The sequence below is a fragment of the Astyanax mexicanus genome, chromosome 2, assembly GCF_023375975.1.
Source record: "Astyanax mexicanus isolate ESR-SI-001 chromosome 2, AstMex3_surface, whole genome shotgun sequence".
Classification (NCBI taxonomy): domain Eukaryota; kingdom Metazoa; phylum Chordata; class Actinopteri; order Characiformes; family Acestrorhamphidae; genus Astyanax; species Astyanax mexicanus.
In genome coordinates this window covers 45,362,092-45,576,550 of record NC_064409.1, presented here as the reverse complement: position 1 = coordinate 45,576,550, position 214,459 = coordinate 45,362,092, and the positions used below count along the sequence as shown (strand labels likewise).

Sequence of the window (214,459 nt, the reverse complement as noted above, 5' to 3'; positions counted from 1 at the left end):
ACACCTCATCTCATTCAATGTGTTTTTTTTTTCTTTTTGTGATTTTTTTTTTCAATCAGCCAATCAACCTTTATTTTCACTCGATAAAACATTGAGGGTGAACAACATTTACAATGTTGCCGAGCATTTACAGCATCAAAGACATTGAAAACATTTAATAGGAAATAAAAAATAAAATGGAATTCAATAGTAAAAAATAATAAATAAAAGACATACTAATTTTAAATCCACATTTAATACATATGAATAAAATATATATGTAAAAAACAAAAAACAAATGGACACAAAAAGTAAAGAATTTATAAAATATAAAATAAAGAAAAAGATAATAGTAAAATGATAAGAATAATAAATAAATGATAAAATGAATAATAATGAAATAAAACAAAAAGAATCAAAATATAAAACAGTAGAATAAAAAAGAATGTAATAATAAATAAATAATAATAAATATAATTGATAGAAAAAAAGAAAAAAACTAATTTAGCCCTCCTATTATATTCCGTGTCAATTTGACCAGTTCTAAAGTTTTAAAGTTTAAATATCTAGGAAAAATAGTTAAAAGTATTTTTTTTTCAGTATGAAAATCTTCTGCTTGCCTTAATTAGTGTAATCAACATATAATATAAAATTTGTTCATCTCACATATTAGCAACCACTCCCTACAAAAACAAAAAATAAACTAAATTGCAGTGTTTTTTCAATATTATGTAAAACTATTGTTTTATATGTTGGTTTTTTAAAAGTAACAAAGTAGTGAAACATAAAAAAAAAGTTTGAACATGATTTTTTTAAATAAAAAATTAGTGAATTATCCTAATCGAACCACTACCTGTTAGAGGTAAGGAACACCACTACACTAAATATTGATAGAATAATTAGCAATGGAGTTATTAAAATATATTTACACTGCTTGTTAGGATTTTGGCGGTTTTAGACAGCTTTTGGACAATGAAACATGCACCGGTTCAAAATTACCCTGGAACACCATTGCTGTTTTTGACAAATTAACATAATAGGAGGGTTAAAACAGTCAAAGGCTTGCTGGTATTTTAGAAACTAAAAGATTAAAATGATTCAGTGACCCCAGCCAGCTGAGCTTCAATGTTTTCTGTGGTAAATTCACTGTAAATGTAATATTAAAGACAATTAAAGCTATACAGGAACACATGGTATTATTCAACAATTATAAACAAAAGTATTAAACAAACCAGAATATGTTTTATACTTTATATTCTTTTAGCTTAGATTAGTAGCCACATTTATCTTTGAGGAAAGATATGCACACTCTTGGTATTTTTTTATTATCAGTGTCTTCATGAGGGAGAGTCATCTGGAATAGTTTCTCAGCGTCTTGAAGGAGTTCCTGGAAGTGCTGAACAATAGTTGCTGCTTTTTCTTCACGCTGTAAAGCTCCAGCTCATCTCAAATCACCTCAGATCACCATCTCAGTTGGGTTTAGATCAGGGGATTGTGGAGGACAAACACTTCTTTCAGTTTACTGAATAATTCCAAATATGTCACTTATTTTTTATTTTTTCATGTTTTTAAAGGAACAATCAGTAATAGTGTGAAATGGCTGCAGGAGTCTGATTTTTTAATTTCTAAAAACTAGATAGAGTTATGTTCCCCACCAGCTCCTTTCCAAATGTCAAGGTTATGCAGGTTGCCAGATTGACACATAAACTTACTCTGTAGCTAATCGGTGAGTGTATATGCGTTTCCAAAAAAAAGGCCCATTTCTACTACGCTATTTGTAGGGACAAATTAACAAGATATGGTTAGCAAACTTTACTGAAGCTCAGTGACTACTTATACAGCAGAAGAATAGCCAGCTTGTTTGTTTCCATGGCTGCAGCACATTGTTTGAGTGCTGTTGTCTATACCCGGCAATCCTGAGTGTGGAAATGGGGTTTTACTGGTGCTGTATAAGGGAATGGTAAAAGAGATAGATTTATGTTGATTTATGTTGTAGATTTTAAATAGTGTGGAGCACAGTTGAACTGGTATTAAGTGTAGTAGTATTCATATGTTTGCATTATTACAAAGAACATTAATTCATTTTTAACATTAACCCTTTCAGACCTGAATTATCAGTGATGGGAAAAGAATTAAGAATGCTGACTCTATACAGCAAATCAATTTTTTATGTCCAATGCAATGGAACTCTGTGTGTTATATTATGTATTTCATAAACCTTCCATAAACAGTCAAAAAGAAACATGATTAAAAATGTTCTAAATCACATGAAATTAGTTAAAAAATATATGGCTCTAGTACTACTGAAAAACAGTTTTATCACTCTAGTACTGTTTTTCCAGTACAGTGGGCGGGGCCAAGTTACTGTTTCATTGGTTTATAAACTAGCTCATTGGCTGGATCATGGTCTGTTCTGATGGAACAGCTCTCAAGTAGTGTTAATAGTGTTGTGTGCAACATATATGATGCCCATTGTACTGGATGCAGGGTCTGAAAAGGTTAAGGAATGATCTTCTGCAGTTCTTTATTTGAATCAGAATCTTGCAGAAGTTTTACAGGTTGATATGTTTGGTACAGACTTTGGTTCTGCTGTTAAGTTGGATTGTTTTTGTTTGGGCCTCAAGGTCAGTGTCAGCAGTGCTGGCATCTGTTATATCTAACTCGGGGTGAGATTCAGATGGGCTGAGCAGGGATGGGGTAATGACGCTATCTATCAAGCAATAGGCTGACTGTGGTTCAGAAGGTTGCTGTGGCCAGTTTGGACTGTGTTAATCTGCGAAACCTGGCACGGCAGCTGCAGGAAACTTTAACAGTAGTTAGATCCATCCAGGGGTTGTTTAGAAAGGTAATGACGGGCCATTAAAAATGCATGGGAAATGGCAAGTGTGCCATTTTAGGATTTAAGAGTTTAGGATTAAAGCCAATTGTGCGAGTCTTACAGACAGTCCATTAGAGTGGGCAGTGCTGGTGTCAGTGTGTCACTTAAAAAAAACTAGAGCACTAGTTCTATAAAAAAAAGAATATCAATATTAGATTTATTTGGCAGGCCAGATTAAACTGTTTATTAGGTCAGTTCCAGTTTATAGGCTCTAAGCTTGACACTTTTTATACCTGTTATAGAGTGTGCTTCTCTCTCGTTCTTGTTATTCTCTCTCTTTCTCTATCTATTCTATCTCTCTCTGTTTCTCACACAAACTCAACTTTCACTACAAATGCACAGCCATGCTAAATGTTATGGAACATGGGATTAATGTTGTGTCCAATGAAATTTTCCATGTCTCATAGAAGCTGAAAAACACTGCACTGACCTGTGGAATATGTGTGTGTTGGGCGCCTGGCATAGAATGTGACACCGTAATTACACCTCTCACTTTTTTGTAAACATTTTATTATGTTTTCTCACTGGACAACACTTAATATATGAAGCCTATACAATAATACAATGTAAAGTTTGAGCATTTATGGGGCATCCTCATTATGGAGGAGTGGAAGAGGATTCCAGTGGAATCCTGTGAAGCTCTAGTGAACTCCATTCCCAAGAGAGTTGAGGCAGTGCAGGAAAATAATGGCGACCACGCAAAATATTTCGCTGGTGACAATTTGGGCACAATTTGGCCATTTTCACATTTTCAGGGGTGTACTTATCGTATTTTTGTACTATAAGGTGCACTTAAAATCCTTTTATTTTCCCCAAAATCGTCAGGGCATCTTTTAATCCGGTGTGCCTTATGTATGAGCTTTACCAGTCAGGTTGTAAGGAGCAGTAAAACCACTCTGCTGAAGTCCAGCGTTATACAGGAGTTTCACTTTAGTACTCCAGCACTGGGACTCGAGACTGGAGCAACATTAGCATTACCTGCTAACCACGCTAAGTGCAAATTCGTTTAGCCTGCTGCTAACCCCGGCTAGCACTGCTGGAGCAGTGTTAGCCTTAGCAACTAACCATGCTAAACGCCAGCTCCATTGCCATCCAGAGGTGTATATTATTGGCCGGTAGCCTGCTGATAACTCCGGCTAGCACTGCTGTAGCTGCATTAGCATTAGTCACTAAACACGCAAAGTTTTTGCCGCTCAGAGATGAGTATTTCAGACAGTAGTCTGAGCGTGTTAAAACAAGCTACCTGGGACGAACCAATAGCTAATATCACCCTTGCGTACTGAAATCCAAAGTCATCCAAATAAATACTGAAAGTCAAAGTCATCCAAATAAACAGTTTTCAGGAGAGAAATCTGTGTAAATTAACATCCAGCGCTCGTTTGACTTTTGTATTTTAAGAAAATATATATTTTTTAAGAATTACAGTTTTGTTTACTTAGCTTAGGTTAACAGGTCTACCTGCTAAATTAGAAGTAAAACATGGCGACACCACTGTTCCTTGTCCCATAATGCGCATTATAATCAAGTGCACCTTATGTATGAAAATAGACCTGACAATAGACCAGAAAATAGACGTTTATTGATTGTGCGCCTTATAAATATGGTAAAAATACGGTATTCGCTTGTGTTGCCAGAAGTTTAGGCATTAATGGCTTTGTGTTGCATTATTTTGAGGGTATAAACTGACTTCTATACATTGTATTATAGTGTCATATCTTCAGTGTTGTCCCATGAAAATATATCATTTTTGTAAAATATTTACAAAAATATGACAGGTGTACTTACTTTTGTGAGATACTGTATTCCTAGTATACAGATGTCATTGTGTGGATACTTCATGATTTATTAACATGCTGCTAGGCTATGACTTTGTGATGGCTTTATCAATAATTTTTCAAAGTATAAAGCCATTAAATGCTGTTCTACAGAATTTATTAAAGAAAGAAAGAAACAAAGAAAGACAAACAGAAAGCACAACATACTTGGACTCGTATATCTTTATTTGATAGAATTCTTCTCCAAAAGAATATGGCACAATATATATTGTAAATGTATTTCATATTATGGTTTTCTTTAGTGATTTGTGAACACCCAAGATTTCTCCTCTCGTCTCCTCTTTCTACAAAGAAATCGGTACCATTAGAAGTGTACAAACAGGAAGTCAGGTAGGAAACCAGGGCAGGGAGGAAGAAGGAGGAAGAGGGATGGGGTTGAGAGAGGAAGGGAGGGCTGGAGAGGCAACATTCAGATGAATTATAAACACATGTATTTACACAGCAACTGTGCCAAGTCACATAGAATGGTCGATTTTATGTACAGTGGTGAAGGTTGAGCGGCTAACGAATGACTTTTCTACTAGATGTGAATTCACAACCCACAGTGGAGGGAAAGCACGATGAGGATCTACACAGTTCCGCAACAGAAGATTTTAAGAGTTTAATATGTACATCAGACACGGGAGTCACTCCTCCCATGTCTGTTTCGAACTGCTCTGACTTCCCAAAGTCAAAGCTCACTCTTTAAAGCCCCTCGATAATGCGGCCTAGAGCAATCGTGCTGCGTTTTTCTCTTTGTGTTTTTGGTTCATCTTCTTGTTATCAGCCCATCCAGGGTTTATATGAGTGTCTGTTAAAATCTCGACTGTTCTGATTGCTGTGCTTTATACATTTCACAAGCTAAACTGCTGTTACTCTGCAGAAATACCCAAGAGAAACACCTTAACAGGTTCTGATGAGCATAGCTTTAAAAACGTCAGACAGTGCACTCTCCCAGGCACCAGACACCAATATACCAGTGTGCCCAGCGACACACTAGTCCTCCATCAAAAAGTTAAGAAAGAAAAAGGAAAAAAAAAAACCTCAAAAACGTGGATTGAAGTGTCTGTTTTCTATGTTAACATGCCTGGACAAGTTCCATTAGCGTTGACTCTGCTCTACCAAGCTTCTGCACCTAACAATTAGAAACTTTCCCCAACTTTTATCATGTTCTATCAGCCCCCCACTCTATCTCTCTCTCTCTCGTTCTTTCTTTCTCTCTCTTTCTCTGTCTAGGTAATTGAAACCTCAGCTTGTCTGTGGCGGACTCTTGATTTAACGTCCAATTATCCCTTGTTTCCACTGACAGATGCTCCGGCTCCAGAATCAATACTCCAGAGTCAGCTCCTCAGTCCAACAATAAGCTTGTGCTTTATATACAGCACATCTTTACAGCATTGAGTGGACGTTTATAAAACCTCATACAAAAAAGATAGATGTTTCTTTATTTTTTTTTTAATACATACAATACAGTATGCTCCTGCAACCTCGCGGTTTTGCGGAGGCTCATCTCTCTCTCTCACTTTCTCTCTCTTTTTTTTTTGTTTTTTTACCCCGTTTACTGGTTTTGCTTATTGACAGGTTGGCTCGTTCATCCCTGGCAGTAAAGAGAGTGTCTTTGGCAGCCATTGTTTCCCCCCCCTCTCTCTCTCTCTCTCTCTCTTTTGTTTTTCTCCCTCTAAAACTGCAGGTATGTGTATACAAAATGTGACACACTGCATGGTCAAAAGTTTGTGGACACCTGCTCTTCCAAAATCAAGAGCATTGATTAAAAAAAACATATTTACATACCTCTGGAAAGACTCTCTGGGATGATCTCTGCAGGTATTTGATTGGATTCAGCCATAAAAGGATTTGTGAGGTCAGGTATTACTGTCTTTACACACCTATCGGAACACTTTCTGCTAGATGTTGGAGCATCAGTGTTTGAATTTGATTGGATATGGCCATAAAATAATTTTGATTTCAGGTATTGATATTAGATGATTAATTCTAGATCAGACATGATACTTCATGATTTCTCCAACACTTTGTTGTAATTACTGTAACTACACACCTCTGGAAAGACTCTCTGAGATGGTCTTTGTTAGTATTTGAATGCATTAGTGAAGTAAAATATTGATGTTAAACTCCATTTCAGCTCCAGCCAAAGGTACAGTAGGATCCCTGTGAGAATTTGATTGGATATGGCCATAAACTCATTAGTAAGCTAAGGTACTAATATTAGATGATTAGGTCTGGATCTCCACTTCAGCCCAACCCAAAGATACAGTTTGAGTGGTTTGAGCTCCATGAGTGTTTGGCATTGTTTGACATGGTTTGTCCACTTCTTTGTAGAAGTTACTGTCTTTACACACCAATCGGAAACTTTTCTGCCAGATGTTAGAGCATCAATTTGAAATTTGATTTGATATGGCCATAAAAATAATTAGAGAGTTCAGTTACTAATGTTAGATGGTTAATTTTAGATCACAAAAGCCACTTCAGCTCAACCTAAAGGAATGGTTTGAGTGGTTGGATCTCCGTAAGTATTTGGCATTAGACATCTTCACCTCTTTGTTGCAATTACTGTCTATACACATCTATTGGAACACTTTCTGCTTTCTGTTTGGTTCATTAGTGTGAGAATTTGATTGGATATGGCCATAAATGTATTTGTGAAGTAAGGTCCTAATGCTAGATAATTAATTCTGATCACAAACATTACTTCAGCTCAACCTATAGATACAGCATGAGTGGTTGGATCTCCATTAATGTGTTTGGACATGGTTTCCCACCTGTTTGTTTTTTGGAGTGTCCCTGTGAAGATTTGATTGGATACAGCCATAAAAGCATGAGGTGAGGTCAGGTGCTTGTGTTATATCATTATTTCTGGATCAGAAACACCATTTAAACGTATTCCAAAGCTTTACGTGGATGGAGCTCCATGGTGTTTGGCATTGGACATTGGTTCTCCACATTTCTGTTGATGTAACTGACTCTACAAAAAAACATCTCTGAAAAGGTTTTCTGCTGGATTTTGAAGCATCTCTATAAGGATTTGATTCAGGTAGTGGATAAATGTTTGGCTGTGAGCGTGATGACCACAGGTTCCATATTCCCAGATCTTTCTAACTTAATCTCTTGGCTGTACAGATAATATACAAATTGTGCATGTGAATTTAAACACTTGTGAATAATAAGAAAGGGGTGTCCACAAACTTTTAGACGAATAGTGTGCGTTCTCACCACTGTGCTGCATAATAGCAGAGCATTTCACATTGTGTAACACTCGTTGTCGCATGCTAAGGTTATTTTTTTGTTTTGTTTTACTTTTGACACTTTTTTCACACGCACAGTTTTAATCTCTGTTTAGCCCAACCTCCCGCCCCATATACACACTCATACACACTCTCGGCAACAAATACAACTCACACACATATAGTCTCAGCCATAATACACACACACTCCGCACACACACAAACTCTCAGCCCTCATACGCACACACATACACAACACATTTCATCTGTATGAAATGTTACAGTGAAGGCAGCTTCAAGTCTCCAGAGATGACCTGTCCGCAGGACTCCAGTCCTACTTTTACACACACACACTGCTTCCATTTCTTCCCTCACAGGAGCAGAGGGTATATACAGCACGGCAGCACGGCTTCAGCAGGTTCATGAGGACCACTCATTATAACACACCATCATATACTGATGTAACTCTGCTGGACAGACACGGAGTTGACACCCTGCATAAACGAGTAGTTCACTTTAAAGGATCCTGTGCTTTTCTGTCAGTCCCCAGAGGCAGTTTGCACAACCACAGTCTCTCTCTCTCTCTTACACACATACACACACACACACACACACACACACATATACAATGCAATCACACTGTCGTGGCGAAAGTAGTTTAGAAAAAAAAAGCACAAAAAAAGGAGACAAAGACAAACAAATCAAAATTAACATATTATTAAACAATCAAAAGTTTAAATAATTCATCTCCTAATCCCGTAAGGCACTTGATGTCATTCCGCAACTGAAACAGAGTGGAATTATCCAGCAGCACAGGAGGAGGCTGACTACATAATTATCCAGCTCCTGCTCCCCTGTCCACACACAAAATAACACCCCTTTTAATGCAACGGCGCATATTAATATACCGCCTTATATAACATCTTATTTCAATTAAATCAACAGAATAACCTCATTCAGAACCGTACACTGATCAAGCATAACACTATCCAGTGGTGTGTATGATTCACACTGATATCAGTGCAACACACACTTACACACCACCACCATGTCCATGTCACTGCAGTGCTGAGAATGAATGATTGACCCACCAATCAAATAACAGCTGCTCTGTGGTGGTTATATATATTTAAGTTAATCAAGGATCAAGTATAGAAACATATGAACTACAGTCTGTTTTTATAGAACTACAAAGTGCTTCAGTAGAGTTGATACAATTATTAAAATTGGTGTAGAAATAACATTAAAACATTACGATTCTTCTGCTTAATATGATTTTTTTTTAAGTCAGCTGAACAAAAACTATTGAAATGCACCATAAACTATACCAAATTATTATCAGGTTTCTGTTTAAAGTTGGTCTAACTAAATAATCTGTCTTGGAAAATTTTGTACCAATTGTTCTTGAACCCTAATTGAGGCCAAGGCATCCACTCTGCACATGCTCAGTTTGACTCTTTAGTTGAACGGGGTCTACTTAGCAACTCTGCAGGGATTTTACCACCACCCACGTGAGGTTGGTCATGCTATTTGCATATTGGGGGGTGTCTACCCACCTCTTATTCTCCACAGATACTGTATACGTTGTATAATAGTTAACTGCCTGGTCTCAGTGTTAAAGGCTATGAGAGCAAGTTACTATGTTATGTGTTTTGGAGTGGGACTATATGCTGACTGCAATCTTATATGACTGACAATATAAATAAATATAGATAGGTATCAGTCATTAGTTCCCTGTTGCTAACTTAAATTAATGAAAAATATAGTGTTGCAATCAATACATAAATTGTATTAATGTAAAATGTGTCCTTTACACAACTTTATTGTACAGCATACATTTAATAAAACTTAGATAAGGCCAATTAAAAAATTAACATGCAGTTAATTTTTAAATTAAATGAAGTTTTTATACATGTGAACGATGTGAATTGTCTGAACTAAAGATTTCTAGTTGGCACAACTGGTGGTGGTTTTCTTCAAAAACTTAACAAAAAAAAATTAGTGCATAAAGCTTGCAATTCAAATTTTTTCTCAACCTTTTTTTCATTTTTTATAGTGAAGGAGGTGGTCATAATGTTATGCTTGCTCAGTGTTCACACTCTTAAAAATACTGTAGGTGCCAATGCAGTAAGCTGATGCCACAGAAGGTTCACTGCTAGTTCATTGAAAGCGCTTTTCCACCAAAAGAACTCTTGAACCATTTTTGAACCAGTTCTATTCGGGCTTATAAGAACTGTGGTGCTTTTCAGCGAATCAGCCGGCGTTTCCACCAGATTTAGTGAAACTAAATAGTGGCTGTGCTCTTGCACAAACAGACACGCTCACAGATGTTGTCATGGTTCCTGCTGAAGAACCTAGTATTTTTTAATTCTTACTGCGAATAAATACATTTCTGGTTTTGGAACCTACATTTGTTGGTGTAAATGCAGCGAACTAGTTCAAAATTAGGTTCACGAACCAGAAGGTCTATGAAAAAGCACTATGAATGACCTTTCAGTGGATGATTTATAGTGTTTTTTTTGTTTTTTGTTTTTACGTCTGTGTCTATGTCTGATGTATTGTATTGTAGCATGTTAACCCTTGTGTGGTGTTCATATTTTTGTTACTTGTTTACTTTGTTACTTGTATTTAATTCAGCAAAATTAATCAATTTACATTAAAATGCTTTACACATGCTTGCTTCACCTAAATTGCAAGCAATATAAACAGCTTACATGCTTAATATTTGCCCTTTACCTTTCTTATGTTACATTTCTTTTAAAAAGTGCTACTCTTTTTTTATTAGTTTTTTAATAAAATGTAAAAGAAAATGAATTAAACTCAAGATATGAGTAGAAAATTTGTTTAGTTTCAAATTTACAAATGAAGCAATGTTTATTATCCCTTGGCCAAACATACTGTATGTAATATAAATGTGTAGGGGGGGGGGGGTGTACAGTGTGTGTTTATCGAAAATGTGTTTTGATATATGTTTTTCACAAAAAATGAGCCAATGCCAATGAGTTTAGAGTTAGAAAAAAAATTTTTTTAGTATCATTTGATGAAAAATGAAAACGTGTCCTACAGACCCGAACACCACACAAGGGTTAAGTAACTCTGTGCAGCATCTTATCGTCACCACACATTCAGTATATAGAGTTCTGTGTGGGTGTTGAACTGTCCTATATGTTCATTATTTCTATTGTTTCTCATATGTATCCTATTAATTGCACATTTGCACATTGTTGTGTAATCTGTATTGTACTGTTTAATTCCATGTTGCACTACAGCCTAAAAAAAAGCCTCTGTTGGTCACTTGTGGTCACTGTGATCACTAATGTAGTAACATGCAGAGGTTTAATTTTACATGGGAAGCTACTTTAATTTACTAAATAACTGAAACTGAATACTCAATACTTTTATTACTCAATTACATACCGTACATTTTACTCCTTATATTTCCTTTAAAGCACTCATTACAAACCTCAAAGACCTTTAATTCAATCTTTCTCATTCTCTTTCTCTCTTCCCAGTCGAGTTTCAGTGCATATTACTATTATTTTTTCAATTTCAATCATCGTCAAGTGAGCCTGCCCATAATTATGATAATTCATCTTTGCATAAGGATCATTATAGCCCATTAGTCACCAGGCCACACTCAGAGTTGGTTGAAAAAGGAAAAAAGCATGTTCATATTAGACCTAACCTACAGTATGCTTAAAAAATAAAAGCTACATGCATAATAGTGTATCACATAGTACACCACCTTTATAGTTCTATGTTTTAGTAGTATGAGGATAGTATATAATTAGGTGCAACTAGAATATTGTCAATGTCATCTTGTTTTTTTTTTTTATTCTGCTTTGATCTTTGAGTGTCAAAATGCAAATACTTATCATAAATAATCAAGGAGGATTTCCTTTTTCCAATTTTTTCTTTATGGGCTTCCTTGTTTTAGACAATTTCTCCTCCTGACTGTTGTGCAGGTCTGAGCTGCAACTACAGGAAACGTTTGGTTGAGGTTTTTGCTGCCAAATGAGGGTCAACCAGTTATTAAATCCAAAGGTTTACATACTTTTTCCACCCTGTACGGTAAATGTTAACATGATGTGTTCAATAAAACCATGCAAACATATATTTTTTGTGTGGTACTAGTTTAAACAGACTGTTTGTCTATTTTTGTGACTTGAAGATGACACATTTTATGACCAATTTATGCAGAAATCCAAGTAATTATTGCAACTGTATCTCCATAATTCATCATAATGTTTTGATGTCTTTCTTTACCACTGCAATTGAGGATTTTTCAAAGTTCTTGAAATTTGTTTAGATTGACTTACTTTCATTTAGTTAATATTCAGTATTTGAAGTATACTTCAGTATTTAATTTTTTTTACTAAGTTAAATAGTTTTTGCCACAATATGGATTGGAACATTACTCAAATAGGACTATTCACTGTATTCCAACTCTACCACTTGAATAAAATTTAATTATACCACAGTTACAGTAGTTCCGGCCCTATAATGTAATGTAATTGGCTGAGAGACGTTCTATGAGTGCCGTTATCAGCTGGTAATGCACTGTAACCGAAGTCTTCCATGTATGACTCCCACATTAGGTTACCTAGGTTACCACATACAGGTAACCTAGCAACGATGCAGCGCTTACCAGCCAAACAGAGCAGCGATGGAACTTTTTTTTTTACTTGCTGAGTGTTTATTGAAAGATTTTGGGTTAAGGAGGACAAAATACAATCTGTTTGGTTATAAACACTCTGGCAGTTCAAATAGTTCCATTACTGCTCTGTTTGACTTGTAAGCGCTGCTTCGTTGCTAGGTTACCTGTACGCGGCGGAGTAATACATGGAGAGCTTCGGTTACGGTGCATTACCGGCTGATAGTGTCACTCATAAAACACCTCTTAGACAATCATATTTCAGGGTCTGAACTTACTGTGGTATATTTTTTCTTATATAGCAAAAGTGGACATGCTATTCTATCTTATTACAGTGTCAGAGTCAGTGGAGCGTCAACATCGGTTTTAAGATGTCAAAACTAATTCCTGAAAAAATGGTTTCTTTGAAGAATCATCCATTAAAAGGTTCCTCTATGGCAGCACTTAAAAAATGCTTTGGCACCTGTTACCTTTAAAAGTGTGAATAAATTAATAATAATTAAGAATAATAATTATACAGAATATCTTAACTCATGAAACAAAACAGAATATAAAACACTGTAGATCTTCAACTAGATCTTAGCCCTTTGAGATTTCTAGTGTGATCCAAGTCTGATTTAGACACAGCATGCAAAAATGATGACAGGAGTGATTCAGACAGGATGAGTGGTGGTCTCTTCCCTCGGCTCGCTCGTTCGTTTGACGCCCACCCACACTTTCTCTATATCTTCACACCAGTCCCGCAGTGGCGTATCGGTGACAGGAAGTAGCTTGCAGCTCTGACCCTGAACATGTCTGCTGCTTCTAAACAGGTGTCACCCTCAGAGGCTGAATGACACACTCTTTCTTCCTCACGCTCCCACTCTCCGAGCCCCGTGTGGCGTCTTATCAGGCTAGAACAGTACACACACGGCTCAAAGCGAAGAGCTGGCAAGGCCTCGCCGAGGACTGCCAGCCATCACACAGCTCGACCCACCTGGCCGGGCTCATCTTATCACTCACAGTCCTTGGTTTTCCATCAGACGCTGCTCCCTGCTATCATGCTGCACTCAGTGCTATCATGTGCCGCTCAAGCGTTTATCTCGGTAAAAGGTCGGAGCCGAAGCGATGAACATGCGTGCAGGGCCATGTAAGGACGCGTTAGCACGTCGAGTGGCCCGCGGGTCATGCTACGAGCTCGGAGAGGGAGTCTAAGTGGAGAACTCAACCACCTGCCATTGTGAACACTCACTGTAACACTCCTGCTATCCCCGCGGCAGAGATTAGCAGCTATCGCCCCGGACCTTCACACCGCGTTAGCGACACGACGCGACTGCAACCGCTGCTCTTACCGCTCTTACTCCTCTTACTCCTCACTCAGCAGGAGGGCTGCGCTGCCTCCACCATCAGGGGAAAGACAAGGAAGTGTGAGGGCATAGGTGGATGTGGTGGGGGTGAGGATTGCAGAGGAGTGAGACAGGAGACATGCAGACACATATCCACTTATCAGTCTGACGGATGGGAAAGCTGTGGACGTGGCAAGCTGCCACTGCCACCGCCGCCGCCGCCGCCACGGCCGGCCTGTCTGCCTCGCACTCACGCACACATTACAGAGATCCCAGGCCCATCGAGGCAAGCCCTCAAACCTCGTCCATTATGCTGTCAGAGTGGTGGAACCATGAAGCTGGACTGAGAAAACACAGCACTGCCTACACTGCAAAAAAAAACATTGGCAAAAACTAGACGTAATATATGTAAACTAAGACTTAAAGGCTTAAATTAAGCAAAAAAAGAATGAGATAAAATGAGCACATTTTTCTTAGTAAGATTTCTTAAGCAATAAGCAATCACAAAGTCTCAAAATGAGTGAAATAAGACTTAAATCAAGCAAAAATCTCTTACTCTGTGGCTTAAATTTGTACACACAGATCAGAATAACTTGACAAGTGACTTTTTTTTAGCCCTATGCGGATGAGATTAGTTTCTCAGGGAGTCATTTTTTTTCTTTTTTGGGGCGGGTTCTCTGTGATTTTATTCCCATCCAGAACAACCACCTACGTGAAAATTACTGGCTGATATATCTACTGTTTTTCCCTGAATTCCATGGTATTTTAGGTATTTTTTTATTTATTTTAGGTCCCGGCCACATCTATCGCCTCCTCGCATTTAGTAAAATAGGTATTTATTCACTGCTATGCACCGTAATTACACTTCATGTGCGCGTTTCCGCGGAGATCCACGTAAACACAACAGCGACTGGAAATGGAGGAGCTACTGAACGCGATGTCGCGTGACCAAGAAACTTTTTTATATTTTGAGTTCAAATGACCATCAAATAAGGTGAACATTCTAAGCAAGACTAAATAAGATCATTATTCCTAATATAAGTAAAATAATCTTACACTTACACTTGCTTAGTAAGACCTTTCTTATCAACAAGAAAATAAGAGTTATGGCTTTGAAATCAGATCATTTTACTTGCTAAGATTAAGTTTTTTTTTTTGCTGTGTATGAGCGACTTTTCATTAGTGTTTAGATCAGACATCAGAGATCTTATTTTCCATGTAACTTGGTGCTATGGTGAGGAGCATAACCAGTTACCAGGGCTGTATCACCATCTAACCAATAAGAAGTTAGAAAAGATAATCATAATTTTTGGTGGCTTACAAATAATTATTGGTAAATAATTCTGATTGGGTGAGCAAAATGCAACTTCAGGTGGGCTACTGACAGCGTTAATACATTCCAGATGTGAGTAGCTCCTCCCATTTTGTTTATTTGCATTGTATTGTATAGTTGTATAGCATTGTATAGTGTCCAGCTAAACCACAATAAAAAAAAGACTGATTCCTAGAATGCATCACGGATATTTAAGTATACTTAAAAAGAGATAGATATACCAATTAGTATGCAATTGGGACACTCGTATTAATGTATTTCTTTGTAATATAATGGCATATAATGTAACCTCTCACTACTATCAGAGCTATATTTCAATTCTAGTGTTCAGGAAATGTTATGAGAATTTCTGAAATCTATATTTATGCAGAAATTCCAGAGTCTGGCTCTGTGTGTGGTGTCTACAGTTAGAAGACCGGAACCTTTATTAGCTCTCAGAACTAAAGTTTGGGCAGTTTTCTGTCAGCTATATGTGAATATAACCACAGGAAGGCCGGACAGACGGGGCAGTGGCTCGTTGTAATGAGGGAATGGTCCTGGGAATGTCACCACATCAAACAGTTCTGAGAGGATGTAGCGCTACATCACTGTTTTTATCATCTATCATCACCTTCCCATTGTCTCTGCTAAGTCTGGAGAGCATGTTTCCCATAATACCACCTCACCACCGCTGTTGTATTCTAACAATATATTCAATGCATACCAATCAGAGACAACTTTCCCTTTTAGATTCTGTTCTCCTGTTAGATTTCATGATCTCTGTGTATAAATGCTGCTTTATTTGCACTGTCACTTTGCAAAGTATTGCCAACATATCCCTGTCGTTAGATACTGAGCTTATCTTTTTTTTGCTTGTTTTTTTTTACGCATGTTTTTCTGTTCGTTTCTATGCTTTTGCTGTTTTGTATTTTGCTGATTTGCACTCATCTTGCATCAAATGAACTTTGCCTCTCATTTGTTTGCTTATGCTTGTCTTCTTTTCTATCTAAATGGATGTTAACCGAACCCTATTAATATAATATAATAATAATATAATAATATAATATAATTTAGTGTAATTTTTTTTTTTTTTTTGCAATATTCAGAAAATTGCTAATATTTCTTACATTACACCTAGTGGAAAAAGATTTCCCGAATAGATTTATTCCAATAAAATTCAGTATATAGTATTGACTGTTTTGAAAATTGTGCCGGTTCTGCTCATTTTTCTCGAATTCACCTACATCTCAAGGCAAATCTATTGTGGACACAGGTGTTATGCTACATATATGCAGCCATGTAATCTCCAGAGAAAAGCACTGGAAGTAGAATGGGATGCACTGGAGCAGCTGCACACCGGTGTAAAATTTCCATGCATAATGCCGAGGATTAGCCTGGTTGGGCGGGTTCTGCATAAAGCTCCTCACCTCAGAAACAAAAAAAGTGCTTCCTCTTCTCTGGAGTGATGAAGCCTCATCAAATACCTTTGGGATGAAGTACAGCACTGTTGCAAGCCAGACTTAATTGGCCGACATTAGAGCTGACCTAACTAATGCTTTTGTGGAGGAATATAATCAAATCCCAGCGGTGGAGTTGCGGTATCTGGTGGAAAAGTCGTTCCCAGAAGAGCTGAAGCTGTTAATGTAGCAAAAAGGGTGACCAGCTCCCCATGAACGCCATTAATTTGGGGTGAAATGCTGAATGAGCAGGCGTCTGCTTTAATTTTGGGCGTGTAGTGTACTTTTTTCTTTTAGAAAAGGCATTTTACCGTCAGGACTGAGTCTGTGCGTCTGCAGGAGTCTGCAGCACCCTGAAGATTCTACAGAGAGCTAAATTAGCATGTAGCTGTGAAACATGGAGAGAATGGCGGGAAAGCAATTTGCAGAAAGGTGACAAACTGATAATGAAAACATGGAGAAAGATAATTGTACGGGTGAAAGACGAAGAGAAGGAGAGAACCTGGGGCATGGAGAAGGGAAAGGAGAGCTGTAGATGGAGGCTAGATGGAGATGGATAGAGTGTGATATGTATAGGAGAGCAGGAGAAGGGAAGCGCTAATATAAATAGCAGAAGGCCTGTAAGCGTTCCCTGCTTGCTTAAACAATGTCTCGCTTTACGTGGATTCCTGGCTGAGGAGATTAAAGCGTGTGGGACAGTAAGTGGAGAAGGCAAGCACTGAGCCTGCCGAGCGTGTAATGTGTAATCTTCAATCTCGCGCAGTGTTCAGAATCATCAGCTAATCTGATCCATTTTACCGTGAGATTCCGTTATTACTCCGACCCACATTGCTCCATATCGCGCTGCTGACGGCGACGGCCCCTTCTCTTCCAAACTCTGGAGCCAAAATCTTCAAAATTAATCTTCCTAAACGGTCTCGGCTCGGACAAACAGTTCCGGGATAGATATTTAAAACTTTGCGCTTGGAACAAAATCTTTAGGTTACGTGGTTTAGATGTTCCTTCAGCTTTAAGGGTAGAGATATACTTGCTGTTAACTACATGTTCATGTATGTATGCATGATTGTTGCCTCACTTATCCAGGTAACCAGTGTTTGTTTGGTGCGTTGGTTTTACACATTCTTCAGTAACATAACAGTAGCGTAACAGTGGAAAGTTTTAAGGAGCAGCTGTATGGTGTGTCCTTGCTGCTGCATCAGATCCATTTTAAAAAAAGTCGATTTGGAAAAGTGAACATTGAAATGGAAACAAATCCATGACTGGATGACATCTGCAAATGGCAAAAAAGCCATAGAAACAGGGCAGGAAGAGAGCCAATAGACCACTGAAGTCGTGTGTCATTCTGTAGTCCTCTTACAGCTTCCGTGTCTAAGCGTTTTTTCCCTATGAGGAAAATGAATAGGGTTTTCAAAAACCTGCCTCGATCACATGAGGTAAATAAATCTGGTTAGACCCCTGTACGTTTTATTCTGTGTACATTTGACTCCTGAAAACACTGGATCCTCTGAATTATGAAATGAAGTGTCATAATGAGAAAAATGCTAACTTTAAGCTAATGCTACTGCGGAGTGAACTGAACCCCTGGCGCTGCTGTAGAGATTAGCAGGGGACTGTTTTTGGCGCAACACAGAATAACACAGAATAAAACGTACAGAGTTCTGAACATATTTATTTACCACAGAATGTGACAGAGGCCAGTTTTGGAAAAGCCCATTCAAATCCCGTATTGACTTGAACCGCTTAGACACAGAACCCCAAAATGACCCCAAATATGGGCATAAACAACATGGCGCCAACTAAGAAATGATAACACGACTTCAGTGGTCAATGGGTGCTCTGCCCAGTAGTCATTTTACAGACTCAGACATCTGAGCTGCCCTCTAGTGGAAGCCTCCAGTAACATGCATAGTCGAAGTGCAAAAACATGGCCAAACAACAAGTATATCTCCAGCCTTATCCAGGGTTTCTAACACTCCGACATCCGCTTACAAAAATGTTGGTCTGTTCTACTGCAGTGGTTCTTAGTCCTGGTCATTAGAGTCTTGCTACTTTAAAACTGGAAAGGTAGTAAGTTCCCCAGGACCAGGATTGAGAAGCACTACTTCTTCTACACTTTTTCACCAGCACCACTGCAAACAAACCCATACCTCTTTACTCTACACAGTACCAGTCAAATCCCCAACCATACCCAACACTACTGCAATCAAATCATTCACTCTACCCAACACCACAGCAATCAAATCATTCACTCTACCCAACACCACTGCAATCAGAGCATTTATTCTACCCTGCAACACTGCAATTATATTCATAACTACACTCAAATCCACAGCAATCAGATCATTCTCTCTACCCAACACAACAGCAATCGGACCATTTACTCTACCCAACACCACAGCAATCAGAGCATTTATTCTACCCAACACCACAGCAATCAGAGCATTTATTCTACCCAACACCACAGCAATCAGAGCATTTACTCTATGCAACCCCACAGCAATCGGGTAATTCACTCTACCTACACCACAGCAATCAAATCATTCACTCTACCCAACACCACTGCAATCAGAGCATTTATTCTACCCTGCAACACTGCATTTATATTCATGACTACACTCAAATCCACAGCAATCAGATCATTTTCTCTACCCAACACAACAGCAATCGGACCATTTACTCTACCCAACACCACAGCAATCAGAGCATTTACTCTGTGCAACCCCACAGCAATCAGATCATTTACTCTACCCAAGACCACTGCAATCAAACCATTCACTCTACCCAACACCACAGCAATCAGTGCATTCTCTCTACCCAACACCACAGCAATCAGAGCTTTTACTCTATGCAACCCCACAGCAATCAAGTAATTACTCTATCCAACACCACTGCAATCAGAGCATTTACTCTACCTAACACCACAGCAATCCGACCATTCACTCTACCCAAAACCACAGCAATCAGATCCTTTACTCTACTTAACACCACTGCAATCAGATCATTTACTCTACTTAACACCACTGCAATCAGATCATTTACTCTACTTAACACCACTGCAATCAGATCATTTACTCTATGCAACACCACAGCAATCAGATCATTCAGTCTACCCAACACCACTGCAATCAGATAAATTGCTCCATCTAACACCACCCTGCCATCATATTATTTACTCTAATAAACACCACTGCAAGCAAAGCAATCACTTCATCCAACACTTCTGCAATCAGATCCTTCAGTTTACCAAACACAGCTGAGAAAGCCCCTCTGCTTTACATTCACAGCAGGTGCGGACCGCAGGTAAAGCAGATGTTTAAACATGTATTGGAGAGGACGTTCCAAGCATTGATATTAGTGTTGTGATTTCTACTTCAAAAATGACATTCTGAAGGATAATGAGAGATGGATGGGATTTTTCGTGTTTTTTTATGGGAGACTACTTTGTCTGCCACAAAATAGGGTGAGCCGTGTCGCCATGAAATGGATGCAGTATCTAGCCCTTTTATTTCACAAGGCCAAGGCCTGTGATTTAGAGTAACCCCCATTCCGGGGTGATCATACATACACACGCAAAGTCAAACACACTCACACACACACGCACACACTCCTCTTCGCATACACACACACACACATGCATGGCCATTTGTCTCATACAATGGCAGTCAAGAATGAAATTCCATTTCCCTTTGTGGATCAAATAGCATAGAGTGAGATACAATGAGTCTACCCCGACACACAGAGGAAGGATCAGGTGATGCAACTTAAGCCAACATGGATACCTCTGCTCATACATATGCACTCACACACACACTCACACACACACACACATACAGTACATACAGTACATACAGTACTCATACATAACTCTGCATTCATACCATACAGTCTTCCTACATACCCATCCTTTACCCCCTTTCACTCTCACCCATAGAAAAGCACAGGATCCCTCCAGAACTAGTATAGAATCATATATTGAGCCCCTTTCACACCGAGTTTGAATTTTAAAACCTAAAAACAGATACAGTTTTTAACGTAGTGAAATCTCCACACAGACACCAGCACGTTTTCTTGATTCTGTGCTCTGTAAAAAGGGCTAGACCCCTCCATAACTCTCAGAAATGGTCATTCTTTCAGTTTACCTATCTTCTGTCTATCCTGTGTTTTATCTTTTCTCTGTAGTTTGGCAAATTAAACGAGTTCTCTTTAGCGAGGGAAGCCATAGTTTACTGTTCTTAGTGGAATATAAACTGACATTTCTCATTTTTGCACTGTTGTCTGAATGTTATACAAATATTAAACTTATTTATAACTTATTTTCTCTCACTTTAAGTCAATTAATCTATGGAAAGCGTCTTTTATTCCACTGGCAGATATTTTTGCTTGTTTTAAAGAAAGCATCAGCAGCAGTTCCCTTGTATTTATTACTAATTATTCCTTTAAAAATTATTTCTTAAAAAAAAAAAAACATTTCTTGAATTGACACAAAATGATCTGCCAATATAATGAGACACATTTAGTAGATGAACTCACTTAAATCAAGAACAAGGAAGTAAGAAATATGTTTAATTAATGAATTCTTTAAATATTACTTTATTACTTTACTTTACTTTACTTTAAGTGTTATAATAGACCTCCCCTAATCACTGGAACTCAACTCTGATTGGTCAGCCTGATTTTTTTAAAATCTGATGTATCTGACAACACAGAACATGGAAAATCTCTAATTGTAATAAAAATTGCGCTGCGTCACAGGCCCTAATTTTCAAAGTCGTTGTGAAAAAAACGTCATTAATATACGAGTGTTTGTTTTTTTTTATAATGTGACGTGTGTATTTTTCCATCTGTAGAAACCAGACGCGGTGTGAAAGGGCCTTGATCCACCTGCAGCCTTCATCCATGAATGGAAACCCTGCCACAGGCATGCTAGCATCAGCACTCATTTACATGCCTGCATAATTCATAAGAGAGAGCTGGAGTAGTAGCGCACATGTTAAAAGTCTGCAGAAGACACAGGGCTGGCTGGTTTTAGCACTTTGTCTTATTGATCGCTAACAGCGGAAGGTGAGGTCTCGCCACGTTTCTCTAGACACTTCATTGTTTCCAGGCTTTTTTTTTTAAGCCCGCCACCGCTTGACGCTGCATCACGGACGTGTTATGAAAAACGTGTAAAATCCCGAGCCTGTAATAATGGCTGTGTGTGAAAGAGTCTCTTCACCCTGCTCCTCCATCATCATTTTAAAAGCTTTTAATTTGCATCTCTGGAGGCCTGAGCACTCAAAAGCTCTTACGTGTGGATCTGCCAGAGTGGCTCTCCAATAGCTCTCTCAGGTCTGAGCCAGTACAGCAACACACAGCTCAAACACACTCACACACACACACACACACACACACACACACACACACACACACACACACACACACACACACACACACACACACACAAACACACATTTCACCCTGCTACCTAACACTGTCCCATGCACATTGCCTAACAACATATGCTTTATACACTGTTTTATACACATATGTACAATATTAGTTTATACTGAAGTCCAAACACTAGGTTTGATTGTTCAGTCAGCCCTATTGTCCCTTTAATCAGTGAAGAACTGAAGAGTACAGACCGTTTTCTGCACTCGCAAATGAAATCCGCTAAAATGAAGCTACTGTAATTTACATGTTCAGGTTAAAAACTGCATTTCTGCTCCAATGTGTGCTTCACTGATATATTTCAAACAATTTCGACAATTTCTCCTATATATACTGTATATATATTTACGTAAATATAAATGTAAATAATAGAATTGTTTTACTTTTTTTAAAAATGGGATTCTGAGACATTCTCAGCTGGATATTGAAAAAAAATATATGAAAACAGCTTAATGAATAACAAAAGTCACGCTATATTGATATTGACCCTTTCTTATTTTATAAAGCACTATTTTCTGTGTTTCTGTTTGTGAAATCTATTTTTTTCTTTCATTTTTATTTTTTTCTTTTGAATCTCACAACTTCACCTCAGTAATACCTCACCTGCTCTGTATGCAAAGCCTACAGCAATATCCCTCTCACTCACTGAGTTGCAATCAGTTCTGTGTAAAGTGCTACAACAGGTTATTGATAACAGAAATATACAATACATACAAGACATACGATCAATCGACACACTCGCATTTTGCACACTTTTTCACACTTTTCACACGCTTTTTCACACATTTTCCACAGATTTCACACTTCACACAATCTCATCTGCATCTACACTCGACTACATGCATACAATCGCACACACACAAACACACACACAGGCAGAGAGATATCTGCTCATATCAGAGCTCATCTGGCTGAGCGAATATTTTTATACTGACAGAGCAGAAGATGCTTGAAGGTCTTTTTGAACGTGGCGTTGCAGAGAGCGTAGCATGCGGGGTTGATGGTGCTGTTGATGTAGCAGAGCCAGTATCCGATGGTCCACACCGTGTTGGGGATGCAGCTCGAGCAGAAGGTGTTGATGAGGACCATCACGTTGTAGGGTGTCCATGTCGCCACGAAGGCCACCAGGATGGCCATAATGGTGCGGGTCACCTTCTTCTCCCGGGAAGGAGCTGCTTTCTTCTTCTTGGGCGGCTGCTTGGTCATCTTCACGATCTTCCGCGTCACGTTGTTCTGCTTCTCGGTCGCAGGCACGATCTCGACCGTGGTGTTGGAAGGGGCGTAGCAGTCTCCCTTGGGGGACTTGGTGACGATCTTGATGCAGGTGAGCTTGGAGCCGCCGGCCTTGGTGTGGTGCCGTGCAGTCGCTTGACCGTCGTTGGCTCTGGAAGGCACCGTCTCCTCCTCTTTCTGATTGGCTGCGGCTCCACTACCGGAGGTAGAGTCGTTGGAACTCTCCTTCTCCTCGACCGGGATGCAGTTGTTCCTGGTTCTGTCCTCCTCCTCGCCAGCTGCGGTGGACGGCGCTTTGCCGTTCTGCAGCTTGCTGTCGTGCTGGTTAGTCACGTCATCTGTGGCTTGGGTTTGACCCCGGTCGGGGTCTTCCACCACCATGTTGTTGTTGTCGGGCTTGCTGGCCATGATGCTGCGGGTCTGGCTGGGTGAGGCAGGCCCGACGTTGGCCCCTGAGGGCTTGCGGTTGTCCTTCTTGACGCGGCTCTTGCTGGCACGGGAGATCTGCCAGTACAGCACCATCATAATGATGACAGGCAGGTAGAAGGCAGCGATGGCTGTGCCGAAGGTGACAGCGGCATTGGAGAAGAACTGAATGTAGCACTCTTGCTCCGGCACCGTGCGTCCACCCACGATGAACTGCCAAAAGAGGATGGCAGGAGCCCACAGGATAAAGGACAGCACCCAGGCAGCAGCGATCATCATCCCTGCCATCTTTGTTGTCCTTTTCACAGGGTAGCTCAGCGGCTTGGTGACGCAGAAGTAGCGGTCGAAGCTGATAATCAGCAAGTTCATGACCGAGGCGTTACTCACCACATAGTCCAGAGCCAGCCACAAGTCGCACACCACGGGGCCCAGCGGCCAGTAGCCGATCACAATATAAACGGTGTAGAGGTTCATGGAGCACAGTCCGATGATGAGGTCAGCGCAGGCCAGGCTGAACAAGAAGTAGTTGTTGACAGTCTGCAAGCTTCTGTTGACCTTAATGGAGAGCATGACCAGGATGTTCCCGATCACAGTGACCAAGCTCAGGGAGCCCGCGACCAGGACAATGAACACCACCTCCACCGTCTTATACGGACTCGTCACCTCCGTCTCATTGCATTCCGTGTCATTGCCGTCAGAGGCATTACAGTGCGCGAAGTTTAGTCCATCCATCTGTCCCTGCCTCAGGCGCCGCTCTACGGTCCACAAGGAGCAGTGCTCATAAGTCTTCACACCTACACACAAAAGAAAGAGAGGAAGAGACGCTTTACTACCGCTGTATTTTTTTCACTTGCTGAATAATGAATAATTCAACTGAACTTTGAAGAATTCAATTGAAATAAAATTAGCCCAAGAAGAAAAGAGAAAAAGAGAGAATGCTTCTCCAAACGTTATGCCAAGAGGGTTGTTTGTTTGCCACTGAATGAGAGACTGCTGGGGTTAGCTTCGGAGCGCAATATGTGTCAATCAAAAGTTTCTGAAGCACTAATTAAGGAAGTTCTAAGTGTAAATGGTGGCAGCCGAACAACCAGCCATCTCGACCTTTGGGAACGTGGACTTTATTTAATATGAGCTAATGCAGGCAGGAGAGGGTGCGTTAATGAAACCGCACATAGTGTGGGCTGCTTACACTTTACACTCAGCCACCTGAACTCAGCCTGTTAGTCTGGTGCATATGCTTTCCATTAGCCCAGTCGCTTAAAACTCTGTCAACACTAAGGCAGCTAACAGACCTGCAAACAACAACCACACACACACACACTTTTGGCATCTCTTGTTGGCACCATAAAAGCAGTGGATTTATGGTTCTTATTAGGAACTCGCCTCTGCAACAAAATTTACTGCATACTTACAGAATATTTACAACAGTTGTAGCTTTTCTTAAAAAAAAAAAAAGTCCAACCATTGGCATCACTAGTCCTTTTTTTTCTATTTCTTCTGAAATGAAATAGAAGTAAAAAAAAATATTTTCAAAATGTAAGGAGTGGAAACTATAGATAACTGCAAAAAATGTAAGGAATTAGAGCTCAGATCAGGCCCAAAAATTCCGACCCGACCCAGCCCTAACCCGTGCACATTCTGCCCAAGCCCGAACCATAAACTGTCATTATGAGCCCGAGCCTGACCCGCCCCGCCCCATAAACTGGCTGTTTTGGGGCTGATTGAATGAGCGAAATATGATTAGAATTATGTTAATTAACACTGTAACTTAGAAGCATAGAACTATTATTTAATTAAAAGGATTTTTAAGAACAGCTAAACACTGTGCTGCAAGCACGAGGTACCGCGAGCTGCCGCTGTTGCGCCGAATCCGACTCCCTGCTGAATCCGACTCCGCTTCGCGAACAGAATCGGCACAACACCGCCGGCTGTACAACTCCGCTTTACAACAGCGCTTATAAATAAATTAAACGCGAAAATTAGGGTATTCTATCAGTAATTTCAGTTCGTTTTACTTAGTTTTATAAACACACAATACAGTTCCAGTTAGTTATGTTTTTTCTTTTAATTATCGTTTTTATTAGATTCAGCTAACACAAATGTTTTTTCACTTTCAGTTTTCGTTATTTCGTTCATTTTCATTAACAACAATAATTGGTTACTTAGCAACATTGTGATTATCACACCAGAGCTTCATATAAAATAAATATATGATTAAAAAACAGATGCCTACATCTCGGACTATTTTCAGGAGCCCGACTCGCCCCAAAGAATGTGGGCCTCGGGTCAGGTCGGGTTTGGGCAGAGAATCTAAACTTTATAAGGAATAGAAGTAAACAGTCATCTATAAAGGAATTATTTCAGTAGTATAGGCACATAAACAGTATTGTATTTTATTACTTGACACCTCTGGACATTATCATCTGAAGAACTGTTCTGAATGGAGCTGCATTATCTTGACAGTGTTTGAAAGTGTGAACTAAAGTTTTATTTCTGAAAGTAACTTTTACTGTTGTTTTTTTTTTTTTTTTTTTTTTTTTTTTTTTTGTTGGCTCTAAGCCCTTTCCAAGGCTCAGTTCTGCTCCTTTGCTCATAATGTTAAAGCCCCAAATAAAAAAATAAAAAATGCCCTGCAACTGGTTGCCAGTTGTTCACCAGCGCAACAACAAAAGGCTGCTGCTACTGCTGCTGCTGTTTCAACAATTCCTGGCGGGGAATTTAAAGAACAGGATTAGTATGGAAAAATGTTGATTCCAGAATTGGATTGAAGGGAAATTGTGACCTCTTCTTTATGTGTTTTCTTTCTCTTTCTCAGACACACAAACACACACACACACACACTTATGCAATATACACTTTCTCTAAAACTCTGGTCGGTGTGACCTCCTGAGCGTTCCAGGGCTAAAGTAGCACATTCTGTTATTTCCCCCATTTAAAACTTGGCCTTATTTGCCGCTCTGCCCCCAAACTCTGAAAAACTCTTGAAAATGGACTTATCTCCAGTGCCAGAAATCCCTAATCATAGCATTCCGCATGCCGCTAAGCACATCTAATCCCAATAAAAACACTAAAGTCCAGCAGTCTTTGCATTATAAAGAGGAAACAAGCACAACAATGCCAGCAGGCCCCACTTCAGGCACACAGTCTAATCAATGCAGTGTACAGCTGCCTGCACAAGCCATGCATACTAGTGCTATAAAAACCGATCTGAGGTGGACGTGTGAAGGCATTGTGACTGATTTCAATTAATCACAATTGATGATATTCATATATTAAAAGGTATTCAACAAAATAACCAACTGTGGCAACGTTGGTGGTCCTAAAACTAAAGTACAGAGAGCAACACCCTAGAGACACAACTTCTGTAGGAGTCATGATAGGTAACTGTGTTCAACAGCTGGAAAACAGAAGGGCTGTAAGATGAAGGCTCGCTAAAGCATGCAGAAACACTGTGCATGTTTTACTTGCTGGTTATTCACAGCTTTCACGCCAAATTATATTAGATTAAAAATGCAGTCGTGTGGAAATAAAGAACTAGTGGGGTATGCTGGTTTTAGGCACTTTCCAAATGAACTAAATGACAATGCCAGAAAGATTTTATACACCGATTTAAGGCAGTTGAAAAAGAAAATGAACAGTTTTTATGTGAATATTGATTGATATAATCAAACAACCAAAGAACAGCTATTATCTTTCCTGTTTTCTTCCTTTGTCCTTCCTGTTCCTGTCCTACTTCTGTCTCCATCTCTTTCTTTCATCTTGCCAGTCTGTTTTGTTGTATTTCCTATCTGCTCTTTAAGCACATGGCCCTGTTTTTCTTCCCCCAGCCCAACCCAGTCATCAGTGTTCTCAACTGCGGTTGTTTGTAGCCCCGCCCCATTCGTTATCTACTCCAGGTGTTCCCAGTCTCCCAGTTTACATAGAGCCCCTTTGGTTTAGTGTTTTTTTTTTTTTTATGTCTGGTCTTTTGTGGTTTTATTGTTCTGTTTTGCATTCTCAATTTAGTCATTTTGTGTTGTGTTCTTAGTCTAGTTTATCTCTTTTTCATGTTTTTACTGTCTTGTTATCGTTTGTCTTGTGTTTGTAGTTTACTACTAAATTGTCTTAACCCTCCTGTTATGTTACAGGTCAAATTGACCCGTCTTGAAGTTTGATGATGAAAGAAAATATAGTTAAATGTATTTTTTCAGTATGAAACTTCTTCTGCTTGCCTAAGATTAGAGATTAGAGTAATCAACATATAATATGAAAATGGTTCATCTCAAATGTTTGCAACCACTCTTGGCAAAAACAAAAAATAAACAAAATTGCAATGTTATGTAAAACTACTGTTTAATATATGTTGGTCTTTTAAAAGTAATAAAGTAGGGAAACATAAAAAAAGGTTGAAAATGTATTTTTTTCATTAAAATGGAGTGAATTATCCTAACTAAACCATTACGATTGTTAGGTAAAGAAAACCATTGCACTAAATATTAATTATATTGATAATAATTAGCATTGGAGTTAGTAATGAAATATTTACACTGCTTGTTACCATTTTTTTCAGATATCTTTTGGGTAATTAAACATGCAACGGGAACATCACTGCTGGTTCTGACAAATGAACATAATAGGAGGGTTAAAATACTGTTTTCACAAGGTCAATACAAATATTCATAATTAACATGACCTGATTGGTAAAAACAAAAAAATTAAAATAGTCAAAATACATATGTCTACAAGCATCAATACGGATAAATTATCTGTCCATTTTCTTAATCATTATTTTTTCGAGATTAACCTTTGTCTACCCCTCCCTCCTTTCTCTCTCTCTCTCTCTCTCTCTCTCTCTCTCGCTCTCTCTTTCTCTCTCTCTCTCTCTCTCTCAGAGTGTGTGGAGTGGTGGATGCATGCGCTGGTCTCTGAGGGACAGTAGAAGTCATTTAGTGGTGATGTAGCTGCTGGACATGCAGCTCGGCTCCCTCGGCTCATTTCAGCGCTTTGCTCAACATCCGTATAATAATCTAATGTGCACTAAAGGGAAACACCAAAGTGCCTCGAGTGCCATAACTGTCTCCTTTTCCTTATTTCTCCTGTGAATAAAAAAGGTTAAAAGAGTATAAATGTCACAAACAAACTGCAGATAGATCATTTTCCAGAGACAGAAAAATCTGAGTCTGAGTCAAGCTGCATATTTTACTCATGTTCACTCAACAGTAATGGGCTAACAATGCTAATCGATTGCTACTCCTACAGGATAAATGAGTGTACTGTACAAACAGATACTGGTGTCATCATTATTGATACTGGATGTTTAGTGAGATGTCTCTCGTGGTTGGTGTTTGATAGAACAGAAATTCACAAATTCAAAATCAAACATTGACACAAGTGATGTTGCAGCAACTAAGTTACTTAACTAAAGGTTCTAAGAACGTCAATTGTAATGTTCTACTGCTTTTTAATCAGAGACGGTTGCACTGACTCGAAGCCAAAAAAAGATTTTACCAGAAAGGTACACTTCTCTTCTCTTTCCTCCACTTATTATACACTCCACTAAAACTCTGACATCTAAACTTTTGTAGGTGACAGGTCTCCTGGAAACTGTCTCCAAGTCATCAAAGGTGTAAAAAGTGAAGAGAAAGGGAGCAAGAACTGTCCCCCGTGGAGCACCTGTGCTGCGAACAGTTTGTTCAGGCTCACTGTTCTGTAGCCACACATACTGAGGCCTGGTGGTGAGACAGTCGATCCAGGACACCAGGGTACCGTCCACCTGCTCCGCTATCATCTCGTCCCTCAGCAGGAGGAGCTAATATTGTTAAAGGCACTAATTTAGTCAAAACAAGACTGTCAGAGTGCTCCTGGCACTTATAACATCTTCAGATATAAGAAAACTCTGGGCATGAGAATGATTTCACCACTAAATATGGCAACCTGGGTTCATGTGTTTAATGTCGAGGTTCAGTGTCACGCCTACTTAGGTTCTGAGGTGACCCTGGGTGTTTTTTTCTTCGTTTTTGTCAGTTTCCTCTTTCATGTCTTGAAACACAGTAATTATATCAGACAGACACATGCCCTGAGCTCTTTTACTCCAGAATTCATACGGCTGCTCAAAAATATAATCATTTAAAATCATGTAAAAGGAAGCAGAATTGTTATATTTTTCTGAAACTGATCATGTTTTGCTCAAAATTTTACCAAGCGCCTGTTTATTTATTTTTATTTTTTTTACTTATTTTTGAATGTATAGACTTTAAATATATCCACACCTAAGATATCTTTTCAAAAATGGTTGGACTAGAGTGTTTATGAGTTTAAAGCATAATAATATTGATTATAATTCATTACATTGTTTATAACTTTGACAAAATACATGAAGAGCATCAGGCAGTTTCATTTTTCTTGATAATCACACCTCTAGGATACATGTAGATTATTAAAAACCTGACACTCAGAGCAGCCTGTGACTTTAAGTGTTTTGATCAGGACCAATATGGCCAATATTCCAAATAATAACAAAACTATTATTTTTACTATACTAGATATTTACTTTCAGCTGCTTATAGTAACAATAAATATTATAAAAAAGAGTTATTCCACATAATGATGAGAAAAAATACTTTTATTTAGGACACACAATGAAAACTACAATATTTACAAAAATGTCAACTTTTTAGTGTAAATAAGTAAAACTGTTTAATGCAAAATAACTACTTACTTACTTTCTTTACTTAAGTAAAACTATATAAAGTAGTGCCATATGTAGCTGTAGTTTGAGTGCAGGGAGTTTCACACTTTTTCTGTGGACACTTGGGTTATTTACTGATAATATTTGGTTTAAAACATCATATAAATATGTTAGAAGCGCTAAAGGTAAATAATATTGGCTGGGGAAAAGCAAATTGCATATATTTTTTTGTGAATGAAAATACAACTGATTCTGTGTATTCAACAAATAAGTTTGGAAGAATAAATTAACTTTAAAGGAGATCTTATTTATTTAGGTGATTTTCCCAATTGTTTTTTTGCAGATGTTTTATCACACTGGGATCTAACTGCTTTTTGTAAAGAAAGAGTAAGTTCTGTCCTTTTAACCATATATGGTTTATACTAATGTGTAAAGGCATTCCTGAGTAAATACATTTAAAAGTCAAGGTTCGATTTTGGATGTAAAATCTGTCATTAGGGTTCATAAGCCTCATCTTCATCTTTTGAGATGGTTGTAGTTACCAGTGCTGTGCAGTGAGGCCCTTCTAACCCTTCAGAGAAAGGGTGACAATAAGTGCATGTAAATAATTACATCATTTTAAATCAGGAAATATATATATTATAGTTATTGTAAGTTTATGGACTTATTTTATAAATTAACTAAAATAAAAAACAGCAACTCATTCAAAGCATTAGTCTGTGTTTTTCAGTTGCTATAGGACTCTTATTTGACTGACAGCGCTTTTAACCAATCAGAGCTTTTTAAAATGGCTTCTGCTCAAGTGTCTGTGTGGAGCCTTTTCCTGATATTGAGAAGGGTGTAGTAATGAGTCATAGGAAAATCTAACCAATCAGATTCATGATTTTCACTCCGGGGGGCGGGGCCATGGCTGTCTAACCCTTTCTCAGCGCTCTGCTGAAGGGGCTAAGTGCTGATTAGTGGTAAAACAGCGTGTATGCTGGATTAGTTCAGTAGTTAGCACACTATCATGGAATTGCGACTGCAAATCAGACAGATATTGTGTCACATCATATTAAAACGCTATCTTAAAGGCTGTTCTTCAATGTGAAACTAATCCACAATAAAAGGCTGCCTGACTGGTGAGTTTTTGTGTGTACTTAATGTTTTGGCTGCTCTGGCGTACTGTAGACACACAATTTTTTTAGTATTACAACATTTTGTGGTTTGTAGCTGTATTTGTGGGCTGTTTATGTGTATTAAGTTCATATAACTCAGTCAAGACCGAGAATATGTAGTTATTGTGATGTTTATCTATATGTTGCTTGATGGGCAGCCAATGAGGTGGTGCTTCGTGCTGGGGTGGGGGGTGGATTTGATTTACAGAAGGGGTACCCACTATATTCACTGCACGCCACTGGTAGTTACAAATACAACATATACAACAATTGTACAAATAATGAGGACAGGAGCCCATTGTTTCAACAGCTTGCTACAAAGAGTCAAAACTAATCTGCCAGTTCAGTCAATACTGGCAAAGGAAAAAGGAATCTTGCATTGGATAAAGATTTGATTTTCTATTAATATTCAATATACACAAACATTATGCGCACATCAATGGTGCATTTACATGCAGCCTGACTCCACTGCAGTGCTCTCCTTCATTACTTTCCATGAGTAATGAGAATTCTCAGCCATATTCAGGCATATAGTACATTATCATTGTGCTTTCAGACAGGTCTTTAAATTGATTTGACGGTGCTGTAAACGACACAGTAAGACTGTCTTAAAATCTATTTCTACAGGACTGGTTTTGCCTGGGGAAGTGGGATACAGTGATAAATACATGGCATCCTCAGTGATTTTAGTATTGTTACTACCTTTAGCAAAACAAGGCATAAATATTACCTAATGTTACCGCTAGTGAAAAAAAGATATACATTAAAGCAACTAAGCATTATTATGCTATAGTGCACTAAAGTGTACATCATTGGTTGTCCACCAGTCTTACACACTGCTTTTGGTTTGACTGCTTGTGATCATCCATCTTCCTCTTGATTCTATTCCTGAGGTTTTCAATTTGCTTAAATAAAAATAAAAAAATCATCATTTTTATGTGGTCTCTTATTTTTTTACAGAGCTGTATATTCTAGAGGTTCTATCATAAAAATACATTATTCCTCCTCTCCATGTAAAACGAATCCTATATAAACAGGGATTTAGGGAGCTTGGGTTTACCATACTGGTTCTTGTCACTCTCTGCCATATAATATTGAAGTGAGTCTAACATAGTTGCGTACAAGCAGCCTAATACTTAAAAACTGAAGCCCAGTCTATCCAGATGATATATTCTTTAGAGTAAATAATGTTCTGGAGATCGCTATTTTAATTCAGAGACATGTCAGTCTGGATGAACTAATGCAGAACATGTTGACACTTTTATTACTGCATAGTTATGCATTATTCATATTTCGCTACTTAAATGCCTGATTAAAATGAGAGGATGTGCCTGTAAAGAAAATGAAACATGAATACAAAACCTGAGTAGCAAAACAAAGGTTGCAACTTAAACCAGGGTTGAACTCAACACTCCCTAAAGGCCTCCACACACAACTTCATTCACAAGCATTGCACAAAGGAGAACATGCCTTTTAGATTTTCCAAGCTGCCATACTTTCTGCAGTTTAATCTGCCTTTCGTCTACGCTCTCCACTAAACACGAGCACTGTCACGCAGTGTGTCTGGCAGTGGAGTTCGCCCAGCTTCCATTTATACGGCATGCCAATCGAAGCTCCTGCGCAAAGCCAGTAGCTTTTACATTTTTCCACGATTGCATCACATTGTTTGCCAAAGTCACGTGCTTGTAAAAGAAAAGTGTATTAAACATATATTTTTAAAAGTATACTTAACATGGAAAAGTACATACTTTTCCAAATTAAAAAATGTACTTAAATACATACTAAATGTACTATTTCGGAACAACGTATGGCAACTTCAGCATATTTTAGTTGTAATTAAGCTATATTTAAATAACATGTACATTTGTCTGTTTTCATGCAACTTCTGCAAACTTTAAGTAAGTGTTTTAAACATCATTTTAATTCACTTGAAGTGTATTGTAAATGAAACTTTTGCATATTAATGCACATGTTGTGTACACTGTAAACCATGTGAGAATATTTTCTCACTGTAAATACAGGAAGAGGGTCCTGTGTTATGGACTAGTGTACTGTATATTTCTCTGCAGATTAACATGAAGCAAGAGCAGAGATTGAGAATTGTTCAAATTCAACACCTTCAGAATGTGTCTTGCTCAATTTTTTCTCACAGTTTACTTGATAGATAAAAAAAAACACTCTGAAGTTTAGTTGGGACTGGACTGGGACCAGCTTTTATAGAGACTCTTGTATGATTATTTTGGTCTATGATTACTGTATTCACACTTGCCCAGGTGTGAAAACAAAGCATTGCCATTTAATCTGATGAGAAATCACAGGTGTGAAAATGCCCTAAGAGACTTAGGATCGCTGAGTAACGCTACTCACACTATGTTAAAAGAATTTCATATGAGGCTTGTTCTAACTAGACTGTTCTTTTTTTTCTAAATATCACACATAAGTGAATCTTATCTGCAAAGATGTCACACTTGTGACACACTCTGCACTATTACACTGTACAGAATACGACTTGGCCAAAGCTCAAGAAGAATGTCTTCTCAGGAGCTCAGTGATAGGATGCAGCACCTCTGCAACAAGTGCAGTCGTAAAATTTCCTTACTACTAAATATTCCACAGTCATCTGTCAGTGAAAGCAACAAGGAATGAAAGCAACTTGCTCGATCAACGTAAAATGAGGCACATCAAATCACTACAAATCACTTTAGACTTCCAAATTTCATGTGGCCTTCAGATTAGATCAAGAATGGTAGAGCACAGAGAGCTTCATGTATTTCAGTGGCTGAGCAGCTGAATCCCAGCCTTACAGAACCACACACAAAGCAAGCGAGCAGATATTTTTGGCCATATAATGCATGTCCTAATTCTGTTTTTATTTCCTTACTTATTCAGGTGCAATTTACACCAGCTTACCAAGGTTGTATTGTTTTTTATCAGTGTGTTTACATAATTTGAAAATCCATATAGCATATATATATATATATATATATATATATATATATATATATATATATATATATATATATATATATATAAATATATTAGGGGTTTCATGATTCTCTAAATCCACGATTCAATTTTATTTCCGATTTTAGGGTTACGATTCGATTCGATTCTCGATTTTCTTTTTTTTGTTTTTACAGCAGAGAGGCCTATGCTAGTTTTAGAGTAGTCTATGGTCAGTCATTGGTTTGATTCATCAAATTTACAATATCTTATTTCAAAATTCGAGCTTGATATAAGTGATGCAAAGTGATACAAGTGATCTGTAATGCACCACATTAGGCACTAAAGGTCATATTTAAATAGTTTAATTAAGATATATATATTTGTAATGCCATCTAGTGGCTTTTTTTGGTAGCAGCAGTGTGCACTATTAAAACAGCAATGTGCCACATAAAATAAATAATAAAAAAAAATACAGGAACAGTCATGTACGAAATAATAGAACAATTAGAGCCTTAACAAACTGAACTCTATCCTACTATAACAGTTAAACATGAAAAATAAGACTCCCCTGAGAATGACACGTTTTTTTCTTTAACAAAGTTATATTATTAACTTTATCTGAGAGAAAGATGCTCCTTAAGGTACCAAAACTATTAACATATTTGAGGCTGGACAAAACAACTATTTTCAAGTTTTTCTTTAAGAAGATGATCTTTTTTTTATTCTTTATTTAACTAGGCAAGACATTATTGACATATAAGACATATTGGCGTATAGCAGCATAGACAGTGCACAGTGTGCTGCGTTCCTCGATAAAAGTGATTGTTTAAACTGCATGAATCCAGACGGAGGTCCCAGACATTTTTCCCCACCATCCATCCCCCCGCCCCCCGAAGACTTGTGTAGTGCAAGACAATATGGGAAACAGACGCCGGTTGTAGGTTTACCACGCAGGAACCCAGCTGTGTGCTCTGCCGGCTGTCTGTGCGTGTGTTTGTGCGCGTGCTGTCTGTGTTTGTTTGTGTGTACACGGCTCACACAACCCCCAGGCAGAGAAGGCATAACATAGCATTAGTTACAGCGGCGCTCTCACGCTTACAGTCTCCCTAAAGGCCCACATTATAGCTCCAAACACTCGCAAGCAAGCATTCGGCCCAAAATCATCCACACTGTAACATTTCCACACTGTAACGCTGAAGCCCCATGCTGTATCTATCCCTCTTCTGCTTGTTAATGGCTTTCTGCTGCAAATTGTAGCTGCAATTTAAGCTTGATGGCGAGTGACAGGGTGGATGAGTTGGAGCTGAGAGGCTGCTGGTATGAACAAGTTTTGTTGGCCTTTTCGACTTTAACTGTTCCTGGAGCTGGCTCACTAGAGCTGAAAATTGCCTCTGCCCTCCGGGATGCGCCCATGGCCTATCCTCTCTCTCTCTCTCTCTCTCTCTCTCTCTCTCTCTCTCTCTCTCTCTCTCTCTCTCATTACATTCTCTTATTATATGCTCTGCACACTGGCGTTCTGTTACATGGTTGTTATAGTTTGTTGTGGCAGGTCGTATAGCATTCATAGCAATTTCATGGAAGTTTCTCTATCTGTTGCTGATTGGTGGTGCTGCCTGTGTTGATTGTGCTGATCAGTTTGGTCCAGAATAGTTCTTTTCATTAAAAGAAAACAAACTACAGAACTGTAATTACTACAGTTGAGTTCAGAGAATTCAGTAGAGGTCTAGAACCCAAAATCAATAATAATAAATATCACACTGATATTTCAAGCTTGTTCATGTCTGTTCTTGTTCAGTCTCAGTATAAGTTTTTGCCCAATGTCTATACACAGCAGACTCCCTGCACTGCAAAAATCGAAATCTTAGCAAGTGAATTTATCATATAAATCTTATTTCTTGCTCTGATAAGAATTTTTAGTCTTACTTAAGCACAGAAAATTTTATTTTATTATTATTTTAGAAATAATTATCTTATTCAGTCTTACTTAGAATTTTCACCTTATTTTAAGTAATTTGAACTCAAAATAAACACAAATAAGTCACCAGTTAAGTTAGTCTGTTTTTTTGTGTAGAAATGTAAGCTAGAAAATAAAATATTTTTGCTTGATTTGAGTCTTACTTCACACATATTGAGGCTTTGTCTTTGTTTATTTTAAGAATAATTTATAAGAAAATTTTGTTTACTCCATTGGCAGATTTTTCTCTGCTCAATTTAAGCATTTATGGCTCAATTTAAATAAATTGTATCTTTATCAGGGTCTGTATTTGTTATTGTCTGTACTTGTTAATATCTGTACTTGTTCAGAGTCTGTACTTGTTAATGTCTGTATTTGTTCAGGGTCTATACTTTGTATTATGTTTATTGTTGATGTAAGAGTTTGCCACATCCTATGGGTTGGTGCACTGTGTGTCCACGAGTGTGTAACAAGCGCGGCTGTATACATGTTGGGCATCTGTGATGCCAAGATAGCAATGAACGTCTGACTTGCTGACATCTGCCTAGGTTGTTTTCAGTCAGTGGTGCATCTGTGTTTTCCATTGCCAAGATATATTCATAAGCATCTTCGCTACTTAAACGCTGCAGGCACTAGGTGTGAGACAGGGGCTTAATATCTGTTCTTGTTCAGTATCTGTATAAGGACACATTTAAAGGAAAATACTGTTACTGTCTATGTAAAATCATACATCACACACCCACAGACATTCATAATAGTTCATAATTACAGTGTGTGAATTGTTCTTCCTGTGACATGATCTGTGCTGGAGTTTTACTCACATTTATTTGATGTGTGCATCTGGTTTCGACAAAGGTTTAGCTTTATTTGCTCATAGCATCATCCTTTTTCACTTTATCTCACCCTTTCTCTCTCTACCACTTTCTCTCTCTCTCTCTCTTTCTGCACACACACACATGAACATAGTCTTTGATCAAAGCACAATCTACTTTGTATGATGGGTTTCAGCAGTGATATGAAAAACCTCAATCAAGGGTTTCAATCAAGAATCAAGTGCGGCGCTGCTGAGTCTATATATACACGTCTTCTATCGCTTCCCTCATTAGAAATCCATATACACTTGAGGCAGTAGAGGAGCAGGAGGCCTGGTTCGCAGGTATAAAGTGATTTGTTTGGTTATAAAAAAACAAGCGTAAGTGAAATAGGAGTCCCTCATTTCTGATTTGCTTTGAATCTCTCTCTGCTCTGGACTACACTGATGAGTAAACAGCGCATATATCTCGGTATGTGGAGAGCTGCATGCTCACATACAGGTTTTATCTGTATTTGCTGTTAGATCGGATCTTACATGTACAGTATGTATTATGTAGATAAGAGCATATTATCATTATATATTTATAACATAAGCATACAAGCAAAAAGTAATAAGAAATGCTTCATTATGTGATATTCCTGACTCTAACGTGTTGTCATGTGTTTCATGGTGTGTGTGTGTGAGTGAGAGTCCAGCTGAAGCAGCCTGATTCTATATGACAGATTGAAGTAGTATTTGACAGCTACCCAGCTGCTACTGTCAGCGTCAAGTGTGAGGGCACAGAACACACACACGCACACACATACACTATATGTATCATCCCAACAGCCAAACCCAAACCAGAAAAAAAGTGTCCACACAGTGGACCAACACCAGCAGATGACATGTCTCTCCAAACCATAACCGTTTGTAGAAACTTACTACACACTAGACCTCAAGCAGCTCTGACTGTGTGTCTCTCCACTCTTCCTCCAGACTCTGCTTCCTTTATTTACAATTAAATGATCAGTGATGGTTTGGAGAGTCATGTCATCTGTTGGTGTTGATCCACTGTGTTTTATTATTAAGTCTAAAGTCATTGTAGTGTTTTCTTGAAAAATCTTTTATGAAGATGAGAATTTCATTTTCCAGCAGGACTTGGCACACTGCCCACACTTCCAAAAGTACCAATGGTTCTTATATAATATTAAAAATTTCTGAGACACTGATTTTTTGGGGAGTTTTCATTGGTTGTAAGCCGTAATCATCAATAATAAAATAAATAAACACTAAAAGTAAATCACTTTGTGTGTAATACATCTATACAATATATGAGTTTCAGATTTTTAACTGAATTAATTAAATCAAGTAACTTTTCATGATATTAACATTTTTTTAAAAAGCAACTGTATATTTTTAGTTCTCATCCAACCACAATCAAATTCACTCTATATGAATGAAGACATATTGCTGGATGAGGTTTGTAATGAAATAGGAGTAACGAGGCTATTTTTAAAATGTAAAGAGTTCAAAATAATTGTGTGACAATTTAAGGAGTAAAAAGTAAACATTCTTCTGAAAAATAATTACTCCAGTAAAGTATAGATAAACAAAATTTCTGCTTACTTAGTGTAACTAAACCCCCTAATTTTAGACTTCACCCTCAGCTCAGATAAAAAAAATGTTAAAAAGAAATTGGGAGGGGGTGATGTATGGGTTTAGTGGCAGAGAGAGAGATGGTTGGGCTAAGCTGCAGCAGCAACAGCAGTGATAATAATAATGATAGTAATCTCTGATAGTAATAACCTGATAACCTCTGATAGTAATAAGGCGCAAATGGTTGGACCCCACGAGAGGTGTGGTATTATTGATTGATCTATTTGCATATTGTGTCCATAATGTGTCTGTGTACTTTGGTAAATCATCCTCACTTATAGCACAGCTGAACCTGTGAGGGCGCTACAGAGGCAGAAATGACTGCAATAACAGCGTTTTTTTAAAGGTTAGGAAATGTTTCTAAATTTTTAAGCACGACTGCAATGTTTTATTACTTCAACTATTCATGAAAACATGTGGTTTAGGGCATCTGGCCCACAAGCATGAAACATCTGGCCCGTCAGGTTGTTTAAAATATAATGAAAGATAATGTAAAGAAATAAAAAATAAAAAGCTTCTCTGACAAGCTTTTGTTAACTTCCCTTCCCGGTCATTCTGTCACGCTCGGCGTAACTTCGGGCTTCCTATCTCCTTATAAGGGCGTTTTTTCCCGGCCACGTCCCAATTCTCTAGCCGGGGCAGAGGTAGTTTATTGGACCACCACCCTGATGACACGTGTTTGTTTATTTATTTTTATTATAATTTTTATTTATTTTTAGTTTAACTGCTTGGAATTTAACTGTTCTGCAATTGGGTTTAACAAACCTCTGGGCTGAAGAGCTACTTGTCTGTAGCTCTTCATCCCATTACCCTTTGCACTTAATTTACCAAAATAGATTTTTTTTCTGGCCCACCACGTAATGGGTGTTAAATATCTTAAATAACTTAATTGCCGACCCCTGATTTAGGGTTTAGTGCCTTCTTAATAAGGTGATGAAATTATTTGTAAAGCCTAAGGCTGGTCCAACATTATAAACAGAACAGACTGCAGTTTCTCACAGTGGCTGATGAGATCAGTGCAGCTGTTACTGAGAGCTGTGTGTTTTTTAATACATTGATATTCCACTCACAAGACTGGCACCACATCTGAGAGAAGATCAAACACACACACACACACACTCTACTCATTTCTGTCTTGACAACTAAGTATTCTGAGGCAGACACTCACGCACAAATACACACAGCAGACTTCCGGTAAGCGTGTGTGTGTGTGTGTGTAAGTGATTTGACTGTGCTTGCGTACTATAAGGGTTTCCCTCAGTGCTGAGAGCAGTGGGTTAGAGCTGTGCTGAACTGCGCTGCACTCTAATCTCTCTCCGAGTCGAGTCCCAGGTGTGTGAGCTGATGGATGGAGACGCTCTGTGCTCAATGGGGCACCAAGGACAGATGAAGCACCCTGGGAATAGGCCATCACTCACACACACACACACACACACACACACACTCACACACATGCACTCGTACACATACATGCAAGGACACACACACACACCACAGTGCCAGGTGGTAAATTGGGCATGGTGGGCAACACTTGCTCTAGGTTGGTAGCAGCATTAAACAGCATCCCAGCACTAGGTGGTACAACTGCAACTGTTTATTAAGAGGAGTAAATAAACAACATATCGTCGCTGTCCAATGTAAAACAAGCATCTCCATTTTTGTCAATTGTTAATTGAGTACATTATTTAAACAGGCAAACTGTCCCTTGCACTCTTACAAATTTATTGATGAATGGACCAATAGAAATACTTCAAAATGAACTGAAATATACATTGGCTTCCTTTGAAAGTTAAGAAGGTTTTATCTCTTTCCTGTAAAGTTGCTGTTTTTCACTAGACAGTGATGATATATGGGTAATTTATGGGTCATTTGGTATTATTTCACAGGTTTCTGTGTACATGTATTGGCCAGGCATATACTTTTTTTGGGGCATAAAAATGATGGTAAAATATTATGTAAATGATTTTGGTCCAACTTTTTAATGTGCTTCTATTAACTGTGTAGTTACACATTAACAACCATACATGTTTATAATTATGTCACCAGCACAGAACAGAAATCATACATCACATGTAGTAAAAGAGTGTGTAGTAAGAGTGTGTATATATTTACATTTCTCCAGGAGCTTTTGTATGTTAGGCAATTAGAGCAGTGATTTTTTTAGGAATATTATATAATAAATCATTATTCAGATTTTATCATGGAAAAAAAACAAAAAAAAAACACAATGTCTAACTGACCATTATATACACATAATTATTCTGTATCAATTGGAGTTCTATAAAACCATCAAATCAAACTCCTATTAAAAACATCATTATATTCCTGAAGAACCCTTTCAATAGTATTAATGACGTAAGTATTAAGTTATTTTACTGTAGCAGTGAGAGGTCAAACTCATAAAAATGCCAATTCGGTTTTGTGAAAACCGGATTTTGGAGTTCTATTAAACCAGCAAATTAAACTGTTAGCAAAAAAAAAAAAAAAAAAAAAAAAACCAAGCAATCTTTAAAGAACACTTTATATACTATTTTTTTTTACATAGGGTTTAAATTATTTTATTGTATTATTTTGGAGGAATAGGAGGTCAAACTTGGGAAAAATGCCAATTCGGTTTCGTGAAAAAAAGATTTTGCAGTCCTATAAAACCAGCAAAGCAAACCATAATCGAAAACACCATGACATTTATAAATAAGTCTTTATTACTATTAATTACATTAGTATCAAGTGATGTTACTGTAGCATTGTGGAGAAATGGCAGGGTAAAATTTGGAAAAATGCCCATTCGGTTTTTTGAAAACCAGATTTGGAATTATCTATTATCAAATAATACTATGAAATCTATAAAGAACACTTTATGCTTAGCCCAAACTTTTATTACATACGTATTACATTATTTTACTATAGCATTTTGGAGGAATAGGAGGTCAAACTTGAGAAAAATACCCATTTGGTTTTGCATAAACCAGTGAAAATGAATTATTGTGTGTGATTGGGCACTACAAAGCGTTTGTTCTTTGGGCACCCAAATGGCTAGTACCAGCCCTGCATATCTGCTTGAGACCAGTTTTGCAGCAATATAGGGAGCAATTTTTTGGACATTAAGTTTATTTTACTCTTATATTTAAGTATGTTATTCACCTTATACAGCTCTGGAAAAAAATAAGAGACCACTTAAAAATGATTGATTTTACCAAATTAAAAACCTCTGGAATATAATCAAGAGGAAGATGGATGATCACAAGCCATCAAACCAAGCTGAACTGCTTGGATTTTTGCACCAGGAGTGGCATAAAGTTATCCAAAAGCAGTGTGTAAGACTGGTGGAGGAGAACATGATGCCAAGATGCACGAAACCTGTGATTAAAAACCAGTTTTATTCCACCAAATATTAATTTCTAATCTCTTAAAACTTTATGAATATGAACTTGTTTTCTTTACATTGTTTGAGGTCTGAAAGCTCTGCATCTTTTTTTGTTATTGCAGGCATGTCTCATTTTCTGCAAATAAATGCTCTAAATGACAATGTTTATTTTTTTGGTATTTAGGAGAAATGTTGTCTGTAGTTTATAGAATAAAACAACAATGTTCATTTTATTTAAACATATACCTATAAATAGAATACCTATAAATCTTTTTTTTTGTTCAAAGCTGTATAGCTATAACCTGTATGGCATTTCAGAATAATGTTGTCAGACTGCGTGTATATATATGTGTGTGTGTGTGTGTGTGCTAGAACATGCACCTCAGGGGTCTGGTCTATTAGGGTCTAATCTGTGTCCTGTTCTGTGTAGGGCTGTCCTGCTGTGGCTGGCCATCAATATAATGGATGGCAATGAGAGAAGAGCATTATCCTGCTCTCTCTCTCTCTCTCTCTCTCGCTAGGTGTGTGTGTGTGTGTGTGTGTGTTGATTTCCATGTGCTCCCCAGTGAACCGCACACACCTGCAACGGACACCCGGTGAGAAATACTGTGGTGCTACAAAATGGAAAAATGTGCTGGAGAGCATTTCCCTCTCTGGTGTTTTGGATATCTGAGATGTCTTGGCTTCCGTTTTTGGGTCTAAAATTCTCCAGCTGTGTTTTTTTATGTTCTTCCATTGCAGCAAACTGGTGCCTGACCTCTAAACCTACTTTTTGTATAAGACTAGAAGTTAGAATCCTATAAAATAAGGAAATCAAAGGATTATCAAATATCACCATTGAAGTCAGTAAGAACAGTTGCAAATGTATTCATTGTGTTTGTTTCATGTAATAATAATACTGAGGAGAAAAATTATAAAAATGTAAAAATAGGAAAATTGTATATTTGGTTGAATAAAGACCATTGGTTGTATATAGAGTTTGGAGTGCTATAAAATATAAAAATCATAGAGTTATCATATCACATCACTAAAATCCCAAAGACCTCATTCTCGTGTATTTCAGGGATATGTTTCAAGTAATATTACTGTAGCAATTTGGAGTAATGGAAGGTCAAACTTATAATGCAATACTGTGGTGTTACAAAATGGAAAAATGTGCTGGAGAGCATTTCCCTCTCTGGTGTTTTGAATCTCTGAGATGCCCTGGCTTCTGTTTTTGGGTCTAAAATTCTCCAGCTGTGTTCTTTATGTTCTTCTATTGCAGCAAACTGGTGCCTCACCTCTAAACCTTCCTGTAAACGGCAGTGGTGCGATCCCGTGGTGCACTTGTAGACATCAGCGAGGCATTTCCCCTGCGCTGCTCTTATTTGCAGGTAATTCTGGGAGCGGATTTACATCATGAATATTCCACTCCGCAAAAGAGGGCCTGCTTGTCATTGTGTTTGAAAAGGTCAGACTGCAGGAGGAACGCCGTCCTATTGTTTATTCTGTGTATTACACTGAGCCTGTCAGTCCGAGGGCTCAGTGAGACCCGTTTTGCCGAGGTGTTTATGAGCGCGCTTATTGTTCTGTCCTAGACCTTCTCAGCAGGTGTCGCTGCGCCGCAGCTCCGCCCCCTCATCCACAATCTTCGCTCATACAGCTTCGAGTGTCTCATCAAAAGCTCAGACACAGCTCAACTTGACCTGACCCAACTGCCAGACAGTGCTATATAGAAACCCACGACCCGGATCTGCTGATTACGTCCTGAAATCTACTGCATCTGCAATCACAAAACTTTTACACTCAGTTTGAATTCTGAAATGACATGCAGTCCCAACTTAGACTTTATGATTATGATCATTATTATGTTGTGAAAAGTTCTGGGTCTGGGTGACACTTTATTTGGATGGTCCATTATAGATGCCCTATAGATGCTCAACTGACATTTAACTAACATTTAGCTGAATGTCTATTACAGTTTTACTAATTGCTAACACACTAAAATGACGTGTTTACATGCACAATTATTTTATACTGATACACAGAGGATATAACTATCGCACCTTAGCCTCCGTCTGTCTTGTTCTCTGTTATTTTGTTTTATTTTCCTCCCCATGTGCTCTGTTTTATATTAGCCTCTCACTGTCATCTGTAATCTCTCCTGTCTCATCAGACCCACCCCCTTGTTACTTCCCCAGGTGTCTCTTGTTTGTGTCTGTGCATTAAAACCTCATGTGTTTCTTTGTTCTCTGTCGTGCTTTTTGTTTGACCCTGTCATGCTCTACCCTTCTTTATAGTGTGATTTCTGTTAGTTTGATCCTCAGTCCGGCCTTATTGTGTAAGTTCCGGCGTTGGATTCTTTTGTTTGTTTGATTATCTGTTTATTTTTGCTTCTTTGTTTGATCTACCTTGTTGGGCCTTTGTTTGTTATATAGTCCTTGTTTTTTATGTCTCAGTGTTTGTTTATTTGCCTCACACTCTTAGTTTGCTCTTAATTTTTATTTGTAATGGCAAAAAAAAATCCTGTCTCCAACTTGTTACAATAACCTCTTCTCAACACTTTAAATACATTTTCTGCTTAACACGCATTTTATAATTCAAAACAGCACTTTTTAAGTGCTCTAAATACAATTGTCTGCATAACACACAACAATCTGACATAAAGCTACATGTGTTCATATCAAAACACTGCCATTCAAAATGACACTAAATAAGCTAACCGGCCAATATTTGAGCCACCTCTCCAAACACCTCAATAGATAATTGTTACCACTTTAATCAGCATGGTCAACATGGCATGCCAGTTGCAAAGTGGGACCTCTGCTCACCCAAGACCTGGACTGACCATAAGGTCTTAGCAAAAGACTTTATCTGCTTGATACATTCTTGTTTCTAAATGTAAAATTCTATTGGGACAAGCACATGACATACACAGTAAAAGAAAGTTACACAGTTAAGAAAACTCAATGTCAAGGCAACTTATTCCACTAGAATGCCAACTAAAACCTTTAGTTTAGATAATTATTTTCCCATATGTTTAAAAACTTTCAAAATTCAATTATTAATTTTTGCAAATAAATGCTCTAAATCAATATTTTTATTTGGAATTCAGGAGAAATGTTGTCTGTAGTTTATAGAATGAAACAACAATGTTCATTTTATTCAAACATATGCCTATAAATAGAAAAATCAGAGAAACTGATTCAGAAACTAAAGTGATCTCTTAATTTTTTTCCAGAGCTGTATAGTAGGGAGGACAGGTGGAGCCAATTAGTAACTCGGGGAGTGGGAAGGAGTGACACCAACTTTTAACAAGGAACTTATTACATTTTTAAATTTTGTATGAAACATATTTATATATATTAAAAGATTGAATATGTGCCCAATGTATTGTGTGTGAAATTCTCTGTATGCTACACTGTTTATCTCTTTATATAAGACCTATTTTCTGTTTCTGGTTTCTGAGTACATGCACATGCACTTTTTACTTATTACCAATTATTTGCTTATTATCATTATCAGAATAATAAGCGGTGACCGGTGAAGCGTGTCCCTGTTAACGGAAATTCATATTTTACATGTTAAATGTATGACGGCGGTGAGGAATGAAGTTATTAAAGAGGAAGAGCAGATTAAAAAGCAGAATAAGCTGCTTTTTGCTGAGGCATTAAAAGGGCTAATGTCAAATTTTCCATTGCACTTCTCTGCGTGTGTTCCTGGATTTCAGTTTGCTCGCGCTCAGTACTGTGCAAACTAAACGTCTTACAAGCAAATGTTTAAGTCTGCATAATCTCCCTTTTTATTCCTCCTTTTATTTATTTACTTTTCTATCTTTTTTTTTTCTCGTAAAAAGCACAGTAAAGACAGTCAGTGGTGATGAATAAGAAATGGGGAATGAGGGAGGAGTGGAGCTGTTTCCCATGCCCTTGTGGGGGGTGGGGTGGAGGGGTAGTCTGTGTGTGTGTGTGTGTGTGTGTGTGTGTGGGTGTGTGTGTGTGTATGCGCTGTGCTAACGTCACTGTCACCCCTATGCTAACCCTTCTCCCCGTCTTGCTGGTGATGTATCGCCGCTGCGCTGCCTTTAGATGGGGAGCTGGGGTACTCATTAAGATTAGGAGCGATAGAGAAAATGGGGAAAAAGAGAGTGCAGAAAGGACAAGAGCAGGGAGGAGATAAAGCATTTGCCTTTTGGAATTGTTCCACCGCTGTTGTTTCCAACCTTTTTCTTTCTCACAAGAGCAGCTGCAGCTTCCTCACAGAGACCGCGCTGTTGATACACAGTATTTTAATGTTTATTTCTATCCAGAAATCCATTTTTTTTTTGGAGAGCGCCATTGTGGATCCTCGCACACATCCAAACACTGTATCGTACGCTGGCAACTGAAAGAGAATGTTGAGAGTGCTGCTCTGCTGGTGCGCCGTTGTGAACCCTAGATCGCGGCTATTCACTCTCGTCTCTGGGGGGCTGCTGTCCAGCACAGTTAAGTACTTGTCCGGCCCAAACACCCACTAAATTAGCATTAATCAGTGAGTTAATCCAGGTGGGCTTGGGCAGGAAAATCCCCAAACTGTGCTGGAACTCGGCCATGCACGTGCCAGAGATAAATAGACCTCTGCTACACTGTAAACATCAGGAATGAACCATTACAACATTTTCCATTTTCATTATTCATACTGATGCCAATATCAGATATTCCTAGTATCTGCTGATACTAAGTACCAGTATCAACTTAACTACTTATAAGGTGTCTGTGTGACACCCACAAAATGTGCTCACTTTGTGTTAATACAGTTTTTCCCAAATGTTTAAAAGCATTTCTAGAAAATTGGCTCAGTTTCTCAAAACTCTCAACACAAACTGAAAACTGCTTTGTTGAAACTCCACAAATCTCTAGCAAAACTGTTTCCCTTTTACCAAAACAACACACACAGCTATTTATGTGCTTATCTCCTGCAAATAAACACTGACAAGATCAATTCAGAGCACTATTATCAGAAGTATTTGGTTTCGTTTTTTTTTACTTCATGACAAATTCAAATGCACACAATTCCATGGAAATATGTTGAATTTCTGTTCTTTATATTTATTTGGTGCATTGTAGGACCCCCTCATATAGCATTACAGTACTACATGTATATGCCACACAAATATATAGTACAAGCCATTTTTACTGCATGTAGATTGTTGCAAAACTGTAATTTTCACTTATGTAAGAACATTAAGAAACATGACGAGGAAAATCAGTTTACATACAAACAGGAAACAAAAATGTATTTATTATTTATGTATTTGAAGGTCAGTGATTCTCAGGTGACCAAGGTGTACTAAATGATGTAATTTGTGTTTAGTGATTAGCAAAGCTGTGATTTAGAATGATATTTGAGTGAGGACATGTGGAATTGTACTTAGAGTTTAGCAGTTTGGAGTCACAATGCTCACACATGAGCTTCATGTTTTTGGATTTGTGTGCATAGTTCCATATAATTTGTGTGTATACAATGTGAAAAAAACTGTAATGTCATGTCATTATTTTTTATTTATTAAATCAAATCTGCCATAGAAACACTATTATTTTTAATGTACTTTAACTCATAGCATTTCTATTAAGCATTTCTAAGGCAAGTACACCTGCTATATCCTGCTGCTGCCAGTAGATGTCAGTGTAGCGCTGGCTATTGCTGTGACTGACTGTGACTAGCTGTGATTAGCTGTAGTAGCTTTTAGTTCCCCCCTCAGACCAGAGAGGCATTTGTGAAAGCAAGTCAAGGTTTGTGTTTAATGCTTTAAACCTGTTTTTCAGGTGAGTTCTGTGCTACAAATGCACCAAAATCACTTCAAACTAATGAATATATATATAATGAATACTAGTCCATGTTTTTACACCGAGGTTAGGCTGGGAATAATATAAATGCTTATTATTTAGGCGAAATGAAGACGTGTGGATGAGGGTAAAATGGCGGATGTACTGGTTGTTGCTTTTAGCTACAGTGCACCAGCGAGCTGGAATTCACTACAGGAAACGTTGAAGCTCAGCTCGCTGGGATCACTGAACCATTTTAAACTTTTAGTTTCTAATCACCATCAGAAAGCCTGTGACTGTTTTAAGTGACTTTTTTATTCGTTTATCTTTTTTCTTAAATTATTTATATATTTTTTCATTTTTTATTTATTTTATTTATTTCTTTTTTGTTTATTTATTATTACTTTTATTTTTTATTTCATTTTAATGTTTGGTATTTTCAATCTTGTTCTTAGTTCTATTACTCATTTAATCACTTATCATTTTTAATATTTTACTTTACTTCTACTATTATCTATTTACTTATTTCATATTTTATCCATTTTTTATTTTTATGTCAAATTTGTTTTTTATGGTATTTTAGAATTTTCTGTTTTACATATATATATTAAATGTTGATTTAAAATGCGTACTTTTATTTATTTATTTTCTTTATTTACTTATTTATTTTTTAATATTTTATTTCTTATTATTTCTAAATTACCATTAAATGTGTTAAATCCCTTTGATGTTATAAAGGCTCTGCAACATTGTAAATGAGGGACACCCTCAATGTTTCTTCCCGAGTGAAAATAAAGGTTGATTGATTGATTGATTGAATCAGTTGTGTTCCAGCTATGTTAAAATATTTAAAAATGAAATGTTCTAAACTGTTTTGAGAGAGTATTTAAAGTATATGTTGTCCATTTAACTAGATGGTGGCTGTTCTAAGAGGGGTGTATTAACAGTATTAGCAGTTAGCAGCTTTAGCATTTGTTTTGTTTATCTCTCTGTTCAGTTTAATGTAAATGAGTTTGCATGCGAACCTCCTCTGAATTTTGGGGAAATTACTATTGATTATGCTAATACATTTATAGTACTGTGTCAGACTAATTTTAGAATTTTTTATATACATATTTATGGACTTTGCATGTTTACAGTTTTTTTCACATTGTATACGCACAAAATGTGGAACTAAACACACAAATCCAAAAACATGAAGCTCATGTGTCAAAAATGTGACTCCAAACTGCTAAACTCTAAGCACAATTCCACATGTTTTCTGCTTAAGACCAAAAGCAGCAGCATGCTGTATTTGATTAGCCCAAGGAAGCCACGCTGTTTACAGTTATTAAAAGGTTGTAGAGCAAACGCTGTTTAGCTGTAGACCCACTTTCATGTAGGTCGGGCACACAGCCAGGGACTGCTTTATGAAAGTAGGTTTTGCATAAAATGCAAATGAGCACAAAAGCTGCGAAAGCTATCGTGAATGGGCATAGTTTAGCTGAACACTTGGTTATAGAACATAATATTATTTGACATAGTCCAGTCAGAATATTATCACCCTGGATTCACTGTCCATTTTATCAGCTCCACTGAGCACATAAAAGCACTGTAGTTCTTGTATTTCAGACCGTAGTCCTTTTGTTTCTCTGTATATTTATTTATCCTACTTCAAAGGTGTCAATTTTTTTTACATTTAATACTAAGGTAAAAGTTTAAAAATACTTTTGTAGAAGTTGTAGAAATTATCAACTCAATCTTTTAACCCCTTAACAGGCCTTGGATTGTATACCTAGTGTAGTGAAACAAAACACCTTTTCTTTGCAGTAAAATAAGTTATTTATATTCTAAAAAACTTTGAGTGGGTTTTGAGAGACTCCCATAGCACAGATTATCTGCCTTTACCTAATCATTTCAGATCAGTAAGAGGAATCAACCCAAATTCTGCATGTTAAAAAAAAAAAAACAGAAATAAAAAAATAGACAGCTGTAATGATAAGAAAAGTTTGGAGAACTTGAACTAATTGATTTGTATCCAGGAAACTTTTGTTTTTTAAAATGCTAAAAGTTTAGAAAAGCACCAATTTTATCATTTTTATTCGTTTTATTTTCAGTTGCAGATTTACATAAATATTTTTAAAAGTTTTATCTTACAGTTACAGTAAGGATTTTCATTAATGTTTCTTATCAAACATGAAACCTTTTTTATATAATGCTTGAATAGAAAATCTTAAGATATATGTGTGTGATATCAGGCAGAAATTTGACAAATTGACATGGCCTTAACTCGAGTAAAAGTGTAAAAGTCCTGTTTTCTAAACTGATTAGGTCCCAAGTAGTGCAAGCTGAAAGTAAGGAGTAAGGAGGCTATTTTTAAAATATAAGGAAAGTTCAGATAACTGTGTGAAAATGTAACTTTGTGAAAAATAATATCTCCAGTATAGATAACCAAAATTTCTACTTAAGTACGATAACAAAGTATTTGTACTTCATTACCCGAAACCTCTGATTACAGTATATATAGTGAGTGTTTCAATTCTATTCAATTCAATTTTTTATTTTTATAGCGCTTTTTACAACAAATGTTGTCACAAAGCAGCTTTACAGAGAAAAACTGGTCAACGCCTCTTATGAGCAGCACCACAGAGATGCCCATTTTTATGGCGACACAGTGTCAAGAAAAAAAAAACCTTTAATAGGAAGAAACCTTGGAAGAACCCATCCTACTCGAGTTGACCCGCTTAGTACAAAGAGTGTTTATATGTGCATTATATGATAGGACACATGGTCCTATGCAAACAGAAATATAACTAAATAAAAAAAAAACACTTGCAACCAATGAAAGAAGCAGCCACACCTACATTATAACTAACATCATCACTGCTCAATCCAATTCCTTCAGTGGGATGAGCTCTGTCTCTGCCAGGTTAGCTATAGTATCTACAACATTGATGAGTTAAATGTTCCCAACAACTTTCGGCAACAAAGTCATTTGGCACATTTGGGGCATTTGGCACCTGTCAAAGTGTCTTTCCTTTGGCCAATTTCTGACAAAAACAGACCAATTTGACTTGAAATCGCCCAATCTGGCGACATTGCGAGCTGCTGGACGCTGTTAATTTCCCATATTTCCCCATGCATTTCATTCATTTAAGGCTTATGGTTCTAAATAACACAATGCAATAATCAGAGATTAGTTCGTTAATAGCATTTACTTTTACTTGAATGTGTACAGAGTTTTAAACACAGTTCAGCCATTCACTGTTTTGTTTGTGTTTATGCGACAGGTGCGGGTGCATGTTAATGATGAAGTAGTGTTCAAATTCACTTGTGTTTTTACTGCTACTCATAAACTAAATACAGTCATATGAAAAAGTTTGGGCACCCCTATTAATCTTAATCATTTTTAGTTCTAAATATGCAACAGCCATTTCAGTTTGATATATCTAATAACTTTCTGATGTTTTTCTTGGCCTGCCACTTCTGGGCTTAACAAGAACTGTCCCTGTGGTCTTCCATTTCCTTACTATGTTCCTCACAGTGGAAAGTGACAGGTTAAATCTCTGAGACAACTTTTTGTATCCTTCCCCTGAACAACTATGTTGAACAATCTTTGTTTTTAGATCATTTGAGAGTTGTTTTGATGAGCCCATGATGCCACTCTACAGAGGAGATTCAAATAGGAGAACAACTTGCAATTGGCCACCTTAAATACCCTTTCTCATGATTGGATACACCTGGCTATGAAGTTCAAAGCTCAATGAGGGTTTTCCAAACCAACTTTGTGCTTCAGTTATTCAGTAAAAATAGAGGAGTATTCAAATCAATAAAATGATAAGGGTGCCCATATTTTTGGTTTAATGCATATTGCACATATTCTGTTAGTACTATAAACCTAATTTCAATCCTGAAATATTACTGTGTCCATCAGTTATTAGATATATCAAACTGAAATGGCTTTTGCAAACACCCAAATATTCAGAACTAAAAATAATTAAGATTAATAGGGGTGCCCAAACTTTTTCATATGACTGTATAGAGAATATTGATGATAAACAGAATAGGAAGCCAATTAAAGTGCTTGGATGCCTGGTAAATGCCAGTATGTCGGATGTGTGATCATGCAGATCAGCTACATTATAAATAAGCATCACCAGCAATGGTCTCTGAGTTTAATATAGGTTGTTTGATTGATTGATTGATTGAACCCTTGGCTCTGTGGGTTATGACTGTTTTCACTTAGCAGTCATTAGAATGAGTTGACAAAGAAATAACACAGTTGTCAGTCCCTTTTCTCATGCCATTTAATGCGTTTCTCAGAGTGAGTAGGCTAATTGGATGGAAGTCTCTTGCCATATGGCACCTGTCCTCATTACTGCACATGACGGGCAGAGCTGGAGCAGGACGAATGTTCCGTACTGAACTGTAACCTGCAGCTTTCACAGATCTGCGCTGAACGCCTCTGGATTGAGACGTACTGATACATGTTAACCCAGGGAATTCAGCTCTGATCACACCATTGTATGCATCATGACCTGCAGCCATTCCAGCACTGAGATCTCTCTAAAACCACCTGTCAAACTGTCAGCTGACACGCAACAGAATCAATCTATCCAGCGCATTCCCCAGTCATCTAAAACACGCCCGCACAGAATGGCTTTTATATAAGATCAGCTACTTTCATCAGGTCACGGCTCTCCCAATAGAAAGGGTTCAGGAAATAAAAACGTAGAAGAAAAAAGTTCTGCTGTGCAATTGCAGTATTCCTCATTTGCACACATACACACACACACACATGATCACATATTGTAGGATATAAATATTTTGATTTGTAGATTGCTTGTTTTTGGCGTGCTGAGCCTAAAGAAAATTAATTACTTGGTAAGACTCATTCAAAAAGACTCATTCATCTTCTTATCTGCTTCTTCCTAGTCAGGTTAATGAGATCATCAATTCATTTAATTGAATGTTCACTTTTAAAAAAAAATTATAAATTGAACAATACATTTATAACTCCAAATCAGACGGGAAGCAAAAACTACCCATCTACACAAAAAAAAAAAAAAAAAAAAGTGTATATTACATTAACATTGATTTTAGTTTGAGCTGCACAGAGTTAGAGCTACTGACAAGGAAGCTGTGTCTGACTATAAAATTGTCAGTCAATTAAGTCACTTTTGTAGGTAAAATTAGTAGTTTATTAACCTGTTTAAAATATAGCAGATTGCAAGTAATAAAAAAATTTAAAATAATAATAATGGAGAAGGACCCTCATGACCAACCCTCCCAGTGTGTCTCCTCCTCCTCCCCCACACACACATAAAAATGCTTCTGATGCCCCTGTGTCACGCCTGCTAGTGTAAAAACACCTGTAGTTTAAAACACTAACTCTTCCGTTCCCTTCTACGAACAAACCCCGGTCTGGAACTACAATCCCCAGCATGCATCAGCCAGTGTCATGTGTTCAGACTCGAACAATGCTATCTCACTTTCACGTTTGTCATCACCAGAATTCTAAATTGTTTTCAGGTGTTAGTAATTTAGTCATGTACTCATGTTTGCTCTATTGACTACGCTTTTTGCCTAGACCTTCTTCTTTGTTTGTATCTGTGATTTCCGGGTTTGTTGCACGCTGCTTTTGGCTTATGGTTTTGTTTTTTGGTTTGTGAGTCGGCTCTGATGTTTTGGCTCATTCTCTCTCTCTGGTTTTGACCCATGCTTGTGGTACGACTACCCTCATTTTGTACGTGCCCTGTAATAAAGCCTTGTTTTGTTTTTACCACGAGTGTCTGAATCACGTGTATGCAATATAAATGTATGCACTATAAATGCATTAGAAATGCATGGTTCATAGGAAGTATTGCTGTTGTTTCTTTTGTATGCTTGCCTATCAGTCTTTTGTTAGAAATGCATCATTTAAAAATGTGGTTTCAGACATTTAGACTCGATTATTGTACAAATTCCTTAGCAGAATGTTTCCGAAAAGTGTAACAAGGTGTAACAGCATGAAATCAAGGGAAAACGGGGTAAGATTTGTGTAAATGTAATTGTGTTCTTGGAAATGCGACAAACATCCCGTTTGTCAGTCGCGCGCGGGGCCACCGAGGCAGCTCTCTGGCTTTTTGATGATGGCGTCTGCGTCTGTTTAAAAGGCCAGGGGAGAACAAGTCAGCAGTGGAAGCCTTTTCTTTTCTACTTCTGACGCTGAACAGGCAGACTTTCCCGTCTAACCCATCACGAACCACATCTCCAATTATCCTTCAGTCTCCAGAGCTCTACTCTACTCCCCTCCCCCTTTTTTCTTACATCAATTATACATACGATATACCAAACACTTCAAATTTGCACAATTGCTCATTTGCATAATTCCTAGCATCCCAGTCGGTGTGGAAAGTGAGAAACTGGCAGTTCAGGGAGATGGCGATGGTAGGGTTCACCTCTCAAGCGTGGAGCCCGGGAGGAAAGCTGAGGCACTTCGGAATGAGGTTGCTTTAATGTAAAGTATTTTGAGCTGTTGTAATTAAGTAGTTGTTTTGACTTTTTTAGTGTGATGATATCTTTAGTGTGGTTTAGCCGGTGTGGAACATTCTGCACGGGCTGACAGACCGCGCTTTATAGACTTGTCAAACTCGACTTGTTTTGCGGCTGCGTGGCTGCGTTGTGTCTGCATTGGGAGGAGTGATGGGCGCCTCTGCTGATGGACAGCCTCCAAAGCCTGTCACAGTTTCTCCGTCTCGCTCTTCCTGCGGAACGAACTAGCATAAGCACAAGCAGAAGAAGATCCAACTGCTCATCTGGCTGCACCATATGACAGTCATCCTGGGCATTGCCGGAGATAAGGACGTAAAGGGCGGGTTTGTTTGCGGTGTTTGTGCCGTTTGTTGGCTTTCTGATCCGGGGTTTACTACGTTTAATTAATGGCTGTAAAAATTAATTCCAGGTAATCTTCTGTTAATTAGGGCTTCATAGTAAGATGTTCCAGATTGATGCAGCGTGTGATGTTAAATGGAGCAGCAGAGGGATGAGCGAGCGATGTGGCTGTCAGCTCTGCTAAAGCCGATGAGGCTCTGTGATCCCACAGAGAGGTGACTCAGGGCTGTAATGTGTTCCAGTGTTTATGGTGTTTAGATCCTCTGCCTCTCTCTCCGCTACAGAGAGGAGGAGTAATCCTGTTAAAACGCTGCTTTGTATTTGAGTGGGTGAGCAGCCCGGGGCACTGCTTGCCTCATATGCAGCCGCACCGCCATCTATAACGCCGGATTGGGGCTTGATTCGAGTCCTGGCCTAAGTTACACCGCCACTGGGACCAGTCCTTCCATTTTTCCCCAAGTAAAGGCATTGAGTTTAGACCCTAAGTATGAATTATATGTGGAATTCCATCTCTTTCTCCTTTAAAGACGTGATCCCGAAATCTCCTGAAAGAGACGCAGCTGAGATACAGAGAATTGGAGAGTTTACAAGACAGAGATCAAACGCACTTCTAAATATAAACACCAGTGCAGAATCACCATGGTAAGCATCATCAGTCTGCGTTTGCTGCGTTTGCTGCGTTGCGTAATGAATGGCGGTAAGCCATGGAAGAGAGAGTGAAATTGACAGGGTGAGGGATATAGATGGGGTACAGATTAGCAAGGGGCTGGCCACTGTCCAGTCAGTAGTGGATTTGTAAAGAGACTTGGCCAGTGTCCAGAGTGAGGCTTGAACAGTACAGTAGCTCGAGAAAGAGCAGTGTTTCCTTCAGATTATTTTCACTTAACTGTGTAAAGTAGGGCTGTCAACATTAAGGTGTTAATGCACAAGAGGTATTTGGAATCTGTAATGGGTTATCAATTTTAAAAAGTAAAAAGTAAGCCACCAAGTTTGACCGCAACTTCTGCCATAATCTGCCTAGCCCCCGCCCCTACTCGCAGGTTTTTCTTCTGGCTGAATGAATGAAAAGCTCTAAGACAGACACAACAACGACAGAAGAGACATCCCCCGGTGTGTGGTGTCCAGTTGTAACGCTCCGGAGTTGTACTGCACCCTGAGTGCAGTACGTGCAGCGTTCACTGCTCGCAGCCACACAACTTACAGTGCACACAATACTAAATAATGACCATTACATATTTTCCTAGGCCATTTAAATGATCATCCCCCAATTGTGAGCATATGAGCAACACCAAGCACTTTCTGAAATTTTTATCTTACAACCAAGCGAAGGTGTTTACAAAAAAAAAAGTTTTGTTCTTCTGTGTTTTTGCAGTGGACATCACTTTATTAAGACCTGCTACTTGGAAATGTATTTTTCTCTTACAATCAGAATAATATGGAAACCAGTAAGCTACCCATTAAATTACAAAAAAAAAGAGACCCCTTAAAATGAAGATGGATGATCCAAGCCATCAAACTAAGCTGAACTGCTTGATTTTTTACACCAGGAGTGGCATAAAGTAAAGCAGTGTGTAAGACTGGTGGAGGAGAACATGCCAAGGAGAATAAAAACTGAATATTAACTTGTTTTCTTTATATTATTTGAGAAAGCTCTGCATCTTTTTTGTTATTTCAGCCATTTCTTTTTCCGGAAAATAAATGCTCTAAATGACAATATTTTATTTGGAATTTAGGAGAAATGTTGTCCGTAGTTTAAAGATTAAAACAACAATGTTCATTTTACTCAAACATATACCTATAAATAGTAAAATCAGAAAAACTGATTTAGAAACTAAAGTGGTCTTTTATTTTTTCCCAGAGCTGTATTTCTTTGGGGTATTTCTTTAAGTCCAATTTTAACACCAATACCAATCCATCTATTCTTCTATTCCAACCATGCTACATCAAACACACTACATTCTTACTCTTTCTCTCTCTCTTTTTCTCTCTCTCTCTCTTCCTCTCTCGCTCTCTCTCTCTCTTAACATTAACCCTCCTTAACCAGCCTCTGCTTGCTATGCTGCATTCACTGTTTTTGTCGTTTTCTTCTGTTTGTAATTAAAATATTGAGCAACCACAACAAAGCCTCTGCTTTTACTCTGGAAATACTAAATCCCTCCTTAACATTAAAACTTTCTCATCATTTTATATATAGTTAAAACTATAAAACTAAAAACTCCATAGAAGGAGCTTTACTTTCAGTTTCCTAGAGAACCTCTGAAACGCTTGGTTCTTTAAAGGAATTCTCCAGAGTTTTTTGATCTAATCTCTATCTGCTGCATCTGTAGTGTGTTATTGATTGCCTTAATCAATAATTTAGACACCTTTCCCCACAGCCTGCATATTCTATTATAAGCACGCTTTGAGTCAATGGGGTTTCTGTTCTTTTGCTGCAGGAAATACGGGCAGGTGTTTGCTCTGTGGAAATCATCTGCACTCTACAAATGTGGCAGATGGGTATTCCTTTCAAGCCGTGGCTCTCCTCTCTGTAACTGAGGAACCTGATCTGAGTATTTTGGGGTTGTTTTTGACTCTGTCGCACTTGATACTCTTAATACACTCATTGAGAGCAAGTTCAACGCTCACATTTGCGCTCACATTTGCGCTCACAAACCTGTTGTTTAAAGAACCATCACTTGGTTTTTGTTTAGCAGAAATGGTCCAGCTGCTGTGATTAAAAGAGCAGAATTTAATCACACTACAAAATCAGCTAAAATGCTACTTTCCAGCAGACATATCGTAGCTGTCCAATGGAAAACAAGTTACTACATAATAATTACAAAAACACACAAACTGTTCCTTACACTGTGCCATACATTTTTGATGAACAGACTAATAAAAATACTACAAAATGACATAAAATAAATTATTTTTACATTGACTTCAATTGAAAGTTTAGACGTTTTGTTGCTGCTTTGGAGATTTTTCATTGGACGATATATAAAGTACTATAGACACATACTTGAGTAAAAATACAAGTGTTCTATTAAAAAGATGACTTGAGTAGAAGTTGAAGTGTTCTTTAAGCTCCACACTTAGGTATTCATACTAAAGGATTCAACATTTTTTTGTACTTAAGTATTGCAAGTAGTTTATTCTAAGATTTACTGATCAAATGCAAATGTTAAAGTACAGCACTGTGGGGGGCACCGAGTGGTTCAGTGCTCTAAAGCGCTGCCACCATAAGCGGGAGGTCGCAGGTTCGAACCCCCGCTCATGCAGCTTTGCCATCAAGCTGCCGGCGCTTAGAGGGAGCAAAATTGGCCCTGCTCCCTCCGGGTGGGTAGATGGCGCTCTCTCCCTACATCACTCTCCCTACAGCACAGGGCATCTGTGAGCTGATGTTTCGGAACAAAAAATTAAGTAGTACTTAGTTGTGTTGCTTAAAGAACAATTTAAATTCCACTCAAATCACTCGTTTGATGGAGCACTTGGGTAACAGTTAACAGTAATGGTCACAAATAGCAGTACTTAAGACGATAAAGAGCATTGAGCAATATCTCAACTAATTAATATTGAACACTAGTTATTGGAGATTAATGTTATTAAATATAAGTAAATATTAATGCTCAAGAATGTTGTGAATGTAGTTAAACATTTTGTAAAGTTTAATAAACTCAACTATTGTGAATGAATAATTAGTTGAGACATTCTGTTATAAGCACTGATAATTAATGTACCCTTATTGTAAAGTTTTACCAGCACTCGTATTTTTATTTTTACTTTTATGTCTGGGACTCTATAGACATTTGCACTATGAAGCTGTAAAGATGCTGAAAGTAAGTACATTTATTTAAAAGGAAATGTACAGTAATATTCCAGTCACTTTTATAGCATATTGTTATATAAATATCCGCTGTCAGTAATGTAAAGATGTAAAGTAATTAAGAACCCGTGTTTTGCAGTTATTTGAAATACAATTTGATGCATTTGTCGCTATTGTCAATTAGCATTAAACTGCGCTAATAAAATAAGCTAAGAATTGCTGCTTTCTGCATCAGGATTTCCTAAGGAAATGTTGACTAATCGAAGCGTTAATATTAATATTCATGCGTCCCCTAAATTACACAAACATGCGCTCCAGCTGTTTTATAGCTGAGCGATCCTGTATTATAAGCTAAATATTTGAACCTTCTGGATTAAAAAGAAATGTCCATTCCTTCTTCTCACAGACGAAAGGAGTTTTCCAATAGGACAGCATTGATCTATTAAGCACAGCCCTGGAGATAAATGCTTTCAGGCTGTTCAGAGAAGACAGAAACAAGTTTTATCTCTCTAAGAAAAATGACCATTTCTTCTGTCGCCCTGCAGGAATTAGACCACTGCTACAAAGGATAATTGATGTGTGTGTGTGTGTGTGTGTGTAAGAGAGAGCAAGAAATGGAGAGAGGGTGAGAGGGACAGAGACAGAGAAGGAGTCTGAGAGGGGTGAGAGAGAGAGAGATTGTGTATTTATACAGTTTTAGTGTGTCAGTCAGTCTACAGACACACTGAACATTGGCTTAGTTGATATGCACTATGGACAGGTCATAGAGTTCCATACTACATAAAGCGGTGTGCAGTATCACTCCTGATTAAATTTGGATAACACCTCCTATAAATCTTGTACATAATGAGAAATAGTCAAATAAAATGTTTTCCATTATTATACAAGCTCATGACCCTCAGTATAAAGTATTTTTATGCTATTTAATGAAACATAATAAACGTTTCATAATACATTATAAATACATGATTCAATGGAAGTGTTACCATGACTTCCATTCTATACGTGTCCGTAGATCTTCAGGAAGACAGTGGGCTGAAATGTTTGGTGAAGACGAGTGAGTGAAAGGATAGATCACTCTGAAAAGATGAAAGATCTTCTCATCCACTCTGCAGTCTCTCGGCTTCAGGTTGACATTTAAACAAATCAATAAGGAAGAACGTTCTTGAATTTCTGTGATATGTTATACTGCAGGTGGACGATAATATGGTTCAAATATTATATCGTGCTACATACAGACAGGAATGTTGTGGGTGAAGGTTGCTGATAAAATTCCCTGCACTGTAGGAATCAGGAGTGGAGGAGCAAATCAACTCCAACTCCGACTATTTCTGGTTCAGGTGACCTTGAGCAAAGCACGTTCCACATTTAACCCATTCTTTAAGCTACATTGGACTGAACTGCCAGAGCTGCAGGACAGTCCTCAGTGCTCATTCTGCTGGACCTCTCGGCCGCCTTCGATACAGTCAACCATGACTTCCTCCTAACTATACTCTCAAACATGGGGATCTCAGACAATGTGCTGTCATGGTTCAGATCATACCTCACTGGGTGCTCGTTCAAGGTGTCGTGGCAAGGACAGCTGTCATCAGCCCACTCCCTATTCACTGGGGTTCCCCAGGGTTCGGTACTGGGACCCTTTCTCTTCTCAATATACACCGCCTCTCTAGGTCAGGTTATCCGCTCACACGGCTTTTCCTACTAGCTACTTCTAACCTCATTTCCTTCTTCCCCTCCTTCACTCCTCCATCCCATTATTTCCCTTTGACCTCCTTTAGGCCCTATCTAAAAATGTTTTTGCCTTTAACTTCTATTACTTTTGTACTTCACTATTGTACGTCGCTTTGGACAAAAGCTTCTGCCAAATGTAATGTAATAAAATATAATGTAATATACTGTTGTGCTGCTGTGAAATGGCCGTAAAGGACAAGATATATCTTTATTACAAGTGATAAGATGATTTTAATCCTAAATTTGAGGCACTACATAGTACATAGTATAATTAAACAGGAATAATCATGATTTTTAGGGTTGAGCAAACATTGTTAAAAAGTATAATATTCTCAGAAAAAAAACATACCGTTCAGAAAGTACAATTTAGTTTAAGGGTGCTAAATGGTCCAGTGGTCTAAAGTGATGCCAGTATGATCGGAAGATTCAAATCCCAGTCCTGCAGCATGCCATCAGCTGTCAGAGCCCTGAGAGAGAAAAACTGCTCTTGTTCTCTCTGGGTTCTCTTTCCATCACTAGTGATGGGGGACATACATCTTGGTAGCAGCTAAATGGGCAAGAAAAGCACTTAAAAAAAAGGAAAAAGAAAGAACAATTTAACATGACATTGTTCAAATATTACCAAATTGACCACCTTTAGTTGTTACAAGCTATAAAAAATATGCATTATTACACACATTATCAGCCACCAATATCAGGTTAAGAGTAATTATTATTAAAATAAAGCTTAAGTGTATATATTTCCAATTAATATACAATATTTTAAGCTGAACGTAAGGTGGACTCTCCGCTAGGGGGATCCGAAGTAAACAAAACATTTAAAAATTCTTAAAAAAAACATTTTCTTTCTGTCAAACGAACGCTATACTTTAATCTACACAGATTTCTCTCCTAAAAACTGACTATTTGGGTGAGTAAAGCACTTTAGTTTATTTACAGGACGCTTAGATTTCCACAATTTTGACTGAAATGGCTGATAATACAGAGCTTACAGTGCAGATAAAGCAGAGCAGCTATGGAACTATTTTAACTCGCAAAGTGTTTATGACCAAACCGATCGCATTTTCTCGTCCTGTTTAACTCAAAAATCTTTCAATAAACAGCAGTAATGGAACTGTGGTATAATCGTAACAATACACTCAAGGTTGGTGCTATAACGTAATATTGGCACTGCTATGCTGATCTTCGGATCTTCGGCACTCGAAGATATTGCTTAGTTGTCATTTCAACTCTGCCATAACGACTATTTGATTTAATGTCAAAGTGTCAAAGTTAGTAGGACATCATTGGCACCACAGATCACCCTGTCTCTGATCTCTCTTCAGAAGTGCAGCAAAGCAGCAAAGCAACTGCATCAAATTCATATTTAAGAGTTTTATTATTTTTTTTTACAGCTTTTTTTTTAGCACTGGGTTCATTTATGTGTCAGTCCACAACATGAGGAGATTCTCCCGCACAGGCTAATCAGACCTATTCACCAGATCGATTAGTCTCCATTGTGCTCGTGGTGTCATCTCAAATATCCCAGACACGAGTGGAGATGAGCTCCGTAATGCACTGTCTGATTCTCCATTTGGCCCCGAATGAAAAAAGACAAACAGATCTGAATGTCAGAGGAAGATTGGGGGATTTGAGCCGACGCCTCTGCTAGACTTTTGACTTTCACGGGGGGCTGAGAGGATGGCGGGGGTCACGTTTTTCACACATCCTGGATCTCTACAGGCTTAGAGAGGTGAATGGAATGTGTGCGGAGACTCAGGCAGTCAGGTGAAGGTCAAACTCTTGGGCAAAGAGCAGCGCAGTGCAGAGCTCCCGTGGGAAAACTGAAGATATTACTGCCCCCCTGAGTTCTACAGCACTGCCGCTGTGGATGACCTTGCTTTACGATAGAATGGTGTACATTCTGCTTCAGCTGTGTGTGTGTGTGTGTCATATGAATCAAGGCACCAGTCCCTTTTGAGAGCTGTCATTTATTCAATGTATTCAATGACACATTACTCTCTACCCCTGAGTAGTTGTTCATCATATGCCGGCTGGTGCTTTAGAAATAAAGGTTCCTCAATGGTTAAAAACCTCTGGAATATAATCAAGAGGAAGATGAATGATCACAAGCCATCAAACCAAGCTGAACTGCTTGAATGTTTGCACCAGGAGTAAAGGCATAAAATTATCCAAAAGCAGTGTGTAAGACTGGTGGAGAAGAACATGCCGAGATGCATGAAAACTGCGTCTAAAAACCAGGGTTATTCCACCAAATATTAATTTCTAAACTCTTGAAACTTTATAAATATTAACTTGTTTTCTTTGCATTATTTCAGGTCTGAAAGCTCTGCATCTTTTTAGTTATTTCAGCCATTTCTCATTTTCTGCAAATAAATGACAATATTTTTATTTGGAATTGGGAGAAATGTTGTTCGACGTTTATAGAATAAAACAACAATATTCATTTTACTCAAATATATACCTATGAATAGCAAAATCAGATTAACTGATTCAGAAACTGAAGTGGTCTCTTATTTTTTCCCAGAACTGTACATCCTTCTAAGGCCCAGAAAAGATTTTTAAGGTTTTAATATTGAAATGTTTTATATGATTTAACCACTTAAGATACAGATTTTTTTTTTGTTGGTGTGCATTTTAATTTGTTAAAATTAATATCCTGCACCCCAGCCCTGTGTTCCTCTCATGACTATCTGTAGCTCCGCCCCTTCGTTACTTGTTCCTAGGTGTTTCCTGTCTCATTCCATGTGTATATATGTATAGCCCTTTTGTGCCTGTGCTCAGTTATGGGTTCTTGTGCATGTATCTCGTCAGTCAGGTTGTTTTTGTTTCTTTGTTTCTTTGTATCCAGTCTTTTTTTGTATCCAAGTACCTTTGTTGTTAAGTTTTGTTTAATTTTCATATTTGTAAATAAATTACTCACATTTGGGATCAGAAGGACCCAGTTAGTCTTAAAACAAAATTAAGATTTCTACAGTAAGTAAATAAACTAGTTTCAAACGTAAAAAAACAAACATAAGAACTTTAACATGGCCCATGTTTCTTTCTGGACTGTCTGTAGAAACCTTTGATTGGGATTCCCGCCACCTTTTTTTCAATAAAACGAGTGTAATGTTGTCTTTTGACCACCAGATGATGTGGGTAGTGTCTCCAAATGAGAACAAAGGGTCAACGGTTAAAAAAATGAAGTACGATTGTGCAGCAAAGCAGAAATGTAATGTCCCTATATGAGAACACAGGGTCTCGAAGAGGTTAAAAGAAAATTGGAAGTATTAGAAATATTTAAGCAATAATACACTTGAGGTTTGTGCTATAATGTGTAATATCATAGATCAGCACAACAGTGCCAATATTACACGTTATAGCACGAGCTTCGGGTGTATTATTGCGATTATTTTACAGTTCCATTATAGATAGATAGATAGACAGATAGATAGATAGATACTTTATTGATCCCCAGGGAAAATTGTAGAAATTATTACTGCTTACTGAAAGATTTTGAGTTAAAGAGGTTGAGAAAATGCGATCTGTTCGGTTAAAAACACTCAGCAAGTTAAAATATTTCCATTGCTGCTCCATTTCTAGCTGTGCTGTTTGGCTTGTAAGCGCTGCATCGTTGCTAGGTTACTTCAGAGCTTCCGTTACAGCCATTACTGGCTGATAATGTCACTCATAAAATGCCTCTCAGCCAATTACATTGCAGGGTCGGAACTAACTGTGCTATAATAGTAACATAATTAGTACACTGTGGGCGGAGGGTAAAGACAGGAAGAGGAAAAGCATTTTTTAACTTGCTAGCTAATTTGGATAGTAGGATGCCCTTATATTAGGACAGTAGTTTATTTTAACATTTAACTTTCTACAGTAAGCAAATTAACTAGTTTCAAACATAAAAATCGATTAGAACTTTTTCCTGGCCTGTGTTTCTGCCTAGACTGGCTGTAGAAACCTTTGACTGGGATTCCAGGCCCCATGTTTTCAACAATATGACACAACTGCTTTGTCTGTATAACTCCAGAACTGTAACTCCACTGTTGACCATTTTATAGCAGTGTGTTGTAGAGTGTGTTTGTTCCCATGAGGCTGAACAGTTTAAGATCAGGACTGAGGTCAAAGACTGTAGGAAGGCAGGCATCCAGAATCAGGATTGATGATGACCACTATTCTAGGGCATCACTCCAAAGAACCAGAGCCTTTTTTTTTTATTTGGCACCGTTTCTAACACTCATTTATCTATTAAGACAGAATTATATGGCAAAGATCACTGGAATATATCTGAATATTGGCACCTACTGTTCATCAGTATGTCATACCCTAGTGCTGTACCTCTCTCTCTTTCAAAGCTGACTAAAAAAAGTTACTGAATGAACTGTAAATTAGGCCAACGCACTGCTGCCCCACTTTTACAGAGGATATGCTTTTTTTGCTGACAGTAGCAAAACTTAACACAACACTGTCAGTCTAAAAATAATTACTTTGAGAAGAAAAGAGAGTGACGAGGCTTAAAAGAAGTGTTGTGACGTTAGTTGTGTTCTGTAACGCAGCGGGATTGTGCAGACATTGCTTTACACACAATGACAGCGGTTTTCAGGAAAGGCGTAATGACTTGTAACATCATATAACTTTTCATATCCTGCCTTTGGCCTCGTTTGATGCATCTACAGTTGCGCATGCACTGCGTCACAGCCAGCAATTTCCCAACTTAGTCATTCCCACATCATACCCAGATAATACCACATGTTGCTATCATGTAACTATCATGTACAGTACATTACATTACATTTAGCAGACGCTTTTGTCCAAAGCGACTTACAATAATGATGTATATAGAATAATAGAAGTTCATGGTAAAAAAAAAAATAATAAATTAGACAGGGCTTAAAGAAGGTCAAAAGGAAAATAATGGGATAGAGGAGGAAAGGAGGGAAAGAAGGAAATGTTTGTTAGTAAGGGCTCTTTAGTTTTATTTTAACAACTGTTTTTTTTTAACTGTCTCAATGTTTCTCATGTAAAGCACTTTGAATTGCCAAGGTATGAAAGGTTCTATATAAATACATTTCCCTTGCCTTGCCTAATACTAGTGTTATACAAACTATTAAAAAACATATATGATTATTTAGCAAAACCTCTTAAAGAAACCAGCATATGTTTTAGATTCTTTAAAATAACACCTCTTGCTCAGATTACATCTTTTCACATCTTGGCTGAATTTTCTCAGTCAGCTTTATAATGTAGAGTCACCTGGAATGTTTAGCTTTCAGTTTACAGCTGTGCTGAACTTGTCAAGAGTTAATTACTTGAATTTCTTGTCTCCTAATGTGTTTGAGAGCATCAGTTGTTAAGTTGTGAAGAGGTAGAGTTTGAACAATGTTCTAATACATATTACGTCCAAACCTACTCAACTAAGTAAAGAAAAAGATACTTTAAGAAAAAGATCCTCAAGTGCAGTGACAAAGACCATCAAAAACGTTATGATGGAACTGGCTCTCATCAAGAATGACCTAGGAAAGGAAGACCAAGAGTTCCTCTGTTGCACAGGATAGGTTTATCAGAGTTACCAGCCTCAGAAACAGCAAGTTAACAGCATCTCATAATAGAGCCACCTCAATGTTTCACAGAGTTTTTTGGTTTGTTTTTGGTGTGAATGATTCAATTCCTATAAAGAGTCAAACACTAGAACACATTCACAGGAGAATCAGAAGCAGGCCTCTTTACCTGACGCTTAACATTAAAGCATGTTGGGATTGATCATAAATGTTCTGGTGAGGCGTTTCAGAGAGTGAACACTTTGTAAAAGAAGACGTCAGAACAGAAGATGATGGTGAGAGGGGTTTGTTTCGTTTGGGTTAGATAATGGGGTTTTAATGGCAGTTTAAGGGCTCTCTGTGTTACTTGTTTGGTTTAGCGCATTTGATTTGTTTGTTTGTGCACACTCCAGTCTCCTGCTGAGTCGCTTAATGAGGGAAGCGCTCTCGCGCTCTCTCTCTCTTTCTGTTTTCCTCTAACTCTCTCACTCTCTCTCTCTAACTCTAATTTTCTCTCTCTAGCTCTCTCACACACTTTCTCACTCTGTCTCTCTCACACTCTCTCACTTACTCTCTCACTTTCTCTCTCTCAGACACACTCTCTCTTTCTCTCTCTCTCTTACTCTCTCTCAGACACACTCTCACTTACTCTCTCTCTCTTTCTAGATCTCTCACACACTTTCTCACTCTGTCTCTCTCACACTCTCTCACTTACTCTCTCTCTTACTCTCTCTCAGACACACTCTCACTTACTCTCTCTCTCTTTCTAGATCTCTCACACACTCTCTTACTTTGACTCTCTCACGCTGTCACCTACTCTCTCACTCTCACTCTCTATCTCTCTCTCACACTCTCTTTCTCACACTCACTCTCTCTCACACAGTAGCTTACTTTGTCTCTCTCACACTCTTGCTCTCTCTCTCTCTCTCTCTCACACACCCTCTCTCTCACACACTCCCTTACTCTGTCTCTTTCACACTCTCTCACCTACTCTCTCACTCTCCATCTCTCACACTCACTTACTCTCTCACACACTCTCTCACTGTCTCTCTCTCTCTCTCTGTCTCTCTTACACACTCCTTCACTCTTACTCTCTCCCACACACTCTCTCACTTAGTCTCTCTCTCACACACTCACTCACTCTCTCACACATTCTCTCACTTAGTCTCTCTCTCTCACTCTCTCACACTCACTCTCTCACTCTCTCTCTCTCTCTGACACACTCTTTCACTCTTACTCTCTCCCACACACTCTCTCACTTAGTCTCTCACTTGCTCTTTTTCTCTCACACACTCTCTTACTCTATCTTTCTCTCTTTCTCACTCACTATCACTATCTCTCTCATTCTCTCTCTCTTTCTAACTGTCTCACCCTCTCCCTCTCTCTCCCTCTCTAGTTCTCTCATACGCTCTCTATCACACTTTCTCTCTTTCTTTCTCTCACACACATTCTCTTTCTCTCAGTTCAGTACATTTTAGTGGTGCTTTATTTATCTTCATTGGCAGGAATGTAATTATACACACTATTGCCTCATCAATTAATAATACTAGTAAACAGATATTAGAACATAATATAACAATAATAATAAAATAAATAAATACCTCAACAGATTAGAGAGAAGAAACAAAAATAGCAATATTAAAAAAGATTGAGTGATCAGTAAAGGAAATGCACGCTCTCTTTCTCTCTCTCACACTCTCACACTCCTCTCTGTCTCTCTCAGGTTCCAGTTTTATAGATCGAGTCAGGAATCTGCTATCTGAGCTGTCTGAGACCACTGTCAGCTCCACATACGTGTGCAAGCCGTGTGCTGACGACTGTCAAACACACAGAGCATCACACAACAGCTCTGAATCCTCCTCCATATCACTGCTTTTACCTCTCCTCTCTTTCATACCTCAGTCTGCCGGGGCTGGAATGAAACCGTGCCAAAACAGATCAATTATTTATTCTCTCTCCACTCCTCGCTTTCCTTCCACTGAGGGTGTTTTTTGTTTGGGGTGTTGGCGCTCACTGACGGTGTAGGGCCAGTTTAGTTTTTGTTTGTTTGTAATGAATAAAACATTTAAATCAAATTTAAAATAGGATTGGAATCTGTGTCCACTGAACTGTTATGCTCTGGTTTTAATGAGGGCAAGCCCTGACCATAACTCTCTCATCACAAGAGTGTGTAAAAGGTTTATTACTCCATAACTCAAATATGGTTCTTGGTACCACCTTATAATACGTTTCTCTAATAACTATGCAGTTAAACATGCGCAATAACATGTGTAATAACAGTGTAATAACTAAATACTGGAAAAGTACACATTGTTACAGATATATTGTACAGGTTATATAGGTTTTGACAATTGTACGTGTAATAGGATGAGTGTATATATGTAATAGGTTGTGTATAAACCTGTTTCTGCAACAGCTCTTGTCTTGTATTTTATTTAATTGGCTGTGATTGTTTTTTGAAAATAAAAATAATTATTTACATTTAATCAAGGGAAGACAAAATATTCCTTTATTTCATACCAGCACCGATCTACACGTGCAATTACTGTATACAAACTGTATAAATCTTTAGAGCAATAGAGTAACATTTTGGTCCTTTATATACATATACAGAGAGCACTTAAAAATGATGAGTTTTTTTATTTTACCAAATTGAAAACCAAGAGTAAGAGGAAGATGAATGATCACAAGCCATCAAACCAACTTGAACTGCTTGCATTTTTGCACCAGGAGTGGCATAAAGTAATCCAAAATCAGTGTGTAAGACTGGTGGAGGAGAACATGCCAAGACGCATGAAATACTGACGCACCAAATATTGATTTCTGACAGCTTTATGCATATAAACTTGTTTTCTTTGCATTTCCTGACGTCTAAAAGCTCTTCATCTTTTTTGCTATTTCAGCCATTTCTCATTTTCTGCAAATAAATGTTCTAAATGACAACATTTTAATTGGAAGAAATGTTGTCTGTAGTTTATAGAATACTGATTCTAATTGATAAATAAGCTACAGCTATTTTAAAGAAACATATGTTTGCTCTCACACACAAAAACACTTACTCAACTTTACTCATATTCTATGCTTTTTTTTACATCATTCAAAGCTTGCCTGAATGAAGAATGAATGGACCAATTGAAATGCTCCAAAATGACCTGGAATAAAATCTATTTATATTGACCTTTACATTGATAGTAGGGCTGTGGTGGCTTAACTGTTAGGGCACCATGTTATTGATGACAGGCTTGTGGGTTCAATTCTCTGGTTTGGCAAGCTGCCATCATTGGACTCTTGAGCTAGACCCCTTACATTTGTCACATGTGCTCGCTATATCACTGCAGCTGCATTTCAAAGTCTAGACTGTAGCATAAGTGTGCTTTACTTATGATTTACTGCCCACTACACCACAGAAAGATGTTCTAAAGTGAAAGATTCCTTGTATACAACCAAGAAAGGCAGCAAACAAACATAATGATTTGAAGGACGCAGCTGATGTATCCTTTGCGGCCCTCCATTAGTTACATTTCTCTGCGCACTCACAATGCCAAGGGAAACAACAAATAAAGCACTATACAAGTTTAACAAGCAATAAGTTACATTTCTTGCTCTCTTAATGTGTTTGAGAGCATCAGTTGTAAAGTTATGAAGAGGTAAAGTTAGTATACAGTAAATAGCTCTATTTGAGTAATGTTCTAATCCAGATTATGGCAAGAACTACTCAACTAATAAAAGTAAAGAAAGGAAAAGAAATGTTCAATTTTAAATAAAAAATTGTAAAAAAAAAAAAAATCAAGTAAAGTATCCTCAAGTGCAGTTGTGAAGACCATTAAAATCATTGATGATGAAACTGGCTCTCATCAGAAGTACCAGCCTCAGAATCCGCAATTTAACAACACTCCAGTATTTTTGGTTTGTTTAACACTTTAACACATGATTCCTTATGTGTTCCTTCTTAGTATGAATGACTCCATTATTCATTTAAAATGTAGGCAAAAAATACAAAAAAAATACAAAAGCACATATTTTTATAACATAATCTACGATGTTGGCTTTTGTTTAATAGCCATCATAGAATCAAAGACAATAACATTATGAGCATATTAATAGGAAACTCGAGCACACATTAATTCAAATACAGCACATGCATTCTCTATTAAATTGTGTTATTTCTGCCATTAAATTGCTAAACCTAAAATGCTGGTTGATTCTAACCGTGCACCACCAGAGATCCATCCAACTGCAAATATACAGAGAAGAGACTGCCGTAAAGGCCCTTTATCACCTGATTTTTCCTTCCCTTTCTCTCTCTCTCTCTCTCTCTCTCTCTCTCTCTCTATCTTGCCCTCTCTCTCTCAGCTCTCTCAGAGCCTGCGCTGAAGCGGAGCCCTCGGGATAGCGCTGAAGTGAAGACAGCCGAGCCGGTCGGGTATTGCTTCTTGCTTTCACTATTTCCCCATATAAACAAAGCCAGCGCCTGTTTCACCAGCGGGCTCGTTCCCCACCTTATAGAGGGCGGTCATTAATGTTTCAGGGCAGGGTTGTTTGAGGTCAGCAGGGATGTCATTACACAGAGAGCAGAAACATGTAGAGGAAGAAACTGGTCAGTAGACCAGTAACACAGCACAAGGTGCAGGAGAGAAGGCACTGAAGGTGTCTGCTGCCTGTGTTGACCATGAGGGATACAGTTTTACAATTCCAACACTGTACAGTACTGCAACCTTTAGTATCTGCCAATACCAATACCACCCAACACCATATTTTGACCTCTGTTAAACGTACCTATAAATATTACATTGGTCTGGATATGCTTTGTTTTTAAAACATAGCCATCTCAATAACCTCATGCTCAAACTGAGAGATCTTTCTAAAGCCGTTATTGTGAAGATATACAGAGAATGGACATCTCATCCCAGCCCATTGAGTGCCTTCCAATGGCACAACAGTGGAAACCAACAGGGAATTCATTCAACCCACTCACTGGGCGCACATTCAGGGTGTCATGGCAAGGACAGCTGTCCTCAGCCCACTCTTTATCCACTGGGGTTCCCCAGGGTTCGGTACTGGGACCCCTTCTCTTTTCCAGAAACACCACCTCTCTAGGTCAGGTCATCTGCTCACACAGCTTTTCCTACCATTGCTTTGCTGATGACACCCAGCTCTACCTGTCATTCTCACCCGAAGATCACTCAGTGTCTCTCAGACATATCCTCATGGATGAAGGAGCATCACCTTCCGCTAAACCTCTCAAAGACTGAACTTCTGGTTATACCAGCGAAACCATCTATCCAACACAACTTCGCAATAACCATCGACTCTCTCTCTCTCTCACCGACAAAGGTTGCTAGGATCCTGGGTGTTATGGTTGATGACCAGCTCTCCTTCACACACCATGTTGTGAAGCTTCGCGCTTTATAACATCAGAAAAATTTGACAGTTTCTGACGCAACAGGCCACCCAGCTCCTGGTACAAGCAGTCGTCATCTCACGACTCGACAACTGCAGTGCCCTACTAACTGGTCTCCAGGCCTGTGTAGTAAAACCACTACAAATAATTCAGAATGCAGCAGCACGTCTGGTCTTCAACCAACCAAAACCAATGGGCACATGTCACCCCACTGCTCATTGACCTCCACTGGCTACCGGTTGCTGCTCGCATCAAATTCAAAACTCTTACAATCGCCTACAAGGTGATGACAGAACAGCGCCTTCGTACCTGCATTCACTCCTGAAAGCTTACGCTACCTCCCGGCCGCTGCGCTCCTCCAATAAACGTCGCCTCGCTTTACCAAACACTCACACAAAGCAATCCAGACTGTTCTCATACAGAGATCCCCAATGGTGGAACAAACTACCTTCTACTACCAGATCAGGAGAATCTCTCGCTATCTTTAATAAACTCCTGAAGACAGAGCTCTTCAAAGAGCACTTACTCTCCTAACACCTCTAACAACCTACCTTTCACTACCAGATCAGGAGCGTCCCTCGCTATCTTTAAGAAACTCCTGAAGACAGAGCTCTTCAAAGAGCACTTACTCTCCTAACACCTCTAACATGCTAACTACTTCTAACCTCATTTCCTTCCTCCCCTCCTTCCCCTTCCTTTAATCCTCTATCCCATTATTTCCCTTTGACCTCCTTTAAGCCCTATCTAAAGATGTTTTTTACGTTAAGCTTCTATTACTCTATATACATCACTATTGTAGGTCACTATGGAAAAACAGCATCTGCCAAATGTAATGTAATGGTAATGTACATATTAGTATCATTTGCTCCACTGTATCAAAATGAAACTGATCTCAAAGTTGTGTAAGACTGAGAATGCCTCTTGCATCCCTTTATCTTTTTCTCTTTCTTACTTAACACAGATGCTCCTGTCTCTTACTTCCCTTCATTCTATAGATGTGCAATCTATTAATTTTGGCAGGTGTCAGACCAATACTGATACCAGGTATCAGATCAGCACATCCATATTAGAAACTAAGGAATACAGACCGTTCTTAGAAAGCGCAGGTCGGATGGAGTAACGGAAGAAATATCGTTGGAGAGAGAGCAGAGAGGAAATGACATTACTGCATCTGGCTTTGGTGTGGCGCTATATCTATTATCATATATATTATAGTGCTGCTTGGTCATGGCTGTGAGCTGGCAGTGATGGAGTTGGGCCTGGATTAATCGACCCACTTCATGCCGCTGTGGTGCTCCACTGTGGCGTGCAGGGGCTGATAAACAGGCGCCGAGGACTTTTGGTTTAAAGAGATGGAGGTCGTTAGAACTGGGCGTCGCTCCAGCCTGCCAGATGAAAATGCTCCGAACCAACGCAATGGCACCTCACAGATCCAGGAAAGCAAATTATTCAGTGCCAAACACAGCCCTAATGCAATGCTTATGGGTCCGTTATGGCAATGGTATGGTGTATTGTGGGCCAAAACTGACTTAGATAAATCGGCAACAATTAAGATTTACCTTGGCATTCGAACTCTGGGCCATATGTAGCATATATTCAGTCTACCATATGAAATGTGGAAGTTTGACTAGCATCAGTAGTTTGGGCCAAAACTTGAGCCCAACTGTGTTTTCCAGCCAATTTGGAACAAGTCAGTTGCATGTTTGGTGGCAGGAAAAACAGGTGCGCCACTAACTGATTAAAACCCTGACAGTCAACAGTCATCTGCCCAATCCAATCTTAGCCGTGCATGAGCACCGTACATACTAAAAACAATTGGATCAAGTCAGTGCCATCTTTGACGAGAGGAAGTACAGGTACGCCACTGACTGATTAAAACCCTGACAACAGTCAACAGTTAGCCACCCAATCCTATATTAGCCATGCATGAGCATTGTGCATACTAAAAAATTGGATAAAGACTGTGCCATCTTTCCACAGCTATAAAACCCCTTTCCCCTACCACTTAGCCCTACCCCTCTGCTGTCTTGTGCAATCACACCTAGTGGTAGTGTATCACGATTCTTCTTAAGATTAAGGGTGAAGTGACATGGATGCTTGGCTTCCAAACACAAGGTTATGAGAAATTAAAAGAAAGACGGCGAAAGCATCCAAATAAATCCACATCCACCATCCACATCCAAATTATGACATCCACCAATATCTTAGGTTAATGTAGCAAAAATGTATTGTGTACTTCTTCTTGTTAAGACTGAGGGGTAGGATGAAGTGTCCGGGATTCTTGGCCTTCAAATAGAGGGTTATGAGAAATCACAGGCAAGATAGCGACACTAGCTAGTGTCTCGAGATGAAAAACAAGCGGTCTTGGTCTCGTCCCGTCCCGTTTTGTTAGTGAACATCAACAGTTAATTCAAACAGACCCAATCAGTCATTTTTCTGTATCTAAAATCTGCACACAGATTCGCTAACAGCAAAAAAACAGCACAAGGAGAAGTAAGTGCATACTAGCGAGATAACTAACATTAGCAGTGGGCTAGCTATCCATAGCAACAAGCTTACTAAAATACTAATGTTATCAGGGAGAGAACTAAAGTTAGCAACAAGCAATTAACCTTGGCGACAAGCTAGCTAACCATAGCAATGAGCTAGCTAACTGTAGCTATAAGCTAACTAAAATTAAAATATTACTAGCTAGCAAAATAGTGAGTAAATAGTTTACTTCAGCTCCCTTTCACAGAACAATTAATGGTGGACAACAGTACATTGGCTCAATTGCTCAACCCATATGTTTTAAGCAGTACAAGTCTAGAAATTGGACAAAAGTAGTAGCACCAGTAGTAGCCTGGCTAGTAGCCTGACTAGTTTCCTTTTTTCATGTATTTTCTTCATGTAATTCATTACCATTTCTTATAGGGAGGATTTCAAACACTTCTCTTTGTGACAAAACTTAAAAACAAGAGGTACAAGAAGAGATACAAAAAGAGAATTGAGATTGGGCCAGACCCTGCGTTCACACTGGAACTCGGCGATTCTTTCGTGTTGCCCCACATTTGTCGTTTGTGGGCGTTTAAAGCTTAATATGTGTGTGTATCATGATCCAGCTTTCGACAAGAAAAAAATGCTTCAACAGCCCTAAAAAAATATTATTTATTAAACATGTGTTTGTATTAAATATGTATTTGCTAAATAAATTAAGATCACTAAAATAGTTAAAAAAATGCTTTTAGCAAATTAATAAGACATGAAGAATGTTTTTTTTAATATAACATTCACAATCCAGTCATTTTCAGTCTCGCTTGAAAACTATACATTTTGGAGGGAAAATTGGGCTTAAATATGAGGAATTGCTTGTCCACTTTTTGTACAGCTATGACATTATTCTGGGCTTTGTAGACTTTTGGCTGTTTCTGTGATTTAGCTGCACTGGAACGCAGCATGTTAGGAATAAAATGCGAAAAGAACCAAAAGTTCAGAGAGCAGAAGCTTGAGCACCTCGAACCACCTTGTATGTGATAGGTCCAAAAACAATGCTAGCAGCCAATCAGGTTAGAATGTCGCTATGACTGCGTCATAATTAATTTGCATAAAGTTTTCCATTGTGAACTAGGCAATGACTTGCTTCCTACCTAAGCTGCCAAAGAATCACTAAAAGATCTGCTGATATCTATAGGTTTTTTCATTGTAAAGGAACTAAGAGTATGTAATATACTGTATCAGTCCCTGAAACCTTATTTTTTTCAATGATTATTTTTATTATTAGACAGATATTTGGATTACAGCCTAGAATTACGACTCGGGGTTACGTTTTTGCAAGGTACATGCACTGAAGCTTATATAGTCACGCTCTGTTGCAGTGAAATGTCAGCAGTGTGAAAATTTTTATCAGTTTCAGCAGAGGACAGCAGAACTGCAGCCTAGACAAATGTTCAGGTGATGTACAGCAAGAAAAAAAAAAAACTCTTACTTTAAAAACTCTCACTTTGAGGGTCCTGTGTTAGCGCTGTGTAATACCGGTGTGCTGCTGTTTGTTTTGGCCTAAGCACATTTTGCTTGTTTGTGGCCAGTTGCTATTTTGGAGCTTGTAAATGAAAACAGCGGCATTATTTGGAACCAATTTTAGACCCGAACTGCAGAGCTGCTCTTACTCTTCTTTAGTACAGTCCAGTGTTGTACATGTGCTACTCCAGATCTAGCCTTACTGCAAACTTGTACAAGACGTTAAGGAACAGCAGTATATAAATTGATAATAAAGTGTTAGCACAAGCATAAGCAATGACTTGGGAATGCTCACACCTGTACAATTTGTGAGGTGTTATATTGTGAGTAAGGTTGTTGTCTAAAGGCAACAGGGAGAGGACGTGGAGAGCGGGCGCAAATACGTGTTATAACATTTTTGATTAAACAGGAATAAAGCAAAAATAAACATATAACAAGGCAAATAAACAGACTGGGTAGCTATGCGAGCTAACACAAAGACCGACAAAGGAAACAGGAAACGCTAGGGTACATATACACTTGGAGGGAACAGGAAACACCTAGGGACAGGTAATGAGGGGGCGGAGCTACAAATTAACACAGGTGGGAGCACTGGAGAAATGGGCGGAGACAAAGAGAAGGACACAGAGAGGGCCATGAGCTAAGAAAGGTATACAAACAAACAAGAGGGCAGGAAAAACACAGAGACAGACAGGAGAGACAAAGATCAGGACGAGAACGCGACAGTTGTCCCCAATTTGAGTTATTAAAGTTCCTGCTTTATATGCTAATCAGATGAATAGGGTAAACCTGTGGTGAATAATATTGGTTGTAAAATTGTGTGAAACTGACACCGATAAATCGAAAATTTCTGCAATTTTTTTATTTAGGAGTATTTCATCCTTTTCAGTAACACAGATGCCGTGATCATAGAGAATTATCTTGAGATCATGTATGACAGAATCTCAGCCCTATGTTCTAGTGTGCACTTTTAAAGCCCTATTGTACATCCTGCACAAGGCGTGTTGTGATGCTTGTTGCTATCTTACACCCTTTCAAAAGGCTATTTTCACGCCTTGTGCTTGCGCCGTGTAAATCTACGCTGATGGGCGTGGTGGTCTGGAAGTGAGGTGTGTTCAGGTACATTTCTGGTGTGTTTCTATGTTGACAATCGGAAACGCCACTGACTGATTAAAACCCTGACAACAGTCAGCCACGCAATCCTATCTTTGCCACGCAGGATCATTGTGTACCGTATCAACTATTACGCTGTTACGCTATCAATGCGCCAAAGTCAGAACGCATCTGTCTCTTAAAGGTAAGGACAACTGGCACACTGATTAGTTTATTTCACGTTACGCTCAACTCAAAACACACCCATGATTAATTCAGAGAATTAGTACATGTGTTTTGTTCATATTGCAAATGCAAAGTGTTCTTCGGAACATAGTAAAAACCCTCACTTAGTGCTTTTCCACCGACGTGGAACCGGCAACGTTCTGGTTCGCGAGACTAATTTTGAACCGGTTTGTTGTGTTTCCACCAAAAAAGTAGGTTCCGGAACCAAGAACGTTCAATGGCAGCGGGAACCAAAGAATACTAGCTTTCCTAGCGCGAACCGTGACAACATATGTGGGCGTGTCTGAAAATGCACGATGTTCTGCTGAGGAAACAAAGTATTTACTCTCGATTTTTTGTTCTCCGGAGTTTCAGGATAAACTTGAAGGGAAAAAAAACTAGGAAGGAGAACGTCTACGGTGAACTAGAAGAGGATTTATCTTGGGCAGGATATGTTCGTATAAAAGAGCAAGTGATAAACAAGCTGAAAAAGGTTAAAAACAGAGTGTAGCTGGGCGGGGGAGTGTACTGGCGTTTTATGATGTGCTGGACAGCGTGCTGGGCAGTTGGGCAGTAGGTCAGCTAACCAGATGACTGGGTCGCTGAATTCGTCCACAGCAGCGGACCAGTGCATCCCTGGCTCTCCGACTCCGTCCACATCAGCCAATAGTGCCGATACATTTACTGATGTGACATTTTGACGGTTCCACTATAACTGGTGGAAACGCGCGTCAGTTCTCTGAAAAGCACTGTGGCTCTTATAAATCCGAATCGGAACTGGTTGTCCACTCTTGTTTAAATAAGTTGTTGTATATGTAGGGTGTGTGTGTGTGTGTGTATGTATGTGTGAGTACATGCAGGGCATCATAGGACAAGGCAGGGTTATTGTGGTGAGTGGCAGTGGAGACTGGGCGTCAGTGCTGGGTCACTGAACACTTTTAGCAGAATGCTTTTCAAATCCCATCTTGTCTTATCCCTCGTCTACTCCCTCTCTCTCTCTCTCTCTCTCGTTTATTCTTTCTCTTTTTTTTCTGCTTCTGTCATTCTTGTTCTCTCTCATTGGACTGAAATTGCAAAAGGCACAGAGGTGCAATTCTGGGAAAATGCTAACAAAGGTTCAGCGCAGAAACTGCAAGAGAGGCGATTCATCTCTCCACTCCGACGACTTTGCTTTCATGTTTTGTGTTTCAGAGGAGAGGTGCGAACGAGCGCCGATAATGAAATAGTTGTGGAACTGCTAGAAGAAGCTTGATGTAGTGTGTACTGCTCTGTTAGCATTTCTGAGAATGCCCATGGACATGCTGCTGTTAAATTAAAGCATTTCATCTCGCCTGTTGTATTGTTAATATTCAGCGCGCTGCACATTTAGGATATTTGGACAACTTTCATTTCTGCAGCACCCCCACTGTCCCAGTAAACACCACAAAGAGTTTCATCTCCAAACTTACAAAAAAAAAAAAAAAAACAGACATCTTCAGGACTGAAGCACATATCTTTCTTTACTCTCTGTTGGGTCAAATATCAAATGAAAATGTAGATTCCACTTTAATCCCTTTAGCCTCTGGTGTGGTGAGATTGAGCTGATCTGGATTCCTGATCTGCTCCTTTAAGCAGTAGTTTGGGAAACAAAATGTAACCTCACACCAAAAAACAGATTTGACACAAAGTTATAAACTACCAGTCAAAATTTTTAGAACACCCCCATTTGTTCCTTTATTTTTTGCAATTGTTAGCTTTTCAGATTCAGTCAATAAAGACAACAAATGAACTAAAAACTGTAAAAATGTCAATTTACAAAGCCTGTGTCTGTAGTTAAGCAGTGTTACTGCACTCTCTACAGCATTTACATGCAATAACACACTTACACACAGCATATTCAGACTTTCATCATAATTACTAGAAAAAAAGACACAGAAACACAGATCTCTTTAACTGTTAAAGGTTTAGGTCTTTTCTTTAGAGAAATTACAGATGAGGCCAGGGAGTCAACTGCAAAACATCCATTAATGAAAACTAGACAAAATATATGTAAATGAAGACATATTTGCTTGTATTAAGCAAAAAAAAATGCCAATGGGGTGAGCAATTTTTTCTTAGTAAGATTTTGTAAGATCAGTAAGATTTCTTTATAAAAGCAAAAGTCTCAAAATAAGTCAAATAAAGCTCAATTCTTTTTGCCTTAAATTTGGAATAAATTGATTGCTGATTTTGTTCTAATTTTGAGTTCGAATGAGTTAAAATGGGGTGAAAATTCCAAGTAAGAGTGATTAAGATAATTATTCCTAAAATAAGCAATATTATGTAACACTTACAATGCTTAGTAAAATAGATTAGACGTTTTATTGCCGTAAAATTGCAACATTTTCCTTTCTAAAAATATCGTTTTTTTTTTTTTTGTTTTTTTTTTTTGCAGTGTGGTAAGTACTGTTTTCAACACATTCAAAAGCCTCTTGAGAAGAACTGGAGGAAACTGGTACTGGAGGAGTCAGGGGTCTGGCTGACCCACATGGAAACACCTTTAGCTTAACATTGGACTGAATCTCAGTTTCAGCAGTAAAGTGAAGAATTGGAGGTCTGTAGTAATAAAAGTACAATAATAAAGTCATTGCTAAGATGGGAAAATAACTAAAAATGGGTGTATTCAAACATTTGACTGGTAGTGTATATTATTTTCTGTGGTTAATGGCAGTAGTAGCAGCAGTGGTACCATCTTAAATGATTTTGTTTGTGAATGTTAGAATTTTTGTTCCATCCATCAGACCTCCCTCAACCTCCCATAATTCCTCCAAGTTAAAATGATATAGAATAAATTACAATCATGTGTTACCCACATTATTTTGGGTACCATCATGAACTACAAATTAAAACCCCACAATTCCACATGCTGATGTATTATTTGTTAGGATATGAAAAAAATATATATTTGATATGATGAAGCTACCAATTTTGTTACAAGAACAGAAATCATGCTTCTAGAGGTGTGATATTTAACTAAATGAAATATGATTCTAGATACAGTTTTGGATATTTTTTAAAATAAGACTTAAAACTAAAGTTTTCACATGTTTAAAAGGGACTTTTCACCATGTAAGGGAAGTCACCATGGGCTTATTGAGTTTAACGATGAAATTGCATTTAACATATGTTAATAAACAATGATGATTTTAATAACAGATTGCCACACCTACACAATGCTGCACACTGTAATGTTTTTCTATTGCAGTATAACACTTTTTTTTTTTTGCTGCCCTGATCGAGCTGTACATAATGGACTTTAATTTACATTCTTTAATTATTTTTCGTTTCTGGAAGTAAATACATTTCTAATATCAAAATAAGTCATTACCATCTGAATACCTCTGTGAATATGTGCTTGCAATTGTGCAAGAACTGGCAGCCTGCCATCAGTAACAACAGCAGCAGCGGGCTTTAGTGGTATCATGCTTTTATATATAGCCATAGATAACACCCTGCATTCTGGAAGCTTCCATTTCACATGCTGATATATTTTACTATGCAAAACATGGATGTGCATATACTGATTGTGTCCGTATTTACTTTTCTTATGGAAGCATGAAATGTGTTACTGGAGTTGGACATGTAATACTGTCGTGTCATATTTTTATTGTAATTGTGAAATAAGCTATAAATTATTCATGATAAACATTGTGAATAACTGCACAATAAAGCTGCATTACCCACGTGAAGCAACAGAGGGAGCTCTTCAGCGTGAGGTAGAGGAAAGTAGAGTTAGTCAGAACGAGGCAGAGCAATGTAGAATGAAGTCGAGAATGAGGTAGAGAGTGGTAGTTTGAGGTGAAGTGAGATACAGCGAGGTAGAGTGAGATACAGTAAGGCAGAATGAGGGAAACTCAGGTAAAGTGAGATAAAGTGAGACAAACTGAGGTTGAAAGAGGTAGAATGAGGTAAAGTGGATAAAACTAAAGTAGATCAAATTAGAAAGAGACAGATAAAGGTACAGCGAGGTGGAGTGAGTGATAGAGAGAAAGGTAGATTGAGGTACAGTAAGGTAGAGAGATGTGAAAAGAGGTACAGTGAGGTAGATTTAGGCAAATTGAGCTACAGTGAGAGTAAGACAAAATGAGGTAGAGGGAGGTAGAGTGAGGTAAAGTGGATAGAGCTGAGGTAAATTAAGGTGGAAAGAGGCAGACTGATGTAAAGCGAGGTAGACCGAGGTACAGAGAAGTAGAGAGAGAGATGTAGAGAGAAGTACAGTGAGGCAGACTGAGGTAGAAAGAGGCAGACTGTAGTACAAGGAGGTAGAGAGAGGTAGAATAAGGAAAAGTGGATAGAGTTAAGGTAGATTAAAATAGAGAGAGGTAGACTGAGGTACAGCGGGATAGAGTGAGGTACAGTGAGGTAGAGAGAGGTAGAATAAGGAAAAGTGGATAGAGTTAAGGTAGATTAAAATAGAGAGAGGTAGACTGAGGTACAGTAAGGTAGAAAGAGGTAGACTGAGATACAGCGGGATAGAGTGAGGTACAGAGAGGTAAAATGAGGTAAAGTGGATAGAGCTGAGGTAGATCTAAGTAGAAAGAGGCAGATTGAGGTACAGCAAGGTAGAGTAAGTGATAGAGAGAAAGGTACAGTGAGGTAGAGAGAGGTAGAATAAGGAAAAGTGGATAGAGCTGAGGTAGATCTAAGTAGAAAGAGGCAGATTGAGGTACAGCGAGGTAGTGACATAGAGCGAGGTAGATTGAGGTACAGTAAGGTAGATTGAGGTACAGCGAGGTAGTGACATAGAGCGAGGTAGATTGAGGTACAGTAAGGTAGATTGAGGTAGAAAGAGGCGAGATAGGGTGAGACAGAGTGAAGTATAAAGAAGTAGAGTGAGGTAAAGTGGATAGAGCTGAGGTAGATCTAAGTAGAAAGAGGCAGATTGAGGTACAGAGAGGTAGTGACATAGAGCGAGGTAGATTAAGGTACAGTAAGGTAGATTGAGGTAGAAAGAGGCGAGATAGGGTGAGACAGAGTGAGACAGAGTGAAGTATAAAGAAGTAGAGTGAGGTAAAGTGGATAGAGCTGAGGTAGATCTAAGTAGAAAGAGGCAGAATGAGATACAGCGGGATAGAGTGAGGTACAGTGAGGCAGAGAGATATAGAGAAAAGTGTAGTGAAGTAGATTGAGGTAAAAAGAAGCAGACCAAGATAAAGGGAGTTAAAGTGAGGTGAAGAGAGGTAGAATGAGGTTGAGAGAAGTAGAGAAATGCAGTCTGACGAGAGATGGAGAGAGAGCAAGCATGAAGTACAGCAAAGTAGAGAGAGGTAGAGTGAGGAAGAGTGAAGTAGATTGAGGTAGAAAGAGGCAGACTGAGGTAAAGTGAGACAGAGCAAGGTAGAGAGAGGTAGATTGAGGAAGCATGAGGTAGAGAAAGATTTTTTTTTTCTAATTTATGTTTTTAATTCATTGTGTTTCATATTGATATTGAGAATTTCATCAGCATTATCGTACATCTTATTTTTTGTCCATATCGTAGATCCCTAGTCTGTAGCTCTTCTACTCGTGTTTCTACTCGAAAAATAAAAGTGTAGAGAGTCCAGACATCATCAAATGCTTAAGACACCTGCAATCGATTTCTTCTCGACTCATCTGCTCCGCGAAGAAGAAGGCTTTGTTTTTGCCCTTTGCTCGGTTCTGCAGGTGACGGAGACGGGAACAGAAAACAGATGCCGCAGCAGAGACTGTCTGTAATTTGTAATTATCGAGGGGGTTGTGATGTTATGATTCAGCTTTTGCCCCCAGTCTAATGTGGCAGCAGCCGCATGATTTAAACCCGCTATCAGGCCTGTCACTTAAATTATGCTCACAGCAGATTCGCTCTGCTCGGGTGGAGGAGAGAGAGGAGCAGGGCGTCTCTGATTTAAACGCTTTTCTGCTCCTCCGTTCTCACACTCTCTAAAAAAATAAAGGGCCTGCTCCAGTAGCGCTGGAGAGAGCTGTTTACTTACTCACTGAGGACGTCACTCTAGTAACCTACTTACTTAAAAAATGCATATTAATAATCATGCTAATCTGGTCTGGTAGATAACCCATGCTGTGAATTTTATACAGTTTGATCTTATGCATTTTTACATACAATTCTGGAAAAAATAAGAGAGCACTTCAGTTTCTGAATCTGTTTCTCTGATTTTGCTATTTATAGGTAAATGTTTGAGTAAATTAAGCATGTTTTTTTTTTTTCTATTAACTACAGTCAACATTTCTCCCAAATTCCAAATAACAATATTGTCATTTTGTTCATCATCATGTCTTTTGTATTGTGAGGACACAAAAATTATGCCTTGCACTTGCCATTCTCTTTAAGAGCCAAGTGTGGTCTGACTTTGGCACGTTGATATTTTAACAGCACGGCGCTTTTCATTGTCTCAGCAGAGGATACTGTTCTGCATGTTCACGCTGTGAAGGAAAGCCAGCAGCTCATTTAAGGGAACAGCAATGTTGTGGTGCACCACTTCCAGACCAAGACGCCCATCAGTGTAGATTTATTCCTAAACTTCTACGACAGTGGTGTCCAAACTTTTCTTGCTAAAGGCCAGAAGTAGAAATATATGTGCAGTCATGAGCCACAGGCTATGTAATAAAACAAAAAATGAAATATGCTTCTTATATAATATTAGTTTAAAAAAAAGTAAAATAACAGTTTTCCCTATAGAATATCGATCGAAATCACTTTATTTAAGACATTTAATCATAAATATGCTTTGAAAAACTGTAAAATAACAGTTTTTCCCTGTTATCCCAGTTATTTGACTGTTTTTACTGGCTTTATTTTTAACAGTGTAATATTTTTTTTTATTACTATCATTTACTATTTATCATTTTACTGGAGTTACTGTCATTATCTGTCTTTGACCGTGTTGTGTAAAATAAAGATAAAGATTTTTTAAATTGATGTTTTATTTTAAAATGTTTCTTAATATTACACTACTTCATTTTGGCAACTGATTCCTGACGAATTAAACTTATACATTTCCCTCTGAACTGAATTTTCCCAACGTGCCTGAAATCTTCACTGTGAATTTTCTGTTTCTTTGGAGTTGCCATTTTCTCCCAAAAGGTACATTATTGTAGGTGTAATAAAGGAAGAAAATGAGATGATGAGCGTTTTAGATTGGGTTTATGTGATAGCGGCACCTAGTGTTCAAATGTTGAATCTCACATTATGAAAACCTGCTTAATGTCCAACTTTCCATTTATTTCTAAAATACGGGATTAGCTTTACACTGTTAGCTGCGTAGCTTTTACTCTGCTAGTATCAGTAGCATCGTGTGAACGTTAAACTCTGAGCTAGTTATTGGGAATTGAGGATAACTAAAATTGAGGTGAGAATTGGGAAAGATCTAATAAGAAAGTGAGATAAGGAAGTCTACAGCAGTGCACAGCAGGTTAAGCTGCAGGGAATGAGTTTTTAAACTCTCTTCAATTGTGCCTAACAGCTTGTTGTCTGTTTTACACACTGGGCCACTGAGTAAAGGTATGGGCAGCCCCATTAACAGAACAATGCGACTCTCACTCCTGCTCCACAGCTTAATTGCAGCATAATTGCAGTCGCCCAGATATGTACAGCATCGCTGGTTTACAAAGTGTTTGTAATGAAAGTCAAAAACAATTTGCAGTGAAGCCGGACATGCCTGGCTGAAATATGAATGCTGAATATGATTATACCATAACTGAAATCTTATCAGAAAGTATGTAGAATTATTTTTATTAGAAAGTATGTAGATTTGGGAATGCCTTGATCTTCAGAAGGGGTGATCATAACTATTAATATATTATTGCAGTATACTTTTTTTGTTGTAGTACAACGGACTTTTAAGATCATCCTTAAAAAAAGTTTACTTTTTTGAATAAAGTCATAATATAACGAGATTAAAGTCATAACATTTTGAGGAAAAGGCGTAATATAATGTATTTTGAGGGAAATGTAGTTGTACATGCTTGGGCTGCAGTTTAAGAGCGGAGCACGGAGGGAGGGAAAGAAGCATTTTTCACACATGATCTGTTACAGGGCTGCTGTGATCACCATCAGTTATCTACATTTTTAAACCGCTGATTATTAATGCTCTAAAGTTACAGTTAGATAATACAGTGTCCAGAATCGGCTCTCTCGCCTCTCGTGTTGGACGGAGTGTGCACTGAGAGTTTTCTGCTGCCTTTTGGTTCAGTTTTTGTGACTAAAGGACATAAATACAGTACATTCCAGTCATGAGTTCTTAGTTTCTCAATGCACAATTACAATAAATATTAGTATGCATATTAAGAAGTCCAAAACTTTGGTAGCATTCTACTTAGTTGTTCTAAATTATTCTACTTAATTCAACATTAGGTGCATTGCTAGAAACCTTAAAAAGCAAGTGTAATGGCCAAAACAGACCTAAATGCAGTATGAAGCTGAATAACATTTGCTTACAACAAAGATGTTTTTTTTTTTCAAACACCAGAATGCCATCATTTCATAACTTTCTGAATCGAACACTTCTGATTGAGCGGGAAAGTGGAGCTTTTTGTAGTATTGTGAGCACAATGCATTCTTTCACAGCGTACAGAAAAAAATTTAAGCCAGTCGTTAGTTGGCATCAACTGCGATGTCAAAAAGCTTCCAGTAGAAAGCACTGTGTTCTCCACAATCTATACAGATAAGTGAAGAATCTTTCAGCCATCTGAAATGCTGTGTTTCTGTGGAAGCAAAACCAAAATACACAAACAAAACTCCTGGAAAAATATCTGGATATGTGTGAACAGATCAGCAGCGCAACAGCACTACAGTGCAGGACAATTACAGACAGAGAACAATGAGCGAGAGAGAGAGAGAAAAGAGAGAGAGAGTGGATAGGTGTGCATCTCCACCCTTCCCCCAGTGCTGATCAGTAAAGTTGTTACATTTCCCCACTGCATCCTTTTGGCACGGGATTTGCTAATGCGATTAGCAGCATCTTACAACCAGCTGCAGTGAATGCATAATTACAGCAGGGCGATGAGAAAGGGTGTGTATAGTAGAGATTACAGAGTGCGAGTGAGTCTGTGTAAGAGATTAACCAGGTGAGTGACAGTCTGTGATACAGCTGCTACACTAACACACTTTCATCACTCTCACGTCCGCGTGAAAAAGTGCACTGAGAGGTGAAGCCCTCATCTAACACCCACACACTCAGACACACACACACTCAGACACAGTGAAAAAAGTATACTAGTAAAATATGACTTTACGACTTATTAGTTCATGTCCTTGGTTGTATTAAGCAAAGGTGTTAAAAGTTTTCCCATTAGTTACTCAGGTAGAAGTATAGATACCAGGATCTAAAATTTTAAAAAGATTTCTGTAGAAGTTGAAGTATCAACTCAAGCTTTTAAAGTGTAAAAGCACTGCTTTCAAAACTACTTTAAGTATAAAAAGAAGTAAAAGTAATGGTAAGGAGAAAGTGCTTAGACCGAACCACAGGAGCCTATAGAGCAGGGGCCACTAACAGGTGGACAGCGGTCCGGGTCCGGACCCAGACATTGGCCAATGCGGACCCAAACTAATAACCACAGAGAAGAATTTAATTTTGACAGAGTTCATTTAAAGCGGCGTAACTTTTCTTGTTCACACTGCAGCGACGCGGCATTGCTCCCAATCACTTTCTCCGCCTTTCTCTCGACGCTTTGGAGCGTGTCGCCTCAAAAGAGCAAGCAGTTTATCTGCCAACAGCAAGAATATGTAGAGTTGTAGTTCAGTGCTGTGTATGAACCAGACGCTGTTCTTTCTTCGCTGTTCTGCTAAAACATCCAACTCAGAACCAGCTGGTCCTCCGTCTCTGTTATCTGACAAAAGGGTCTCTTAAAGCAAAAAAATTCTGAATAAGCTGTAATCAGCTTCTTCTCTGTGTTCTCAGTCTGTAGTTCAGCCTGTGGTGTGTGTGGTGCTGAAGCCCTGTCCGTGTGGCGCTGATTGGCCACCTCCCAGCGAAACTCGCTTCTCATTTGCATAAAGTTTAAATATCTCTATAACATTTTGCTGCTCTCCATAGAAAACAGTGGGAGGCGGTGCGAAAAACGCATCGTATATATATATATATATATATATATATATATATATATATATATATATATATATATATATATATATATACACACATACAGGATATAGCACTGAATCATAACACAAGTAAACACTGGCGATGGTCCGGACCTTGGACTGACAAATTTTTCTCCAACTGGACCGTACTGAATTCTGTGTCTGTATGTTAGTTTGTAAAGAATGAACCAGTAGTCCTTGTAGAACTGTTAGAACTAAAGGTCGGAAAGCAGGTCGCAGTTCTCGCGAGCGTTGGTCGCGGCCGCCTCGGAAAACTTACAGAGTCTGGTTTGAGCTCAGAGGAGCTCCGGCACAGACACGAGAGCACCGCTATTCCTCCTATTACACCTCAATGCAGCGCTGCAGTGAGTTTCAAGCTGTAATTTTACTTCTTTAAAAAGATCAATAATCAAGGAAATCCTACCTAGTGCTGCTTTAAAGTCTAAAAGCTCTGCATCATTTTTTTGTTATTTCAGCCATTTCTCATTTTCTGTGAATAAATGCTCTAATTGACAATATTTTTATTTGGAATTTGGGAGAAATGTTGTCTGTAGTTTATAGAATAAAACAACAATGTTCATTTTACTCAAACATATACCTATAAATAGCAAAATTAGAGAAATGGATTCAGAAACCGAAGTTTCTGTATATAATTACATTGTATTCACACACATTCAGAATTTTCATTTTAATAACATATATAAAGTGCCTTTAATGTTAAGCTTTCTTGAAAAAAGAAAGTCAGTATGAGGCGTCCACATTGCTCTGTATATGTTAAAGCATATTTATTTATTCACCACAATTCACTCTCCAGGCTTCCCTGCCGGGAACGACACACATTGCTCTGATATACTGCCGTACACAAGTGGGAGGCTATAACAGAGCAGCCCGGCCAGCGAGGGGTGTGTGTTTGTAGGGCAGGAGGGAAATGAGACAGAATAAAAGTCATTGCTCAGAGGAAAGGCGACAGCAGGGCAGTGGGGGATCGGGGCTACGAGGGGAGTAATAAAAGTTTACTGTCGCATCATGTTGAAGGATAATTCACTTCACTCAAACGCTAGCAGTTATCCACTGGCCTCCCAGCTTCAGAATGTGGTAAAGGACAGCTGAGGGTTAGTAAAGGATTGTCCCCTGGAATGATTACACAGTTCAGCACTGTGGCACAGATCCATTACACCAGCACAGCTGCTAGCAGATATCATATACGGACCTGATTATGATCATTTATGATTTTTCCATCATACTGACTTCGATACAGGAGTCAAATGCATATCAAACAACCTAATCATTTGAATGTGCTTTGGCTGGCTATAAAGCATGCTCCCGACTGTCAACATTATAGCTTTATATATATATATATATATATATATATATATATATATATATATATATATAAAGAGCCAGCAGTTTTACTAGCAGTGGTACATATCCAAAATACTGCAATCTTAGCTTAACGTTACTGTAGATGAGAATGGCAGAAAATGGCAACCTTGAAAAGGTCTGTAGATAATCATGCAAGCTAAAGCAACACACACTGAAGAATTTATCCAATCCAACTTTATTTGTATAGCACATTAACACTTTCAAAGAAAGGACAAAGTGCTGGACATAGAAAAAATAAAATAATAATAATAATAATAATAATAATAATAATAATAATAATAATAATAATATAAATGGGTAAATATAACAACCAATACAATCAACACTCTAGGTGTCAAAAGCTAAGGAGAAGAGGTAGGTTTTAAGAAGTGATTTTAAACTAGATAGTGTGGAGGCCTGTCTAATGTGCAGGGGCAAACTATTCCACAACCTAGGTGCCCCTACAGCGAAGGCACGCCCCCCCCCCCCCTAAACTTGTATTTAGTTTTTGGGACATTTAGGAGCAGTTGGTCAGCTGACTTGAGCGAGTGTGTGGGCTTGTAGGTGTGTAGCAGCTCTAAAATGTAGGGAGATGAAAGACTATTTAGGGATTTAACAGTCTCGGGGCGAGGACCAGCAAACTGCGAGACAGCCTCATCCATCAGGCTGTGAGGATGCTGAACTCTCTTCCTGCTCACTCACTCAGCACCCTGACCACCCCCCATCCCCCCCCCCAACAAACACAGTAGTGAAAATCTGTATCAGAACACACACAGTACTGGAACCTTTCCAAACGGACTTGCACTACACACTGTGACTTTTAAGAACTTTACGCACTCATTCACTTTACCAGCCTTAAGCTATATACCATATTTGCTGTTATATGGGTTCTATTTATACTGTCATTCCATCTTAATCACCATCAATATTGCACTGTTGTCTTCTGTCTTACGTATGTCTATTGTGTTCTTGTTGTATTGTATTGTGTTCTTGAGTGTCTCCCACTCTTTTATATTATATATCTTATTTCTTTTTATTTATATTTATATATATAGTTCTCCCCCACCACTACTGCACTTTGTTTTTGTCTCATGTATGTCTATTTGTGTCCCTGCTGTATTGTACACATAGTGTCTCCCATTCTCTCTTTTATTATATCTATTATCTGTACTTGCTGTAAAATTTGGGAAAGAGAGTAACATAATTTCAATTCTCTGTATGTCCTGTACATATGCAGTATTGACAATAAAACTACTTGACTTGACTTGAAAAGTAAGTAAAAGGATTTTAAAATGAATCCTAAAATTTATGGACAACCAGTGGAGTGAGGCTAAATGTTACTGAACACAGAGCAATGAGAGAGGTCAACAGAGAATGTTCAGACTGCATTGTTCTCTGTCACTGTCTCGTCCTGTTCTGTGTCTCTCCTCTGTCTCGGTGTTCGTCCTGTCCTCCTGTTTGTCTATTTACCTTTCCCTTGCACATAGCCCTGTGTGTTCCTCCCGTGTCTCCACCTTAGTGTTTTCACCTGTGCTTGCTTGTAGCTCCAACCCCTCGTTACCTGTCCCCAGGTGTTTCCTGCCCCCTTCCTTGTATAGATTGCAACTTTGTTTTCAGTGTCAGCTTGTCTTTTCTTGGGAGTTTCCAGTCTATGTGCATTTCATTGTTTCTATGTTAAAATGTCTCTCATTTTATTTCTGTTTTGTTGTTGGTTTTCGGTTTGTTAATATACTAGTAAATAAGTAAATATACTCGCATTCGCTGGACACCCTTGATGCTGCTGCTACAACCTGACAAAGTCCAGGAAAACAACCAAGTATTCTTAAAAAAAATATGCTCCATATTCATCATTTATCCTCGTTAGCCTTTCTGTATAAATACCTGTCTTTTTGTCATTTTCTTTGCAAAGTATTGCCAACACTTATTTTATCGTATACTGAGTTATGAGAGAAGTCAGCGAAGAATGTCCAGACTACAACCAAGTATTCCTTAAAACAAATGTGCTTCATATCATTTGTCCATTTGCTCCGTTTTAATATGGACCAAAATATTGAACAGTCAGTGGCCTGTCTGTATAAAAACTCTTTTTTGTCGTATTCCTGGCAAAGTATTGCCAACACTCCTTTTGTCGCATACTGAGCCATTTATCCTGACTCTTTTTTTTAGTTATCTGTCTTTGTCTGTTTTGCTTTTCTCTTTGTTGTTTTGCATTTACGCCTCTTTAATGAATTTGTTTGCCTGGTTTGTTTGTACTTGTATTGTTTATTCTACTTTCTGCTTGATCTTGGTTTATGATTCTGATTTTGCTCATGTCTGTTTTGTTTACCTCATTACTAGTGGCTCTCATTCTGTTCTATTAAATATGATTTTAATCTTATTCTCTGTGAGCGCCTGACCAGTTTATTAAGCATTACTCTGTCAAATTCAATTTAAATTAATTGCTTGTTATTGTTTTAGTCGTTGTAAAACTTGTGAAGTCTTGATGTTTGATGCTTCTTGTGATAATGTGCATTTCGGCTGTAGTTCCTACAACTAAGTGAAGCTAAAGTACTGCAAGACTAGGAACGTTTGGAGCAGAAAGCTCTGAAGAACACACAGAGCTTCAGAGACGATGAATATGAATTGGCAGTTGAAAAGCACGTCTAGCAGACTAGACTCTCTCAACCTTCCACTAGAGGAGCCGAGTTTCCCCATAGTGTCATATTTGTGTAGCGTCTCATATTTCTCTGTAAATTCCCAGGACAGATCTACACTAACATCAGTTCAGAGCTTGTTTCTCCTCATAAACAGGCTCAGGTTTCTCTGTTGACTCACTGATTATGACAATCAGCACACAATTACTTAAACAAACAGTTTACACTGGTATTATTTACATTTTTATTTATTTAATACACCACTCCTAGCATGATAGGGAGATAATAAGAAGAGGAAAGTTGTGTATTTAGGTTTATGTTACCTAAAGGTCTGTTTGTCAGTCAGAAAAAGCATAATTTTAGACTAAGTCTACGTTTAACTAGACCAATTGTCCCAACCAATCAGCTGCTAGTCAGCTGTATATCCCCTAGTCACTAATCACTAGTGATTCCACAGCACAAGGTGGGTGAAGACTAGCACATGCCTCCTCGATACATAAGCTCACAGATGCCTCGTGCTGATCGACATCACCCTTTAAAGTGATGTGGGGAAAGAGGGCCATCTACCCACCCAGAGAGAGCAAGGCCAATTGTGCTCTCTCGGGGCTCCGGCAGCTGATGGCAAATTGCATTATCGGAAAGGGTACAAATTGCCGAAGTTGTAACACAGGGTGTTTGCCTTGCCCTAACTTACATCTACTAATTTCTAATAATAAAATTACTAATAAAAAACTGTTGTGTTTCCAACATCTGCATCATCACTCTTATGTTTTATTTAACATGTAGTGCCATTTCCTGTGCCATAGGAAAAAGGGGATGACCTTTAACTCTTAGACCTTTAAGCATCGATTCGATGCTTACAAGAGAATACGAGAAGCTTAATTTACGCCCTGCTCCTTTATTTTTATCTTTGGCTGTCTAGGGACGCCATCTGTCACACAGTGTATACATGACCACCAAAGCTTTCATATGATCCAGTGATTCCACATAAATTGAATATTTTTAATGCCTTATCTGCTCCAGTGGATGAGTCAGTTTGAAAAAAATAAATAAATAATAATAATAATAATAATAATAATAATAATTTAAAAAATGTGGCACATGTGCATGTGTGTATATATGATATGTTGTCCTGGTTTTGCTAATAAACTGGTGAACAACAGGGCTTACTTTACTTTTTTCATTTTCTAATTGTAAATCATTCATTTCTATAAGTCAATGAAAAAAGAATATGCTTTATTTTTAACTTAAAGGGAAAAAAACTTTTCTTTTTGTTTTAAAGGGGACATATTATACTTTTAATACTAGAGGTCTATGGACTACACAAAACATGTTCATTAAGGTCTTTGCTCAAATCACTCTCACAAAGAGATCTTATCAGATCTGCTCTTACTAGTTTTAGTCCCTTTCAGAATCAAACTTTCTATGGCTCTGTTACTTGTGCAAATAAGATATTACTCACTGTGGCATTTATGTGCTGAATGTTTACGTTTACTCAACCACACTTACATTCACAGGAATATTTAGCATATTTTTTACACTATAAGGTGCATGGGATTATAAGGCGCACTATTAAAAAACATTTTCCAAGTGTTGGATGTTAAACTATTCAGATTTCTTTCCTGGAAAACTGTATATTTGGGTGAGTAAAGCGCTTCCATTTACTTACAGTAAACGTAGATTTCCAGATTTCCACTAAGACTGGGTGCAGCAGCATTAATATTAGCAGTTACGCGCTAGTAAATGGCATCTAACAGCTTTACACTGAGGAACCTCGAGTTTTCCAGTAAGCCAGGGCAATATTAGTTTGTGCTTCGTCCGATGTAGCTTGTTTTAACATGGTAAACGCGCAGGCTGCAGGCAGATACACTCTATCTATCTATCTATAATGCTGTTGTAAGTAAATTGGTACTTACATTATTGGAAAATGTATTTGATTAAGTAAAATCACAGTGGACTAAAAATATCCTACCTTAATTACAATGAAAGTAGAGCTTTGGAAACATGTAACACATCCTCGGACACAGTCTACTGTTCAGGTGAGGCTTTCTATTAGATTTTGGAGCATTGCAGTGATATTTTGATTGCATTCAGCATTCAACCAGAGCATACCTGTCATGTTATGGGTTTTGGATTTAAAATTAAAGGGAATTTTCCACTTTTTTTTTTTTTTCAAAAAATACTTCCGCTTTGAGCCATCCCACCATGCTAACCGAGGTTCAGTATCATAGTATCATGATATATAATGTATGTAAAAATTAATATTATTATATTACTTATTATATTATATATATTATATATAGTATTTTTATTTTAACACTATTAGTATAGTCATAAGGAGTATGTATGATATTATACATATGTATATAGTATGCATGAGTATATTTTTTTCTTTTGGCAGGAATGCCCTCTTTTTCCTTGCATTTATCCATCTCTCTGATTTGTTGTTCCAGGGTTGTTCCTGCTGTCGGAACTAACCTTGTGAGGACTGTCGTTTTTACCAGCCTGTTCTAGTGACATTTCAGAAATGTTTTTTTTTTATATTTTATTTTTTATAATGTTATACAGGAAATTTCACAGGAAAATACTGATGATCACGCTCAGAACCCCTCCCCGTCACATCCCCAACTCATGAAGTCCAGCCCTGCCGTGTCCCGACAGGGTATAAAAACAAGCGTATGTGCATGGTGTGTGTCAGAGTGTGAGTGTGCTCTGATCTCAGTGGGCCTGTTTTGGCTTTACTGTAGAGATGAATTATAGATGTGTGTAAACGGCAGTGTGTCACTGTGTATCCACGGCCTGCCTGAGGGAGACACAGGCATGCTTATAGACTGACAGGAAATGGAGTGGGAGGCCTATGACACCCACCAGGTCCCTGATTAGAAAAAAGAAAAGAAAAGAAGGAGAGAATGGAGGGATGGTGGGGTGACAAATGTGCGTCTGCTATATCTGCCCTACTGCAGAGAAATGAAGCTTATCATGAAGACAGTCATCCATCAGCCTCTTCTCCTGCTTTATCTGCCTTCAGAGGCCACACCCACCCACACACACACCACACACACACACGCACACACCACAAGCTCAGAAGCAGGGAGATACCTCAAATTTATCAACTGATGACAGCATCTCTCTCTCTCTCTCTGTCCTCATTTCTCTCCTGTCTCCTTTTTGTCTCGTTTTCTTTCTCTTTCTCACTGCCTCTCTCTATCCGTAGCTCTCTCTCTCTCTCACACACATTCTATCTCTCTTTCCCCTTGTACTATGTTCTTTATCTTTACCTTCATCCATATCTATCCCATATATTTTTCTCTCTTCCTCCTCTTTTAGCTCTCACTCTGCATACCTCATCCCCCTCTCACTCCCTCTCCTTTCTCTCCCCATTTTATTATTCCCTGCTTCTCTCTCTCTCTCTCTCTCTCTCTCTATGTATTTCCCCATCTCTGTCTCTTCTCTGCGTTTCCCTCCACCTTTCTCTATCCCTCCATTTTTCATCCCTTTCTTTTATCCCATCTCATTCTCTTTTTTCAGATGTACAATTGCCTGTTTTTACTTTCTTTCCTCTCCTTCTATCTATTTATCTTTACAGTTCTCTCTTATTACCATTCTCACCTTTTTTTTCTTATCTCTTCATCTTTTTATGTCTCTCGTTCTGTATCTCTCTCTTTCGCTGTCTCCCTCACTGTGTCTCACTAATTTCTCTTTCACTTCTTCCCTCTTTTCATCTTTACCTCTCTCTCATTCACATTCTACTATCTTCGTCTCTCTCTTTTTCTTACCCTATTTCCCTGCTTCTTTCTATTTCCCCTTCTCTGTCTCTAGCCTTTCCTTTTATCTTCCTCTATCCCTCCATCCCTCCTTTCTTTTATTATCTCATCTCATTCTTTTTTGTAGAGTTGCCTGTCTTTTACATTCTTTCCTTTTCTTTCCTCTCCTCTCATCTCCTTCTATCTTTCTTTACAGTTCTATAATATTACCATTCTTTCTTCCTTCTTCTTTTGTCTCTTTCACTTTTACTTGTTCACATACACTCTCTCCCTCCCTTTGTACTATGTTCTTATCTTTGTCTATCTCTTTCTCTCTTTCCCTTTGTATCTCTCTTTCTCTGTCCCCCACTATGTCTAACTCTTTTCCCTCTCTCCTCATCTTTACCTCTCTCTCTTATTCACAATCCATAACTCTGTCTCTCACCACCTTCTACTAGGCTCTCTCTATTTATCTCTTCATCCATCTCTTTCTCACTCCACACCCCTTCTTTCTCTCTCTTCCCATTTCTTCTCTCCCCTTTTACCTCGTCTCTGTTTACCTCTCTCTCTACACATATCCCATCTCTCATTTGCTCTCATTTTTCCTAAATCTCTCTCCATTCGGTTTTCTGTCTCTCTTTCTATTCCCCGATTTCCTTGCCTCTCTCTATCTCCTGTTCTATCTCTAGATCTTCCCTTTCTCTTTCTCTATCCCTCAATCTCTCTTTATGCCTTTCTTTTATTATCTCATCCTCTATCTCTACATTTCTTTTTTCCAAATCCCGCTACCCCATTTCCACCTCTCTTCATCTTTAGCTCTCCCTCTTCCACTCCTTCTTACACATTCTATCTCTCAGTCTCTCTTTCCTTCTATTATTCTCTTACTATATGTGTCCATATTTTTCCTTATCTCTGTATCCATCTCTCTCCCTCTGTATTTCTGTCTATTTCACTCTCTCTCTCATTTCCCTCTCACTTCCTCTCTCCCTTCATCTTTACCTTTCCCTATTTAACATTCCATCTCTCTGCCTCTCACCACCTTCTACTAGGTTCTCTCTCTCTTTATCTCTCTGTAAACTACTCTCTCTCTTTCTATCTCTCTCTTACCTCATACCAACCTCTCTCTGTACACCCCTCACTCCCATCCCTCTCTCTTTCTTCATTCCCCTCCCTTCTCTCTAATCTGCACTCTTTCCCCCCACCTCTCTGCCCACCTCTCACTCTAAATATCCCATCCCTCTCTCACCTCTCTCTCCTGTCTCTCTTTGTCTTTTTTCCTGCCTCTCTCTATCCCTCCATCTTTTCCTTTCTTTTATTATTTTTTCTGAAGAGTTGCCTGCCTCTCTTATTTCACACTCTACATCTCTTCTCCCTCTATCTATCTCTCTCTCATATCTCTTTCCCCCATTTTGCTCTTTCCCCCCCATTTTTCTTCTCCCTCTTCCACTCCATCTTCCACATTCTATCTCTCTGGCTCTTTTCCTTATCTCTGTATCCATCTCTTTCTCTGTATCTCTCTTCTTTCTGTCTACTTCACTCTTTCTCTCGTTTCCCTCTCCCTTCCTTCCTTACTTCATCTTTACCTTTCCCTCATTCGCATTCCATCTCTCTGCCTCTCACCACCTTCTACTAGGTTCTCTCTCTCTCTCTTACTCCATATTCCATCCCAACTCTCTTTCTCTCTCTCTTCCCATTTCATTCTCCCCCCCTCTTTGCCTATTTCCATGCCTCTCTCTATCCTCTATCTCAGTCTTTTCCTCTTATCCCTCCATCTTTCCCTTTCTTTTATTCTTTTTTGTAGAGTTGCCTGTCTCTCTCGTTCTTTCTCTCTTGTTCTCTGCTTTTTTCTCTACATTTCTTCTCTCTCTCCCTCTATCTGTCTATCTCCCTCAATATCCTAATTTTTCCCCTCATTTTTCCTCTTACCCCAATTTTTCTTTTCTCTCTCTCTGTTTCTCTGTCCTTTCTGTCTCTTTCACTGTCACTTTGACTCTCTCTCATTTCCCTCTCAATTCATCTTTTACATCCGTCTCATTTACATTCCATCTCTTCGCCACCTTCTACTAGTCTCTCTCTCTCTCTCTCTCTCTCTTTTTCTTACCCCTTCATCCCACCCCTGCATTGTGTGTGTATATGTGTGTATGTGTGTGTGGCCTTCAGCCTTCAAGGGCTCAAACCTCCAGCCCCCTGTGAAGCGTTTCTGAGGGGCTGTGTTTGTGAAGCGGTGTGGGGGGGCGGGGCAGAACGTTAGGGGGGCTGAACGTGCTCTCTTGCACTTTTTTTGTCGTGGTTAAACGAAACCAAAATGAATTTGCATAACGCTGACTCTCTAGGAAAGCAGGGGAAATGGAATGTGTGTGGTGATGGTAAGCAAGCCCCTGAGAGGAATAGGACTATTTATGAATATCACAGGGTCTCTCTCTCTCTTTGTGAATGTATGTGTGTGTGTGTGTGTGTGTGTGTGTGTGTGTGTGTGTGTGAATATAGAAGAAGTGTAAGCTGATTGATTTTGAAGCAGCCGAGCAGAGCATACCTTTGGGACTAGCGTTCAGAACAGGATATTAGTTAGAGGAAAGAGACACCAGTGTAACACACACACACACACACTCCAGAGTGCACTGATGGAAGCAGGCCCATGCTGACAGTAATAACCTTCTCGTAATGTATTTTATCTCAGCGGGTCATTTTGAACTTTCACGTTAGATGCTGATTTATTCATTTCCCCAACATCTTCCCTCCTCTCCATCCATCTCATCCACTTACACTGTGGCTTCAATTACACATCCATCGATCTGATCTGTCCATCCTCACCTCCAAATCCAGCGCTCTTTCCCACGTGCTCCAACCTCTCCTGAAGCTGCGCTGCGTGGACTCAACCCAGAATAATCACAATCCTCCTGGGCAGAGGATCAGCCAGGCAACAGAGTGTGTCTGCAGGCAGAGAGAGAACGAGAGAGAGAGAGAGGGAGAGAAAAGGGGGAGGGGGAGTGAAAGGAGAGAGAGAATGAGAGATGGAAGCAAAGAGAAAGAGGGATGGAAGAGTGACATTGAGAGAATAAAATAGAAAGAGACAGACAGACAGTGGAGAGTCACAGACAGGGAGAGAGAGATTGAGCAGATAGGGAGAAAGACAGAAAGATGGTAGAAGAGACATAAGAAAAGAGAGGGAATGGGGAAAGGGGAAAAGTGAAAGAAAGGGGGATGGAAGGGGTGAGAGAGAAACAGAGTAGGTGAGAGAGATTGAGAGAATGACATTGAGATTATATATTAGATAGATTAGATATATATTTTAATACACTTAATACACTACATTTTACTGAGCATGTGCACATGCACACACATGTACAAACAGACGGACAGGAATGACTGACCGACACAGTCACAGAGAATTGGGCACACACATGTCCATGTTAGCCCTGAGGCTGAATTAGCGCTGATGTGCTATCGACTATGCTAAATCAGATCCTGCATGATGAGGAAGGTTAGTATTAAATTAGCAATGGCTCTTATTTTACTCAGAGAACACACTCATTGAACTGCACTTACACAGCAGTGTTAAGAGAACAACATGAAAAAACAGTGTGTGTGTGTGTGTGTGTGTGTGTGTGTGTGTGTGAACAGGGTGGGCTTGAGAGTTGATGGTCTCAGCAGACAGAGCGAGAGCACATGCTGCCTGCCCTTCTTTCAAAGGCCATAGAGTGTGTTAGCACAGTGAGTGTGTCATAACCCCAGTTTAAGAGAAAGGTGATTGAGGTGGGATGATTTAGTGTGTGTGCGGTGTGTGTGTGTGTGTGTGTATGTGAGAGTGAGACAGGATTCCTAGAAAGCCAAGGGAGTGGAAGCCCAGTTTTCAACTGTGTGATTCTGTGTGTGTGTGTGTGTAGTTTTCAGGCATGGCTGCTTGCCAGCTGCAGTGCTGCCACACTACTCTATTGTGTTTTATGACGCAGTATAAAGAGTCTCTTAGCCCCGAGGGGGGGTGGGGGGGGGATACGGATGTTTTTCTGGTGATCTGTTTAAATCCTGTGTCTTTTTCTTCCATGATGTGTCTCTCATGCATCTTCTTCCTCAACCTCTCTCCACACTTCACTTCACTGTCTTTCACCATTCCTCAAACTGCTCCTCAAGACAACCCGCTGTTCATATACTGGGGTTGGACAATGAAACTGAAACACCTGGTTTTAGACCACAATAATTTATTGTCCCGACGGACAGTTCTGGTGGAAACAGGAGAGTTGAGGTGCACATTGAATTCTGCCGTGATTTGAGCAGCCATGGTTTTATGTTTTTTTAATACAACCCGGGTAAGCACCCGAACATCCCTTTCAGATAGCTTCCACTTACAGCGTCCACAGTTAATCCTTCTGGATGTGGTTTGTTCTTCTTGGTGATACGCTGATATTACCCTGGATACCATGGCTCTTGATACATCACAAAGACTTGCTGTCTTGGTCACAGATGCGCCAGCAAGACGTGCACCAACACTCTGTCCTCTTTTGAACTCTGGTATGTCACCCATAATGTTGTGTGCATTGCAATATTTTGAGCAAAACTGTGTATTTATCCTGCTAATTGAATCTACACACTCTGCTCTTACTGGTGCAATGTGCAATTAATGAAGATTTAATTAAACCACCAGGCTGGTCCAATTTAGCCATGAAACTTCTCTCATAAAAATTACAGGTGTTTCAGTTTCATCGTCCAATCCCTTGTACCTTCACACTGATGGACGACAGAGGTATGACCTGGTATTATGAGCTGAAACAATATTAAAGTGACAGTGTATAATTTTTAAGGATGTAAAGAACTCTACTGAGAATGTGAAATTCTCTACTGCACTGAGCATGCAGTAGATTATGTTCATAACGTGCATTGTGGTTGGGGGTGGGCTCTAAAATAATATCACGATATCTTGTGGTATTTTTGCGATAACGATACTCTTGGCGATATGACAAAACACTGAATTAAAAAATAATTTCAAGAATGTACTACTGCATCAGAATGAATATTTACCCTTTGAACTCTAGGCTGTTTTGGTGTGTTTTTTCTTTGTTTTTATCAGTTTCCTCTATCAGGTCTTATAACACAGTAATTATATCAGACAGTCACATACCCTGAACTCTTTTACTCCAGAAGACATATGGCTGCTCAAAAATATAATCATTTAAAATGTAAAAGGAAGCAGAATTGTTATATTTTCATGGAACTGATCATGTTTTGGTCATTTAAACAGGGAGGTGAGAACTTAGAAAATACACAAGACAGTTCATTAAATAGACTGTTTCTAAACACAGTACATTAAGGTAGTTCTGTAGGCTTTGCCATCCTGAAAATAAATCAGTATAAGTCGACTGATAAGCTGAAACAAATAGGAAGGATAGAGGAACAGATTTTAAAATAAATTCATTGGAAATGTATGAATTCCAGCTGTTGCTAAAAATTCTATCTTAATTTTCATGTTTAAATAAATTTCCACATAATTAATAATCAATTTGCAATCTGTTCCCCTATCCTAACTATTCATTTGTGCTCATCGGTTAACTTATTGTAACTAAATTTATGTTAATGGGGTTAAAATAGTTATTTCTTTGCACGGGCAGTTCAATGCCCCTATTGCTAACATTGTAAGCCTGTTAGGAGCAGCGGTTAAAAGCGCTCTTCTTTGGAAAGTTGAGAGTAAAAGGAGGTGGGATATTTAAGAATATAAGTTCAAACTTGTTATCATGTCTTACTACACCCCTTTTTCTTCTTTAATGGTTTCAAAACATTACAGTTATCTGCAATTGCCTCCTAAAGTCCAACTGACAACTTTTATAGAGATGCAGATTTCATTTTTCAGCAGGACTTGGCACACTGCCCACACTCCCAAAAAGTACCAATTGGTCTTATATAATATTCTAATTTTCTGACTAATGACACTCACTTTTGTTTTTGTTTTTTTTACTGGCTGTAAGTCATAATAAATAACAGTAAAATAAATGCTTAAAATAGATCTATCTGTGTGTAATACATCTTTATAAAATATAAGTTTCACATTTTTTACTGAATTACTAAAATTAAGTAAAGTATTTTCAATGACCAACCATTTTTTTAGTTGCACTAGTACATTAAAGTTGATATTTGTTCGCATAACAATAACAAACAGTCTGCTTTATTTAGTGATTAAAACCATATAAATCCACAGAGCCCCTAAAGGGATGTGGTGTATTATTTTCCCAGGTAAATGAGACACAGTACTCAGAGTGTATTTTTCCAGGTTAAAGGGACTTGGTTTATTTTTAGATGCCATCTCAAAAGAGAAAGAAAAACAAGCTGCAGGGGCTCTGTATTATTTATTAGAGGATAAAGGGATTAATGAGTTGCAGGATACAGGCTTTGTGATTCTTTGTGATGGAGTGATGAAGGGTGGGTGCAGCTGTCATTAATAGTAGTTGCATGGTAAATATATGGTCAATATTTGTATATGATATAATTCATACATTTGTTGCTAATAAAGACCTTATAATCAATATGTGAGGCTGAGTTCTATTTCTTAGGAAAGAAATTTACCATCAGCTACTTTTCTTAACCCTTAGAACCATACAGGCGGATTTTCTTTGTTCTCAGCTTAATTACTCAGGAATCCCTTCATACATAAACATAATCCATATATGGTTAAAAAGGGCGGTACTTACTCTTTCCAAAAATGACATGACATCCCAGTGCGGTAAAGCTAAATCTACAAGAAACCCATTGAGAAAAACACCTAAAAAAGTGAATCTCCTTCCCCAACCAATATTATTTACCTTTAGTGCTTCAAACATATTTATATGATGTTTCAAACCAAATAATATCAGTAAATGACTCAAAAGTTTCCACAGAAAAAGTGTGGAACTACCTGCTTTACTCAAACTAAAGCTCGGTATGCTGCGCACTACTTTATATAGTTTTTATTTTACTTACACATTAAGTTATTTTGCACTAAACATTTTTTTTATTTAGACTAAAAAGTTTACATTTTTGTATATAGTTTTCTTTGTGTGTCCTGATTAAAATACTGAAAGTCACAGGCTGCTCTGAGTGTCAGGTGGTTTTTAATAATCTACATGTATCCTAGAGGTGTGATTATCAAGAAAAATAAATCCGCCTGATGATCTCCATGTATTTTATCAAAGTAATAAATCATGTAATAAACTATCATCAATATTCTTATGTTTTCAACTCATAAACACTCTAGTCTAACTAATTTTTGAAAAGATATCTTAGGTGTGAATGTATTTAAAGTCTATACATTCAAAAATAAGTAACAAAAAAAAAGGGGCTTGGTAAAATTTTGACCAAAATATGGTCAGTTCCAGGAAAATATAACAATTCTGCTTCTTTTTACATTTTAAATGATTATATTTTTGAGCAGCCATATGGCGTCTGGAGTAAAAGAGATCAGGGCATGTGACTGTCCGATATAATTACTGTGTTATAAGACCTGAAAGAGGAAAGAAAAAGAAAAAACACACCAAAACCTAGCCTAGAGTTCAAAGGGTTAAGCAACAACCAAGGAACAGTTTTTTTTTTTTTTTTTAACAGATGAACTCGAGTAAACGTTTGTGGGTTAAGTAAACACATTAATATGAAACACTATACACAGGCTAATGGCTAGAAGCATCCATTCATTTGTATTTACAATAACCAGCTAACAGTATATATGTTATATGATACTAGCATGTCCAATTAGAATATATCATCGCTGTCCAATGACAAACAGGTACCTCCAAAACACCAACTTTACATAAGAGAGATATATAACCTTCTCAACTTTCAGTGGAAATCAGTGTTAAAAGAGCTTATTTCAGGTTATTTAGGAGATTTTTTATTGATCCATTCATCAGACATTTTGACACAGTGTAAGTGTTCAAATGTTGTGAACTAAAAATCATCAAAAATGGAGATACTCGTTTTTCCTTGAACAGTGAACAGTTTGTATAGGGAAACAAAATATTTTGTTTGCTGTCACATATTATGTGCATATAAAATGAGACCTAAAACACTTAACATACTGTACACACAGCTCTGGAAAAAAATAGAGGCCACTTAATAATGATGAGTTTCTTTGATTTTACCAAGTTGAAAACCTCAGGAATATAATCAAGAGGACGCTAGATGATCATAAGCCAACAAATCAAGCTGAATTGCTTGAATTTTTGCACCAGGAGTTGCATAAAGTTATACAAAAGCAGTGTGTAAGACTGGTGGAGGAGAACATGCCAAGATGCACGAAAATTGTGATTAAAAACCAGGGTTATTACACCAAATATGAATTTCTAAACTCTTAATATGAGTGTGAACATGACCTTGTTTCTTTGCATTATTTGAGGTCTAAAAGCTATTTTATTTGTTTTTTTCAGCCTTTTCTCATTTTCTGTAAATAAATGCTCATAATGACAATATTGTTATTTACAATTTGGGAGAGATGATGTCTGTAGTTTATAGAATAAAACAATAACGTTAATTTTACTCAAACATTTACCTATAAAAAGCAAAATCAGAGAAACTGATTCAGAAACTGAAGTAAATCTCTTAACTTTTTACTTTTTCCAGAGCTGTATGTCCCACCTGGCCAAACACATCAATGCTTAATTGTTAGTACTTTAATCAAGAATTAAGCTCTATAAAAATACTTCAGGTGAGCATCTCTTTTCTATATATTATTCTACACAATTCTTCTGTCATATATATTTTTTTACTTTACTGTTTTTGTGAGAATATTTTTGTTCACTCCAATGTACATATATCTGTTGCACTGACTTGTTTGGAGAAAAATAAAAATACAGCAGTATGTGTGTGTGTGTGCATCTGTAAATATTTCTATGCATGTGAATAATCTGAACTATTTACTAAAGTTTACTATTTTACTTTTATAGTAAAGCTTACTAAAGATGAGAGTGCTTTTCATTATGCCCAAATTTTTTGTCGTTTAGAGAAAAATATGTTAATATGAATAATTGTGTGCTATTTGGTGTAAAAGTTTGATCATTTTAATAATAGTTTTGTAGTTTTGGTTGCAGTGCTTCATTTTGCAGGATATATGAGGTTTGAGTTTGAGTTTGAGTTTGTGCTTTTGTGAATTAAGTATTTTTTTTATAAAGTTTAATAAACTCCTGAAGACAGAGCTCTTCAAAGAGCACTTACTCTCCTAACACCTCTAACACACTAACTACGTCTTACCTCATCTTCGTCTTCCCCTCCTTCACTTCTCTATCCCATTATTTCCCTTCCACCTCCTTTAAGCCCTATCTAAAGATGTGTTTAACTTCTATTATTTTTGTACTTCACTATTGTAAGTCACTTTGGACAAAAGCGTCTGCCTAATGTAATGTAATGTAATGTAATGTGAAAACCTAGTTTAACCTAGTTTAGTTAGTCTAGTTTACAAAATTTTGTTTTAGCAATTAGAAAAAAAAACTAAAGTCAGTGTTTAAACAAGATTTTAATAATATTAACCTTTTTTTTTGCAAGTTGTGGTTTATAATGACCAATCAATTTTATGCCACATCTTTTTTTTCTTAACTGATGTAAAATGTAATCAGTGTAATTAAGAACACTGGCCGATTTAAGCGCTTCTGTTCCTCGGCTCACAGCTTCAGTATTTCATTGTAAGGCTGACATTTGCATGGAATTGCTCCGTCCCTTCGAGGCACGCGCTACTAATGTCACTCCACAGATATCGGCTATGTGCTCAGTGATGTATGACTGGGAGAAAAGCGGGAAAAACTTGGGGCGTAGAGCGAGAGCCCGGCCCCTGCGAGGCAGAGCAGCTGAACAGAATGAAGTGTCATGTCTGTGAGTATTAGTTTGATGCAGAGCTTGCATTTCTCTTATTGCACATATTTTTTTTCTCTTTTACAAGTAAATGCAGCAGAATGATGCAGTGCAGGGTGGCCTACGAGACTGACGTTAAGATGCCTATGCAAAAAGACCTCAGAAATATGACCTCAGCAAAACTGAAATAAGTTTTTTTTGCGAGCTATCTAGAACATCTTTTTTTTTCCATGTTCAAACACTTTGACGTGTTTTTAATACGTTACACAGTTACACAGTAACCTCCACCTATAACACCTTTAGTTTCTGTCTTGCTTTCTGGTTCTTGCTGTTTTCCTTGTTTTGTTTTCCTACTCCATGTGCTTTGCAAGCACGTGGTCCTGTCTCCACCCTAGCCCCGCCCTAGCCATTAGTGCCGTCACCCTGTGTCTTGTTTGTAGACCAGGCCTCCTCATTTCCAAACCTCACCCTACTTGTTTATAAAAAAGCCCATTGTGGGGGCGCCCAGCAGTCTAAAGAGCTGCCACTATGAGCGGGAGGTCGCAGGTTCGAACCCCCGCTCATGCAGCTTCGCCATCAAGCTGCTGGCGCTCAGAGGGAGCAAAATTGGCCCTGCTCCCTCCGGGTGGGTAGATGGCGTTCTCTCCTCACATCACTCTTACGGTGATGTCTGCAGCACAGGGCGTCTGTGAGCTTCTGTATCAGAACAGAGTAGCTGCGCTTTCCTCCGAGCGCGCTGGATGCTCGGTAATGCTGCATCAGCAGCAGTTTGAAAAGAAGCGGTGGCTGGCTTCACATGTATCAGAGGAGGCATGTGCTAGTCTTCACCCTCCTGGTGTGTTGGGGAATCAGTAGTGATAGGGGGAGTCCTAATGAGTGGGTTGAGTAATTGGCCGTGTAAATTGGGGAGAAAATGGGAAAAAAAATTTAAATAAAATTATTAAAAAATTAAAATGATCTTAATCATTCTTACTTAGAATGTGTACCTTATTTTAAGTCATTTGAACTCAAAATAAGCACAATCAAGCAGCAATCAAGTTATTCTGATTCTTGTGTCCAAAAACAGTGACTTTTTTTGCTTGATTTAGGTGTTACTTCACTCATTTTGAGACTTTGCCATTGCTTTTTGTATGAAATCTTACTAAGAAAAATTTCCATTCGCAGAGTTTTTTGCTAAATATACATATATTTGTCTTAATTTGCATATATTTTGTCTAGTTTTTGCCAACTGATTCAGTGTTGTGAAACCACTTTCTGGTTTACATCTGAGGCACTTTCTTGTATTTTCTGCTATGTTTTGAATTGCATTGTGCATTGGTTCATCCAGTGAGATAAGCTATGAGGAAACGAGGCTGCAGCTTGCACCATCAACTGCAGTATGCTGGAAAAGATTGTATTTATTATATAATCGTATTTGAGCCCGAGCCTCAGAAGTATTTATGTATCTTCTTATTAGAGAATTTGCTCCTTCCTTCTGTGTGCTTGAAATTGCTGTGGTCCTCAGGGTCAGCAGTGCATTTCCCTTCATTTGAGATGATCAATGGAGCAGCATTAGACTGAACTGCTCCTCACAGGCGTTTACGGCTCTGCCTCTGGCAGTAATGAGTTATGTACTCGCGCTCTTTATATTATAATTGAACGTAGAGATGAAAATCAGCATCACACAATGGTGGTATTCACCAACCATAGCTGGAAATGACTGCCAATGTCAGTGTTGATTATGTAACAGTGGAAGAAACCCACCAGGTATTTTGATGTTTAATTGCCTAGGAAAGAGTACCTAACTGAGCTTAACTGAATGATAAGGTTTTTCAATATGCCAAACATTTTAAAACAGTTTAGTACTTTGAGAAACAGTTCAACCAGAAGGTCTTTAAATATTTCAATATAATTTAATTTTCAGTCAAATTAGCCATTACATTACAAGATCCAGAAGATATCTCTATGGTATATGATAATACTTGTGAAAGGAAGATTAATGTTGAGTCTAGCCCTCAACATTAATGAAAATGCTTGGAATAGTTTAACAAAAGCTGGACTGTTGGATGTGTTGGAAAATCCCCTTTGAATTTTTCTGATAAATTAAAAGGGAGTTTTAAGAACGGAACACATTTTTTCGAAATTAATTCTAAAAAAAACACACTATTACAAATATAGAGGGAAGTTAACCTTCACTTTAAAGATCTTTCCACATGTTTTATACAGTTTTCTTTATGCAGTGCTGCCTGGTTAAGTTTAATGATTCATATTTTAGCCATTTAAGCAACCCTGACATGTCACAGATTCCACCCTAAGACGAAGTCTGTTGTTTAATCCTGCTGTGCACTCTCTGAGGTTATCAAACTGCAGACCGAAATGCTGTTTTAGTCAGCTGATCTAGTGTGTGAGGCTTAAGTGCGTGTTGACGGGCGACATCACAATAAGGGGATCATTCAAACGCCCAAACTCATAAAAGAATACGATTCCTGACAACTACGTTTTTTTTTTTTTTACAGAAAATGGATGGATGTATTTTTCGAGACCCAAAAACACACACAAGGTATGTTTTGCATAATATGCTCTTTTTTGTGTTCTGATAATGACCCGAGTGCATTGAAAATAGAAAAAGACAGCAGTTATACATTAGAATTCAGGTCTTTTTGGCCTCTTGTGTAAAACGAGTGGGCATGTGTGGATTTGTACATCAAAACGTGAGGCATCCCACAGCGGTGACCTAATCAGTGGCGTTTAATTTCTCAGCTTTTCTCGCTGTTTAAGCAATTTAATTTAATGTTTCCGTTCATTGAATGCTTAAACACACACGCGCGTACACGCGGAGTGCTTTAATTAGGGGTTGCTAGGACACAGGAATGTTGATTGTGTGAGATTATTCAAGCTGGATGAGCTACAGCGAGCGTCAGACGAGGCTATCGCGTGCGAGAGCAGTCTGAGGCCTCCTCCCGCGAGAGCTCGCCTTTTACACACACTCTAACTTTTAACTGCTGTCTGGGTCAAGCTGCAGCTTTCTTAGACTGAGCAGCACAGAACTCTCTCTCATTTTCTCTCTCTCTCACACACACACACTGGCTCATAGCACAAGAAATACTTGTATCCTGACATTTAGAACATAATTAAAGGAGAGAAGGAAATGATCCTACAGAGGTCATCCACTCATTACAACCAGGAAGTCTCTCTCTCTCTCTCTCTCTCTCTCTTTTACAGACACACACTTTCTGTATGGCAACTGAATGAATGATTTTACTCACACACTCCCCCGAGACACCATTCATCATATTCAAACTGAGTTCATTGGCCGTTCCTCTTAAATCATATACAGAACAAGGTTTAAATTAACATTTTATAGCATGCAAAAAAATATATATACACAATACTCACACCTTATAAAAATAAAATATAAAAATTACTTTGTGTTTTTAGTTGGCCTAATTTAAGTTCTATGAAATGTGTATTGTATGTTTTAGGATCAACTAAAAGAATTTAGTAATCTCTATTATTACAGGACCCACCTGTGCTCGGGGCCCCCTCCCCTACACCACACTGTAAAACATGTGCTGTGAAATTTACAGTAAGTAACTGTCAGTAATTGACAAGTAACTTACTGTGAAATAAAATCACAGTAATTAACTGGCAGTAGTTAAAACTGTTATTTACTGTGAACCAATAGCAAATCACAGTAACCAACTGGCAAAAACTTAACCGTAAGTTACTGTAAAACCAAAAATCACTGTTTAAAAAAACACTGGAAGCAGCTGAATAGTAAATTAGTCTGTAAAAATGTTTCATGAATACTGTTATTTTGTGTATAGTTGTATTGACCAGACTTTACAAAAAATAACTATGTGTACTGTGTTTTTATTTGCATTAGTGTTTTCACAACAGAATGATACCTTACTGCTTTATTTTACAGTCTGTATTAAATCACTGTTGAACTTAAGCATTTCTTTAAAGCCATGTACTGCATGACATTGAACATGAACATTTATTGTTCAACAAAATCTGCAGAGACAGTATGAGACAGTTCTTCAGTATGTGAATATCAACAGGTTAATCTAGTTAGTGTGCATGCCAAATTCTGCAGTCCTTATAAAAGAAATGACGCATGTTTTCTGCTTTACAGTTCTTCCAGTTTTCTGGCTTGTCTTTAACTTTTTACTGCACTTGCTGGAGTCAGGATGCATTCTGACAAGAAACCAAACGGCAATGAAAATGAAGGTTAATATACCAATACTGGTATTATTTGGTTAATAACCAAACTGGTTTGTTAATGAGATGCTCTCAGGGCAAGTCAAAGTTTTATAAAGTTAGTTGAGAGACAGCATTGTGCTATGTGATACTTACATGGAATGGTGGCTTTAGTGCTGCTCCATTTTTTAAACTTCTTCTTCTTTTTTTTCTTCAGGTTGTAGATCGGTTGAATTCGAAATGAATCCAAATGACTACTGCCCCCTTTTGATTGTCTATTAGTGGATTATTACAGAGAATTACTGTGATTTTCTACAGTATACTTCTGTGGATTACACAACATTTTTTTTTTACAGTGCAGTGCTTTAACCTGATTTATTATCCAAATAGTTGCAGTAGTCCAGAATACAGAACCTTTTTTTTTGTATTTACTTTCGTACATCTGCTCTATGTTTTTGGAGCGCAGCCACTTGAGTCGACAATTTCTCTAGATGTAAAATGCTGTCATTCTTGACCCTGTGTGACCAGTAGTCAGTCATGTAGTGTGAAAGACACAACAACTGAAAGCATAACCCCTTTATGTAATGTGACAACTTAACAAGTTGTGTAATTTGAACCTGACATGATGCATTTGTGTTTTCTGCAGAGCACTGATTACTCATTACTGTTATTTGCTGCTGTTCTGCTGCTTCTTATAGTAAATTACTTCACATGGTTAAGCCAGGACCCTGTTCTCTTTGGCTGCTTGCATGACAGGTTTGTTGATTCCAAGCCAGCAAGATAATGAAGCCAGAACAATAACAAGAAATGGACAGAACTGTTGGCGACAGTGTAAAAGTGCTAGCAGAAACCAGGAAGTAGAAATATTGTCTTTTTGAGAAAGGCAGCATTGGCACTATCTGTACTTTAATACCCTGTTCAATTCACAAAGGCACTGAGCAGAGGCAGAAAAGTGTCTGTGCTGGAAAGGCATAATTTGAAGTGGCATGCTGAGAGCTGGGGGAGTCCAGAGGGACGCAGAGTCTGAGACACAAAGAACTAAAGACCCAGGAGGGCACGGCAGGGCCGCGGCTGCAGGACCCACAGAGCCAGGAGTCAAAGAACGCCTAGCAGAGGCGGCCGAGGAAACACGAGTATCTGTAATTACTAGAGGCACATTTACAGTGTCACTAGTGGTCACTGTATAGGAGGACAGGAAGTAGGGGCTCAACTGTACATGTTAAATGAGCCAGGCTTCAACGGCTCTTTCTCTGAGGGCGTCTGGGATGATGGCTGACCAAACAGGAGCTGATCTTTTTTCTTACTGTCTCAAAAGTTTCTTATATCCTTCGTTTCTCTCGTTTTACTCTGTGTCGCTTTTGAGGACACTGGACTGCATCTTCTCTGATGGACTTAAGAGGTACCAAACACCAGTTCTGTAGAGCTAGTAGAGCAGTTAACCTTATCTTACTGCTTGTCTAAATTTAAGGGTGCTTTTACACATATCTTGATGGGTCTGAACCAAAAAAGCCAGTGTAAAAGGTGCCTATAACCTAAAAAAAAAAAAAACTAGTATTGGTCCAGACCATCTGAACCATCTAGAAACCAAACCAAACCAAGCAAAATGTTTAGAATGTACGGAAAACCCTGGTGTGGACTCTAGTTTGGACATTCAAGTGGGGAACACTAAGACCTAGGACTGTGAAGTGGAATGATAATGAAACAGGGTTTTCACAACTTTATTTAAATGAAATCAATTAGTTAATAGAGTCTAGCTGTGTCTAATTCAGCTGTTCTGTGGTTCTGTGGTTTGTTAGGGAACACTAGTGAACAAACAGCATCATGAAGACCAAGGAGCTCACCAGACAGGTCAGATATTGTAGTTTTAGAGAAGTTTAAAGCAGGGTTAGGTTACAGAAACATTTCACAATTTGTGAGCACTGTACAATCAATCATCCAAATATGAAAAAGTATTCTACTATTCAACTGCAAACCTACCAAAACAAACCATGGCTATCCACACAAATTAACAAATCGAACAAGAACAGCACTGGTCAGAGAAGCCGCCAAAAGGCCCATGGTTACTGTGGAGGAGCTGTGGAGAAATCCACAGCTCAGGTTGGAGAATCCATTGGAGTCCATTCCTTATCTATAAGCCATGCATTCCACAACTTTATGGTCTTTATGGAAGAGTTATTACATTACATTACTAAAAGAAAGACATATGAAGTGCTTTTTTTAAGTTTTACACACAGCAAACAGGTGCTGTTGGCATATGAGACCTAAGTTGATCTTTTTGGCCTGAATGCAAAGCGAAAATTAGTAAAAGCAAAACTGCTCATCACCCTGAACACACCATCTCCACTGTGAAACATGGTGGTGGCAGCATCATGCTGTGGGGAGGCTTTTCTTAAGAAGGGACAGGGAAGCTAGTCAAAGTTGATGGGAAGACGGATCGAGAAAATGCAGAAGTGGAAGTGCTACTTTTTTTATTATTTTATTTTAAATTTGTTAAACAGTTTAACCCTTGTGTGGTGTTCGTTTTCATTTTTCATCAAATGATACTAAAAAAATATTTTTTCTAACTCAAACTCATTGGCATTGGCTCATTTTTTGTGAAAAACATATATCAAACACATTTTCAATAAACACACACTGTACACCCCCCCCCCCCCAACCATTTATATTACATTGGCCAAGGGCTAATAAGCATTGCTTCATTTGTAAATTTGAAACTAAACAAATTTTCTACTCATATCTTGAGTTTAATTCATTTTCTTTTACATTTTATTAAAAAACTAATAAAAAAAGAGCAGCACTTTTTGAAAGAAATGTAACATAAGAAAGGTAAAGGGCAAATATTAACTATGTAAGCTGTTTATATTGCTTGCAATTTAGGTGAAGCAAGCATGTGCAAAGCATTTTAATGTAAAGTTGCTTAATTTTGCTGAATTAAATACAAGTAACAAAGTAAACGAGTAACAAAATATGAACACCACACAAGGGTTAAGGGGTATGAATACTATAGTAAGCCATTGTAGCCTATAGGCCTAGGGAGAGCCATTATAGATACAAGGTTGGCTAACAATTCAGTGTGTGTGTGTGTGTGAGTGTTATCATGTGTGGATGGTTATGGTTGTTCGGTAGCACTTGTCTTCACCTCCGTTTCCATCAAGGCATCAAATGAGTGGAACATGTCACTGCGAACTCCTCCATCTGGCTCCTCTCACAGAATCAATACTACTTTCCTTGTCTAGTGTGTATACACACACACACACACACTCACATTCTCTCTCTCTCTCTCACACACACACACACACACACACACACACTTTCAGCAAGCTTGAAAGAATGTTTCAATTGATCCAATGACAATCCTAAACAAAAAAAAAGCCTCTCTAGAAAACAGTGAGGGGGAGAAATACAGGAAGAAAAGGGACTAAATTGAGCACATCACTCTAGATGATTCTGGCTCAGATCAATATTAGAGCCCAGCCATTCTGAAGTAAACCACACACACACACACACACTCACACACACACACACATCCCAGGCTAGCGAGTTTAACTCTCGCTCCCATGGCATAGCACTGCATTAAATCCAGATCTAATTGTACATATTAAAGTACACACAGGCAGATGGTGTTATTGCTCGGGCTCATGTGCATCTAAAGTTTCATTAGTACAGATTCAAGTTTGAGTTTCTGAAGTCTGATCTGAATACATAAATGATGCTTGCATAACTCTGCACCAAGTAAAGGCACGATTACACAGTTACCCCTACATACTGTACACACTCATTCATTCACATGCTCATCAATGATAAATGAGTCTCTTCAATAAATAACCATATATCAATCATTTCTCCCGTTTACAGATTCTTCCTTTTTTTTGAAGAAATGTTTTTTTCTGTTAAATGTGCTTTATTTACATGTACAGTGCTGTGGAAAAGAGAATTAGCCTTCTTAGAGATTTTTTGTTTTTGTTTTTTTGTCATATTTACAACTTTAGTATCAGACAAATATACCCTGAGTAAATAAATAATTAAAAAAAAACATTTTAAATGATTGATTTCATTCATTTCATTTATTGTGGGAACAAAAATCTATCCAAATCAACCTGCCCGGGTGGTAAAAACAAAAAACAAATTAAAACATATAGAGAAATGTCTAAGTATGCTGTAAATAAACATATTTATGTACTTACTTAAAATATAGTTTGGAAAATATGAATATTAGTAAATTGTAGGATACAGTTTTAAATAACACATTTAAATGTCAAATTAAAAAATCCATGTAAATTTGTAACAAACAAAATATGTAGTACATTATATTAAAATATATATTTTTATACACAACGAAGTATACTCGAAGTGTGCTATTTACAAAAGACAGGAACAAGAAGCATATTTGTACTCTAATGTAAATAGATCACATTTATTTAACATCAATTCTTAGTACATTTCTAATATACCCGATTTATAATAGTGATACCCTTGTAATACTCATTAAATGTATTATAATTTTACTGTAAGCATATGTACATTCAGTACATGAAGTAAGATGTTTAAATGTTACTTAAGTTTATTTAAAATAGTTCCAGTTTAGTACAGTTATGTACATTTAGCACAATTTAAGTAAGACTTCTGTAGTATTTTTATACAATTAAAGTATAAAAAAATCACTATACAATAAAAGCAATATACTGATTAAAATTGTGGCTACAAGTACACTTAAGTGCAATAAATAATAATAATCATGCTTAGCATACTTTAATCTACTTTTTTCTCTAGGGTGGCCCTGTTTAAAAACTGTGATCACACATACACTACATTTTTTTTAAAGCTGACTTTTACTGGCCACAACCAGGCTTGATTACTACCAGATCTCTATAATTAAGATATCACATAAATAGAACCTCTCTGACAACATGAAGCCAAAAAAAAATATTTCACCAAATAAAAAACACATTATGCCCTGATCTGAAGAAATCGATAATAGATATAGAATAGATGAGTCTGTCTGTAACAGTCAAGTAAAGTCAAGTAAAGTCATTTCTAAAGCTTTAAGACTCCAGTGAATCACAGTGAGAGCCATTACTCAATGCTGAACATTCACAGGGGTGACGGACAAAAAAAATTACTCCAAAAGGGCATGGACAACTCATCCATGGGGTCACAAAGCAACCCAGAACAACAGCTTAAGAATTGCAGGCCACACTCACCTCAGTTAAGGGAGCAAATACCTTTTTCACAGCACTGTATATTGCTTCATTCATGAAGGGAATTATAATAAAATAAATGTGTTTAATACATGAACACAGAACAAACCACACAGAAATCCGCAGTCATTCACACCATTCATGCTTCACACAATATTTGCCAAAATGCTGTTCAAACTAACAAAGCTGAATGAAAACTGTATATAGTGTACAAACTACTTTAATTTGTTTATCATGCAACATACTATTATTAATCATACGATCCAAAAAAAAATATATATATATATAATATGCAATAGATGGTGTTGCATATAATGTTGCAATAGAGCCATTTTTTGCATGTGTCTGTGTATGTGTGATTAAAAGAACGGTTGAAAGAAAAATTGTAAATGGGAAATAATGCTATCCCCAGCATAGCTGAGCATAGCCAGATTTATTTTCATTATCAGCATTATTTTGTTGATGATTTATGATTACTCATCGAGTCTTACCAGATAGAGGTGCGGTCCTCTCTGTGTCCTGTCAGCACGGTGTGTGGTTAGCTAGCTGAAGAAACTGTACACGACCCTCCCTCCTCTCTTCTCTCATCAGGTTAGCATTAGCTTTTAGCCTTTTAGAAGCTCCGCTTGCTTTCACACCGTTCCTCTTCTTCCACCTGTAACAAAACATAAGCCTGGTTAGCCTTTTACCCTTATCTGTTTAGCCTTTTTAGAATTGCTAAAAAAAAAAAATCTCCCAAACTATCCATTGTGTTTAGCTGCACAGCAGCTTTGTGCTGTGTTTTATTACAGCATATTTAGAACATAACAATATGGATACAGATTAATAATGGAGTCTACATTAAACATATGGTAAATCCTTGCCAGTAACATTTATTAACTAAAGGATGCAGTTCCTGGTGCAGCCCCCACACACAATAAATTGTTATGTAAAACAAAATGGGCCTGTTTCAAAGTTTGACCTACCATAAATCCAAAATGCTAAAGAAAAATAACATGATACTTATGTCATTATTACCATATTTAAAGGCTTCTTCAATGATTTAATGGTGTCATTTGTTAACGAATTTGATTACTTGGTTATAGAGCTGGAGCTTTAAAACTGAAGGTTCCTCAATGGTTGTTGATACATATATAGTACCAGTCAAAGGTCGGACAAAGGCTTAATTATTTGTTTTTTCATTTTTTTATATTTCCATTTTTCATATGTTCTGCATAGTAGATTAATACTATTTTCAAACTTTGAAGAAAAACATATTGAATTATTTAGTAAACAGATTTTCAAAGTAGCCCCTCTTGCTTAGATGACAGCTTTGTACACCTTGTTATTTTCTCAGTCAGTTTTATGAGGTAGAGTCACCTGAAATGATCAACTTTCAGTTAACAGCTGCGCTGAACTTATCAAGAGTTAATTACCTGAAATGTTTGCGTTCTTTTCAAATGTTTTTCAGAGCATCAGTAGAGTTGGTAAACAGTGAATAGCGCTGTATAATAATGTTCTAATCCATATTATGACAACAACTACTCAACTAAGTAAAGATAATAATAACTTTAAGAATTGAAGGTAATTTAAAAGTATCTTCAAGCACAGTTGCAAAGCCATCAAAAATGTTGATGATGAAACTGGCTCTTATCAGTTTTGTCCGCAACGGTTTTGTTTGGAACTTTACTTTTTAAATACTATGGCACTTATCTAAAAGCTGTATCTTCCTAGGACCTGGCGTCCACATGTGTGGACATTACATTTTTGGTGGTCTAGACCACAACATTTAATTTTGCTCAACAAGGGCCTGGTGTCCTCTTATGAGGCCATTATACTGTCACCTAGTGGTGGCAGAAGAGTTTAACACATCACAATTTCGATTCAGTGCATACAGTAAATGTTTATGTTTTTTACTTGGTTTTGTCTTAGTGTTGAAGCAGCACTTTGAATGAGCCATATTGCTTAAAAGAGGCACAATTGTTGTTTCTACATCAAGTGCCAATTAGCCCAATAGCAAAGAGAAATTAGGAGGGTATGAGGTTACCAATAGGAAGTCAAAGTTGAAACACAGTTCTAACCAAAGGTTAATAAAATATTTATACAACGTTCATATTATACATGTACTGCAACAGATATGTTGCTACTTATGTAGTAAAATAAAGTTTTTAATATAAAGGCATAGACATGATCATATATTATCTATTATAACAGCTGCTAGCATGGTTTAGCCAATCAGGTATTAGAAAAAAGAGTCAATGGAGACTGACTACAGTTTTTTCTGGACTTAAACCTTGAAGGCATATCACTGTGGTTGTGTCTCAGTGAGCTGCAAATGAAATATTATAACACTTGTATACAGAAGGCCTTTTTTAATGCTAAGTCTCTCACAATCCAGTCAACAATCTGGCAGAACAGACTGTACCAGCCCCTCTCAGCTCCCTGATATATGGAATAAAACATGAGTAGTCCTCAATTAAAAAAAAAAACATTAAGGTAAAAACAGAGTTTTTTTTTAACACATTTCACTCTAAAAACATGGTCCTCATAATGCCTTTCATGATGTAACAACCAAGAAACTGAGACTTTACATTACATTAGCCCAAAAGTCCAAAGCTTTAAGACATACATAGCTTACATAGAAGACATCATAACACATTTTACAGACAGATACTGAGAGGGTTTGTGAATCATATTTCCCCTTAATACCATAGTGGTGGAGCTATTGTTCTTAAGCTTTTTAAAAAATATATATATTCATCTTCTAGTGCTTTTATAATAGCGAGTAAGACTGTGGATGTGAATGTGAATGGCAAAAATGAAACTTCTGAAACTTTCTTTTGAAAGACAGTGAGGGTTTATCCCAGCTATTCCATTTATACCAGCGACCAGCTGCTCCTGATTCACAGCCAGTTTTTTTTTCTTCTTTTAATATAGTACCAGTCAAAAGAAAAAAACACTTTTTGATTGAATGTATTGAAAAGATATGGAGAAGCTTTGGCTATTCCTATAGTATACTGTGTTATTTGCAATTAATTAAATAATAAGCATTTAGAAAACAAATTAAATAAAGGAACAAATAAAAAAACACTAAATGAGAAGCTTTTGGTACTGTGTGTCTTCAAACAGGTATTAGTTTCTGTTACAGGTGTTCGGTTCCACAACAGCTTCTAGAGTTGGCTCAGTTTCACTGTGGATTGCGAGTTCTAAATGGGATTAGAGGCGTCAGTAACAGCAGAAAAAAAAGGCCTGATTGACAGCATCAAATCCTATCTTGTCATGCCTGTGTAGTTGTGGGATTTGTTCAAAAGAAATGACTGATTTGTATTTGAAATCTTCTTGCTTTTTCATGTGAAAATTAGAAGGTTAGCTACAGGTGACTTTTCAGGAATCGCCCTGTAATACAGTCGCTCTGAAGCCGTAGACTCTCTTTCAATTCATCCTGCTCCCGCCCTCTCTTTCTCTGTTCCTCTGATCATCTGTGGAAGGAATTAGGTGGATTGGAACTGGCAAATTTCCAATTAGATTACGGGACCTTTCAGATGAAAGCTAAAGATGAATGTCGGGATGAACGATGACTAATTTTTGCGGCATTATTTGAACTGCTATGGTTTTAAGATATCCCCTGTCTGTCCAAAAAATCTAAACCACGGCACATAAACCGCGGTGAATCATTCGCCTGTGACGTTACTTAAGATCCTCTATAAATATACTAAACTCTGCATTTAGTTCAGTGGATCCCATATGGCTCGTCTTATGTCTTAAGTCTTTTTTAATGATCTTGTGACGCATACCACAAAATCCCTTTGCTGTCAGATGAGCGGCAAATCATGCCACACCACATACATGGTGCTATTAGTGCTTGCTCATAAGACTGCATGGAATTAACTATCCATCCATCCATCCATCCATCCATCCATCCATCCATCCATCCATTCTTCCACTCATCAATTCACTTATCCTTCCTTCTTCAGACTAAGCCACTTATTAATGCATCCTTTAGAGGTGTAGTGAAGATGACACCCGCCGTATTCCAATAATAGATAGACCACTTTATTAATCCCAGAGGAAAATTCACAAGATGAGACTCGAACCCACAATCCTCAGCTCCGTTAAGCCCCTGGGCCCACCTGTAGCTTAACCCATAAGAGCCAAGACCCAACTAATTGCCTCAACTAACTTTATTCACTTTATTGTTAAAAGTTGGTCTTGCTAAATAATCTGTGTTGGCAAAATTAACTGTATTTGGTAAGGCTAATTGTTTTGCACATGCTCAGTTTGACTCTTTAGTTGAACAGGACCTACTGAGCATTTCTACAGGGGTTATCACTTAATGTTTATTATTATATTTATCAGTAGGTTTTGTGTACACTAGAGCCATGTTGAGGAAAATGTACACCTTTCCCATTGGCAACCTGGCAACATTTATTTGCATATTGGATGTGTCCTCCTATCTCTCACTCACCATCAAGCTGTAATCATTTTTCACACTCTGCTGCCCTCTCATAGGATTTATATACTCTATATCTCATATAATAGTGAACTGTCTGGCCTCAGTGTTACAGGCTATAAGAGCAAGTTACTTTGTTCTGTATTGCCGAACTACATACAGACTGAGACCCGCTGGTCACATGTGCATTTCTGCAAGCTTATATGGCTGACAATAAACATTGTACTGATGTACTGATTGAATAGACAGTTTAAGTTAGCTAAACCAAGTATGTTTAGTAAGAGCAAGTTTTTTTTTTTTTAACTCATTCAACTACTTTATTTTTTAATGTTTAATTTGTTAGGAATTCAAGTTCGGCTAATCAAACTTTGTTTTTAACAAACACAAAACAATCATTTGCTAAACATGAGTTCAGTTTCATGTAAAAAAAAACTAATCTAAGTTGACAGGACCGATAATTCTCTTTAAGAATGACAAACAGTGCAGATGTTAAGATAAGTAAAAAAAAATCTTAATGCCTCACATTGCCAGACAATTTTGAGTTTTCTCAACAGCGTGTTTTTTTACAGTGTAGTTCTTTGGAAGTAAAAAAAAAAACATTTAATTAAAGCATCTGAATTGTCACTCAGGGACTTCATCAGATAAAATGAAGGATACTGTGCTGTAAGGAACTTTTTAAATACATATCGCAATGGTTAATTTGGTTTATAATTGTCCAAACATAACTATAATAAAGAATAATTTAGATGCATTATACTGTATGTTAAATGCATTCATGAATCTAGAAACTACACTTCCACAATACACACTCTAACAACTTGGGGGGGGGGGGGGGGGGGGGGGGGTGTCTCTCTCTCCTTGAGATCCTAAAGTGGAGTGAATTCCACCTCCCAACACACTGGAAACTGTTACATATTTTGTTTTCTTTGTTAATTTCCCTTTTGAACAATCTCTCTATGCGTGCGCTGGCTGACTATAGAGTCAGTGCTTGGGTTCTTCATGGATCATCAGGTAAAATGAGAGATTGAATTTGAATTGAAAAAAAGGGAACTGGAAACTGAGAGAAATGGAAAATAGTAATGAATCTTGCATATTAGTAACTGTGATGTGGGCAAGGCTGGATATTTCCTCAAGGAATTATTGTAAACAAAACCGAACACTGGCACATGATAGAAACAAAACTTGGCACAACAAACACAAACAACGATTTTAAAGAAAACAAACTAGAGTAATATAATAAGTAAAACATTCCAACATTTAACACTAAAACATTTAAAGACCTGAGAATTTAGTGATAATATAATATAGTGAGACAATCACAATTGTCAAATACTGGCTTTGGTTCACTCCTATCAGAATAGCTCGCACCTCATGTGCATAGAACAATGCTGTCGCACCCTTGTGTACGAATTGGCAGGAATTACATGCTGGAAACGAAATCTTTAATCTTTTTTGCCAATATTATTTGGGACAGTTTGTGTGTGTATAAGTGTAAAAGAGAGACAGAGAGAGAGAGAGAGACTTGGCATTACTTGTTCTTAGCCCTAGTGAGGTTTTAATTTTATGGCTAATTGTCAAGAAAAACTCAATGGCATAGGATAAAGGCTGCATTTAGTACACAATATATATGCCAGTGTTAAATCAACATTTTTAACTAAACAGTAAATTTAACCATAAACATACAAAAGGAAGGAATGTACTGACCTGTCATTTGCAAAACAATAGTAGCTCTTTCTGCATACCTATTTTACTTTGTCTTTTCCATCAGGCAACAATAAACTGGGATACTATCATATTTGTTAATAGGTTTAAACATTAAACTACCTTAATTAATTAGATTCATTATTCAACCAGCAATGTGGTATACATTCACATATTAAAGGAGTCAATTCTATATAATTTACATTGAGATTGTCAGCATGCTACCTCAGCATGTAATCTATTAAAATATGTCTGGAATATGGTCCACATTTTGAAATCCACCGTATTTACTTTCTGAAATAAAAGGTTGTTCTATGACAAAATTAATCTGTACATCCAAAATACAACCACGCTCTGATTATATGCCTTAATTTAACCAATTTAACCAAAAGATTAAGCCTTAATTTAACCAATAGTACTAATAGTAGTCTTTCTCTCTGTACTGGATCTTTATCCATTCCATCCTCTCTCCAACTCAGTCTTTCTTGTTAAAAAAAAAAAACAAAAAACCCTGCTCTTTTCGAAGAACCATACAGTATCCATGCATCTGTGTTGCACCTTAGCTCGTACATAAACACATATACACTTGTGCCATACGCTCCTGCCCTCTATATATAACTGTCACACCTAACAAGCCACTCAGAGCTGATGCGAGAGACGAAGAGGACATTTCTCCCTCTCACTTTTACTCTCTCTCTCTCTCTCTCTCTCTACCTCTCTTACTCTCTCTCGTGAAAATCTGAGTCAGAGCTCTTGGTGTTGAGTGACAGTGTGAGAGCTGGCCCTTATTGTCCTCCTCCTCGCCTCTCCCCTCATCTCCTGTGCAGTGCCAGTAACAGGCGTCTAACCCACACTCCTGTGTTTAAATGCTAATTCAGGTTATTACTCTGCCTGTTTGTGACTATTCTTATGTGCCAAACCCTGTTAATAAACCTATGTTTTCTAACCAGCGCTTGTCTCCCCTGGTCCTGCTCTACGTTACAAAATATTTAAAAAATTCTACAATTGTTTTCTAACGGATCATGTTCAGTCTGATAACTGTGTGGTTAATAAACATAGGAGAAGAAGGCTAGAAGGAGGGAGAGGAGGGTAGAAGTGTGGTTTGGCTCGGGTATAAAGGCAGAGGGTGTTAGAGGAGGAGGGTGTGAGCTGATGGTGGTGGTATGGCTGTTTTGTACGCAGAGAGTAATCTTCAGTAGATAGAGATTGGAGCTGCTGATAAATCCTGTTTATCTGTGACTCAGTATGAGTGCTAATTACAAACACAGAGAGCGAGAGAGAGAGGAAAAGAGAGAGAGAGAGAGAGAGAGAGATCTAATGTGTCTCTGCTCTCTGGTGGATGCAGCTTTAGAGGCTCTCTGGGGAGCAGGTGGAGTGAGTGAAGAAGGCTGAAGAGCAGGTGAACGGCGCGAGAGCTGCAGGGTTTTAGACGTCTTGTTTAGATGGCTCGGGTGCTGCTGGAGCACTGCCTAATGGTTCCTTCTCCCAGAGGCAATAATGCTTTCACCACTTTAATCACAAACCTCATTAAACTCTACACAGACACGTAGTCTTGTGCACACACACCCAAAAATACACACACACACACACACACACACACACACATACTGGCACACATTCTGGCTCGTACTTGATGCTGATCGTAATTAAAAGCTTCTAATGATGGCTATGATGTTGTGTAGTTTGGATCTATTAGGGAGCCTTTGTTGATACTGTATGTCATTTACAGCAAATCTCTCTGATGTGAGCACAGTTTGCCGTCCGTTCGTCACTTCTTTAGTGTGTTTTTGTGTGTGTGTGGGGAGGGAGTGGGGACCTTTTTTGGGTAGGGACCCCAGTCATGAGGCTACTGCACTGCTGTCTACTGGGGGTAGTAATGCTGTGGACACTGTAGATCAAGGGGTGTTGTTGGGTTTTGTTTTGCCGCTGCCCTAAACAGTATGCTTTCTCTTGTTGTTCTGATCAAACACAACAAATATTTCAGGTTCAGAGAAAAGCAGGTTTATTCTGTTCGATCACACATAAGAACACACATAAGGAACATATGGTTTTACGCATATACCTTGGAAATATATACAAATTTGAGTGGAGGTGTTCTGTCGAGTTATGCTACCCATTGATTTGTGCTTCTTTACAGCACTACGTGTGTGCCCACCAACATTTTTTTGTAATGTTTTTTCTTGTTTTTCATGATAATTCCTTTTCCTGTTTTTTTTTCAGAGCATTAAACAACCTGCTTGAATGAAAGAAAGAAATAAAAGTAAGTAAATAGCAGCAAAAAAATACAAAATAATAAACCATTAAAAATACAGTTTATGGTCACATATATGACCTTTACTTTTAACTTTGTACTTTACCTGTTACTGAGATTTAGCCTGTCCACATATCATAACTAGGCTTCTGCTGGTAGTATTTTCTAATATGGTGTCGAATGTGGTGCTTTTTTTTTTTTTTTTTACCTTTTTAAAAACTTAAATACTACTAGGTTAGCACTGTTTGACAAGGTAGCACAACTCGACAGAACACCCTGACTGAAGGTTGGGTTTTGGATTAGATGTGTTAGCTTGGCACTATTTAACCTTGAGTGATATGGATGTCAGTAGGAATGCTTGTGAACGTGTGTGAGAAAGAAAACAGCAGCAAGTGTCTAAGGGGAGAAGCTACTGTGTGTGGCTCTTTTCTCTCCATCATGTTTATCTCCTGTTGAATCCCAGTCAGCATTAATTATTTAATAAAACTGCACATGTGCCTCAGCAGAGCCACATGGCTCACTAAATTCAGAGAGCGAGAGAGCACAAGAGAGCGCGAGAGAGTGCGAGGGAGGGCCGGACATGCAGTGAGACAGTGAGAAGCTAGAAACAGAACCTACACGGTTTGTAGTCAGTCGTAAGCTTCTGGTCCTGATGCCTGAGGTCTACACTGAAGCTCTGTGATTTTATTAGATCTGGAACAATGTAATGTTTCATATGGCAGATCTCCACGTGTTCTCTCTCTGAGATTTTATCGCTCCCCTCCCTCTTTTCCTCGTTTCCTTGTTTCCTCTTTTCCTCGGCACTATCTCTGAGGCCAAGCCTGTTCCACTAAGTGTAAAATCAGGTGCAGGTTTGCTTTAAAGCGCGTTCGCCCCTGAATCACGGCCCTGTTCCAGCCTGGAGTTCTGACTCTAGGCGCGTGTGCGGCGCCACAGTCGCTAAATCCTTTTAGCACGGAGCTGAGTGTGTGGAAGTCAGCATGGCGGACTCGATAATAAGCTGAGTAGGATATTAAAGCCGGGCGCAGCTGATGGAGGCGCGCTTAAAAATCTCAGCATTAATCCCCTTTTCAGAGGCTGATGTAAGAGCATGCGTGCGGAGGATAAATATAATCTAATAATGGGAATGGGATCATTCAAAATAAAAACCAATTAAAAACATGTGTTTTGCTCAATCTAGGCTGAATCCCCTGAGCATGGCGTCACGCAGACTGTTCGGCGGAAGGCTGGAAGCTGGCGTTGCTTTGTGTTGTCTGGGTCCTGCCCTCTTCCCCCTGTGGACGGAAGCTGCCGTTCAATTCCTGTGTTTGACCCCAGTGATGAGGGAACATGCAGGACAAGCTGGACTGTGCCAGAACTCTGGCTGTGTTGTCCTTGTAAAGCCCTAATACTAATCACTGTGTCTGTGATGTCTGTTGGGGTTTAAATACATAACAGACTTCCTCCTTCTGTTTCCAGAAACATACTCTCAGAAGTTCACTAGCTAGAAGACCTTTGGTCGTATCTTACATCTTAGACTGCGTCAACCGTCAGTCTATTTTCACATAGTTTAAACAGCAGCAGTGCTTCTGAATACATCTACACATATAGGCATGGTGGTCTCTCAAAATTAGGTGTGTTTAGGCCATAGACTGTATATAGCTGGACAGAGCATCGTCTCTCTAAAATTGAAACCATCACAGGTCGGGCGCCCCCTGCTGTTCGGTTTCAGAAAGCTGTGTAACCCCACCCATCCCCATAGGTTTCAATGGCAAAACAGACAACTTTCAATCACGTTTTTTTCTAATACACTGTAATTCTATTTATTATTTAAATGCAACAGCTAGTGTAACCTCTGCTTATATTGTCAAATTTTTAAATCCCCACAGAATTCGTTTTTTAAACCGTTATTCAGCTCTATTCAAAAAGGTGTAGTTATTGTAAAACTCGGGCTCCAGGATCGGCAACATGGCGGAAGATTTTGGCTTCATTTTCATTGAATGAATGGGAATGGCGACATGGCGTCCATCTTTTTTTACAGTCTCTGGTTTAGGCACATTTCTGCTGTACTGTTATCTTGTTATCTGCAGTGGAAAACACACACAAGTGCACCACCGACTGAAAACAACCTACACAGACATCAACAGTCAGATGTTCATTGCTATCTTGGCATTGAATTCTCAACAAAGACGCATCCTGCAGCTGTGCACAAACCCATAGCGCATGCCTGTTCCCAGCTATCCAAACTTCTACATCAACAATAAACAGAATGAATGAGCGAGAACGAGTAGATCATTGTCCAGGTAGCTGCACCCCTGAAATGGCAATGCGCCAAAGTTAGAGTGAGCCTGGCTCTTAAAGGGAATGGCAAGTGACACGCTGATTGGTTTATTGCATGTTATGTTGTGCGTTTCAAGCAAAGACACACTGATCTATAGATCCCTCAAATAGGGCTCCTAAAATTTGAACACTTGCATTCAATGGTCAATGCACTGAGTTTAGTGTGGGGGTCTGACTTTCTCTTTTGTTGGGGTTATTTAATAGGCTTTATATGCTTTATATGTTGGTTGGGAGTAAGGATAATGTGTGTATGTTTAGATAAGTTGCATTTAGGCATGGTAGTTTCACCAGTGGAGGGTTAATAACTCTTAATAATCTTGGTGTTGGGTTAGATGGTGGATAAGGGTCTCCATCAGTGTGAAAGACTGTTTAACAAGCAATGATTCTCTCATCAATAAAATAAAGTTTGCACAAAAAGACTATGACCTGATTACTCCACCCCCAGTAATATTACTATACTCTTCACCGAACTGAAAATATTTTAAGTAATAACTGAATGCAAACATGGATTTTATTTTTTAAAATAACCTTCGACAGGCTGATGGGTTTTATTAATCAATCTCAACAATGTATAGAGATTAGGTTTGCTTTCTTTATTTTTAACTCTTTTATAATACTTTTATCATGCTTCTTGTATGGGCAGTAAGTGTTTATTTGCTTTGTAAAACACCAATCTAAGAATAAATACAAATAACATTCATACGAATAGTGTTCAATAAACATCTGCAAAGCTCTCCTCAATGAAGTATAGTATTACAGTATTTATATAGTCATTTATAATCATACTATCAACAGCTGGTCTGGAAAAAAAAAACAGTGCTTTATGATTTTGATAGATAAATTCACGTGCTGGCTGGAAGCATCCTGGACAAATCTGTTCTTTAGTCCCCTCCCTATGTCTCAACAACTATCCTCCAAATGAGACATTCCTTTTCCTTTGTTCTCTTTCTATATTTAACTGCATATGTTCTAATGTGATCTACTGTGTGATTTTTTTAAAACACTTTTTATGTTTGCCCATTTTTTGTTGGTCTACATGCAGGAACCTTTTCACTCCCTGGTGTACCAAACTTCCCTGTTTTAAAACAGAATAATAAAATAAAGATCAAAGCAAGGTGGAGGTGGTTGGAGATGATGCAACTTAAGAAAATAACTGTCCTTAACAATGTTGTGTTGTATATTTCATTGTTAGAGTGTTGTCTAACGAATGCAGTATAAACAATAATGATTTTATGATTTTAACCATGTACAAAAACACAAAAAAATTAACATAAATATTATTTATTACTATTTTGTCATATATTGACAAAAAGTGTTAAACAATCCAAAATACTCAAAATGTGAAGTATTTAGGTGTATTTTGGGGTGCTGTTTACTTGTGGTTTCTGAGGCTGGTAACTCTGATGAACTGATCCAGTTTCATCCCAACCTTTTTAAAAAAAATCTTGAGATTGTTTGGATTGACTGACCTTTTTTTTTTATGAATAGTTGTGTAATTTTTTGACACAATATCGATTAGATATTACTTACTTAAATAGGGCTATTAACTATTTACAAGCTAACAATTAGCAAATAACAAAGCTACAGACAACTTATTAGCATTGTCATTGTCAACATAGCAATTTTACATGTATGTATTATCATCACACCTTCACCAAAGATCACAATGAATGGGATTTCTTCTCAGAGCCTCCGTGAGCAGAGGGAGCTGGATGTACGAGATTTCAGCAGAGATTACTATATATGGGCTCCCGTCCAATGATGCATGAAGCAGACAAGAGAGCAGGGAGAACATGCATGAACATGAATAAAGTAATGCAGGAACTCTCTCCACTGGAGACGTTCTATCTCTCTATCTCTTTTTCTCTCTCTCTTTCTCTCTCGTTCAACACTCAGTAAAATCAGCCTTGTTAATTTAACACCTTGCTCGTAGGAGAGGTGCACCTACACAGTGTGCATTAAAGCAAGCTTTAACACTCGAGGTGTTATTTTAATACTGGCTTTATTTGACTAATTATAATATGCATTCATTCATTACTGATCTTTTATTTGCATTCATTTCCAAGCAGTGCCTAAATAGCCATTTTTAACATTTTTTTAACAGGGCTAAAAACATTGTAATGTTCCAGTAATACATTGCTATCATTGCCACTGATGTTTCAGAACACCAATAAGTGTGCTATGTATCTATAGTGAAAGCAAAACAACACAACGCATAAACTGTGTAGCACTGTCATCCCGGGTCAAATAGGTATAAACATTGTGAATTACTATGTTACCACAGTGACAGTTTTGTATCTCTCAGCTTGTCCAGAAATGCATGTGAAAAGCATGTCCTTCAGCACTGGCTTAAAGCACATATTACAGTATTCCTGACTGTAGGAAAAGTCCAAGAAATACAAATTCTCATGCAACCAAGCTTTAATCAATGGACATTAATTAATGGGCATTAATTGTTATATGGACATATATATATATATATATATATATATATATATATATATATATATATATATATATATATATATATATATATATATATATATATATATATGAGGTGCCAATTGCTAACATTATGTTACATTAAAATGTAAAATATAAAACTGTTGAGTCTATGAAGTGATGAACTGATGCAATCTGTCCTTTTTTGGAAAAATGACACAAAAATAAGTATGCGCAATAAAAAAATTGTTTCATATTTATGTGAAAGCTCTTCCTATGAATAAAAATATCTTCGCTGTCCAATGGAAAAAAAAAACAAGTATCTATAAAACAGCCACTTTACAGGAGAGAAAAAAATCTTCTAAACTTATAGTCAGTGTAAAAAGAGTTTATTTCAGGTCATTTTTAGGTATTTCTATTGGTCCGTTCATCAAGAAATTTGTCATAGTATTAAGGACAGTTTGTCTGTCCAAATAATGTAGTAAACTAAAATTCGACAAAAATGGAGATACTTGTTTTTTTTTAAAGGACAGTGAGTGATATACAAGATATACAAGTCATCAAAGCACCAGCATCGTTTTAAAGCTGTTTTTATATGGTAGAATGCAACATAATGATTGTCTGTTTGATAGGGCTGCACAATACTGGAATACATTTACATTGCAATTGTTCATTTTCTCGCAATATTAAAAAATACAGGGCACATGACATCACCGGTGAGCACCACCCCCACTGGCGAGCTGTCTTGTGTCTGGACCGATCAAGAGCTGAGTCAGCGCTGAACACTCAAAACGTGAGGAAAACTGCAAAACAACAGTAATCGGCCCTTTAATCAGGCATTTAAATGGCTTTTTAAAGAAAAGGTAAATAAGAGCATTTTTCTGGGATTAAAAGTGTGAATTCAGCTGTAACTGGAAATATCTGCACTGCAAAACTGTGCCGGGCTGAGGTGCACAGCTTTCCACGTGTGCGCTTACAAGCAAGTGCCCAAACATGTGGATGGAGGCCATGAGGTTATCTCGTGTTTACTCTCCCCCTGCCCACCTATCTCGGCCCACCCTTCTCAGGCAGCAGCAGCCTGTCACTCACACAGACACAGAGACATCGCTGTGTATCTACTTCTTGTGTCAAGAGTCAAAACATGGCAATAGGACCTTGGACCCATATGTGTTTAATTGCCTTTAATTGCCTTAATTGCACATACGCGCATCGCAATGATGAGGCTTAAACGATATATATCGTGCAGCCCTACTCAGGGGCCCCCTGCTGGCCAAAAGGTTGGCAAAAAAAAATAAATAAAATAAGGAAAGGAAGTCCAACACAGAAAGCCTGACAAAGCTCACCAATTTTTTCGCAGCAGTAAAAAATGAAACATCTGACGAGGATGAGGTACCTGAGACAGCTAGTTTGTCAGAGTCAATGTTGCATTTTGCTATACAAAAGTATCCATTTGATCAGGGCCCCCCCCCCCAAAAAAAACATTGCTTGGGGCCCCAGAACTTCCAAATCCGCCTCTATCCCCTACTGTTTGACTAAATGGAGGATAAGATTGGTGGAGAATGGTGCCAATTATTAGGCTAATTAAAAATTAAGTCATTTTTTAACTAGCTTCTTGTACCTTTCTTGATGATCTATAGCTTGCTGTTGCTTCCAGTCTATTAGATCGCACATATTCACAGCGGCAGGTGTGTGTTAGGCTAATATTTGCACTGGCCACCTTGAGAGGATTGTGGGTTGTGTGTGTGTGTGTGTGTGTGTGTGTGTGTGTGTGTTTGCAGTGTGTTGATCTCCCTTAAGTGCTGTTTAGGTCCTCGTCAGAACGAAGTCAGCTCTAACCGCTGCTCCCAGTCCTCCATTAGAAAGACCCTGGAGGGAACAGGCATAATGCAATCCCGCCATACTGAGTGTCCCTCATCACTGTTTGCAGAGATGATGCCTTGCCTGTGTGTGGGCCGCAGGCTTGCACTCAGTCTGCCGTCCTGTCTCTCTCTCTCCTTCTCTCTCTCTCTCTCTCTCTCTCTCTCTCTCCTTCCCCATCTATTTCTCATTGTCTCAGTGTAGAGTGAGGCTCAGCGGGGTCTCTTGTCTCAGATTCTGACAGTTAAATATGCCATTATTCTGTTGTGAAAAAACATCCATCAGTCTAGCCCACAGGTCTATTGTGTCTTGCTCATATGCTCTCATTTCTCTCTCTCTCTCTCTCTCTTTCTCTTCTTTTTCTAGTGTCTGCTCGAGCCTGGCACTCTCTCTGCTCCTCTGTCTCTTCCTCCTCTGTGGCTCAGATGGCCTGATCTCGGAGATTCAGACGAAATCTGGAGTGATGGGTGGCTTCTGGCGCCGGCGAATGTTTACAGTGGATTTAGAAGCGTGTCTACGTGTGTGTTTTAATTTGTCTTTGGCAGACGTCTAACAGAGATGATAAAATTCCAATGGCTTAATCTAATCAGACTCGACTCGAACCGTGGTCACCAGGGCCATGTGCAGAAAGAGGATTCACGAGCACAAGAAGAGACTAATCACAAAACTGATTGGCCCAATGTGAATTAGTAATGAATTACCCCCCCCCCCCCCCGAATTACCTGTGATTAGCTACTTTTTTTTTTTTTTTTGGAAAGCTGAGTTCAATTTCACTTGCCAAAACCAGGCCAGACTACTAACAGACATGTAGAATCAAGAAATCACTTAAGTGATCCTGTCTGACAACATGAAGCAGATAAAAGACCTTAAAAAGCAGCACGTTATGCCCCTATCTGAAGAAATTCAAGAACAGATGAGAATAAAAAAGTAATCTGGAAAAGGTTGTAAAGTAATTCCTAAGGCTTTGGGACTCTAATGGACCCACAGTGAGGGCTGCCATTCACAAATCATGGAACAGAAAACATGGAACTCTGGTGAACATGCCTACCAAAATTACTCCAAAAAGGCATGGACAACTCATCCAAGAGGTTCCAAAAGAACCCTAAACAACACTTAAAGAAATACAGGCAGCACCCACACATATTACTATTGTTAATAACATAAAATAGATGATAAAAATATGTACTTAGAACTAATAAAATATTTTATTAGTTTTTAGGTAAATAATTGAGATTTTATGGTGATTTGCATATTTCTCCATAGTCACGTAATATGTTTTCTGGCTCTATAAGATTGTCAGTTTATATCATATGATATAAACTTTGGTAACAGTTTTAATTATTATATGCTAATCTTCTCTGAACGATTATCATATACCACTTTATGAGTTTATTTAAATTTCACCAAATTAAAAACCTTTACAATATAATCAAGAGGAAGATGGATGATCACAACCATCAAACCAAGCTGAACTGCTTGAACTTTTGCACCAGGAGTGAGTAGCATGAGTAGCAAGTTATCCAAAAGCAGTGTGTAAGACTGGTGGAGGAGAACATGATGCCAAGATGAATGTAAACTGTGATTAAAAATCAGGGATATTTCACCAAATATTGATTTCTGAACTCTTAAAACTTTCTGAATATGAACTTGTTTTCTTTGCATTATTTAAAGCCTTAAAGCTCTGCATCTTTTCTGTTATTGTTATGTCAGCCATTTCTCATTTTCTGCAAATAAATGCTTTAAATTACCACATTTTTGGGGGGAAATTTGGGAGAAATGTTGTTTATAATTTATGGAATAAAACAACAATGTTCATTTTACTACTTAGCAAATTCAGAAAAACCAAAGTAATCTCTTCATTTTATTTTTCCAGAGCTACATATATATATATATATATATATATATATATATATATATATATATATATATATATATATATATATATATATATATACACACACACATGGTGTTTTGTGGAGTGTGTGCATACAGTGAGTGTTAAATGCATACACATACTCCACAGGACGGAATCACAGACGTGATTAGTGTGTGTGTGTGTGTGTGTGTGTGGTTCACCGCTCCCCTGATTAGTTTGTTTGTTCAGTTGTTTGCTGTGCTATCAGCTATAATGTATGCTGAGCACTGAGCACTACTCCAGCTAAATGAGCTAACACAGATAGAGAGGAGAGCAGGACCTGCTGTAGCCTGCTACTGAGCTGATTCACAATGTGACACACACACGTACACACCACACACAGACACACACCACACACACACACACACAGAAGTATACACGTGCACGCAGACACACTTAAGTGTTCTGGCTTTGTGACTGTGGAAATAAACAAAAAGTACAGCACTTATGTCTGAATGTTAAACAGCGCTTACCCTCCTGTCCTCTACTCCAGATGAATACTAACACACACACACTCAAACACACACGCACAGTGTGTGAAAGCGAGTGCTTCGTGGAGATGGAACAGAATCCGCACGCGTGCAGGCCTGCGCTCCGAAGCGGCGTGATAATGAAAGAGAGAGCTGGCAGGATTAGAGCTTTTCTCTACTTCATTATCAGAGCTGTGTGAGTTTATTCAGGTTTTAGCACAGCTCAACAGAGCTTCTCTCAATCCCGCTACTGAACAGTGGGCTTACGGCCCCTCTGCTTTCTAAGGACCAACAAAATCACGCTTACCCACCTGTCGATACCAGTATCGGCTTTGTGTAGTACAGGTAACAGCACTTTGGGCACTCTCCTTGGACTCGTATGTCAAAGTAAATTATATTTAAAAGCATATTTATACATGTAAAAACAGTATTTGCAAGTGACCAGATTGGATTTGCATGTCTGGACATCACAACTGTATCTGCTTGGGTTAGTGCAGTCAGGCCCTTTGCAAAAGGACAAGCAAACTAAGTAATTGCCTGGGGTCCTGAGCTGACCTGGGGCCCCCAGACAATGACTGGTTATAAATTGAATGCAGCGACAAACTGTGTGAGAAGCCGTTTAAATTGTGCGACAGTCAATGCATGAAAGTGCAACAACACTGTTATCAGAATCCGCCTCAAGGGGGCCCCTCCCACTAGTTACTCACAGTAGCATACAACCAGACTGGAACATGTTCAGCAGTATCCATGCACACCAGCTTGAACATCACTTTCTAGTCTTTAACACTAGAATAGATAAAGCGGTACCAGTTTAAAATAAAATATCTTAATAAAGGGTTTACAAATGGTTAATAAATAGTTATTATTGGTTATGAATTATTTATAAGCAGTTAATAAATATATGACAATGCATTAATAGAACAGTGAGCTGAACATTTGCAAAATAGTGATTCTACACTTATTTATACTGCCAAACCTCAGATCTTTCTAGATACTGATCTTACTTTGTGCTTTCCATCAATCAGAATGAATCCTGTCATAGTAATATATTTGTAAATATGTTTAACTATTTACTTTAAATTAAATGACTACATTGAATTAAATGACTAAGCAAACCACAGATTTGACACTGTAGCTTTTTTTTTTAACTGCTGTGTTGTAACTGCTTATCAAAGGTGTTTTAAGGCATTTACACCCTAATCAATAATAATTAATTAAGTAATTTATTAACCATTTATAAACCCTTTATAAGGGTAGTCTTATTTTAAAGTGGTACCAATAAAGCTATTGACTAACAGACATCAGTCTCACTTTCAAATCATGGAAACAACACACCAAAACCTCAACCTATCAACCTTTTATTTGACCATGTTTGATTAATTTTACATTAACTAAGCCATACTCATCTTAAGGTTTTTTAACTGAACTGAGTTTTATATGGTTATCATTGTAGCTGTGCTGTGTCTAAACTCAGTTATGACATTATTTATTATAAAGTTATTACATTTTTGACCAAGACTGAGGCGCAAACTGGACAAAAAATAGTAACAAATTAATTAATATATTTTACTTTTTTCAGAATGTGACCTGGTGATGAGAAACGAATGCTTACATATACCTTTAAAGTTTGGCATCAGTGACTAAACATTGGCACTGTTCTTTGGCCCATATTTCAAAGAAAATCTTTTTTTTATTATTATTATTTATTTTTAGATTTGATGAGGTCATTGTGTGTTGCATTGTGAGTGATTGCCAAAAAAGCCGTGTTCGTTTCTGATTTGAGTGTCCAGAACATCCAGATTGAGACATATCTGTGAATTTCTCATGAAATTCAACTATAATAAATTTTATACAGATCACAGATCTTTGATTTGCAGAGTAGATCAGACGCAGCAGCTGCAGCTCTACTTTTCCCTTTAGCTCAGCTGAAATGAGCCTTTTTCTAGTCACATGAACATGAACATGAACATGATCATGAACTTGATGTGCGTCTGCCAGAAGCCCCGGGTAGCTGAGAGAAATTTGATCTTATTCGAGCTTTGCAGCCTGAAAAAAAGAGAACAGTGCCGGGCAGAGCGCTGCTCTGAAACAGCATTTCTTCAGGAGGAGCTGCGATTTGTTCCTGGAAAATTGTACTGTATTGACAAAGTGATTTTTCTTCACCTAATGAGCCCACTGTCTGTCTCCGGATAAATATCAATATCAGGCCTTCTGCTCATGCAATCCTATTTCTTCCTGCTTCCAGTGCACGTGTTCTTAGAGCTGGCAGTAATTTATTAGTAGTAATTTTTTTTAAATGTAATGGCATTATGTAATCGTTTTAATAGAGCATATTTGTGAGATACTACTGTTGTTAATGGTTATTGTGACCTTTTCTTTTTTTTAATGAATCATGACACATAGACTATGTTCACATTACCGGGCTGAAGTGACTCAAAGGTGATTTTTTTTGCTCAGTGTGGCTCAGATCAGATTTTTTTTTTGACTGTGTGAACTTGCCAAATCAGATTTTTTTCAAATCAGATTTGTGTCACTTTCATATGTGGTCCTAAATCGGATAACTATCTGATAGATGGACACCTAAAGCTGCAAAAACAGCAAAAGCAAACCACCTGGCCTTTTTTTTTTACCTCCTCGACCTGAGCATGAACTTCAGATTAACTTTTTTTTTTCACTCCAGCAAAATATGCTCCATATATAAGCTGCTAACGCATCCATTTCCCTTTATAAAGCTACGAGTCGTCTCTCAAATCTGATGTTTTATGTTGTTGGCTTATGCAATCCTATTTCTTCCTACTTAAAGTGCACGTGTTCTTAGAGCTGGCTGAAGGTAGAAAGGCCAGGTTTAAAAAGCATACGGGGAGAGAGAAAAAGAGGGTTGATAAAAAGCGTTCAAGCAATTCCAAAGCCTGAATAATAATAACGTCTCAGGAATCATCACAGTAGGACTTGATTGAAACGCGGTCTCTGCTCCAGGCAGCCAGTAGCTGATGATTGACCTGCTTGAAGTAATTCTTTAATAAGAATAATGGAGAACAGAGGGTGAGTCGTGCTACCATCAGAGGAAAGCTCAGTCTCCGTCACTACTGGCATCCCCAGAGGAGCCTTTTCTCTGTGAGTGTGTGTATGAGTGTGTGTGTATGAGTGTGTGTTTTACAGACAGATAGAGAGGTCAGAGCCAGGGTCTGGGGAATGCTCTGGGAGACATAATTAAATCAACAATGAAAGGTTTCCGGGGAGGAGTCCTTTAAAATTTAATTTTCTTCTACAAGCCGTTCCCCAGCAGGGGAGATCCCGCCGAGCAGCAGGAGCAGACAGCTGGGTTAAACAAAGGTTAGGCACTGGGAAACCACTGCCCCGCTCCATCCTCGAGCTCACACAAACAAATATGATTATTAAAATGAGAAGCCAAACAAACAACTGTAATTCGGCACAATCTAAACAATCCCACCACATCACTACAGGAGCCGATTCGCTGAGTTTGAGTTTTGTCTATATATGTCCATGTTTCATCCATTGTACCATGACCACAATCATCTTTTAATAATCTTTTCCTGCAGATATTCCCCTCTGTAAAGTACCATTACCATTCCTAGTCTATTGTTCAGGGTCAGGAGTCATGTCAGCATATCTGGGTCCACACTAAAAGCCCTTCACTCAGCATATGTTGGACTCATGATGGAGTCATTAGCCACACTTAGCCAACACTAAAGGCCTTGGCATACTTCCAACGAAACGAATTTCGTGAGCATTGCACAAAGTCAAGCGCGCTTTCGCGAGATTTAGAGCTGGCATACTGTTTCGTATACTCCACAACCACAGGTGGTGCTCTGACATTAGAAAAGTTAAGTTTCATGACTACCGGAAAACTATCACCCATCGCGCTCAGCCTAGACAAGCTCTGGTGTGTATCTCTCAATTAAGAATCATAAATGTGACGGTAACACTGTACCTGCTCAGCGAGCCTCTCTTCGAAATCGTCCGTGTTTGTTTTCTTTGCATGCTTTTTTTTTTGACGACCAATCACAGGTGTTGTTGCGTTGTGTGTTCGGCCGTGGAGTTCGCCCAGCTTCCATGTGCACGACACGGCGAACGAAGCCCGTGTGACGTCTGTGGCTGTTTGTTTTTTCCTCAATTACGTCACATTGTTCGCTGAAGCCACACGAACGTCGTCTCCGCGTGAAGTATGCCGAGGCCTTAATAATGTTGCATTTTCTATGTTCTCCATAAATTCAGTCAAAACTAATTCCATCCTTTGATTTTTTTAAGTTATTGACCGCCCACTTGCCCGGCCTTATATGGATGTAATTATTTATAAGTCAGCTTTTCCCGTCACCCACCACAAATCAGCTGCCCACCGCCCAGTTTATGCCACCTGCCTTGGACCAGTTCCTCACTCTCCACTACCAATTACATCCAAGTTTTTACGACTTTACTCTAACTCTAACTAGGAATTTTCTAACTGCGTCCACCGCTGGTGTGGCTATTTACCTGAATGTGGATGTGTAATGTCTTTTAAACATTCATTTATAAGTTGTCTGACCACAGGAGGATGGGTCCCCGCTCTATGTATATTAGACCTAATAGTACATGTGATAGTACAAGGTACATGTGAGTTTTGGTTCCTCCCAAGGTTCCTTCATCCTCCAGTTCTGAGGAAGTTCTACCTTGTCTTTATTACTTACTGAGGGTTCTGTTTTGTGTTTGTTCAATGTGTGTCTGATCAACTGGGATCCTGCAATCATATTTTTTTAAAGCTGCTTTGCAACAACATTAGTTGTAAAAAACGCTATAAAACAAGTTCATATAATTTCATTTAATTGGATTTAAAATAGAATAAGAATACTATCAGAAAACTGTTATCATCAACCATGCTTCAATTATAATGGACCCATTCAGATCTAATTACTGCCATCAGAAATGCTTCATTAGCTGAAAGAGGTGTGTCAGATTTCATTAAGGTAAAACAAGATGGATCAAATGGTTCAAGATGGTAAAACAAGATCCTCAGAAGGACAAATGGTCAACTGATTCACAGAACACCTTTTTATTTATTCTTTTGAACGAACCATGACACATGATGAGCTAGATGAGTGTCACGGCAAAGAAGCGTTTATGCAAATAAGCTGTTGCTGGCCACGCCCGCTTTACGCAGAGCATTTACTGCAGGTTCGCTTGTTAGCTTGTGCTAAATGGCAACATACAAACAAGCTAAGTCATGCTTTACTGCAATAGAAACACAAAACTCACTATTTGAAAGTACTAATGTCTTCCCCTTATCTGCTGCCTTGCTACAGATCCCTACATCAGATGAAGTCTGCTGGCTGATTCAGTTGTGTACTTTCCAAGGTTCTCAACCAAAACCACTGAAATGGTGTTTCTTCAATTTTCTTCTATCAGGAAACTGTGGTCATTAACCATGCTTCAATTATATTGGACCCATTCAGAGATAATCACTACCATCAGAAATGCTTCATTAGCTATAAGAGGTGTGTTAGATTTCATTAAGGTAAAACAAGATGGTTCAAATGGTTCAAGATGGTAAAACAAGTGGTGTCCCTATTCACAATAACTAGCTGTGGGTAGGGTTAAGTAGTAATTTATTAAATATAATGGCATTATGTAATCGTTTTAATAGAGCATGTTTGTGAGATACTACTGTTGTTAATGGTTATTGTGACCTTTTCTCTCTTTTTAATGAATCATGACACGTAGACAGTGTTCACATTACCAGGCTGAAGTGACTCAAAACTGATTTTTTTGCTCAGTGTGGCTCAGGTCAGATTTTTTTTTTTTGACTTTGTGAACGTGCTAAAATAGATTTTTTTCAAATCAGATTTGTGTCACTTTCATATGTGGTCCTAAATCGGATACCTATCTGAGCCATGGACACCTAAAGCTGCAAAAACAGCAAAAGCAAACCACCTGGCCTTTTTTCACCTCCTCGACCTGAACATGTACTTCAGATTAACTGTTTTTTTTTTCCACTCCAGCAAAAGATGCTCCACATATGAGCTGCTAATGCATCTATTTCACATTTATAAAGCTACGAGTCGTCTCTCAAATCGGACTTTTTATGTTGATGGTGAAGAAGGCGAAGTTTTTACACGCATCAATGTGCGCATGTGAGACATTTCAGGGACAGATTTGTTCACTTTACACACAGATCAAGATCACTTACATTTGTGAATGTAAACTGTCAAGATCAAAGACAAATCCGATCAGAGCAAAAAGTCAGATTTGAGCAATGTAACTTGTAATGTTAATGTTATCATAGCTAGATGAGTATAACAGCGCCACCTAGTATAGAACTTAACATTTTTGACATTTAGCCACGCTGTTGTCTAATTATTTCTTTCTGTTGCTAAACAAGGGTGCATGCATGTTTTTTTTAACGTTTTATAATCTAAATAAATAAAACACTCTATTAACTAGATATTATATAAACTCTTTGACATAATAAAACTTCTCAGACATTTCATTTTGATGTTTTTAATACAGCTGCTCATTAGACTGCCCTGCTAGAAAAACAACATACACCAGCAAACCAGAAAAACACCAGACAAGCACCAGGCCAGCGTAAACCAGTTTAGATTATTATGCTGTAGATAAAGATGGAATTCATGCTGCCCAAAGCTGTTTGTTTCAGCCATGTACTTGTTTAAATATTCCATACTGATTGGACCAGCAAAAACATGCAAATTACTATGAATAAAAAGATCTCATATTTTACAAATCATTTTCATAATCACGGTCCGTATCGTTACTCCCAGCCAACCCAGTTCTCTGAAGAACATCAAGAAGGTGTTGACAAGCTAGCAGAAAGAAACACTGCCTCAGATAACATTAAGTATATTACACCCAGTGTGCTGACTAAATGTGACCAGTTGCATTAGTTCACAACCCCAGTAGAGACATTTCCCAGAACAGACAGCTGCTGCTGTTTCCTCAATAAACATAAAACAGTGGAGGTAGTGCAGATTTCTGACAAAAACTAGGCATTTTACCCATAAACTACAGAGATTTGAGGTTGTAAACCTATTAAAACATGTTAACTAGCACAGCATGTGTAAAGGGGACATATTCCACAGGTTAGAATAGTTCTTTGCACAACATAAAGATTTTTTAGATCTCACAAACTCTATTCTCGCCAGTTTCAGTCCCTTTCAGAATAAGCTGTTTAAGAGCTCTGTCACTTTTATGCAAGTTAGCTGTTGCTAGCCACACCAACTCCGTGTTAGATCTCCCTTATCTGCTGACTTGCTACAGATCCCTCCATCAGACAAAGTCTACTGGCTGATCTACAGTAGTTGTGTATTGTCCTCCAAGGTTCTCAACCTAAATGACTGAAATGGTGTTTCTTTAACTGATCTAGTGGTGGGGCTCCGGTGGGGGTCGATGGTTGAGGGGTGGTGCCAGGGTAGTTCTATGCCATATACCTTATTGTGACATCACAATAAAGGAGCCGTCCAAATGGCTCATATACAGAACTTTTTGGGGGCTTAGAGTGTTTATAGGGTCAGTCAAGACCCAAGTGGAAACAAAAATCACAGTACACTTAGATTTGATTGAATTCAGGCACATATATAAATGCAACAAGCCTTTGCAGCTTCACCAAAGGGCATGGCTTAAATACAGAAACACACACAGTATACACAATATATACAAATATACAAGTATAAGGACAGATATGGGTGTAAATATCAATTATTTTTAGTGAGTAAATTTCAGCTGTGCAAAGAGCAATGGGTAATCTCGGTTGTACTAGCACTACTCCTACATGCACTTCTTTTCCGTAACTCAACGTAAGATCTAAGCTCTAAGCAATGGAATAGTTAGTGTCTGTCAAGCTACTGGAAGACAATCAAAAACATTTCCCACAAGCTATTTTGGACCTCGTGTGTTTGAGGACGCGACATTTCCAGCGGTTAATTGGACTACCACATTTGGATAAGTTAGCGCGAGCGGCTGTAAACGTTTTTACCATTTGAATAAACACCAAGAAGCGCTGAAGCAAACCATGAATAAGAGTCAGCGCCTGGTGTTTGTCAGAGCTGCTACTGTTATTGTTTGTTCTGTTCCTCGGCTCTTTGACAGGCTTTTAAAATGGCTGTTTGCTCTGGGCGTCCAAAATATTTGGGACGCCTGCTATTTCCTCAGAAACTGACCGGGGCCAATTCGGGTGAAGGGGTTTGCGTCCTTAATTGATTCCACCAGTTAAATGTCCTTTAGTCACCCTCCACTACACTCAAGTTGACGAGTGTAGGGTTTAGGGGGACGAGATAATGTAGGTAAGGCTTGAGATAATTGGGGCATTGATTGTGGATGTGAGGATAATGGGCAAGAGAAGATATTTAAGTGCTTTGAATGAGGAAGGATTGTGGAGGAATGTGAGAAACATGAGCCTGGTCATCAGTGTCCTGTCTGTATATGGAATAGTCCACCAGTCGGGCGATATTTAGCCTGTAGCGAGCTGGGGGTTGGAATGGTTAATCAATGAAAGGAGAATGAAGAGAATGGAATGTAAATTCTGCAGTAATCAATGCAATGAACCTGGGTGCAGCACAACCTTAGAAAACCATCCCTTATGTTAAATGCACTCACCAGGGGCGTAGCAGCAAATTCTGGGCCCTGTATACTCTCAATGTCAGTGGGCCCCTATCAATGCCAGTACATCAGGAAAAGGGGGTATTAATCTAAAAATGTATGGCAAAAGTCATAATCACAATAATCTTTGATTACAGTTGGTTACAGTAACATGATTATTCATTGGCTTTGGTAACATCATGAATTTCTTGAGCGTTGACAATAGCTTTTAAGCACAGCACTGCACTGCAATGCTAAGGCTTTTTACCAGACAAAAATAATAAATTGCTTTATTGCTTAATATATTACTAGTGTGCACTTCAGCCTACAGTGATATGGGTAGGCTATTTCTATGCTGATATAAGCAGCAGAAATATTGCTAGGTGGATCATTTATTAAGTCTCAGCACGGAGTTTCACTTTCAGCTCTGCTGTGTTGGTAGACAATAGGCTATAGCACACGCTCTGAACCAAAGGGCTAACGTACTCTCAGTGATGGAACTAACGGCGTGGAAATACACCAGTTCAAGGTTAAAGTTCCGCCTTTCAGGAGAAACAGCCAATCAGCTTGCTGGTTTGGCGGAGCGCGGTGGGCTAGTAGGAAAGCCCCCGCCCCATCCCCCCCACCACCTTGCTGGGGTTTTGCACCGGGTCTTGCACCGGGTTTCAGCGTTGATGTTAAAACATATCTGGATATACAGTGATTTTTCTAAAAGACAGGTAACTGAACTAACCGTGTAAACTGTGATGAGATTGCACAGTTTTAAACAGGCACTTTTTTTTTTTCTATCATGGCGCACCTGCAGGACCTGCAGTATTTACAATATAACAGATCATACACATGCCAACGCTGTTTTTTTATATTACATAACTGATATTCTGCATCTAGAAATAAGGGGTGGGGGGGTGGGGTGATAGTACGTTTGCATACACCTCAAATGTCTCGAGTAACACAAAAGTAACGCAATAGTTACTTTTACTGGTAGCTAGTTACTTTTGTAATGGAGTAACTCAGTTACTTTTTTGGAAAAGTAACTAGTAACTATAACTAAGTACTTTTTCAAAGTAACATGCCAAACACTGCTTACTTTAAACTTAAGGTGAACAACTCTCATTTAGGCAGCAATTCTACCAGTCAGCAGCTCTCTCTCTCTCTCTCTTTCTTTCTCTCTCTCTTGTTAACCTACATACCAGCGTATGGGGGGTCAGAGGGGGGAGCTCGCCCTTGAATACTTGAACAACGATCTCACCTTGTCTTTGCTCATCTCTAACCTCAGGCTCATCTTCAGAAGAGCCACCAGGACTGACCACTGCTGCTCCTGCTGCTGCTCCAGCGCCACTGTTTGTTTCTGAAACTGGTTAATGTCGATAACTAACATTAGCCGGCTCGTAATTGTTGTTATACTTACAGCCGAGAGCAGCCTGGTTGGCAACTAGCTAAGCTAACGGCTTCGCGTGAGCATTCAAACATCAGCAGCAGCTGTCTGGAGTGGACTACGCTAACTTTAATTGGACTTTGCATGACAAACGAACTCCATCAACAGCTGCCTCCCCTCATTCTGCCTTCTTTCTTTTTCCTTCCTTCCTTTCTTAATCTGAGTTCTGCTTTTTGGTCTTGCCCCCAGGTCATTCAGTCTGGGTTCACTGTCTGAGCCAGCACGTTGTTCCCAAAATGCAACAAATGTTCTCAGTATTCTCAGTAACAGCCACAGCATTGTTGCAAAAGCTTGGGCTGGAGGGACTTTCACGTTTCCTGACATTTAGCAATGGTTCATGGTTCATGGTGGGGCCAAGAATTACGTCTTCAACCAGTGCGACTGAAATCCCCTTCCTCTGAGAGCTCCTCCATAATGGAAGCACATAACTAAAACCAGCCGACCCGTCACCCATCTCTGGTCACCTTTCTCAAACAATAAGCGCACGTTCAGCCAAGCTTCTACCTTCCTAACCCCTTTGGGAAGACACGCTAAAAGGTCCTCAGAAACAAACTTCATAAAAGCTTCTGCAGCAGCTCTAAATTAAAGAGGCTGAAAGTAAGTGACTCAATTGTGAAATTACTTTTCTGGCATTTCTCCCCTCGTCTCCCCGCAAGGAGAGCGATTCTAACCGACGTGGCTCGATTCATTTATACTGTGCGCACAGCAGAGGTGTTTGCTTTCCAAGCTCCAGAATAATTAGCTTGTGTCAGAATCCACATAAGAGTGTTTAAAGTGATTTTGTTTTTTTTTTGTTTTTTTTTTTAAGTTTCAGGTTCTGAGAAAATTAGAAGGGGGTGAGAGTAGAGCTGAACACAAAACACAATAGTTTGTTTTATTAAAAATAAAATCATAAAAAAATCATAGAAAGATCATTGGCAATAGGCCAATGAGACTCTAAATACAGCTCTGGAAAAAAAAAACTAAAAATTAAGAGACCACTTCAGTTTCTGAATCAGTTTTTCTGATTTTGCTATTTATAGGTAAATGTTTGAGTAAAATGAACATTGTTGTTTTATTCTATAAACTATAAACAACATTTCTCCCAAATTCCAAATTAAAATATCAAACTATGCTCTAAATGTCATTTAAAGCATTTATTTGCAGAAATGGCTGAAATAACAAAAAGATGAAGAGCTTTCAGACCTCAAATAATGTAAAGAAAACAAGTTCATATTCTTAATTCAAGTTGTAAGAGTTCAAAAACCTATATTTGGTGGAATAAGCCTGGTTTTAATCACAGTTTTCATGCATCTTGGCATCATGTTCTCCTCCACCAGTCTTACACACTGCTTTTGGATAACTTTATGCCTTTACTCCTGGTGCAAAAATTCAAGCAGTTCAGTTTGGTTTGATGGTTGTGATCATCCATCTTCTTCTTAATTATATTCAAGTGGTTTTCAATTTGGTAAAATCAAAGGAAATTGTAATTTTTAAGTGGTCTCATATTTTTCCAGTAGCTGTAGGGATGATATCTCCCAGAGGAAGGCTACTGACTCTTATCTTATAAGTTCTTTTTTTTTTTTTTTTTTTTTTTGGTGTTTTGTATGTATGTGTGAATATCCCCATAATGTAGAAACTATTTTTTTTATATTTTTTTTTCTCAAATAATAACTGCAATAAACAGTAGTTGTGTCACTGAAGACAGCTGATGTATACTGTAGATAGTATAAAGTCCATTCAGAAAGTATTCACATTACGTCCACCTTTTCCACATTTTGATATGTTACAGCCTCTGCTTACTCCAAAACTGATTCAATTCAGTGGTAACATTTTACAATAAGGGTACACTAATTAACAATACTTACAACAGAATGTCTCAACTAATTGCGAATTGACACTTGATAAGACATTGGGCCCTTTTTTAGAGATCTATAGCACACTGGTCAATTGTGTATCGTGCAGCTGGGTTTAAGGCGTGTCTTTGTGTCTTTGGGATCGTGAGGGCTTAAAAAATACACCTCGTGCAGCTCGAAAGGTGGAAAAGGCATGAACTACTTCTCTAAATTCATCATGGGTGCAATTTGGCCGTAACATAAAATAAACCAATCAGTGTGCGCTCTGACTTTGGCGCGGTCTCAGCAGAGGAAACGGGTTTACGGGTTTGTGCTCTGCAGTATGTCTGTGTGTGTGTATTTTTGATGCACCTATGAGAATGGACTCTGACGACTGACTGTTGTCATGGTTTTAATCAGTCAGTGGCGCACCTGTGTTTTCTGCCATGAAAAAAGCAACAATACGAAATTTTACCTGAACACACCTCTCACTTCCAGACCCCCAAACTCCGATGCCATTTTAATGGCACAGTCACAAGGTGTGAAAATAGATTGTTGAGGAGTGTAAAATAGCTAAGAGCATTACGAAAACACTTGAGCATGGTGTATAATAGGGCCCATTATTAAGTTGGCTGTCGACGTGGAAACACAGATTTTTGCAAGATCATAGCTATACTATGTACTATACTGAATTATGTTTCTTGTGTTTTTTGGAGTGATACATGGTACGGTTTTCAAATAAAAGATGTTTTTAGGGCCACTTTTGAGGGTGGGAATCCCCCAAGGAACTCCCTCTCCTGAATCCCCCTCCCCCGGGGAACCTGGCCACACCAAGACCCATCTTTCACCCACCGGCGCAGGAGAGAGTGATGACGTCTTCGCTGTGGCCGCACACAGACGAAGGGGGAGAGGCAGCAAATAATTCATGATTGATTACAACATCCTTAAGCATTACTATTAATTTTTTAATTAGTTTCAATTAATAAATAGTTTAGACAGTACTCAACAGTTAAACAGTTAGCAATTAAAGTTGGTTTAGAACTGTCGAGAATACCATTAATAATTATCTCCCTATTATGAGGTGTTACCAATTAAATTTATTCCTCAGAGTCCCACATGCAATGAGGACAAAGTGAAAAAAGTGACCTTAAAATCTTTGCAAATGTATATAAAATAAAGTACTTATGGTCTTTTCTCAGTACTTTGTTGACGCACCTTCGGCAGCAATTGAAGCCTCAAGTCTTACTGATTATGATTCTACAAGCCTGGCATACCTATTGCCTACCTATTGTTGGGCAGTTTCTTTCATTCTCCTTTGCAGAACCTCTCAAGGTCCATCAGATTTGATCAGGAGCCTTTTTCAGATATGTCCAGAGATATTCAGTCTGGTTGAGTCTGAGCTGCATGGAGCATGCAAGGACATTCACAGATTTGTCCCAAAGCCATAATTGTGTAATCTTGGCTGTGTGCTTAGGGTCATTGTCCTGTTGGGAGATGATCCTTAGTCTCACTCTGAGGTTCAGCGCACTCTGGAGCAGATTATCTCATTCAGAATGTCTCTGTACATTCCTCCAGTCAGTTTTCCCTCGACCCTAATTAGTCTGATGAAAAACATCCTGCCTTGATTTCTCCAGATGTGGTGAATGGCATTGAGGCCAAAGAGTTTAATCTTTGTTTTATCAGACCAGAGAATGTTGTTTCTCATTGTCTGAAGGTCTTCAGGCGCCTATTGGAAAACTCTAGATGGGCTGCCATGAGCCTTTTACTGTCATACTGGTCTGATTTGTGGAGTGCTGCTGAAATGGTTGTCCTTCTAGAAAATTCTCCTCTTTGATGGGATGACCAAGATCATCAGGTTCTTTGTCACCGCCCTGATTTAGCACTTTCTACTACCCCAATCATTAAGATTGGCTGAACGGTCAGCTCTGGTGGTTCCAAAATGATGATGGCTGCATCTAGCATGCAAGGACATTCACAGATTTGTCCCAAAGCCACAATTGTGTAATCTTGGCTGTGTGCTTAGGGTCATTGTCCTGTTGGGAGATGATCCTTAGTCTCACTCTGAGGTTCAGCGCACTCTGGAGCAGATTATCTCATTCAAAATGTCTCTGTACATTCCTCCAGTCAGTTTTCCCTCGACCCTAATTAGTCTGATGAAAAACATACTGTCTTGATTTCTCCAGATGTGGTGAATGGCATTGAGGCCAAAGAGTTTAATCTTTGTTTTATCAGACCAGAGAATGTTAATTCTCATGGTCTGAAGGTCTTCAGGCGCCTATCGGAAAACTCTAGATGGGCTGCCATGAGCCTTTTACTGTCATACTGGTCTGATTTGTGGAGTGCTGCTGAAATGGTTGTCCTTCTAGAAAATTCTCCTCTTTGATGGGATGACCAAGATCATCAGGTTCTTTGTCACCGCCCTGATTTAGCACTTTCTACTACCCCAATCATTAAGATTGGCTGAACGGTCAGCTCTGGTGGTTCCAAACTGATGATGGCTGCATGGAGCATGCAAGGACATTCACAGATTTGTCCCAAAGCCACAATTGTGTAATCTTGGCTGTGTGCTTAGGGTCATTGTCCTGTTGGGAGATGATCCTTAGTCTCACTCTGAGGTTCAGCGCACTCTGGAGCAGATTATCTCATTCAAAATGTCTCTGTACATTCCTCCAGTCAGTTTTCCCTCGACCCTAATTAGTCTGATGAAAAACATACTGTCTTGATTTCTCCAGATGTGGTGAATGGCATTGAGGCCAAAGAGTTTAATCTTTGTTTTATCAGACCAGAGAATGTTAATTCTCATGGTCTGAAGGTCTTCAGGCGCCTATCGGAAAACTCTAGATGAGCTGCCATGAGCCTTTTACTGTCATACTGGTCTGATTTGTGGAGTGCTGCTGAAATGGTTGTCCTTCTAGAAAATTCTCCTCTTTGATGGGATGACCAAGATCATCAGGTTCTTCGTCACCGCCCTGATTTAGCACTTTCTACTACCCCAATCATTCAGATTGGCTGAACAGTCAGCTCTGGTGGTTCCAAACTGATGATGGAGGCCACTGTGCTCATTGGGAACTTTAATGTTGTGGAGGTCTACCAGCAATTCCTTGGTCTTTGTGGCTTGGTTTGTGCTCTGACATGTATTGTCTACTATAGGACCTTATATAAACAGGCTTATGCCTTTCCAAATCATGTCCAATCAGCTGAATTAGTAGGAACATCTCATCTAAAGGATGATCAGCAGAAACAGAATGACATGGCTTTGCTTTCTCATGTACATTATATTGCTAAAAGTATTCGCTAAAAATCCAAATGATTGAACAGAGTCATTCACTCTACAATCCCCTAAATTTCATCTGGACCTGAGAAGTACTCTAGAACGGTGCATAGAGACCTTCCTGGAATGAGTTTCCATGGCAAATGCATTGCAGACGAGGGTAGTGTACATTTTATGTTTTTAAATTTTATTTTTTTTATTTTTTCCATTTTCTCCCCAATGTACACAGCCAAATACCCAACCCACTCATTAGGACTCCACCTATCACTAGTGATGCCCCAACACACCAAGAGGGTGAAGACTAGCACATGTCTCCTCCATTACATGTGAAGTCAGCCACCGCCTCTTTTCGAACTGCTGCTGATGCAGCATTGCCGAGTAGCCTCACAGCGTGTTCAGAGGAAAAAGCAGCAATTTTGATCCTATACATCAGCTCACAGACGCCCTGTGCTGAGTGACATCGGAGAGAGAGAGCACCATCTACCCACCCAGAGAGAGAGCAATGCCAATTGTGCTCTCTCTCAGGGCTCCGGTAGCCAATGGCAAGCTACATCAACAGGATTCAATCCGGCGATCTCCTGATCATATTGACAGTCCACTGTAACAAAACCTTTTTCCACTTTGTCATTGTAGAGTATTGTGTGTAGAAACATGCACTACCACTAAAAATGAAAAAAACAATTATAATAGTAATAGAGATTATATGTGGTTTATGTGGATTATTTTTAAGAAATGAGTAGAGGTTCCTCTTTGATTTTCTGGTACGAATGGCTAACTCAGAGACACAAGAAGACAGACACATATTAAAGGCATTTAAACTGTAGATAAACTTGCTTATGCCTTTCTTTGGCCCAGCTTGATACAGTGCATTGTGTATACAGTAGTTTGTTACAGGAGTTTTTTGAGCGTCGTTCAGCTATGGGTGTTGAAACACAGCCAACATCAACTTTCCTCCAAGATTTGACTTGATAGAAAGGCCAATATTAACTGTTTTTTCAATACAGGACCAAAAATAAATATTTAAAGGGCGCAGGCAGGGAGACTGCTTGCCAGACAATGTGTGCTGCCCATTTAATAAATAAATAAATAAATAAATAAATACAGTGAGGAGAAAGTTCTGAAATACGTTGCCAGAACATAGGGTTCCGAAGCTCATTGGTTCCCCCTACAGGTGGGGAGTGTCATCAACTGCAGTAAACACGAATCATTGTTGCAAAAACGCATTATCACACCCGCTGAGTTGTACAGAACCGTCATTAATGGTAAAATAGTAAAATCACAGGATTTTATGCAACGATTCATGTCACACAAAATTTTTAACGTTTTCGAAAGCATTGTCCTGTTTGCTTCTCCAAAGTTACACAGTGCAGTTATCAGCAGGCCAAGCCCTCAAATAGCAACAGTGTATACTCCTTATTAAGTCAGTAGAGCACCATAACTTTGACTTTGACATTGTTATTTTAAGGTAAACATCCTATATATATATATATATATATATATATGTATATATATTTATATAGTGCTGCTATGGAAACTGTGTCAAGGGTTTGCCAAAGTCATATACTGTAATATATAACAGTAATATGTAAGAAGAGCACAGTATATATCATAATCATAGTACAATTTTTGTCCTATTTTAGATGTATTCTATCATGTAGCCGCCGAGCGTGCAGTGCCGGTCTGCCTGATATTTATCAGTGATAATGAGTTGGTTTGTGCCACGTGTCAGCGGTGTGAAGCCCAGTAATTTACTGCAAAGCGCAATCATGTAATATCATGTAATTTCCATGTGTGGTGCAATTTTTCGTGAGCAATTAGGGCTTGGTTAATGAATCAGCTTCTATTTATTGCGTTTAATAGCACAAGATTAGAGTGATACTAATCATAAAGTGTCCGTTATGACATCTGTTTCTGTACTCTCGATTTGAACTTTTTATATTTGCCAGTTGTCAGGCCAGCCACTTCCTGTCTGTCTGACATGGGCTCTAATAGAGTGATTAAGAACTATACTTCCCAGAATTTCTATGTGGGCTCTCTCTTTCTCCCGGACTCTCCCAGTCATGTGCACTGCGTTTCATGAACTCTCCATCATACTAATTACTCTGATTGTTCTCACCTGTGCATCCCTGTATGAATACCCCTCATTTTTATTGTTTCATGTGTTCTCCCCAGTATTTAATCTAGTGTCTAGCTCTTCTAAATTGCATTCTCTTTATCTTTTATGCCTTTTAATGATTGACCTCTGCTTGTTTGTTTACTGTTTATGACTGTGCTCTAGTTTGAACCCTTGCCCGTTTTTGAACCTTGCTCTCTGCCTTGCCCATGGTTAGTGTTGTTAATCTTTTGTGTATGATCTCCTGCTTCAACCACTCTGGGGTGCGTTTCCCATACAACCACGATCCTAGCATTGAACAAACGTGTTACGAAGCATCTTAAGCAACTAACTAACTAACATCTGAAGTACGATCGTTTCCTAAAACCAGTGTACTTTGTTGGTACCACAGAAGTCTAAACTATGTTGGTTTGAACCACCGAGGTCTTAACTAAGGGGTTTCCAGACGTGTTCGGCCAGACTTTCCCAGCAGGAAACGTGCAAAACTCACAATCTTTGGAATATTATGCCAAAAATATGTTACTAATGTATTATTTAGGCTATTTATATTGTAATTATCACCAGAACACGAACCGGCAACAATACTATTAATAGAATAACAATGAAATGCAAGTAAAATCTACACAATAATTGCTATGAATTTATTACTAATTGTAACAGACAGTAAAACACAAAATGTATCACCATTCTGAATGAGTCTTGTGATATCGTGGAGAATTGTTAATAATTTTTACACTAGAGATGAAACATGTTTCCAAGACTGTAAAACACATTTGAGCTAAAAAGCACTTCAGTGCACTTTTTTCACTACACTAAATTCATGTTTGCCAAATAAAACTAAATGTTACAGACATACATTAAAAAATGGGCAATTTTATTACATGTTCAAAATACATTTGTAAAGTAGAAGGTAGAAGTGTAGTGGCTCAATAAATGTAATAAACACAAACATTAATAAAATAATTAGGTACATGTTCAAAACACTTGATATCTTGATTCCTCGTGCAGCAATATTAATGTGATTTATCAGCTTTCTGAATCCGACCGTCCATCGTCTGCACTAATCACCAGGAACTAAGCTCCCAACGACAGGTCTAGAGCTGTAGTTGGAACTACGGTTTTGGGAAACGCCTGAGTAGCTTAACTAAGGGACGCACTATGTAAGTTACTAACGTGGTTACCTCCATAGAACCAACTGGATGATGGATGATAATAGAATGTAGAAATTCATGCCATGCTTCTGTAATGTTAATTCAAGGTCGATCAACCAGTTATTTCTTACAGTTCTGCATATGTCACAGATTTACGTCTATAGACTTAAGCATACGTTAAATAATAAGTGAAATATATACAAATGGTAAACACATTTTAAACAGAGATAACTAGCCAGATAAACATACAGCTCTGTATATAAAAACAAGAGACCACTTAAGTTTCTTTGATTGTACCAAATTTAAAACCTCACAAATCACAAGCCATCAAACCACACTGAACTGCTTGAATTTTTGCAGCAGGAGCAGCATAAAGTTATCCAAAAGCAGTGTGTAAGACTGGTGGAGAAGAACGTCAATCGTCTGCACTAATCACCAGGAACTAAGCTCCTAATGACAGGTCTAGAGCTGCAGTTGGAACGACACAGCTGAACCACGGTAGTTGCGAACTTTCTCTGGAACTACGGTTCTGGGAAACACCCGAGTAGCTTAACTAGGGTTCGCACTATGTAAGTTATAACGTGGTTACCTCCATAGTTACAACTACGCTTTTGGGAAACACCTGCGTCCAGACTATGTACGTTGCTAACGTACTTAGCAACTGCGCTAACGGACCCCGGGTCATGTTGTCTGTTTATGCTGTTACACCTGTGCTTGTTTTTACCTGTAGTTCTGTTAGCTTCTTTAATTAACCCTTTGATTCTAGTCCGCATGTGTCTCACCTGTGTCCGGCTTTCGTGACACCAGTGCTAATCAACACCCTAAACATCCTCTGCCACACTGCAGCTACTGTACGCAACCTGTACACGAGGCTCCTCAGCGGTGCTGTGATTGTTAACAAGTGCTAATGTTGTTTTGGTTCATGCAGGAGAGCTGTTCTCTCTGTCCAGGCAATGTAATTTAGTTTGATAATGATCTCCGGCCTGAGCTGTCGAGCTCAAAGCGAGATGCAGATGAAAACTAGAATGCGAAACTGGATGCTGCCACGCATTTATCGCAAAGTAGTGCGCGCACACACACACGCAGTCTTAAGCACCAACAGAAAAATTCATCAACTCGCACAACAGTAGCATCAGTATGCAGCAAGTAGGGAGACGCTGTGCGACTGGCAGCACAATGCTTCATTCTTCTTGTCTCCCCGCACCTCTGAGCCCAGGCCCGCATTAATCCAGCCGGTCTGCTGCCGAGTGGCCGCGGCGTAAAGAGTAATGTTTATCTGGAGCAGGCAGCCCGGATTGCGCGGCCGGGGGTGGAAAGGCGGGGATAAGGGAGCGGACGGCGGATGGGGAGAGAAGGCTGCGGGGGGAAGAAGCGAAAATGAGGGAATTGAATGCTTCAGTTCAGGTGAGAGAGGACTGCATCTGGCTGATAACTCTCACACTCGGACGCCTCATTGTGCCATGCCAAACAGCCATGACTGCGGAAATAAGCCACGACTCCAAAAGAGACAAAGAGCTTCCCCCAAACCCGTCGCTTCAAACCTCAACTTTCAACCCCCGCGAGTCTCACGACGTCTCTCGGCGCATAAGCGTCGTCTCCAGAGTGTCCTTGAGGACTGCTGTGTACTAAAGTCCTAAAGTCCTTCAGAGTTCTTCTTCTTCCGAACGCCAGAGACATGCAGGCGCTCACCGCTATCTCAGCATGAGCTGTTTGTGCTTGAAGATGTTCCGTAGAAAGGAAATGGACCGTGAGTCTCTGCCGAGAAGCAGCACCTGCAGAGGATTAGCATGTAAATCTGAATGCTAGGCAGAAGCATCTACTGGCCTTTTTTTACCCGTGCTTCTCAGTACAGTAAGTTTCAGCTGCTTTATTATTAATGATAATGATGTCTGCTGAGGAATTGACAAGCATGGCCAGAATGTTCAATTCCTCAAAGAGCACGATTGGCGATTGACCAGAACATGGCATTGTCGATGGACAATCGAACCAAATAAAACACGGGCGATGGAACATTGACCAGAAACCAACTGGATGATGGATGATCCTAGAATGTAGAAATTCATGCCATACTTCTGTAATGTTAATTCAAGGTCGATCAACCAGTTATTTCTTACAGTTCTGCAAATGTCACAGATTTACTTCTAAAGACTTAAGCATACGTAAAATAATAAGTGAAGTATATACAAATGCTAAACACATTTTAAACAGAGATAACTAGCCAAATAAACATACAGCTCTGTATATAAAAAACAAGAGACCACTTAAAAATGATGAGTTTCTTTGATTTTAACTCAAAACTTAAAAACCTCACAAATCACAAACCAACAAAGCACACCAAACTGCTTGAATTTTTGCACCAGGAGTGGCATAAAGTTATCCAAAGGTAGTGTGTAAGACTGGTGGAGAAGAACATGCCATAAAAACTGTGATTAAAAAACAGGGTTATTCCACCAAATATTAATTTCTGAACTCTTAAAACTTTATGAATGTGAACTTGTTTTCTTTGCATTATTTGGTTATGTCAGCCATTTCTCATTTTCTGCAAATAGAGTAAATGCTCTAAATGACTATTTTTATTTGTAATTTGGGAGAAATGTTGTCCGCAGTTTATAGAATAAAACTCAAACATATAGTTATAAATAGCAAAATCAGAAAAACTGATTCAGAAACTGAAGTGGTCTCTTAATTTATTTCCGGAGCTGTATCACAAAAAAATAAGGAAACGTGTGTTTGGTAGATTATATCCTTGTTGTAACAATGCTTCCTGTCAATAAGTCTTGTTCATTTCCTTTTTTAATGTTGTTGCATGTGTAAGGAACATGCATTTGTTGGATGCGTCCATTAAAAATTTGCCAAATCTTCTCAGGCAGTTCCAATTAGCTTGTTTTGCTGTTGCCATTGACTCTTGTTTTGAGCTTCTTGTACCCCCAAGTGCTGCCGGAGCTGTTTTAAGACATCTGGGGGCCCAAGCAAAATGCCTTTCTCTGTTCTTTCTTTTCTGGCTTCCATGGTTGCTTAAGTTTTATATTTTGTCGGCTGCTGGAATCACTATAAGCAACTAGTGGGAGGGGCGCCCTTGAGGGGGATTCTGATAACAGGGTTGTTGGACTTGTATTGATCATTACAGAATTTATAGGGGCGCTTACACAGTTTGCTGTTGTATCCAATTCATAACCAGTCGTTGTCTGGAGGCCTCAGGCTAGCTTCGGGCCCTAGGCAATTGATTGGTTTGCTTGCCTTGTTGCAACGGGTCTAGGTGCTGCCAATCATCTGGTTGGCACATGATTGGCAAGCACCTGTAAGCATTGTCTCTGCTAGAGTGGCAGTAGGTGTCTGTTCCAAGAATTGTAATGCCATGATTGACTGATCTAGATAGAGCCTGTGCAATAGGGTAACTTTAAGCTGGTGTTCCTCAAAACCAAATTTGGAGTGAGCCCTGGTACCATCTCCAAATTGAAAGCCAAATTGCATTTGATGGGGGATGTCAGAGACAGGCTGTGAAGTGTGCATCCCAAGAAGACACCACCACAAGAAGATCATCAAAAACCAAGCAAGGATTTGACCAATTTTTAATGGGCACAACCCAAATACTCTGTTGTTCATCCCATAAATACAAGTTTCTTAAATAAGACAAAGATTAATAAACAGGAATTCCAAAGGTATAAGAAGGTATAAGATGGAAGATTTGGAGGACCAAAACTGCCAAAATTAAAAATAAATAAGTAAATAAAAACGTTAGTAAATCACTCAATAAAAGTAATATGGTGATAAAAACGCTAAAGAATAAATATAATTAATAAAAAAATAAATATACAAAAAAATTAATATCCTAATAATTTGTTATTAATGGGTTTCTTTATTAACATTTCTTTTCGATTTACTTATTTATTTACATAACTATTTATTTCCCGATTTATTTATTTCGTTTTTTCCTTGTCCTTATATAATAATGAAGGGCGTACAGGCTTAGCAATCAAGCCCAGAGAGAGAGGAGCTGAAATGTCGGGGTGAAGTTCAGTATTGGATCTGCTCAGAGAAGCAGCTGCTCTCCTCAAAGAAATGAATTACAGTCTGTATTACGATCTAAATGATCTTTATAATCTCCCACGTTACCAAGGTAACCGCCAAATGGGCAAAAACATTGTACAATCGATATATGGTATCTGACATCGATCAACCAATAGGAATGCTGAGACACCGTGACATCATTGCTGGACAGCCCCTTCATTATCGTAAAAGGACAAGGAAAAACAGAAATAAATAAATTGGGAAATAAACTAATGCATAAATAAATAGTTATGTAAATAAATAAAAGTAAATCGAAAAGAAATGTTAATAAAGAAACCCATTAATGACAAATTATTAGGATATTAATTTTTTTGTATATTTATTTTTAAATTAATTATATTTATTCTTTAGCATTTTTATCACCATATTACTTTTATTGAGTGATTTACTAACGTTTTTATTTATTTATTTATTTTTAATTTTGGCAGTTTTGGTCCTCCATAATAAGAAGCATCATTACAACAAACAAATAAAACCACTAAACACAAACTTCCTTACTTTCTTTGCAATGTTTACTTATTGCATTGTTTGTCTTTCCTTTTGACCTTAAAGCTGTGTTCCAATCATTAAGAGGAAGCTGAGAGAACCCTCAGTCTTTTGTTTAGACTCACTGACCTGGAACAGAGCTACTGTAATTCTGTAAGGATCTGACCTGTGGGAAATATATATACGCATTTAATATAAAACAATGACTCACAGAGTCATTAATCCTGAGTGAAAGTGTATTACTTGCAACAGATCTTTCACTTGGATCACCTTGACAACAATGGAAGGGAAACTTGGCTATATGGCTTTTCTGATTGGATGATAAACAGCAAATGCAACCATTAATTCTTAACCTAATTGTTAGGTGAAGGGTCATCAAAAAGTTTATAGTAGACGGCCACAGCCATGTAGGTGTGTCTTGTCATTGTTGTGTAGTTAAATGTGAATATGTGAGAGTAGAGTATACAGAAGAGCATGGGATGACGCACATGTGTAACCACAGTGGTAAGGTGTTACTTACTGTATTATTATTATTATTATTATTATTATTATTATTATTATTATTATTATTATTATTATTAATATTATAAAACATAACCGATCCTCTGGCCTAACTGAACAACTATTTATGATATTCCTCTCACAGTGAAAGCAATCTTTTTATTGCAGGTGTATTCAGGCTGGAGCTCAGCAGAGTTTGGTGATTTCACTGTGCAAACACACCTGATTCAACTCATCAGTTCATTAGCAGCTTTAGTTAGAGTGTTTGATCAGGGAAATCTCTTATCCCTGCTGGGCACCAGCCGTTCAGGACTGGAATTGAATAGCCCTGTTTTATTGTTTTATAGCTATGAACAAAGCGCTAAAAAGCCTTTCAAATATATTCCGTTAATTATATCACAACCTTGGGACAATGAAGGGGTTTTGAAACTGGAATTTAAAGTGTGCTGTGCAGATTTATTTTCATACTTTTCAAACCTCTATCTGTAGAGCTCTCAGAGAATCTCAAATCAAGGTTTCTCATGATGCATTCAGCTCTAATAATTGTTCCAACTGCTGCTACAAAGGTGCAAATGCACACACACACACACACACACACACACAAAACGTGGTACCATGCGTAAAGCCAGGCATTGGCTGGACAGGTATAAAGACGATAGCATTTAGCCGTGGAGCAGTTCAACAGAACTGTGTTCTCTGGAATGATGGTGCTCCATCCAGTCAGAGGTGGGCGATATGGCCCTAAAACAGGGGTCAGCAACCCGTGGCTCCGGAGCCACATGCGGCTCTTTCATCCTAGTACTGCGGCTCCACGTGGCTTGTGAAAATATATTATAAGTATTTAATTGAAGTGTATTTTATTTTGTGTTAGTTGCTTTTTTTTAATAGTTCTAAATTGGAAGATTATTGTAATATTGAAATATTAAAACAAAGTCCGCTCTCTAAAGCGCCGCTCACTGCCAGATACATGAGCCCAGTGGCATTGCGCCTCTGTCTTGGTAAAAAAAAAAAAAAAAAGTTTAACGTTTTAATAAATGACGTCGGATCAATTGTAGTTTAAGCAGCAAAGTAATAGTATAAAACACACTTTAACCAGCATCTTTACTGAAATGTTATTTATTGCTACTGAGGAAAAGTGCGCTGCACCTCGTCTCTTTTGCAGCGCGTGGGACTAAGTTCAGAGCGAGGTTACAAATATAATATAAAACTCAATTCAGTTCAACTTCAGCTGAGTAAGGACCTGTAAAGTTAATCAAATACTGTCAAATATAAAGGACAGGTTGAGGTTTTGGTGTGAGGTTTCCATGATTTGAAAGTGAAACTAATGTCAGTTAGTCAGTGATGCAAACCTGACTTTTACATCAATAATAAACAGAATAGTAAATAAAATAACATTGCTGTTCATTTGGAGATAATTAAATCCTAACTTTTTTATACAGGAAAATAAGTTATTTCTCACACCACAATAAAAAAGCACAGGTGTGTAACACCTGCAGCAGGCCGATACTGCAGAATGTCCAGTGTGTGTGTGTTTTTATGGGGTAAATGTGGGTGTGTGTGTGTGTGTGAGTATCAGGTGACAGAGAGCAGGTAAAGCTGCAGTGGTGATACGCTTTCTCTCTCTCTCCCCGAATCGGCCTTCGTTGCTCGGCTATTTTCCGCAGCGCTTTTCCGGAATAATAGCAGCCACAAATCATGCTACTGGCAGCGCTGCTCAGGAAATTGATGTTCTTTCATTTCAAAACAATGGAGAGCCTTATGAGGGGGCTGATGATGTCATAACTCCAGTGGTTGACAGGTGGGGGGCGGAAGGGGGGGGGGGGGTGCCAGCAGGGACGGCTTAATCAATCCCAGCATGCTCCAGACACAGGACTGCAGTCAGATCCCTGTGCAGACATCTTCAATCAACTGTGGCCCAGCCGGAACACACAGGCACACACACACACACACACACACACACACACACACACACGCATGCATGCACAAACACGCTAACACATATGCTAATGCTGCACACGGCAAATCAGACCCCTAAGCTCAGACCTGTCTGCTGCCTGACTGAGGCTCGCAGGCATCTGTACCTGCAAGTGTGTGTGTGTGTGTGTGTGTGTAGTTTGAGAGGTCTAGAATTCTATCTCTCTCTCTATCTTTATATATATATTGTGGCGTGAGGAGGCGGGGGAGTTGTGGGTCCGCCCCACGCCAGAGCGCAAAGCCATGCCTGTCTCAGCTGGCCCGCATGAGGGCTGATTGAGCCGCCAGTTGAGACAGGCATATATATTCAGCCTCAGCCATCATTTAAGAGAACTCTCACTGAGGAGCTGGGGGCCGAGGCTGCGCGGACTCGTATGAACACTTAAAAACTAAGTAATTCTACGGACTCTAGAGCCCCATTGGGCTGAGTTATGTTTTAAGTTTATTCTGGGTGTGGTGGAGGGCATTTTCAAGCCAGTAAAGGTATGATTTGAGTTCATTTAATCCCCGTGTCTGTGTATCTTTGTGAGCTTCCTCGTTCCGGGTCACAGTGGTCACGCCCCTAACCCCAGGGGCCTACCACATTATATATATATATATTGTGGTAGGCCCCTGGGGTTATGGGCGTGACCACTGTGACCCGGAACGAGGAAGCTCACATATATATATATATATATATATATATATATATATATATATATATATATATATATATATATATATATATATCATATATATATATGAGACCACTTAATTATGTTTTTTTTTTTTTTTCATTTTACCAAATTGAAAGCCTCTGAAATATAGCACAAGCCATCAAATCAAGCTGAACTGCTTGCATTTTTGCACCAGGAGTGGCATAAAGTTATCCAAAAGCAGTGTGTAAGACTAGTGGAGGAGAACATGATGCCAAGATGCATGAAAACTGTGATTAAAAACCCAGGATTATTCCACCAAATATTGATTTCTGAACTCTTAAAACTGCCATTTCTCATTTTCTGTAAATAAATACTCTAAATGACAATATTATAATGTGGAATTTGGGATATATGGTGTCTGTAGTTTATAGATTTATAAAAACAACAATCTTCATTTTTACCTAAACATATACCTAAAAATAGCAAAATCAGAGAAATTGATTCAGAAACTAAAGAATTTCTTACTCTCTTTCTCTCTATCTTTTCCCCTCTCTCTCTCTTTGAATAGGTTGTGTGGGTCTTTTGTAGCTGATAATACAAATATATGTCTCACAGATTGAGAGATTGGGCATCATGTTATAGTTTTCTCTCTCTCTCTTTCTTTCTGAGCGTTTCCTTCTTTTCTAATCTGAGTGTCTCTATATGATTTACTGAGCCGGGCTTTGCTCTCGCCGGCACCACGCTTGTTTAAATATGCAGGAAGTTAATAAAAATCACATTTTTCGACAGAATTCTCATCAGCCTTGTCCATCAAATCCTATCAGCCCGAGATTAATTTCCTCCTCTCCGCTTGAGTTTTATCGGACGGAGCACGGCTAACCGCCTATTAAACGTGCTCAGTGCCCACCAACAAATCAGTACACATGTGCTCCTTTCAGCAGCGCTCTCTAATTGAAAAGTGATTAGCTTGGCGTGAATCCTGTGTACCTTCTGTCTCGGAGCTGTGTGGCTGCGACGGGCATTTTAAGCACGGTTGCTGTTGTTCTACTGGGTGTCTGAGCTCCGAAACTGTTGCTTTAAGAGTTACTTTAACCCTCCTGTTATACTTACATTTACTAACACCCCTATCTTTACATTCCCCTATCATTGAGGTCAGCTAAAACATCCTGGGGTCCAACTGACCAATCAAGAATTGATTGATCAGTACATACAAAGTATACATTACATTACATTAAAAAAGAACATAAATTATACCAATCGTTTTAAGAGATGTTAAACAGTGAATAGGGTCAAATCGACCCCAGTGATAACAGAAGGGTTAAAGTTGGATCTCCAAGCCATTGACAAGTCATAACTGGGCCTGCAGTCGAAGTTTGGGAAAGTGCCTCATTTGCTGTCTTCCCTTTCCTTCACTCTAAAAAACAGAGGTACGATATGAGTACTTTTTTTGTACACTCTTCATAATTGTACCCTCAAAGGTACAATATTGGTCTTTACAGGGTCAGATTTGTTCCCTCTGAAGTACAAAGTCATTTCTAACAGCTATAAGTACAAATTTGTACCATTTAACCAGCCAAAGGGTACATTCAGTATTCTGCATCACTGCGCTAATAAACAATATATATTTAAATTGCACATTTTTTTATTTGAAAGCCAGACAATTTTGGATCATCAAGTTTTTGAGCCAAATTTAGTTGATGATAATGTTTATAATCTTTATAATATTTACTGGCACAAAAAAACATGAGTACAAAAAAGGACTTTCACTGAAAGGTACGTTTTTGTACCTCAATATAAGGTACAACCCCAGTGACAAGCTTTGTACCCTTTAAAGTATAAACCTGTACTTACTTTTCTTAGTGTGTTTAATGCCTCTGTTTATACAAACACTGCCAGCCAATCATGGATGGTTTCCCCCTTTGACATCACCTGAATAGTGATTCTCTGCAGCTGTGATTCATTATACAGATTCTACAGTATTTATATTCTACAGTCTCTGACGGATTACTGCAGATGCTTTAAACCCTATTTTAATGACTGTCTTTGCGAAGTATTACCAACTCATGTTGTATGCACAGCAAGCGGTTCATGTCTAATGCTCTCTCTCTCTCTATCTCTCTCTTTGATTTTTTTTTTTCTTTCTGGTTGTTTGATTCTCTGGATATTGACTATGAACAGTTCTTTCATTTTATAATCCCGGTCAAAAAGAGTACAAGGATTCTGCTTTTGTTGGTGTAACTGCACAGTTCATCGTGTACATCATTCCAGGTTGTGCAGATGGTCTGTTTATACATTCACAGCCTCTTCCGACTAAAATCTGTTTGCTATCTTCATTTATATGAGGGCAGCAGTCTGTGCTGTGGAATTTTTTGCGGAATACTAATGGTCAGGTTGGCTCTGATCAGGTGTGCTGAGGTGGCCGGTGGCGGTTGAATTCCTGAGCGTAGGGCAGGAGCGGCTGTTTGTCTGATGGGAGAGCGGTGCAGATGAAGCCATCCTGCTGGCTAACAGCCGAGCAGTCACTTCAAAGCCAGCGGGCCAGCGGACACACGTGTGACCAATGGGGCTTTCCTGCCTGTCAGAGAGGAGAGATGAGAGAGCGGACCCTTAGGGACATCACACACTCTCTCTCTCTCTCTCTCTCTCTCTCACACACACTCTCTCTCTCACACACACAGTGAGTTTTTCCCTCTCTCACTGTCCGTCTATCTCTCTCTATCTCTCTCTTGGCGCTGTCAGGGTTGAGGTTATGGTTGGCTGATTCTTCGTGATGGTGAAGCGTGAAGAGACAGGCAGGCAAAGTTACATCTGTCTGCCAACACGCCAGCCTGCACCTCACACACACACACTCACACACACACACTCACGAACACTCACACACACTCTCATGTTCACACACTACTGTTACCGTTCGGCCAGTGTGGACAAAAACATCAAACCCACCCTCTGGCCTGGGTCAGTCCCCAGCACACACACACACACACACACACACACATCACGCAGACCTTCCAGCTCAGCTCAGTTCAGAAAAATGGCAAACACACACACACATATGTACACACACACACACACACACACACACTTATAGAATATAGAAACCTATGCTCAGTCACGCAGGGTACAGAGTGTGTTGACAGGCTGAGAGTGAGCCGAATTTCTCTATGCTTTCTTTCTCTCTCTCTCTCTCTCTCTCTCTCTCTCTCTCTCTCTCTCTCTTTCTTGGTCTCTTTGTCACATGACCCATGGCAGCCATTCAGGAACGGTTTCCCCCTTTGCCCCTTTGCCATCACGTGAATACTGATTCTTTGCTACTGTGATTCATATTTATTAATAATTCATACCAATTTAATTTACCTCTGACTGATTAAAAGCATGTGTCTTTTATTTTGTTGACTTTCTTTGCAAAGTATTGCCAACTCAGGCTGTGTGTATGATAAGCGATTCATTGCCTTTGGTTTAGTCATCTCTCTCTTTGTTTTTTGTTTTTTTTTGTGGTTGTTCGAAAAAAGAGACAAAGTGCCCTATTGGCTTCCCTCCATGTAGAGAAAAAGGGATCAAGGGCCCACCAGGGTGCTCCTTTTTGCAATACATTATGATAGAGTGCCCTCTAAAGCAAGACAATCTATATTAGATCTATGAGATCTATTGCACACCGCTAGACTGTTGACAGGGTGTAAGATAGCAATGAGCATTGCAATGCTCCTTGCGCAAGGTGCACGATAGGGCTCTGTGTCTTACACAAAAGTGTCCTCTATGTCACCCCTACAAGACAGTGTCCCAAGAGGTGACCTTTCCAGTAGAGACAATGTGATAGGATGTGCATCTGTATAAGGTTCTCCTATAGGTGTAAAAACATGATAAAGGGCACGGTTAGGTGCCCCTCTAATGGAGAAGAGACCACCAGTGAGGAAAAAAAAATTTATGGAGAGCTGTAAAGAGCATGTGCCTTGTGTGAGGAGGTAAAACCACTTTTAAAGCTTTCCTTGTATGTAAGCTGTAAAATTTGAATTAAATTTAATCTAAGAAAAAAATGTGTTTAATAATCTCTGTACCCCTGTGTGTGTGTATGCAAGTGTGACTATATATGGGAGTATACTGTTTATGTCCATAAACTGGCTTAAAATAATCTTGTTTTTATTAATATAAAAGCCTGTATTCCAGTATACTATATGCACACACACACACACACACACACCATGTACTGCAATTTAACATCTTTCTGTTGCAATCTACACTCAAACGCACTGATGCACTTTCAATTTGCATTCCTTTCAACACACACACACACACACACATGCGCGCATGCATGCAGACACACACACACACACACAGAGCTCCATCTCTGTCAGGGCACTGCTATATTGATTGTTCTAAGTTCCATATGAAGGTAAGCGCCCATGGTTATGCATTGCACTCACTATTACACACACTAATGGCTCCTCACCCCTCAGCACTCTCTCTGTCTGCCTCTTCTATTTTATTAAAGTACACAGTTTAACAATCCCCATAAGCTCTAGGCCTATTATTTACATTTAATCTCAACACTTGTTTACCAACATTATGCAGAACTTCTGACAAGCTAATGTTTATTGTGCATTAAAACACTGTGAAGCATCTAAGCCTGAGAGTTTTACATTAATAAAACAGTAAAGAAAAATGTAGCATGCCTTTTTAACAGTACATTTTATTGCAAATGAAAGTTGTCACATCTTAGCCCTTGTCTGTCGGGTTTTCTTACTATACTTCTTCTGGCTTCTCTTCCTGTCCTGCTTTTATGCCTATCTCTGACATTTTCAGTCTGTTTTACTGTCTTTAAGCTTTGAGCACATGGCCCTGTTTTGTCGTTTTCTTGTCTCTACTCTAGCCCCACCCAATCATCAGTGTTCTCATCTGTGTGTGTGTGGTTTTTTTTTTTTTAACCCTGCCTCTTTGTTATCTTCCCCAGGTGTTCCCACTTTTCCCATGTATATTGAAGGCTTTTGTTTAAGTGTTGCTGGTCTGGTCTCTTGTGTTTGCTGATTTTAGATCTGCAAGAATTTGTTTGTGCTCCTTGTCGGTTCTCAGTTGTTCTGTTGTTTCTTGTTTTCTAAATCTAGTTAACCCTGTCTAGTTTTGTTAGTCTTGTTTTTCTAGTCTAGTCTTTGTAGTCTTGGTTTCTTAGTCTAGTCTTTGTAGACTAGCTGTCTTAGTTTTGGATTCGTGATCTAGTCTGTGTAGTCCAGCTTTCTTAGTCTAGTCTTTGTAGTCTAGCTTTCTTAGTCTTGCTTTCCTGGTCTAATCTGTAGTCTAGCTTTCTTACTCTAGTCTTTGTAGTCTAGCTTTCTTAGTCTTGCTTTCCTGGTCTAATCTGTAGTCTAGCTTTCTTACTCTAGTCTTTGTAGTCTAGCTTTCCTAGTCTAGACTTTGTAGTCTAGCTTTCTTAGTCTAGTCTTTGAAGTCAAGTCTTTATAGTGTAGCTGTCTTAGTCTAGTATTTGTAGTCTAGTCTTTGTAGTGTAGCATTCTTAGTTTTGTTCATTTTGTTTTGCATGTTCCTACTTGTGTCCTGTGTTCAGTTTTTGCCGTTTACTCTTATTGTTTAATATACGCCAGAAATTTACCTGAACACACCTCACTCCCAGAACACCACTGATATAATGACAATATATAGATATATACAGATATATTTACAAACGGCATTGCTATTTAAACAATGCAGGTACACAAGATGTGAAAATGGACTGTTGGCAGGGTTTAGGATAGCAATGAGCATCTCAACACATTTTGCACGAGGTGTAAGATAAGGCCTATTGTGTTTGAATGTGAGACTGACAGTTTTCTCCTTTAAAGCAGAATTCAGTTCAGGTTTGTGATCATATGTGAGTTTGGAGAATTGCTTGCGGTGCTTCAGTCCTGGTACCTAACCACCTTCTTGTCCACAGCTGGTCCCTGCTCTGTTCTGTCGGTGTGTATGGAGCGCTGTAGTGATGTTTCAGGCTGTCAGAGCGGGAGAGGGCTCGTCTCTGTGGGGCTGTACTCTCACACACTCGCATTCACCCCCACCCGCGGACCCTCCGAGGCCTTTGCCCTGTCAGATCAGATTCAGTGGAGCTGCTGGCTTTGACACGGCTACATGACTCAACAGCTCTCCACGGTAAATATGAGATATGAAATACAAAAATCCCCACCCCCCCTACTTCCCCCGACTCCCAAACATCACCATGCCCTCAAACCCTGCTCTGGGACACACACACACACACACACATACACTCTCTCACACATAAACAAGTGCACATATGCATAAAGAACAAAAGCTTTGTAAGCATGTGACATTTAGGACAGATGCCAGTAGGGAAATGTGTGTGTGTTCCAGTTCTCTTGAATATCATAAAAACTGTGTGTGTGTGTGTGTTTGTGTGTGTGTATGTGTGTGTAGGGCTGATAATGTACATAATACCCTCCATTGCTTTCCATTCTTGTCGTAATGCTCTTGAGAAAATACAAGCGAGTGTCTGACCTGCACACAATAGACTGATTCTAGTCTCTCTTTATCTCTCTTTACCGCTCTTCTCTCTCTATCCCTCTCTCTCTCTCTCGCCTCCTGTTATTTCTCAGCTGTTCTTTAAAGCAGATCTTTTAAAACTCCAGCCCCACAGGCTCTGCGCAGTCAGCTTGTGCGTCTGCTGCACAAAGAAAGAAAGGAGAAGTGTTGGAACTGTCAGCTGTTAAACGGGAGACGTCTTTACTGCTTTGATCTGCCATGTTTACTTCAGTGTGCAGTTTACTGCATCTCAGACAGTCTGGTCACAAAGCAGCCAACAGAACCTTAAATGGAGAGAGGCACGGAAATAGATGAGGCTTGAAAGACTGAGGGAAACACTGTGTGGTTTATCAGGATGTTTATGGTGGGTGATTAATTTAAAGTGCTAAATTGTACAAATAAGACAATGTCAGGCGTATTAAAGGTGGCACTATGCTTCCAACAACAATACAATATACATAGTGAACTGGGAGACTAGGAACTAGGTCTGGACTAGGCCTTAGCACAAAGAAGATCACAAGGAGAACCAATCACAGGCAGGAGAAAGTCTCAAAATAAACTGAATGATCAGTAGGAACAACCACAGTCAAAGGGAGGCCTTAAACTAACAAAACGAACCATAGGACCAATCACAGTCAAAGGGAGGCCTTAAACTAACAAAACGAACCATAGGACCAATCACAGTCAAAGGGAGGCCTTAAACTAACAAAACGAACCATAGGACCAATCCCAGTCAAAGGGAAAGTCTTAAAAAAACCTAAATGATCAGTAGGACCAAATCACAGCCAACTGGGGGCATCAAAACAAACAAAGCAGTGTTCAGTAGGACCAATCACAGGTTGAGACCTTAAAACAAATAAAATGACCAACAAAACCAATCACAGCCAGATAGAGGTCTGATCAAAAGGACCAATCACAGTCAGGTAAGAGCAACAAGGCAAACAAATGGATCAACAAGACCAATTACGTCCAGAGAGGTCTTAAAAGAAACAAAATATCCAAAAGGACCAATCACAAACAGGGGGAGATCTCAAAACCAACAACACAGTGTTCAATACGACCAATCACCGAAGCTATCAAAATTACCAACAGGACCAATCACAGCCAGAGGCAGGTCTCAAACAAAACTGTAATCAGTAGAACCAATTACAGCCAGAGGAAGGTGGAAAATAGGACCAACCACTTTTACTAGGAATGCCTCGGAAAGAACAAAGTGATTGTCAGGACCAATCACAATAAGAAGATGGTCTCAGAATATTGAGGTGACCATTCATTCAATAAAAATGATAAAGCCCAAATCTTCCGCCATGTTGGCGATTCTGAAACCCGAGTTTGCGCAGTAGAGACCAGAGGAGGGAGAAAGACTGCGGAGAGACAGCCTACTCATTTAAATAACCCCGCCCCTGAGGGCTGCATCCATAGAGCTATACACAGTCTATGGTCCCACCCATACAGTCATTGATCCCACCCTGGCTAGGTGTAACCCAGCCCTTATACAATGACCACACCTTTTTAAATAAAGCTGAATAACGTTTTTAAAAACGAATTCTGTGGGGTTATAAAATTTGACAATATAAGCAGAGGTTACACTAGCTGTTGTGTTTAAATAATGGAGATAGAATTATAGAATATTGGAAAAAAACGTGATTGAAAGTTGTCTGTTTTGCCATTGAAACCTATGGGGATGGGTGGGGTTACACAGCTTTCTGCAACCAAACAGCAGGGGGCCCCCGACCTTCACTTTTGAGAGACAATGCTCTGTCCAAACTGCAGGCAAGGGGATAAAGGGGAGGTCTCAGGACAATCCAAGTGATCATTTTAACCAATCGCAGTCAGAGGGAGGTCTCAGAGAAAAACAAATGGTAAACGATGCAGAAATAAGATAATGTCTTTGTTTGTTTTTTTCCTTATTTGGCGCATACTGCTGACTTAGTAGACCTTCTAGTCCATGTATTATTTAATTAATCATACAATACAGTAAGCTGCAGATCCATGCAAATCAGGGAGATTGCATTCATTTTTCTTGAGGGGGCACAATTTCACAGGTTGTCCAAACTGCTCAAATACAACTGAGAATGTACTTTAAATTCCACTTATTCTTACGTTCAAACTAATTCGCCAACTTTCTGCACTGCAGCTATGCGGGGCTTTTGAGATTATCCATTCATCTTCAGAAGTCGCTGGCAAAGCAAAAGCATATTTTACATTTATCTCAGTCGTGCAGAACTTGTAGATCATTGCAAAAAAAAAAAAGCAGAAACATTTTGTCAAAAGTGCCAGCTATAAACTTTGTTCAATAAGATATGTGTTTTTGCAAGGAAAGGAAGGTCATATTTTACTGTAATTTGAATTTGATGAATGAATGTCATTCGTAGCATCAGAGTTTTGCTGAAAAAACATCCTGCAGGTACAGTCCTAGCACATTCCTTTCTACTGAAAAGAACGTAAGCTGTCAATACAGTCTCGCAAAACATTAATAATAATGTAGAATTTATATCATAATGTTACATAGATGATGGGAAAAGCAGACATTCCATATTTTTCAGCGAATCAGCAGCACGGAATTCTGCCATTGACAGCGGCACAAAATTGTACCGCAGAAGTTGTGCTTTCAGCAGCCTCAGCAGCAGAATTAACCTTGCTCTTAAGTGTGTATTCATAAATATCACAGCCTTTTATGATCAGGAGTCTGAGGCTCTGTTCACACCTGGTCATTTCATGTGTTTTGAGTGTCAGGATTACAGTATATCTGGATTAGGACCAAACCACATAAAAATGCAAGTGTAAACCCATCCAAGATGCACTTAAACCACTTCATGAGGTGATTGAAGACACATTTAAGCCTCATGCCACAGTGTACACACATCAGTTTCTCCAAAAGACATTTAACAACCAGAACCAAACCCTCTCTATACAACCGAAACACCAGGAATAACTGCTGTGCAACAAGTGAAACTGTGAAATACTAACTGAAGGCGTATTTACGTCTTGCATTACGTCTTGCATATGGTCAATATCTTATCAGGAAACAATCCAGATAGCAATCATATAACGTAACCAGGTGTAAACAGTGTTTAAACAGGAAGTTTCTTCTTCATGTGGTAGATAGTGGAAGTTCTGTGCTGTTGAAAGAATTTGAACGTATTATATGTTATATCTTAACAAAGAGGAAGTTTGAACCATTCTAGAGCTGTGAAACCATGTACGTACGTGCGTGCATCTCAATTTAGTTTTTACAAAAATTGGAATTAAATAATAAAGTTACTTTATGTCACTAATTTAGTTAAATAGTAGTTTAGTTAGTTTAAAATGTGAAACAGAGTGATCTATTTTAAGCGTTTATTTCTTTTATTGTTGATTATTAGGGCTTACAACCAATAAAAACCCAAAAGTCACTATCTCGGAAAATTCAAATATTATATAAAACCAATTGGTCCTTTTGGCAGTGTGGGCAGTGTGCCAAGTCCTGCTGGAAAACAAAAGCCGTTTCTGCATCCATTGTCAGTAGATGGAAGCATTTTCCTCTTAGGACTTGATAATACACAGTGGACCAACACCAACAGATGATACGGCTCTCCAAACCCTCACTGACCACCAATACATTTTGCTGATGCAAAAGGACAACGACCAAAAACATAGAAGTACTTCAACAACCGAATAGCTTCAACAGATGCAAATCGTCCTTCTGGAGTGGCCCAGTCAGAGTCCTGACCTCAACCCAATTGAGATGCTGTGGCCTCATGACCTCAAGAGAGTGATTCACACCAGATATCCCAAGAATATTATAGCTGAACTGAAACAGTTTTGTGAGGAAGAGGAATGATCCAGAATTCCTCCTGACCATTGTACAGGTGTGATCTACAACCACAGGAAATGTTTGGTTGAGGTTATTGCTGCCAAAGGAGGGTCAACCAGTTATTAAATCCAAAGGTTTACATACTTTTACACATACTTTTTCCACAAAAGTTCATGTTGCAGCATTATATGCTGTATGTTAGTAGGACAACTCATGGCTAAGCTTATTTGAGTTAACTCCAAAACGCACTTTAACTAGTTACTTTAACTAGTAAGACAAGTGTGTGATTGGAGGAGAGCGTGGGGGGGGGGGGGTTGCGGAGAGGTGGAGTGAGAGGGTGGCTCGCTGTGTGTTTATGTGTGTGTGTGTGTGTGTGTGAGGTGGAGAGAACGTGGGGTCTGTGTGTGTGTGTGTGTGTGCCTGTTTGAGTGCCTGTTAGCTTGTTAGCTCTCTGTTAACCTGTTGTTATTTTGGCGTGGTTGCGGCCGACAGTTCCAGCAATAAAGCGACGACTGTAAACGTCTGTCTCGTCCATCCTTTCAACGCTTCCAGACGAACTCTACAATATCTTTCTACTTAAGGAAAAGTAAGTAACTTAAATTTTATTACCGGATTGGAAATATTAACGCATTAAGATCACTCATTACTAAAAAATGGTCAGATTAGAATAAAGTGTTACTAAGTAACATTTGACCAGCAAATTAGTTCCTTCCATACAGTTATGTGGGAATGTTTGAGATGTTGGGTAAATGTGTGTGTGTGTGTGTGTGTGTGAGTGTGTGGTGTTGTGGTTGAGTGATGGCTGGATGTGACAGTGAAGAGCTGTCAGTGCGGACAGTAAGAAGACACGTTTAAAGCCTGTCCCTCCGTCTCTCTGCCTCTCCACTCTAATTTGAGTCTGATCCCTCTGTGAGATTGGCGTACTCTGTCTGACACTTTGATGCAAGAGGACAATCACTTCTCCATTTTGCCTCAGACACACACACACACACACACACACACACACACACACAATCTTAAGTTACTCCAGACAACAACACTGTGGGTGTTGGTGGCAGAAATTAGCTTTGACGTGAAGCAGACGCTACTTTCTATTTCTATTCCTCTCTCTGTCTCTCTGATTCGGAGGGAAAACGGTGGCTGTTTGTTTCTTATACGCAAGTTACTATTGCAATTTTGCACAATTATTTACTACCAATAATCTCTCAGCATATGATAAAACGCTCAATGTTTTTACTGCTGTTGCCAAGCAACCACAGACCGCTGAAGGACGAGAACGCAGTCACCCGTCACTGTATATCACAGCCATTTCATTAACTTTTAATCGTTTTTGTCATATAATTATGCAGTAATACACAAGAGGATGTGCGGTACCATGACATATTGTCATGAAATCACCGTCATCGCAGATAAAAAAACAAAGTTTACTCACATTCAAGAAGAAATTAAAACAGCTCTCTTTTCTCAGCCTCATGGATCAGCTTCTCCTTGTCTGTGTTTGGCTGAAAATCATGTCGATGGTAATAACTTGTAATTAAAGGAGAAAGTTGCTGTGTTTCTATGATTGTTAACCAACAGATACTACTGTAGGTTTTAGAGGCAAGTAAACAGACGGATGACGGATACAGAGATGCTTTCAGAGAGTCTCTTTTTCAATCAAGTTATTGTTATGGAATGAAATATTTAATGCAGTAATGCAAGTTTTTGTATTTTTCTATCAATGAAAGTCTATTTTCTGGTCTATTTACATACATAAGGCACACTGGATTATTAATAAGGAACATTTTATGCAACACTAGTAACTTACATTAGGAAGAGGGGTGTTGCCAAGTTTCTCTTCTAATTCAGCAGGTAAATTGAACCTGTAAAGCTATGCTAAGTTAAGTAAACAAAACTGTAATTCTCAAAAAAACAAATAAAAAAACATTTCAGACAAGTCAGACGTGTCAAGCGAGTGCTGGATGTTAATCTTAACAGATTTCTCTCCTGAAAACTGTTTATTTGTGTGAGAAAAGCACTTCCAATTATTTACAGTAAGCTTAGAGCTACAAATTTCCACTAAAGCTGGAATTATTAGCATTAGCAGCTACCCACTAGCGGTTAGCGGCTAATGGCACACCCGACAGTGCTACACTAAGAAACCAGTGTAACTGAGTGATCCAGTATTCCAGGGTGATATTAGCTAGCGATTCATCCCACGTAGCTTGTTGTAACACACATAGGCTACAGGCCGATAATACTCACCTCTAGACAGCTAAAAAGCTAGCGCTTAGCGCGCTTAGCTGCTAATGCAAATACAGCTGGAGAACTAAACTGAAACTCCTTTTCCGTTGCCAAGATAAGAGAGCAATACTGCACAAGTTTACATGGATCTCATTTCGAGACCACCACGCCCACCATGGACTCACCTACACCTACAGTGCATGCACGCCCATCTGCGTAGATACAGTGGCTTGCACAAGTATTCATACCCGTTGAACTTTTTCACATTTTGTCACCTTTGTCACAACCACAAACTTAAAAAATGTTTTATAAAGATTTTTAAGTGATAAACCAACACAAAGTAGCACATAATTGTGAAGTGACATGAAAATGATACATTGTTTTCAAACTTTTAATAAAATAAAAATAAAAAAATTTGTGATGTGCAAAAGTATTACTCTGAACCCCCTAAATAAAATCCAGTGCAGTCAATTGCCGTCAGAAGTCATTAAATTAATTAATAGAGTTAATAGAGTGCAGTAAAACCATGTATAATTTTCGCTCCACTTCACAGTTATGCAAAACTTTGCGTTGGTCTGTCGCTTAAAATAAATGTAACTTAATAAAACACATTTAAGTTCACAAAATGTGAAAAAGTTCAAGAGATACGAATTCTTTTGCAAGCCACTGTATATTCACAAGCTCTGTTGCCTTTTAATCGATGCAGCTGCAAAGTGTAAAAAAAATAGACGTTCGCAGGGTGTAAGATAACAATGAGCATTGTAACAAGCCTTACAGGGTGCAGGGTGTAAGACAGGGGCCTAAATTGGATCTTTTGTTTGTTTTTTGTTTTTTTGACCATGTTTTGCAGAACTTTTTAATACCTGATGTTTCGCTACGTCAAGTATGAAATGTGTCAGAAATATAAAAAAAGAGACTTGCGTGCACATAAAATCCAATTTATACTAATCCATTTCCTCTTCCATTAACAGACGCAGCGTGTTGAATGGAGTGGAAGTTAAGAATCTGCTCGTTCAGCACAATTCCTTTGCTTGTTTCAATGAGTGAGAAATAATTAATTTTTTTTTTCATCTTCCTCTGCAGTAGCTGCAGCTCCTAAGGGTTAGCTTAATGAGTGCAGCCTGGCTGCTTTTGTAATGGATGTTATTGAAGGCTTGCTGGGTGCAGTGTGTGAGGGGACTGGTAATGGAGGGGAAGATCATGTTGTGTCTCCTGAGAATAGGATTTACACTCTGATCCTTCATTCCCCTCCACGGACCAGCCGCGTCCATCCTGTGACCTTTCTTGACCTGCGGTGCTTAGCCAGGGCTCTGATTGGTGCAGGTCAATTACTCAGCACTGATAGATCATAAACTACAGATTTACTCACTGTCCAGCAGCAATGGTGTATAAGTTCTGAATGACCTTTATACACATGTGTAATTACATAACCTGTACTACTGTTATTAATATGTAACAATGTGTACTTCACCAGTAGTTATTACACTGTTATAACCTGCATTGTAAATGTGCAACTACACAGTTATTGGTGACAGCATTCTCTCTTTTTCTCTATTTAGTCCTCTCTTTCTTTCTCTCTCTCTCTTTTTAGGCTATAGTTTGTTTTGAATGGTTTATGAATTAGAAGACATGTCTCTGACATAGGTTACATATTGGATATAATCATAATAATCATAAAAAAGCATATTTTTTGTCTACAGATATTTTCATTTAAGAAAACCTGGTCCCACTCATTCTCTTATGTCTGACTGACCTTTATACACATGTGTAATTACGTAACCTGTACTAATATTATTAATCTGTAACAATGTGTACTTCTCCAGAGGTTATTACACTGTTATTACATGCATATTACATGTAAATGTGCAACCACACAGTTAATGATGACAACATTCTCTCTGTTTCTCTATTAGGTCCTCTCTGATGTGTTTTTCTATTTCTAACGGTTTACGAATCAGAATACATGTTTCTGACATAGATTACATATTGGATTCATCATAAAAAAGCATATTTTTGGTCTACAGATATTTTCATTTAAGAAAACCTGGTCCCACTCTATAATAAGTGTGTCTAAAGACTGTGTCAATCCATGTAATAACAGTGTAACTACTGGTGAAGTTTGCATTGGTACAAATTGATTACAACTGTACAGGATATGTAATTACATATTCATCAACATGATTTTTAGCATAGTGTGTGTAAAATAAGCTTTTGTGTGGTATGGAATTAGGGCTGTGATTTTTGTTTTTGAAAACTAAAAATCGTCTTTCAGATTTTACGATAGGACGATGGAAAACATATTCTCTTATGTCTGACTGACCTTTATACACATGTGTAATTACATAACCTGTACTACTCTATTTAATCTGTAACAATGTGTACTTCAACAGTGGTTATTACACTGTTATTACATGCATATTACATGTAAATGTGCAACTACACAGTTAATGATGACAGCATTCTCTCTGTTTCTCTATTTAGTCCTCTCCGATGTCTTTATTTCAATCTCTCTCTCTCTCTCTCTGTCTCTCTCTCACTCACTTTCTCACTCACTTTCTCTCTCTCTCTCTCTTTCTGACACACACACATTCATTCATTATGCATTATCATTGAGCAGCAGCAGGTTGGTAAATAATAATCAAGGAGGCTGTAGAGTCATTTGCTGCAGTGTTTCACAGTAACACCCATGAGAGGTATATATATGTGTGTGTGTGTGTGTGTGTGTGTGTGTATGTGTGTGTGTCAGAAAGAGGGAGAATCCTGAGGGAAATGCTGTCTATCTTTGTTCACGACGACACTTCTGACGGTCTCGATGGTCCTGTTAGTGCATCTAAATGATTTAAACTCAAATGCTGACAGCTCTTTCCCATTTCTCACACTCTCTTTCTCACTCTGTGTGTACTGTAGGTGTTAGTGTACTGTAGGTGTGTGTGTGTGTATTGTGTTTCAGCATCTTTGTTATTTTTATGGACCCTCCTCTACAGTCGTATATCTCCTTTCTGCTGGTTTTTACTACTGCGCTTCAATTTTCCGCTAATTGGGAGGACTTGTGTAACGATCACAGAGCCACATGCTGATTGATGTGCCGCTAAAGACGGAAGTGATTTATGGAGCAGCCTGTCTCTGGTGTATATTCATGCCACAGTTATGTTTATGTATAATCCTTAAGCTCTCCTAATATCTTTCTGACTAACGGGTAATGGGAATACTCTGGAGCTTCATGCACTTTATTTCTGACTTGATTTTGAGGGAATGTTATTTACAGCTTTCTCATCAAAGTCACTTAAGGTCATCCTGGGGCGTGTTTTGCTATTGCTGTGCTTGACAACACAGATTCCCAAATTGGAATCTTGAAATGATATGAATAATTACTACTCATTGGTAAACAAGATGTGGAATTTGAAACTCATATGAAACCAGGATTGTCAGTTTATCAAGACAAAACAATAGAAATATTGAGGCTACAATCTGCATGATACTCAAAAGATATGTAAAGGTCTTATATCAAAGTGCAATTATTAGATTGTAGAGGTTTAGAGTTTTAGATCAGTGGTTCTAAAAGGGTGCTTTTCCATTGGCATGGTCCCAGTGCTGGTGCCAAGTTCCAGAACGATTCTGTGCCTTTCCATCGCAAAATCACAGGTTCTCAGCCAGAATAGTTGGCTTATTAAACACTTATAAAGTGTAACTTAATAGTTAAGCAGCATACATTTAACTATCATACCAAACAGTAAACAGCAAATAGTATTGTCCCATTACTTTTGCCGTGGCCCATGGAAGCTAAATTACACTGCACTGACCTGTGGGATATGCATGTGGGGCTTTCTGCATTGAATGTGGATCTGACTCTGTCTAGAATCGCTTGTCTGTACGCACAGATAATTCTATTATTCTCAGACACTGCTCTGTCTACTCTGGATGGTATTTCCCTTTTATTATATTTTTCCGATGCCCATGTGACTCTGTGGATTGAGGAATGTTAATCGCCCACAGAACTTCAGAAAATGGAATGTTCCATCCATCTGGCACCCACTCTTAGACATTGCTCGCTCAAACAAACAAAAATAATAATAATCTAATAATTCACCTCACCTTGCAATGAGTACAGTGACCAGTGTTTAACCTCACTCACAAGATAACACCTCACAACTTATACAGAAGTGAGCAGGCATTCCCAGGCTGTCTTTTGAGGGAACACTTTATGATCACATGATCACACGCTGCCAACCTGCAGTATCTCAGGAGCTTTGGCATGTCTGTGTTTATGGATGATTCCATTTCATTTGGCTTGTTTGGCTTTAATCAGGCATATTTAAGAGCTTTTTAATTACAATTCTTCTAACGATTTGTATTCATTCCATTCACTGACAGTAAATAAAAGCTATTGATTACTACATGCTTCTGTGGTCTCATTTCATTTTTAAGTTATAAAAATGAGTATTAATGTGTTTGCGGTTGTAGTGATCAGATAGCGAGTGGTATTATGTAGGATTAAAAATGTGAGCTGTAGAAATTCAGAGTGTTTTAAACAACAAAGGCAGATGCACTGATTCAAGCCCTACTATTTTTTTTGGGCATACTTGTTTGTTTTATACTCCTACTGGTGTCTCCTGATGAGGATTGCTACTTACTGTAGTGAAGGAATTTGGTTTGCTTAAATTTGGATATTAAAATTGCTTACCAAGTAAAAGCATATTACTACCCAGAAAATATTAGCAGATTCTGCATGATTCTAATTTTCGTTCACAGTCTGGATGATTCAGTAGTTTACAAAAAGAAAAAAACATTAAATGAGAAAGTGTCTTCAAACTTTTGACTGGTACTGTATTTCAGGTACAAATATTTGCAGGTTACATAGATGTTTAGCTTTATATACTTGTTCTGTTCCTAAGGTCAAGGTTGGACTCACTGACCTTTAAGTGTTAATTTCACATTATAAAAAGTGCATTCAATTTACTTAAGAACTGACCTTTTTCAGTTTCTTGATGAAGAGAAATTGGAGGTGGCCATTGGTTAATTGAGCATACTTTTGTCATTTTATCCTTACATTTAGAAATGTTAAGTTCGCCTATGCTAGCAATTAAAAGCTAGTGAAACCGTAAAACATGCAGCAGCTTAGGAAGAATATGTTGTTGATGCTGGAGAGCAGCTCATCACCAGCACCGGACTCAACTAGTTGTAAATATGGGTTATTACAGAAACTAGGCCTGCTAGGTGATCACAGCTTTTCCTGTGCCACTGTCTGCAAAAGGGGAGCTCATATTTGCCACGCAACAAGGTTGGGGATGTAAATGGGGAACCATGCTAAGCTAAAAGCTAATGCAAGAGGATACTACCCTTCTCTACAAAGTGCACTCCCTCGAAAACAAACCACCAAGTTGGAGCTTAAAGGAACAATCAGTAATAAATGCATATATGGCTGCAAAAGTTAAATTTTTAAACACTGGATAGAGTTTTTCTGCCTCATCTGCTCCTCCCCAGAAGCAAAGCTCACATAGGTTGCCAAATTAACACACGGTGGCAAGCAACGATGAGTCTCACTATGTAACTAATCAGTATAGTATATGCATTCCAATGTCCAAAATGCTCTCCACTATGCTAGGCGTGGTGGTATGGTTAACAACCTCCCTGAAGCTCAGTGATTACATGTTCAGCAGAAAATAGCCAGCTTGACCATTTCCATGGCCGAATCTCACTGTTTGCGTGCTGTTGTCTAAACCCTGGCAACCCAGGGTGTGGAAATTTTAGTACGGGAATGGTGATGCAGTAAATCTGTGACATATTTTTTTTTGCACAGTTCAAATAAGAAAATACTGGCTCAAGCACTCTTGACAAGAGCAACCAGTGCTTGTTTTCTTAATATCTAATGATACATCTCAATCATGTTATTAATTATCTTCTAAATAATTTTTAATTCTCCTTTAACACATATCAAAGGACAAAAAAAAAGAAGCTGATTTCGTTTTACTGGTAAGAATCGAGAAAAGCAAACCTGAGGCAGCGAGTGGGAGCACGGCTAAAAGCTAACTAACGGCCTACAATCTCGTTAGCATGCTAACAGCACATTACACTGAGGGGACACATCAAGAGGACACCAACACTAACCAGTAGGACCAGAACAATAATTACAGTGTTTTTCTACAGTATTAAAACTGTGCTATGATGTGTGATGTGACTCTCAGAGCGTTCTCTGTGACATAAAGCAGTCAATAAAAGCAGAGGTTATTGATTTTTTTTCTCCCACAATTCCTCTGTAAAAGGAACAAGAACGAAGATCATTCTGAGAAAATAACAGAAAATAACAGGGTTGTAAATAGACTAAATAGCCTGTACCATTTAACCCCAACCAAGGTCAGATGTGTTGGCAATACTTCGCAAAGATAGAGAGAAGCTAAAAGACTATATATGTATACATATTCCAATTAATACAGTATGTACACGTCAAATGACAACGTACAGTTATACAGAAAAAAAAATGCATTCTTTGACACTTTTAAACAGTGTGATATAGTATCAATTACTGTGTGTTTGTGTATGTGTGTGTGTGTGTGTGTGTGGTTTAGCAATTGTCCGCCAGAAGAGCTAAAGGACACAGCTGTAAAATAAACAGCTAGCACACTCACTTACTGCTGTGTGTTATTGTGAGTGATTGCCTGCATAATAATGATTTGTGTGCGTGTGTGTGGGTGTGTGTGTGGGTGTGTGTGTGTGTCCACACTGGCAGGGAGCATTATTACTGGATGAATGATGGGACATAGACACACCTGAGACTGTCTGAATACACCGATACTCAAACACACACCAAAGTACACACACTGCCAAAATGAATTGGTGTAAGCTTTGCAGTGGTACTATTGATCAGTGAGGCCGCATCCGTGTGTGTTTGTGTGTGTGTGTGTGTGTGTGTGTGTGTGTGGAGGTGGAAGTTAATAAGCTTGGAGTGGGGTCAGAGATGTTGCCGCATCAGATCAAAAGTTAACAATGTTTTCCTGCTTTATTGCTAAATATCAGCTATACTCTGCTCTCCCCTGAGCCAGAGCCGCTACTGACAAAGCAGTTTACAACATATAAATACGAAATGCGATGAGATCTGAAGTGGAGTGGACTGAGGATCCAGTTCAAATCACATTTAAGCTTCTTTCTTTAGAACTGCTGCAATTTAACGAAGTGGCGGTACGTGGTTTTGAAGATGACTGATTACTGATTACACTATTGTCTGTCTCTTTTAAGGGAATCATAAGTTATCCAGCCAGCTCTCTCTGGCATTTTTACAGTCTTTCATGGTGTTGCGAGAGAAGGATGTCCCGGTCTGGTCCCAAACGAACTCTGGAGCAATTAGTTTGTGGGAAAAGCATTATCTGATCTCGATTTTACGCAACCATCAAATATACTCCTCATGTTTGAGCTAAACGGCTGTTCAGGTGCAGTTTAACCTGATTTATAGCCCAGATAATTACTATAGCTATGAACTAATACTATCTCTGCTGCTGCTGCTCCATGCTAATCTGTTTTCACACTAAACACAATAAATATATCATGTTCATGCAACTCTGCATCCACGGCATCCACAGCAAGAATCACATTTAATGAATCGATGTATTTAAACACAGTACCTTCTTGCTGTATTTATTTTCTAGCTTCACCCAGAAAGCTGTGACCAATAAGCAGAGACAACAAGCTCTACTGATTTGTTGTGATGCATTTTGTGTGAAATTAAACCCAAACCAACCCAACTTAATTAATTCATTAACTGATTGTCACGTCCTTGTCTTCTCCCTGGTCATCCACTGTTTTTCTATGCTTTTCACTTCCTTTGTTTGTTGTTCTCTGCTCTCTGTGTCTCTGCCCATGTCTTCAGTGCTCCCACCTGTGTTTATTTGTAGCTCCGCCCCGTCATCGCCTGTCCCCAGGTGTTTCCTGTTCCCTTTTCCCTTCATGTGTATTTAAAGCAGCACTAGGTAGGATTTCCTTGATTTTTCTTGATCTTTTTTTAAAGAAGTAAAATTACAGCTTGAAACCCACTGCAGTGCTGCATTTAGGTGTAATAGGAGGAATAGCGGTGCTCTCGTGTCTGTGCCGGAGCTCCTCTGAGCTCAAACCAGACTCTGTAAGTTTTGCAAGGCGGCCGCGACCAACGCTCGCGAGAACTGCGACCTGCTTTCCGACCTTTAGTTCTAATAGTTCTACAAGGACTACTGGTTCATTCTTTACAAACTAACATACAGACACTCTGGCAGAAGCTGGAAAGAGACGGAATATGTCTGTGAAAGCCAGAAAACAAGAAAAAGAAACTAATCCGCCTGAAACATTTTTTACACTCTACAACTGTAGGGGGAGCCCACGAGCACAAAATCTCAATCCTACCTAGTGGAGCTTTAAAGCCCCCGGGTTTTCAGTGTTAGGTTGTCTGGTCTTTGTTTTCTGTTTTGTAAGTTTATTTTGTGTTAATTCTAGCAGTCCTGTCTGTTTATGTATCTCGTAGTAAGTAAATTAGGTGTGAGGCCAGCCTTAGAATTTCCTTTGTTGCTTTATTTGGTTATTGGTTATACAGAAATACAACAGACATCTCTGCAGTTTTTGGTCACTTCCAGAACAGATTTCAAATTTTTTCAGAGTCTGTCATTATTATTTTTGAGTAAAATATATTGTCCCCAAAGTAATTCCAATAAACAATACGCATACTATTAAAATGCATGGCCATTTTATGTTTGGTTTTAAAATATAATACAATGACATAATAAAGCAATCGTGCCCTTTTATGGAGGAAATAACGACCATGGCCCATTTCCAGTCCACCACACAATCCACCTTTCTCTATTCTGTTATAATTTTTACCTCCAGCCAACAGAGACCTTTGTTCTCTCATCCCCAAGTTACCTAGTGACCTAAATCTTCCACACTTGTTATCCTCGTTAGCCTTAGTATACATTCATCACTCTGTTAGACTGATACTGTATAAGGTATTGTATACTGAGTGTTTTTATTTTTTTTTATTCTTGCCTGTTCTTACCCCTTTGGACTCGTTTGACAGTCCTTGTTTGTGAACTTTCTGCTCGGTTCGTGGTCATGCTTGAATGTTTTTACTCATTGTATGCAAATGTCTGCTCCATCAGCCCAACATTACAATAAAGTTTACTATTGCTAACATTTAGACACTCAAACTGGATTGTACCATATTTTTCGCACTATAAGGTGCACTTAAAAAAAACTTAAAATTTCTCAAAAATCATCAGCGCGCCTTATAATCCATTGCACCTTATGTATCAGGTTGCAAAGAGCAGTAAATCCACTCCAGCTAGCACAGCATTAGCATTAGCTGCTAACTGCAATAAGAGCTAGGCCATCCTAAGCCATTCAGATGTGACTATAATCGGCCTGTAGCCTTCTGCTAACTCCGGCTAGCTGTTCTGAAGCAGCATAAGCATTAGCCGCTAACCATGCTATTTCTTTCATCCTTCAGAGGGGAGTATACCGGCCTTCGTGTTTACAGTGTTACAAAAAAACTATGTGAGGCAAACCGCTAGCTAATAATATACCCTGGCTTACCCCTAGCAGTTAGCCGCTAATGCTAATGCTCTGTGAAAAAATCTGTGTGGATAAAACTTCCTGTGATCCTTTGACTTTAAAAGAAAATATGTTTTTATTACAGTTTTGTTTAGTTATCTTAGCTTTACGTTAGCTTAGCTAGCTGCCCACCCCCCACCACCACCACCACCCACCACCTACACCCAGTGGTGAGACTTGCTGAATTAGAAGTGCTTTATAGTGTCTCTTAAAATGTGCCTTATAATCCAGTGCAAAAATGAAATGTATGAAAATAGACCAGAAAATAGATGATCATTGATAGTGTGCCTTATAAGCCGGCATGCATTAAAGTACAAAAAATACGGTATATACTGTATATGCATATATAAATATGCTTCTCTCTGTCTTTGCAAAGTATTGCCAACACATACATACTAATACAAACCTTACAAGTCTTCTTTGTCTGTATTAGATCTCGGCTTGTTTTATCTATCGTTTATTCTTGTCTTTGGCTACTTTTAGCTTGTTTTATTCCTGTTTTTGTTTTTCACCTGGTTTATGTTTATTCATGTGTGCCTTGTTCTTGACTCTTGACTTGTCACCTGTTTTTTTGGCCTTTTGAAAATGATATTAAAAATTGAGCAATGCTTTATGCCTTTATGCGAGTGTCTGATCACTTTTGCTTTTGAAGGTGTAGCACCACACTTGAGTCTATAACAGGTGTGCTGAAGGTGCCCCTTTCAGAATACCATAGGAATACATTAGCATTATTTAAAGCACAGCATCAAGTAGCTTTCTTTTAATAAATGATTTAGCAAAACGTTTCTGTCCGTTTTGATTCATTCACTTTTTTATTTTGAAGAAACAGAACTTCATATCCTCGTTTCTCTGCGGTGAATAGTTGAACACTGTGTCCCCTAGCGTGGAATAATCCAGCGCATATTTTTAAGCACTAAGTCTGTGCACTTTTACTTTTCAAGGGCACCCGATTTAGACCAGGACTTGAGTTCTTAGCCGATCAGTCTATCAGTTCAGCACAGCTCAAATCAAAAGATAATCATAAATGAACTGCAGCTTCATCAGAATGTGGCTGATGTATCCTGATAATGAGAGAAGATGAGCTGCATTATTTTCCACTGATATCATCTAAGCAGTTCCTTATACTGCATTCCCTACACACTGAGCACAGGGCAGGAGTGAAGTGAGCATCAGCTAATATCTATTTATTTATTTTATTATTTTTATCCCATTTTCTCCCCAATTTACAAGGTTAATTACCCAATCCACTTATTAGGACTCCCCCTATCACTAGTGATGCCCCAACACACTAGGAGGGTAAAGATGAGCACATGCCTCCTCCGATACATGTGAAGTCAGCCATCACAGCGCACTTGGAGGAAAGCTCAGCGATTCGGCTCACAGACATCTTGTGCTGAGCTACATCAACCTTTTGGAGTGATGTGGGGAGAGTAAGTGCCATCTACCCATCCAGAAAGAGAGCAAGGCCATTTGTGCTCTCTCAGGGCTCCTGCAGCTGATGGCAAGCTACATAAACTGGATTCGAACCAATGATCTCCTGATCGTAGTGGCAGCGCTTAACCCTCTGGACCATTTGGAGCCCTAACATCAGCAAATGAAACTAATATAATATAATCTTCATTATTCAAGAATGCTCCTCAGTTTTATTCTTAACATGTTTGATAGGTAAATGCTCATGTGTAACTTCCTTTAGTGTAATAAAGCATTGTTCACTAATTTCTACACAGTGTGTACACAGTGTGTACTGTGTTCCAAACACTTGCTGTGTTTGAAACCATTTGTAAAATGTCTAAATATTCAGTGTAGTCCACTTAATAGTGAAAGGTGCTGTAAAAAAAGCACTGTCTAGACCAAAAGATCAAAATCTGGTGGTTCAGACTGATAATTCGGTTTATTTGCAGTGTGAAAACACTTTTGTAGATGGTTCAATCTTTCGGACCAGATCCAGGTTATTGAGTCCAGCTGTATTCACTTATTAAACAATAGAAGACGAAAAAGAACTGGTGTTCTGGCCAATCATAAGTCCACCATGAGCGCAAAGGATTACTCTTGTGACTGTTATATCTACTGTAACTGTAGTTTAACTCCTATTAACTCCTACAAATAAAATTAATCAGAGGGTCATTTTTTTGCTCATTCTTCTGCATCCCACATGTGTATGCAATGGATTCAGTCAGGGAGTCATATTTGGTAAGATATCTGAATAAAAAAACAAGTTTTACCTAATTAACAACACTCTACAATATAAATCAGTGTCTAGCATAGGGAGAGCATAAGCCCACATGATGATGTGATGATGACAGGATGTAACAAAGACCAAAGCAAGCTAGCTGTTCAAGCAGGGCATTTTAACTCTATAAAAAACTAAACCATAGCAAGTTGAATGATCTTATTTCAAGGCAATTAATCATATTTTTTTTCTGATAGGAATGTATGTCTTATTAAGCATTATAAGATTATTTTGCTTATTTTAGGAAAATTGACCTTAATCAGTCTTACTTAACTAATTTTCACCTTATTTTAAGAATTTTAATATGATTTCGGCTCTTGCTCATGCAAACTTATCGCCTCTGATTGGCTAACAGCACTGCAAGGCAGTGAGACAAACAACAGTTAGAAATGTTTTAAAATAAAGACATTTTTACCCTATTAACAGTCTTTGTAATGGTATCTGTTACTTTACAATGTGTGTAATGCCCTGCTAAGTTCAGTACAGCCACTGACCTCATCTTAGAGTCTCTGTAAAATGCGAAGTCCACCGGAGATCCTATGTAAATCTATGTAAACACACGGAGGTGTGCATCGTAAGTGCATTATTGTTGTGCACTTATAATTTTCACCTTATTTTAAGTTATTTAAACTCAAAATAAGAACAAAACATCACCAGTTAAGTTGTTCTGATTCTTGTGTCCAAATGTAAGCCAATAAACTCAGTGACTCGGTGTGCCTGATTTTATTCTTCATAAGACATCTTATTAAGAAAAAAATGTGCTTACCCCATTGGCAGATTTTTTTTTTTTTTTTGCTTAACATAAGCATGTACATCGCAATTAACGTCTAATCTTGTTTTTGCCAATGGAATATTTGCAGGAAACTCGTTAAGTATCGAAAGGAAAGATCCACCCTCTTCTGAATACAGTAAAGCCAATACTGCTCTTCATGACATTATAATGAATTTTGCCCTGTTTAGAAAAACAGTCCTGGTTCTACCATTTAGTTTTATTCTGTTAGGATTATTAAAAGTATTACAGGGTATTTAATATGTTTATTAAACATGTATTACTTCATCGGTTCTATTAAACGTCTCTGCTTGATTTCATAACGATTTGGAATGTCGCTGTCTCTCTCAGGCTTAATACTAATCCTCTTCATCTTATCCGTCTCCATCTTGGTGCATTAGGGGAGATACTGTAAGCCATTCTGCTTTCCGTTTCCCTCATGTATGTTACTTTTATCTCCAGTTATCTCCTCCATGTATCTAGATTTCATTGAGCTAAATAAGAAAGTAAGAGAAAAGAAAAGAAATGAAAAGAATAGAAGAAAGGAACATGCCGACTGACAGATGCAGATACAAATACATTTATCGTGTGATTCTCTCCACCTGGCTCGGTTCAAGCTTAATTAGCTTTTTTTTCCCTCTTTTGATACAGCTGTGACCTTACCTCAGGCATGCACAGACAGAGCAAAAAATTTATTTGACAAAAAGAAAGTATAAAACAAAGATGAGTGTAATGATGTGTAACAAAGAGAGCTCAGAGAAATGTGTCAGTATGAGGGTGAAAATATGGTCATTAAATTTCCCTTTATCTGCTCACAGCCTCGCCGGACACAGGGAATGACACATACACTGACAGAGGGCCTGGAGCGCGTCTAAAATAGCACATAGGGTACCTTTAAGGGCTTCTATCATTGCAAACTAAACTTTTTTTTCATTTGAAATTAAGTGTAAATTAAAGCAATATTAAGTAGCATTTTTCTCTTAAAACATGAACCTGTAAACATGTGAATAGCTAATTTATCAGTATTGGTTAATGTAACCTGCTTAAAGCAGGCTGGACAGCACTTAACATATACCAGTACTAATAAACATATAATCACATAATCAGTCATGTTTGTGTAGTCCAGTAATGTCCAGTAATGTTATCTACTGCCTCAAAAAATATGTTTCTTTCACTTTCTCTCACTGTTTCTCTATTTCTCAGCTTGTCCAGAAATGCATACACAAAGAGTTTATTTAATTAGTGGCTCGAAAAGCGAGTTATACTTCCCAACTGTAGAGAGTAACCAGAAGCTAAAATGCCAATTATCTCATAATGCTGCTTTAAAGGTCTCATTCCATCATTTTTTATTCATCTTAAAATGTCTAGCTGTGGTCTCTAGTATGAATAGATAACATGTGAGCTGTTTTTTTTTTAACTGTGATCTGGAATAACAGTGCTTTAGTCCGTGGAGAAGTGGGACGGGGAAAAACAATATCTATACATGCAAACATATCGCCTCTGATTGGCTAACAGCACTGCGAGGCAGCGAGACGAACAACAGTTTTTAAAATAAAGACATTTTTACACTAATAACAGTCTTTGCAATGTCATATATTACTTTACAACATGTGGTAACGCCCTTCTAAGTGTAGTTCAGCCACTGACTTAGTCTTAAAGTCTCAATGCAAAATCCACCGGAGATCCTATGTAAACCTAATTACTTACACATAGAGGTGGGTAGTCCAGGTCCAGACATGAAAAATCTTGTGTTTGCTGAGCCACAGCAGAAAGACAGTTGGAATAAAACCCTGTGGTAGAGTTTCACTTTTAACTAGTTTTAACATAACTGTTCTTAACATACATCTACCTATCTCAATTGTATTACTTCTCTGGTGGTGTTTCATAGACAAATTCTAACCATTTGTTCCTTAGCTTTGAATTACTGGGCAAAGCGTATAACACTGATGTGTTATTTGCCATGCTGTTTCTAGTGCTGTTAACTTCTGTCTGACGAGATGTGCATGGCTGCGTGACTTTAGCACTGCCTGTGGGCGGTCACGATCCAAGATGGGCGGGGCCATGAATACTAATTCACGGGTTGATGTAGGCATGTTGCTTTTCCTGATCGACTCTTTTTCCTGAATATTTTCTTTTACTAGCTACTGCAGACAATGGAGGTTGAGGAACAGTTTTATGTGCCGCCTCATATACAACTAGAGAGATCTATAGTATTTCACAAAGAACAAGAAAAAGTAGATATTAGCTGAAGGAGACCTTTAAAACGTCTACATGTATTGTCAGTTCTCCAACACTTCATATTACTGAATTCAACTGGATTCTCCGGGAACAAAAAAATGCCAAAAAGCTCTTATAAAGCAACTTTAAAGTCTCTCAAAAAATCTACTTTTGATTCTCCACACTGTAAAACATTTCAAGTTGGTTAAACTCAGCAACATAAGTTCCCCTGCTGCCTTAAAAAGCTGAGTTAACTCAACTTGATGAAAACATTTGTATCAAATCAAGATGTTAAGTTAAACAAGTTGTTCAAATACTCATTACTTATTGTTTCAACTTGATGCACTGAGTTAAAACAACTCAAGTGTTTAATTTGTCCTTTTTTAAAAATTGATCTGTTTAGTCAAATAAACTAACAATTCAGCTTTATTTTAACATACACTTTCAAGTTAGTACAACTTCAGTAATATTCACACAACTTATCATTTTAAGATAACCATAGGTATTAGCAACATTTTTTATATTATTATTTAACTGCCAATACCGACAGTATAATGCTGGGGCAGTATAAGAGTAAACTCAGTAAAGATTGAACTCTGTAGCTCAAAGCCAGCATACTGTGATCAGCAGGATCACAGAATAAAGTTAATGTGTTCTTACAGCTCTACAACACTGAGGCCTGGCAATTAACACATATATTATATTACTGCACGCCCAGGATCAGGTAGCTTTGGACAACAGACAACACAAAGATGCTAAGTAAGGGAGAGACCACACCCAATATGCAAATATTGGCCTGGCAATCAACATATATATAATAATTAGTGCACGCCCAGAATAAGGTAGCTTAGGGCAACAGACAACACAAAAATTTTAAGTAAGGGAGCGGCACACCTAATATGCAGATATATGGTACCAGGAACCAATAGGAAAGCTGCATGAACCAACACTTTAGAAAGAGCTAAAAGTTGGTTGAAATCACATTGTTTCATTGGCTCAACAAACATTTTTAAGTTTTCAGGTTGAAAACAATTGAGTTGTACTTGCTGGTAAGTTCACTCAACTTAATAACATTAGTTCTTCTGACTAAAACACAGAATTACTTTTTGGAGTGTTGGTGACTCACGCCGCACTCAAGGAGTCCGGAGATAGGCGTGTCCCTCCGCAGCTGAAAGTAATCCCCTTTAGTTTTTGCTCCTTGTTATTATTAACTGCTATGCGTCGGTTAAAAAATGTTTAGCCCAATGTGCCCACGGTTTTAAAGTTGTAAAAAGTACTCCAGTCTTTTCTAACTTGCTGCCTATCACTCTACCTCTCTGCATTTTCAAATCTTCCCATTTTTCTTTTTTTTAACCAATAACTTAAAAACGTAAGTTGAATAAACTTGGGTAAATTTGAATAACTCACAGGAAGTTAAGACAATATGTTATTTTAAGTTATTTTTATGTAAAACGAAGGAACTTGAGTTCAATATACTAAACTTGTCATGGCAATTGGAATTGTAAAGAAAAAATAAGTTCACATAACTTAATGTGGCTGTAATGTTTTACAGTGCACTTCATACACTGTAGTGTGGGCAACACTTTTTTGTGTGGATTTGGCTGGATTAATGTGCAGCCCATGCTGGCACAGGTGTTCAGTTATACACAAGTTTGTATAATCTCCATAGGAAAGCACTGGCAAAAGATATGTAATGCTTTGGGAAAGCCTAAGGCCATCATGCTCAATGCCAAATGTGGAAAACACAGATATAAAGCTCTCCTGCTCTCTGAAGTGAGGAAGCTCCGTCCAATATTCAAACTTTGTTTGAGCTGGAATGATGTTTGTGATCAAGCACTAATTATTTCCCCTGATGGAGAACTATTTAAACACTGTATTCTGAAATAATTCCTTTAATAGGCCTTGATCCTTTTATTAGCTACACTGTAAGCCCGGATAAGTTGAATTTACTTTAAAAAATTGAACTAAAGGGGAAGTTGATTTAACTTTTTTATTTTTGTTATAATGTAAGACCAGATTAGTTGAGTTTACTTAAAAAAAAAGAACTTGGTTGCCTTAAAAAGGTTAAGCAACAGGGAATGAAAACTTGAATTAGCATAAATTAAAATCAAGTTATTACAACTAAAGGGGATTTTTTTTTTTATTGCTAAGGTAACCTAGGGGGAATCACTACACACTGATGGCTGATGGAGTGTCAGAAACTGTTGGACACACTCAGTATGCAAATAGATTGTGACAGAAGCCAATGTAAAAGAAGCTGCCAATGACAAAAGACTAAACTCAGTTATTATAAGTTGGCTCAACTCAAAGATCTCAGTTTAAGTGTATATGTGCCCAAAAATGTTATCAAAATAGTTGAGTAATGTTCAGAAATCTCCAATTTTATGTAAAACAAACTAAAATCATTTGAGTTCAAACAACTTCTGGGTTTACAGTGTACAAGTGTATATGAGACAAAACCTCTATTTCTCTGCAGTGAAATAAGTTACTCACATTCTAAAAATGTTGAGGGCTTTAAACACTTCTCCTTACTTCACTTAATCATTTTAGATTAGTAACAGGAATCAACCAATTTTTATTTATTTATTTATTTATTTATTTATTTATATTTTTTTAAATAGACATAAAAACTAGACAACGGTAATAAAATGAAAAGTATGGAGGACATGAAATATTTGATTTCTATTCAGAAAATATATAGTCATTTTAAAATAGCACAAAATTGTATGATATTATTAGTTAAATTTAGATTGTGGCAAACAAATATTTCTATTACAACTAGGAATTTTGTTAACGTTTCTTATCAAACATGATCCCTTCATTTCTAATGCTTAAATACAAAGCCACAAGATATAGGCGTGTAATATCAGACAGAACATTGACGAAAACACCTAGCTGTTGAGGGGTTATCTTAAAAATGAAAGTATTCATGTATACCTTCAGTAATTCAGTAAACCTTGCTAGTATGTGGGAATTGTCCATTGTTTGATGTTTTCAGTATATTCATATAAATGAATACATTTGGCAGTGCAAACCACACATATGGTGTAATTGGACCACAGGAGACATAAACATAAACAAAAACATATGGGCCCTTTCAGACAATAACCGCATTATTCTTGGAACAGTTAGAAAATACTGGTATATATTTTTGTATGAGTTTAGTTTACCTTTGGGTATTTCATTCGTAGACTCTTGAAGACTAATTATTTGTGCAAAAAAGATGTAAAAGCCAGAGTTATCTTTTGAGAAGGGTTAAAAACAGTCTTTGAAATCACACCAACTATCTCCATTTATTCTTTTTTTTTTTTTAATATTATGGGTCTATTCATGCTTACAGTTCCTGCTCTCTGGTAACAGTCCTGTCCCAGAACTGTTTCACTATTCAGCTGAATTTTTAATGCAACCATTATTTTCAGTTTTCTTTTCTTATTTTCTGTTCTCTCTCTTTCACAGGTTTTGAGATGCCTTGTTCCTTTAGTTGTGTCCTGACCTGGATCTCCACTGCCCTGCTGCCCACTCAAAACTCAGAACCTGTTTCTACATTAGCTATAGCTCTCCATTATCTCTTTAACATTAACACTGAACATATATACCCATCACCTACTCACACTCAAAACTCAGAACCTGTTTCTACATTATCGATTGCTCTCCATTATCTCTTTAACATTAACACTGAACATATATACCCATCACCTACTCACACTCATAACTCAAACCTGTTTCTACATTACCTATAGCTCTCCATTATCTCTTTGTACTGTTGTTTTTTGTCATGTTTTTTGTTTGTGCTGTCTGGGTCGACCAAAGGAGGATGGGTTCCTCCCAACGTTTCTTCCCCTTAGTGTGAGGTAGTTTTTCCCTGACACTGTTGGCACTATCACCATGGTGCTTTCTCATAAGAGGCTTGGACCCATATCTATGTAAAGCTGCTTTATGGCAACATGTATTGTAAAAAAAAATGCTATATATATATATAAATTTGAATTGCATGCAGCATTATGTTGAACAGCATCATCTTAAACTTCCATTAGTACAGTAGCCCACGGGAAATTGTAATTGCGTAGGAGTTGTAAGCAGTACTAAACAATGTCTGTTGCTTTAAAGATCAATTCATCAGCTTCATTCCAACATATAACCTTCTTAAATAATAAATAATAAAAAAAATAAACGCTCTAATACGCTCTAAACAAAACAGGCTCAACATAATACCAAAGAGGGATTTAGATTTGTATTTGAAGTGGAAGTATTTCAAGTGGTTTCTTTGAGTTGGCATGGTCTTAATAAAAATAAAAAAAAAACACTGCCTTTTTAAAGAACTCTTAAATAACTTTCTGTATTTAGGAGAGAGTGATTCCGAAAGCAGCTACTGTGTCTCTCTGTGCTGCTTCTCTCTTAGCCTGATATTATCACAACAAAGCTGTCCCAACCCTGCTCTATTCCAGCTGATGTGACTGTTAGCTTTGTGGCTATCCTGCTCCAAAACCTGCTGAGCCTGATTGTTAAAATTTCCTTCTGCACTCGCCATTTTGCCCTGTGTTTTCTCTTGTAAAGACCAAATTTTTCCTAACTTTCCATTTTCCCTTTTTCACCGACTCCACTTTTTGCAATGTACATGCAGTACCATACAAATGTTTGGACACACCCCTTGCCATTCAATGTGTTTTATTTCTTTTTATGATTTTTTTAATATTGTAAATTGAAATTGAAAGTGAAATTATTTTGAAAGAAAAAGTGGAAAAAAGTGGAACATTAGATTCGTCTAAGTAGCACATTTATCTTTGAGGACAGATCTGCACACTCTTGGTGATTTAATCTCAGTGTCTTCATGAGGGAGAGTCACTTGGAATAGTTTTCTCAACATCTTGAAGGAGTTCCTGGAAGTGTTGAATAGTTGCTGCTTTTCTTTCATGATCTCAAATCACCTCAAATCACCATCTAAGTTGATCAGGTTCAGGTCAGGGGATTGTGGAGCCCAAACACTTTTTTTTTACTGTTTACTACATAATTCCATATGAGTCCCTTAATTGTTTTGATATCTTTCATATTAATTGACAATGTATAAAATGAGAATGAGAAGGTGTGTCTAAACCTTTGATTGGAAATGTTCGTATATACATTTCTGGAGGCAGATTTTCCTCTTTAAAGGTTTGGAAGGAAAGCCTCTACATTAATGGGTGTAGACCTCGCTCCTGGAGATAGACCTGCAGGTTTAAATCTTCAGTCCAAATCTTACACGCCTGATCCAGGTTATTAATGAGGACATTAATGAGCTGGATCAGGTGCAGTGGATTCACTTTCCGAGCCAAAAACGGCTGTAGAGCTGTAGAGCTCCAGCAGCAGGGTTGGGGTTGGTGATCACTGCTGTAGAGGATTTCACTTCCACTAAAAACTTTGCCCTTTTATTTTCAGACCTACACTCACTTTATTAGGTACTCCTTGCTAGTACTGGGTTGGACCCCCTTTAGCCTTCAGAAATGCCTTAATCCTTCGTGGCATAGCTTCAACAAGGTACTGGAAACATTCCTCAGAGAGTCTGGTCCATATTGAAAGATTTATCGGCTGCACATCCATGATGCGAATCTCCCGTTCCACCACGTCCCAATGGTGCTCTATTGGATTGAGAGCTGGAGACTGTGGAGGACTGACATTTGAGTACAGGGAACTTATTGTCGTGTTCAAGAAACCCGTCTGAGATGATTCTCTTGTGCTTTATGACATGGTGCATTATCCTGCTGGAAGTAGCATCAGAAGATGGTACACTGTGGTCATAAAGGGATGGACATGGTCAGCAGCAATACTCAGGTAGGATGTGGCGTTGAGACTAATTAGTACTCAATTGGAAAAAATCCCCCACACCATTTCAGCACTACCACCAGAAGCCTGAACCAGCTGTTGATACAAGACATGATGGATCCATGCTTTATTGTTGTTACTACAAGACCGACCCAAAGCTGCTACTTTTCTCCTTAACAGGTAAGCTAACTGGCTAGCTAATTCAGTCAGGTGCTTTATCACCACCACTAGGTGAGCTTACTAGGGACTAGAGCTGTCTCTCACGTGGGGCACAGCCCCGCCGACCGCAGCACTCCCTGGTGTAACATACGGTCATTATACCGCTGAATACGGGTGATAAAGGAGTTTAGAATTGCTGGATTTCTCGTCTCGATCTTACTCTAAGTTCTCTGCCTCTACTACTAGTCTAAACTTTGTGTAGATTCAGACCTGCTGAATTTGGCAACCCGAGGTAGCTTTGTGGCTGGGGCAGACTACTCTCTGTGGTGTTTTAAAATTGGACTGCTGTAGCCATTTCATACACTCGCAATCAGCTTTCTTCCCCCATTCTGATGCTCAGTTTGAACTGCAGCAGATCGTCTTGGCCATGTCTAAATGCCTAAATGCATTGAGTTGCTGCCATGTGATTGGCTGATTCGACATTTGCGTTAATGAGCAGTTGGACAGGTGTACCTAATAAAGTGGCCGGTGAGTGTAAATGCTCGATCACAGAGAAGAACTTAAGTTACTTCATTTAGATGTTGTCATTTAAACAAATTACATTACAATAAACAATAAACAACAAACAAACAATACCAGAAGTGGTACCAATACCATGAGTGCAGAAAGAATATACTTATATGTTTATTTTTACAGTGTTTGAGTTAAGGGCAAACTCAAGAAACCTGGATGAACTCTTCTTTTTCTTTAAATATTCAGTACTTCAAGGTCTTTTCCTCAAATCTCTTGTGTGCTTTAAGTGAAACGCTAAAGTAGTTAAAGTCATATATTATAATTTATACATGAATATTCTTTATCCCCACATGTACAAATCATGTTGTCATGTTTATACTTGGCCAGTGGCATTTTTACTGGGGGCATGTAAAGAATTCCAGGGTTTTGAGACCCTGTTTATTTAGAGTTTAACCTTTAGTGGAATAGTGTTTGCATACATTAACAATGCATCTGATATAATTAAATATTCCCTGTCTTAAAGTGGGTGAGAATCTTGAGAGATTTCCTGTTAGATTAAACTATATGTATTTTTATTCATAAGCAAGAAAGAGCAAAACAAAGGTTAATGTTGTTTTATTCTATAAACTACAGACATTTCTCCCAATTTCCAAAGAAACATATTGTCCTTTAGAGCATTTATTTGCAGAAAATGAGAAATTACTGAAATTACAGAAGAAAACAAGTTCATATTCATAAAGTTTTAAGAGTTCAGAAATCAAAATTTGGTGAAATAATTCTGGTTTTTAATCACAGTTTTCGTGTATCTTGGCATCTTCTCCTCCACTAGTCTTACACACTGCTTTTGCATAACTTTATGCCACTCCTGGTGCAAAAATTCAAGCAGTCCAGCTTGGTTTGATGGCTTGTGATCATCCATCTTCCTCTTGATTATATTCCAGAGTTTTTTTATTTGGTAAAATGAAAGAAACTCATCATCTTTGAGTGATCTCTTTTTTCCAGAGTTGTATATTTATATCTATGCAGTTATTTTTTATTATTATTATTTTTCCCCATTTTTGTCTCCGGATTTGGCTATCCAATTGTCCCACCCCTTTGTGCATACCCATCACCGGTGGCACCTGTGACTCTAGGAGGGTGTGGATGAGCACATGCCTAAACAAACTAAATACTTTAGTTTATGGAATCTTGGAATCTATGGAAAATTGTTTGCTTCTGCTTCAGTTTTTTGCTTCTGAGTTTTGGCACAGTTTTCACCGGTCGATGGGGCTTAGAAAAAGCCATTCCCCCTTGAATCTTCATTGGTCACCAATTTTTGAATTTTGAACTGAAGTGTATTCTGAACCCTTGTCTGAGACCTACCGTACCCAACCCACCAGCTTCAAGAATAAACAAAATTTGGCACAAAATGCACTCCATAAAGTCTAACCTAGATCATGCATTGCGTCTGTCACAGCATTTGTAGCTAAATCCTTCATGTCATCCCATCATAAAAGGGCTGCTGAGATGAGCTTTTCCAAGCTTAGTGACCTCCATCCCTAACACTGACCACCTTTCCTCCACACTCTGCCTGAGAAGAGGAAATGTAGGAGTTAAGGTTGTTGAGGAGCTCAGCTCAGGATGGTGCTGTGAAATGTATAATGGTTCTACAGTATTCAGATCTACTACCTTTACCAAATCCTAATTAAACGTGTTTTAACTGAATTGTATTGAGTCTCAAAATCATGCAGTGATTAGCAGAAACTGATGAGACTAGACAACTTTTAGATAACGATGATGGACGATCTTAACATCTCAGTTTGGTTTTAGTTTATATGTTTGATTTTTTTGTTTGTTTGTTTTTAACAGCAAACTAAAATAAAAATAATATCAGTTCTATACCCTGCATGTAAAAGCTAACGGTGATAACAGCAAGGAACATAAGAAACATAAAAATAAAGGAACGCTCTCATAGGTGACAATAATCCAACATACTCATTAAGCATAATTGCTCAATGAGACGAAACTTATTGATACATTAAAACAATCAAAAAATACATTAAAAACAAACAAAGTCATGCTTCTAGAATTTCAGCAGCTCCTATTTCAGACGTTTGCATTTGTAAGAGTGAGAAAATTCTGGACTAAAGCTGGACTAAAAGAACATTGTGTGCCGCCACTGTGACCAGGTGCGTAGTGCGTAGTGCGCATTGCTCGAGTTCAGACTCACAGCTCATTTGTATCATCTAATGCTGAACTGCCCTCTCGTTTATCAGCTGCACTTTAAGGAACAGGCTTTTACACAGCGCTCTTTAACAGGGCTCTTTGACTCAGAGCACTAGTGGAACCTTTTCCACAGCATGTTTTTTATTTTGAAATGATCCCAGTATGGATAAGTCACTGAACCCGACAGCACTGACTGATCTGTGCTGCAGCATCTGTACTGTTTCATCATTTTATCACCACTGATCAATAAGATACTGATGCACACTGTGATAATCACATATAATTACTGAGAACAGCCAAGCTTCTATCCTGTGCACATCATCCATCATCTGCATCATCCATCAACCACATCATCCATCCAAATACAAACACACAGGTATTCCTGTTAAGATTAGAAATCCCTCTCACACACACACAGACAGACACTTGTTTTTGGGAAAAGTAAGAGCTTGGGTTTACATACAGCATATTACCAGTGCCATGCAAAAACCTCATATGCTGTATCTCCTCAACGGTAAAACCTTCAGAAAATTCAGAGAGATTTTATTTCTGACATTTTAGAGCATTTCTATTGGTCCATTCATAGATTTTTAAGAACAGAATGCAAATCTAACAGTTTTAACTTAAGTTAACAAAAAGTGACAAATAAAGGATGGAGATACATGTTGTATATCTGACAGGAATGACTTGCAATAACAATCATTATTATATATGAATATATTATGTGAATCCAAACTACAGAAAATCATCTTTCTGCCCAGTTACTTGCAAATGTGTCTCTTCTGGTAAAATGACCAAAATCATCACTGGTCATTTTATAAAGTAATTTTATTAAACACGTATTAAAACCAACTATGTGAGCCATCTCTGCTCTCTCTCTCTCTCTCTCTCTCTCTCTCTCAGTCTCTCTCAGTCTCTCTCTCTATAAGTCTGTCTCTCTCCTCACACACACACAAACTTGTTTTCAGAAAATGTCAGGGCTTTAGTTTACATACAGCATGTCATCAATCTCATGCTAAAACCTAATGGTTTAAATGGTAAAATCTTCAGAATATTCAGAGTATAATATAGAGCAATATAGAGAGATATTATTTCTGCATTTTTTAAGCATTTCTATTGGTCGATTCATCATTATATTAAGTCATTTAACTAAACACACACTAAAACCAACTATACGAGGCAATGCTGTGCTCTCTCTCTCTATCTCTCTCTCTTTCTCTTCTTTCTCTCAGTCTTTCTTTTTCTCTCTCTCTCTCTCTTTCAGTCTTTCTCTCTCTCTTTCAGTCTTTCTCTCTCTTTCAGTCTCCCTCTCTCTCTTTCTTTCTCTATGAGTTTCTCTCTTTTTCAGCCTCTCTCTCTCTTTCTCTCTCTATCAGTCTCTCTCTCCTTACACTCTCATACACAAATACATGTTTTCAGAAAATGTCAGAACTTGAGTAAAACCCCTTGTATCTCCTAAAACCTTCAGAATATGCGGAGTATAAAATATAGAAATATAGAAATATTTTATTTCAGCCTGTTTGGAGCATTTCTATTGCTCCATTCATCAATAGATTTGTAAAAAAGAGCAGAATGTGAATAACAACTGATAGCTTCAACTTAAGTTAGCAAAAAGTGAAAAATAGAGATACCAGTTGTCTAAGTTGTCTAACTGCAATGATTTGCAATAATAATTATTATATTATTATATATTAATATGTTATATGAATCCTATGAAACTACAGAAATGATGTGCTCGCTCTTTCTCTTGCTCTCTTTCTTTCCTGATCAGTCTCTCTCTCCTCACACACAGATACTTGTTTTCGGAAAATATCAGGGCTTGAGTTTACATACAGTGTATAAGCAATGCCAAGCTGAAACCTTATATACAGTGTCTCCTATGGGGTAAAATCTTTAGAATATTCTGAGTATGATATAGAGAGATTATAGAGAGCTTATTTGTGCATTTTTGAAGCATTTCTATTGATCAATTCATCATCCTTGATAGCATCATCTTCTACTTAAGTTAAGAAGAAGTGAAAAATAGACATACATGTTGTATGTCGTAACCATTTGCAATAATAATCACTATTATATACAAATAATATGTTATATGAATCCAAAATACAGAAGTGATGATTACAGAAATTAAAAACGCTTATTTTCTGGTGAAATGATCAATATCATGAGTCATAAGTTGGTCATTCCACTGTAGGGGCAAAGTATGTCCTCAACACGTACTAAAAGCAGGAGCAGCACTCTGGAGCACAGGCAGTTCCTCGCAGTGGACTTGTGTTCAGACAGAGTCCAGGAGGCGAAATCGACAGATCGGACTGGACTCGGCGTCTCAGCGTCAGTCGATTTAGCGGCGCGAGCTCCAGGAGCTGACAGGCTGACCCTGCCTCCCACTGACCGTAATGAGGCGCGTGGTGGTCGCTGTGGGATATGGGCCAGCCAGAACAGCCCCGGTGAGGTCGGGGTCACGACTCCCATAGCGCGCGCGTGCACGCGCTCATATCTCATTTACACTGCGGGAGAATCGATCTGCGTCTAAACGCTCACGCAGCTCCAGGTGATGTTGTTTGCTGTTCTTTGGAACGCTGATGTGCGCGCGCACGTTCAGGACAGACACACACAAACACACGCCCAAATACACGCGCGCGCGGGAGCCTTGTTTGTTTTCCTGTCTTTGCTCTGCTTTACCATAAGTCTACCATTATCATTAGTCTATCTAACTCAAACCTCGTACATCAAACATCTTTGCTCCAAAAAACTATTAAGTTTAAATAATAATTATACAAACAAAATATATATATATGGCCGCAAATTGCATTTATTGAGCTTCAAGAACATTAGTCCAATGAGTTCTCTTTTTTCCACCATTCTAGAGACACAAGTTCCCGCAAGGAGATAAATACATCCTCACCAAGCACCTACATGTACACTTACGTAGCCTCTGTATTTTCCACTTGTATTAATCCACTTTTCTTGCCAAAATTAGGCAAATTGATAATACATAGTCATAAAAAAAACACAAAACACTGAACTCTACATTTCTCAGTCTTTCTTTGCCTTCAATATCCACGTTTCCCGCCAAAATAGGGCTAATAAGACATATCCTCAAATCCTCAAACACACAACACACTTTCTGATCAGTCATTTTATTTTGTTATGCACTTATATTATTTCCCACGTTTCCCTCAAATCTTAAAACACACAAAACACTTAACACTGAACCATAAATTTGTCCCAGTCAATCTCAGCTCATCTTTCTCAGCCGTCATGCTAACTGAACAAGTGTTTGAGACACTTCAGTGAGAAGGTCCTGGAGCTCCACAATAAACCTTCACCAAAGCAGAACCTTCAGAAACATGAAGCTGAAATCTCTCAGTCAATATGAATTTGACAATGCACTACTGATCAACACTCTCTGGAGGTCACTCACATTCATGCAAAAATATACAAAGCATCATGAATATCTATCTCCTCCAGATGCGCTTCCAAGGGCACCTTTTTATTGTCTGCGGGAGACTTTTTTGCTCCACGTTTGTAACTTGCAGGCAGAATGGAGAGCGGTGAGCCTCATCTGCTTAAATAACGAGGCTCTATCTGTGAGCTGCGAGCGCTTCGTATAGTGCACATTAAAAACGCGTTGCTCCAGAGCGCGGCGCACAAGGTTAAGTGAGATAGGGCAGCGGGGGAGCAGCTTTCTACCGTTTAAATTAACTCAGGAGATGAGAACGCGATGATTGACTGGAGGAGCATTATTAAACCCTTAAATAGCTTAAAGCAATCTTGCTGTATTAAGCTTAAGTGTGAGATAACCATACAACCAAAACGACACAGCTTTAAAAAAAATTCTGTATTTTTCACTAATACAGCTGATGTTTTGGGTTGTTGTTGTTTTATTCCACAAAATTCCACAAAAGGACTCGATTAAAAAAACAACCTACAAATACAGCCACGTGAACAGCAGAATTTGTTGTACTAAAGTGCACAAAAGTGTGCGACAGCTTTTAAGGGTTTAACCTTCATGCCTTTCGCTTGGTCCGTTTTTTGGACGCATGCAGTTCCGTGCGCACCGGACTCTTAAAGGTTCTCACCACATACATAGAGATATATAGAGTGCATTAAAACAACAGAAAGCGGCGGCTATACACTGGTAAATGCACTATAAGAAGATAAGATCATATCACACTAGTTGCCCAACGCACTTTTGAACAAGGACGGTGAACGATTAAACTGTTTATCCAATCATCCAAAGTCCGCTTTCTGTGCAATTCGCGAAAACAAAAATGAGCATATGGAAACTTGATGTTGCATCATTACATGCAATAAACGTTGCTTGGGTCTCTACACAGAACATCTACCAAAGTTATGAAGGCTTGCAGCTCTCTTTAAATGCGCGTGTTGTAATTCCCTTGTTTTTTTTGTTTTTTTTCTGTCTATTTTTTGAGAAAACGTAGATTCTTGCTATACATATCTTCGTCGTAATCAGCACCATGATATGATCGACAAAAAAATAGAAAGAAAGGAATGAGTCTTTTTTTATCGCTTAAGTATTTTATCTTTAACTCTTGCACTTCTTTTCACACTTCACTTTTGTTTTTGATACAGATCTTTTAGCAACGCAATAGAATAAAAAGTATGCACATAATAAAAAAAACGTACAACACATAATGAACAAGCGCAAAAGTGCACAGAAAATGAATAGGGACCTACGTGCTCTCTTGTTCTCTTTCTCTTCTTTATTTTTCTCTCTCTCTCTCTCTCTTTCAGACTCTGTGGCTCCTCGTGCGCTCCGCGGCTTTCTCGGCGTGGTTGTGGCCGCTGGTCGGTGGCTCCGCGCGGTCACGCAGCTGCACGTCTGAGGACATGTTGCTCGAGCGGCTGCGCGGCGGAAAAGGCTGAGCGCATCTGATGCGCCGGTGCGCTCGCGGGTGGAAATAGGGTGTGAGAGAGAGAAAGACACGCGCGCATACGGAGTGAGTGAGAGAAAGAGAGAGAGGAGGAGGTGGAGAGGAGAAAAAAGGGGAGGGTAAAGGAGGGGAACACTCAGGCTCACGAGAGAGCAAGCAAAGCCCCTGCCAAAGATTTTTTTTTCTTCCAGCACCGAGGCGCAATCACCTGCTCTAAATCACATCTTCACATCTAATAATCTGAAGAGCCTCGACCTTCAGCCCTGAGGGAGCGGCAACAGGCTGGAAAGCGCTCCCTGCGGCTCCTGTTGGACGCACGTTTGAAGTGCTTATCTCATAACAGCGAGCCGCACACCCCTGTAGCTTCCAGTACCAACCCCGGAGCAGCTCGTGCAACCTGAAGAAGCAGCTGCCGCTGTTCGGCCCTGTGCCGCTGCTGCCCCTTTTTAAATAACTGTTACATGGGTTTCAGCACCGCGGACAGCGCGCGCACAGGCGCTCAAGCAGCGAATCAATAGTGAAGCATCATCATCACCATCACCACTATCATCATCCAGAGCTGCGGGACTGGCAGCGGGATTAAAATGATTTCGGCTCAGCATGTCGCGAAAACGAAAGAACGAAACGCGGCGCGCATGCTGATAGGTTTGTTTAACCGCTGGAAACAAGAAAGAGTAAAAAAAACATTCATTCAGCACCACCAAAACTGAACAGCGCACCAACATCAACTCTGTAATCAAACACAAACCAGTTAAACCAGTTCTCAATCAACCCAAAACTCCACAGAGGTCTATTTAAACATCTTGAATCGCGATTAAGCTATTTTTATTACCATAGTGTGAACAGAGTACTTGTAGAGCCGAATGCGGTTTTGAGATTTTCAGACTGGTGATCTGGTGGACCGAGCGTTCTACTGACATCTACTGGGGGAGATCCTCGATTCTTTCTCTCTCTCTCTCTCTCTCTCTCTCTCTCTCTCTCTCTCTCTCTCTCCCTCTCTCTCTCTCTCTGTCTCTCGCTCTCTATGTGTATGTATTTTCACACACATCATTAAAACCGTTTGGGCCCCAGCGTAAAAAATATATATTTTGAATGTTACCCTCTCTTTTATTTTAACTATTATGAACTATTTATAGAAGACAGTCAAACATTTCAGATATTGTTATTTTCTGCCGTTTAAATTAATTCAGGAGATGAGAAAGCAATGATTATCTGGAGAACCCTTAAGCACTCTTAAGAGAAAACCATACCGCCAAAACTGATCTGTTTGTGACAAGTGTTTTTTGTCTATTACAGCTGCTGTTTTTGAGTTGTTGTTTTATTCACTACAAAATAAATCAAATAAAAGGCAAGTTACAAATTACAGCCATGTAAGCAGCAGAATTTTGACGCTAAAGGACGCTAAAGCAGTTTTAACATTGAGGCCGTGAATATAAGGGTGAGAGGGTGAGAAAGTCAATCTTTTTTTCCATAGCAACAAAATCTGCTTTTTTTTTCATTTGAAACTTATGGAGGCTTGATGTTGCATCATTACATGCAGTTAACTAATTGGTTGGGTCTCTACGCAGAAGTTGTAGTTGTTGTATTTACCATATATTTTTCTAGCTGTCTGTGAAAACTGTTGCTATTTTCTTCTTATCTTTGTTGATTATTGGAAAAAATTGGCACTTCTTTCTCATATCTTATATTAAGTAATGTTTACAAAAGCAACACTATAGAGTCAGCAATTGTTATTTTCAGGAGATCCTAGACTTTTCATGCCTTATTTTATTCACATGTTGACAGTTTGCACTGATATTGACTACTCAAATATATATTTAATTGTTAAGATGTAAATATCTACAGAATTTAAATACCTGTGTGAATTTTACCATGTTTTGATCAAGAGGAGCACCTGTTTTTAAACATTTTTCACAATGGATTTCTTACAGATGCTTTATCAGATAAGAACACACTACTTTCAGAAATGGTGGGTTCTGCTTTGTAAAGATATGCCCTGAATCACTGTTATATACGATTAAAATGAGATTTAACTTGAAGAGACAGTCCCTGAACTTTGAAGGAATAGTCCTGAATTTAAAGGAGTGCCTATTTGTTGGGTCATTGTCCTGATGGAAGACCCATGAGCAAGGATGCAAACTCAGCTTCCTGACACTGGGCCCTACAATCCATAGTTACCCAAAATCCCTTGGCAATCTTCAATGCCAGAGGTAGAAAAAAACAACTCAAACACATATTTGAACCTCCACCATATTCATCATTATTTCAAACTTTGAAGGGATAGTCCCTGTACTTTGAAGGAATGTCTATTTTCTGGGTGTTTCACAAAGGATTTCTCACAGACTCTTCATGAAATGGCGATGATGCTACTATTTCTAGAAACTGTATGTTCTCCTCTTTCTAACCATGTATAGATTGTGCTGGTGTGTTAAGGAATTTGTGATTAATTAATTCCTGAGGAGACAAGGTGTGATTTTGGACTATATAGGAATCCGTCAGGCTCTAAAATAGTTGCACCCAGAAATAAGTCTCAGTTAGCAAAGCTATTCTTCTGGAAGATAAAGGTTACCACAGAAAATACGCGATAAAAACCCGTCACCATGGTCTGCATGTACAGTATGTAGTCCTGGGTTGTGCATATAGGACTACTGTGTAGGTAGTGAAGGGGATTGATTGATTGATTAAATATTTATTCAGCTGTTTTTAACACTTACACAGAATAAAGCCTAATAAGCAGTGGCGGCAGGGTGGCTTAGTGGTTAGCACGTTCGCCTCCCAGCACTGTGGTCCTGGGTTCAAATCCCTATCTGGGTGGAGTTCCCATGTTCTTCCTGTGTCTGTGTGGGCTTCCTCCGGGGACTCCAGTTTCCTCTTATAGTCCAAAACCATGGAGATCATGTAAATTGGATATTCTAAATTGCCCAGAAAAATAGAATACTCTAATTTGATCTGGTAAATTGAATACTCTAAATTGATCTGGTGTGTATGTGTAAAGTGTGTGGTATGTATGTAAGTTTGTGTGTGTGTGTAAATGTATGTATGACTGTAAAGATGTTCGCCCACTTAAAAGTTTTTTTTGGGGATTTACGTGAAGCAAATGACCAGAACCCCGAGTGTGCTGTGGAACAGGAGATAAGAGTCAGATTTCCAAGTGCACGGTGATTTATTAATTCTTTACACCAAAAACACAAACAAAAACTGATACAAACGAAAGAAAACGGTAAGTATATACACAAATATTTACATGAGGGAAGCCGCAAGGCCAATCCTCCTTAAGTGGCTAGCAGACGCAGTATAATGACACCAGACAGAGCTTTCGTACCCCGGGAGAGTTTTCTTAGAACCGAGCACCCCAGCCGGCATTTTCACATTAAGCCCCACCCCGATCATACCAACAAAGCCCTTAAGGGGAGGCTACCCATTAAACGTAAAACATAAAACGAACAAAAACAATTACACAAATAGCGCTATTTAACATTTTCACAGATGATGACTAAACAGGTAAGTGATCACTATTTTTTTTTACACAAACATTAATTAATTATTTTCCTTTTACAGGCAAACAAGAATGTCCGCAACCTCTCCCTTCCTGCAGGTGGATCCGTCCTACCAGAAGAAGAAGCACCGGTCCCCTTTTCTTCCCTTTTGCCCCTCAGACCCTCTACACAGCAGGACTGAGGTACATTACATAAGTACATTTAATAAATGGTAATGGGCTACCTTGCCACATCACAATGACTGTGCCCAGATATAAATTGGCACTCTGTCCTGGCTCAATGCTGTAGTGCCCGATGCAGTCCTCCAGGTGGACGGTGGATGGTTTCCGGTTGAGAGTACGCTGTGCGCTATTGGCTGCCGCTTCTCACCGGTGTGTTCTTGGGTTTCTAGAAAGGCACTATATAAGTTGAACTTCATTCATTCATTCATAAATCATTTACAAATGTCTAATTAAGGCTTTATTAAGCAAATGATAAGACATTAATAAGCTAATTTGTGTTATGTAAAATAAAGTGTTGTCTTTGACTAATATTTACATTAGTTCGGTGGTCTAAAGCATTTAAGCGTGAAAAACATGCAGAAAACAAACAAAAGCATTTGGGGGGCAAAAACTTTTTTTCACATCACTGTATGTCACTGGCTGGTTTGGTGTCATTATTGGTAGGCGGTGTCTCATAGTCTCGTGCTCAAATTGGAGCTGGGCTCCGGAGGAGGAGCGTAAATCGCTGCTGTCAATTAACGGCTGTGTGAGCAGCAATGCAGCTCTGGGTTCTGGACGTACACACATGCATTAGGGCTGGATGCTGTCATGCTCAGGCCGGCCAAACAGGCTAAATTAGTGTGAAATGCAGATATATAGAGCAGCTGCAGCCCCACAATACGGCCGGGGAGCTAATTACACTGAGAGGAGCGAAAACTCGCATTGTTTCTGTCCACTCATTGTTTGCCCCTATTTACATATGCTGCATTGTCTGTTAAGTGAGGCGCGAATATAAAGCAAGGCCACACTCTACTCTGAGAGAACAAGAGACGAGAGTAAGGAAAAGGGGGGGTGGAGGGAGTTGTGTATTAGACAGTGATATAATGGAAGTGGGAGGGAGAACAGGCGTACGATATCTCTGCACATACAGTACTACAGTTATACGCTTCTTTACAAAAACACATGTAATTGCACATGCGGACGCATGTAATGAGATGCAGGGAGAACAGTGGGGTATTTTTTGCGTATATTGCAGCACAATTGCAGACTGTGGGCTTGAGTGTTTCTCAATTAGCATCTAATGGGCAAAACACACTGGGTTCTATTAATGGAAGCTCATAAATCACACTGCCCAGCGCACACAGACGCGTATACGCCACATCCGTACTCCCTACAGAAATGAACCTCCTTTAACATACACACAGCCTGTCACAGCACACCTGCCTAGTGCCTCCTTACTCTGCTCCCTATATCACCCTAGAGGAGAATCCCACACAAACACGCAGATGATTGGTTGCTGGGGAGGATGAGAAGAGGAAGAAGAAGAAGGTATTTCCTGTCATGCATAAGTTGTTGTAAGCATTTGCTTTTTTTTAAAGTAAGTTTAATTTTAGATCAATTGAAGCAATTTGGTTTCAAGACTTAAATGTTAGATAGAGTAAATAAGCGAACTGAACTTCAATCCTTTCTTTTAGTAAACTTTACTTAATTTCTGCATACAATATTACCTAATTACAATTACGTAAAATTACAATTATGTACAATTAAATATTTTAAACAGTTTAGTTAAAACACACATTCAAATATTTACATATTCTCAAAGATTTATTTCCTAAACAGATCAGGTCTCACTGTCTCAACACGTGGATGGCATGTAGTTTACTAAGAAGAAGGTATTACACGCCATCCATGTGTTGAGACAGTGTAATATGTGTGTTTTACCTTATTAATATTAAAATATTAAAATTTCAGGAATTATAATATATTATGTATCATAAATTATTTGAGTAATATTGTATAAATGAAGTAATTGTAATTAGGTAATATTGTAGAAATGCAGAAATGATGTAAAAGGTACTAAAAGAAAGGATTGATTCAGCAAAAATAAATTAAGTAAAGTTTAATAAAAGAAAGGATTGATTCAGCAAAAATAAATTAAGTAAAGTTTAATAAAAGAAAGGATTGACTGTTCAGTTCAGTTCACTTATTTCATGGGTATTTAATTAGGATTCAGTATGGTCCAGTTGGAGAAAAATTTGTCAGTCCAAGGTCTGGACTGTCACCAATGTTAACTTATTATGATGCAGTGCTGTATGCGTGTGATATCCTGTATGTGTGTGTAATATATATGTATATGTATTTATATAAAATATATGTGTATGTGTGTGTATGTATGAAACATCTGACCCGTAAGGTTTTTTGAACTATGATAAAAAAAATTTATATAATAATAATAAAATGCCTCTCTGGACAGATTTTTTGCACATTCTTCCCTGTGTCTCTCGTGTCTTTAGTTTTCGCCTGTTCTTGTTTTTCCGCCAGTTCTCAGGCTCCCTGTCTCTGCGTTTTTTTCCTGGCCACTTCCCAATTCACTAGCTGGGGCAGCGCTCTGCACAGATCTCATTGGCAGAGGTGAGCATTTGGTGATTTTACACCACACGTGATTGGTCAGTGCGTTTACTGCGCCGCAAAACACCCACTGCAGCGACGCGATGCCGCCGCCTCCCACTGTTTTCTAGATAAAGTGCTTGCTCTTTCAGGAGACATGCCCAAAGGCGACGAGAGAAAGGCTGAGAAAGCAATTGGGAGCAAAGTTCCGCCGCTTTAAATGAACACTGTCAAAATTAAATCCTTCTTTGTAGTTTATCGGTTTGGGTCCGCACCGGAAAACGTCTGGGTCCGGACCCGGACCGCAGTCCGCCATTAGTGACCCCTGACTTATTAAATCTATGTAATATTTAAGTCTTGAAACCGAGTTGAAGTTACTTAAATTTATCTGAACTTAATTTTACTTAAAAAAAAGCACATGCAGAAAGTTGCAAAACTTTTTTAAAAGTAAATTTTACGCATCTGTTTTTTCAGTGTTGTCTTTATTTGTAAAGCTGCTGTGCTGGAGTGGAGTGGATCAGAAACAGCAGTGCTGCTGGAGCTCTTAAACACTCTACACTCTATTTGATACTCCTGCCTTTCAGTGCCATTGTTTTTTATTATTATTATTATTATTATTATTATTATTTTATTTTATTTCATTTTATTAAATGAGCCACGTGTGGCCTGCAGTTCTTTAGATGTTGTTCTGGTTTATTGTGGGACCTCCTACATGAGTTGTCCATGTGCTTTTGGAATAATGTTGGTCGGTGGTTTCTCCTGGGAAGGTTCACCAGTGTTCCATGTTTCTCCATTAGTGAGTAATTGCTCTCACTGTGTTTCTCTGGAGTCTCAAAGCCTTAGAAATTACTTTGTAGCTTTTTTCTAGACAGACTGATAATCAAATCAATGTTTTCTTATCTGTTCTTCAATTTCTTTAGATAATCTGCTGCTTTTTGAGTGTTTTATTTTGCTTTGTGTTGTCAGACGGGTTTTATTGAAGTGATTTCTTGATTCTACAGTGAAATTGAACTTAATCACAGTTAATTTATCGGGGGTCAATTACAGTACTTTTTCACATAGGTCCAGGTTGATTTGCATTGTTTTTTTCCCTTAATAAATTAAATAATCTAAATTATTATATATTTTTTTTACTCAGATTGTGTTTGCCTGATATCAAAGTTTGTTTTGATAAACAAAAAAGCAAAAAAAAAAAACTTTAAGGGGGGAAAATACTTTTTATTGCAATAAAAAAACTAATATCTTAAAAGCTGCAAATTTACAGCTTTTTACAACAAAATTTACAACAATTTTTTTTTTAAATTGAAGTTAAGGTAAAAAAAGAGGGTCATTTAGGACAATTTGTATTGGTCTCGAATTATAAATGTTAATAAAGTGTAAGGGGCAGTGTGTGTTCAAATTATTTACTAAACTAAAAAATCTAAAAAACTGGAGATACTTGTTTTTAATTTGACAGCAATAGCTGATTAGCATACAGAGTGAAAGTTGTCAGTGCTCGCCATTACAAAAGCTAAACTTGAACTCATCTTGTGCTAGTTTGCCCAGGTTCAGCGTTCCCCACCTGGCAACCCATATGAGCTCTGAGTCTGCAGTAGCTGCAGTAGTTTTACACTCTTGCATTTATTTACAACGTATTGCTCCTTTAAGGGCTTCATGCAGCATTTATTACACATGCAGTACACATCTCCCACTCATAAATACTGTACGCTTACATTTATAAATGAGCACGAAGTCCTGCATAAACACACATGAATACATGTCGTCAATCATTCATTAGTAATAAAAAAAAGACAGCATTGATGTGTAATTTCACTTAAGCACATTTTCATCATTTCAGTCGAACGTTTCCCTTTTTCAGTGCGATTTATCACCAGGCTTAAACTGTTTTATACCCATTTATCATTCTACAATGCGCATTTCATACACTTTCCATCCATCTTCGTGTCATGGAGAGTATAGCAGCACAGTAGCCAGTATGGATTATGAGGTTTGTTCTCTAACGTCTCTGTCCGTGTTAGTGGCTCCTTGGGTAAACCTCACGCTGGGGCTAAAGCCAAGTCTCAGAGCTCATCACTGAGCCGTTCTTCCTTCAGTTCTGACCACAGGAAGTGAACAGCTTGCTCAATTGGGTTAAAAAAATATTCAATTTCTTATCTTAAAGAAAATCTAGGGTTGCTTTGATGTTGTGTTTTGTATCATTATCCATCAGCATCACCATCCTGTCCGTTTGGCAGCATTTGATTGAATCTGAACAGGATGTGTCAGCAATCTGTATCAGCATATATCAGCAATCACATGATCAATAAACACCAGAAATCCAGTTCCACTGATAAACATTCAAGCCCATGACTGAATATAGTGCCACTATTATTTTTGACAGATAATCCAGTATTCTGATTAGGAATCAACTCCACGGCTAAATCAAATTTTATTTCATGAGCCTACCACTTAACCCTACATCTCTATTCTGTTCTTGTTGAGTTAGAGGGGTAGGGGGAGGTGTTAGAAAAACACTGTAAGCCTGGATAAGTTGAATTTACTTAAACAATGTAAGGTAATTTGTTGTCTCATATTTTATAAGTAATGCTGACTGAAAACCAAAGGTGGAAAGTAATGAATTACATTTACTCACATTACTGTAATTAAGTAGATTTTATGAGTAATTTGTCACTTTTAAAGTAGTTTTTAAAATAGGTAATTTTACTTTTACTCAAGTACATTTTGACACAAGTAATTTACTTTGCTACATTTGAAAACTCCCAATTACTGAGTAAAAAATAAAATGCTGGGGGGGGGGAATTGTCTGAATTAAAAAATAAATAAAAAATTGGCGTACGGATGCTCACACGTGGAATAACGAGGCAATAACGTCTTCATGCAATGTAAAATGTGCCCGGCCCTGTAACAATAGAGAGCAGACGGGAGGCGGACGTAAAAGTGGGTAAGACAGACTTAATATGTAACAAATAAATAAACAAACAAATAAGGAATAAACGAGGAAACATAAATACATAAACAAACAAGTGTAGCCCTGGCTAAAAATTAAACTCTCTAGTTCTAAAATAGAGATACTAATAAATACAGTAATAAATAAAGCCATATAAATTTATAGGGATGGTTTAAAAAAGTACTAAAACGGTTAAAAATAGTCATTATGTTGGTGTAAATAGTTTAAAAATCATACAAAAGCAGTACAGAGTAGATATTTTATTTATTTTCTGTGTTTTTGCACTAAGGTCACTTAAAAGTGGTTAAGGGAGCTACTCAGGGAGAAGTGTACAAGTGAGGGGTGGAGTACTGGATTGGGAGGAGCCCGCCGACGGGCCAGACAGAGAGAGACAGGGAGAGAGAGAGAGAGAACGGCAGCGAGGCAGGAGTAGCAGGCGAGGAGGAAAAAGTTCCTCACTGGGTGAACTAATAATCAGTATTAATTGCTCACTCGGTAATTTTAAGGACAAAGACGTCCATACTGAGCGGGTTCTAGTAGATAAAGCTGGGAAAATCTCTTTAAGCAAGTTCTTCTGGCCCGGTTAGCTTAGCCAGCTCGGCTAAGTATCTAGGTAGCCTCGTGTATTAGCCTGCTCTGCGCTAGCTCCTAAAGACTGTTCTCTGGACTGGCTCTGGACTCTCTCCCGACTTCGCTGGACCCCAGGACCAATAATCCTGCCACCAGATAGCGCTTTGAGTCCCCGCGCGGCTCAAAGTTCCTCTGGCTCCGAGGGAAAACGCTCCATGCGGCCGGAACACGTGCTTTGCTCCCGTTCCGATTCACGGACTCTGAGGTACTCTGAAACCCTTTGTTTTGGCTCGTTAGAGTGAAGCGGCCATTAAGTTTTTAGGCCACAACGCACGCCAGCATCGAACCAGGCCTGCACCATTTTGTTTTGTTTCTTTATTCCGTGAATTTGAGTGTATTATTTATAAGTGGGCCCACATATTTAACGTAAGGTGGTAATTTATTTTATAAGCAAACTATTAAGGATACTAAGGTTAATTTCTGTTTAAGGGTGTACATATATCACTCAATGTATTTCTAAAAGAGAGAATAAGGGGTAAATTAACTAATTCTAAACTAAAATCTAAAATCCTGTTCCTAAAATTAATCCTAAAATATAATTCTGAGCTACAATAATCATCAAATAATTGGTAATATTTGGTTATTGAAATAATTAATAGTAATTAAATAATTTGGGTACTGTATAAAATCTGACTTTATAATTGGTGGTTTAAAAGTTACACTTGGGTATTTTTACACTGCATATTTGTACTATTGTTTGTGAAGAAAGGTACTATCTAGCTCTGTTTAAAAAGGATATAACTATTGTCAGTTAAAGCCTGCTATTTATTTGTTTTTGGTTTAAAGCACAGAAAAGGACACTCAATTCTTAGACTATTCCTCCTCTAATTTTATACACTCAGTAAAGTACTGGCTATTTTGTATACATCTGTGTGACAGTCCCTTTTGTTGTGTATTATACTTTTAATTATTTTATTTAATTTACATTTCTATACTTTATTTAATTTTACCAAAATAGAGACGGAAAGAATAGAAAGAACTCAGGCCCTTATTTCTTTAATTTAACTGGGGATAGGGGTTACATAAATTGGAGGCACCGCTGGGATCATTCCCTCTCTATCTAATTTTTTTTAGCAGGCATTCAAAAATAGTAAGCAAAATAAAATAATTAAAACAGACCCAGCTAATACTAAAACAAAATGGCAGAGCACAATGGAGTTTCCCCTTCCGATGAGTTACGTAACTGGTGCAGAGGAGAAGGTTTAGACCTTAAACATGCCTTTATGCTCACTGGTGTTCCTGAAGACACTGATATTGCTTATATTGAAGAAAATGTGCAAGCTGTTAAAGCTTTGGGCAGAGTAAGAGTGAGAGGCAAGAGATTTGACCCCCAGCAGAACAGTCTTGTGGTGCTTTGCGCATCCCGTGAAGTAGTGGACCCCACAAGAATTCCTCCTGAGATTGTGCCAAGTGGTGGAGGTCCTACTTGGAAAGTGATTATTTCTGATGAGTTCAGTAGCAGCGCTGATGGGTTTGATGAAAAACTGTTCAGACTTCTTAAAGAAGAAGGCAAGACACTGGGTGACATTTCCACTTTGCATGCTAAGAGCACTCCTCAAGTTCAAGTTAGCAGCCCTGAGTCTATTATTCGAGCTGTTAGTGATCTGTTGGAGAAAACTGCTAAACCACACCGTGAGAGTCATGCGTACAAACGCTTGAGGATCTTTTCAGGAACCAGTCCTACTCCGGCAGGAGAAGAGAACCTGGAGAATTGGCTGGAGCAGGCTAAGCTTATGGTGGAAGAGAGCAACTGTTCTGATGGAGAGAAGCGCAGGAGAATTGTCGAAAGTCTTAAAGGTTCAGCATTGGAGATTTTCCAAGCAGTTAAAGTAGCTGATCCACAAGCAAGCCCGGTAGCTTATATTGCGGCCATAGAAAGTTCATTTGGTAGTATGGAGTCTGGAGAAGACCTGTACTTTGCTTACAGAACGATGCAGCAACAGTCTGGCGAGCGTCTTTCTGACTTTCTAAGACGTCTGGACCGGTCCCTTACTAAAATAGTGCAGAGAGGAGGTCTTCCTGCTGCGTTAGTTGACCAAGCCAGAGTGGAACAGTTACTTCGAGGTGCAGTGGATTCAGACCTGATGCTGATACACCTTCGACTACGAGAAAGGAAGAACAATCCTCCTACTTTCTTGAAGCTTCTTAATGAAATAAAAGAGGAAGAACAGTATGAGGCAACTAGACAGAAGATGAATACGCCCAGCCGGCGACAGCATATTCGAACAGTTCATGCTTGTGAAGAGAGATCTTCTGAAATTGATGAACTCAAAGAGTTGAGAACAGACATTAAGAAGTGGATCACCAAAGCAGGTGAACAGACGGATAAGCTGACTAAGACACCTACCACCGATACTGATTCCCGTGCCAAAGAAAAACTCACTCATCCTGAACATGAGAGTGAGGTCCAAATGCTGAAAAGACAGGTGCAAGAGCTACAGTCTCAGCTGACTGTAATGGCTGTACAGCAGGTCCATTCTACCTCATACAGAGGGAGGTCATTCAAGCAGTCCAGCGATCCTCCTGGGCGTGAACTGCCCAGAGAGCGTGGTGAGTTAGCCAAGCAGCATGACACCTTCTTTTGTTACAGATGTGGGGAGGATGGACATATTGCAACCAAATGCAAGGATCCAGAGAATCTCCCTAAAGTCATTCAGAAGCTGATTCGTGCATTACACACCCGCAGCACTGAGAAAAAAGAACCTAAGAGAAATCCCAGTGACAAAAACTGTGCTGTAAAAAAGAGCCTAGTAAAGACAATGCCCACTTCTAGTCTGCCACAGGGCTTAGTTGGTCCTTCTTCTACCATCCCAGTTAAAGTGGCAGGGCATTCCTGTCAAGCCCTGTTGGACAGTGGTTCTCAAGTGACCATAGTTTTCGAGAGCTGGTATTCCCGACACTTGTCACATATTCCACTTCATCCTGTCACTGGCCTCGCCATATGGGGTCTCAGTGAATCAAGCTATCCGTACAGAGGATACATTGTTGTGGACTTTGAATTTCCAAAAGAACTGTCAGGTGATAACCAGTCCATTTCTGTCCTCGCTCTGGTCTGTCCTGAGCCCCAAACCTCTGATCACATCCCAGTCATTATTGGTACGAATGCTAACTTGTTCAAACGACTGGCTCAGCTGTGTCAGGGGACAGCAGACTCCCACCAGTCCCACTCCTTTCGAGTGCAGCCATTGCTCAGTCCAGTTCTACACTCCAACCAGTCTTGTAAGCAGGATACTGATGGTCTGGTAGGAAAAGTAAAATGGCTAGGTCCCGGTCCACTGACTCTCGCACCCAGAGTGGAAAGCTATGTAACCTGCAGCGTAGAACCTACCCAGTCATTGTCCAAAGAGATCCTGTTGGTTGAGACACCATCCAGTCTTAAACTTCCGCATGGAGTAGTAGTACAGCCTGTTGTATTCCCCACCTCTGAGATTGAAGCAAAGAGCCTGAAAGTACTCCTCCATAATGAGTCACTAAAGAATGCCTCTATTCCTGTGGGAACCGTCATTGCGCATATGTACTCCACTGACACTGTGGTGGTGGCACAAAAATCTGATGGAAGACCTGACAAACTTGACCCAGCACTATTTGACTTCGGACAATCTCCTATTCCTGAAATTTGGAAAAACCGTCTCCGTAACAAGCTGGCAGAGAGACCAAATGTGTTCTCACTCAATGAGTGGGATGTTGGTTTAGCTAAGGGTGTAGAACACCATATACGCCTCAGTGATAGTCGCCCATTCAGAGAGCGGTCCAGGCGTATCGCACCAGCAGATGTAGAAGATGTACGTCGCCACATCCAAGAGTTGTTGGCTGCTGGGATCATCAAGGAATCGCGTAGCCCATATGCATCACCAATTGTCATTGCTAGGAAGAAGAATGGCAGCGTGAGGATGTGCATTGATTACCGCACCTTGAACAACCGCACCATTCCAGACCAGTACACTATGCCCCGCATAGATGATGCCCTAGATTGCTTATCAGGAAGCAGGTGGTTTTCCGTTCTTGACCTACGGAGCGGATATTATCAGATCGCAATGTCAGAGGAAGACAAGGAGAAGACGGCGTTTATATGTCCGCTAGGGTTTTTCCAATTTGAGAGAATGCCGCAGGGGATCACTGGGGCCCCTGCGACATTCCAGAGACTAATGGAGAAAGCTGTTGGGGACATGCACCTCCTCCAAGTCATCGTTTATTTAGACGATATAATAGTCTTCGGCAAATCATTAGAAGAGCATGAAGAACGCCTGTTGAAAGTTCTGGACAGACTAGAGGAAGTTGGCCTCAAGATTTCGATCGACAAATGCCAATTCTGCCAACCGGAAGTGAAGTACGTTGGGCACGTAGTGTCAAAAGATGGAATTTCTACTGATCCTGATAAAGTGTCAGCTGTGACTCAGTGGAAGCAGCCCACTGATCTCAAATCTCTCAGATCTTTCTTGGGCTTCTGCGGATATTATCGCAGGTTCATCGCTAACTACTCTGCCATTGTCCGCCCACTCACTGAGCTCACTAAAGGCTACCCACCTGTACAGCGAAAGAGACAACACATTCAAGACAAAACCAAAACCTACTTCAGAGAGTCAGAGCCCTTTGGGAAAAGATGGGACAAGACATGCACTGAAGCATTCCACCGAATCATCCATTGTCTAACTCATGCTCCTGTACTTGCATTTGCAGACCCCTCTAGACCCTACATCTTGCATGTAGATGCAAGCATGAATGGACTAGGAGCTGTTCTGAACCAACAGTATCCTGAAGGTCTACGACCTGTGGCTTTTGCAAGTCGTAAGTTGAGCACTTCCGAACAGCGCTACCCTGTGCACCAGTTAGAGTTCTTAGCCCTTAAGTGGGCTGTAGTAGATAAATTTCATGACTATCTCTATGGAGCATGCTTTACAGTCCGAACAGACAATAATCCACTCACTTATATTCTCACCACCGCAAAACTGAATGCAACTGGTCACAGGTGGCTTGCCGCCCTTGCTACTTACAATTTTAGCCTCCAGTACAGATGTGGGACACAAAATGTGGATGCTGATCTCTTGTCCCGCAACCCTCCAGAAGATTGTGATGAAGGATGGGCTGAAATTCCCCAGTCTGGAATAAAAGCTCTTTGTAAGCATACACAGGTCACCCTGAGCTCCAGAGTCCCGCACAGACTTATTGATCAGCTTGGAGCTCCTCCTATGATCATTCCTGAAGCGTATGCTTATCCCGCTTCTCTGACTTTGAATTCATTGGAACGTCTGAGCAGGCAGGATATCCAGAATGCCCAAGAACTGGACCCAGTCATTAGAGTAGTGATACAAGAACTGATAACTGGTGAAATACAGGATTCCACCAAAAGTGGCCCTTCAGATGTTGCCTGTTTACGCAAAGAACGTGAACGACTGACCCTGAAAGAAGGAATACTTCACAGAGTGGTGAAGACACAAAGTGGGAAGAGTGTTATGCAGCTTGTCCTACCAAAGACTTTCAGGAACCAAGTTTTAAAGTCCCTGCATGATGAATGTGGACACTTGGGTGTTGATCGTACTACTCAACTTGTGAAAGACCGATTTTATTGGCCCAGAATGTCAGTAGAGATCGAACATTATATCAAGACATGTGGTAGATGTGTGGCAGCGAAAACACTCCCACAAAGAGCTTCTCCATTAAACGAGATCACAAGCACTGGTCCTCTTGATCTAGTCTGTATGGACTTTCTGTCCATTGAACCAGATTCCAAAGGAATTGCAAATGTGTTAGTAGTGACAGATCATTATACTCGCTATGCACAGGCCTTTTGCACCAAAGACCAGAAAGCAGTGACAGTGGCCAAAGTACTATGTGAAAAGTATTTTGTGCATTACGGATTACCTGCCAGAATCCACTCGGACCAAGGGCGTGACTTTGAGAGTAGGCTTATAAAAGAACTCCTGGCTATGCTGGGAATAAGAAAGTCACGTACCACGCCTTATAGACCACAAGGAGATCCGCAGCCTGAGCGATTTAATCGCACTCTCCTTTCTATGCTACGAACTCTGGACCCTGCAAGGAAACAGCAGTGGAGCCAACAAATAAGTCAGCTTGTCCATGCATACAACTGCACAAAAAACGATGCCACTGGCTATTCACCATACTTCCTCATGTTCGGTAGGGAAGCACGGTTGCCAGTAGACATTTGCTTCGGAACCTCTCCAGATGGGGACGACGAATTCCACTATCAGAAGTATGTGTCCAAGATGAGACAGTCTCTAAAACAGGCATATCAGTTGGCCTCGCAAGCAGCTTTTCAGAGTCATCAAAAGAATAAGGCACGATACGACCAAAGAGTTAGAAACCAGCCGCTGGAGGAAGGTGACAGAGTGCTCCTTCGCAATGTTGGCCTAACTGGGAAACATAAACTACAGGACAAGTGGAAGGCATTACCTCATGTAGTAGTTTGGAAAATGCCGAATCTACCAGTGTACCGTGTCAAGCCGGAAAGAGGAACTGGACCGGTGAAGACCTTACACAGAGACCATCTCCTACCAATTGGCTATTTGGTAAGAATGCCAGAACCTGTTGAGGTGGAAACCGTGCCAGAAACATCTGCTACAAGAGCACAGAGACACCACAAAAGAGCAAAGACCCCGGATTTGAATGTTCTAAGTGAAGGAACATCTGACTCTGACAGTGAAGAAGTCTATCACTCTCCAAGAATTGATTTGAGAGATGTACAAAAGCAGCTAGGTGAAATTTTGGCACCTCCAGAGAGAGAAGAGTTCGCCACAGAGGACAACGCAGTTGCACACAGTGATGAACTGGAGCAGGCTCCAGATGT

At 38.7% G+C, this 214,459-nt stretch overlaps 1 protein-coding gene across 2 annotated transcripts; it reads right to left on the bottom strand.

Annotated features, from left to right (window-relative positions):
* Positions 1-4,836: 4,836 nt before the first annotated feature.
* Positions 4,837-198,119, bottom strand: chrm2a (cholinergic receptor, muscarinic 2a). 2 transcript variants are annotated; one of them, XM_049474359.1, is made up of 4 exons: positions 197,796-198,119; positions 114,174-114,337; positions 97,271-97,438; positions 4,837-24,541 (listed from the first exon to the last, which is right to left on the bottom strand). In XM_049474359.1, the coding sequence occupies exon 4, from the start codon at positions 24,477-24,479 to the stop codon at positions 22,992-22,994; it is 1,488 nt and encodes a 495-aa protein (XP_049330316.1). In that variant the 5' UTR covers positions 24,480-24,541; positions 97,271-97,438; positions 114,174-114,337; positions 197,796-198,119; the 3' UTR covers positions 4,837-22,991. The 2 variants fall into 2 exon arrangements, with proteins under 2 accessions (XP_049330316.1, XP_049330315.1); XM_049474358.1 differs by having other exon boundaries at positions 97,319-97,438; positions 197,796-198,118.
* Between the last annotated feature and the right edge of the window lie 16,340 nt (positions 198,120-214,459).

Excerpts from the sequence above, each read along its gene's own strand:
- chrm2a (XM_049474359.1), bottom strand. The coding sequence starts at position 24,479 with ATGGATGGACTAAACTTCGCGCACTGTAATGCCTCTGACGGCAATGAC.